Consider the following 287154-nt stretch of genomic DNA (forward strand, 5'->3'; position numbering starts at 1 on the left):
TCCCATGTCAAATGAACAAATGCTGGCTCTGGACTCTGAATGTAAGTTGGTTAATTATAAGAGTGAAAAAAAAAAGACTAAGAAAAAACATACTATGTTATTTGCTACATAGGGTTTAAGCTTTATTAGAAGGCCAGGCATGGTGGCTTACACGTGTAATGCCAACACTTTGGGAGGCCGAGGCAAGTGGATCACTTGAGGCCAAGAGTTTGAGACCAGCCTGGACAACATGGCAAAACCCCATCTCTACTGAAAAAAAAAAAAAAAAATTAGCTGGGTGTGGTGGCACATGCCTGTAATCCCAGCTACTTGGGAGGTTGAGACATGAGAATCACTTGAACCCAGGAGACAGAGGTTACAGTGAGCCAAGATCATGCCACTGCACTCCAGCTTGGGCGACAGTACAAGACTGTGGCAAAAAAAAAGAAAAGAAAAGAAAAGAAGAAAAAGATTTATTAGGGTTGTGTATGCTCAGTATAATTAACAAGACAATATTAGTGAACCAAAAACTAAGAATAATTTACACACTAAGAAACGAAAAGCCCAGGTGGGAGGTGAAAGTTCTAATCTAAAATGATCCTGAAATAAGTTACTGATCCCTGAATTTAAAAAAAAAAAAAAAAAAAAAAAAAACTCCCAAATGCCATGTTGCTTACCACGTGATAGGCAGGGGTCAGGCAGTGACAGTATGTGTGGGAGTGTATGTCCATTTTTCAGAATAAGATACTTTTTCAGTGTCTTTCAAAAATAAAGATTCTGTCACCTGTCCTTTTTTTCAAGGAACAATTATGGGCAAAGAGTAAAAAACAGACACATAGTTTCAGTGCTTCATATGGACATCAGTTTTGCGCTGATCACATTAATTATGCCCTAATTATTTTTTATCTTCCCCTTCACAAGACTATGAACTCCTCAAGAGTAGAGCTATGCCTGAAACAGTTATTTTCCCAACGTTTGGGTAATAAGGAGGAAAAAAGCTGGCTGTAAGGTATCCTGCTTTATTCTCAAATAAGACAGATACTGTTTATGGCAAAGTACCTGAACATTGGTACACATGGAAGCAGGGATGGGAAATGCAGGACATATATTCAAACTGTGTTTGCACGTTTTACAGTCCAATAAGCATGCTTTTATTTCTCCAGAGCTTAGCTTTCTCAAAAAGTAGTTTGTGGCTATGCGACAACATACATTCTGTTGTGTAAAGAAGCCTCTTAAATCATTTCAGAACCTATGTTCATTTCAAGCTAATTGGATCAGCTATGCCCTTTACCTCCTATTGCCACTGAGGGTGATTACCACTTAAGCCACACATTCCTCACCAGAAGGCCATAACTTACTGTCCAGAGAAAGTTGCTTTTGAAATTCTGACAGCAGCCACTATAAAATTACATCTAATAAATTCAGTAAACTTATAACTTTTAATAAACAGATGCTTAAATTGAATTCATTCCCATGGGCATTTACTTCCAAAGCATATTTTAGAAAATCATATTTGTACCTGATAGCAATAGTAAATGTATAGCTCATACAAAAAGGTAATGCTTTGTTCTTCCATTGAATCAGTCATATATATTATAATTTCACTTTAAAAGAATTAGTATAACAATTCAGATAAATCAACTCCAGCCCAAGTAACTAAATAGCATCAAAAGAAATTGTTTTTAGTTTGCACTAAATTAATCATGAAAACTTCAAGGTATTACATTCTATAGGGAATAGGAGGTGAAGTATAATTAATTCAAAGTTTAATGTCAACCAAACAAAATACAGAATTATTTTTAATATATCAAATATTTCACTAGCTCAATACGTACAAAGTAAGCATAGATTTCATCTTCATTTTCAATATACCTATTCCTAAAAAGATAAAGATTTAGTGATACAGATTCATGTCATCCACAAAGAAATCAATAGGAATATGCAGCTAAAACTTTTAAAGAGAATTTACTTGCAAACCACAAAAGTCAGCATACATTTGAAGAATGACTATATGGCTTTCATTTTGTAGGAATGTTGAGAATTTACAGTATCCCAAAATATTACTCCTCTGAAGCATTACATTCGTTTTCAAAATATTCAATTATTAAATACTTGAAAAAGAAGAAATAGAGAATTGATCTCTCTAATATTAAATCCAACGCTTTAGAATTGTTTTCTCTAAAAGATTAGACACTTCATTGACCAATATTAATTAATGATATTTCATATTGTTTGGTGATAACTCTGGAAACATAACACTGCAACAGCCACCTAAATAACTATGAGAATGCGTGAAGCTCCGAGTTTTGGACAGATTTCAGCCCTCAGTCGATCACAGTAACCCTGATGACAGGAAAAGTTGAAACATCAGCAGTGTCCAAAGAGCCATGCAACTACTGCTTCTCTGTATGTGAACTAGAATATTCAGAAAGGGACAGAGACATGCAGTTGAAGAAACAACAAATTCCTTGAAAAATAGTGTGGCATGATAGGGCCTATAATATTACTTCCAGAATATATGGAGGTAATACTTTGAATGGTAACTTTTCAGTCTGCTACTTGTTAGAATTTTTTTTTTTTTTAAATTGAGGTTGAATCTCGCACTGTTGCCCAGGCTGGAGTGCAGTGGTATGATCTTGGCTCACTGCAACATCCGCCTCCAGTGTTCAAGTGATTCTCCTACCTCAGCCTCCTAAGTAGCTGGGACTGCAGGCACATGCTACCACGCCTGGCTAATGTTTTGTATTTTTAGTAGAAACAGGGTTTCACCGTGTTTATGAGGATGGTCTCGATCTCCTGACCTCGTGATCCACCCACCTCGACCTCCCAAAGTGCTGGGATTACAGGCGTGAACCACCGCGCCCGACCTAGAAATATTATCCATACATTTTGTACACCCACAGATAAATGCAATGCATCTGTACCTAAGTGAATGTCAAGACTGGAAAAAAAAGTAAAAATCTAAAGAATATTTTAAAATGATCGGCAGTATCAGATGTAGTATAGTTCTGATGCTACACTTCCAAGAAACATCACTTATGAAGAAGGGATGAAATTTAAAATTCACTAAAATGATTGAAATTAATAAAATACATGAGAAATTTGTTAAGTCTTCTAGAAGTAAGTCTAGCTAGAAGTAAGATTTTATATATGCTGGAATAAATTATCCTCAAGTATATAGGAGATTGAATACTCTTTTTTTTTTCTGAGTAACCTAGTTTATTTTGCAGATGTATTGGGAAATGGCAGATGAAACAAAGTGGACAAAGAACAGATTGAGGTCACTTTTTCATTGTCCTCATCTTCTTGCTTCAGTTTTCATGAGATAAAGCTAAAAAGTATGTATTTTTCAGAAATTACATGCTGTCACCTAAGGTTACTAAGTGACCTCATTTTTCTTCAAAATTGTTTGCCCTCTTTTGCCCATCAGTGATCAGAGCTAGTTTTTGAAAATATTTTAGTAAGAGTTTGTGTTTGTCTTAAAGCTAAGTATAATGTGTAAGTATTCAAATCACCAAAATATTTTTGAAAAGTACTGTACTAATCTCAAATAAGTACATGGAGAGTTACAATTTATTGACTCACATTCCTCTACTCCCCACCCCAAGAAAATGATTAGGGAGGATGATTCAGTTACAAACTTCCACTGCAAAAGGAAAATGCATACTGATCTTGGATTAGGTTTTTTTTTTTTTTCCCCCCAAATATTTACAAAAGGATGATTATACCAGTGTTTTAGGAGATTTTTATTCCAGGACTTCACCTTTCAACATAAATGGTAAAATGTGCACATGTCATTTTATATGTTTTATTTGCCAAAAAAAATTAATTAATCACATTATTTTCTGCCCTGAAATCCCAAAATACTGTCTTAAATGATGGGTAAAAAGATCTCCTCTGAAAGATGGTAGCTATTTTTTCCAGGATGAAAGAAAGAAAGTAAGACAATTAGAGTATAGTGCAACCTTTTTATTCTTTGAAGACTCTGAGCAGAATCATTGTCATACCCCTGAGAGATGAAATGCTACATTGATACAGTTGCTAGGAGAACACAAAGTTGCAAACTGTCACTACACTATTTGTACACAACTCCACAGTGATGTCTTCCAAGATGCATCTCTAAGCAGTATATGAGGAAAAAAGATGAAAATCAAGTTTACTAACTTTGCTGTGCAAATTATTTTAGAAATATTTACACTTAAAATGCTAGGTGTTTTTCTAATTACTGTGTGAATCCGTCACTAATTTTTATTTTTTGGTATTGGATTGAAAACTAATTAGAAACATTACCATATCATTAGCTTTCTTCCCAGTTATACCTATTTCTATTAAAATAAATGATAAATAGCCATAATTTATTTCCCCTGATTCAAGCAACATATTTTCCATAAAACTTGAGGTCATATAACAGGTGTCTTATATTTGTGTGTCCAGATAAAAGCTCACCTGATATTTGTGATGAAAATAAAGAGGAAGCTTCGACTGCAAGAAAAGCTTTCTTCACTAGGAACAGAAGATCCTTTCCCGAGGAGGGAAGTGAAATTACAGAGACCCATTAATCCATAGTTTCTGTGTTAAAACTAAAACTTTAGAAGCTGTTACTGAGAATATTTATTTTGTCTGTGTGTTGAATACACACACAAAATGAAATATTGAGGTAGCCTAATTATATTGGATGTTTTGCTTAGTTGGTAACTGAGGTAACACTTGTTTTATTTTTATTTTTATTTATTTATTCTATTTATTTATTTATTTATTTATTTATTTATTTATTTATTTGAGACAGAGTCTCACTCTGTCACCCAGGAGGTGGCGTGATCTCTGCTCACTGCAACCTCCGCCTCCTGGGTTCAAGTGATTTTTCTGCCTCAGCCTCCCCAGTAGCTGGGACTACAGGCGCATGCCACCAGGCCCAGCTAATTTTTGTGTTTTTAGTAGAGACAGGGTTTCACCATCCTGGCCAGGCTGGTCTCAAACTCCTGGCCTCTTGATCCGCCCACCTCGGCCTCCCAAAGTGCTGGAATTATAGGCATGAGGCACCGCACCCAGCCTTTTATTTTTTATTTTATTTATTTATTTTTTAAGACAGAGTCTCACTCTGTCGCTCAGGCTGGAGTGCTTTGGTGTAATCTTGGCTCACCACAACCTCTGCCTCCTGGGTTCAAGCAATTCTCCTGCCTCAGCCTCCCGAGTAGCTGGGACTATAGGCACCCGCCACCATGCCTGGATAATTTTTTTGTATTTTTAGTGGAGACGGGGTTTCACCATGGTCAGGGTGGTCTTGAACTCCTAACCTCGTGATCTACCCACCTCAGCATCCCAAAGTGCTGGGATTACAGGCGTGAGCCACCACACCCGGCCATTATTTTTTATCTTTTTAGAGCAGGGTCACACTCTGTTGCCCAGGCTGAAATGCAGTAGTGCCATCATAGCTCATTGTAACCTTGAACACCGGACTCAAGTGATCTTCCTATCTCAGCCTCCTGAGTAGCTAAGACTACAGGTGTACACCAACACACCTGGCTAATTTTCCTATTTTTAGTAGAGACAAGGTCTCACTATGTTGCCCAGGCTGGTCTCAAACTCCTGGCCTCAGCTTATCCACCCACCGTGGCCTCCCAAAGTGCTAGGATTACAGGTGTAAGCCACCAGACCCAGCCAAAATGGCACTCATTGGTCATTGTTCAGTACGTGCCTACATATTGCTAGCATGTGCACATCTACCAGAAGAACTTCTGGGTTTAGACACATAATGGGGTGGCAAATCAATGTGCAATTTTTTTAAGCCACCCTCAGCTGACTCTTCACCAACAGTAGTCTAATTGGTAGAAGATGGTGAGTCATCATCTGCCTTTCAAGTTCTTTCCCAACAGCAGGTTTATTTCTTGATGTATGTGCAGTCCTAGAGCTAAAGGAGGCTATTAGATAGGATCAACTCTGGGCCCACCTTCTGTCTAATCCCAAACCTCTTCTACAGCATCCTTGATGATTTGTCAGCCAGCCTTTGGCATTAGAACGTTGATCAGAAACTGTGAGGAGTAATAGCATAAGACCAGTCTTGGGACTACAGAGAAAATATGAAGTGGTAAGAGGGAAAAGTGTATATTGAGAAGGAAAACTACTGATTTAAGATGGCAAAGCAAGCAAATACAGATGATTCTGACTTACGATAGTTCAATTTATGATTTTTCAACTTTATGGTGGTGCAAAAGCCATACACATTCAGTATATACCTCCACTTATGGCAAGAATATGTCCAGACAAGCCCATTATAAGTTAAAAATATCCTAAGTCAAAAACACACTTCTGACTTAGCAATATTTTCAATTTACATTGAGTTTATCCAGACATAATCTCATGGTAAATCAAGGAGCAGTTGTAACAGATTGGCCTGAAGCTTAGCACAGCCTCCTTCTCTTTACCTGAAATGTAAAGATTTTAACCTAGCTTCTCTCAACAACTTTCATAAAGTACTTCAACATTGCCCTGAATGAAAACATAACTAAAGAGACATGTATTTCTATGCTCTTTTCACTTCCTGATTCCAAGCCGAAAAGCTGGACTATTTAAGGGCATGACAAATGCAGAATTGCACAACTCTAAATCTGAACAGCATTGCCAGGTCCCCACATTTCACTAGGAGAAGGGCCTTTAAAAAATCGTAATTTGCTCCAGCAACAATAAAAAGTGGTACATAGGCTAAGATGAAGTCCAGATGCAGGGGGAACCCATGGATTACTTTAAGACACATGGGAACCACTTACAATGTGTGGAGTTTATTTGGATCTTGATTCAGACATGCTAAATCAACAAATATTTATAGCAGGAGACATTTGGAAATTTGAATACTGACCAGATGTTTGATGTTATTTCTTTTCTTTTTCTTTTTTTTTTTTTTTTTTTTTTTTTTTTTTTTTTTTTTTTTTTTTTTTCTCACTCTCAGCAGAATCAATGATGTTATTTCTATATGTTGGATATTTTTCATAATTTTTAAATGGCATCTTTTCATTACGATATTCTGTTTTCCACAAAAATATAGGAAAAGGGTGGAAGGGAAACAATGAAAAAGTTCAGGTGGGTCACAAAGATGGACACAAGGAGTCTGAAAGGCAGGCCTTGACATTTGTCTGAGTAATACTAACGATGACCCTTCGGAGTTTCACGGGAGAGGAGGGTTGCCAGACTGTAATGGAGAGAAACTGGACTTAGTTGCTAGTTAGGATGACGGTGTAAGGTCCATGAGAGGGGATGAGGGAATGCCTGCCTGCGGAGGGGAAAAGGGAAGTGGACGTGGGGCAGGGCAGGGTGGCTGGGAGAGCCTATCACTTAAAAGAAGGAGAAAGAGGATAGTGGTTTTTCCCTGCATAAAAAACGCGATGGATTCTCACGAATTTATTGAAAGTCTGTGTGTCCACCACAGTCCAGGGTATTGTGGAATATTCAGGGGAAATACAAATCCAAGAATTATCTCAGGAATCAGCATCAGAACATAATCCCCCAAGAGAAACTATTCATGGAAAGCAGTAGACTGATAATAACATTTGAAAAACTGATTTCCTATAGAATCAATAGTTACTGTTTGACGAATTATACAATGTAGACCTAGGTCGTGCGATAGCCACAAAATGCCTAAGGAAATGGACTAGGTCGTAACAAGAAAAAGTGCTCTCAAGCCTCGGGAGAAGGGAGCATTCTCGGCGCGGAGGGCGGAGCCTTTTCTCGAGTGGCGGCGGATGACCCGGGCTCCTGCCCCTCATCTCGGCGTGGGGCGCAGGCGGCGGCCGCAAGGACCGTGGATGCTTGAATAGCGCTTCTTGCCGGCGGGGACGGCCCCGGACAAGCACACCCGCCCGACCTCCGCCCTGTCGCAGTTCCGGGGCGTTCTGCGCTGTCGTGGTTGCTAGGTGCGCGCTCCGCCCTGGGACAGCCGCGCACCTCCAGCGGAGGGCGTTAGCACCCCAAGACGCTGCTGCAGGGGTTTGAACCGGTCCTTGGCCTGCTAGCACCGGGTCCTGGACGAAATCTATCGCGGTCCACCTGAGCTTCATCTTGTGCCGTGACACCCATGCCTAGGTCTTGACACTTCACTCCTATGCCCGTTATTGCCAAGGGTCGGGATGGCCTTCGTGTCCTCGGCAGACTTCGCCTTCCTTCTGCTGCCAACAGCTGTAGATTTTACCTCTTTCCCCTAACTTCCTCTCAGGCTCCTACTCCATTCCTATCGCGACTGCTTGAGACCGGGCCACCTCCCCTGCAAATTACCTACACCAGTGTCAAAATCAGGTCAGGGCAAATCCATGCCAGAACGCAGTGACCTAACTTAAATGCGACTCTGATTGCGTTCTTCCTAGTTTAGAACTTTTGGTGGCTCCTGATGGTCAAAGGGACCGAGGTCAACCTCCTCTGCCCCTTTCAAGGCACCTCAAGATCCGATCCCTTTATTTTCCCCAGTCTTGACCCTTCTCTCCTGCTCCAGGGGAACGAAACACACTCCCACTTCTGGGATATTACTCATCCCCATTGCCTCACCAGTTTCTCTGTTTGATGTTTTCACACAATAAAATAAAATTATCCAGTTTCTCTGGATAATTTACTTGCCTGTAAGTTGAAAACTCATAACAGCATATCCTGCAGGACTGCCACCTCGGTTCAATTAGATGACCCTTTTGTATCTTACAGCAGTTGCATGTTTCTCTCCAATGTAGTCAAGATCACTACTCTAGCTATTTAGTTACCTATTTATCTCACTTCATTCCCAGTAATTTATTATCTGAGTACTCTGTACCAGGCACTGGGTTAAGTAGAAGTTATGAATACTGTACTTACAACTACCATGTGAAGTAGCTTCTGTTACCCTCATCATTTACAAGTGGGCATGTAGAGGTTAAGAGAGTTTAATCTATCAATCTACATGGCCAGGATGCAGAGAACTCAGACAGGCATCCTTGTTGTTGTTGGTTTTTAATAAACCTCCAGGTGATTCTGATGTGCATCCAGGATTGAGAACCACTGCTCCAGCCTATGAGCTCCTTCGTGACAAAGGGCCATGTATTTTGTCTCTGTATCTAGTACAGTGACTGGGACATAGCAGGTGTTCACTAAGTGTGAAATACATGGGAGTTTTGTCTTGTTTGGTTTTTTGATCCTCTCCACCACTCTAGAGGGCAGGTCATACAGGAATCATACTTGCCTTTTTTAGATATGCAAAGAGATCCAGAAAATTGACTTGGCAATTCATAAATGGCAATGCCATGATTGAAGACCAGGGACATGTGACTCCTCTCATGCTTTTTTCACTATTGTAGTTTTTTCTGGGACAACTTCCCAGAAGAGGGTTTCCTTTTTATTTTTTCCTGGAAAAGTTTGGTGATAAGAGATTCATTTTTACATCTGATCAGATTTAGACCCTCTATAGTGCCAGAATAGAGAGCAAAGAGGCACAAGAGTAGGTTCTGCTGACAAAAGAAAGTGGAAGGGGTAGCAAACCCACTTCACAACATCATTATTTTGATGTATAGCATCAAAAAAATTGCTTGAGTTTCTGTAGCAATTACTATATAAGTACAATAATGTATCCTGAAGTCATTCCAGGCCATCTGGAATATTATTCCCCGTGGTACCAAGCCACCAGCTGAAGAGTTTTAAGTAACATTATCAGAATTGGATTTGCTGTATAAACACATAAATGTGTATACACACATACACACCACCACCACCAGCAACAGTGCAGGGAGTGAGTTGCAGTGATACAAAGGAACTACAGGAAATGTTGTCGATAACAGGTTTGTTCCTAATAGCAAAAGGTGGAAACAACAACCATGTCTTCTGGCAACAGAATGGTTAGATTGTGATGTTTTCACACAATAAATATTACATAGCAATAAAAACGAATCAATTTTACCTTATGTAAAAACGTGAATGAATCTTGGAAATATTACAAAATTATTGTCGTATGAAAAGACAAAGAATATGCCACCAGAAATGTGGAAGAAAATATATTAGCACCCAGGCTCTTGATTTGTTGAAGAGAAATGTACTATCCATGTTTACACTTATATACAATATCTGCAATTTATTAAATTTATTATATAAATATTTGAATGTTTATAATTCATAAGGGATCTATAAGCATATATATGTGGGTATGTATGTGTGTCTGTGTCATGGTCTAAAATGGACTGCAAAATCATGATTGATTCCACAAAAGTACAAGTCAAGGCCGGGCATGGTGGCTCATGCCTGTAATCCCAGTACTTTGGGAGGCCAAGGCAGGCAGATCATGAGGTCAGGAGATGGAGACCATCCTGGCTAACATGATGAAACCCTATCTCTACTAAAAATAAAAAAAAAAATTAGCCAGGCATGGTGGCATGCACCTGTAGTCTCAGTTACTTGGGAAGCTGAGGCAGGAGAATCGCTTGAACCCTGGAGGCCAAAGTTGCGGTGAGATGAGATTGCACCACTGCACTCCAGCTGGGCGACAGAGCATGACTCTCTCTCTAAAAAAAAAAAAAGTACAAGTCATTACTGAGGCCACGGGCAGTGGCTCAGGCCTGTAATCCCAGCACTTTGGGAGGCCGAAGCAGGTGGATTACTTGAGGTCAGGAGTTCAAAACCAGACTGGCCAATGCGGTGAAACCCCATCTGTACTAAAAATATAAAAACTACCTGGGCGTAGTGGTGCACACCTGTAATCCCAGCTACTTGGGTGGCTGAGGCACAAGAATCGCCTGAACCCAGGAGGCAGAGGTTGCAGTGAGCCAAGATTACACCACTGTACTCCAGCCTAGGTGATAGAGCAAGACTCTGTCTCAAAAAAAAAAAAAAAAAAGTCATTGCTGAGAAGATGACTGCATCTTTAAAATACAGTTTAGACTAAAAAGTGATGAGTGTGAACTAATTAATGGCTATTTAAAGTGAAACCTCTACTTTTTTCACTCCAGGAATATTTCAACTATTTATATCAAAGTAGTAGAAAATGGGCATTTGTTAGAATTCTTGGAAAAATACTGATATTGAGTAAAATAAAATAGTGAGCAGCAAATAGGAAGTGAACAGAAGAAATATTCTTATGCTTTTGACATTTGCTAGCTGCTTCTTAGTAACCACATATGACAGAATATAGAATCTATGTTTATAATCATCACAACATTATACTAAGCTAAAATGCGTAAGTCATTTGAAGTGTTCCAAAATATGAAGTCATATGAAATGTTCCAAAATGTTACAAACTTCACTTGTAATATCGATCATTTTAACCATTCCACTAAATTAAAAGAAGCTTGCTTTAATTGATGATTAGCACATTAATAAATTAATTAACTCACTCCTAGGTAATCTTAAACTTGCAAAGGAACATTGAAAAAAAATCTTAAAACTGGAGAAAAAGAGTGTTTCTTAACTTGCCTTTCAACTGACAAGAATTAAGAAAAGGTTACCCCAAAGATTAACTTTCTAAAACCTCTTGCCTGAAAATGAATCTTAATTTTGAAGATAAGCCATTATCTGAGTTTTGGTATCACAATATTCAGCACATTAAAATGATTTGTATAGTACCTTCATGTTTCTAAAAAAAAATGTCTTACTTTTGCATACCAGGGTTATTGGTAGACAGGCATTCAAACTATATGAGGGAAAAAAAAAATTGAGTGTTTCCCAAGATGCAAAGCATTATTTACACAGTTGTAATATGACATTTCTGTGTTATGTTCAGTGGAGCTGTTTTGTCTAAATTCCATGTCTTCTGTTTTCTTGGTTGATTATCTCTTTCTTATAAAAAACTAATTTAAGGCAATGCTCCTAAACAATTTCACTGCTTCTGTGAAATATGGCATATTTATAATTGCTAGAAAGATTTCCAATGAATTGTCACTGCCTACATGTAATGATGGAACAACTCACTTATGAAGTAATTATGACATTTGGCTTAATATGATGAATAAATTTTATCAGTACCAATTAATACTAACAAGTTACAGGTTTTTGGTTTTGTTTTGTTTTTTGTTTTTGTTTTTGTTCTTGTTTTTGTTTTTTGAGACAGAGTCTTGCTCTGTCGCCCAGGCTGGCGTGCAGTTGTGTGATCTTGGCTCACTGCAACCTCCATCTCCCAGGTTCAAGTGATTCTTTTGCCTCAACCTCCCAAGTAGCTGGGATTACAGGCATGTGCCACCATGCCTGGCTAATTTTATATTTTTAATAGAGATGGGGTTTTGCCACGTTGGTCAGGCTGGTCTCAAACTCCTGACCTCAGGTGATCCACCCACCTCGGCTTCCCAAAGTGCTGGGATTACAGGTGTGAGCCACAGCACCTGGCCTAAGTTACAGGTTTTTATAACCTAGGTATTATAGGCAGAAATGTCATCATGCCTCAAATGTGAACTTCTGGCCACATGATATGGATCACTGTATGCTACAATGCATATGATGCATTAAATTATGAGCAAATTGATACAGTGATTCAAAGACTGTGAGTCAGAATTTCTAACAATATAATTCATCAAGAAGTTGGAAAATATGGCAATAATGTAAGCAAAAATGTTGCATAGACCTCATGACTAAAATAAAGCTCAAAACTTTTAGGATGCTAAAGCATGTTATAGTGGCCAAGAAAATGTGCCTCACAGAGTTTCACCTGCAGGAAGTTTATTAGACCAAAGCCTGAGCAGCTGCACTCAGAATTTCGCTGCTGTGTGTGTGCTGTGGATTCACACTTCCCTCAGACTATCCTAGCCAATAATGAGTACACAGGTATACCTAAGTTGGTCCTTACCTGGGAGACAGGGGACTACTGTGATGATCAAATTTGGCCCAAGGACTTCCCAACAGCCTTGCCAAACCTTCCTTAGACTACATAGAAGTCAAGGACACTTCATCCAACCTTACTTCCTTTTCTCCTCCACTTGGGGCTCACTGTGGCATGACAGGCTGGAAGACCTCCCAGCCTTTCCTAGCTCCCTTCCCATTTTATTTTGTAGGCATTTCCTTTATTATAATCCTTGTGCATTTTATTCCATCTTGGCATCTGCTTTTCGAAGGACATGGACAAACCCATATGGCCAGATAATAGTGTTAGCAATTCAATTAAAAGTAATATGGTCCATGGCAGATTGATGATGTTTTGTTACCAGTGGAGGGTGTCCATGAACAAAGAATTGGACAAAACTCACAAACAAAGCAAGGGAAGAATGAAGCAACAAAAGCAGAGATTTATTGAAAGCAAAAGCACACTCCACAGGGTGTGAGCGGCCAGAGCAAGTGGCTCAAGGGCCCAGTTACAGAATTTTCTGGGGTTTAAATACCCTCTAGAGGTTTCCATTGGTTACTTGATGTACCTCCTATATAGATGAAGAGGCTAAAGTGAAGTTATAAAGTCATTTACTTGGGCTTAGAAGGTTGGGTTTTTTGTTTGTTTGTTTGTTTAATTTGGTTCTAGAAAGTCTTTAGGTTGTCTGCTCCTACACCCTATTTCTTGCCTCAGTTTTGTTAAATCCTAGATATCAGAAAATGATTATGTGTAGTGCAAGAACATCCTCTTGGTGGTCTGTACACTGGCCTTTTATAATAAGACTCAACCTTAGAGTTGCATTTGGAGTATTATAATCCACACGTAGAAGTCACTCGTCAATCCTGTCAACTAATTTGGCAGTGTGATGGGGGGAGGGAAGTTACTTAATCTATCTGTGTTTTACTTTCTCTAATATAATATGAGAATAATAGTATCTGACTCATAAACTTGTGAAGACTAAATGGACTACTCCATGTAAAGAATGCAGAACAGTGCCTAACACCTAGTGTTTAATTAGTTGTGTTAGTCATTATTGTTACTATCAATGAGTTTGGCACTTGAACATATGTAGTTTGCCAAGACAGCTAGTATAGAAAAATCTATATCTAGGTGAACAAAGAGCTAGAAAAGAAACAGAGTGGTTAGAGAAAAGCCCAGGCAGATCTCCAGACATCAGAGCACTCTACAAAAATACAAAAAAAAAAAAAAAATAGCTGGGCATGGTGGCACACACCTGTAGTCCCAGCTGCTTGGGAGACTGAGGCAGGAGAATTGCTTGAACTCAGGAAGTGGAGGTTGCAGTGAGCCAGGAATGTGTCACTGCACTCTAGCCTGGGCAATAGAGTGAGACTCCATCTCATTAAAAAAAAAAAAAAAAAAAAAATTAGAAGTTCCAGTGTCTTCAGATGAGAAGAAACTAGTGCAAGAATTCTGGCACTGTGAAAAATCTGAATGTAGTGATACCGCCAAAGGATCACACCAGCTCTCCAGCAGTGGTTCCTAAACAAAATGGAAATCAGAAATAACAGATCAAGAATTCAAAACATGGAATTGAAAGGAAGCTCAATGAGATCCAAGACAAGGTTGAAAATAAACACAAAAAAATCTTCTAAAGCAATTCAGGAAATGAAGGAGGAGATAAACATTTTAAAAATAAGTCAACTAGAGCTTCTGGAATTGAAAACCTCACTTAAAAAATTTTAAAATACAATGGAAAGCTTTATCAATAGACTAGACCAAGCAGAAGAGAAAAAAATCAGATTTTGAAGACAGGTCTTTCAAATTAGCCAGACAAAAGTAAAGAAAAAATGATTTTTTTAAACTGAACAAAGTCTTTGAGAAGTGTGGAAGAGTGTAAAGCAACCAAACCTACAAATTGTTGGGATTCCTGAGAGAGAAAGAGAAAATGTAAACAATGTGGAAAACATATTTCAAGGAATAATTCAAGAAAATGTTTCTAATCTTGATAGAGGTAGACATCCGCATACAAGAAATTCAGAGAACACCTGTGAGATACTACACAAAATGAACATTGCTAAGGCATATAGTCACCAGACTGTCAAACTGAACACTAAAAAAAAAAAAAAAAAATCTTAAAGGCAGCTAGTGAAAAAGGTCAGATATATACAAAGAGAATTCCATCAGACTAACAGTAGACTTCTCAGCAGAAAGCTAACACAGCAGGAGACATTGGGTGCCTATTTTCAGCATTCTTAAAGAAAAGAAATTCTCACCAAGAATTTCATATCCTGCCAAACTAAGCTTCATAAGTGAAGGAGAAATAAAATCTTTTCTAGACAAGCAGGTGCTAGGGGAATTCATTATCACTAGGTCAGCCTTACAAGAGATCCTCACAGGAGTTCTAAACATGGAAATGAAAGAATGATAACTGCTACCACAAAACACACTTAAGTACATAGCCCACAATCACACCTAAGTACATAGGCCACACAGTAGAAATTACAAAGCAACTACCTAATAACTTCATGATAGGATCAAAACCTCACATATCTTGCTTGAGCCCAGGTATTTGTTACCAGTCTAGGCAACATAGAGGGACCCCATCTGTAAACAAAATACAAAATTAGCTGGGTATGGTGGCACACACCAGTGGTCCCAGCCACTGGGGAGGCCGAGGTGGAAGGATTGCATGAGCCTGGAAGTTTGAGGCTGCAGTGAGCCATGATCATGCCACTGCACTCCATCCTGAGTGACAGAGTAAGACCCTGCTAAAAAAAAATACATTTTTAAAATATCGATATTAACCCAGTATACACATATCAATATTAACCCTGAATGCAAATAGTCTAAATGCCCCACTTAAAAGACAGAGACAAGTTGAATAAAAAAACAAGACCTATCTGCTGTCTTCAAGAGACTCTTTGTACATGTAATGACTCTCATAGGCTCAAAGTAAAGAGCTGGAGAAAGATTTATTACTCAAACAGAAAAAAAAAGCAGAGGTCATGATAATTATATCAGATAAAACAGATTTTAAACCAAAAACAGTAAAAAACAAACAAACAAACAAAAAAAACGGGGGTGGGGGGACAAAGAAAGGTGTTACATAATGATAGGGAGATCAATTCAACAAGAAGACAACTATCCTAAATATATATACACCCAACATTGGAGAACTCAGATTCATAAAAAAAAAACTTCTAGACCTATAACAAGACTTAGACAGCCACACAATAATAGTGGGGGACTTCAACACCCTCCTGACAACACTAAACAGATCATTAAGGCAGAAAACTAAAAGAAATTATGGACTTAAATTAGATACTTGACAATTGGATGTAATAAGCACTACAGAATACTCCAGTCATCAACCACAGAATATAGTTCTTCTCATCTGCAAATGAAACATACTCCAAGATTGACCACATACTTGCCCATAAAGCAAGTATCAATAAATTCCAAAAAATCAAATCATACCAACCATACTCTATGACCACAGTGGAATAAAAATAGAAATTAATACCAAGAAGATCTCTCAAAGCCACACAATTATAGGGAAATTAAACAACTTGTTCTTAAATGACTTTCAAGTAAACAACAAAATTAAAGCAGAAATTTAAAGTTCTTTAAAATAAAGGAAAACAGAGATACAACATACCAAAATCTCTGAGATGCAGCAAAGGCAGGGTTAAGATAAAGGTTATAGCACTAAAGACCTCAATGAGTTAGAAAGATCTCAAGTAAATGATCTGACTCACACCAAGAGGAACTAGAAAAACAACAACAAACTAGCCCAAAAGTGATCAAAAGAAAAGAAATTACTAAAATCAAAGCAGAACTGAATGAAATTGAGACCCAAAAATCCATAAAGAATCAACAAGACCAAAAGCTGGCTCTTTGAAAGGATAAACAAGATGGATAGACCACTAGCTAGTTTAACAAAGGAAAAAAAAGAGAGAAAATCCAAAAAAGCACAATTAGGAATTACAAAGTTAACATTACAACTGACCCTACAGAAATACAAAAAATTATCAGAGACTATTATGAACATCTGTATACACACAAACTAGAAACTCTAGAGAAAATGGATAAATTCCTGGAAACACAACCTCCCAAGAGTGAATCAAGAAGAAACTGAAACCCTGAATGGATCAATATCAAGTTCCAAAATTGAATCAGCAGTAAGAAACTTACCAACCAACGAACTCCCCAGACCAGATGAATTCACAGCAAATTCTACCTGATGTGCAAAGTACCAATTCTACTGAAACTATTCCAAAAAAATCAAGTAGGAGGGACTCCTCCCTGACTCATTCTATGTAGACAGGATGACAAAAGCTGGAAAACACATAATGAAAAAAGAAAACTATGGGCCAACATCCCTGATGAACTTAGACACAAAAGTCTTCAACATAATACTAGCCAACCTCACCCAGCAGCACATCAAAAAGTTAATTTGGGTGGAGCGTGGTGGCTTATGGCTGTAATCCCAACACTTTTAGCGGCCAAGGTGGGTGGATCACGAGGTCAGGAGATTGCGACCATCCTGGCCAACATGGTGAAATCTTGTCTCTACTAAAAATACAAAAATTAGCTGGGTGTGGTGATGCATGCCTGTAATCCTAGTTACTCAGGAGGCTGAGGCAGGAGAATGACTTGAACCTGGGAGGCAAAGATTGCAGTCAGCCGAGATCGTGCCACTGCACTCCAGCCTGACAACAGAGCAAGACTCCATCTCAAATTTTAAAATTTCAAAAATTTGAAAAAAACTATTCTAAACTCATATGGAACCAAAAAAGAGCCAAATAACCAAAGCAATCCTAAGCAAAAAGAACAAATCCAAAGGAATCATATTACCTGACTTCAAACAAGGCTACAGTAACCAAAATAGGATGGTACTGGTACAAAAACAGACACATGGACCAATGCAACAGAATAGAGAACCCAGAAATAATGCCATACACCTACAGCCATCTGTAGCTGGTCTTTGACAAAGATGAAAATAACAAGCAACAGTGAAAGGATTCCTTATTTAATAAATGGTGCTATGATAACAGGCTATCCACACGCAGAAGTCTGAAACCAGGCTCATTCTTTTCACCACATACAAAAATCAACTCAAGATGGATTGAAGACATAAATGTAAAACCTAAAATATAAAAACGCTAGAAGGAAACCTAGAAAATACCATTCTTGAGGTGAGCCGACATCTCAAGTACCATTCTTGAGATGTTAAAGATTTCATGACAAAGACTCCAAAAGCAATTGAAACGAAAACAAAAATTGACAAGTGGGACTTAAACTAAAGAGCTTGTGCATAGCAAAAAAAAAAAAAAAAAAGTGTGGAGATATATATATATATATATATATCTCAACAGAGTAAACAACCTACAATGGAGAAAATATTTGCAAACTATGCATCTGACAAAATTCTAATATCTAGAATCTGTAAGAAACGTAAACAAATCCACAGGCAAAAAACCAACAATCTCATTCAAAAAACGACAGAAGACATGAATGTACACTTCTCAAAGACATACACGTGGCCAACAAGCATGTGAAAAAATGCTCAACATTACCAATCATTAGAGGAATGCAAATCAAAATCACAATGAGATACCATCTCACACCAGTAGGATAGTTACTATTAAAAAGTCAAAACACAACAGATTCTGGCAAGGCTGCAGAGAAAAGGAAACGCTTACACACTGCTGCTGGTAGGAATGTAAATTAGTTCAACCCCTATGGAAAGCAATTTGGAGATTTCACAAAGAATTTAAAAAGAGAACTACTATTCAACTTACCAATCCCATCACTAGGTATATTCCCAATGGAATATAAATCATTCTGTCATAAAGACATATGCACATATATGTTCATCACAGCAGTATTCATAATATCAAAAAGATGGATTCCACCTAGATGCCGATCACTGGCGGACTGGATAAAGAAAATGTGATACATATACACCATGGAATACTATGCAGCCATAATAAAGAACAAAATTATGTCCTTTGTAGCAACATGGATGTACCTCAAGACCATTATCCTAAGCAAATTAACACAGGAACAGAAAACCAAATACTGTATGTTCTTTCTTATAAGTGGAAAATAAACACTCATTAAACATGGGCACAAAGAAGGAATAATAGACACTTGGACCTACTTAAGGGTGGAGGGTGGGAAGAGTGTGAAAATAAAAAACTGCTTAACGTTAGTAACCATCAGTGAAATGCAAATCACAACCACAATGAGATAACATCTCACACCAGTCAGAATGGCTATTACTAAAAAGTCAAAAAACAACAGATTCTGGTGAGGCTGCAAAGAAAAGGGAATGCTTATACACTGTTTGCAGGAATGTGAATTAGTTCACCCACTGTGGAAAGCAGTTTGGAGATTTTCCAAAGAACTTAAAACAGAACTACCATTTGATCCAGCAATCCCATTACTGGGTACATATCCGGAAGAAAATCATTCTACTAAAAGACACATGCACTCGTATGTTCGTCACAGCACTATTTGTTTTAGATTTTTTATTTTAATTTTTCTGGGTACATGGTAGATGTATATATTTATGGGATACATGAGATGTTTTGATACAGACATGAAATGTGTAATAATCACATCATGTAAAATGGGGTATCCATCTCCTTAAGTATTTATCCTTTGTGTCACAAATTATCCAAGTATGTATATAAAATTTAAGAAATTTTAAAATGTACAATTAAATTATTATTGACTATAGTCACCCTGTTGTGCTATCAAATACTAGGTCTTATTAATTGTTTCAATTTTTTGTACCCCTTAACCATCCCCACCTCCCCAACACCCTCCCACTACATTTCTCAGCCTCTGACAACCATTCTCTACTCCCTGTCTCCATGAATTCAACTGTTTTTATTTTTACATCTGACAAATGAGTAAGAACATGTGATGTCTTTCTGTGCCTGGTTTATTTCTCTTAACATAATGACCTCAGTACCATCTATGTTGTTGCAAATGACAGGATCTTATTCTTTTTTATGACCAAATAGTACTCCATTGTGTATATGTACCACATTTTGTTATCCATTCATCTGTTGATGGACACTTAGGTTCCTTCCAAATCTTGGCTACTGTGAACAGTGCTACAACAAACATGGGCGTGCAGGTATCTCTTGGATGTACTGATTTCCTTTCTTTTTGGGTGTATACCCAGCAGTGGGATTGCTGGATCATATGGTAGCTCAGTTCTTAGTTTTTTGAGGAACCTCCAATCTTTTCTCCATGGTGGTTGTACTATTCACATTCCCACCAACAGTGTATGCAATTCCCTTTTCTCCACATCCTCGCCAACATTTTTTATTGCCTGTCTTTCGGATAAAAGCCACTTTAACTGGGTGAGATGATATCCCATTGTAGTTTTGATTTGCATTTCTCTGTTGATCAGTGATATTGAGCACCTTTTCATATGCCTGTTTGCCATTTGTATGTCTTCTGAGAAATGTCTATTCAAATCTTTGGTCCATTTTAAAATCAGATTATTGGATCTTTTTCCTATAACGGTGTTTGAGCTCCTGGTTATTAATCCCTTGTCAGATGGGTAGTTTACAAATATGTTCTCCCATTCTGTGGGTTGTCTCTTCACTTTGCTGATTGTTTCCTTTGCTGCGCAGTAGCTTTTAGCTTGATGTGATCCCATTTGTCCATTTGTGCTTTGGTTATCTGTGGTTATGTGTTACTCAAGAAATTTTTGTCCAGAACAATGTCCTGGAAAGTTTCCTTAATGTTTTCTTGTAGTCGTTTCATAGTTTGAGATCTTAGATTTAAGCCTTTAATGCATTTTGATTTGATTTTGGTATACAGTGAGAGATAAGGGTCTAGTTTCATTCTTCTGCATATGAATATCCAGTTTTCCAGGCACCATTTATTGAAAAGACTGTCTTTTCCCAACTGTATGTTCCTTGCACTTTTATTAAAAATGAGTTCACTGTACATGTGTGGATTTTTTTCTGGGTTCTATATTCTGTGCCATTGGTCTCTGTGTGTCTGTTTTTATGCCAGTACCATGCTGCTTTGCTTACTATAGCTCTGTAGTATAATTTGGAGTCAGATAATGTGATTCCTCCAGTTTTGTTCCTTTTACTTATAATAGTTTTGGCTATTCTGGGTCTTTTGTGATGTTATATAAATGTTAGGATTGTTTTTGCTATTTCTGTGAAGAATGTCATTGGTATTTTGATAAGGCTTGTTTTGAATCTGTAGATTCTTTGGGTAGTATGGACATTTTAACAATATTAATTCTTCTAATCTATGAACATGGAATCTTTCCATTTTTGTGTTCTGTTCAATATCTTTCACTAGTGTTTTAGTGTTCATTATAGAGATCTTCCACTTCTTTGGTTAATCCTGGGTATTTAATTTTATTTGTGGTTATTATAAATGGGATTATTTGTTTTATTTCTTTTTCAGATTGTTCACTGGTGGCATACAGACATGCTACTGATTTTTGTAGGTTGATTTTGTATCCTGCAACTTTACTGAATTTGCTTTTCAGTTCTAATAGTTTGTGTGTGTGTGTGTGTGTAGTCTTCAGGTTTTGCAAATAGAAGATGATGTCATCTGCAAACAAGAATAATTTGACTTATTTCTTTCCAATTTGGATGCCCTTTATTTCCTTTCCTTGTCTGATTGCTCTAGCTAGGACTTTCAGTACTATGTTGAATAGCAATGGTGACAGTGTCCTTGTTGTGTTCCAGATCTTTAAGGAAAGGCTTTCAGTTTTTCCCCACTCAGTATGATACTAGCTGTGGGTCTGTCATATATGGCTTTTATTATGTTGAGATATGTTCTTTCTATATCCAGTTTCTTGAGTATTTTTATCATGAAGGGATGTTAAATTTTATCAAATGCTTTTTTGGCATCAATTGAAACGATCATATGGTTTTTGTCATTCTGTCTTGTATTATACTGATTGATTTGTACATGTTGACCTATCCTTCCATCCCAGGAACAAATTCCGCTTGGTTGTAACGAATGGTCTTTTTCACTTATTGTTGAATTCAGTTTGCAAGTATTTGTTGAGGACTTTTGCACCAATATTCATCAGAGATGTTGGCCTGCAGTTTTTTTTTTTCACGTGTTTTTGTCTTGTTTTGGTATTAGGGGAATACTGGCCTCATAGTATGAGTTTAGAAGTATTCCCTCCCCCTGTATTTTTTGGAATAGTTTCAGTATGATTGGTGTTAGTTCTTCTTTAAATGTTTGGTAGAATTCATCAGTGAAGCCATCAGGTCCCAGGCTTGCTTTTTTTTTTTTTTTTTTTTTTTTTTTTTTTTTTTACCGGCAGACTTTTTATTATGGCTTTAATCTCATTACTTGTTATTGGTCTGTTGACGTTTTGGATTTCTTAATGATCAATCTTGGCAGGTTTTACTTCACAGCACTATTAACCATAGCAAAGACATGGAATAAACCTAGGTGCCCATCAAAGGTGGGTTGGATAAATAAAATGTGGTACATACATAACATGGGATACTAAGCAGCCATGAGAAATGAAGTCATGTCATTTGCAGCAACATAGATGCACCTCAAGGCCACTGTCCTAAGTGAATTAATGCAGAAACAGGAAAGCCAAATACCACAGGTTCTCACTTATAAGTAGGAGCTAAACTGGTTACTCATGGATATAACAATGGAAACAGTAGACACTAAGGACTAGTAGATGGGGGAAGGAAGGAGGGTGACAAGCATGGAAAAACTATGGGTACTATGCTTGGTACCTGGATTATAGGATCAATTGTACCCCAAACCTCAGCAGTATACCTGGTTAACAAACTTGCTCATGTACCCTCTGAATCTAAAATAAAAATTGAAATTATATTTTTTAAATGGCTTTTTTTTCTTGTGTAAGTGTGGAATATAATATAAGCATACATTTAATTTGTTAAATTAAGATTGGGTTTGCTTTCTTAAGAAGAGACAAGTTAGTCTGGGGTACCTAAACTTCTTCTATTGGTCCACTGAACATATAAGCCAACATTACTTTTACATAATATTTGGAGTAGCTAAAAACATAAAACACGTGTTCAAATAAATTGAGTCATAATTCTGACACAGTTTTTTTGTTTTTGTTTTTTGAGACAGGCTCTCCCTCTGTCACTCAGGCTGGAGTGCAGTGGAACTGTCTCAGCTCACAGCAGCCTCAACCTCCCGGGCTCAAGCATCCCTCCTACGTGAACTTTCTGAGTAGTTGGGATTAGAGGCATGTGCCACCATGCCCACCTAATTTTTTGTAGACACAGGGTTTCACCATAATGCCCAGGTTGGTCTTGAACTCTTAGGCTCAGAGTTCTTGGCCTCCCAGAGTGCCGGGATTACAGGTGTGCACCATCATGCCCAGCCTTGCCAAAGTTTTTTATAAATGTAATTGTTCTATAGCATGTCAGTTTGAACATAATTTCAAAGATCCTCAGGTAACTTAAAATTGAGTACATTTCAGTTATAAGCAACACTGAAATACTGCTCACTGTGAATAATTTTAAGTGTATACACACTTGTTTCTTATATTTGTACACTATGGAGTTGCTGTCTTCAAGTCATATTTTTAGTAAAAATGTTCATTTTTGCAAACTCGAGGTTTAAAAAAATTGTGCTATGTATATTGAGATTTGCTGTTCTACAAAAATACTTGCATATGATAGTTTTAAATTACCATCCTTTCAGTTTTCTCTGTGAAACTTATTTTCATTAAAATTTGTGATTCATATAGGTAGCTGACACTAAACTAAGAACAATAGTGACAGAGAAATACAACTGTGTGGCTGGGCACGGTGGCTCACACCTATAACCCCAGCACTTTGGGAGGCCGAGGCGGGCGGATCACCTGAGGTCAGGAGTTTGAGACCTGGCCAACACGGTGAAACCTTGTCTCTACTAAAAATACAAAAATTAACTGGTTGAGGTGTTGAGTGTTTGTAGTCCCAGTTCTTGGGAGGCTGAGGCAGGAGAATCACTTGAACTGGGGAGATGGAGATGGCAGTGAGCTGAGATCGCACTACTGCACTCCAGCCTGGGCAACAGAGGGAGACTCTGTCTCAAAAATAAAAATAAAAATAACAATAAAAAATAATTAAATAGAAAACCAACTAGTATTCTCAGGTACGCAATATCCTATCTTAATCAAATGATTAATTTTTCTCTGAAAGCCACTGATTCTGTTTTACCACTTAAGTGGATCTTAAATTTAGAAAAAATGAGAGAAAAATTTCAGGATGAGGCTGGACTTAGTGGTTCATGCAAGTAATCCTAGCACTGTGGAAGGTCAAAGTAAAAGGATTGCTTTAGTCCAGGAGTTTGAGACCAGCCTGGGCAACACAGTGAAATTCCTGTCTCTACATTCAATCAATTCATCAATCAATAAATGCCTGGTGAGGTAGTGTCTACCTGTAGTCCCAGCTACTCATGAGGCTGAGGCAGGAGGATTGCTTGAGCCCAGGAGTTCAAGGTTGCAGTGAGCTATGATTTGTGCCACTGCACTCCAGTCTGGGTAAGAGAGAGAGACCCTGTCTCAAAAAACAAGAAAAAGAATTAGGGTATTTTACACTAAAACTATCTTGGAGATTTCCCATAGGTCCCTGGAAAATCATGAACTTTAGTACAGGTATACCTTGGAGATATTGTGGGTTTGATTCCAGACCACCAAAATAAAACAAATATTGCAATAAAGCAAATCACACAAACTTTTTGTTTCCTGGTGCATGTAAAAGTATGTTTATACCATAGTTATTCTGTTACATGTGCAACAGAATTATGTCTTAAAAACAATGTACATACTTTAGTTTAAAAATACTTTATTGCTAGAAAATGCTAATGATCATCTGAGCTTTCAGAAAGTCAGAATCTTTTTCTGGTGGAGGGTCTCGCCCCAATATTGATGCCTGCTGTCTGATCAGGGTGGTGGTTGCTGAAGGTTGGGGTGGCTGTGTCAATTTCTTAAGATAACACTGAAGTATGCTGCATCCATTGGACTCTTACTTTCACAAAAGATTTCTTTGTAGCATGCAATGCTGTTTGATTGCATTTTACCCACAGAACTTTTAAAATTGGACTCAATCCTCTCAAACAGCTGCTGCTTTATTAAGTTTATGTAGTATTTACATTCTTTGTTGTCATTTCAACAATGTTCACAGCATCTTCACTAAGAGTAGATTTAATCTCAAGAAACTTTGCTCATCCATAAGAAGCAACACCATAGCCATTCAAATTTTATCATGAGATTGCAGCAATTCAGTCACATCTTTAGGCTCCACTTTCCAATTCTAGTTCTCGAGGTATTTCCATGACGTCTGCAGTGACTTCCGCCACTGAATTCTTGAACCCTCGGAATCATCCATGAGGGTTGGAATTAACTTCTTCCAAATTCCTGTTAAAGTTGATATTTTGATTGCCAATGAATCATGAACGTTCTTAATGGCATCTAGAATGGTGAATTCTTTCCAGGTTTTCAATGTACTTTGACCAGATTCCTCAGAGGAATCTCTGGAAGCTATAGCCTTACAACATGTATTTCTTTTCTTTTTTTTTGAGATGGAGTTTCACTGTTGTTGCCCAGGCTGGAGTGCAATGGCGCACTCTCGGCTCACTGCAACCTCCGCCTCCCGGGTTCAAGCAATTCTCCTGCCTCAGCCTCCTGAGTAGCTGGGATTACAGGCATGCGCCACTAAGCCTGGCTAATTTTTGTATTTTTAGTAGAGATGGGGTTTCACCACGTTGGCCAGGCTGGTCTCAAACGCCTGACCTCAGGTGATCCACCCACCTTGGACTCCCAAAGTGCTGGGATTACAGGTATGAGCCACTGTGCCCGGCCTACAACATGTATTTCTTAGATAACAAGACTTGAAAATCAAAATTACTCCTTGATCTGTGAGGTGCAGAACAGATGTTGTGTTAGCAGGCATGAAAGCAACACTAATCACCTTGCACACTGCCATCAGAGTTCTTGGGTGACCAGGTTGTCAACAAGCAGTAGTATTTTCAAAGGAACCTTTTTTTTTTTTTTCCCCTGGAAAGTAGGTCTTAACAATGGACTTAAAATATTCAGTAAACCGTGCTGTAAACAGATGGGCTGTCATGCAGGATTTGTTGTTCCATTGATAGAGCACAGTCGGGTAGATTTAATATAATTCTTAAGGGCCCTAGAATTTTTGGAATGGTAAAGCAGCACTGGCTTCATCTTACCACCAGCTGCATTAGCCCCCAGTGAGAGCCTGTCCTTTGAAGTTAGGCATTGACTTCTCTCTAGCTATGAAAGTCCTGCATTGGTCCTTCTACCAATATAAGGTTGTTTCATCTGCATTGAAAGTTTGTGTAGATTTTCATCAATAATATTAGCTAAAACATCTGGATAACTTGCTTTTTCATCAGCACCCCCTTGCACTTTTATTACAGAGATGGCTTCTTTCCTTAAACATCATGAACCAGGCCAGATGCGATGGCTCACACCTGTAATCCTAACACTTTGGGAGGCTGAGGTGGGCAGATCACAAGGTCAGGAGTTTGAGACCAGCCTGGCCACCATGGTGAACCCCATCTCTTGTTAAAATACAAAAATTAGCTGGGCATAGTGGCAGAGGCCTGTAATCCCAGCTACGCAGGAGGCTGAGGCAGGAGAATTGCTTGAACCTGGGAGGCGGAGGTTTCAGTGAGCTGAGATCGCAGCATTGCACTGCAGCCTGGGCAACAAGAGCAAAACTCTGTCTCAAAAAACAAAACAAAAAGCAAAACAAACAAAAAACAACAACAACAAAAAACCCATCATGAACTAACCTCTGCTAGCTTCCAATTTTTTTTTTTTTTTTTTTTGCAGCTTTCTTACCTCTCACCTTTACAGAATTGAAGAGCTTTAATGGCCTTCTCTGGATTAGGTTTTGGCTTCAGGGGATATTGTGGCTGATTTGATCTTCTATCCAGACCACTGCACCTTTCTTCTTATCAGCCATAAGGTTGCTTTGCTTTCTTATCATTCATATGTTCACTGAAGTAGCATGTTTAACTTCCTTCAATAACTTTTCCTTTGCTTACACAACTTGGCTGTTTGGCACAATAGTTCCAGCTTTCAGCCTCTCTTGGCTTTTGACATGCCTTTTTAACTAAGCTTAATCATAGCTAGTTTTTGATGAGTCTGTGAGACTTCAGACTCTTCTATTCACTTGAACACTTAGAAGCCACGGTAGGGTGACTGACTGGTTTAATTTCAATATTGGTGTATCTCAGGGAATAGAAGGCCCAAAAAGAGGGAGAGAGATGGGGGAATGGCCATTTATTGGAACAGTCAAAACACACAGAACATGTATTAACTATCTTATATGGGTGTGGTTTTTGGCATCTCAAAACAATTACAGTGGTAACATAAATGATTACTGATCACAGATCACCATGAACAGATGGAATGATATTTTAAAAGTTGGAAATATTGCAATTACCAAAATGTGACACATGAAGTTATCACCTGCTGTTGGAAAAAATGGTACTGACAGTCTTGCTGGATGAAGGGTTACCAGTTATCTGCAAAGTGCAATAATGCAAAGCACAATAAAATAAAGTGTGCCTGTACTTCTTTTTATTAGTAAACATGTATTTTTAAAGCAATTCACAATTTATAGCAATACAATAGTGTGTTGTGAAAACATTAAAAGTCCTTCTTCTAAGGGTTCAGAAAACCTCACACTTACAACAATAAGGTCATGGCCGCAAGACACAGCTTGTCTGGAAACTACACATTAAATGATGTATTCTATTCAGGGACTAAATATAAAAGCCAAGGTTGAGCCATGAATACAGAGGACAATATACAAATGAGATTATCACCACTCACTATTTGAACAGAATTAGATCTCACAGATAATTTAATCAACTTTTAAAACTTTACAGATGAGGAAAATGAAGCTCTGAGATATGACTTTGCTGGGGTTCCTCTACTTCCTGTCAGGAATGAAAGTGAAATTCCCATTTCCCAACTCCAAGCCAGTTCTTTTCATTACACTGTGCTGCCAGTATGTCTAACCAATATGGCAGAAAGGTATTTCATTGAATGACTTCCACCATTCTTTTCCCAAAGACTAATCAGTAAGTGGTAAATGTGTTAAATTTACCACACATTGATTACAAACACAAAGTACTATATTGCAAGTAACAGAGGTTTTGCGCTTTGGTCTTTATTCTTACTTCCATTAAATACTGGGGAATCTTGGGTCATAAAATTGGTATTACAAAAGAGAAACAAGTAAAGAGTGGTTGCTGAAAGTTAATTTTTCTTGGCTGGTTCTTCTAAGTATATACTAGGTATTGTTATTAGCAGACTTCAGAAATAAAAGGTTATCTGGAATTTTTTTTACCTGCCTTCCTCAACTTAGAAATTTATTTTATACAAAATCATTTTAACAAAACATCTTAGGGAGAAATTAACACAAAATTACAAATCACTCCATGTGCTTAATTTGAATTGTTATAGTCTTATGTATTCATATCTAATAGTCTTCATGCTAAAATTGGGATTCTTAGTAAGTCAACAAAAAAGCATGACAATCTGACACAATTTCTAGGAAAACTGCAATAACTCTATGAACTTAAATACAAGTAAGTGAAATTCTTTCATCATTCCTTTTTTCCCAGAAATTGCATATTTTTGAGAAAATATTTATGCAAAGTGTTCCACTGAAATGTATCTCTTACGAAAGTATCTGAATATTGAAGTATTTATCACTCATCGCAGTTAACTTATGGTAAGAAACCAATGAAATTGTTTTATTAAATGTACACATAAAAAAGCATGTAAGTTTTTGACCTTCAGTTGTTTTGGAATTAAATTACATTTCGGCACCCAAAAATCTTTTAAGTGACAGTTTTCATACTTTGCAAAACACACAGGGCACTGGAAACTCTAATGAACCAGCATTTACATAATGGTAACTGCCATATGACCACTTTGGTAAGCAGCTTGTGGAAATTACGTACTAAGTGCTTTATGTGTTGCCAAAAAAACTTAAAAAACCAAATAATAAATCATGAGGCTCTACAAAATAGCTTAGAAAAACAAGTTTTCTATTTATTTAAAAATAAGTTTGTAGTTACTACATTGCAGGGACAGGAATTCTTACACGTACATTCTAGTTTGTATAAAAGGATTCAAAGAATTATGCATCAAAACTAACATAGAAAGTGTCCACGTAACAGTAAAGAAAGGTCCAATCAATATGTACAAAAAGAAAGGGCACTGCTATTCTGGTGTGAGACTGCTGTTTATAATATGATACTCCAGGTTCGGAAAGAAAAAAACAAACTTCAATAAAGCTAAATAATTAATTTGTTTTAAAACTCTGTGTTACTTATTACATACAACAGATCTGCTTGTGTTTAAACATTGTTTTCTGTACAAAATAAGCATAATCTTAATTTGAAAATGTGTCAGTTTCAACTTTCACCCTCTAGGTCAGTTACTTTTTAAAAATTGAGCTACATTCTACACATGTCTAAATGTCCTGTGACAGGATTTAAGTTTTCTAAAAGATCTTCAATAAGACCCCTGTCTTCTTGCAGTTTTAATATGGTCCAAAAATGTAACATTGTATTGTCTCATTTTATAGTCTATCATTGTGACTAATCAACACACACAATCTTAAAGTAACCAGCGTGTGTGCATCTGCCTTATATGCATGTAGTATATTCCATCTTGAACCTATTTTTCTTGGCTCCTTGAATTGTAGAAACTCAGCCGTGCACTAAGTATTTGGTCTGTGCCATAAGGTTAATTTCCTGATAATTTTTATCTGCATTAAAAAAGTGTTTCAACACAGAGCTATCAAAACTAAAAATAGTATCTATTTATAGCTCATATTTTCTACTCACTGTTTTACTGCAGTGTGTACAAGGTTTATCTCTGGAGCGCCAAAAGTGGTACTTACAGTCTTCTGACTCAATTTGACCTCTTCTTGATGACTTTTCATTTGGAGCGCTTTGCTCAGTATAATTAACAAAAATAGTTTCTTAGTAAATGTAGTATTAATTTTAGTTCAGATCACTTGGAAATCAGGGAACTAAGGGAAACTGCAAGGGTAGAAGCAAAGAAAAGTGTATTTTTCAAATTTTAATGGGAAAATAAATTCTTGCCTAAGTGTAACAAAACCACTGCTCAACCATATATTAGAAATACTTTTTAGGTTTATAGGAGTAATCAGATGATAAAACTACTTCCCCTATGACTTTTAAAATCATGTAACTCCTGCATATAAGCAAAACACTTATAGCCCTTTAATCACTCAAGTATCTTGGTCCTTTCAACCTATTCAAAAATAAATTTCAGGTCACAAAAACATTCAGAATAAATCTGTTTTCATTAAGTAGAAAACTGAAAAAGCCACTTCCAGCTGACATTTGAGAGAGATATACAGTAGGTATATATGTATAAAATGGAATGTCAGAATTGAAGTAAACATTGTTAAATGGAGAAATTATATTACAAATCATATTTGAAAACATGTAAATGCTGCTAACATATAAGATAAAAATGATATTTGAATACATTTCTTAAAATGTCTGATTCATCTACTGCACTGCAGATGAGGGACAGTTCTAGATGTTAACATACATGCTGCACAAAGGTATTTTCTCTGATTACTGTATCTTATGTAATTCATTTCCAGGTGATAACTAAATTTAGTCAATCCCAAGTCTCAGATGTTACCTAATCCAGCTCACAAATATTCCACGTTTACTTACACTGAAGGAGGAAGATAGTTTTATAATAATGCCAGCAGTCTTTAAATTTGTAGTGAAGCTGTGCAATAAAAACAATTGAAATAAGGCCAAAAAAATCTTCAGTTTATAATACATGCAGAAAATAGTCCAATGCCACTATAGCAGGTCACAAAGGATAAAATTTTAGAAAGTTATGTATGTATTGCCTATCGCCCAGGGCTGTGAGTCTCTGATTAGACTGAATATTTAAACTAATGCTCCACTTAAACTTTTCATCTGGGACTTGAGAATGTTGGAGTTGAGGGAGGGAATATTAGGGTTTGGTACTTAGAAATACCTAAATTGGTTTACACTTTCCATGCATGTTAAGTTATATTTCTGAATTTTCAGTAAATTTGAGATGTTTTTATTGCTTACCTAAGACAACTGCCAACATTTCTTTCTGGCCTATCAACAGTACATACATAGTGTTACCGCTTCAAAGAGGATTATTTTCCCAAGTGGTAAAGAAAACAAAAATATGGTGATGACTTAAATTTCTTAATTCAACTTCTGCAATGTATAGAAGCTAAATTATAAAAATATAAAATCTAAATATATTGGTATTACTAATACATGTTTAAGTGTTTCGGTTACAAAGAATCTGATCCAAGTTACTGTGCTTTACTAAGAAACCAGTGTCTAATAATGTCCAAATAAGGTCATAAATATACAGTGTCTTTAGAACAGGAATAATACATTTATGTGTTATAGGAAAGATGGTATATACTCATTTCTTTGCTCAAGAGTTGGAATTAACACATACACTGTACTAGAGGTATATTCCACTCTAAGACTGTGTACGCTCTTCCTTTTTCTGTACACAAAACTGTACATTATTTTTTTACAAAAATTGATTTTATAGCCTATTCTTTTTTTCTTAACACAATGCAGATAACATCAGGAAATTATATATTTCAAATAGATTGCCTTCAAAGGCAACTAATTAATGACTTAAATTTCAAACATACACTATTATTTTCAAGAATGGTGTAAGTGAAAGACTCATTTTTCTATACAATCAAGCCATCCATTTCTGCATTATGAAGAGTTTAACTACTGAATTTTAATTTTATAGTTAAATATATTTGTTAGAAAAAAATAAATATACAAAAAACCTGAAAAATTTGAAATTATTTTTCAACTGCAAAATCTCAGCAATGCAGTCAAAATCTGGAAAATGGTTTACTTAATTTCACAGGAAAATTTCTGTACAAATTTAGTTACAAATGATCTTAAAAGCCCAAATGTATCACTTTTTCATTCTTCAAGACAGTTAAATGACAGCTAATATTCATCCTTATCAGACATAATTATGTAATGTGTTTTGCCAAGGTTCGATTGCAGACTTTATTTTTCTACATCAGGGTCATGCTGATACATATTTTCCCCATCTTCACTTTTTAAAAATGTAGTATCTGAAAATTTTGGTTACATTTTTGTTCCATACCAGTCCTCAGAAAATACTACATTCTTTAAATTTTTAAAAAAATGGACAGTAATTTTTAAACAATAGAAATGGTAAGTATGTTGGTTTTTAAGGTATAAAATAACTAACTGTACCATAAACAAATAAATAACTGCTCTCCTTTTCCATAGCAGTACATATAGCAATACATTCTCCTAAGTCATATAGTTATCATTTACAATAGACAACTTAATTTTACTAATGATGCAAAAAATAATAGAATACAAGGCACAATCATTAAATGGAGTTTTTCTTTAGGGTGTATATTGACATACCAGCATGATAAGGATACCGTAAAAAGTGCAGAAAAAACACAATGTGCAATGAGACCACTGTATAAAACATGATTGCATAAAAAGTGATTTGGCCTATTTTAACCTTTAATAATTGAAAATAACCAATTTCCCCCTTAAAATTAAACTATAAAGTATGACATTTTAAAATTATTTTTATTCTACTGCTATCTAAAAAATCCTGAAAAAAGAATTTATACCTGGGTAATAGTATATAAGTATGTGTTTGTATATATATTTAATTATACCCATTTATCAATATATACACATACACACACAGACACGTTTCTTTGTAAGTCATTTTAGGCTATTAGATATGTCTAAAGTTTAGAAATGACATTAATCCAGATCAACAAGTAAACATCAAATCCCATACCTTTTTTCCTGTATTTTCCTTGAATCCTTTAACCACTTAAACATTTCCTCTAGAATATCTCTGTCAAAGGACCCACCAGTGCATTATTTTCTATTAGTACCAAAAAAAAGATATATCTCAGCATAACTCTTTAATAACTTGCTCTTTAGAATATATAGCCTTTCCAATACTGAAAAGTGTATGCTGTCCTGACAGTCAAAAACAGGCTTTCCACTGCACTGATTCTCAGTCTTTGGCACAATAAACAGAGATTGAGTGATATAAGAATCAAGGTCTGAAAAATTAGACAGTCAAATGTTTTCCAATGTGGATATGTTTCCCTTCATCAGTACATTTTCTCTTAAGTTTGGCAGAAATGGAATAAAGCAAAAGCCTCCTCTAGATACTTTGTAGATGAACATTCTATAATTAAAATTAAACTTTTTAGGGCATCAAATGGTGGAAATTTTGTATTTATCTTTTAGAGGAAACATTTCTTAATTCACTGCTACTCTGTATAAGATCTGTCTTTTAGGGGCATGACTTGTATCAATAGAAATGTACCTTGCTTGGTCAAAAATAATTCATTTTAACATGAAATGCTCTATCACTAGGAATATTATGCTCCTAAAGAGTGTAGCAGAACTGTCTTTTCTATAAATAAATCAGGAATTCATTATAGATCAATTTCTTTTGTTTCAGTGAATGAAATGAATGTGAAAATGCATAACCTATCTAAGGGCAATAAATAGCAAACATTTAAAATATATATGTATATATTTATATATATATATATTCATTTAAAGAAGTGAAGTGTCTTGTAAGTTTGTTTTTTTTTTTGTTTTTTGTTTTTTTTTTTGCAAATCAAATCATATTCCCTACTCCACCATAGCAGCAAGGAAGCAGAAGCCTTAGTTCTACTTATTCCTTAACTGTACCTGCTTTATAGATTTTGAAGTAAAATATTTTGGTACAAGTTACCAACCAATTAAATTAGCTTTTGCTTTTTCAGTCAACTTTCGGACTCGTCCTCTACTAGAAGTTCCAAAAGTTAAAGAGGTGTCTTCGAACAACAGCTGCCTTTGCTCCTCTTCAGAGTCATCCTCATTATAGAAAGCTGTCCTTCGACCTTGATTTCTAGTTCTCATGTGGGGTTCAGAGCCTTTGAGTTCTTCAAACTCTTCTTCCTCATCTATAGGATCATCTATCTTTTTTCGGTTACTTCTCCTTAACACTTTGACACTTGCAGGGACTAGGAGATCTGAATCTAGTTTTTGTGTCTTCATCTTCCTTTTGGGTTTTCTACCTCCACGACTCTTTTTCTGTAACAAATCTTCCTTTACATTATTAGTTTCAGAAAGAAAATTGCATGTTGAAGAAGGAAGTACTTCATCTCTGATGGGATGCACATTATTTTGCTCTAAATTTTCTGGCTTTGCATACTGTAGCTTTTTGGGCTTTCTACCCCTTTTCTTGTGTATAATTTCACCACTATTGGTGTTAACTTCTACTTTAGGTTTCCTTCCAGGTCCCCTCTTCACAAGTTTTGATGGCTGTCCTCCATGGCCATTTACTTGAATGGTTCCTGGTACAAGAGCGTTGTTCTTACAATCTCCTAAAAGGGAACAACAGGACACCTTAATACATGGAGTTTCTTTTTTGATTTGACCCTCAAACTTGTCAATAAGGCCCCATTGGTATACTTATATGTAATGACATAATCTAAATTATTTTATTAAAATGAGAAAAAAGAACCTAGAGAATGTTAATAGTTCAATTATCTTATTTATTTTCTAATTAAAAGAGACAGATTCTTAATGATCTCATGAGGGAGGTAAAGCTCATAGAAAATAAGTAACTCATCTAAGTTAACATTGTGATTGATTATAAAGCTAGGATGACCAAAGTTTTCTTATTCCTAACTTAGAAGTAAGTTACTCTTGCTCAAAAACTTTCCTCTCAGAACTGTTTAAAGAGGATTTAAAAACAACTAAATGGCAGTTTTTCTTCACAGGCTTTGAAAAGTCCTCGCCTTGTGTAATAAATGGCAAATGACTATAATCCTAGGAAATACTGATTATATCAATCAAAATCACTATGTGTGCCACCATAATCATGATTAAGATCCCACTGTAACAAACTCCATGACAAAAGGCCATTATGCTTCATAAAACAAGAGAGAAAATGCTGGCAATCAAATTCTAAACCTGAAGGATCTGGAGATGATGAATCACCTTTCTGTTGTAGAAAAAAATGCTATAACTTAGATAAAGGAAAAATATGCCACAGGAACTATCAGTAACGAACTCTCTTTCCCTCCAAATTTCTGACATGTTTTTATTTGATAAAGTAGGTGATTTGCAATGCTCTATTTTTGGGGAAATTCATAGATGGAAACTGCTTTTAAAAAGAATACATCTTCATAAAAGCATTTTTGGTCACAGGTTGGAACTGTACTTTGTAAATAAGAAAATCATGGTTGGTTGGGTGCAGCGGCTCACAATTACAATGCCAGCAGTCTGGGAGGCCACAGCAGGTGGATCACCTGAGGTCAGGAGTTCAAGACCAGCCTGGCCAACATGGCGAAACCTCGTCTCTACTAAAAGTACAAAAATTAGCTGGGTGTGGTGGTGGGTACCTGTAATCCCAGCTACTCAGGGGGCTGAGGCAGGAGAATCATTTGAACCTGGGAGGTGGAGGCTGCAGTGAGCTGAGATCATGCTACTGCACTCCAGCCTGGGCGACAAGACAGCCTGGGCGACAAGAGCGAGACTCCGTCTCAAACAAAACAAAACAAAACAAAAAAACATGGTTAAGAGACTCAACAAAGGTCAGAGTCAAGTACAGACAGAAAATGCAAAGATTTTAATTCCCGATCCCCTCATGACTCTCTTTAGATTAGTGGTTGGGAAAAAATGTGGGTGTGGACATGAAGTAGTTAAGTATTTCCTATGGAGCAACTGACATGTAAACTGCCTAGGGATTCTGCCAATCCCTCTTGTTTTACATTATGACTACACGGGTTCTAAATATCCAGCACATGTACCTACTACAGAAGATAGGCTTTAAGAACTACATGAATCCCTTGAAATGGTCCAAAATTTTGTATGAATATGTTTATGTACATTTTTCTTAGACAGGGACTATAGGACTTATCAACTTTATAAAGCAATATATAATGTAAAAAGATTATGAATGCAGCTTTCTTAAAAAGGAATTCAGAAGTTTTTTTAAAAACCACTGATCTTGAACTGTGTTGTCCTGGGCACATGAAAAGTTACGCAGTTTAGGAACTAAATTTTTAATTAAATTTCAATTTAAATACTAAAGCAGTATATATTTTAAAATACTGATTAAATACTGAAATAACATTTTGGATGCAATGGAATAAAATATTATTAAAATTAACTTTACCTATTTTTACTAAACATAGTGACTGCAAAATTTAAAATTACATATATGGCTTGTATTATATTCCACTAGACAACACTGCTTCATTCTAGACAGTTAATTTAGGTGTCATTATTTATAATAAATCTCTGTTAATGTTAACTAATAGATAATGATATTTCTATACAGTACCAGTACTCGAGTATTTCTAATACTCAAACATTATAAATCAAATGGACTATGAGACCAGACCTCCGCTATCATAATGCTAGAACCAATTCATCATATATATTTGATTTCTCTAGGATTCAAGAATAAAAAGCAGCAAGGAAGGCCAATATACTATTCAAACTCTAAATTCAGTTCAGAAAGGGGGCAGATATTAAAAATGTGAAACATTCATATGCAAAGTATTTTGGTTATTTATTCAAACAATTATCTTCTATATAATGGGCATTAAAAATGAGTAAACACATTAACCTCAGATTCTTCTGGAGATACAGACATGTGAAAATGAATAACCTGATCAGTATTATAAGTACCACCAAAGGTAATGAACAGGGTTTTCTGGGACATAAAGATGGAAGTGCTTGGCTGGGCGTGGCAGCTCACATCTGAAATCACAATACTTTGGGAGGCTGAGTGGGGTGGATCACTAGAGGCCAGAAGTTTCAGACCAGCCTGGTCAACATGGAGAAATCCTGTCTTTATCAAAAATACAAAATTAGTCGGGTGTTATAGTGTACACCTATAATTCCAGCTACATGGGAGGCTGAGGCAGAAGAATTGATTGAACCTGAAAGGCGGAGGTTGCAGTGAATGGAAATCTGGCCATTGCATTCCAGTCTGAGTGACAGAACAAGATCCTGTCTTTGGAAAAAAAAAGAAAAAAAAAAGGATGGAAGTGCTTGATTCTATCTAAAGAAGCCAGGAGAAGACTTCCTAAAGACGATATTTTAAGTGAGACGTGAAAGGCAACAGACCATTAAACTAGGAGGGAAAAAAGACATCCCCCCCCAAAGAAGAAAAGAACAAAGACTCAGGAACTTCTAAGTGTTTAGGATGACTGGGATACAAAAGAGAGAAAGAAGGCAAAAGAACCTGGAATGTTAGGCAAGAGCCAAGTAACAGAGAGTCTTGTGTAACAGGCAAAAAATTAAAAATGTTTCCATATATGATTTGAGGGCAAGGAAGGGTTTTCTCTGCATGTATGTACACACATCCACATGTGCTAGAGAGAAATGAAAAGATCACTTTGGCTGCAATATGGGAGATGGACTGGTTAAGAAAGAGTTTGAGAACTGAGGCAGGAAGACTAGTTAGGAAACTAGGAAAATAGTCCAGGCAAGAAATTATGTAAGCCTTGAAATAATGTCACGGCGGTGAGAATGGAGAGGAGAGAATAGATTTAAGAGATGTTATGGAAGGAGAAACAACAAAAACAAAAAGCTGTTGAAGAGATTCAGTTGCTGAAGAGAAGGCTAGGATGACTCCCTGATTTTAAGTTTACATGGGTAGATCCCAATGCCATTAACCAAAATAAGATTTCAGTAGAGAAATTAAATTTTGACAGAGGTTTTTAAAGACAACAATGAAGAAATGTCTTAAGAAACACTTTGAAAATCATGATGCAAAATGCTTATTAGGCTGTCTGCTGCCAAGAAGCCATATTATTTTAACATGTCACAATGGCATATTTTAGTATTTACTTTCTTCATCTTTCAAACACGAAGACTTTACAATAAAAACCCGAAGCTGAAAGAACTTGAAGTGTAACATGTCAAAAGTTGTACTCTACAGTTGTAGACAACCCCAATGAATTATTATTTAATAAAAATCTGTCTAGAAAAATAAGTAGTTTTGTGATCCAATATTTACTTAAAACATTTTTCTACAAAAGTGAAGAATGCTACATTGGGTTAACTATATCCTATTTAATTTAAACTTCGAAGATAAATTTCTTTTTTTCTTTTGAGACAGGGTCTCATTCTGTTTACCAGGATGGAGTGTAGTGGCACAATAATAGCTCACTGCAGTAAATTTATCAACTAATACAGATGTGTGACTTTTAAGTGGGCAACCTGAAAAGTGGATATAAATGCTGATTCCAACAAAAGCATCATTTATAATAAGGATCTACTGTATCTTGAAAGATAGAAATAATACCTTACCTTGCTCAATGACAGCTGATGACTTTGAAAGAGTGGACGCCTTTGGGAGTATAGACGACTTCATTTTACGTTTGACTGGCTTTTCCTTTTCCATGGTTTCTTTTGCAGAATTATTCCTAGTGCCATGACTAAAATTGGATTGACCAGGACTGGAAAGAGTATTCAAAGCTTTGGAATGTTTCACGGAATTCTCTAGTACTAAAACAAATAAACAAAAAGTTAAAAATTAAGAGTTACTGAACCTAAAGATAAGAAAAAAGGTTAACCTGAATTATTTGAATTAGCTAAGACAACAAAACCTGAAAGATGCTTAAAGCTTTCTTAGGAAATCTACTTTCTAATAGGAAAAAGGCATATCCAGCTAGAAACTCTTAATAGTTTCAGCCCTTTTAGAAGCTGTCCCATCATTTCAAAATTACGAAGGCAAGTCTTGGCAAATTGCTAGCTAGTGTGGGTACTATGATTTAAATTCAGTAGTTTAGATCAGAGTTGTCATTTCTAAGCATTAGTCTATAATGACGTAAATCTCAATTTAATTCTTATTAAAAACTTTTTTTAATAGGAAATTAATAAAGAAGGCAAAAACAACAGTGTCTGCTAGAAATTACTAAAACTCAATATACTGCATTTGGCAAAGTAAAAACTTAAATTAAGAAAATCATCAGACACATTACAATTTAGAAAGTCAGTCTTACTTGTTTTCCCTGGTATTGCAGATGCATTTGCTTTTGTAATAAAAGTCTTTGCAGCTGAAGAAGTCGATGGTTGCTCAGTGATAAGTGGATCTACAATCACTCGGTTGCTTCTGGTTCGAACCACAGAACTAGATTCTGTTTTACCGTTTATCTGAGCAGCATTGTGTCTTGGCGGTATTGATCGTGTAGGTGTAGAGAATGCAGAGGTAGAGATTTCTGACTTTAGCTGGGGTTTTAAGATCCTTTTTTTCCTTTCAGGGCTGTAAATAAAATAGTATTGTCAGTCACTCTTATAGTTCTATATGAATGAATAAAACAGTTTATAATATTGTTGGATTCAATATTTGTACTATTATGAAATATGTTAAAATATGAGATTTGTAGTGGATTTCATATGATTGTGAGCCTTTGAAAGTGAATATTTAGTGAAGGATCGCTGTAAATGCTAAAGTTATATGACGGAAAGCATGATGCCATCACTATCCTAAAAATGCTGTTTTACTGTATAGATTTAGCAGTTTGAATTTAAGCACTTACACTAGTATAGCTTTAGTTAAAAGATTAAAAATCGTCCACATCATAGGAACTTGCATGTCAAATATATCATTCTGTAATATAGGGAATAGTAAAGGAAGTATTAAAAAACACCAAGTTCTATCATTTAGATGAAAGTTATAGATCAGTTAGTGGTATTTAAAAGAAATTAAATACCTTGACGCAGCACTACTGGAAACAGAGCTGCTTCTGTTTCTTTTCTTCCTCCTTTTGGTTATGGTATTTCTTTTATGAAAACGAAGAGCAGATTTATAATCTGATAAAACTGAACTAATGTGTTCTTCAAAGAAAGCAGACAGGCGCAAACTCATGCTGTAAATCTGTGAGGGAAAAAAAAAGTGTTCAAACATTCCTCGGAGGAAAATACCTTTGTTCAGTAAATACTGTAATGTAAATATTTTTCCAGTAAAAACTATTTAGAATTTAAATACTGTTTTTGACATCCTTTTTCCTAATCTTTTGATGAAAAGGTAAACTGAAGCATTTTAACAATTAAATATTTTTGTGTTTAGAACAGAAATCTTTCAAGTTTTGAGATTCTTAAAGAAAAGTCTGACTCTAAATTCAAATGGCTCATACAGACAAAACTCCTTATTGTCAACTCTATTACACTGAAACTATCCCAAAGGTTTGAACCTGTTTTCTACCTAGGACTAGCATCTCTTCTTTCTCATTTCACTGCTATATAGCACTGCTTTGTGATGTTATGTCTGGTCAAAGAGTTTTAAATTATATTTATATTTTTACTTATTTGTAAAAATCATTCACAAAAATGCTCCATAAGGCAGATAATAGCTAGAAAAGTCAAGGCCAGATGGCTCTGGTGCATACCAGGACAATTTGCACCTATCTATTCAATCACAGTACTTCAAGAAAAGTCACCATTACCAGACATCAAAGATAACATAAATGTTATGTCATACAAGGAGCTGAGTAGAAAGGTATAAATTCTTTTTCCAGTGGGACAATATTCAGAATATAACAAAGGTAACTTGGACCTAAATTTTAAGTAAAGCAACGTTTAGTCATTTAACATACTCCTCTAACTCAATCTAGTCATAAACAAAATTTAATTATATACCCTTGATCTTTTGCTTGGTGTATATGCTTTGGAATTACTGAAAATAAGTCTGACATCTTTACATAACTCCATTGGTGACTCATAATTCCCAGCCTCTAAAGTTTCTCTAACGGTAGCAAAATCCATTGGAGTGTCAATGATGTCTCTGTAGTCCTAGGAGAGGGAAAATAGGTGGTGTTACCATTATTATTACACAAAGCATCACTTCTCAGCACAGGGATTTGCACAGGATTTTTATGATGACTATAAGTCCTAGAACTCTTAATAATCACTCCTGTTCCCCTTATCAAGAGTTCCTTTTTTCTAATAATTCTAATTTATTTCATACTCTCCCCCTTATATTGCAATCAACAATAATTTTCTTATTCAAGAACACAGAAGTTATTAATTTTTCATTGGAGACTTGGGAGATGGAGTTGTACTGGAAAGGGGAAAGTAAAAGAGTAAGGAAAAAGCCCAGCTCTACAACCAAAAGTTTGAAAGAAACTCTCAAAACTTTATACTACTTATAAATTCTAAAGGTCTGACGCACTGAAATACAACTGTAACTTTAAGGAAATAAAAATGATGGAAGTATGCCAGCATCCCATTTATGCAGACACCTAAGTTCTAGTAATCTCAACTTCAGTACTACAATTGGGAGTTTTGCTTTGCAGTAATAAAGAATTAACGAATGTGAATAGTTGTCACAAAGTCTATGCATGTCACCTGAGGTGTCTACCTAGTCAATTGAGTATAAAATTAGGTAACAGATTGGAACCAATAAAAACACACAAGTGAAAGAGCAACAGAAAATCATCATAATATGGTATATAATTCTAAAATTATCAGAATATGCTTTTTTTTTTTTTTAAGCAGGGACAAAGAGTATTGTACTCCCCCTTTTTTGGGAGAGACAGTCTTGCTTGTTGCCCAGGTTAGAGTGCAGTTGATGCCATCACAGCTCACTGCATCCTAAGCCCCCCAGACTCAAGCAATCTTCCCACCTCAGCCTCTCAAGTGGCGGGGACTACAGGCAGGCGCTACCACGCCCAGCTAATTTGTATAATTTTTGTAGAGACGGGGTCTTGCCATGTTGCTGAAACTGGTCTCAAACTCCCTGACTTAAATAATCTGCCTGCCTTGGCCTCCCAAAGTGCTAGGATTACAGGCATTAGCCACCACATCTGGCCTGCAGTTTTTCAATAGTCCCTCAGTATGCGATTATATTTTTTGAAGTATAACAACTTGACTTTGCACCATCAAGTTTAAATTATGATCAAATATGTCTGACCCTGAAGAAGGTGCCATATAAGGCAGGATTACTGCCTTTACAAATTTTTATTTCTTCCTTTCCAATAGGTATGCCTTTTATTTCCTTTTCTTGCCTTATTGCATTGGCTAGAATTTCCAGTACTATGTTGAATAGCAGTAGTGAGAGTGAACATTTTTCAATCATTCCTAATTCTTAGGGGGAAAGCACTCAGTCTGTCACCGGTAAACATGATGTTAGCTGTAGGTTTTTTATAGATGTACTTTATCAAGTTGTGGAAGTTTTCCTTTATTCCCAGTTTTCTTAGGGGTTTTATAATGAATTAACGTCTTGTTTCTTCAGATTCTGCATTTGTCTATTTGCCATCTATTCACAGGGCCAAGGATGATCTGGTACCTGGGGGGCCTTACAGACCTGAGGAAAGACTGCCCCTTCCTGGGGCAGTCAATTCTTAGTGACGGGCTCCACTGAGAACATTGTCTTTCATATACATACCAATGAATCCCAAGTATAAAGCCACAGTCAGCTCCTTTTCTCACTCTCACACACTAAGCCAGTATTTCCATTTTAAATCATCCCAGGGCTGGGACCAGACAACTAGATACGTGTGCCTCAGAGCCCACTGGAATTATTCAAACTAGCCAAAAATAAGCTGTTAACTGTGACCTGCCTTGCATTTCCTGCAGAAACCCCAATAAATGATTTCTAAGCTTTTCCCTAGTTTTGGTCTCTCCTACCCAACCAAAACCTAGCACTTCCCCTGTGGCCCTGTGTGGCATGTGGTAACCCCCTACTTTTCTGGGACTTTTTACTTTTTTTTTTTTTTTTTAATGAGATAGGGTCTCACTCTATTGCCAGGCTAGAGTGCAGTGGTGTGACCTTGGCTCACTGCAATGTCCATCTCCCAGGCTCAAGCAATCCTCATGAGTAGCTTGGACTACAGGTGCACACCACAGAACCTGGCTAATTTTTGTATTTTCTGTAAAGACAGGGTTTTGCCATATTGTTCAGGCTAGTCTCAAACTCTTGAGCTCAAGTGATCCACCTACCCTGGCCTCCCAAAGTGCTGGGATTACAGGTGTGGGCCACGATGCCCGGCCTGGGAATCTTCAGTATAATAAACTTTTTCCTTCCAAGCCTTGTTTTCATTTCCTCCTGTGACCACACTGACTTTACCATAACCAAAATGCACATTCATAGAACAAATGGGTGTGAAATTTTGTCAAATGCTGTTTCTATATTACTTGATATAATCATGAGATTTTTCTTCACTAGCCTATTAATATGATGGATTACATTGACTGGTTTTTGAATAATCAACCATCCTTGTATCTCTGGAATAAACAGCACTTGGTCATGGTATAAAATCACTTTTTAATATATTCCTGAATTCTATTTGCTGTTATTTGGTTAGTTTTTTTTCTTCTTTTCTACTGTTATTGTCTGGTTTTGAGATCAGGGGAACACTGGCCTTCATAGAATGAGTTGGGAATTTGAGTTTTTCTATCTTCTGGAAGAGACTGTGTAGAATTTGTGTTAATTCTTTAAATGTTTGGTTGAATTCTCAGTGAAGCCATCCGGGACTAGACATTTCTTTTTTGAAAACTTATAATCACAAATTAAATTTCCCTAATAGGGTTACTGAGTTACCTGTTTCATACTGGGTGAGTTGTGGTAGTTTATACTTTGAGTATCGGTCTATTTCATGTAAGTTACCAAATTTATGTATGTATAATTCTTTGTAGTATTATTTATTTTTACTTTATCATCCTTCTGGTATTTGCAGGGTCTATAGTGATATGCTCTATATCATCCCTGATATTAACAATCTGTCATCTCTATAGCTTTGTAAATCTTAACAGAGGCTTGTCAATCTTGTTGATCTTCTCAAATAACCAGCTTCCAATTTTATAGATTTTCTCTATTGTTTTTCTTTTTTGAGTTTCACAGATTTCAGCTCTTTATTATTTCCTTTTGTTGGCTTACTTTTGGTTGATTTTACTCTTCTTTCTCTAGGTTCTTGAGGAGTGATCTTCGATTACTGATTTGAAACTTCTCCTTTTCTGCTGTACTCTTTAGTACACTTTGGTATTAGAAATTTTCCTGCATTGCTTTAACTGCATCCTACAAATTTGGATACACTGAATTTATTTTAATTGAGTTCAATACATTTTTTTAATCCCCATGAGATTTGTTTAATCCATAGATTATTTAGAGGTGGGCTCTTTAGTTAACAAGTTCTTAGAGATTTTACATTATTGGCGTTACAAACTTTGTAGATTTGGGCAAAATATAAAAATGATTTTTTAAAATGTTTTGCAATATTTTGGGTAATGTAAAATTCATGTAGAATACTTAATTTTTCTTGGCTCACATCTTGGCCTTCCACCATGCAGTATAGTACATGATAACTGCTCAATACAATTCTATTGAATACATGAAAGCTGTAGATTATTAAGCCCATTTATTTCCATCAAAAATTTAATTTTTAACATCTTGCTTTGAATATTTGATTACACTCAAAATGTGAACTAATATTTTCATATAAAAGGTGAAATATGAAGTGCGTGATCTGCCTTAAATATTCCACTAAAGTAAGGATGATACAGTTAATTCTGAATTATAAAAAGTAGATTGGTATCCAAAGTTTTCTTTTTCTCTTCTGTGACAGTAATTAACAAAACACACCTAGGCAAAAGATTACATTTTTCTTACTTCTACTACTTTTCATCGGCTAACACGTTTAGCTGGTGGGACAGGTTCTAAATATTTGCTAAATATTGTTCTCATTATTTTGAATATGTAAAAGATGACTGCATTCTTAGATATTTCCCTCTTAAGTTTAAAAAGTGAACTTTACAAAAATTCATTTGCCTATTGTCAGAATATCACATATAACTGGTGCGCTGGATATAAAGGATATGGGTTCCCATTGTGGCTCTGTCTATAAATAGCCACAAATAAATAGCAAGAAACAGCTTTGTCTATAAATCTTAGCAAGGTGAGTCTCAGTTCAACATCAGTAAAGTGAGTGGCTTGGAGCAGTCTCAGGTCGCCTCCATTTTTTCTGTCTGACTGTTTTAATATTTTCTTTTTGACTTTCAATTGTTGAGTTTTTTTCACTCTTATTCTAGGTAAAGATTTTTTTCTTGTATATCCCGATCAGGAATCATAGTTTGTCAAATGTTTACCAATTCTAGAAAATTCCTGGCCATGGGGCATGGTGGCTTACGCCTGTAATCCCAGCCCTTTGGGAGGCTAAGGCAGGCAGATCACGAGGTCAAGAGATCGAGACCATCCTGGCCAACATGGTGAAACCCCATCTCTACTAAAAAAATAAAAATTAGCTTGGCGTGGTAGTATGCGCCTGTAATCCCAGCTACTCGGGAGGCTGAGCCAGGAGAATCGCTTGAACCCACGAGGCAGAGTTTGTAGTGATCCGAGATTGAGCCACTGCACTCCAGCCTGGTGACAGAGTGAGACTCTGTCTCAAAAAAAAAAAAGTTCTTGGCCATTAGCTCCTCAAATATTTCTCCTCTCCCATTCTGTCTATTCTCTTCCACTGAAATTTTTGTTAGACATACTTTGGACCTTCTCTTTCTATCTACCATTACCTCTTACTCTCTCCTTCACACTCAATCTCTTCATTCTGTGTGGGATTCTATAGAATTTGCTTAGATCTTTACATTTACTATCTCTTTAATCTGTTTTTAAAACTGTCCGGTAAGTTTAATTTCAGTAATTATACATTTCATTTCCAGGATTCTATTTAATTGGTTTTAATATGTCTTCCCTCTTTTCCTCTCAAATAACATACTTTACCCCATGTTTCTTATTCTTTCATTTATTCCTTTAACCAAAATTATCTATCAAAGTTTAACTCACAGCATTTCTTTTTTCTTGGTGGTACATATAACAACAATAATCTTACAATGAATGTCATCTCTCTTTTTTTTAATGAAGTATAGTAATTCAGAATAATCTATTACTCAAATTTTCAGGGAGAGGTTACTAATATTTCCATTGGTTGTTTCTGTCATCTTATAATGGTAGATCAGTCCCTTATATAGGTGTGTGTGTGTGTGGTTTTTTTTTAATCATTAGTTCATTCAGTTAAGGATTAACTTTTTTTCCATAATGGATTTCTACACAAGGGTAGTGCAAGTTTGGATTCTAAGTCCATGTATAGCGTACGTTTAGGAAAATTTCTCCTCTCTGACATTAGAACCACTGGGGAAAACATTCTTTGTTGTGAAAGGAATTATTCAATTCTTATTTTCTTTCAGGGTGCAGTTCTTCAATACTTCTGGTTTAGGGTTGGGTTTCAGCTCCAAATTCCTTTTTCACCACTGCCCAAGGACTCAATTATCTCTGTATAGTGTTAATACTTGTGCCTCTAGAATAAAAACATTGTCTTATTTCTATCCCTTCTTTTCTGTGTAAAGCCCAGAATACAAATGCCTAAAACAATGAATAAACAGCAATTTATTTTTCAAAAGAATACATAGCTGAGCTTGCAAGAACCAAAGTGAAATCCGTAAGTTGTGAAAACAGAGAGAAATGAAAGCCAGAACATTCATGCATCAGCTCAGTCCTAGGTTTTCCCAAAGGTGAGGTTCTAATTAGCTCAATTTATCACGTCACTGGAATTAAAGATTTCTCTTCCACATTTAACATTCTATGTTTCTGGTATTTTAAATGACATGAAAAAAGTCATTTTCTGATATTTATCTGTTGATGAAGTTTCTCTATTTTCATCATTGTAAGTTAGAACAAAAATAAGCCTGGCTAATTTTTGTATTTTTAGTAGAGACAGGATTTTACCATGTTGGTCAGGCTGGTCTTGAACTCCTGACCTCGGGTGATCTGCCCACGTCACCCTCCCAAAGTGCTGGGATTACAGGTGTGAGCCACTGCGCCCAGCCCTTGAACTATATCATTTAATTACTTTTTAAAGGGATAAGATAATGATGTCCAATGATACCACATCTAGGTCATGATGTCTTATAAAACATTTTTTATTTTCATTTCAAACCATGAATGCTATCTGAACTGCATAACTTTTTTCTTTTTTGAGACAAGAGTCTCACTCTGTCACCCAAGCTGGAGTGCAATGGTGCCATCTCGGCTCACTGCAACCTCCGCCTCCCACGTTCAAGCGATTGTCCTGCCTCAGCCTCCCGAAGAGTTTGGATTACGGGTGCCCACCACCACACCCGGGTAATTTTTGCATTTTTAGTAGAGACGGGATTTCACCATATTGGTCAGGCTGGTCTCAAACGCCTGGCCTCAAGTTATCCACCCGCCTCGGCCACCCAAAGCGCAGGGATTACAGGTGTGAGATACTGCACCTGGCCCCTGAACTATATAGCATTTAATTATTTTTTAAAGGGATGAGAAATCACTCTACGCTAAATTTAGATTGCTATGATTGCATGCCAAAATAAATACTTGGATCATGTTTACTTAGCTCTTTTTACCATGTATTCCATAAAGATTATACATTGGCATACCTAAATATATACAATAATATCACCTTACATTTGTATACAGTGCTTCACATTTAAAAACTATTTTTTTGTTTGCTTTTGTTTTTGAGACCGAGTCTCTCGCTCTGTTGCCCAGGCAGCGGGATCTCGGCTCACTGCAAGCTCCGCCTCCCGGGTTCACGCCATTCTCCTGCCTCAGCCTCCCGAGTAGCTGAGACTACAGGGGCCCGCCACCACACCCGGCTAATTTTTTTTTTTTTTTGTATTTTCAGTAGAGACGGGGTTTCACCATGTTAGCCAGGATGGTCTCGATCTCCTGACCTTGTGATCTGCCTGCCTCGGCCTCCCAAAGTGCTAGGATTACAGGCATGAGCCACTGCGCCCAGCCTAAAAATTATTTTTATATATTCTCTTTACATCTCCATAATCCTGTAAGGATGTAGGCATTTTTTTTTTCCTAGATAACTGCCATAATAAATTCATAGAATCAGTGTAGGGAAGACAAAAAGAAAAAAAAATTCAGATGAGAAAACTAAGGGACTAGCTCAAAGCTGCACAACTGGTAGGAACAGAATAACCCATTTCTTACAGTGTCTTGGTTCAGGGCTCCTTCCATTTTACCACACTATTCAAAATTTAGATTCTCTATGTAGTCAAATGGATAATGAGAACATGTATAAAATAATAAAGAAATGAACAATAATCATAAAAAGTAACTAAAATAGCCAACTGTCATGTAAAAGATATGTAGCAAACTGACAGGTAAAGAAAATATTTTCAAAAACACTTACTGGATATTCAAGGAGATCTACTGGCTGACGGAAAGGCTCTGAATCTTCACATTGAAATATGAGATTTAACAATTCTTCACACTGTTTCTTCCATGCTTGAATATCGTAAGACTGGGCTCTATTACGTAATCTTCGTCTAGGCTGATGGTCCTGCGATAAAAGTGTTCAAATATATTAATAAAAGAGCACTTATACAATAAAATTTGTACTTTTAATGCAGTCTTAGATAATTGGGTAATACACAAGAATTCAAACAAAAGAAAATATTCACGAAGTTCTAAAAAACATACATTTTGTAATTGAAACTAATTTGAACATACTTAATGTCTTTTAAAATGCTGAGTAAAAAAAGAAAGCTCTTAATACATTTTAATTCATATAAAGTACTCCTGCTAAAACTAAAACTATATTACCTTCCTTTTTCGAGTAGAAGTTCCTGGCACATCAGCATCTTTCTCTTCTTCCTTTGAGGCAAGAATTTATCAGATTCATAAAACATTTTAAATGCCATTATACTTTATAGTTGATTAATTAGCAATTATTTCCTTTACACACTGGAACACTGTAATGTATATGCTGGGGCACTTTACTGACTCATTAAAAAGTTTCCCATTAAAAATTTTTTTTGTAACTCTAAGAAGAATATTCTACTGCCAGTTTTTGTTTTAAACTACACTAGACAAGAAATAATCTTCACAACAGCTTTTACCTGAAAACTATAATATGTAAATTTATTTTTATACAGAGAATATCAATATAGTAATCATAATGAAATATTACATACCTCAGAATCAGACAACACTTTCTTCTTCATTGAATTATAAAGTGGAATTATGTTATAACAAGTCTGATCCCTACATAACAAGGAAATGTTAAAATGTAAGACTACAGCCATGATAATTTTTTCCTTAAAAATTTGTTCCTAAAACCATATTTTAAGATAAAAGTAGAAGCTGAAGGCTTGCTTTCTCCTCCATTGGCTTACTCCAATAATGTGTGCACACACATTTAACCCTGACCCCTCCACTCTATGTAGAGTTTTCAGTGTGGCCTGACTATATCATTACACCAAACCCAAGTCTCATCTCCCAGTCTTTGCTTAGGTATCTGCTGTGCTTCTTCCATTCCTCAGTCTTCAAACAGCTAATATATTTCTTGTCTTCCAACTTTCTTTCTTTTATTCTTAAATGTATTTCCCAAAACTCTGTTCTTACGCATCTTCTCTTGACACTGTACCTTTTGCTTTGATAACTTTACATACTGGTGGTTTATCTGTGTAAATGAATTCCAAAATTCCTGCAATCTGTCCTAACCCTTCTCCTGAGCATTCTACCATAACCTAAAATTCCACATGTTTAAACTTAATAGTGGCTCCCCAGATATCCTTGTTCCTTTCTCTATTTTTTCTTAAACAACATACCATTCTTACAGTAATGGGAATATTGGTTTTTCATTATTCTTTCCCTTTCCTCCTCCTTATAAATCCAATTAGTGGTCAAGTGCTGTGAACTCTATCCCCAAGTATGTCTGGGCATCTGTCCCTTTCTCACTTCCATAAATTAAGCCCTCATCAACTCTTAGTTGGTCAAATATAGCAGTCAATCTGCTATTTATGCTTCTTGTCTCTTCTATATCAATTAAATTAGACACTGCAGTCAAATTAACATTTTTAAGGCATAGTGTAAAACATTTTATTCTCATGTCAAAATACTTTCAACATCCCCTTGCTCTCAGAGCTCATATTTTAAAAGTCTAAAACCTTAGATTGGCATTCAAGGCCACCCATGATGTGGCCCCAACTCAAATTTATAGCACTGTATCTCTACTGTGACTTCTACTCATTACTGTCTACCTCACCCAATTTATATTACCCTTAATTAAACCTCCCTACCTCATGCTGCTCCTTATCCCTGGAATGGCTTTCTTTTCATCTAACGTTTCCTTAATCTATCAATATCTACCTTGAATACAATGTCTTCTTAACATACTTCTCCTCCCCTGTATCTGAATCCCTATCATCACAACTAAAAGTGATCCTACACTCATCTAAACTTCTATACAATTCTCTTATTACTTGTCACAGTTTTCCTTATATTATAGTTTCTTACAGATTTATCTATCCTATGAAACTGTATTAAGAGGATAAAAATACTACCTCCAAGCACCCTTTATATTACTTTGTATGTATCAATTGCTTGAAATTTTGCCAAATAACTCAATTAAAAAGTATAATTAAAATTTCAAGGAATACTTAATATCCTGAAAACTATCTGCTAAAAAAAGTATTTCTAAACAAACTATACACATCTAAAAAAAATGCCACGGATTTATTTTTAGGAATATACAATACAAATGCTTTAAGTGTTTCATGAATCTGATTTCAAAGACATTTCAAAGTAGCTGTTTGAAAGAAATACATTTCATAGACTATTTCAAATGTATTAACAATTTTCATCTAAATTATTTCACTGAAATATGAATATGGTATCTCATGTAGTTCTACTGATTCTCTTTGAAAAAACAGATATACCTACACATAGTTATAACACAAAAAATTACAGACATAAGAGTCTTCGGAGGATAATGCTTAATTACTAATTTCAATAAGGAAAACAAAAGCATAGCAATAATGGCCCCCAAACCATTGGAAAGCAATAGATATCTTAGAGAATAAGGTAGAGAAAGGGCACAAAATTGACCTTACTAATTATGTTTGGTGTTTTCTTATACTGAAATGACCTGCATTTCTCAGTTAAAAAACATTAATCAAAAAGGAACTCAAAGATTATGTCCATTAACGAGAATGAAGCAGGGATGTTTATTTAAAAAAAAAAAAAACCTGAATAATCCTGAAGTTTTCATTATCTAAAAATGAAAGCTGATAACAGCTAAGTAAGCTTTTAAAATGCTGTTACTACTTCTCAACCAGGAAAAAAAAATTCAAAATAACAACATGGAATCACAGCAGTCTTTGTACAAAGTATAGAATTCATTTCTCTGCCTTCAATTTAGGAGGCTCAATTCATTGTATGACTGCATAAAATCCTTAAGATAAGGAAGGGAAAGTACTTCTGCCTTAATAAATAGTGGTTATCACTCTTGTTATGGGATCAATGAGGAACTAACCTTGACTTTGAACTAGAATCATGAAAGTTAAATTTAGTCTCCTGCTGGACTACTTAAATACTTGTTAATATACTTGACAGGGGCAATATACTGCTAGGATGAAAAATTCTCAAATCAGATGGCAGACACTCATTTACTGTGCAACCTTATACATGTTAACCACTATAGGCCATAGTTTCCTCAATTCAAAATTCCAGATAATAAATCTCTTCCACCTGTAAGATTGTTACTTGGGTTAGAAAAGTTAAAGTAGGTAAAACATTACATGTTAAATAAATCTTTACTGTTATTATTGTCTAACAGTTAGATTGCGAAAAGAATCTTTTAAAAAAAATTTTAACCTTAAAACACAATGGTAATGCAGCTTTTATGATTTCATTCTTATTATTAGCCAATGACCTGTTTCTTCCAAAACCCAGGATCAAACCAGGGACCTTTAGATCTTCAGTCTAACGCTCTCCCAACTGAGCTATTTTGGCTACTCGTAAACGTTTCCTCTTTACAAACAGTATGTTTTCTATTTTAAGAGGAACTATGGTGCCATTAATTATTAAAACTATCATAATTACGTATGAAAAAATAACTTACTTTATAAAATGTAGAAGAAGATCAGTCACGAATTTAGCAGATTTCACAATAGGGCTTCCAGGCTCATTAAATGTTCGTGTATTATGCTCTATATATCGAACTTCCCACATTAGGGAAGAAACCCGCCTTAAAAAAACAAAATATAGAAGTTTTAACTTCCTTATATTTAGAAATATGTGTACAACATTTAAAACCAAGACATTCCAACTTTTCAATTTCAGTCTAAACCAATCGTAAAAACCAGTGGTCTTATAAAGTCATTTTCAAAGAAGCATAACTGCATTTGTGTTAGGGGAAAAAAAGAGGGGCAACCATAACTATGTATTTGCATACAAGATGTCTGGAATGGAACACACCAGACTATTAACAATGCCCTCTTTTTGGGAGGGACAACATCTATATGGGGAGTGGCAGGAGAGTAGAAAGGGGAGAGTTTTTAAGTTTTGGCTTTATATATTTTTGTCATGTATGCTATCATTTTTTGGTAATAAAGACCCCTGACTTCCGAACAAAAAAGGAAACAAGTAATTTTAATCTAATTATATTATTGGTAATCAAATGACATATACAAATGAAAAGTTAACTGACAGCCACCTTATGAGATACAAAACTATAAAAATATTGCATGTTCGTTTACCAAGAAACCTAACTAAATGAGAATTATTTTCTGAACACTTAACTGATAATGCTAAAATAAAATCTGGAGTTTTATAATTTTATTTCTGAAAGTAAATAAAAATCCAAGGACAACTTTTGAGAATATTATCTAATATGTGGCCTGACTTAAAATAATAAAGAAGAAAACACTTAGAAAATCTTACTGATTGTGAACAGAAATACAATTACATGGAATAAAAAAACACTGTATGTAACTGTGGACATAGAAACAAAGAAAAACTGCATTTCAAAAAGATTCACAAGGCTCTATCTAATAACAGAATCAGATATCTTCAGTGTATCATATAGAAAACTGTGTGTAACATAAGTATTAGATTAATACCAGAAGGGCAAACTGACAGTAATAGTTTAACAAGAGACTGAACTAGAAGTATCACGAAAGAGAAACAAACTATAAGAAGTCTAACACCAATGAGTGAGGGAAGAAGCAAAAACTTTTAAACAGTGAAATAGTACTGGAAGTCATCATTGTATTGAATAAGAACATAACTCAGGTTTATAACTGAGTTTATTATCAGGTTGGAAAACAGGCAATTTCTAATTCATGTAAGTATTGTGTTCCAAAAGTTTTTTTCCTAAATTGGCTACAAAACTAGGGTAATGCCAAAAGCCTATTTAAAATATAATGTATCTTGAAATACAGATGTTCCTCAACTAATGATGGGGTTACACACTGATAAACCCACTGTAAATTCAAAATACCATTAAGTAAAAAATGCATGTGATATAGTTAACCTAGCAAACATTTTACCTCAGCCAAGCCTACCTCAAATGTGCTCAGAACACTTACATTAGCCTATGGTTGGGCAAAATCATATGGCAACATAATACACTGTACAGTATCGGTTTAACTTCATGATCACGTGGGTGACTGGGAGCTACTGGGAGCTGTAGCTCACTGCCATTGCTCAGCATCATGAAAGAGTACATCACAAGCCCAGAAAAAGATCAGAATTCAAAATTTGAAGTATGGTTTCTACTGAATGCATATCCCTTTCATATCACTGTAAAGCTGAAAAATCTAAGTCAAACCACTGGAAGTCAAACCTTATGTATAGTATATGTTAGCAATTATCATGTTGAGTAATGTGTGAGATATTTACAACAATAATGGAAGATATCAGCAGCTTATCTTTCTAGTTGTAGTACAACAATTAGTGTATGTATACAAACAGTTCTTTCCTTCTCACCCACCCATGTCTTGTTTCATCTCTGAAGCACTAGGTTTAACTTCCAATCTTTAGCAATTTAGGGGTCAAGGTAGGAATATAGTTAGGAATTCCTTCATTTTTTTTTTTTTCTCTTAAACTTCCAACAACTGATACTGAAAAAGACTTGAAGAATGCTTTGAGGGTGGGATGGTTGGGAACCACATAGCATAGAGGATTTTCTCCCTATCTCTACGCTTTTTGACAAATATCAAGGAAGCAACAGCAAACACACCTAAGAAGATCAGAAAAATCTTTAGAAACTCAAGTTTAATATATTTGTTTTCTTTATTCCAGTGGTTCTCAATCAAGGATAATTATGCTCCCCAGAAGACATGTGACAATGTCTGATTACATTTTTGGTTTTCACAACTAGTGGGCTGCTACTGGCATCTAGTGGGTAGAGGCACAGGATAGCCCCTCACAATGAGATACGGAAATAAAATTTAAGTCATAAAAAGAACCAAAGGCACATTTTATACAGAAAAATATTAGTACAAAATATGAATAAAACTTCTGTAAGTTAAAAAAGAAGAATAATGGAAAGGACTTCAGTAATAAATAACTGGTCACAAAAAGTTTTAATGCAATGTTACACAAATTAAATTGTTGGACTGCTAAGCAAAGGTTATATGAGAAACATTAAAACTAAAAACAGGATTCTATTATTTAAAAGCTATAAACATATTTTTTGACAAAACATTTTAGGTAATAAACCTATAAAGCCTACTGAAGATTAAAGACATTCAACAAAATTACCTAGATAATGAAAATTAATTGAAATTATGCCTGGGCCATGTAATTCTAATTCTTTTTCATGCTAAACTACAACTATGAAAAACTGAGTATTTTCAAATTTCAGTGTTATAAGTAATGATAAGCTGAATATAGGCAAAATAAGAACAAAATACATAATACAAATACATAATTTTTATTATATATTCTATTAAAAATCAACGAACAAATAAATACTTTAATGTTATCTAGGAGAAAATGAAATAACTTGCCTTGCTTTATAGAATACAATATAAAGATAGTGAGCATAAAATCATTCCAGCCTCTAGGAATAACTGTACCTAGGAATTGTATTTTAAGTGTCTAAAGACCAGCAGCATTGGCATTACTGGTACTTGTTAGAAATGCAGAATCTCCAGTCCCACTCCAAATCTACTGAATAAGATTCTACATTTTAACATAATCCCCAGGTGATTCTTATGTGCATTCATATATACAAAAAGTTGAGAAACACTGCTAAAGATCAGTAAATGGGTGGAAAGATCACCAGCTTTCCTTTGATAGTAGCTACATCAAATGGTTCTAACCTGTAAAACCTGTTTTCCAGTCTTTGTTTAATTGTACTTAGATCCGTTGGATATGCCACTACTGTGCAATACATGGGATAGGCTTGCAGATCCACAGGGGCCACAAATGCTGAGGCAATATCTAAAATAAATAGATAAGTTTGTAAATTTATTTTTGTATGCTTAAAATAATTCAAGAAGAATTCTACTTGAATTAAGACTTAAAAACTCCTTATCTACATAATCATTAGTCTGCCACTGTCTTTTCACAAACAATATAGTTTAGCTGACATGAAGAATCTCACTTTTTCTTATGTCTACATATATATTGCCAAATTCTAGGGGTATTCATAGGTTTACTGGGAGAAAGAAACAAATTATATATACATATATCAGACCTACTAAGTACACACACATTGCCATAATTGACAGTTGGCCATTCCTGAATCTATATTTGACAAAACCATTCTATTATTAACACTGTAACATACTGCATTCAAATCTAACCTCTGACTTTCTCAAAATTTATTCCCTTATCTCAACTTTACATTATTCTGAGAAATATCAGACAAGTAGAGAAAAGGAAACAGACCCAGAAGTTTTGATTCAGTGATACTACTGATCCAATACACACTGTAAAGTTGTACAGCAAAAACTATAGTTAGGATTACTCCCACTTTTTTGCTAATTCACATATAATACTTAATATCCTAAAATATTGCTAAAATTATTTCAGGTAGTATTTATAAGGCTATTCCTATAAAGTGTTGGCATTTTATAAAATACTTCAGATTTGAATATTCCTCACTGTGTGTGTCCATCCAGCTCTTCTTACTCATGTTAATTTCTCTCTGGACTCTGCAGCTGATTCCTTACTGAGAGAGAGTAAAAACCACCACATAGTCTAGAGTTACTTCAGAAGCCCAGAATTCAGATAATCAAGTTTTGTGGTCATTGTTTTCTTTCCTTTTAACAAGGCAAAGCAATTAATATACCCTCTCCTTTCCCCTTAAAAAGATGCTCTTTTGTGTGTGTATATAAAGTTGGGGGAGACCAGTACAAGCTATCCGTATAATTATAATTGAGCTTTCAACCCTCCTCCATGAATTCATATCATGTCAGTCTGAATATGTCAAGTGTTTTAAATTGGGTTGTGGAGGACAAAGATTTTTCAGAGATGCCTCTGGCACTTCTAGGAGGCCCTTATTCTAAAATTCAGCTAACATAACCTAATTTATAACTGTTTTAAATAGTTAAGTCCCGTGTTAAGATCACATTCAAAAACAGATTCCACTTAAAATGTTTGAAACCATTGACTTAGGATATTGTGAAAAAAATTTTTTGTTGGAGAATAACAGTATTTTTCTATTACTTTGCATTCTGCCAGTTTTTTCTATACTCATGTGTTGCTTTACTTACCTAGTGTCATCAACTGGTTTATTCCTGCCACAATTCTTTCACATTCTTCATCCCTGGGATTGGTACCCCATTCTCCATCAAGAGGTTTATAGATTAGTGATCTGCATTCACCATCAGTTAAAGGAACACTGGTACCTAGTTCTTCAGGAAATACAGCTGAAATAGAAAAGCAGATCATTGCAAATATGTGGTAACTTATTAGTATTTAGGTTAGCTTTAGAATGTAAAAATAATAGTCACAAAATTAAAGTATATTTTGTATAGATTTGGTAAATATACTCTTTATTTTAACACAGGAAAGTACGTTTCAAGGGTCATGAAAATTTAAATTAATTTTTAAATGATACTGTAAATGATTCTCTAAATAATTACTTCTCCAAAATTATACCTGAAAATCTGCTCTGTAATCAAGCTACACGTGCAGAAATCATTTCTATAAAATATGCAAATCTCAAAGTTTTCTGAATCACTTCATAATTGCCATGTTCACTTTTGATAAACTATACACAAGGTAAAACTGAACTAAAGTGACATTTTCTAGAAATACTTCAATCGAAGCTTCAATTTTTGAATGTAGGAACAGAGAATTATGAAAATTGACAAATGATGCTTATGCTTATTACTCATAAATTATGAAGGTATGCTTTCTGCATGCTTGAATCTTTAACAGTTTTAGCTGACAGAATCACTAGAGGGTTACGGTAACTCAAAATCTAGAAACGTGTTAGGTAATTTTTCCTTTAGACTAGGTTTTGGCAGATACACACTGAAAATATGCCACTGTTTGTGTACAATCAAAATTCTCATCACGAACTACAATTAAACTCTATAGGTTCGTATGAATGTATATCCAAATAGAACAACAACAGTAACCACCCTTCAATATACTTAGGTAGGAAATGAAATAGTGAATCAGTATCACTTATTCATTTAAAAAATATCCAAGGCATTCTAACACCAACTGGCTTCACTGCTATCATATTCACAACAGTTCAATGTGAGTTCAAATTTAAACTTTTTTTTTAATAAACGAGAGAAACAAAAAGATAAGCCATGTAACATGGTTACAAATTAAGGTATTTTATAATTTTAACAGCTCTAATTTAGCAGTGAGATAAAAACACATAATATTGGCATTAAATTTTCAAAGTGATAATTCCTGCAAAGAACTAATCTTAGCTTACCAGCATGACCATCTTCTCATTTCTGAGGTCTATGAGATTGGGTTATTTTCTCCAACAGTTATTTTTTCTCTGACTTTGGAATACAATAACTACTGAGTAACTCAATTAATAAAAGATGATTTCTACTATGTTAGAAATTAGATGTTTTCCTCTTTGTATTTTAAAGATCTTATTTTTATCTGCTAACAGATGTTATTATTATTATTATTTTTGTTGTTTTTGAGATGGAGTCTCACTCTGTTGCCCAGGCTGGAGTGCAGTGGTGCAATCTCGGCTCAATGCAACCTCTGCCTCCCAGGTTCAAGTGATTTTCCTGCCTCAGCCTCCTGAGTAGCTGGGATTACAGGCACATGCCACCACACCAGGCTGATTTTTGTATTTTTAGTTGAGATGGGGTTTCACCATGTTGGTCAGGCTGCTCTCGAACACCTCAGATATTCTGCCTGCCTCAGCCTCCCAAAGTGCTGGGATTACAGGTGTGAGCCACCGTGCCCGCCCTGTAATATATTATTGTTAAAAAAAATCAAACAATATAGAATAACAGAAAATAATTTATGAAGTCTTTATAATCCTACTCTATAAATAATCATTATTAAAATCTGGACTATATCCTTTTAATCCCTTTTTGGCTTATGCAATTGTGTATGTGTGTTGTATTTTTTACAAGCAAACAAAAATGGGCAATGAAGTGGAAAGAATATATAAACTCCAGGCTTTGGTCCCAATGACCTTTTCTCAGTACAAGGAAGACGTCGTACTCACTGCCTAAGGCTAATTATTAAATCCTGAATGTGTCAGGCCATATGCACAATGACAGTTATATTGTCATTATTAATTATATCTTCGTTGAGCTCTTGTGTGTGTCAGACTCTACAATAAGCACTTTACACACATGATGCTATTTAATCCTTAAAGCAGCCCTATAAGGAAGGTATTAGCTTAGACGGTTTCAAAGGCCGAGTCCTAAAAAGTTGGGGAGTGAGGCTTTATGGAACTTGCCAAGATCACATAAAAAATGACAAGTCAGGATATGAACTGATGTCCGTCTCTCTCAAAAGCATAACCTCTTAACTATCATGTTACACTGTAAGCAGTCTGCTAAAGTTACAAAAATGTCTCTGCCTCCCAAATGCACACTTTCTTGAATAATAATAAAACAATTTCATATTTTGTTGTAATAAATTAATTTCAATCTTCCCGGTGAGACTATAAATTCCAAGTAGGCAAGAGTTATATCTATATTCTTTGCTGCTGAATCTCCCCTACTTCAAGGTGTACAATAAATATTTGCTGAATGAATGTTTTCTATTTGATACTCACAACAACTGTGATAGCATGTTAGCAAATCTTAAATAATTTCTTAAGAAATTAACTCCATAATGCAGACACAAAAAACCCAACACACACTTACCATTATTAGGTATAAGCTCCATATCCCAAGGACTCATCTTTTCTGTATCTCCATTGTCCCAGCTTAAAGAAAGAAAAATCATTATATTAAAAAATCTAAATTATTGTTTCACAATTTTAATAAAATCAATTATCAAAATAATTGCTTCTGTGTTTAAAAGAAGTCTCTTTATCTCTTAATAGATGGAAAAAAAAATTCACAGCAAGCCTAAGTGAACTAAAATACAACAAATGTTTCCTTACCAAACATTGTAGCATTGAAACAGACTATCAGGGTACTCAAGTTGAAGAGGTTCCTGGCTTTCAATTGTTCCAAACCACCAGGCATCATCTATGACAGACCTGAAGCGGTCACCTGGCCAAGAACAAAAACTATCTCATTATTCTGAAATGCATGGCTGCTGTCACTGCTTTTTCCTAACGTAAACCTTTAAGTACCTAAACTGCCTGTATGACTTCAGAAGACAAAAAGTGAACCACACACTCCAAAAATAAGTAAGTACAATCAGCAATACCAAGAGAAAAAAGGTATTTAGTAAGCATACTTGAAGTGTGACTTAGCAATTTTCAATTCTACTTTTTATATTTCATTAAGGTATATAGAAATTCACTTGCTTTAGGCATTTTTACCAATCTAGCATTTTAAATTCATCATTAACACTATACCCAAACTTTTCACTCAAAGAAGATTATAATTTAGGTAAATTCTACTCAACAATTACTTAATCTATTTTTAATTTCTTATTTTCTGTAAGCAAGTTTTCCCAACCAACAATCAATCAAGACTCCGTCCTAAACAAAACAACATAAAATCCAACCTGTCTTCCTTCATCTCAATCACTCTTAATACTCACTCACTCTCCCTTTCCTGTAAAAGGAAACAAAAAAAGAAACAAAAATAAAACAACTAGTCTTTTTAAAACAGAGGACACTCCTTGTGTCTATTTCCTTATCCGACTGCTGTCATCGTATTACTTAACCTGCTTTTTCCCAAAGACCTGAACAAGCTATAAATGCTATGGCTTTTTCTTATCTAAATCTTCTCATGTTCCTTCCGTGTCATAAGAAAACTGTAAGTCACTTACTTCCTTTATGCAATGCTTTCCTGTTCCTCAGCTATCACAGTACTTGAGTTTTCTCGTGGCTAGCATAGGCTAGAGTCTGAAAGACTTGGGTTCAAATAATGTATCTGTGTAACTTTGAATATATTAATTATTTTTGACCTTCATTTTCCTTGTCTATAAAATAGAAATGGTGATGTCTACCTCCCGGTAATTTTTGAATAATGCATTCTATTAAAGTACTCTACATTTCTGACACACGGGTAAGTTAAAATGAATTAAGTTAGCAATTAATCTGAATCAGTTTTATTTTTAAACTCATAAAGAGAAAAGTATCTATGTTCTCCTTTTCTTACCAAAAAGGATTTAAAAGTTTATAAAAACATACAGCATGAAATTAAAAATTTGAAAAACAAGGTAAAAGAATATGATAAAAAAGAAAATTGGAGCCAGGAGAAAAGTTCATAGGACACAACTGCATGTTGTTGACAGTTGTTCCTCAGATGCATACTAGTGACACTTAAGAAGCTACTATATAGTTTAATAAGAAGCATTCTTGACACCACCACAACTTCACAGTAAACATGAAGAGTTTCAAAAAGCTGCATCTTATGACCCTATACAGACTGATCATCATGCTAAAGAGGAAGAACTTAATAATGTGTGCCTAACCATAATGAACAGTATCTGCAGAGTAACAAGAAAGTTAAGCAAAGAACCTGGACTACTACTGAAGTCCACCATTGAGAGTAAGCCTTAAAACATTTCTGAGGAGGGGCTGAAGTAAAAATTACTAATGTTATTTTAAATGGCAGTCGATAGGTGAATGCATATATTCTCAGATATAAAAGACTAATTAGATACTAACTTTAGAAAAATATTAACCCATAAATTAGAATAAAATCATAATATTCAAATGAGAAAATTATGACGTTCATCCATTTTAACTCTCTCTGATTTGTCCAATGTCAGCCATATTACTTTGCCGAAGTTATGAGCTCACTTCTGGAATATTCCTGAACTTTGATCTCTATTATTTGTTCTGCAATTTGTTGGCAAATTCAAGTCCTTAAAAAATAAAATTTATCATATCAAGTAATGTATGTGAAAAATTTAAAAAATCAGATGTACCAAAGGCTGATAGCCAAAACCAAGAAAAATGTTTACATCTATTTTAACTACTACTTCTTGACTTACAGATTTCTTCACTCATCAATTTTTGACAGTAAATATCAGAGTTGATTCTTGAAGACATGGGTTTTAACTGACCAGGTCTACTTACACACAGATTTTTCCAATAAACAGATTTGTCCCTCTGTATTGGCAGATTCTACATCAGCAACCAAATGCAGATTGAAAATACAGTATTAGTGGGATGTGAAATCCATGAATACGGAAGGGTCAACTTTTCACATTGGGGGGTTCCATAGGATCAACTCTGGGACCTATGTATGCAAAGATTTTGGTGTTCATGGGGGTCCTGGAAGTAATTCCCTGTGGATACTAAGGGACAACTATAACCTTAATACAACTGTACATAAAAAGTATGTGTATATTTAATCCATATTCAATTTTTAATAATGACTATGTAAATACTGCTTGCTCCTAAGCAAAATAGCATATAATGCCTTTCTTATATAATTTTGTTTTCCTTAAAATTAATAATTATTTTTTAACGCTTGGTTTTCAGTGAATTTACAATTAAATGTATCCACAATCTCTAACAGCTCAAGCTGTAAAAAACATTCTTCAATGTCATTTTGCACGAAGACAAACTTCCTAGATAAGTTATGTGTTCCAATTTTTCCCCCTGAAGATTTTCCTCTTGAGGGAGATTTGGACTTGTTAGGTAGCTGCTATCCTGAGGCTTCTACTGAATACTTGGGATTCCTTTTAACTTTTCCTGTTCTGGACTTCCTGTTTCTTGAGGGGATTCCATACTTTTCCCTTTCTTGGTTTACTCCCTTATTTGATGAAACACATCTTTCAAAACTTCTAGGGAAATGGTACATGAGATGTAAATTTTCTTTCTAACTTCCATGTCCATAATTTTGATAACTTGCATTTTCCTAATTTCTCTTTACAGAGCACACACAAGTTTTCAAAAAAGGACAAACCACCATGCCAATGCATTCCAATGGCACTGAAGGATAGACTGGTATGTCAACTGATGTCCTTTTTCAAACCATACATACCATATACACATCACACCATGACACACATTGGTCCTATATGAAATTTTTAAGAGAACTACACTCATAAGTGGCACATCATCTATATGTAAATTAATGCACCTTAAGTGCCTGAAAACTTTTAAGGATTTTAGCTTCTTTGAGACTTGTTTATGATACTAATTTTAAAGATTATAACAGGATTAACCAATAAAAGAAAAATGTCAGTTCAGCTTTAGTACAAACTTACACATCTTGTTAAGCTTCTTTTGGCTTCAAATATAAATTCTATTGTTAATATTTTTATATAAAAATTTAACTTAACATGTACAACATGGAAAGAAAAAGTCAAATGTAACAGAAAAACATGTTTGAAATTTAAGCATCAACTAAAGTATTTTCACTTCTAAACAAAACTGAACAATACCTCTGACACAGTACCTTACTTTGCTATTAACATTCCTACAAACAGCAAAAAGATTTCTCTGATAATCTTTTTCTCAAGTATGAAAAATAGTAAATCACTAAGAAAAAAACCACATCAAACATCTATAGCTTCTAAATAAATTACCCACCTATATTCCATCGCCTATATTTTGCATCATCAAATTGTTGTCTCAAGACTAGGAAATCTATAACGTCAGGCATATCATGGTATCTAATTACAAACAGAAACAAACTGATTAGGTCACATACCTAAAAATACCTAAAAGATGTTCAAATGTATCTGAATCTTGAAAAACAATCTACAATACTAAGAAAACCATTGCCTCTTTCAACAGTCCTTACTTCATGGTAAATGATCCGCCAGTCAGTTTACCAGTATCAGGATCTAGAAAAGCAAGTTTAAGGCAGCAAAGGGTAGGTAATCCCACTTCATACTTTATGCCAACTATTTTCATAAGTTCTTGTTCCTGAGAGAGACAGAGAATATAAGAAACTATCTTTACAAAACAAACCACAAAACAGACTGCTAAACATGGTTGAGAAAAAATTTCTTGGTTTAAATCTTGATTTGGATGGTGATGACTGAGTACATGTAAAAATTTACTTAGCTCTATACTTAAGATTTGTGCACTTTATAGTATGCAAGTTACAATGAAATTTTTAATAAGTAAGAAAGGGAAGAAAAATATGGAGAACTTTACTAAAGTAAGTTTTCTATTACCATTCCAAAGACCTATGGTAACTTTGAACTACTGCTGACAAATCTAGAAATATGCATCAAATTTATGAATACAAAGCTTACCTAAGACTTATTCCCTAATTTTCACTATAACTAAATTTTGTACCCAACCCATAAACTGCACTGGAGTATATAAATTCACTCAAATCGTGTGTTTCTCTGGATGAAAATCAAACACCTGCTACTCTCTAGGACTGCTTCAATTAAACAAGGTATCTTCATGATGCAGTTTCTCATAGTACAATTTTCTCCAAAATCCATAATTGTATTTTTGGGGCCATTAAATAATAAATCAATGTCATACCCGTAGTTCCATTTTATGCCATGGTTGTTTTTTGGGATTGATACTATATATTTTATTTTTCCGGGCCATTTCAACATAGGCTTCATGTCCTTGTCGGAAATAATAAACCTAAAAAATAAAGTTATATTAAAACCTGGATGTGTTTTCTTTAATCCAATATACAGGTATCTGCTGAAATTGCAGAGAGAAAATCTAATGCCTTTTGAGCCAACAGAAATTATAACATTTTCTCCCTCCTCCTTTATCTCAAGTTGTCTTAACATCACTAAATCATAACCAAATTGTTCCAAATAACATTACTTTGAATACACACAAGTCAAGATGAAAAGTTATTTTCTGGTTTCACCATTTTATTCTTAAATTCAAAATAAGTTAATCTATATTGCATAATAACGTTGAGTAACTAATAAGTTTATTGTCCACTTTTTTCCTTATTTTTTTTTTTTTTTTGAGACGGAGTCTCACTCTGTCCCCCAGGCTGGAGTGCAGTGGCACGATCTCGGCTCACTGCAAGCTCCGCCTCCCAGGTTCACGCCATTCTCCTACCTTGGCCTCCCGAATAGCTGGGACTACAGGTGCCCACCACCATGCCTGGCTAATTTTTATGTTTACACGGTGAAACCCTGTCCTTAACATTTTTAGCAAGTGGTTTGTACATATGCAGAAAACATTAAAATGAAAAATGTACTTTCACATGTATTTTAATCCTTACACAAATCCTGGTAAGACAGCAGGGCATACATTTACCCCCATTTCATGAAGATCAAATTTAAGTGACTCCTGACTACTGTCTTGGAGAACTAGTACTTGAGACAGCAGTCTGACACCCACTAGTAGAAGAGCGTGTTTAAAAACGATAAGTTTTTAGTAACATTTTGGGATAGCCACTATCCCATACTTTCATTCTATTCATTAATACCATTATTGTTCCAGTTGGCTAGAACTTTAAATGATGGAATAGTGCTGAATAATGAAGACCTTCAAGCACCAGCAGTTAAAAAGACAACCTAACCACTTTGAAAGGAAATCATTCAACAAGGAATTACAAACTTTTCTGGTCACGTTGAAATAATGTATTAAAATATAATTTCACATCTTAATGCTACAGGATGTTAAGATCTATCACTGTACTATACTACAACAACGTGGTAATGCTCTGTGCTCTTCAAGTCTTATGAGGCAAGTAGGATTTCTAAATAAATTCATTCGGACTGTTCTTTAGAATCACTCTAGCATTTAAAAGTTTTTGTTTTCTTTGTTTTCTTAAAGTGTCAATTACCACTTATACTGTTAATTCGCATGCTTTGCTAAAGAAGCTTCTATTTTAAGTATCAATTGATTTATGGTCAATCTGTTGGACACCAGATAACACTCCTATTAAAATTTGTGTACAAAATAAGGAGACATTAACCTTGAGTAAGAAATGTTGAGACCAGTTCTTACATTTTCATTCTAAATTCACAAGTACATATTCTAAAACAATGGTCTCATCCTCAGTTTCTTAAAAATTAAATAGTATTTCTTATTCTAAGATTAAAGATTTTTTAAAGATCTAATAAACTATGAACATTGTGGGTAAACAAAACACAACACTTTTTGAAATAAAATTAAATAAGGTGCTAAATTTCATTTTTCCTTTAATATGTTATACATTAAGCCTTAAGATAAATGAATATATTTTAATTTAAAAAGATAAAGAAAGCTGACAATAAAACTCCTCTTATTAAAACATACATTCCTTTTTTAAAACACTAACAAAATTTTCATTCTTATGATATTTAGATTTACAGCAGCTTCAAAGAGGATTATCATTAGATTTTCCCTCCTAATTGTACTTTCTCCATACATAGATACAAACATCTAGAATGAGATACTTTATGAAACTGATTCAATTTTCTAGAAGTCTATTTTAAGAGCTATTAAAAATGTTTAAAACTATGTGAGGAAAAAAAGATAATTTAAAACTTTTAAAGTACCTCATCGCCCATCTGTGGCACAAATGGACATCTCCGGGGAATAGTATCTGTAATCCATGTTGACGGCAACCATTCTTCTAATGTCAAACCGTTTTCAGTTAGTTCTCCCACAGCCAATCTCTGACAAAATTTAGAACATTGTTAAGTAATCATCAGAAAAGCATTAATCCACCAATCTACTCTTTAAAATAACTATAAAGATAATTGAATAAAAGGGGAAGGGCACCACTGTACAATATTATATACAGTTGGCCCTGTGTATCCATGGGTTCCGCATCCATGCATTCAACCAACCTTGACTGAAAATGTTTGGGAAAAAAAGTCCACAAAGTTCCAATAGGCAGAACTTGAATTTGCTACATTCTGAATACTATGCTGAATCCACACAAATAAAATGATGTGTAGGCACTGTATTAGGTATTATAAATAATCTAGAGATGATTTAAAGTATATATAGGAGACTGTGTGTAGGTCACATGCAAATACTATGCCATTTTTTATAAGAGACTTGAACATCCCTGGATTTTGTTATCTACAGGGCCCTGGGACCAATCTTCCATGACTACTGAGAGATGATGATCCTTTAAGCAACAAAACACTTACCCGGGAAAAAAATGGCAGCAGTGGCTACAGTTATTCAATCTCTCCAAATCACTGTCTACAAAGAGAACTAACTAGAAGCAAAACCCAAAATTCCACAGCCAACACTCACAACAAGGTAACAAGATATCCCCACAAACCCCAAAGTACAAGCTCTGTGTATTCTCCTTTCCTTTCAAAATGCTATCAATTTTATAAACATTCCATATAACAAACCAAGATACCCTAGAGTTTTTTTTTTTTTATCCTAGTTCTAGTAAGTTAGAACTAAATAAGATATTCTCATAGGAGCTGAGTAGTGCAAGATATAGAAGGCTAATTATTTCCATAAGCTGGACATTATACTTCTACACAGCATGAGAAACTATGCCTCTGAGAAAGTTCCTTAACTTTGCTGGTCACCCGCAAGTGGCCACAATGGTCTTGATGTTGTTACCTTAGACTCAGAAAAAAATGAACTTTCTAAGACTATTTGAAACCTAGTATTTTTATAAGTAAAAAAATGTTATGCAACTGATTAAAGTCTTTTGTGAATCACATGTAAAACATTAAAGATGACTGTACACTAAGACTGCTACATTTTACTCATGTTTTTTAAAAAACAAGGTACTGTAATTATCACTATAAAATAATACTTGTTTACTAAAAGAAGTAATGTCATAACATGGTATCAGAGAACACTATTTGCAATAGGTACTACTACTGCTTCCCAACTGTAGTAGTTATCATTTTCCTCTTTTTCCTATTAGCCACACCATACTGTTTCTCAGTCAAACACATCAAGAGCACTACCCTGAAGACTTAGGGTAAAGGTCTTTGATATTTACTATACATGAGATGGGTTCATTACAGAATTTTAGGTAGAAGCATAGTACGATCTCACTTATATTTTAAAAGGATCACTCTGGATGCATCAAAACAAGGATTGGCAAATCATGACCCTCAAGGGCAAGTCCAGCCTGCCACAATTTTCATATATTTTTATTGGAACACAGCCATACCCATTTGTGTATTATCTATAAATGCTATTATGGCAGAGTAGCTGGCCTTCTGTAGAAAAAAATCTGTCAACCTATGCTTTAAAGAATAGACCCTAGGGAGAAAAAGGGAGAAACAGGAAGACACATAGGATGCTACCACCGTAATATTAATGAGAGTTCAGGGTGATTCACACCAATGTGATAGCAGTGGAGTGGTGAAAAACAGTAAAGTGCTGAATATATTTACAATTCATTAGATAATTAATTCCCTGATGGACTAGATGTGGACTATGAGAGAAAAAGAGGAATCAAAGATATCTCCAAGGTTTCTGGTATAAACAACTAAGAGAGTCATCACATTACTGAGATAAAGAGGGGTGGGGTACAGCGGGTTTGAGAAAAAAGCTTGGTAAGTAAGTTTTGTAGGTGTTAGATGTGAGGAGTAAATTGATATCCAAACAGTAATTTGATATATGCACAGTTATCAAATAAAGTACCAATTATGTTATGCACTGAGTATATCAGAGAGATCCCACAACCCAGGAACTTCCACTGTGTTTTATTCAGAGCAGTTCTGATTTTATCAGTTTTGTATACTGAGGAGCTAAGTTTGTTTGAAAAGGGTTTCCTTTCACTAATAAAAAGGAAAAGACAGAAAAGTTTGAAAATCATAATTCTAGCCTCAATATGGACTATTAATTGCTAGGCAAGTATTTCTCCCTATAAGGAATTATCTATGTTCAATGGGGAAGCTAACAACTTTTACACCAAGACAGGTAAGTTGTATATTAAATAAGAATAATCGTATGTATGACTGAAAGACTTTGGCATCACCAAAAATCATTATGAGGACAAATCTTACAGCCCAATAATTCCTGAGGAACTTAGAATGTTTGGTTGAGGAAGATTTCTGTCACTTATTAATTACAACCATTAAGGGGTTAAGAATGCATTGAGTATTCTTTAAGATTTCCAGCTCCATGATTTGAGTTTTTTTTAAATATGGAAAGCATAAATAATTTCTTTCCTTTCCAACCATGGGAATGCTTCTAGGCACAGCTCAAATCTTATTTCCTCTAGGAAATCTCATCTGAAATTCCAACATAAGAAGACCCTGTTTAAGAAGGGAAATACTTGTATGTTTATTCAAGATAACTAGAGGACTAGGGAATAAGAACAAGTCCATCTACTGTTGCATCACTGCTAGGCATGTGAACAAAATTTAAACTAAAGGGAATACCCTCCAGTATCCTAACCTTACCATATTTAAAGTGACCCACATAATTCTATTGGCAGAGTCATCCCATCACAATACTTTGTCACAACAACACAGTGAAATTAAAATATGCCAAATGTTAACAACAGATCTACATGTGCCAGTGCATGAAGAAGCCCATGGTTATTAGTTTGAGGAAAATTATCAAATTAAGGGGACCAGATGAAGCAAACTGTACTCTTGGGATGAAAGAACTGTTCTCACAGTGACTTATCACTGCAAACCTCAAGAGTTCACCAAAATTGTCCTGAGATGAAAAAGAATATTTACCTTATTAGCCAGACACATGGCTAAATCAGTTTTCTTTAACCAATCTGTCTACTACATATATAAAATAACAAATCAGACTACATTTATCATCACTGACAAGGTAGAAAAGAAAAACTGTGGTAACTGTGTGGCATTCTCTTTGGTAAAGCTTCCCCAAACAAAAGCAAAAGAGGCAACAAGAAAAATAGCAGCTGTGGAATCTAAATTAAAGTAACTCATAATTATAAAGCTGAAACAATAACTCAACAAATGTAGATAAAATAAACACTTAAAACAAAACAGATATATTATATTCTTATGCATTTTGAAAGCTCTGTGGGAATAAAGACCCTATGGTCTCCCACTATTTAATTCTACAAATGACAACTTATACTTAAATGGCAGAGGTTACAAACAAATCTTCCTTTAAATCAAATACTGCTTCCCATTTACAGTCTTTAGGGAAGCAGAAAACATGCCCCTCGTGTTGTATTTACTTTAGAACAAAAATTAAACAGCTCTCACTTTCATTCCTATGTTAAAGAATTTCAACTCCATACGAGCTGACAGATATTCTTCCTATAATATTTCTTACGTTCTCTGTTTTTTCTCACATTTCCAGACTTAACTGTGGTAATCAAATCAATACTGCTACTGACCAAAGGACTGAAAACTTATGGCTCACACACTTTAGATTAATGAAGGAATGTTACAAGCCCATCTTACCCCACTTTAGCTTCATATTTGCCTTAGGATCAATTGTGACAAGCTGTGTCCTTTCTACTCTGTGTGATGCTCCTCAAAGACTTTGTTTATTTTCAGCAATAACAATTAATAAGGATAGTTAAACATAAAGGCAATTCATAGACTAATATACTATATGTTTTGTATCACTATGCATTTCACATAAATAAATTCCACCAGACTGTCAAGAAAAATCTGATCTTTTTAAGATTAAATTTCAATATTTAGAATATGGCAATTTTGTAAGTAAATACTTTTACATGCTAAATATCTAAAAACTCGAATAAACTAAATATATTTAGGTATACTTTTTTACTACTGTGTACTTCTGAGTTTTTTCTATTATTATTTGCTGATACACTTCAACAATGTTTGTGATCAACTGTACTTCAACATGTGTGCTTTAAACTGTTTCCCTAGAAAACACCAAATTTGTAATTTTAAAAACCAAACCTTTTGTTTTCTTTCTTTGGGCTTCTTTTTCTTTGGTGATATTGGTCCATCTTTTTCTTCATTTACTTTTTTCTTTTCCTTTTTAATCTGTTTTTGCTTCTGTTTTTCAGATTCTTCTTCTTCATCTGAACTGCTTTCTGCTTTCTTGGTTTTATTCTTAGGAACTTTCTTTGGTGGCTGCAGATTAATTCCTGCATCTGCTGTCCAGTCAGAGTAATCACTGGAGTAGTCACTAGAAGGACAGAAGGGATTTTTAGGTAACACACAAGATAAAATTTTAAGACTTGTTTTATAAAAATGAAAAGAAAGATTATAATAAAGAGAAATGACAAAACAAATACTAACAAAAAAATACTTCCCTAATTTTCAACTCATCTTCAAAAGTTTCTTAAAATTCTACAGGCTTTACTTAAATATTGCAAAAGAAAAAAAACCTCCCCCAAAACCTGAAGATACATAAAGACACAACTTTAAGTGGAAAAAAAAATTTAAGTACCTTTCAAGATTTTAAGAAAAATATTGACTTCTGAGTGTTGCATATGTTACAAATTCTGTGGGTATATAAAAATAAGGAAGAGGGGGTCACTTTTCTCAGTTCTAGTGACAGCATAAAGATAACCCTGGAAAGCACAGAAGGTGTGAACATTGAGGAGATATGGGGATTCCTTTTTTAAGGGGAAGTGGGAGTTCCAGACAGAGGGAACTCTTATGGTCCAGCACTAGTGCTCTCAAGGTAGCTGGATATTGAACTGGCAGAGTCAGAAGTGTTCCTGCCCAGGGGAAAGACTGTGTTTGCAAACTTTACTCTGCATATAAAGTAATGAAATTTCATTTAGATAAAATTATTCTACCTACCTACACCTTAGGTGTATCTTATGCTTCAAAGCATGCCATGATTCAGAAAAATACAGGCCTTACTATATTTTGTATACTGCTTCCAATCATGTTTGTCATTTCTTTTTAGTTTACCTTCATTGACAAACGCTTTACTGAACCAATCATGTTGTAAAATAAAGAATCTAGTTGTATTATCTTCTATAGTAATTTTAGTATGTGAGCATATTTACTTATTTTGACAATTTTATGAACATAAATGTCTTAAAGGAATCTAAGTTATGTTAAAAGCAATAATTAGCTTGCCTAGATTTAATGATGTATAACCTCATGCCTCTAAAAATACTGCTGTTAACATTAACGCGGAAAAAGCAGATTTTACTGGAGCTTTATTCCATTGTCACTAACCCTCCCCACTACCCCCTCCACTGTCCAAATGTTCTTTATAAGCACGTACCTAAATCTCTGATTATTCTAATCATCCCAGATAAGAATCAAATAATTCAGATGTTTTCTAACATGATTTAGTCATTTCACTATGAAATTTAAAATGATTTTTAAGAACTTAAACTATTTTCAGATATGCTATTCTAAAACAGGTTGTCTTCAACTTATGAGCATTTTATTTATACTAGCTCCAGCCAAGGCCACTGTAAATGGTACCTGCCAAATCACACAGTTATCACTCTCTAGAGTACTTGGCTCTTACAGAAGATCTTCTGCTGTCAGCATAAACATAATTACAAACTCCAGAGCCCAGCATTCTTTACAACTGTCCTCAACTGCTAAAACCACCACTATTCTTTTAATACAGGAACCCCTATGTCATCTCAGGGTTTGAAATACTCTGAGATTCCATTGTTGAGCCAAAAGAACTTCAATGTTTCCTACTGACCTGTTCTGAATACAGAAAACTACTAGATAAAACCACACACATTTGCACATCATTACCAGAAATCATTACTGTGAGAATAGGAGAGCCCTTGATTGTAGAACTGAGGAACTCTTACAGCCTCTACTTCATACTTTGTCTCTTCTATTTTAAGAGCCACTAAGGTGGGGGATAAGTTTAGCAGCTAATCATAACTGCTATCCCCAAAGGCTATACTCTCTTCTTGCTACTAAGACCTTGAAAAGTTAGCCAAGGTCATAAGCCCTGCAACAATGTGAATCGCCAGTATAAGGAGTTGGAATCCTCACTGGCCTGGTCAAATAAGGTAGGGATAACAAGAAAAAGGAGAGCTTATTCCTCTTATCATTAGTATTCCATAAATTCCACTACATTTAAGATAGTTAACTCAGGAGGCTTGCATTACTTCCTTAACTTCACACTTTTCAAAACCAGTAATGAAACTGGTTTGCAATTCAACATTATAACAGTATTCATAAGAAAAAATACTAAATAAGAAGATAAAGTTAAAAGCATCATTTTGCAGATCCAGTTGTAATCACCAAAAAATTATTTTCTATAGAGAACATATATCAGAAAATCTACATTTCATATAACTTCAAAAACTCTCTGAAGAACCTGAAACGTGTTGCTGGTTTTAAAAAAAAATCACCTTTCTAAAGATTTTATATAACATTTGGAGAAATAAAAATCATTCATTTACCTAGAACTGCCATCACTGTGCCATGCTCTCTCTTCTTCTTCAGATGTTCCACCACTGACAGCAACTACTTCACCTTCCTAAGATATGTTGAATACATGTCTTATTGCATAATTTTATAAAATAACATTTTATGATTACAGAAAATATAAGTGATATCTTATAGTATCAGTCATATTGGGATATTTAAAATTTGATTTAAATTAGTTGCAAAGGGTGTCGTGGCTCATGCCTGTAATTCCAACACTTTGAGAGGTTGAGGTGGGCGGATCACTTAAGGTCAGGGGTTCAAGACCAGCCTGGCCAACGTGGCGACACCCTGTCTCTACTAAAATACAAAAAAAAATTAGCTGGGAATGGTGGCGGATGCCTGTAATCCCAGCTACTTGGGAGACTGAGGCACGGAATCGCTTGAACCCAGGAGGCAGAGGTTGCCGTGAGCTGAGATTGCACTGCTACACTCCAGAAGGAGACTGTCTCAAAAATAACCAATAATAATAAAATAGAGTTAGCTGCTTCTCTTTAAAAAATTAGTTGCAAAAAACAGCTTTTACCTTTTTTTTTAACAAATAAATGAGAATACTTAAATGTATATAAAGACATAATACTTACTAACATTGGATTCAGAGCAATCCTACAGATTACCATTTTAAAAGCCTCACAACGTATCTTCTAGATAAAATTATATCAAATTCCATATTTACATTTGAAATTATTACTTCTTAGCCTTTTCAAAATACAAAGCTTTCTTTTCTATGGGTGCTTTGAGAAGGCACATTTGTGTTTATTTATTATAGGCACATCTATGTTTTACTTATTAAAACAGCTTTCCCATATACAAAAGGATGTTCCACTTCTGGTCTTATTTTATCCAAATGGTAAAGGACTAAAAATTACTCAAACACTCTGTTTCTCTTTAGTAAATATTCATGAGTCAACAAAGAATATTATCTGTGAGAGCATTTTCTTCATAAAGTTGGATTTTTTGATGGCAAAAATATTGCATGTCTTCCTCGCTTAAATAAACTTCATGCTCCAATAACAATAACACCTCATATTTATTAAGCTTTTACTGTATGTTACAAACTATTCTAAGCACTTTGTATGTATCACCCCATTTGGGCTTGACAACGCACTATTGGTGATAGAGAGAGTTATTTAAATAAAACAGACTAAAGCTTTAAAAAGTTGAGAACTTTGCCCAAGGCGGCACAACTAATAAGCAACAAAACTTCATTTAAGCCCAGGTCACTTTAGTCCAAACCCTGGACAACATTCCACAAGAATGGTGTTACTTACTTGCTGGGCATATTCAGGTAACTTTTAAAGAGGACAATGGGGTGGATTATTTTAATATTTAAATAAAATAATATATTTGGGACAAAAGTTTTCCTATTTTGATGTTTTAATAAAGAATGTGAATTATATGTCTATTCCACAGTTATGAAAACTAAGCAAAAATGAAAAAAATCACATTTGCATATTTTATTAACAAAAAGCATATTTTATTAACAAATTTAATCACTGCTCGATATAACAAATAAATCTAAGCAAGTGATACGACTTTTCCCACATTTCATGTGTTACTTCCTTAAAGGGGGGAAAAAATAAACAGAATTATTCCTACATTACAAGTATGAAATACTACAGTACAAAACATTTCAACGAAAAAACCAGAGTTCCTTCCAATTAATTAGTATACTGTGCCCAAAGTGATACTTTGTTCTCAATGGGCTCCTCTAGAAATATATTCTAAATTTCTAAAAGGATGTTAAAGCATAAATAAATTAGTTTTGAAGACACTTGAAGGACTTATTATAACAGATGTGTTTCTGGAAATACAGTTCTTAAGTTTCTAATAAACAGAATATTTCAAATATTATATAGAAACAATATTTAAAGGAAACTCTTTCAAAAATAAAGAGACATTTTGTAAGATAATTAGCCCACATGTATTTTATGTTTTGTATGTCTATCCAAATTACCATGAGTCAAGTTTATATAATCAGTATATTTCTCTTTTTTTGCCAGAATGAATGTATCATTTTGACCTGGCCATATGAGGACCCAAAGCCATTGGAGACTAACTTAAATTGTGGTTAGAATACTCTCAGTTTGAGTTAATGTTGCCCTGGCCAAAGAGAATTTATTTAGATAATTCCCATAAATGCCTAGCATTTCAAAGCACAACATGGCTTCAAAAGTGTATAGTAGTCAATATCTAAAATGATTACATCTCTAACCTGTAAAGAAGGAAGGTGATGGGGAGGGCTGAGAAGAGGAATGGACATGGTTTAACTGCTTAGTAAGATTGGTTTATGACTGCAAACTGATTGCCTTCACTGAAACAATACATAATTTAGTAAGGACAGTAATATTTACTGAAATAATGACGCATGAAGAGTATTTAAAAATTACACTGAGAAAGCTATAAACTGGTACAGAGATTAAAAACTAACAAAGACTGCCAAATACTTACTGATTTGCTGTTATACTTACACTATACATACTACAGCTTCACGGTACCACTTAAAAAGCTTGGCTTTAAGGTAAAACAAACTTGCATTTAATCCCTGCTCTACCTCTTAATAGGTGATTGTATAATCTAAATATCTTGGAGCCTCAGCATCCTTATCTATAAAATAAGAATAATTAATTCACATGAGTTTATTTTGTGGATTTGAAATTATGTGTATGTGTGCCATGCCTAGAAATAGATTTTTAGAAAATAAAAGTTGTATCATAATACCCCAAAATGCCATATTTAAACTACACCCACAAACATATCAATAAATGCAAAGAATGAAACTCATATTTAAAAAAATAAGTAAAAATGACATCTAATTTATGAATGTGCTGATATCTTACATCTGAAGAACTAGTGCCATTTTCTATCTCTTCTGAGGGTCTAGGAGTCTCCTCCAATGCAGATCTCGTACGATAATTGTGTTGATTTGTCTGTTGCTTTTTGGATTCTCCAAGATCCAGGAAATGCTCATGAGCATGATTCTAGAAAAAAGTAAATTAAATTTATTCACAGTATGTTTGAAGAGCAGGATTTTTAGTTTAAAAGTTAAATTTTTTTAATCAAAAAAATTCAAGCTGGGCATGGTGGCCAATGCCTGTAGTCGCAGCTACTCAGGAAGATTGCTTGAGTCTAGGAGTTCAAGGCTGTAGTGAGGGATGATTGCACCACTGCACTACAGCCTGGGTGACAAAGTGAGACAATTTATCCTAACATACAACAATAAAAACATTTGTTCATATTTAAGATATCACTTAATTGGACGAGGTTATAGTACCAACTCAAATATTTTAACATTCATCAAGTTAAATCAAAGGCTTATCAAGGTTATGTTGAAATTTACTTGCTGATTGATTAGTTATAAAAACGCTGTTTTTTTTTCTAATTAATGACAGACAAAGATTAATGATAAAAGACTAAACCAAACACTGAACTCTTCTGTATCTACAGCAAACCTACAGAAATGATGTAAGAAAAAGGATAATGGGCTGTGAGGCATATGTAATAGGCAGAGGCAAATTGGAAACCAAAATGGGGATCATAAAGCTACCGTGCCACAATGAAGACAAGACGCCATGTGGCTGGGCTGTTTTTCTTCTACTGGAATAAATGTGAGAAGTCTTCTGCAGATAAGAATACAACCAATAAGCACTAAAAAACTGACAAAGTCCAACACAGTGATGAAGACAAACTCAATAAACATTAAAATTTATACCTAAAACACACCAAAAAAACTTAATAAAGCTATCTCAAAAGTGAATACAAAGGCCAGCCATGGTAGCTCATGCCTGTAATCCCAGCACTTTGGGAGGCCAATGTGGGAGAATCATGCTTTGGGGTCAGGAGTTCAAGACTAGCCAGGGCAATGGCAAGACCCTGTCTCTACAAAGTTAAAAAATAAAATTTAAAGTTAGCCAGGCACAGTGGTACAAACCTATAGTCCCAGCTATTTGGGATGATGAGGCAAGAGGATCACTTGAGGCAGTCCAAGGCTGCAGTCAGTTAGGACTGTCCCATTGCGCTCCAGCCCGGGTAACACAATGAGACTCTATCTCCCCACCAACCAAACAAAAAAGAGAATCACATCCATGAAATAAATGCAGGGTCTTGTCTTAGAAAAAAAACAAAGAATCAATGAGACATCCTTGAAATTGGATATAACCATTTAAATTTGGGAAAAATGATAGCCAGCTGACCACATAAATAATAACTGAAGTTATTTCAGTTTTTGTGACGAGAGACACTAAAAATATGCGAGTGTGCAAGCACACACATTCATATACGTATACACATACATATCATTCCTTTGATTTCTTAAAAAGTCTTCGAAGTACTATTGAATTAAGAGATAAGCACATCTTTTGATTTTAATCGATATTAACATATTCCATCCATAAAAGCAGTAGCAAGCAATACAAACGCTCATCATCATTATTTAAGTTTATCTCAGCAAAGGATGCAAAAAAGGTATGCTTTCTACTTACCATGAAAAAGCCAACCACTCAACCAACCAAAAAACAAGATTATTTCAGAAAGAAACTTTCCTTTATTACACCAATAGGAATTCTAGCACTCTGAGGTCCTACTGATCCCAGGGTACGATACACTTAGTAAAGAAAAAAGGACTACTTGAGTATTTTGAAAAGATGAGTAATAAAACAGAAAAGTGAATTTTAGAAAAGAAGACTGCTTTAGGAGGTTTAAAAAACTCAAATGAAAAAAGGAAGGAACACGAAGCTGGTGAAGAAGGCCGGTTATTTATTTTCCCTTTGTTTCAATAATTGCTTTAGATAGTGACTTGGACGTAAAAAGAAGTTTCACATAGGCTTCCTCAATTTCAGACTCTAAGGCTCTGAAATTTTCAAGCTAAGATGTTTTTCTCCAAAATAAAAAAAAAAAAAAAAAAAAAAAAGAAAGGAAAAAGGGATACTTGTGATTCCTTCACACTCAGCGAAGTACATATCTCTCTCCAATTAGGCCATGACCAACCGAAATCTACTGGGTGCAAACATTTTTCCAGAGTAGGATGACAGAAAAGCCAATAAGGCAAAACTATTAGGGACAATCTACCTCTCTTAATGGAGAAAATGAGAAATATTATCTATAGCAGCATTAGCTGACTTCATTATCTAGAATAATGAAGAGATGCCAAGACACCACAAGAACACAGAAAAACATAACAAAACGCTATTTTTAGACTGTACAAAGATGGCACACAAGATTATGAAGAGCTAAAGAAAGCTCTTGATGAGGCTTTACTGTAATTTATTAGAATTTCATGAGTATATAAGAATTGGCACTTAGGGAAAGGGTATGCTAGAAAGCAGAAATGGAATTAAAAATTTTAAATACGAAACAATAGACAATCCAGAGATAACCAAGAATTACTATGTTAATTTTTAATCATTAATTAACCTGTTTATATTATTAACAAATGGTCACAATACTTAAGAAGCAAATATTAAACATCAAAATAATTAATATGTACCTTTGAGACAGTGGGTATTTTATTCTCTTTTGGAACAGTTAAGTGTTTTCTTTTCTCTTCTGACCTGTAAGTCTTTATTTCTTCTTCTCCCTTTGCAGTTCTCCATTCTTCTTGCCTACTGAAAGACAAAAGCCATATGCATTCATCTAGAATTTTACACATAACTTTCCTCCAAAAGGAATGTTAGGTATCAGGAAAGGAATGCTACTCCTGATGTTTTATTTTAAGATGGGAGCACATGATAAAGATTTCTGAGTTTAATTTCATAGGTTGTGGGCTCAGGACATGCGGCATTAAATGACTGAAATAATGGAAAGACAAACTCTGTCTACTTCAAGTTGATACTACTGGTTCCTGCTATGGTCTTTGGCAAACCAAGTATTAGATTCTGGGAACATGGTGATTCCTACGGTAACTTTTCCAAGAGTGAGAAATTGGATTTTATTTTATTTTATTATTTTATTTTTTTTTAGGATAGGGCCTATGCTTTGATAATCATCTGTTCCATATAGATAGCTGGAATCTCTTTAAAAATTCAATACAACAGAGCCTGAGGTTACACTGAAAGTCCTGAAAGAACTACACTCTTTCCAGAGACAGGGAGGTCAGGTTTCATCTACTGAAAAAACTCAAACATCAAGGTGAAACTGAACAACACAAGTTGAGGAACACTAATTTTAAGCTTTAATAAAAAAAAATGAACTCATGTGAAGATAATTTTATTTTTTACTTCAATATCTTACAACTTTAAAGGTTTTGAAATGCAAGGGTATCTGAACTTTAATTCTCCCTTAAGATTTCATAATAAGAAGGGAGTTAATACTAAAACACAGTGCAACTATATACTGTTGATATTTCTTTACTAGATGATATTAATGTTATCATGTTACTGAACTGCACAATCTCCATTGTGGCTGGCCATAATTCTGAACGGAAAATAAAATGAGCAAATTTAAATCTTGTGAAAAGAAGAGGTTTGGATTTAATTTTTTGTTCTTAGTTTTTTATAAAAAAAAATTAAAGTTTTTACTGCAATAATTATATACTAACATATAGTTGCAAGAAATAACAGAGCGATTATTTGTATCCTTTATCCAGTTTCCCCAAACAGCAACATTTTACAAAACTTTGTACCCTTTGTCCAGTTCCCCTAAATGGTAACATTTTGCAAAACATGGTACAACACCACAAGGAGGATGCTGACATTTATACAACCCATTGATCTTACTCAGACTTCCCCAGTTTTACTTCTATTAGTTTCTATTAGCTTGTGTGTGTGTACACAGGCATACATTGTTTTACTGTGCTTTGCAGATAGTGTATTTTTTTTTTACAAGTTGAAAGTCTGTGACAACCCTGCAGTGAGCAAGCGCCATTTTTCAACCACATGTGCTAACTTCGTGTCTCTGTGTCACATTTTGGTAATTCTTAAAATATTTCAAGCATTTTCACTACCATATCTATTATGGAGATCTGTTGTCAGTAATTTTTTATGCTTCTATTGTAGTTGTTTTGAAGCGCCATGAACCTCACCTATATAGGACAATGAACTTAACTGACAAATGTTCCATGTGTTCTGACTGCTCCGCCAACTAGCCATTGCCCCACCTTCTCCCTCTCCTCAGGCCTCACTATTCCCTGAGACAGAACAATATTAAAGTTAGGCCAATTAAAACCCCTAACTGATTCAGTGAAATCATCTCTCACTTTAAATCAAAGGTAGAAATGATCAAACTCTGTGAAGAAAGCGTGTCAAAAGCTGAGACAAGCTGAAAGCTATGGCTCTTGTGCCAAACAACCATGTTTTGAATGAAAAGGAAAAGTTCTTGAAGGAAGTTAAATATGCTACTCCAGCGAACATAGGAATGATATGAAAGTGAAGCAGACTTGTTGCTGATACAGAAATCGTTTTTTGTGGTCTGGAGAGAAGATCAAATCAGTTACAACATCCTCTTAAGCCAAAGCCTAATCCAGAGCAAGGCCCTAACTCTCTTCTCTTCTATGAAGGTTGGAAGAGGGGGAAAAAGCTGCAGAAGAAAAGTTGGAAGCTAGCAGAGGTTGGTTCATGAGGCTTAAGGAAGAACTACCTGTGTAACATAAAAGTGCAGGGTGAAGCAGCAAGTGCTGATGAAGTAGCTGCGGCAATTTATCCAGAATATCTAGCTAAGTTCACTGAAGAAAACAGCTACACTAAACAACAGATTTTCAATGTAGTAACAGATCAAACAGCCATCTAAATGGAAGAAGATATCATCTGGACTTTCACAGCTAGAGAGAAGTAAAGGCTTGGCTTCAAATCTTCAAAGGAGAGTCTAAATCTCTTGTTAGGGGCTAATGAAGCTAGTGACTTCAACTTGAAGCTAATGCTCATTTATCATTCCAAAAATCCTAGGGCACTTAAGAATTATGATAAATACACTCATCTTGTGCTCCATAAATGAAACAACAAAGTCTAGATGGCAGCACATCTGTTTATAGTATGGTTTACTGAATATTTTCAGCCCACTGTTAAGACCTACTACTCGGAAAACATGATTGCTTTCATAACATTACTGTTCACTGACAATGCACCTACTCACCCAAGAGCTATGATGAAAATATACAAGGTGATTAGTGTTATTTTCATGCCTGTTAACCGAACATCCATTCTGCAGCCTATGGGTCAAGGAGTAATTTTGATTTTCAAGTCTTTTTATTTAAGAAATTACATTTCATAAGGCTATAGCTGTACTAGATAGTTACTCTGCTAACAGATCTGGGCAAAGTACATTGAAAACCTTCTGGAAAGGATTCACCATTCTAGATGCCATTAAGAACATTTATGATTCACGGGAAGAGGAAAAGTATCACCATTAATAGGAGTTTGAAATAAGTTGATTCCCACCCTCACAGATGATTCTGAAGGCTGAAGACATCAGTGGAAGAAGTTACTGTAGATATAATGGAAACAGGAGAACTAGAATTAGATGTGGCAACTAAAGATGTGACTGAATTGCTGAAGTTGCATAATAAAACTTTAAACGAATGAGGAGCGGCTCATGGATGAACAAAGAAGTTTCTTGAGGGAGGCTACTCTAGTGAATATGCTTTGAACATTGCTGAAATGTTAACAAAGGATGTAGAAAATTATACAAACTTGGCTAGGCGCAGTGGCTCATGCCTGTAATCCTGGCACTTTGGGAGGCCGAAGCGGGTAGATCACAAGGTCAGGAGATCAAGACCATTCTGGCTAACATGGTGAAACCCTGTCTCTACTAAAACTACAAAAAATTATCCAGACGTGGTGGCATGCGCTTGTAGTCCCAGCTACTGGTGAGGCTGAGGCAGGGGAATTGCTTGAACCTGGGAAGTGGAGGTTGTGGTGAGCAGAGATCATGCCACTGCACTCCAGTGTGGGCGACAGAGTGAGACTCTGTCTCAAAAAAAAAAAAAAAAGGAAAAGAAAATTACATGAACTTAATAAAGCAATGGTAGGGTTTGAGGGGACTGACCCCAGTTTTGAAATAAGTTCTACACAGAAATACTTCATGTGTAGTCAAATCAATGTGGCAAACTTTATTACTGTCTTATTTTAAGAAACTGCCACAGCCATTTCAACCTTCAGCAACCTCCACTCTGATCAGCCAGCAGCCATCAACATCGAGGCAAGACCATTCACCAGCAAGAAGAGTATAATCACTGAAGGTTCAGATGATTGTTAGCATTTTTCAGCAGTAAAGAATTTTCAAATTAGGTATGTAGTTTTTTTCAGACATAATCATATTGTACAATTAACAGATTATAGAATAGTATAATCATAACTTTTATATGCACTGGGTAACAAAAAAAAAAAAAATCATGTGAGCTACTTTATTGCACTGGTCTGGAACCAAACCTGCAATATCTCCAAAGTATGCCTGTATCTTAGCAACCTAAATCTGTTCTCCATTCCTATACCCTTGTCATTTCAAGAATATTTCATAAATAGAATCATATAGAATATACATTGAAATTATTTTTCTCCACTCAGCATAATTCCCTCAAGATTCATACCCATTGTATCAATATGTTGTTCCTTTTTACTGCACAGTAGTAGTCCATGGTGTGAATATACCATTGTTTAACCATCTACACACTGAAATAACATCTGGGTATCTTTCTGGCTTTTGGGTATTACAAATAAAGCTGCTATACATTTATGTTCAGGTTTTTGTGTCAACATGAGTTTTCATTTCTTTAGGATAAATTCCCAATAGTGCAACTGCTGGGTCATATGACAGGCAGTTGCATGTTTAGGATTTTAGGGAAGTGCAAAACTGTTTCCCAAAATGGTTCTATCGTTTTACATTCCCACTAGCAATGCATGAGTAATTCAGTTTTCTCTCCATCCTCTCTAGCATTTGGTGCTGTCACTTATTTTTCATTTTAACCATTCTGAGAAGAATGCAGTGATACTTCATTGTGGTTTCAACTTGTATTTCCCTAATGGTTAATGACATTGATTATCTTTTCATGTGCTTATTTGTCATCTATAGATCCTTTTTGGTAAATGTCTGTTCATGTCTTTTGCCCATTCTCTGGATGGATTATGTTTACTATTGAGTTATGAGAATTATTTCTAAGTCACTTAGCCCCGTGTTGGGTATGTCATTGGATTCCATTTTAATTAATGGACGAGGCTGACCCATTTCAGAGAGCCTTTTAAAAGGAAACTTTAGACTACCCATTGTAGAGATTCTCAGGAAGATTTCCATAGGATGAGTACAAAGTTTGAGACAAAGCTCTAGGAAGCCCAAAGAAAGAATATCTGTTCAAGTTATGGCCACAGTCTTGCTTGACCATAGGCCAATGAATAGTTAAGCCCAATGATAAAGGAATAAAAGGATGAAGAATATTTGAAGAGATGCTAATCTTCCTCACTCCTCAGGTTCCCTTCCATGTGCAGGAGCCTCAAGCAACAACTAGCGACCACATCTCCTGACTCATTCCTCTCCAGAGGAGGAGTAAATTAGTCAACTGACACATCTGGAAGAAAAACCCAGCTTAGCACAGCCCAGCCTTATGCCATTGTGTGCATTATACATTTTGTCCTGCATCTTAAAGAAGCAAACCACATGTCCCAGAAGGGGAGAATAACTGTGGCCCACTGCTATCTGTGTCTGGGGAATATCACTTTTTGTTACTGTTATGTTTTTTGTGGAATGTAACTTTTTGTTACTGATATGGTTTTTATTTCATGAAATAAAAAGTGATAGTAACAAACAGTGATAGTCTGATTTACTATGTGTCTTATTTTCCACGTTATTTTTCAATTATTTCAGAATTGGTGTTGAAAAAATGGGCATTATTTACTTGACCCCTTTCAAACCTTAACATTAGAATTAAAAAGTAAACAAGGATCTAACTAAAAATATACCATGTGAGTTAATTAATTTATGATGGATAACTGGGCACATATGTCATAAGAAAGTATAAATGTATACCTTTGGTGTGTATTTAATTCTAAATCCTAAAGTAAATTCAAAGTATGTCCAATCAAAAAGCATAATCTATATGAACATTAAGACCAAAATTTTAATTATATAATTACTACTATCTTCTGAGTTGAAGAACTAGACAATCTTAAATTCAAATTCACATTTTGACCTTCATACTTAGAACATATTTCATACACAGCAATCAGCATTAATTAGGTTCATATAGGCCTCATTCAAGAGTATTTCATCAGTGAAGATCAAAAGGAACTGGATATAAAGTTCCCTCACGGCATGGTCTAATAGAATAGAATTTTATTAAATCAACACTTTTAAAGTCATAAATGTATACTTTTAAATATAAATATTTTAATAAATATAAAATCTTTTTGTATTTTCCAATTAATTTTTTTTTTTGCATCTGAATATCATGTGAATGACTGGATATAGCCATTAAAAAAATTAAATAATTATAACAAACTTTATAAAATGTATTTTAAGATATAGTTAAACAGGACAAACCAAGACTGAAATATGCTACTCAATAAAACCTTCCATTTGGTCAATCCAAATTTATGATTTTCCTGTTGACCTTAACACGTATCATTCTTATCATTTACATAAATCATTCTAGAAATAAACATATTTTAGAAACTTAATTTTTCTACAGTCATGAATAGTTTATACTATCCTTTCAGATAAATTTCAGAGGAATTACAGAGCTGAAAAGGTATTATGCTGTGAATGCTGTTAATTCAAAATGAACACAAGGAACTATGGTACATAAAAATTCACAACTTCCCTTACCTGGCTATACCAGCTGATAGCTCGGGTACTACCACCCTCCGACTCCAAGCCACAAGATCCCGTTCTGTGGCTATTTCACTTCTTGGTGCATTGCTGTGCATTTGCCGTACACCTTCAATTTGTCCACTACGTCTCAGTCCTACGTTTGGTGGTGAATGAACCTCTGAGGTAGAACTTACAGAGCCTAAGTGAAAAAGTTAGTATATTAAGTCCTACTTAGAAATATTTCTCCATTAGTTTATAACAGAAAAAAGAGACAAAACACTATCTTCCACATGAAACTTCTTACTGTGGCAAAATAATTAAATTACCCTATCAGGAACTAAACCACAGGCAAAAGTGGTTTAATGAAAACAAAACATCGTTATTCAGTTGATTAGATAAATCAATGAATCATAACTATAGACTATTAAGCCCCAAGGATATAAAATCATTACCTTAAAAAAATGCTGAATATTTTTGGGAAAACTTCGTAAGACGCAAAATAGACAAACCCAAGAGTATTTATGGTTCATAAATTTGTTTTGACTCTTCAAGTTTAATAATATACAACAATAAGGGCGATGAGATGTTCAAGAATGTGGCTTGGACTACTCTACATGTTTCCTATAGAAAATGTGGAAGAATATACACATTTAAAAACTCATTATCTCTAACTTGAAATCTCGTTATGAACCATTTTCTTAGGTCATTAAATATTCTTCAAAACCCTGATCATTTTGGCAGCCTAGTATTTCATTTTATGGATGTACCATAATTTTTTAAGTCACTTAACACTGTGGGAGGTTTAGGCTGTTTCAAATTTTTAAATATTGCACTTAAAATGGAATACCTGCTTACCTCTACTTAAACGGTTGGTATTACTGATAGCTGCTTCACCAGAACGTCTCAGGTCTTGCTCCTGTTGTAGTCTTTGAATCATGCTGTCTAGTGGGCTGATCTCCTGGTTTGCTTGCTGACTTAAAACTTGATTCAGTCCTATGCAATACCACACAAAATATTATGAATACTTCAGTTACTATTTAAACCACTTTACTCACCAACCTCACTTATGAGTTCAGAATCTAACATAAATGTTGCTTGGGTAAAAGACTTAAATGATCAACTGTAAATGATGAGAGTTGGAAAAAAAAAAAAACAAAACATCTGTCCATCTTAGTTTATCAAAAATAATGACGAGTATGGTTGCTAACTTTTACTAAGTGTTTATCATGATTTAGATATTCATAATCCTTATGGTAACTCCATTAGGTATATATAAACAACTCCACTTTATAGATGAGAAAACCAAAATAACTGTTCGAAGTCACACATCTAATAAGTGGCAATAGTAAGGTTTTCCACTTAGATCATAGTTTCTTTTAAAATGACACATCTGATTACTCACTTCCTTAAAAAAAAAGTTTACTGCCTTGTTTATTCAATAAATTATTGACTTTCTACTATACATTAGGAACTACGCCAGGTACTGAGATCTAGTGGTAAATAAGGGACATGAAGATCCTTGTCCTTTAAGGAGCTAACATACTGATGGGGAAAGTAAACAATAACCTAGGAGTTAATGCACAGTATGAAAGAAAGGTGTTGAAATAAAGAAGGTGATGGTGGGTCAGAAAACTCAGAGAAGCCCTCTCGGACAAGGTAGCATTTGAGCTGAGATTTAAATTACTTAGCCACATAAAGAGCTAGATAAGGAACACTTCAGGTAGAAGGCAAGAGGTACAAAGGCTGTGAAGCAGGGAGAAATTTGTATTTTAACCAATCCAACTTTTCCAGCATTAATTCTTACTTGTACCACTCATACAGGACCACTTGACTTCTGCCCTTCTAACAAGAAAACACCTTCATGCACTGAAACTTTTGAACACAATATTCCCACTATAAAGATAAACATGATAATCTCTAACTTACCATTCCAGCACCAACTAAAATGGCACCTCCATGATATTTCCTCTGTGAAATCTTTCCAATTACTTCTGAAAGAATTAGCTGCTACCCTCTTTCACTTCCTTAAACAATCCATACATATCTAAGTATTCAGACCAATATAAAACATAAATGAAGCCCAAACCAGTTCGTTCCTTAAAAGCATGAACTGTCTCATTTATCTTAATATTATCTAAATCTAGTACAATGCTAGGCATTAAAAAATATTCTCTTGCTGAATAAATTTTTAAAAGGTGTATTATAAAATATATGAAAAATATTGCCATGAGTACAAAGAAGGGAGCAATTAGTATCAGCCGTACAAGTATATGAGAAGATCTGATCAGCTCAGAATTTTAAGGTGGGCTTAAATGGTAAGAAAAGATAGAGAGGATATTCTGAAATGAAGTAGTAGTAAGAAGGGTAAAAGGAAAAAGAAATTACATGTATTAAATGCATAACATTAAACTAAAATTCAATAGGATAAAATAACTTGTTTAAGGTCACCAAGGTAGAAGTGGCAAAGTAGACAGAAGTAAAAGTTCTAATGTCTTATACTTCTTTCCCGGTTTGCTGTTGGAAAAACATGTTGGAATACTGATGAATAATCTGATATAGCTCAAGTTTACAACTGAAAAAAAACACATTTAAAGTATATTGTATGGTGTCAATATAACAAGATAATTTATTGTTATAATAACTCAAATCTGTTTTTCCCTAACTCTGAGAGATTTCCCACAATAAATTTTATTATCTGGATTTGCACATAAAACACTAAGGTTTTTTTGAAAAGCATTTTGCTTTTGTTCTCTTTTTGTATTAACCATTTTTAGACTCAGTAACTCTAAAACATGACAAAAAAAAGATTTTTACCCTGAATTCTGAGAATTAGAACACTGAAAAATTTTGTGACTCATTACAAAGCCAATATTATTGCTATCAATTCTTATGGATACCAATAACTGGTAAGTATTTCATTTTTAAGATTATGCCTACTTTACATGGAAGAAAGAACAATGGACTGAGAATCAGAGCTGTAGTTACAGTCCCCGTGATTCTATGACACAATACCACTAAATTTTGAATTCTCTCAACTTTCAGGACTGGAATATCATAGATACAGGATTAAATATTGTTTATGAGAGCCCTTAATAAATTGGTCAATGGACTTAAAAAGTAATTAGGTAGCACTGATACTTTAATAAATGAGTCTTTTCCTTATTTCCTTATGTCTGAAACCCTAAAGTAGCTATCAATTTTGAGGCTTGGGCACAATCTGATTTTGTCAATTCCTCTCCAAGAGACTAAAGACATTTCTCTTAATTTCAGTTCTATGACCAAAACTTCTCTAATACTGAAACTTACCTAACCTGAATATCTGCCCATACTTCTCAAATACTACTTATTCTCTAAGTTCATGCTGTGTCCATGTAATGAGACACATGAATCTCACAAACTCCAGATATTCAAGTCCGCTGGACTGCACTACTCTATCAGTAGCAGCAGGAATGATTCCTCTAATGCTTCTTCTCACCCTCCATTCTAAGTAGACATGTCTAATTCCAAGAGCAGCCCTTTCTATCCAGTATGTCCATCTTTACTGCAACTTCATGCTAAATCCTTTGAGAAAAATAAGATGCAGGTTTGAAGTTGATTTTTTTCATTATTTAAAAGTCACTCCACGCAAAAGCTACTTAGAAGCTTTTGTCAATTAAAGTCTAGAACTTAAAATATTTTCATAAATATCTTCTAGTCTAAAAATATAGAACTATTCATAATGATAAAACTGGTTTAACCTTCTTTACAGAACATTTCCATTATTTTTACTTAATACACTAGTGCTACATTTCTTGTCAAAAGAGGGAAAGCAGTTTGTAGACTTTGACTCCATTTTAACTCTCACTTAATTCTCCAACACTCCATTACTTCACTAGAACAGTTCTCAACACTTTCCATGTCAATCCTCTTATAAACCTTTAAAAGTTGACAACTTCTTAAAACATCTTCAATGTGAACAGGCCATCTCCAATCTCTCTCACATCATGCTATTATTCCCTTTAGTAATATTCATCACAATTTGAACTATGTATTTGTTTATTCTAATAAACTGTGTTTATTAATCTACTAACCCATTCCGTGAAAGCAAGGATCATGTTTGTTTAATTCACTACTGAATAGCCATGGCTTAGCAGGTGTCAGAGACAGAAGAGATTATCAATAAATGTTGCTGAGTAAGTAAATGAATTGACTTGTTTCACACCAAATACAGCAACTACTTTATTGATCCCTAGGTGTTACAAACGGATAGTAAATCAAAATTATTGCTGTAAATCGACAGTGTTCCATAATTAACTTGTAATCCTTAAGCATGATCAAAGACCTGTATAAAAGTATAAAACAATACTTTTACTTCTTATCCACTTAACAAATGAAAACAAAGTTTTACTCAATTAGCAATTTTAACAGTTCAATGGGAAGAAGAAAATTTGACTGTCTAAGAAAAAGAGCACCTACCTGAGGAAGTTACTCCCATCTGAGGGATGAGTTGCTCCTCCCTGCAATTTTCACGGCCAGGAACTAATCTTTGATATCTTGATGGATGAGGGTTACCATCAACGTCAACCAAAAAAGGGGGAGGCATAAGATGAGGTGCTTGCTGAGTCTGTTCATCTAACACAAAATTGTTGGCATCACGAATAAGTGGCCGATAATCACTATGAAAGAACATCTGATCTGCTATCTGTAAAAAGAAAAGTTCATAAAAGACTGGAAAAATAAAAATGTATCATTAGAGAAAAAAGTCTACGACATTTCTAATAGAAAGCAAACATCTGAATACAAATAATGGTATTAAGCAACAATTTTCAAAATATTATTTTCCTGAATTAATTGTAAATAGGTCTTTTAATTTTCTACCTTAAGTATTATGATCAGAAAAGTAGCTGCTTTAAATTTTCTCTGAAACAAGGAAGAGATTACACACAGGAGTCCCCTCTTATTTGCAATTTTGCTTTCTATGGTTTCAGTTACCTATGGTCAACCTGACTCCAAAAATGCTAAACAGAAAACTCCAGAAATAACCAACTTATAAGTTTTAAACTGTGCACTTTTCCAAAAAGCATAATGAAATCACATGCCATCTCACTTGGGACACAAATCATCCCTTTGTCCAGCATATCCACATTGCCTAGATATGCTACCCACCCATCACTGTATCGGAAAAACACAGTGTGCATAGGGTTTGGTACTCTCCAAGGTTTTAGGCATCCATTTGCAGTCTTAGAACATATTCCTTGTGGATAAGGGGAGGTTACTGTGTAGAAAAGCTACTACTAAAAATAAGCTATTCAATATTCAATTTTAAATTAAAATGGTAACATCAAATCTAGTCATAAATCATTCAACAGTCTTTTTACTTCCACACAGCTACCGTGTTTTATCTTAAATCCTTAGGTATACAGTAAGTATGATTTGTGTAATATTACTATAAAATCAACATAAGATTTTCTAAGGGATAATAAGCATTTTCTCTAAATGTTTTGAGATGATATCAAATTATTAATATAAATTCAACCAGGACATAAATTTTATTATATAAAATTTCACTGGTTAATTTGCAGTTTTTTAAACTAAATTATAAACTACTCAATATTTACTATCATAATCTTTTATACCATTCCACCACAAGTAATCAATTTACTTCTTTTAGTCACTGATCTTAAAGTTGAGGTCTTTAAATGCTGAGCACAGAGGCAGAGCATATGCCTGTAGTGCCAGCTAATTATTTAGTAGGCTGAAATAAGAGGATTGTTTGAGCCCAAGAATTCAAAGCCAGTCTAGGCAACATAATGAGACATTTCACACCCACCCTGTAAAAAAAGCTCCCCAAAACTGGACAGGATCTTTAATAAAAAACATTACAATCAGGTAATATAATACACTTTTAAGAACTTTATGAAAGCCACAGATTTGTACCCTAGATAAGTACATATTATCTACATAAATAAAACATTTTACATAATTTCAGAGTCCCACTATGGATAACATCTTCCATCTCCAGTTTATATACCCCATGTTAAGAATTCCAATCTAGATTGCTCCAGCAGGCTAAGAGTTATTTTTTTTCTGAAATATGTAGATTTTTAAATAATAAGCCCTAATAAAGTGAGATTTAACTGCTGTCTTCACCTTCCTTTCCAAAACTAAGTCTCCAGACTACTTAACATAAGATTCTTCAAATTTTATCCTGAATGTAAAGATGCTGATTCTCACCCACTCCAAAAACATACAACCCCTAAACATGCATTAAAAAAAAAATAAGGACATGATAAATAGTCATCATACTCTACCTTGTCATATTTGCTACTGGACCCAAAGCCAAAAATTAAAAGATGTCCATGAGAGTCGGTGCAAGCAAAATGCTGACCATCAGGAGAGCATTTGCAGTCAAATACTGCGCCATGTCCTTGGCCTTCAATCTGAAATATATTTAACCAACAGTAAGAAAACTACCATTAAAATGTAAAGAATTGGTCACTATTATTAAAATAATTTTATGATAAAAGAAGTATACATCCTAATGAAGTGAAGATTAAGCAAAACAAGCATAGTATGGTAATAAAATTTATGAATATTCATGAAAAGTGCCAGATTAATAGCCTTCAAAAATAAAGTATTTATCCACAGACCAAACACAATTCAGGAAATAAAAGAATACCAATCTCCCCCACCCATAGAATTCTGCTTCATGTTTTAAACTCAGATTTAACACATAATTACGTCTTAAACTCCATCTATCTCTGTTCAATCATGCCCTTTCTGCAAAAGCTGACATGTAGCAACTGTACCGATTTTTTGGTAACTCTTGGAAGTAGTAGCCAGAGATCACTGCTCAAATGACACTAGATTTTATTCTTTTTGGTAATAAATTCCCTGGTAGTCTGACTCGTCTTTTAAATGGTGAATTTCAAAGGTTAAAGAAAAGGTTTTTTTTACCTGATAATTGTTTTCTGTTTTCCAGTTCCATTAATCCAGAACGAATGGGTTTCCTCCCTGCAACCTGTCAATCAAACAGAGGTGGCCAATCACCACTCTGAATTTTTTGCTCTCAGTGCTTCTTCAGACTATGTTCCAGTTGAAAACTTCTTTAGCAGTGTTCTGAAAGAGGTAAAAATTCTACCCTATCTAAAGCACATCTAGGGACTGAATTTCAGAAACAACTAAAATAGGGAGTTGACTCCCTAACAAATAACAACTAAGGATGATTTTCAACAAATGCTGTTGGATTTCTGGATTAGCAGAATCGGAACACACACACATTATCAGGTAAGAAATACCTCCTTTCTGTTCCGGTATCCACTGATCTAGAACAAATTGAGTTTTATTAGTAATATCCCAGGAAATGCTTGGAAAAGAGAAAAGTGGTTTCTTTCTTTAGTATTAAAAATGCGGCATAAGGATGGATGTACAGTTCACCAAATGCAGAAGTTAAAATTCAGAAGAAGAATAACGGATTTCTCAAGGAAGGTTTGCATTTTGGTAAAAAGAGAAAACTCATTTCTATAAAAGAAAGGACTTTACCTAAGAAGTTAATACAATACCACAAATGGGACTGCCTCAAAAAGAAAACTAGCTTTTTCCTTTGGCTTGCTAAAAAGAAGAAATGTGTGCAACAGTGCTTATTAATGCTCTTTTGGATGGTTACAATAATAGAAAAGAAAGAATAACTTTTTAAAAAATGTAACCATATTAGATAAACCTAGTAAAATTATCTAATGTTTAATACATACAAAAACTTGTAAAAGAAAGAAAATGAATCATAAGTGAAACAGGATTATATCTCGAGTGTGAAGAAAGTTGGAGGATGGTAAGATAGGAGAGGAAGGTAACTGATTCCAAGTCTACTTTAAAACAATTCAAAAACTAGAAAGAATATAACTATTTCTCCAGATTACCACAAGGGCACCAGTAGCCATACAGCTAGGCATTTGCCAAAAATGAAAGACTATAAGTAGAAATTCAGGATTCAAGTCTTTATTTTTCAGTGTTTTCCTAGGCAAATAAAAAAAAAGTTACATGAACTGTTATAAATAAGCAAGCACATGAACAAAGTATACCTCTAAATAGACTTTTATATCAAAAACTAAAAATCAGGGGATTGAAACTGCCTTAGCCATGTGTTGTTAAATGATTTTTTTTTAACTCCGTTCACTGAAAATTTCACAGAAGGCAAGAGAGAGAACAAAAAGCAACTACTTTGTAAATCTACTCTAATAAATGTTTCCAGAAGTGTAATTACAAGTCTAAGATTACAATTTTAAGTAGACAGTAGAGCGGAGACTCGAAAGTAGTAGTCCAATTTAGCAATTTCAAAGGAAATCTGACAAAGGTTCCTAAGCATGGTATCCTTCATGTGTTGTTTAAACAAACATTTTTTCTTTCTGGGGGTGAGGGTTGGGGGGCAAATAGGACTGATCAACCCTTGACCCTATTATTTATCAATGTTGTCACATTTACAGTTAGTAGATCTCTAAAATAATCTTTGGGGACAGTTGAAGCTTATAAAGCTCTGAAAAACCAAAGAAAAAATAGCAATCATATTTAGGATGCCTGTGTGTCCTATATAACACATTCCATTGTGAATATGGCAAGACAATATTAATTTTCTTGGTATAAGGCATCTGTTTAACTCCAAAGTGACTTTTATATGGAGAAAATGAAAGTACATTTCAATCATATCAAAAAAAAGAAAACGATATTATTTGTATTAACCATTTGTTTACGAAAGGAGGCATTAAAAGAATCCGCTTTACTCATGAACCGGTTAGAAAGGTGCCTCTAACCTCATCAATTAAAAGGCAATTCTCTATTAATGGATGCTCAGACAATAAACACCCATACCTATAAACTGCAGACTAGGTTTTCCAAGACCAGGCTTCCAAACAGTTGATGATATAAAACAGGAAAATATTTTACTTTCTCTATATTAACTAAAAATATCCTAGCTGGTTTTAAAATGTATGGTATGATTAACTAAGCCAATCAAAAGAAAAGAATTTTATCTTTTTAAACAAGGGCCAAAGTATTTATGAGTAAGAATTCTCAAAGACAAAATTTTAAATGAAAGCACTATTTGAATATTCACATCTACTAGAAAGCAATGAGGCTTATCTTCAAAAATGAAAAGAAAATACCCTCTCTAACCAAATGAAAGGTATATGAGACTATCATAAAATTAAATGCCCTGCATAGCAAGAAAATGTGTCAACATGAAATTTAATACTACATATAGCTTATGCTAGCTAGCACTTACTGCAGTTGTAGTAAAATAATTACAAAAGAGTGAAATTAATAAGTAATGACAAATTACCAAAATAAGTGCATTGTGGATGAAGTATTCCTCTCATAAAATCAAGTATGCTTGTTATGCATTATTTTGGACATATATAAAGACCACATAAAGCTCATACACACTAAATATCAATAAGGTTTAGTCGAGATAATCTATGAGACAGTATTTACCAATAACTGTGAAAGCTTCAAAAAGAATAAGAGGACTAAAAAGAAAAGAAATAAAGGTATATTCAGCAATTATTGTATTTTGTTTTATTTTTAAAAGGAGATGGGAGAATCGGATGTGTTAAAATAGTGACTCTCTTATTAGAAAATTCTCATACTGACTAAAGAATTCTGTAAATCCTACCAATACATGAGTAGTATAAACTTGTTAGGCATTTAGAGATTTATACTGAACTTTAAAGAAATTAAATGATACAAAAATTTATGAGCTAAGAGCTCTGATGAGGACAGACTCATTAAGGAAAGAATACTAATACCTTTTCAGAGGGAGGGTACTATATACAAGTAACGTAATTTTCGTGAAGCAGAGAGATGAATGATTAGACAGAGGAATGAGATTGAAGACCCAAGACATCTCTCCATCAGTAATAGGTAAATCACCTACTCTCTGTGGAATGATGGAGATAAATGATCACTACAGTCCAGTTCTAAGATCCTACCATCTGAGGTTCGGAAAGGTATGTTGGAAAAAACTGGACAAATCCGGAGATGAAGTATATTAAAAGCAGAATGCATACTAAAATTCAGGGTCTAAATTATATCAATCGTGAAGAATATATAGAGAGTGAATATGAGAAGTATACGCTTCTAGAAAAAAAACCTTAACACAAAGGAGGAAGGTTAAAAACTATGGGCTATCTTAGGCAGAACCATCCTCTTCTAGAGTTATTTCAATTCTATTAGCAGGGTCAGTTTGTCTTGTTTTTTTTTTTTTTTAAACATATCACTGATTGAAAGCATCTTACCTAGGAAACACTCCAAAATTTAAAATTATGTATCTTTTAAAATACCCTAATTTTATGAAATGGACTCATATACCAAGAATGAAAAGAGCTGATAAATGGAATTTATGCTAAGAATAACCCTTAAGAAGTCCTTCCTTATGTATTAAAAAAACTTTTAGATTAGAGCTTGCTAACATAGGGGAAAATATGTACACTAGATACAGAAGAGACTCAGAGGTATATCTGAAGTAAGTGTTGGATCCTGGCCAACATGGTGAAACCCTGTCTCTACTACAAATACAAAAATTAGCTGGGTGTGGTGGTGCTCGCCTGTAGATCCAGCTACTTGGGAGGCTGAGGCAGGCAGGTGAATCGCCTGAACCCGGGAGGCGGAGGTAGCAGTGAGTCGAGATTGTACCACTGCACTCCAGCCTGGTGACAGAACGAGACTCCGTCTCAAAAAATAAATAAATAAATAAAGCATTGGCTATCTTTTCATCATTACTACAGTCATTATATAAACAAAGACGACCTTAAAAGAAACTATCCAAATTCCAACAGTTCAAGTGTTATCAAATTACTTTAAAATATTGTTACTGCATGGCTATTTTAATATTGAAAGTTCTTTAACTTACGCCAACATAAAAAAGAAAACTGCTGGACCTGACTTGATAAAATCAGATCAGATTATTATATAAAATGAAAAAAATATATATTATATAAAAGTGATTCTGAAAAATCAGCTCTAGATTTTCATCAAAAGAAAAATATTACCAAAATAAATATCTTCAAATTTAACTGCATTTTGTACCAATATTCTGATTTGTCTGGGGAGATCAGTACTATTGATAAAGCCTTCCTTGTGGTTTATTTTCTTTTGGTCTTTTTGGCATATTAGCATGGTGTGTCTTCCTTGACACACTCTCTAGGGATTGTGACCCCTTTTCCATTCTGCTAAATATATGAGTATTTCCCAAAGTTTACTTCTAAGCCTTCTGCACTTCCTTGTCCTGTCTCCATGAGGAAGTAAACTATATTCTATAGGAAACACTTCAATATTTTCTTCTTTTTATTCCTAGTCCCTCTAAGTAGTCTATCTCCAAGTGCCAGCTGGCCATTTCCACATAGGTAGTTCAACATAATAAACATTATTACAAATGAACTGAAAAAAGAAGTCAGTTCTCCCTTATGTCTTTCCTATTTCCATTAATACAACCATTGTTCTCAAGGTCACCCGGGCTTAACACTCTATAAACCCATTTATTAAATCTTTCCTCCCTGTCACCCTATAGCCCAAATCCCCATATAGTCACAAAACACCAAGTCATTTATGCATTTTTTTCTTTACAAATTTCCTACCACCTACCCTATAATTTTTCATGACTAATTAAAGTAGTTTTCCTCACACTTATTCAATTTCATACCTGAAATAGTACTACTGGCAACCAAATTATTTTTCTCTTAGCTTCTTGACCATCCTATAAAATAATTTACCAAAGTCCCCACAAGGTTCATAGGTATTTATGCCTATGAGATCATTTGAAGTCACTGACAGTTCTTCTCAATTTGTTTTTTGTCATTATTTCCAAAATCTATTGCAATAAAGCTTTCTAAATAACTATGAACATGTCTTCACATTCAGCTTTTTATAATATTTCTCCTGTTTATAAAATTCATTCTCTTTCTTACTGACTCGATTCCTATTTATCTTTCAAGGCATAGTTTCAATTCCTCCTCCTCAACAAAATGTCTCCGATCGTCCACCCTGACGTGATCCCTACATCTTAAGATACAGCAATTGTCTTTTCTCATTTGTCATGCTACCATTTGAAATTATTTATCAATATTTATCTCTTAAGGTATATTTTGTATATTTTATCTCCCCAACTTAACTGTAGTCTGACTAAAAATAAAGACCATGTCTTATTTCTCCCTTGTGGTCCTCATATTTTGTGCTTAACACAAAATAAAACACTCAAATAATAAAATACTCAAATATTTGTTAAAATGTTTTCATCTGCATGTTTATATTCTATATAATTTCATATACTTTCTCTTATAACTATCAAATCTCAAATACCCTTGTGATAGCAAGTCATGGACTATGTCAAAGAATTACTACATAAAAGTAATTCACCAAATATAATGCAGTACAAGAAGCTGGAGAGACAAAGTCACATTCATGGTAACAGATTAACATGCCTTTGGTACCAAGATATATATATATATATCTCTCTAAGAGATACAATCAAAAGAATCCTAAAACCTGAAAGAAAGTGATAATAACTAGTGTATAAGAAGACCGAAGGTACTTCCTTACCCAAAGAAGCTGAAACATAGACTGGAAGCATCAGAGACTCCTTTTAACACAGAGAGTATAAATATAGGACATTATATCTTGTTAGATGATGATAGGAAGAAAGAAGGAAGGAAAGAAGGGAGGGAGGAAGGGAGGGAGGGAGGGACGGGAGAGGGAGAAAAGAAAAGAAAGAAAGAGAAAGAGAGAGACTCTTCTCCTGATTCATAAGAGATAACACAATACGAGATGTATCTATTTTGAGCTTCTCTTTCTCCCTTTCCTAGATATATACAGCTACAATTATCTAAAACTATAAAGTACAGGTCACACTGAGAACATGTTAACATCAGAAGAAGTATGCATGTACAAAAATTCTGGGTGGTAGATTGGCAGCCTCTGCTCGTTTGGAACGTTGCAAGGAGAAATATATTGTTCTGGATTAGTGGACACTGGAACTTTTTTTAAAAAAAATCTCTTAAGTAAAAGAAAGGTTAAGAGAACAATTATAAAAATAAGGAAAACTTTAATCAAATAAAAACGTTTTTGGAATTTACCCATGAAACAACAAAAGTAAAGCAAAAATCAAATTCAGTAAAACTGCTTTCTATCAAGAGACATACTGTACTCTTTGATTAAAATCAAAACCAGACAGGAGGCAACAAACTACAGCTTTGAGTAACATGACAGAAATAGAAAGATATGGAAAGAGAGAGACACAGCTAGGGCTATAGAGAAAAGAAAGAGTAAGAGAAATAAAGCAAAACCGCGAGAAACATGAGGAAAGCTACTAAAAACATGGGGTCTACAAATTCAACTCCAAGCATCTTTTATTTACTATTTAATATTCAAATGGCCTCGTACTAAGAAATGTGAAAAGTCTCTTTATCTTTTCAAATTAATTTAATATTCATTTAAACTCATAGTTAAAACTTAGCTGTCCTGTGATAATTTAATGGGGAAAAAAAGACCATAAAACAATTTATATTTAGGAACATTTAAGGTTATAATTAACTTCTAAACCTGGTGACCTCTTTCATACAAGGCCCTCAGCTTCAGTCCTGAGAGTTACACACATTTTCAAGCTATTTCTGGGAATTATTTATCTGCCTTTTAGCATTTATGGGAGTATAGAGACTTTAGAGTCTAGAACAACTCTCATCAAAACAAAACTATTCTGATGTTTACCTCCTGCCAATGCCAAACAAATGTGGGCTAAGTTATACCCAAGTATTATAGTTTGGAATATTCTTAATATACACTACTTGCTTCAGGAAAATATCCAAATATATACTACATTTCCTCTGAATACTCAAGTTATGTAAGGACTGTTCAGTTGATTTCGTAAAGAAATAACTGACAAAAGTACTGAAGGCCTAGAATTTAGTTTGTTTGTTTGTTTTTAAAGAATAAAGTTGTCTCATAATTTTCTCTACAAAATTCTCTTTGGCTTCTTCTCCTGTTCATTTAAAAAAGAAAAACAACAGCAACAAAAAGAACTACAAAGGCTTTTCCAATAAGGGTTTTTAAAAGTTTTTAGTTAAAGATGAGACAACAGAAACGGTAGGGGGAGTACAAGCTACATGTACTGTGTGTATTCCATTTCATGCCCTATGTTAGCCTCTTTTAAAACATTATCTCACGTGTCATATACTACTTATAAGCAGCAAAAACAAACCCAGCACCCACTCCCCAACTGCTTTTATCACTGAGATCCTCTATTAGGAGGAAAGTTAGCAGTAAAAATAAGAAAAATAAACTCATCAGTTTTTCTGGAGAATACCACTTTGAAAGTTGAGAATTCATTTCAAGATTTCAGAATGAAGTAAATTATTTAAACATAAAAGAACTAAATATCTTTATCTAAATTCCCAATCTCAAACTCTTTAATTTGCTGAAAAATTTAGATGGTCCCAAAAGAAAGCACAAGAAATTTTTAAAAGTATAAGGCATGGCTTGAAACAGAAAAAAACAGAATATTTATTAGAATGATGACGATCAGTGCAATATTAAATGTTAATGTTTTATAATCTTATAATATTTAAAAATTATTAAATTTAATTACTATGTATCAGGCATTTGAAAGTTCACCTTTTCACTTGAAAGGTTTTTTAACATTACAGGATTTTTGGCTATTTCTAAAATTTCAAAAAAAAGAATTTACATTTTCATAATTGCACAAAAAAATGCGGTAAAATGCTGATGAATACAAAATACTAAATTATATGTTACATGATTTCCATTATCTTTTGCAAAGATACTATAAATTTCCAATGGAAAATTCAATTATTATTCAAAAAGCAGGAGAAATATTATTCTTAAAATGTACTTGATAAAAACCAGTATTTAAGAAATGTATACATAAAACTGTTATTCTAAAGGTATAGTCTACATTCCTTATTTTCCAGCTATAGGTGGAATGGTGAGTTTACTTATCTGTTTTATAAACTTCAGTTTTAACGGTCACATGAAATATTAATTGATCTTAACAATACTTCACATAACTTTCACCATTTCTAGTCAAAAAAAGGAGTATTCCACCAGAATTATTCATCCTCTAATAGACCAAAGCACTATATATGACTAGACCCTTCACATGGTGCTCAAAAAACATTTACTAAACTGAACTTGTGATTACTACTACAACTTAACATCAGGGATTAAATTTGTATGCAATCAAGTATCGTGGTATTTTAGTAACTGAAAAACTTATTGATTAGCTACATAGAGCCAAACAGCTATAATTATAGCCAAAACTCAACATTCATAATAGCAAGCAGTGAGAACACAGGCCCTCCCTCGAATTGTTTTTTATTTTCTTAATAGCAATGCTGGATGCTTTATCTTCCATTTGTCCATAAATAAAACAAGCAATGAAAAGAACAAAAGAGTGAAGAGCAAAAAGAATTAGGGCAATTAGATAACTCATAAAAGACAGACAGGAAAAAAATCAAGTTAAAGAGTAAGATGTCAAAAGATCCACTCAGATTTATTACCATTATGAAAACATTTCTTCATAGACATATTACTAGCTGAGTATAGTTAAAAGTTAGCTATGCAATAACATTGACAAAAGCTCAAAAAGCCAAACATGACTAGATTTGAGTACAGCCAGAATCATGGGTTTATGCTCCAACGGTCCGCATAATAGCTGTGTGAACTCAGTAAATTTGGGCAAAGCACTTCATCTCTATAATGTACAGTTTCTCCATTCCTAAGACCAAGAGTAATAAAATCTATCTTGACCATCTTACAAGGTTTTCATGGGACCCAAAGGAGGTAAAATATGTGGGAGCATTTTGGAAACCATTAAACATCATACAAAAAATTAAAGGTAGTATCTTTATTTTAATGAGATTAACGGTGGCTCACTTTCTGTTTTTTCAAATGCAGGATATATTTTTTAAACTTTTGGTTTATGTTTTGCTCACTCTCTGCAATTCTATGAATACTATCCAATTCAACTTATTACATATATTTGTTTCTTCTGCCCTCTTTAGAGGTTTTCCTATCTCTTATCCATAAAAAGAACCAGAAAATTATCCTCATCTAATACTCTTATTTAACAATAAACAATTTCTAAGGCAGTAATGTAACCAATCCCTCAGCTAATTTTCAAAAATATCAATATATTACGGTTGACTTCTACTCCTGGTTACATTACTAATTTTTAATGGTCTAAGGGCAAATCACTTAACTCTCAAGGTACTGCAGTTTTTATATCTACTGAAAAGGTAGAATATTAGTGTGACCAACTTACCTGATAAGGGAAAATTCACCTTTATAACTGAAAAGTTAAAGCAGTATTCAATTATGAGAGAAAAGTTTCCCTCCAAACAGTCTACCAATACAATAATGCCCTTTGGAAATGCGAAACTACTAAAATGAAGCCACTAGTATATGCATAGCCCACATATTATTTTTTTAAGTTATAAAGACAAATTGAGAAATGACTAATTTCCTTATTCAACAGATATTCCAAAAAGGAGCAAATTAGAAACACAAGGATAGAAAAGAAGAAAATATTTTTAGTAGCATATTTACCGGTGGTTTTTAAAAAAAATCTCAATACAATCACAAAGGAAATCCATCAATCACTAACAAGTGCACACCAAATAATTAACACTGTTTCCCAGAAATAGAGGGTTTCACAAACCTTATTTCTTACCAACGTACACTAAGGCACAGCCTTAAAAATAGCTAAAGTTATTTCCCTCACTAAAAAATCTGCTATTATATCTGCTTACTCACGACATAGAAATAACTTTACTCTGATTCTCAATCAAGCATAGCATCACTTCCAGTTTTTTCACAAACCATATTTCACAAATAACTGTTTTGTAAAATAATTTATTTCGCAAAATAATTCTGACCACATGTACTAATTGTATTGTTTTATGGTTCATTACTAAAGGTTTCTATAATTGGTTTTTTTAAAAAATTTAAACATGCTGAAATAGTGGAAAGAGTTTTTTTTCTTCTGTTCTTTGTTGAAAGGTATCTCTAATATACAGAAAGTAGACATAAAAAAAATATGACTACACAAACTACAGTAGTTGAGGAGACCTTTATACTTCATACAGTAAGTGGAAACACTGCTCAGTAAGTTGTATGCGACATATTAAAACACTGTAATTCAAATACTCAGCAAATTATGTTAAAATCTAAGAAACAAAATGTGGAGAGAAAGGGGTATAAACTCAAATATTTAATATACTACCACTTGATTAAAAGCAAGAAATGCCTGATTCTTTGGCTTTAATTTTAAAATCAGTGTACTTGAGTCAAATTCTATTGTGCTAGAACACTATTAAAGAAGTACAATAATACAATGTATTTATTTATAATTTCTTCATATGGTTTTCCAAATATTTTTTTTTCTCTACATTGTATCTTCATACTTGTGAATTTCCAAAGTTTCACTGCTAAAACTGTATCAGTTATCACAATATACAGGCACTGTAATATGCACAATTAATTTTCTTTTAAATTCAGCATGTCAATAAAGGTGTGAAATAAATCATTCTTTATTGATGGGAATTTAAAGTCAAAATAATGAACCAATTTTTAAATGGATTTCCTTTGTGATATGCAGAGTACCTTTGTCAAAAAGTTTCCAAATCTTTAGCAGGTATAAAATGAAGAGAATGATAATTACCATATTGAAATAAGATCGTATTTTGACTCCTCTTGCCAGATCCCACACTATCACATTCCCATCATGACCAGCAGAAAAGAGAACTCTAGGATCGAACGGGTGTGGTTCAAGAACAAATACCTCATCTTCATGACCCTGGAATATTTTTGAAGTGTCAAGGAATCATAGATATTAAAAAAGAAAGAAAAACAAACATAATGAAATACCAATATGGCACTATTTCTAGAAATGGAGTTTTAAGAAGTATTAAATTGGCAAAACTATTCAAATTTGTCATATATAAATAATAATGAAACTGAGCTAATATCATTGTCCAGGGCTTGGTGGATGGATCTTTTCATATTAAAAAAAAAAAACAGCAAATATCTACTATATATTTCCAAGCCAAACCTGTTTAACTGCATTATTAAAATTATTCACAGTCACTCACAAAGCAGTTACCCCAGCAAGCAAGAGATTTTAGTTAACATAAAAGACTTTATTCCTCAATGAGAATGTTTCATTCTATAGTCAGCTTCAGTTATATCAAATAAAGATTAGAATTTTTTCTCACCATCAGGACATGAATTAGTTGACCAGTGTAAGAATTCCAAACTTTCAGAGTCATGTTATTAACTGCAGTTATAACTGTATTGTCATGTCGATCCCAAGCTACCATAGTAACCTTCATTTTTGTGATTTTATCTTCTATTCCTTGAAGGTTTTGGCTGAAAGCGAGGAAGTATTTTACACTGACTATTAAAATACTGACACAACAAAAACCAAAACATATTATCTATAATTTGTATTTATATTCACTAACATAATAACTGTCACTTAACAGTAACTGAGAAGTTTGAATCAACATGGAATGAGGGTAAAAATCTCTGCACCAAGTCAGGAAATCCATGATTTCCAGAATTCTAGCACTTCGAAGCCATTAGTAACAGATGATCTTGCATAAATATCACTGCTATAACACTATCTAGATCCAGGAATTCTGTGCCATGCTGCTCACTCTCCACCTTTTACTGTTGCTGTCATCCCCTGCTGACTGTTCTGCTTTCCCATCCGAGATGACTACACACAAATACAAGTGGAGAAAAACATTAAAAGCAAAATAACAGTTACAACACGCAGTATAATTTATCTTGGCTGAAGAAACCATTGGACATAAAATATTGTCCCTCTGTGACAAATGAAACATAATATGTTCTAGTTTCTGAAAAAAATATTTAGAGTTAAAACTATTATTACAGTACTTTTATCATCACCTTAAAAAAATTAATTCAGTAAATGTCCTCAAATATGCCAAAGAATCATTTCATAAAAATCTACACTGCTCATCTCCAATTGTACCTCTAGTTATTGCAGAAAAGTAGTAATTTTAACATGACATATAATTTTATAGGCTGAGAGTCACCAACCTGCACTATAATATACTTTAAATAATCAATATCTACAGAATATTTCAAATTTGACCTCTTACCCTGCTGGACGAGTAGCCATATCCAACAAAATGCTCTTCCATTCTCTTCGTTTAAATTGCCAAATACGTGCTGTCCCATCACGGCTCCCACTTACAAACCTATATTAAAAGGAATCAATCCCCCAAAGAGAAATCATACATGCTTTACCAAAATGCACTTTTTCCTGAGATCTCATTTTAAAAGATAGCATTCATCTTTACTTATGCAGCATTCTAGTAACTTCTGAAACTTTATGGGCTTTTTAGAATTTTATGTGCAAACGTTCCAATTTTCATGGCTAGGTCACAAAAATAACATTTGCCAAAGTGATTCAAGGTCACTATGTACTACCCTAGAAGTAAAATCGACATTTTCCAAGGAAAAAACAACGATTTTCTTCTCAATATTAAAGAATCTGACTTATTCTACTCAAGGTATTAGAAGTAGCTTTATTTCCTTTTATAACAAGAACATGGGAAATTTTATACATCATCAATAAACAGGTCTGCCTCAAATATTATACTGTGACATATTTTCAATCTATACCAAAAGCTTCTCTACATTTTGAAACATATATGGAATATACAGGGTAATTTAAAAAGCAGTTATTACTAAAAGTGTCCAAGGATACTAACATTATTACAAATAAGATAAAGACTTGTGCCTATGCACGTGAAGGCTTTATTCACTTTTAAGTATAACTGGTCAAGATCTTTATTTTAGGTAGGTGATCATTTCCTATACAACTTCAAATAAAATCTGATGACTAAAATTGTCTTTATTTCATAATTTTAAAATTAGAATTAAATTAGACAAATATTTTACCTGTTACTAGTGTTGGAAAACTGGATACTGTCAACTTTGTCCTATATATAAACAAATAAAAAAGTGGGTGCTGAATATAAACTCTTAGACTCACATAAATTATACTCATCTAATTCTTTTCACCAATACTTACAGTATGAAACTCCAATTCTGATATTTTCTCTGGCTGACCTGATCCAAAAAAATAAACCCGAATAATATGATCTGTGCTTCCCGTCGCCAGAAACATTCCACCTATGAAGAATAACAGCAATTATTTAGAAGTAAAACATAACTTCAAAATCTCTGAAAATTAGAAAATAAAATGTAAGCAAAATTACAATATATACTGAATTAATATTTTACTCCAAAACCATTCACATTTATCCTAAATATATAACACATCTAACTGGAATTTAAGAAAGAAGTTTATGAATATATCTTTGACTAGAATGAATTTTTCAGTATTTCCAGAAGTAAAGCTTTGCTCAAAAAATAATTTCACTAAGTGATTATATAACCATACCATGCTAAAATTATCTGTCATCTTCACTAGAAAATATTTCTCTTGCAATTCCGCTGAAATTTTTCTCTTGTCTTATTTCCCATGTGTCAAAATCTTACCAAACTTTCAAGGTCAACTCCCTCAGTAACTTTTCTTTACAAAGTTTGCAATCAAAGGAGGCTGGTCTCTTTAGAACTCCCCTAGGACTTTGTTTTGTAGCATATTCATTCTATCTTGCATTACAGTTACTTGTATGTGCACTGTACTCAAGAGTAATACTCTTCCACAGTATTGAAAATAATACTTGTATATAATAAAATATTTAAGTACTTTTGCTAAATGATCTACCCACTAACTCCTTAAAAACATCAAATTGTCTTTGAAAAAGGAGTAAAAATTCAGAGTATTCTGGATGCATGTATGATGCCTATATTTGTGTGATTACTACACGGAACACTGAATCCATGGCAGTGGCACTGGACATCTAGAAATTAGAAAATGAACATGTTTGGGATATTAGTATGGCAAAAACAGACTCACTTCACCAGTTTGCTATCCCTTATCTCAGGTAATACTCCTATCCACAATTATAAAATAAGCAGAAAAAGTAAAACTGAAAATAAAGGTAGGAGGAACAGGTATTAGACACAATTTGGATCTAATCATGTTTCATTTAATTTTCTTGTCAATTTACTACAAATAACCAGGGTTTTTTTTAATAACTTGTTTAAAAACACCCTAACATCCATTCAAAATGCTGCTGCATAAACACAAATCTGAATTGGAATCTTAGCACTGCTATACAATCATTTTTTAAAGTGCAAATAAGAACAATATGCAGCGAATGAACTGATAAAGATGTACAAATATGAATCAAATGTATTTTACCTAACTATAGAATACCTTCAAAATCCATGAAAACATAAACCTGATTTAAAATACTGTTCTTACAATGAAACAAGTATTTAAACATTCATTCTTTAACAGGGTCGATTTTGAAACTATTTATTCTCTCCTACTAGAACATTATAGTCTTCTTAAAGAAGTCATGTGATTCTATAAACTAAACTCTTACATAACTGAAATACTTCTAAGCTAGTTTATATGATTCTTGGTTACTCACTAGCTCTGGCATATGTATAAGAACATGATTTATAATACAACAGTAAATATTTTCCTAAATATTATCGCTCCACTAGAAGGTTTCTAAATGAACAACTTTAAGTGGAAAATTAGAATGGGGGAAACTTACCAGCACTAAAAGAAGAACAGATCATTTGAACTCCAGGCCGAGGGCGCTCTGTAAATTTTGCAGGTCTTGGGCTGTAATACAAAAAATAAACAATTAAAAAAATCCTAAAGGAACCAGTAGCACCAGAAATAATCTGTTTCAAAAAATAATCCCAGAAGGGCAAAATTAAGTAAGAAGCAACAGATGGCTCCCTTCCTAAAAACAACTTAGAAATCATTATGTGTCATAAATCAGCAGATCTTGTAGAAATTCGAGATACAGATTTTGTAGGACCTCCTGATTATACAACAATACGTACATGGAACAATCCCAAAGTCATTGTCATACCAGACATGCAGTTACTAGTTACACTTACTTCTAATCAAATTTAACATGTTCTCAGTTTTTCATACAGAATAGCAACGTACAAACATGTAAGGAATAAAGCTATTCGCAAACATGAATACAGTAGCAAAATAGGTGCTGTCTGTGCCTTATGTATATCATCAATAACTAAACTTTTTCAGTATTTTACATTTTTAATTAAATTTCTCCCTTCTTTGACCTACTAATGTGATAAAACATGTCCTTTAGGACCCCAAAAAGTAGGAATATTACATTTATCCTAGTGAAAATCTGAAGATAATGTGACTCTTACATCAACTATAATGAATACTCATTCAAAATAGCAGTCTACAGAAAATAAGTTACGGCCGGGCTCGGTGGCTCAAGCCTGTAATCCCAGCACTTTGGGAGGCCGAGACGGGCGGATCACGAGATCAGGAGATCGAGACCATCCTGGCTAATATGGTGAAACCCCGTCTCTACTAAAAATACAAAAAACTAGCCATGCGAGGTGGTGGGCACCTGTAGTCCCAGCTACTCGGGAGGCTGAGGCAGGAGAATGGCGTAAACCCGGGAGGCGGAGCTTGCAGTGAGCTGAGATCCGGCCACTGCACTCCAGCCTGGGCGACAAAGCGAGACTCCGTCTCAAAAAAAAAAAAAAAAAAAAAAGAAAATAAGTTACACTCAACTGTATTTATATAAATTACATAACTGTACTACAGATTACATTTTATATCAGTACTACTGATATTAAATGTTTAATGTTACAGCCAACCAATTAGAGAAAATGAAGATTTTTATCATACTACCAGCTCTAATACATTTAACAATGTGTATGTAATGTTCCAATATACTGATTATATTTGAAGCCCTACTTACTGTTCATTTTGGCATAGTTCTTCTACACTATTTGAGGAAATGCAAAAATAATTAGAGCCTTAAGCCTATATAACTTTCAGAATCTACAACAAATTTAGCAGTTTTAGTTTTGTGATCATTTACTGGAAAAAAGTATATACATGAAACATTTCTGAGCTATAGGTTGGTGCAAAAATAACTGCAATTTTTGTCATGTTTAAAAAAGTTTTTTACCATGAAAATAATGGCAAAAACTGCAATTATTTTTGTACCAATCTAATATATATTCTGAGCAATGAGAATTACCTTTTTTTACTGACACAGAATGCAACAAAATGTTAAGAATTTAAAAAGTAAGTTTGTAAATAGTTTTATATTAGTATTTACAACAAATTCTATTAATATTCACAGGCTCTAACAGCTGAGCAAAACAAATATCATTTAGAGAGACAGATATTAGAACATTCTTAAAACCTTAAAAAAACGTTTATTCAGAGCAAAATTAATTGTAATTTAAGTAATTTAATCTGAATTATGAAGGCAACTAAATACATTGCTTTCATTACTATCTTAAGGATTGTAGCTCTAGATTTTTGCTAATTTTTGGTACATCTGCTCACATAAGCTCCAAGCAACCATTTACCTGAAACTCATTACAAAAATATGCAAATAGTCTTAGAGATTACCATTTTTTAAAAGATTTTTATTTTAGAAAGGAAATCAGTATATCGAAGAGATATCTGCACTCCCATGTTTGCTGTAACACTGTTCACAATAGAGAAGATTTGTGTTTTTTTTTGTTTTGTTAGGTAGAGTCTCAGTCTGTGGCTCAGGCTGGAGTGCAGTGGCGCAATCTCAGCTCATTGCAACCTCTGCCTCCCGGGTTCAAACGATTCTCCTGCCTCAACTTAAAATTTTTTAAGTTAAATTACAGCCAAATGACAACAGCAATGAAATTATATTTTAAAATATTAAATTAGTGTGACAATGTAAGTAATTATGTGTTTAATTTGTTTACTTGTTTAGGTTTAAAGCTAATCAGTAATGTTAGTTTAATGGAAAATATGCACACATAGACGCTTTGGAACCCGATGGACCACCATTTGAGTCTTTGTCATTGTTAATGTTACTAATTTTTAGATACTTTTTTTAGACACTTCTCTTTACACACTGGTGAATTATTTTGATTAACCAATAAATTTAATAAAGCACTACAAGTTACTTTGTTATTGGAGACAGAGTCTCATTCTGTCACCCAGGACGAAGTGCAGTGACACTATCTCAACTCACTACAACCTCTGCCTCCCAGGTTCAAGTGATTCTCATGCCTCAGCCTCTCAAGTAGCTAGGATTACAGGTATGCACCACCATGCCCGGCTAATTCTTATATTTTCAGTAGAGACAGGAGTTTTACCATGTTGGCCAGGCTGGTCTCAAACTCCTGACCTCAGGTCATCTGCCCGCCTTGGCCTCCCAAAGTGCTGGGATTACAGGCATAAGCCAACACTCCCAGCCACAAGAGTGAAGATTTGGAGCAACCACAGGGTCCAACAACAGATGAATGGATAAAGAAAATGTGGTACTTACACACAATGGGGTACTATTCAGCCATAAAAAAGAATGAAATCCTATCATTTGTAACAACACAGATGGAACTGAAGGTTATTATGCTAAGTGAAATAAGGCAGGCACAGAAAGACAAACATCACATGTTCTCACTTATTTTTGGGATCTACAAATCAAAACAGTTGAATTCATGAGATAGTAGAAGATGGCTATTATAGGCTGGGAAAGGTAGTGGGAGGAAGGGGAGGGAGGTGGGGATGGTTAATGAGTACAAAACTAATAGAATGAATGAATAAGGCCTAGTATTTGATAGCACAGCAGGTGACTATAATCAACAATAGTTATACATTTTTAAATGACTAAAGGAGTATAATTGGATAGTCTGTAAAACAAAGGATAAATGCTTGAAGGGATGGATACCCTCTTTAACACCATGTGATTATTATGCATTGCATGTCTGTATCAAAAGATCTCATGTACCCCATAAATATATACACCTATGTACCCACAAAAACTAAAATTGAAAAATAAAGATTTTATATTTTTAAAGAGAAAAAACAAGTGGGTACCCATAATTTGTTTTTAGATGCATTATTTGAGGAAACATTTTTTAAAAGGGCCTTGGGCCGAGTTCAGTTTCTAGGTCTATCACTTATCAAGTGTGTGACTTTAGGCCAAGTTATCATTTCTGTACCTCAGTCTCCTCATCTGTAAAACAGGGGTAATTAACAGAACCTATCTCAGAGTTGCTGGGAGAATTAAATAAGTGTGATTCATGTAAAGTGCTTAGTACAGTGTCCAATATGCTCAATAAATATTAGTATTTTTATTAGGTTCAACAAGTTCTAGCCAATCCTTCAATGACTAACTGCCATTTAGTTTGGCACAGTGGTTAAAAGGGGTTTCTCATATTATACCTCTAGTAGTATTTAAATCCTGGCTCCAGTACCACCTGCTAACAATGTAACCTGCTCTGCCCCAGTTTTTTCCCTTATCTGCCCCAGAGATAATAACTGTACCTTTCTCAAAGGGTTATTTATAGGGATTGAGATAACAAATATGAAATGCTTAGTACTAGCTTGGCAGACTAAGTGCCTAATAATCACCAATAAAAATTTGTAATTATCATATTATACGCCTATTTTAGGATTCCTAGTCTCTTTACACCTAAGTCTAAATATATTTGGGCAGCTTCCTCCTACCCAGAGACCTCTGGGGCTAGCTTATGGTTCAATTAGCCACTTCGACTACCCATTTAAGAAACAGCATCTTTAGTGGAGAGTTGGTAATATACACATACAAGTGAATGTCTAAAGATATTTGAGTTCCCAAAGTTGAACTGATTCATTCAACTAATGCAGATGGTGGGTTTCTAAAGTCATTTCCCCCAGCAGATTATACAAAAGCATTATAGCTAAATACAGTTTTTGCCTTTATTAATTAAATCCTATGTGACATAAACACAGTAGAAATCTATATCCTGTCAAATTTTTGGCAGTTTTCAACTATGTGTAAATACATAAAGAGAATAGGTGTTTCAAGGCTTATATCTAAAGTGCAATGGATTGTTCTTATTTTTATATTTTTAATGAGACAGGATCTTGGCCCTGTCGCCAAGGCTACAGTATAGTGGTGTGATCACAGCTCATTTCAGCCTCCAACTCCTGGGCTCAAGCAAGCCTCTCACCTCAGTCCCCTGAGTAGCTGGGACTGTAAGTGTGCACCACCATGTCTGGTGTTTGTTGTTGCTGTTGTTTGTTTGTTTGTTTGAATTTTTGTAGAGACAAGATCTTGCTCTGTTACTTAGGCTGGTCTCAAAGTTCTGAACTCAAGTGATCCTCCTTCCTTGACCTTCCAAAGTCCTGGAATTACAGGTATGAGCCACCGTGCCCAGCCACATTACTCATTCTTACGCCTGAACTCTGAATTTAAAAATTTTAAGGGACAATTTTAATACCAAGTAGGAAAGAATATTACTTATAAATAACCAGAAAAAACTTTAAAGTCCAAAAAAAAAAAAAATTGCTAAGCTGTATACAACAGCTCTATGGAACACAATGCAAGCTATTAAAATAAATGTAAATATCTATGGTAAAATATTAAGAAAAAACCAAAATTATATATATTTTCCTAATTGTATCTATATAAAAACATTCATGGAGAAAAAATACTGTATTAGGGTAGTGGTTTATATGTGATTCTACATAAAGGTTCTGAAAAAAATCACTTATATAGAAAAGCTCACTTCTCAAGCATCCAGAAACATGAAATGTTATTGTACTTAGCAATATAATCCTCAAGAAGCATAAATAAGGTGTGAGCTTAATTCTGTAAAACATTTTCTGTTCCTATCCCAATTTGAACATTGCTAATCACTTTTTCTTCTCTAAAATAAGATAGAAAGAGAGAAAGGTATCCCAATCAGGTCCACAAGGAGGTTAAAAATATATGCAAGAAAACAACAATTAACAATTAACTATTGCTATTGTCCATATACATCAGTAAAATATTTCATCTTTTATCTATCGATAAAGACTTTAAATACGAGGGATGCAACTGAAATGAAGTCAACTTGCTTTGTCCAAAGAACCATGTTTTAAATCACAATCTTTTTTCAAACGAAGTAGTTTTATTATGTTACTTGAGCTACCATGGCCCCCAAGCTGCCATAAAACCACTCTACAAGAATGTTCATACACATGAAATTAAAGAAGCAGGCATTGCATTACAATCATCTGAACGCTACTGTTTTTAAAATAATAAAGGCATGCATATTTTATTAAATAACTTGGGTTGGCAATTTATACACAGAAGTCAGAGATAATTATTGAGATATACTTTCTAATCTGAATGACTTTCTACCTCGAGTGTCAGAAATGGCCATTTCAACACTGTGAAATCAACTGAATACACTACTTCCTTGTTCAAAGACTACCCATGGAGCAAATACACTATTTGCTCTCCCCACTACATCCACTTAAAAGATATGGTATAGAGGCCAGGCACGGTGGCTCACGAAACCCCATCTCTACTAAAAATACAAAAAACTTAGCCGGGCGTGGTGGCGGGCGCCTGTAGTCCCACCTACTTGGGAGGCTAAGGCAGGAGAATGGTGTGAACCCGGGAGGCGGAGCTTGCAGTGGGCTGAGACACAGAGTGAGACCCCACCACAAAAATAAATAAATAAACAAACAAATAAACAAAAGATATGGTATAGAAAGTATCAAAGGGCAGAAAAGTGCTCTAGGCCTGGCCTTGCCAATTTTTAAGCATTGTTTTAACTATGGGAAAGTCTTTCAACCTTTTCAGTGCCCTTAATCAAAAGATAATACTATCCAACCAACTTATTTTGATAAACCAAAGTATTAACATGGGAGACTGCACAAACGCAAAATGCTATTATGGGGAGGGAGGGGAATACATCTATCTACCTTGATGCAGTTTAGTGAAACCTCAATGATTCTGTCTCCCTTTGTTTTCCTAGATCTAAAATAAAATCTCAAGTTTATAGATTCAGTAGCATCAATTATTAAAATTATTTTAAAGAACAGCATTAGCAATTCTTAAGATTATGTTCTCAGCATCAAAAGCAGCTATTAAAATATGTAGCACATAGAAAGGAGTGGTAATAAAATAGGTAAATTCTGAAGGAAAGAGCTATGATTAGGATAAAGAGAAAAAAAAATGTGAACATGAGAAAACTTTATTTGAAACATAGAAAAAGAGGGAGGTATAAAAACAAAACAGGTTAGTAAACAGCCAAAAGAGGATTTCTATTATTTACTCAAGGAGAAAAAGTAAATGCATTCCCATTGTCGACTACTTCATACTTTCGCAATTCCACTCATTAAATTAAACATATTTATTCTATGAAATAAAATAGAAACTGACTTTATTTTAAGGGTTCCAGCATCCCAGAGCCAAAAACAAATAGTGCCATCTGCCCCAGTAGAAGATAGGTATCTCTTTGAGCCACTGCACAATGGTGAGAACTGAAAAGACAATCACAGAAAAAATATCTTTACAAGAGTGACATAGTCCAAATAAAATCTACTTTTTGCCATTCAAATAGCAACTAACAGTAACAGTTAGAAAATGGCAAGAATTTACCAAGGTTATGTTATTTAAAGTACATATATTTATAAAGAAAGCAGTCTTCATTTTAGTTGGCCTTATATACTGGATTATAAAAGTGATTATAAAAGTAACTTCTTAAAATTTAATAACCAAAAGCGACTTCATTAAATTTACTTTACATTATAACAACAACAAAAAAAATGTATAGGGATTAAGACAATTACCTGTAGTGATGTAATAGATGCACTATGGCCCTGAAGAACAGCCAAAGGTGCACAGGTTCGAAGACACCAGACTCGGATCATTTTATCACAACTTCCAGCTGCTATCATGGTATTCTCATAGTTTACAGCCATGTCTGATATTTCAGCAGCATGTCCTCTTAAGGTAGCTAATAACCTCCCATCATCTGTTGCCCATATTTTCACAAGACAGTCATCAGAACCCTTAAAGTAAGAACGGATATTAATAGAATTAACCCTATATATTTTAATTCAAAATCTTAACACTAATAAATCATATCTGTTATATCCACTTCTGAACAAGTATATTTTTAAATACCAAAAAGTGTTAAATATTTGTGTTAGGAATCTTCCTCTACACAAAGCTCTTTATTAAATTAAATCACTGAAAAAGAGCACTTGTGTACTCACCAGCAAATAAGAAAAGTAGAATACTGACGATAATTAATATTTACCTTTGGTTCCCTATCTACTATCAAAGTACCCTCAATGTGGATTTCTGTAAAAGAATTTGAAATTCTGAAGTAAAAAAAAAAAAAAAATTATAGTTGCAAAACAAATGCAAGATACAATGGTGACTAATATTATCTATTTTGTTTTGTAATACAAAACTAAAAGTAAGCTTGTTTGGGGCTTTTTCTCTCAGGAAGCTAGGAGTTTCCTATCACTGATCTTCAGCTGAAAACATGACATCATCTATCAGAAAAAAAAAATTAACCTTATCTGTATGAAGTCAATAAAAATACATAAATTACTTATTTATTCTGCCATAGTAGTATAAGTCCAGAAAGAAATTGTAAAGGATATGGAGTTTCCTATGAATACCTATATTGACAAATGAACATTCCGATTTTATATAGCCAAAATAGAGATAGAACATTGAGACTTTATTTTTTATTATAAAAATTTTAAATATATAAGAAAGTAGAAAGAATAGCGTCATTAATCACCATATATCTACTTCCCAGATTCAAAACTTAATTTTTTGCCACATTTTCTAGTCTTTAACACAAGGTTTAAAGAGAAAACACACACTCTTGCAAAATTACTGAATATTTTACAGGATACAGTTTTACTAAGGGTTCATGTTAGAATGCTTAACGACCTTCCAATCTAATTCTTAAAGAAACACCTTCATATCTGACATTAGAAAGAACTCAAAAGGACCTACAGAGGCATATAATTCAGACAACTTTCTGCATCATACTGACAATAAATATAACATATAAATGTTTCCAAACACTGTATCAACAGAATATGTTAAATGCTGTATCTTAAATCAGACTTAAATCAGCCACTGCTACCTAAAACACCCCCCAATTAACTATAAAACCAGTTCTTCTGACTGAGTTCTTCATCTACTAAATAAGGAGGCTAAATTGAATTGTCTTTAAAGTTCCCTATACCACTAAAATTAAGTGATTCATGCATTCATTTATCCCTTTGCCTTGTGATTATGTGACAATCACTAAAGATATAAGAATGAGATATAAAGACACAGTATTCTTGTCCTTGTGAAGCAAGACAGAAGAATGTAAATGTAATAATGTACTATATATTATATAGGACATATAAACACTTACATGTCCTAAGTGTTTAACCACTGTTAATCAGCAAAGATTCAAACAAGGAAACAGTCTACTTTTCCTGAGAAGATGGAGAGGTACGGTGTGGAAAGGAACCCAGAAGCGGTGATGCTTGAATAGAGTCTCACGCAAGAAGAGGCAATGTAATGTAGTGGCTTAGAGGACAGCCTCCAGGGTCAAATGTATGACTTTGGACATGTTACATATACTTCTTGTGCCTCAGATTTCTCATCTATGCCTACCTCATAGGATTGTCACAAAACTAAATGAGAGTGAAGAGATAAGACAGTGTCTGACACATGGTTACAGCTTTATCTTCTAACACTACCTTTGCTGCTGACAGTATTCATATTCTTATTACTTTAAAAAGAGCATTCCATAATGCGACTATAAACTATGGTCAAAAGCATGAAAATGTGAAACAATGTGAGTAGTTCATAGAATTGCAAGCAGCCTGCAAGGTTATTTACAGTGTGAGGTGAAGGCATACAGATGAAAAAGTAAGAAAAATTTGTGAAAGGCCTTTTACGGCTTACTAAGAAAAGTTGTGTGTAATGAGGGTCACTGAAGATATCAAACAGGTGAGTATCCGTCATATTTGTGTTTTCTAAAAATCATCCTGGCATCAGTGTGAATTAGGCTAGAAAGTAGGAGACCAGTTGAAAGTTGTTAAAAGAGCATGGTCAGGAGAGAATGAGTGGTAACACAAATTATTATAGCAAAAAAGAATAATCAAAGACATGATTATAACAGCTGTTCGGGGAATAAAAGGGATAAGGAGCATATCACTGATTATCTGTTGGAAGTGAAGGAAGAGCTGCAGCAGACTATGACTCCCAGAAAGCTGGTCTATACCACCACCTGGCACATGGGAAACACATTAGGGATGTGCTGAGTAAAAAAATGCTTTAGGGCACTCATTCAAATTAAATTCTCTAAATTTCACAAACTGAATCAATGTGTTCACTACATTTGATTATCTTCCCAAAACTGAAGCAGTATTTGGTTCTCAACTGCATTCAGTACAGAAAGAATTTTAAGTACACTACAGTAGGTAGACTATATAACAAAAGTAAAATCATGACATCATGTTATCTTCAAATACCGATACAATTCATATCATTCTTATGAATCTTTGAATGTGTTTTACATTCCACTATAAAGGTGCTTCACGTATTTTTCGTGTTAACAAATAAAAACACCAGTCTTTTGACCAAAATGTCAGTTTTAATAAAAGGAACAATGGCAATCTGTGACCTAAAATTAACCTCCAGTGACTTTCATCAATTAAAATGTAACAAGAAGTCCCACTATATTCCTACTGGGTTTATCATTTAGTTATCTTACCAATTTAGTATTGCTTGATTAAATTTGCTCTTTTTAGACAAGTGCTGAAACAAATAAAAATGCATATTCTTCCCTCTGAGTGTGTGTTATCTCAATTAACCTTTCTTTTCTTCCATCAAATTGCCAGAGAGAAATTTTTGATCATCCTTTCACAAAAATCTCTCTCCATTATCCTCTTCCATGACCCACAGAAGTTTGCTGCCCCTACCCCTAATTCCACCCCCCAGGACTGCTGGAAGATTTTCAAACAGAATTCTCAGCATTCTTAAGCAATTTCTATCTTATGTATCATCACTTGTGATTATTAATTCACCTTTATGGAAATTTGAAACAAAAGATAATCTGAGCACAAATTCAATAAAGCTCTCTTAAGATGACTATACAACATACAAGTACTCAAAAATAATTGACTAAAAGAACTGCAGAGGAAAAATTAAATGTATTGGGAAAAAATGTTTAAAGTACTATAAATGTGTTTTATTTTATTATTTATACACTTCTTTGTTTAGTTTGAGACAGTCTTACTCTGTTACCCTGGCTGGAGTACAGTGGCATGATCATGGCTCACTGTAACCTCCACCTCCCAGGTTCAAGTGGTTCTCATGCCTCAGCCTTCTGAGTAGCTGGGATTACAGATGTGCACCACTACACCCAGTTAATTTCTGTATCTTTACTAGAGATGGGGTTTCGCCCTGGTGACCAGGCTGGTCTCGAACTCCTGGCCTCAAGTAATCCACCCACCTTGGCCTCCCAAAGGGCTGGGATTACAGGCTATAAATGTGTTTTAAGTAAATGAGGAAGAATGAATTAAAAATTGATAAATATCATTATTTTTAAAAAGACCAAAACGTCTAACATAATTTGAACGATACACTCTCTCTTCCATAAGCCTACCTCTAGTTCCACAAATGTCACTAAGATCAACAAGCCAAAAAGTAAGATATTATAGTCTTTCAGCCGAAGAAAAATAAAATGTTAAAGCCAAGTTACGGATATTAAAAACAACAGTATGTAAACGGTGAAAAGGGGCCATGACATAAGATACACCTCTTCTAAGGTGTATGAAGGAAAAAGAAGTAGCGAGAGATCATGTAACCTCAGCAAAAACAAAACAAAAAAAATCAGATGATTAAAAGTGAGCGGGAGAGAACAATAGAATGAACTAAAAAAGTGAAGAAAGTTTGGAAATGCAGTGAAATAAAAGCAGTAAGAAAGCTGGAAAAATTCTGCAAGCAACAATTAAAGATCTGCTAAATTGAAACAGTATGATGTTAGAAATACCTCAACTGACATAGTTTTTTTTCAGCAAAGCTCCAATACCCAGGGGAAAACAAAGTAGTCATTTCTTTTCAGTAACATCTCAATGCTGCTGGGGATTGCTGCTCGGGCTGGGAATTGGCAAATTAAGAAAACTTAAAAGTCCAAAGTATAAGTGAAAATAAGTGATTAAGCTGGAAATGTTTTACCTAAGAATGACAATTGAGTTTTAAATGCCTGTTTAAGAGTTTGTATTTAACCTGCTCAGGTAGTCACTAGGCAATTTGTTAGCAGGCAAGACATGGTCACTATAGTATTTTAGCCAGATCCTGCTAGTGTCTATGTGAGTAATAGATCTGAAGCTACAAGAAGAGGTTTAGATTAGCGATAAGAGATCTGGGTGTTATCAGTTTATACCACAGTAGTCAAAACAATGATAGCAGACGAGATTGTCAAGAGAGACCACTTAGTGTAGATTTTTATCTGAAAAACTATGAACAGGTTTTAAGAAATCCATGGGGTGGGCACAAAATTTAAAATTCTTTTTTATAATTCATTTTAAAATCAAATTATTAAGCTAGTGTTTAATCACAAAGATAAGAGAGTAGTAAATCACTTGTTTCATTTTTCTTGTTTTTTTTTTTTTTTTTGAGACGAAGTCTTGCTCTGTCGCCCAGGCTGGAATACTGTAGTGCAATCTCGCCTCACTGCAACCTCTGTATCCCAGGTTCAAGAGATTCTCCTGCTTCAGCCTCCCGAATAGCTGGAATTACAGGTGCCCGCCACCACAACCAGCTAATTTTTATATTTTTAGTAGAGACAGGGTTTTGCCATGTTGGTCAGGCTGGTCTCAAACTTCTGACCTCAAGTGATCTGTCTGTCTCAGCCTCCCAAATTGCTGGGATTATAGTCATGAGCCACCACACCCAGCCTCATTTTTCAATAATGTAAAATGGTCATAATTACTGTGAAAGAGTGCTCATTAATATTATCATTTGTTTATATCAAACTTAGCATAAGCTGGAAAAATCTCAAGAAAATCTGTATAGCCTTTAGCTTATTTAAATCCCAAAACAATGAGACACCAAATTTACAGGTTTTTTTTTTTTTAAGTCAAGACAATCTTGTCATCAAAGGATGAAGCCAAGGAAGCTAAAAGAATACATCTCTATACTTGAAAAAAAGGATGAGTTTGTGTCCTTTGTAGGGACATGGATGCAGCTGGAAACCATCATTCTTAGCAAACTATCACAAGAACAGAAAACCAAACACCGCATGTTCTCACTCATAGGTGGGAACTGAACAATGAGATCACTTGGACTCGGGAAGGGGAACATCACACACTGGGGCCTATCATGGGGAGGCGGGAGGGGGGAGGGATTGCCTTGGGAGTTATACCTGATGTAAATGACCAGTTGATGGGTGCTGACGAGTTGATGGGTGCAGCACAGCAACATGGCACAAGTATATATATGTAACAAACCTGCACGTTATGCACATGCACCCTAGAACTTAAAGTATAATAATAATTTTTAAAAAAATGATGTGAGATTAAATGAGATAATGCATGAAAGCTTAGCAGAGTTCTGCTTTATAATAAGTACTCAATAAATACTGTTTTTTAATTTTATGTGTTTGAAACCCAATAAATATTCAAGTAAAAAAAAAAAAAAAGAAAACACAACAGCATAGATATTATTTATGAGAACGTGTGTTGAGAAAGGGTGGGAATTAAACAAAATTTACATTTTTCCAATCCTAAGAATTTGGCTTCAAGTACTCTAAAAATTAGCTTAGCCTACTGCCACACCTGAAAAAACCACACATATTATGATAAAGAAATGTGCCTAAAAAACAGTCAACATGCTTCTGCACTTCAGGACGAAGGAAGAAAACAGCATCAGACATTTACTCTGTAACCACTGTTATTTCTTCCAGTACTTTTACAGTATGGAGGTAATGGTACCTATCACTTTTCCCTTCAGCATGCAGCTGCATTTCTTACTATAAGCAATTAGTATTTTTTTCTGTATATCCAAAAACAGTTCTGATTTTGTAAATACCTTTAAAAACTTCAACATTCTTCAAAATAAAAAGTTTGAGAGGCAAGACTCAAATAAAAACAAATATAGTCGTACCTCCTAGATACTGCAGGCTCAGTTCCAGACCACCGCAATTAAGCAAGTATTCCAACAAAGCAAATCACACAAATTTTTTGGTTTCCAAGAGTTGTAAGAGTTACATTTACATTATGCTGCAGTGTATTAAGTGTGCAATGTCATTATGTCTTTAAAAAGGGGCACACATTAATTTAAAAATACTTTATTGCTAAAAAATGCTAATTAACTGAAACTTCAGCGAGTAGTAATATTTTTGCTGGTGGAGGGCTTTGCCTTGATGTTGACAGCTGTTGGCTGATCAAGGTGGAGTTGCTGAAGGTTGGGGAAGCTGTGACAACTTCTTAAAATAAGACAACAATGAAGTCTGCTGCATCCATTGGACTCTTCCTTTCACAAGAGATTTCTCTGCAGCATGGAATGCTATCTGACAGCATTTTACCCAGAGTAGAACTTATTTCAAAATTGGACTCAGCCCTCTCAAATCAAGCCACTGGTTTACCAACTGAGTTCATGTAATATTCCACATCCTTTGTTTTCATTTCAACAGTGTTCACAGCATCTTGACCAGAAGTAAATTCCATCCTAAGAAACTACTTTCTTTGCTCATCCATAAGCAGTAACTCCTCCCCCATTTAAGTTTAATCATGAGATTGCAGCAATTCAGTCAGACCTTTAGGCTCCAATACTAATTTTAGTTCTCTAGCTATTGCAGTTACTTCCTCTACTCAAGTCTTGAACCTCTCAAAGTCATCCACGGGGGATGCAATCAACTTCTTCCAAACTCCTGTTAATGCTGACATTTTGACCTCCTCCCAAGAATCACGAATGTTCTTAATGGCATCTAGAATGGCGATAATAATTGATTCTCAATTACAGGTGAAACAGGAGGTTTTTGATGTACTTTGCCCAGATCCATCAAATGAATTACTATCCATGACAGCTACAGCCACATGAAATGTATTTCTTAAATAAGACTTGAAAATCAGAATTACTCCTTGATCCACAGGCTGCAAAATGAATGTATTGTCAGTAAGCATAAAAACAACTCTAATCACCTTGTACATTTCCATCAGAGTTCTTGGGTGATCAGGCATCTTGTTAATGATCAGTAACATCTAGAAAGGAATCTTTTTTTTTTTTCTGAGCAGTAGGTATCAACAGTGGGCTTAAAATATTCAGCAAACCATATAAAAAGATATGCTGTCATCCAGGCTTTGTTGTTCCCTTTACAGAGCACAAGCAAAGCAGATTTAGAATAATTCTTATGGCCCTAGAATTTACAAAATAGTAAATGTACACTGGTTTTAACTTCAAGTCACTAGCTGCATTAGCCTGGAACAAAAGAGTCAGCCTGCTTTTTGAAGCTTTGAAGCCAGACATTGACTTCTCTCTAATTATGAAAGTCCAGATGACATATTTTTCCAATATACAGCTGTTTCACCTGTAATTGAGAATCTATTGTTTAGTGGAGCAACTTCCTTCAATGATCTTATCTAGATCTTTTGGATAATTTGTGGCAACCACTTCATCAGCACTTGCTGCTTCACCTTGCACTTTTATGTTACGGAGACAGCTTCTTTCCTTAAACCTCATGAGCCAACCTCTACTAGCTCCAACTTTTCTTCTGTAGCTTCCTCATCTCTCAGCCTTCACAGAATTAGTTAGGGTCTTGCTCTGTATTAGCCTTTGGCTTAAAAGAGTATTGTGGCTAGTTTTGATCTCCTATACAGACCACTTAAACTTTCTCTCTATCAACAATGAGCTCTTTTTAACTTCCTCATGATTTGTGTGCTCGCTGGAGTAGCACATTTAATTTCCTTCAAGAACTTTTCTTTTACATTCCACAACTTGGGCTAACTCTTTGAACATGCATTCCTCACTTGCCTTAATCTTTTCTAGCTTTTCTAGCTTTTGAATTAAAGTGAGAGACCTGAGGCTCTTCCTCTCGCTTGAACACTAAGAGGCCATTGTAGGGTTATTAATTGGATTAATTTCAACAGGTAGGCCCAAGGAGAGAAAAATGGGGAAGGGCCAGTTGCTGGAGCAATCAGAACACATGCAACATTCATTGATTTTAAGTTCACCATCTTATAAGGGCACAGTTCATGGCACCCTAAAAGACTTACAATAGGAACATCAGAGATCACAGATCACCATAACAGTTATAATAATAATGAAAAAGCTTGAAATATTGTGAGAAGTACCGAAATGTGAAAGAGACAAGACTTGAGCATATGTTGTTAGAAAAACAGTGCTGACAGACTTGCTTTACTCAGGGTTATCACAAACATGCAATTTGTAAAAAATAAAGTATTTGCAAAATGCAATAAAGAAAGGGACAATGAAACAGGGTATGTCTGTATTGGCATTTTTCATAAAGCCTAGGCAATGTCTAGTAACACATTTGACTTTAATGTTCTCATGAAGAAAAGTTCCACAGGTCTTTGTGACGTGGTTTTCTACTGTTATGCACTTTGGTATCAAAATTCTCCTCAAAATCCAGAAAAAAATGGCCTACGTACTGCCATGAAAACTTCAAACAACTTCAGACACAGGGCCATGAATCATTTTAATTCGATGCAGAAACCAAACAGCACCTAAAGTCCATGCCCCCAAATTTTAATAATTTAATGAGTTTCCAGAGGTTAAGCTTCAAAAGGCCTAATTGAACTACTTATTTATTTAAAGAAAAGCTAAGTTTCAGAACAACTTCATAGAGCTCTTTTTGATATGGCTTATTTACAGATACTCTGACTATATAAATGAACTACAGGCCTTTCTATGCAAGGCCAAGAAGTCAATTTAGGCCCAGATGTTGCAAAACTATGAGGCAGACAATTAGGACAATTCTGTTCAGTAATAAAGTCATTTGCAGGAAGCAGCATAAATGACAAGGAATGGTTGAATTTTCTCTAAGTGAAATCATGCCCCAAAGAGTTAAAGAAATCAATGACTAACATTGATTAACTGAATGACTAACATTCTTGAGTGTGCAGGATGGCAACTAAGAAACAACTTGTCCAAACACTGAAACTCCCTCTACTTAAGAGATAGAAGAACTGGCTGAAATCAGCTGGAACCAAGATGGCCAATGGAATCTACACAGAACCAGCTTGCTGACATCAGAGCCTGACTATCTACCACTTTTCATACTAACTACCCTAGAATTTGCTCATGTGACCCATGAGGTAGCATGATGAGATAACTGTGCATATCCAAGGACATTCCAGACCTCCCCTTTCCTTCCACAAACACCTACTAATCTCAGAATTCACCCCTACTGAACCTCTAATAAAAATACTGCCTTGAAACCAGCATGAGGAGACAGATTTGAGCTTGACCCCCTGAGTCTTCTTGGGAGTTGACTTTCAATATAAAGCTTTTCTTTTCTCAAAAACCCAGCGTCATAGTATTGGCTTCTAGCACACTGGACAGCAAGCCCCCTTTGCTCAGTAACACAAGCAGAAAACCGTATACATTGGGAAACAGTCTACTCCTGGTTCAGATAACCTGAGAAATCTTAAAATTAAAATATTCACCTGTGTACCTAAAAGAGAGGCATCAATCATACAAAGATTACTACTTTGACATGAAAATAAAAGAAATTATGTGATTTTTTAACTAAAAATATCTTAGAGAATTTGGCATTCCTTGAAAATCTACTGTTATCTGGCAGAGTCAACAAGGAGAATTTTAATTTCTCTTGAGGCTACTTTACAGCTTTATGAGTCAGAGATCTCATCTCTTATTGCCATTAGAATAAGCAGCAGAAATGAATGCCAAAAATGTCTATATTGTCATATTTACTACAATTTCATTTACCTATTCAAGCTAAAAAGTAACCTGCTTTTCTAGTAAAACTAAAAATTGCGTACAATTTAAATTTAGTTCAATTCTTTTCTAGGTCATTTATTTTCTTTCTTACCAATGTATCAGACCTGTGTTTCATTTCCCTTACAAATCAGCCTAAACCTCAGGGTCAAACATTTCAACACATGCCTTATTTCATTCTTGACCCTTATTCATCTATACCACCAATGACCAATCTGGCACCAATCTAACCATCACTTGCTCTGATACTGCTATCAGGATGCCAAGGAGCATTACGGTAAGGAATATAAGCATACTAATTCCACAACACTACAAATTCATGAATCTCCTATTTACTTGGTAGGCTAAGCATAATCAGCAATCATTTTTTTCTGTCTCTTTTCAATACTCTTCTATTGCCAAGCTTTATCACTAATTTCTAGAATCCAGTTCCATTTCATAATCAAGACTCTCATCAGATAGAATATTTCATACTGAAAAGTAGAACCTGTTAATTGCGGACCTAATAACTACCTTTCTAAAAAGTCCACACTGCAATTTTATACATCCCACCTCCTTAAAAATCATTACATATCAATAATCTCCTCTCGTATCTTCAAATTTGCTATCTTAGGAGTTTCTTCCTCTCAACTCAGTTTTCCTACACTTTGTTGTCCTCTAAATTACCATACTCTGCCTCTTTTCCATTATTAAACACGCTAAATGCTCACTATTGCTTCTATACCACCTCCTATGCACTTAAAATAACTGTGAATTTCAAACGTACAAAAGTTTCAAGAACAGTACAAATGTTTCCCATATCTCCATCACCACTTTTCTTCCCTCCCTCTCTCCATATAACATACACACATAACTCTATGACCATTAATCTTTATTCTGAACCATTTAAAAGCAAGGCTGCTGACTTGATACCCTATTACCTCTAAATATCACAGTGTGTATTTTTCTAAAACATATTTCCCTACGTAAGTTGGGAAATCAATACTAATAACACTACCAATAACAATACTGGTAACAACCAAACCTAGAGGCCCCATTCAAATTTTGTCAACAATGCTCTCTTTTCCTTTTTGGTCCACAAATCCATATACATTATATTTAATTGGCATGTCTCATCAGGCTCCTTCAATTTGGAATACTTTCTCAAGCTTTCTCTTTCATGTCCTCAGCAGGTTATAAAGAATACAGGCCTTACAATCTGCAGGATGACCCAAAACCTAGGTCTGTCAATGTTTCTTCATGACCAGATCCAGGTCATATTATCTTTTGCAGTAATTCCACAAACAAGAAGCTGTGTTTTTCTCAGTGCACCACTTCAGAGAACACGCAATGTCAACGCATCCCAGAGCTAGTGAAGTTAATATGGTTACAGTAGTATTTCCAAGGTTTTTCTCCTGTAAATTTGCAATGTTTGCTCTTTAACTGATTAGCATCTTTTGGGGACATATTGCAAGATCTTCAAACTAAGATCTTCTACTAGTCTCTACCCGCTAATTTAAAAAAAAAAAAAAAATCAGCCACATGAATGAATACTTTGGAGAAGGGAATCCCAGGCAACGTCCTAATGTAAGACTTTAAGTCACAAATGGGCTTCGCAAGTCTAAAGTACAAGGTATCAGTGTACCTGAAGTACAGTAGCAGAGAGGAACTTATCTTACAGATATTTGTATGTATTTCCCCTATCATATGGTAAATGTTTTGCAAGAATGGACATTAGTCATTTTTATATCTCAAATTGCTTGATTCATTCATCATTTGTCGTATGCCTCCTGTATACATCAGATACTCTGCAAGGCACAACAGATCTAAAAAATAACAATAACAAAGACAAAGACAAAGCTCACAACTTAATAGGAAAACAGAAATCTGTCATTGGAATGTAATAGGAAAATACAATGTAATAGAAGCACAAAGTTAAGTGGCAGTACTCCACATTCAGAAGACAGACTATCATATCTTTTAACTGTCAAGTTTCAAAAGTTTAGTTTCTATTAAGTGTATTTAATTTTTCAATTCCCATTCCCTCTTCAGTGTACTGCAATCTCATTCCTATCTCTAATGCTAAACCTGAACAGTTTTTGGTCTTAGTCTGTTGGAGCTGCTATAACAAAATACCTTAGACACTTGTTAATTTGTAAACAGAAATTTATTACTCGCAGTTCTGGAGGCCGGGAAGGCCAAGGCCAAAGTGCCAGTAGATGTGGTGTCTGGTAAAGGATCTCTCTGTGCTTCAAAGATAGTGCCTTCTAGCTGTGTCTTCACATGGTTCCCTTGAGCCTCTTTTGTAAGGGCACTAATCCCATTTTCACAAGGGCTCCATTTTTTTTTTTTTTTTTTTTTTTTTGAGACAGAGTCTCGCTCTGTCGCCCAGGCTGGAGTGCAGTGGCCGGATCTCAGCTTACTGCAGGCTCCGCCTCCCCGGGTTCACACCATTCTCCCACCTCAGCATCCCGAGTAGCTGGGACTACAGGTGTCCGCCACCTCGCCCGGCTAGTTTTTTGTATTTTTTAGTAGAGACGGGGTTTCACCGGGTTAGCCAGGATGGTCTCGATCTCCTGATCTCGTGATCCACCCATCTCAGCCTCCCAAAGTGCTGGGATTACAGGCTTGAGCCACCGCCCCACCCACCCTAGGGCTCCATTTTTGAGACCTCATCTCCTAAAGCCCTCACCTCTTAATACTACCACATTGGGGATTAGGTTTCAACACAATAATTTTGAGGCGACAGAAACATTCAGACCATAGCAGTCATCAATTACCTTGACAAACCCAAAGGATGTTTTAGAGTACTAATCTCACTTTAGGTTTCTGCCTTTCATGAAATTATCATCTCCTGGCTTCTAAGATATCACACCTTTTTTTTTTTTTTTCCCCTAGCCTCTCAGGCAGCTTCGCGGTCTCAATTATTGACTCTTCTTTTATCTGCTTTAAAAGCTGAAGTTTCAGCCTTCTCATGTTAGATACATACGAGATAATGTATTCCATTTTCCAAGCTGAATGATTCCTAAGCTAAATCTTCTAACCTAAATCTCTGAGTTCCCACTGCCTACTGGGCATTTCTATTTGGTTTTCCACATAGATATCTCCAAGTCAACATGTTTCACCTTCACAAACTTCTCCCCTTAAATTCCTACCACAGTAAATTACAGGACTTTCTAAATCACAGAAGTTAAAAATATGTCATCCTATACTCTTCCATCTCTCTCCCAACATACAAATCAATCTCTCGAGTCTTACAAATCCTATTTTTAATCTGTCAATTCCATCCCACTGTGACTGTTTAATCCCTGACTTCTTTTATAGATCACTGCCAGAATCTTTTTGCCAATTTCTCTGTATATAGAGTTAGTTTGAATCCATCTTCTACAATAATGCCAAAGGGTTCAATGAAAAGAGAAATTCTACTCACTCTTCTAACCAAATCAATCATTAGCTCTCCACTGCCTTCAGAAAAGAAATCCACTATTTAGTAGGTCACAAAAGTATCTTGATTTTGTACCACACCAATATCTCTAGCTCTTTATGATGAGCCATATTTATTCTATGCCATATCCATTAATACACAATTGCATGTTACATTCTCCCCAAGTCTGTAAATGCCTTTCCCTAAGTGTGCAATATCCAATTCAACTCCTAAATTTACCAAGCTGTTACTACTCTAGTCAATTTCCCTTACCATCTCCTACTACAAGGTTGGATTAGATACCTATCTCCTATGCTATCTCAGCACCTCGTATACCTCCTGTCAAGGTTTTATCACATTATATCAATATTGTTTGTTTACCATCCTTGAACTCTCAAAGAACAAATACCACTTTCAATTCTATATCCCAACGGCTTAGAACAGTAGCTGGTTCATAAAACTCTGAAGTTCATTAAAGGAATGCATAAACTCATTTTCTTTATTATACAATATTAATTAGAATCAGAGAGACATTTTATGTTTCTGAAAAGGGGGGAAAACTCTGCTTTTTATAAGGTGTTCCATGTACTTTTGAGTGCCTTAGTTGTGAAAATTCATTAACTCTGCTTTTCTCTGGTAAATGTTACTTAAGGAAATGATTTTAAAACCAAGTAAAAAAACATTAAAAGGCTAAGAGAGAATTAGGGAACAAAATCTGACTTGGCAATTATGCTATTTCCCTCCTTGGGTTTTTCTCATTAATATAATTGGGAAAGCACCCATTCTTAAAATACTATAGTACAAAATAATGATACATTTTCCTAATACAGAATATCAATTATCAATTACAATGATTTCCTTTTTAATTCTTGTATACTATTTATAAATAAGATTTTATTTGGATAAAAAATCAAAGATAAAATTTACTAAAATCTGTAAGTAGCAGCAGGGAAAATCTAATGACTGCTTACTGTGTATTTTGTTCAGTACTAATTATATGCATTAATTCACGTAATCCCACAAAAATCCTATGTGGTTGGTTCTATTATAATCTACTCCCCTCTCTCTTTAGGAGATGAGAAAACTGGAGATTAAAGAGGTGACGTAATCTGTCAGTTTCACTAGCAGAAGTCGTAAAGCTGTGACTAAAAGCTCTGATGTCAAAGTTGATGCTTTTAACCACAGTACTCTATGCCTCCAGCTGTCCTGTTCAGAAAGGACTCAAGAGAATTAATCCCTTGGAAAAAGTTTTCAAATATATATATACAAATATCTTAGAAATAAATCTGCAAGGTCTTAAAATACCAATTATATAAAAAGGAAATATTGATTGGTCCATTACCAAATTGTTATCTCCAAAAATAGTAACAGTATGTTCTCTCACAGGAGTGTTTCACTGGTCAATCATGATCTACTATCTTAAAGGCTGATTCTATGTATTTCCAAGACTGATTTCCAAAGGACTAGTGTCTAGTGTGTGCCTAGTGAAATGAAAAAAACACTCAGTGCCCATTTTATTAAAGAATAATATGAATAGTGGACATATGTGTAACCTACCACCACTTGAAGTGAAAATAATAAAAATACAAGAATTTTTTTAAAACACAGTGCCCTCATATCTTTGTATCTCTTATTATAAGGTAACATTCTGAAATCTGCAACTACAAATCACCAGTAAAAAATTACAAATGAGACTGAATTTGGCACAATTAACAAATTCTATCACATTCTTAAAAAATAAACATCTTTAGACTTTTGGTAAGACCATATAAAATAGCACAGCACTACTTTTCTTCCCTTAATTGATGTGCTTTCAACTAAAGAAATAACCAAAAAACAGCTTCCTCTTCACATATTATTCCTGTTCTCTAAATCACATGCCCTTAAAAGAAATAATCAAATGTCTAGAAAACGATAGCATTTTTTTTCTGTACAGAGCCGAATAAATATTTTAGGCTTTGCAGGCCATATGTTCTCAGTCAAAACTACTCAACTCTGCCGTTGTAGTGCACAGGCAACCATAGACAATATATAAACAACTGAATATGCCTGTGTTTCAATAAAATTGCATTTATAAGAACAAATAAACTGGGTTTGACACACAGGCAGTAGCATGCTGAACCCTGGTTCAAAAAGCTCTTCCAGTCCGTACCTACCAGACTCATCAGAGAGCAAAAAGCACACTATTTCACTGTATTCTCCCTAAAGAAATTTCAGGAGATTATATGTCTAATTAATATCAAAACATGTAAAATGCTTCATAAAATATGACAAACAAATGCTTACAATCCCTATCATTTTTAAAGAAAGACTTCCTGCAAGGTTCTTTACAATGGCATAACTTTATATTGACCAAAATGTAATACAAAAACACAATGTAATGCTCCTTTTTCATTATTTTAATTTATTATTGTTTTTGAAAGAATTCTTTCAAACATAAGAAAAACCAAATTTACTTTAGGTTTTTAGAGGTGAATTTGAATATAACCATATTAAACTTGAATGGCTAAATTAATTTTCAATTACTATTTGAGAGCAAATTACTACTGTTGGTAGGCACTTCAGCAAATATAGAGATGCCTATTTTCCACTCTGAAAATAATACTTGATACAAGAGAAGGTAAAGGGGGAAAATACTGATGTAAAAAGTGATCTGCAAACGCCTGAGGTAGATTAGAGTCAAGGGAAAAGAAAAGTATAAAAATGCATTGCTACATCCTGCTATTTAGCTGTTTTACAGATGACTGGGTGTATGGATAGAGGAGAAGTAGTAGGTATAAATAGGTCTCAGTTTACAAGCAAATTCACTAAAAAGAGGAATCTATAATTGTCATAACTACGTAAAATTCACAGCTGTTCTCTTCAAAGACAGATAGGAAAATTTCCATTTAACTTCCATTTCAAATTTTCTTATTTCAAAAGAAACTAAAAACCTTCTGAACAAATGCATACCTTCAGCCCACAGGGTAGTGTTTAATAATAAATATCATCACAATAGTGTAGTATTATGCTTAATGAATGTAGATGTTAAGGCACCTGAAAATAAAATATTTCCAAAAGTAATTTTCTCACTTACAATAAAGCTCGAAAGCTTTGCTTTTCTCCATTCTACAGGTTACAAGAAACGATAACAAATAAATAAACCTAAAGAGGTTCTTTAAACACAACAACAGATATTTTGAAGAATGAAGTGTTAAGAATAACAGGTAATAAGAGTATTAGATATGCTCAGAATTTTTTAGCTTTTTTTAAATCACTATTTTAAGGGAAATTTCTCATAGACAAGCAAGTGGTTTTTTACAGATAATATAAAAAGGTATATTTAATAATCTCATACAATTATAAAAAGGCACATTTAATAATCTCTCAACATACTTAGGAAATGTCCTTGGTTTAAAATTAAAATTATTTTATGACATTTTGCAAAATGTCAAACTGTGTATTTGATATATGTTGAGAACTATACTTATTCACGATGCACAAGCATATTATAACTTTGACTGTGCTGCAACATGTCATTTAGAAACTTTCTGAATTTGGATAAAGTCCAAATTTAACTAAACTCTTCTGTTAGAGTAAGTGAAACCACCTGAATTTCCAGTTTCCTATTAAAAGAAAAAACCAAGATTTTACTTCAAGTTCACCTATAAGCAAAATTTCCTCAATTACATATATGAATATAAATAATACTTTAAAAATTACTTACAGTAAATATCCGTCTGCCAGTTCGATCAAAAGTTACACAGTACACAGATGACAAGTGTCCAAGAATTCGTTTATGCATTTTCATGTGCTGATATACTGCAGTTGGAACAAGTCGCTCAAGTCTGTATTTCCCATTCAGCTTCCTTGAAAACAGAGTATCCGCTACCAAGAAAAAGAAGGAAAATAAATGTAATCTGGAAATTAATTTTCTTAAATTATCACCTTTTAAGAATTCATATATTCCAATTTGTCATGTGCTGGTAAAAATAAAGATGCTTTCTGATATACATGGCTTCTAGTTAAAAGTCTTTAAAGTACTGAATAAAAACATTGTTTCACCTAAAATAAGTCAGGCACTATCATTCTCACTTTGTAAGTAGGCAAATGGAGTTAAATGACCTGTCCAAAAATCACAAAGTAAGGCATGAAGCTAGGATTAAAGCTCAGATTTCTTTACTCTCTGGCTAGCGCTCTTCAAAGGCACTTAAAACTGGAACCCAGTGTACTTTTCGTTAACCAATAACACTTGAACACTCCGAATCTGACAGGCAGAATGATATTTAAAAATATCTTTGTAAGAAGTGAAGACAAAGGAATACATCATTTGCATTATTAAAAAATAATAATTAAACCTGGAATCTTGCCAAACACCTGTATAATGATTCCTTATTTAGAATGCATTAGCTTTCCCTTTCAACTCATTCGTTCTAATCATCATTCAAGATTTGACTGAAGTTTATCTTCTGTCCCAAAGCTTGATACATTGACTCCAGCCGAAAATGTCCTCTTCCATCTAAATTACTACTATACTTATTTTCTATACTGGTAACTTATGGACAAAGAAGGTGCTCAATAAATAGATGTCGACTGATCTGCAGGCACATTATTAACCTACAGATGATCTTCTAATACAGGCTTTTTTTTTTTCTAACAGTGACTGCCATCTACATTGGGTAATTAGCACTAGGTTTCTCACTTGAATTTAGCCTTAAAGAAAACTAAATATATATACAAACTACTACTTAACCAAGGTTCAGAGCCCAGTAATTATGCCCTAAAGTTGGTAAAACATAAATATATTGGTTGTATTATAAAGAATCTCAGTATTGCTTATATTATTCACATCCAATAAATGTTTGGCTCATACTATATTTCCAGCCACTGTGCACCCCACTGCCCCCACCCCAAACCCCCAAAGAATCTCTGGGCCTGGTAGGAGATATATAGCCTTTACAGGTTCCTAAGCAATAATATTTCAAAGAATAATTACACTATGCTTGTATGTTCTTTTATCACAGCAATAATTTTATATTCTGATACAGTATTTCTCTTGCTGTTAGCATGTAAGTTCTATGCAACAATCTACCACAACACTTGGGAATTTCTAAGACAAGGTAGGACAGTCGTGAATTAGCATATTTAGGCTTAAGTTGGTTATATAACAATTTAACAGACACTCAGTAAGTTTCAATCACAGCCTCGCCCCCTGATACATTTTCTTCATGCCCATGAATGGCCTGGTAAAAGACATCCTCCAATGCTTTGGCTCCAAATGTATTTAATGCAAGAATCACACAAAAACAACAGACATCAATTTTCCTGCCAAATAAGAACTAAAATCATCTTATCCAAACACCAAGGATCACTCACATCTCAGATTCACCTGTCCGTTGTAAGAAAATAAGTGATGACATAACACATAAACATTGACAGTATTACCAAGATGTACTTTAACTCTAACCAAATCAAAATGTCGAATTTTAGGAAACTAACAGTGTTCAGGTGTGAAAATATGACTGTTGGAAATAATATATCAAGACACGTTTCTTAATGATGATTGAGCATTAGTATATAGGTCAGAATTTTTAAGATAAATTTGTTATAAAGACCATCTAAAAAATCAGAGATGATGAAGTATTTTATAAGCAAAAACTACTTCTCTTAAAAGAAAATGTTACTGCTTCTTAAACACAGGTTTTACTGAATCCTTGACCTAGACTGGGATTAAATCCATTTTCATTTTGGAAGCCAATTGAAAAAAAAAATAAGAATAACCTTTTCAAAGTTACTTTACAGTCAAATTTTCAAGCAACATTTTCCAGAATTAGGTGAAATATATTTATAGCTAACACTATATTCCACAGTATCATTTGTAATGCTTAGCTACCAATTAACTATTGGCTATCTATACTATGACTATATTCTGAAGGAAAAGGTACTTAACAGAGTCCTGGCTCTCAAACATTTACAAACTTGTGTAACAGCACTAAAAGATGTGACATACAGAAAGAACATATGTAGATTCCCAGGTAATAAGGTGGTGGTTCAAAGTTTCTAACCATAGGATTTAGAGGAGAAAATATAAGTATAGTTCAGTAGTTGCACAACTGAAGAGGTTGAATTTGAGGAAGGCGTGACCATATCAAATAGGTAGATAATTTTTATAAAGAGAGAAGGATGAGCTAGGACTCACATTCGATGAACTCACATTTTCTTTTATAATACCATTGGGAAAATGTCTATCTCTCCTATCAGATCTTAAGTACCTTAAAGACAAAAACTCTCTTATGTTTCTCAAACCTGAGTATAGAGCCTTTTAAATTTAAAAAGTATGTAAATAAATCTTCCTTAATAATAAGATATACAAGATGGTTCAATTTAATTTATAGTTTTATGGCAGAATGGCAAATGGCAATTATTCACTTTCTAAAGAAATTAGTAAGAGACCAACTAAATTTTTGAGTAAAAAGGAAATGACTCTTCGATTATTGGAAGTCCTTAAATTTTATTAAACTAGAACATCAATTTTTAAAATGAGCATGGTTAAACAGATAAGGGGACACAAAGGGATAAATTCTTTATAGGACATTATAATTTAACCTAAAATCAAGAAGCATATATGACTTTCATTTTAAAGCACATTTATTTTTGTAAGTATAGTGATAGAAATTACTGTTAAATAAAGCTTACCGAAGCAAATCTCTACTCTTTTTTCACTTGGCAAATTCTTTTTTATTCTCTAGGATCAGTTCAAATGCAACCTCTTCTTCTAGGAAGATTTCAAAAGCATCCTAACTGGTTGCCCTACAACATTGCTCCTCTGTTCAAAACTGCAATGCTCTTCATTTCATTCAGAATAAACACCAACTTCCTGATACATCAGCCTAAGACAGCCCTACAGAAACTTGTCTCCTATTATCTCTGACCTTACCTGCTACTTCTCGCCTTGACCTGCTTCAGCCACCCCAATCTCCTGTTCTTCCAACACACCAGACATGCTCCAAACTTAGGTTTGCACTGGCTGTTCCCTCTTCATGCAGTCTTTCTCCACATATGGCTAATTCCCTTATCCCTTTTCAAGTCTTTTCTCAGATGTCTGCTACCTTCTGAATAAAGCCTAACCTAACCAGACCACTGAAAATAGCAATACAGCCCCTGCCATCACCCGTAACTCCTGATCCCCTTTTATTCAGCTTTATATTTGCTCTTCATCTATCACTTATTACCAGACATATTTAATTATTTACTATATTCATTGCTTATTTCCTGCTTCCTCCTACTACAACATAATAAACTTCACATGGGCAGGATTTTATTTTGTTATCTGATTAGCCTAAGAGCTGACAATGATGGCTAGCAATTAGTAGATGACTGACACAGGTTGGTGAATTAACAAATAAATTACATATTAATAAAAATAATTAGTTTGGTGGGTACAGTGACCCACACCTGTAATCCCAGCACTTTGGGAGGCTGAGGTGGGCAGATTACTGGAGGTCAGGAGTTCCAGACCAGCCTGGCTAACATGGTGAAACCTCATCTCTACTAAAAATACAAAAATTAGCTGCCAAGGTGGTAGGCGCCTGTAATCCCAGCTACATGGGAGGCTGAGGCAGCAGAATAGCTTGAACCCGGGAGACAGAGGTTACTGTGAGGTGAGATCATGCCACTGCACTCCAGCCTGGGCAACAGAGCAAGACTCTGTCTCAAAACAACAAAAATAACAACAACAAATTAGGTTTAAGAATTAAAAAAAAAAAAAAGGAAGATTTAGCTCACAGATTTAAAGGATTTGAAATATCTCTAAATAGTGCTTCATTTTAACTGCCTGCTAAATGAATTTAATTGGGAAATAAGGGGGGAATGTATTCACTTAACTTTCTGAATATAGAGCATAAATGAAATAAAAATTCCAGAAATCACTGTTATCCATTTGAATAAAGTCTGAAGTTAAAAAGGAGCAAATACTGAAAAGTGTCATTTACAGCAAATCATTCAGAACAGTCTTTGAAATAAAGTATAGGTGCTCAAGTCTACAAAACTAATTAGTAGAGATCAACAAAAGGCCCACAACTTCTTGAACATCAGCTGTAACTATGTGCATATTCAGCCCTTGGGTTCTCATCCATTACTTCTTTATGTGCTAGGATAACAAGTCAAATTCCCCCACAAGTCATTTCTTACTTCACACCTATTTTTCAAGAATTGATTTACTTATCCAATCATAATACTAATGCATATTCAATTTAAGAACATAAATGAGAGAAGAAAAACCCATAATTCTATTGCCTATAGCAATCAATTTTAAAATTTTGCAAAGGTTTATCTCATAAACAGCATTTTAACAGCTATGTTGTATTCCTTAATGAAATAAGAGGTTTTAAGTCTGACAGACCTGTGTTCAAATTTGTCACTATGGAGACTTTAAGCAAGTTACTCTTTCTAAATTTTAATTTCTCCAGTTACATTATTAGAGAAACATTTCCATATACCACAATATACCTGGCTTTCATATTATGCTGTTCTTTGACATCCCACAATTTCACAAATTTTACATAGTCAATTCTATTAATATCTTCTACTGCTTTAATATGAAGTCCTCCTACTCAGCCCAACAGAACAATAAACATCTACTTACTTTTCTTCTACTTTTTTGTGGTTTAGATTTCTCACTTAACTCTTTAATCCATCTACAATTATAATACTCATTATGAGGTCTCTAAAGATTATGTTTTTCTTCCTCAATTAATTGACCATTTGTTCCAGTCTTTCCATTTACTAAATAATTCTTTTCTATTAAATTCTGATTATATTATCATATATACTGTTTTTGTTATATATATATATATATATATATATATATCTCTTTTTTTCTGTGCTGGGCCACTGACATAACTGACAGTCTATTTATATGCCAATACCAAAATTTTAATATTACATTCAATTATGTTTTAATATTTGTGTATTCCTCTCATAAGTCCACTTAAAAATGTTGTATATTGATTATTTGTTAATTTTGAAATTAAACAGAAAGTTAAAAAATTTTTGTTGGAAATGTAAATTTAACTTTACTACCAAACTGATACCTTTCTATCTAAAACGTGGTGCTTTCTTCCTGTTGTTGGGCCCAAGTTTTCAATGCAGATGATTTTTTAAAAAGATAAACATAATGAAGTTACCTCATTTTCTCTCACTGTATCATTTGAACCAAGTTCATAAAGAAAGAAAAAGGTAGCTGCCATAAAAGAGTATCTGCAATAACCTTAATAACTACATTTTTGAGGGCACTAGAAAAATACACGATAAAAAAAAAAAAAAATCCCTGCAAATAAGTACTATAGCAAAAATACCATTAGCTCCCTACAAAACGTTTAGGCTTTTTTCTCCTTTTGCAAAGATCTTTGTAAAATGAACACGTACACATGATAAAGCTGCAATAAATTACCCAAGATCAAAATTAACCACGGTTAAAAAAGATGACTTGGAAAAAAATGAAAATGACTATGAATTAACAAAATACAAAGGTTAGTGTTTTTTGTTGTTATTGTTTTCTAACCGTTAATAACAATATAACATGCTATATAATACCTACTCCAGTGCAGGAAAGCTGTTCCCTCCTAATCAGAAATGGAGGACCACAAAAACAGTGCTTACAACTTCTGCCAACTCATGAAAGCAGAGCCCTGCTGGCAGCCTAATGAAATGCAAGGAAAAGCATGTAGCTGTAGATTCTAAAACCTGGAGAACCAATTTTTGTACAGTAGAAGAATTAAGTGAGGAGGCACAAGAATATGTAACTTGGAAGTTATCTTAGTAAAATTTGGGCCTTTTCTGAAGCAGAATCGGGGGGTACTCAGACAAGAAGCATCAGTATTTTAAGAGAAGGTTTTCATTAATTTTACTTAATTCATTTTTTTATCCTCTGTTGACTAGTTTTACTTTTTTTTTTTTTTTGAGACAGAGTCTGACTCTGTCACATAGGCTGGAGTACATCAGCGCAATCTCTGCAGCCTCCACCTCCTGGGTTCAAGCAATTCTCATGCCTCAGCCTCCTGAGTAGCTGGGTGCACAGGTGTGCACCACTATGCCTAGTATTTTTTCTATTTTTAGTAGAGACAGGGTTTTGCCATGTTGGTCAGGCTGATCTCGACCTCCCAGCCTCAAGTGATCTGCCCACCTTAACTTCCCAAAGTGTTGGCATTACAGGCATAAGCCACCATGGCTGGTCTTGACTAGTTTTATACTGTGATTCTAATTAAAGAAGACACTTGGAAGGAAAGCTCCCAGGTTTTCTGTAAATAAAATGCAAAAGTAATTAAAATTTCTAATTAACATCTACAGAAATGATTCATAAATTAATAAAAGGGAGTAAATTATAAATAATCAGTACCAGGTTTCATTTTAATCTCCACAACCTGTATTAATAAAGGCTTTGGCTTTCTACATATACAATTAATAACTATCACCGTAAAACAAGAGTTTGGAACTCTGACACTAAACTTGAGTGAACTATAAAAATGTTGATAAAAACTTAAGAGTACATGAAAACAAATTCCAAACTGATTTACCCCTCATACATGCCATCTCCAATTTTAGATGATAATTAGATTTTCCAAGAAAATAATGCTATATTCATGACTAGACATCAGAGAGCAATGTCTATAAAAGTGACCTTCCAAGTTCATCAGTCCATTAAAAGTCCAAATAGTTGTTTATATATGGTGTTGGTGATTTCAGAATTTCTATCAGATAAATGTATCGTGTGGCATAAAGTAATAAGGCATAAAATTACTTGAAATGTTATTCATTTTAGAGATCCACGAAAATGTTCTAATGAAAAGGAAATATGAGTGAGGGTCACAAAAAAAAATTGCTAATCATAACTTTCTAACAGAAGTTATGCTAAAGCCAGGCATCAAACACTTGAGAAAATGGCTACAAAGGAAGAGGAAAGCAACGAAGGTTTAGAGTTATGAGAGGTTTTTACTAGGACTTCAAGAATCTGATGATAAAAAAAAGCCTTATCTGCTGCAATTAATAATGTGGGTATAAATGTCACAATACAGTACATAACAAGGAGAGGAAAAACGCTACAGAACACTCTTATGTAGCAAGTTTAGAGAATAACAGCTAGTATTTACTGAGTGTTTTACTACATACCAGGCACTATTCAAAGTATTTTACATATATTCTCATTTAATCCTCACCAATCCTTTGAAGTGGGTACTTCCATTATCCCCAATAAGCAGATATTCCTTACCAATAAGGAAACCAAAGGATAAAATGTAATTTACTAGAGGTGGAGCCCAGGTTTAAACTCAGGCAGTCTGGTACCAAAGACTATACCCTTACCTATTACATGCTGCCTATGTAGAGCAATATTAGAAAAGAAAGACTGAAAGAAAACATGCCAAAGTATGTATAGCAGATAAGGAGTGAGACTGATTAATTTTTGAGCTGTTCTGTTTTCTAAACTTTCTCCATTGAGCATACGTTCATTGTAATTTTTTATAACTCAATCTACCTCAAGGAATTCAAAAAAGCAATATGAAAACTGTAAAATATCTAAAGAGATTAGCTTAAATTCAAAGACTGACAAAAATAAACCTAGAGATAAAGATGCAAGGAATTTAAATTTATTTAATCATAAAAAAGAAACACTAATGCCTAAGCATATTACAGTATATGAATGCATATTATGCTACAGAGAATGACAATTGCGTATTTGAAAATGGACTGAAAAAACGGTATGCTATAAAGGAAGAATTCACATCAGTTTTGATTTGCAAGTTGTAAGATAATATTACAAAGCAGGCCATCAATTTTGTTTGTAAGTTTTGTTTGTGTAATCTTTTCCATTGAATTTTTAAACTAAAAGAGAAACATGTCAAAGATAGTTTAGGTTCCATTTTATTTAGGAGGGAATCGTATAAGGAAGAATGTTTAATTCACTATAGAGCCACAACGTAAAGACCCGTTACTAACACAGGTATCAAGTAAGTAATGACAACCAAATACTCATAAATCGAGGGCCAGAGATAATTCTGGGAAATTATTCAATACACGTTGGTTTACTTCTACAGTACCATCTGGTCTCTACATCACACTGTACCAGCAAGTAGCAACCAACCAACATCAAAACAGGACAAATAAATCATCATAATGGTAACTATAATGAATGACAGTCCCAATTTCAGTTAAAGTACAAAGAACCAGGCTACAACATAAAAAGGTAATTCTGTAGTCACCTTTTTGTCTACAAAAAAAGGAGGACAGGTAACTGGGAATAGAAGAGTAAGGGGAAATAGTCACCTGAGCAACATAGCACCCACGAGAGCTTCTCGCTTTGCTTTAATACTATAACTAAAATAATCAGTACGCACAGCAGCTACTTTCCAGATCTCTAGATATTCAATTTTGGTGTTTAGCTGCACCTCCTGTTTGAAACATACTATGTTTTTAATATTTAGCAGACACCATAAAGATGAATAATGTCTGAAAAGGAAAACCCAAATACTAAACTAAAATAAAATACAGAAAATGAAAAGATGATTCCAAGAGTTAAACAAAACATTTCATGAACCAAGGACATAAAGAGCACTAATAAAAAGGGTAGATATGATAATTATTAGGAATAGTATTTAATCTTCCTCCTATTTTATTTCCTGGAAACCAGTCTGATGCTACTTCAAGTAGAAAACACACAATGACCTAATGTTTTCAGTTTTAAATATTTTTAAATGTTTATAGTTATTTTAATAACAATTTTTCTTTTAAATAAACATTTTTTAAGTTAGGTGGGTCCTAATGTCAAACATTTTAATCACTCAATTTTGAGTCAACAAACATTTATAGAGCACCTATATGAGCCAAATATGAGCTAGAGGATATAAGAGGGAAAAAGAGAAGACATGGTACTTACCCTCATGGAGATTGCAGTCTAGCAAGGAAGAAAGACATGAAACAAGGACTTACAACAATGTTAAGTGTTATCAAATAGAAGGTATAGGGGAATCTTGAAATCTATAGCAAAGGGTTCTAATCACATTGGGGGTGGGGAGTGGATATCTGGGAGTCTGGGAAAACTTCTCTGAAAAACTGACATTTAAATTAAGACCTGAAAAATGAACAGCCACAGAATGCTGATGAGAGCGGAGCATATTCCAGGTTGAGGAAACAGCATGTGCAATAGTTTGAGGCTGGAAAAAGCATAGCATTCAAGCAACATAAAGAAGTCAGGATTGACTTGCACACAGAGCACAGAAAGGGCAAGTGTCAAGAGAAGAGACGAGAAGGTAGAGGGGTGGACTATACAGAACGCTTTCTAAGCTATGTTAGGTATTTTGGACTAAATTCCAGCAATTATGAGTTGAAGTTTTAAGGGAGAAAAGAGTGCAGTAACATACATAGTAAGATTTATTTTGGGATAATTCATTGCAGTTTTCTCTTAACCGCAATGAGAATGAATTGGAAAGGATATAACTAAAAGCAAAAGCTAACTTTGCAAAAGAAATCAAAGGGCTCTGAAAACAAAATTTCATTTTAGAAAAAAATTAACCAGCTTGACACCAAAATTATCAACACTTTCTCAAAGAAGTAAATACCTGATCTCATAAGTATCTATCTGACACTACATAAAAATTGAAAGAACACACCACGTTTCATTGGGTCTAGAGTTCAAATACCGAGGCAAAATTCAAACAACTGCTATTCCCAAATCAACAAATGGACAGAGCTGACACATTAACACATAATTTCAGAGAAGGCAAAAAGGTGCTATATAAATGTGACATAAAGTTAAAAGCATAAGATCTGAGGTGCATGCATACATACACACACAAAAACAGATATAATGTCATTGGTTACTGCTTTCCTAAGCTTCAGTTTCCTCATTAATAAAGTAGGATCAGCTGAGTATGGTGGCTCACACCTGTAATCCCAGTACTTTGAGAGACCGAGGTAGGTGGATTACTTGAGGTCAGGAGTTCGAGACCAGCCTAGCCAACATGGTGAAACACCGTCTCTATTAAAAATACAAAAATTAGCCGGGTGTGCTGGCGCATGCCTGCAGTCCCAGTTACTTGAGAGGTTGAGGCAGGAGAATGGCTTGAACCTGGGAGAAGGAGGAGGGAGTGAGCCGAGATTGCGCCACTGCACTTCAGCTTAGGCGACAGAGCAAGACTCAATCTCCAAAAAAATTAAATTAAATTAAATTAAAAATGTAGGGTTATCTTAAAGAGTTGCTATACAAAGCAGATGAGACAAAATGTTTTGCAAACTCAAAGGTATTTTATACTAACATCGATATGGACTGTCCCTAAATAATCAAATCTTCATGTGTCATAAAAGTTAATTTAACTCAACAGTTTTTGTTTACTTTTTAAAAGACTTTTGTTGGAGACCAATTTTCCCCCTGAGGCTTCTTTATGGAGCTGAACACATTATTCCTTTGTTTATAAAAATATCTATTCAGCCCAATCTGATCATGGACTTCCCAGGTCCAAAAGATGTCTGGGAAAACACTGAAATATGTAACTTCAAAGGATCCCTGAAGAAATTCAAAATAGTCATGACCTTATGAGAAAATAATATCATAATTTGCTTCACATACACAGATATGAATATTTAACAAAATCAAACCCAATAATCACTCTGGAAAAATAGGTGATACAAACTAAAAGGGAAAATGGCTAGTGATTCCTAATTACTACTGGAATTGCTTGCCAGATGTTTTATACAAAGTGGAGGGGATATCCCTCATCACATCTATAACCTAAAACCAAATGTTATCCTATTAGTTACAGAAGAAATTAAAACACAGCTAGCTACAAAAGCAACAATTTAAACTCACCTAAGGGAGTTTCATTTCTTCAAAGTTCCGCCCCCTTTTTTTGTCAACCATTAATTTGAAAAGAAATTTAAGCAGAAGAAAAAAAATAAATATATATTTTATACATTTGATACTTTGGCATAATGAACATTATTTCCCTAAAAAAAAAAGCCAATACACCTTGACAGTCTCTCACAGCTAACCTGTTTTTAAGAGGCAAAAAAGGGGAGGAAATAGAAAAGCAAGGGAGGGGGCTAGGGAGAAAATAGTTAATAAAACAACAAAAACTGTGTCAAATAGAAATATGAAGATCATTCAGGGAAAACACTGAAAAACAAAGACCAAGACAAAAAAGAATATAACTGAGTCAACAATCATTAAACAAAAAAAAAAGTATAAAACCTTTATAAGACTAAAATTATGACTAGAAAAACATAAGAAAATGAGCTCTAAAAGTAAAAATGGTTACTGAGAAACAATAGGTTAAAATAAACATATTTAAATAAGTGATGAGTAGATACCTAACTAGGAATAAAGTATGGATTGAGTAAGAAAATGGAAAGAAAAAACACTGAATAACTGAATACAACATATTAGAAAAAGATAAATGAACAGGAAAAAAACCCCACATATTATATCCTATAATTTGCTGAATTATATGTAACTGTTAACATATATTAAAATTATGTAATCTCACATATTTGTAATATAAAAATCATTGTAATAATTATGTAAGAAATAGGAGGAAAAATATAAACCTAAGAGTCTAAGAAAAAAAAAAACCTTGATTGAATAAATTTAAGAAATTACCAGCTACAGAGTAATTCAAACACAATATTGGAAATATGGCAAAATACAGCACAAGGTGAGAAAGAAGAGTCTTCTCTACAAAGATTTGCATCTAGCTTTAAGTGACTGTTTTCAAACTAGTTTTCTCAGAGAATCACAAATTGTAAATGTAGACAAGATTTAAGACTTTTTTTTTTTTTAATGCAAGGCTTCTTAGCATTAATTGGATGTCTGGGTAGTAAAGCTATTTTTCAAGTCAAAGTTTTTTCCTTACACTCAAATATGTCTAAGAATCAGGATTCTCAAAACTCCTTATCCTCACCCAAAACTGCAGAACTTAATAGCAACCCTCCACAAACAAGTAAAATAAAATAATGGAAATACCTAGGCAAAACACCAAAAAAAGATGACAAATGAAAGACCTAGAGGTAAGAAGTTTACTTTGCTAACATGTCAAATGTAAGAAAAATGCAAACAAAGCAATCAGCAAAAACTGCTTTAATTTAATGTATTACAATCTTTTTCACAAGATAAACATGTATTAAAACAATTTCTAAATTTAACCTTAAAAATCCCTTTAATGTATTTAGGTCTCTTCTTTCCTATCTCCCCTTACCCATGCACATTTATTACTGAAGTATAAGCAAATATAGAATAAACTATGTCTGAAAACAGGCATAATGTGGGTATGGAGGTAAGAGAAAGGACAATACCAAAGATTCACTAATACCTTTGGAAGTAAATGCTGCTATGCCAAGTACACACTCACATCTCTCTACCACAATAAAAGAATCACAAGCTAGTAATAATAACAGATCAGTGGGATCTCTGGCCTTTGCTTTTGAAAACAGTATTAAAGGAGGTTCTAGAGCACTGGAAGGCAGCGGACCACTTTGGGTCTCTTGCTGAGACTGAGTTCTAGTTCAATTTTCACAACTTACATCAAAGACTAAAAGGTTCAAAGTAGTTGGGAATTATAAGCACGTAATAAAATAAAACAGGATAAGAAAACACTGAGGCAAGTTCAAGTGGGTTCTCAAATTGTACAGGTATGTATTTTACATTCCAAGTGTAATGAACTGATAACCCAGTCTACTCATAAACCTTAATTCTTAAAAATCAGTTTCTGGTTTGGTGATTTTATCTTCTCTTACCATTCTTGGATCAAGTTTCTCTTCTTCTTTCTACCAACCTTCATTCCATTTTTGTAATGCCTTACCCACCTTTGAACTTTACTTGTCACATCCCAGTGTATCAATTTCATCAACTACCTACTACTTTTCATTTAATATTTACTAATGCTGAAGAGTTGGGTCTCTAAAGAGCGATAAAACATAATGCCTGTCCTCCAGGACCTAAAGTGTATTAGAGGAAACAAAGGTAAATAGCCATAATCATGTGATAAAATCAATAGTAGAAATAAGTAAAATCACTTAATTCTGCCCAGTTTAACATCTGAGTTTTAAAGAATAAACAGATACTTGCAGAATGTACAGAAAACAGAGGGGCATTCCAGAGAGAAATAAAACATGTGAGGAGACAAAAGAATGAAAACCAACATAGCTGATTCTAAGAACTGCCAAAGAGTTGTACTAAGCTAGAGCACAAAGTGCAGGTGAGGACACGGCAGGAAAAGTGTGAAAAGGTCAGCCTTGTGTGATAATGTCACATTAAAATGGTTGACACTATCATTCAGTCACTCTCAATGGGGGAAAGGAGAAGGCATGACATGATGATATGTGCATTTCAAAAAGTTTAGAGCAGTGATAATTTTGCCCAGGAGGTATCTGGCAATGTCCGGAGACTTGTTAAATTGTGACAAGGGGGTAGTGGGGATGCTACTGGCAATTAGCAAGCAGAGGCCAGGGATGCTAATAAACATCCAACAATGCATAGGGAAGCTGCCTACACCCAGGAATTATCCGGCCCAAAATGTCTCAACAGTGCCAAGGTTAAGAAACCCTCGTTAGAACCTGACCCCTGGGATACAGGAATAGACTAGGGGCAAGGGCTTAAGCAGCGCTTAAGTTCTGAGATAGCAGAGGCCTTGTTCTTGCTTATCTGCAACTCCAGACCCTAGCCCAGTGCCAGCTATAATTAGGGATATACAATATTTACTTAGCGAGTGAATGAATAATGTAGGACTCCAGGCAAGAAGTACCAAGGCCTGAAATGTGGCTGTGGCAATGATAATGGAGAACAGGTTCAAGAAAGTAGAATAAACAGGTATTATTTATTAAATAGACATAAGAAATGAACAGTAAATCTAAAATAAAATTATCTCCAAGCTTCTGGCTTGGAATAACAAGGTTCAGAGAGCGTCAAAAATTACATTTTAGGTATTTTTAAGTTTGAGATGAATGTGAGATATTCAAGAGGTCCAATAGTTTCCACACAGTTTGAAATATCTAAGAAAATCCAATTTTGCCACCAGCTTAACCTAAAATTATCCTCTGAACTACAGTAAGAAGTCCAATAAAAAATTAACAAACCCTATGTCCAGTATGGTATCCTGGACTAGATCCTGGAATAAGAAAATGTAATTAGTATGAAAACTTAGTGAGATATGAATAAGGTCTGCTGTATAGTTAACAGGAGGGCACCGTTGGTTTAGTAGTTCTGAGGAACAGACCAGGTAATGCAAAAGTGTAACATTTGGGGATACTGCATGACGGGTATACAGGAGCTCTTTAAACCATCTGTGTAACTTCTCAGTAAATAATTTCTTACTCCAAAATTAAAAGTTTATTTAAAGAAAAACAACTACTACCCCAAATGTGTCAAAATTTCAATATTTGGGATCTATATTAAACGTTTAAATCTATATACGTATCTTAAGAAAAGCTAAAATGTCAAGAATTTTTTCTTACCTCCACTGATACTTGGTAATACCACACCAACCAAGGAAAGAGCAAAGAAAACTTTTAAAGGTAGCCAGACAGAAAATGGCAAAGACTCAACAAAAGAAGAAATAAGTCAGTACTACAAACATTCGTATGTATTTTTTTAAATCTTCTGAACCATACTGTAACAGCTTGAAATAATATATTGTACCACTATGCAGGCAACTATTCTGGCAAGAAGACTGATGAATTATTTCTTCCCATCACCATCCTGTTCATAACTTTATAGTGACAATAAAACAAAATATATACCATGGTGAACTCTAGCAAAACACAGACACTAAACTACGACTAAGCAAGTTGAACCATTTTGATCAGTCTAGCTTCTCTGTAGTGCTTTCAAAACATATATGTAAATACACTTTTTTAAAGTAGGCAAAATGGGCAATTCATTACAGGTGTTTCTTAACATAAAGCAAAGATCTTCCTGAAAATCACAACAGGAGAGAAAAAAATTTATCTTAAACCCTAAAAATAAAATAGTCTTTCAGAAAGGTACATCAATTACCTGCTTGGCAATTAATTCTGTTACCTAAATGAATCAATTACATTTCTATGCTTGGATGCAAAACCCAAGGTATTTTTGCCATACGTATATATAGGGTTCTGTACCATCTGTTGTTTCCGGCATCCACTACGCATCTCAGAAAGTATCTCCTGTGAATAAGGGAAGACAAATGTTCCTCTCTCCCTGTCAGCAGTATTTACTAATCTGACCATCAATAATGTGACCTAAAATATTTTATTTGACTTTTATAAATATTTGATACCCTTTTCCAAAAAATGACTAACACCAATTTTCTTGAGTAGTTAAGCATTATTATTAATAAATTTAGTTTACTGGGAATAAAGCATAGCATAATGGAGTCAAACAGTCTGGGCTTGAATCCTGGCTTCACTTCTCACTGCATGTGTGAACTTGGTCAAGTTACCAAAATCTTTCCATGCTTCAGTCTCCTCTGTAAAATAAGCATAATAGTTCCTACCTATAGAACATTTAAGGTTTTAAAAGAGTAAATAAATAGAAAACTCTTAGAACAGTGTCTGGCATATAGGAATTACACACAGAGCAAATGTTATTTACCATCAATCATTCTTACACTTTCATTACCTACCACAGATCTGATAATGTATTGAAAGAACAAGCATAACATGTTCTCCTTATTATATGGATCTATAGTTTTTCAAAGACAGAATAAACTTTTCCTAAATGGGAAAACTCCTATAATATTTTATTTTTCCCTTCTTTCAGGAAACCTATTATACCACCTCAGAATAATTTTCTAAGTACAAATATACCCTCGTCTCTCAAAATCTTTTGTTAATGTTTGTTCATTACAGCAAGATTACATATTAAAATTATTTAAACAAGACAATCTTTTGTTTTTTAAAAAAAATACATGATTACCCACCATGCAGATATCATATAGGTTATCTCCGAAAAGTAAGTTAGAGGAAGCAATCCAGAATACATCAGAGAGTCAAAAACATGTAAAACATAGAAGAAAGGATAACAAAGCAGATAAAGTGTTTAAGTCTCATAGGAAAGGAGAGAGAATGGAACAGAGAGGTTATTGTAAAAGATAATGATTGATATTTTTTCAATGTCAATAAAAGACATTTCCAGAACCTAAACAAGACAAATTTTTAAAAAGTTAACGTCAAGACATATCATACTCAAACTGCAGAAAACCAGAAAGAGAAAAAATCTTAGAAGCAATTAGAGAAAAAGGAATTGCCTTCAAAGCAGCAAGTAAGATAGTAGATTTAAACCCAAGTACATCCATGATTATATGTAAATAACTAAATGTTCTAGATAAAACACAAAGATTGTCATATTGTATTTTTAAAAGCCCCTTTTATATTTTTAAAAGAAATAAAAGGAAACAGAAAGTTGCAAGTAAAATGATAGAAAAAGAGATACACATATATATATAAATGAAAAATCAAAGTCATATAAAACTTACTATCTGTATAAGAAGTATCCAGAAAAGAAAGAATGAAGTAAGATTTGAGCAGGTGGAAGAAAAAAGAATAACATTCCTCGCTAGGTAGGAACATGAGAGTGGAAAAGAAGCTATGATTGAACTTTGAAGGTCTCTGAAAATTAGGAGAACACTTAGAGAAAGTACAACACTATTAAAATATCTTGACCTCTTTATACTATCTTGAGCAGAAGAGTGACACAACAAAGGTAGACCTGAATAAGGTTACTATTACAGTGTTACACACTATACTGGAAGGGAGAGAGAGAGAGATGACACCCCAAGCAAGATTAGTTTGGATGATGCTGTATTAATCCAGGTAAGGCAAGGGCCTGGTAGTAGCAGATGGGAAAGGGATGAACCTAGGAGGCATCTCAAGAAGATATATTTACATCAGTACTCCCTCTTTGAAACTTTAGCCAAAAAAAAGTACTGTGCTTTTAAAAAGATAACTATTTTTGTCTCCTACCATTATAACTAATCTGAATTATATATTGATTCTACTAACTCGACCTAATAATATATACCTTAATATGGAACTTTTGTAAAAATAAAATACCAATGAGCTAACTGGCCTACATAAGGTGCAATGTGCACAATCCCTAATTACACATGACTTTTTCACTATTAAAACTACTAATAAGAAAAATAATCTATTTTTTTCCTTTTTGAATGCAGATGTACATAATATGAAGTTCTCTAATACCACAGTAACCCAAAAACTTTTTTATTTTCAAAAGCTCTTTACCAAGATGCTATTTACTAGCAGTGAACTCAAACAACTCACCAATGCTGGGTGGGCTACCATAATTAACTGGTGACTCAGGTGGTCTTCCACAGTGCAACGCAGCCAGAGCAGATCCTTTCCATACAACATGCTTGCAGCCTATTAAACACATGTATTTTTATGCATACAAAGAACACAAAAACAAAAGTGAGATAAAGAATGTCTGAATCCTATGAGAAAATTTTCATACTTTTATTTGTGCGTAGTAAAGACTGTCTTCCAGCTCCTAATAAAGTTTGTACTCCAGGAACACTTTGAGGAATTTCTTGTTCAAGAAGAGGTCCTAGTCGATGACATATTTGCAGCAAGTGATCAGGTGCTAAGTGTCTGTAATACTTCACCTATTATGTAAAAGACAAATATAGTATGTTTCAGTTTATCATTTTAATTTTCAAAATCTTTGAGCAACAATAAAAAAATTCATCCAAGTATAAAATGTTTTGCATATTTGATGTAAAGCAAATCTCCAGAATAATTAAGAATTAAAAACAACTGATAGTTGGTTATTAAAAAATTTAAGAACACTTAACATCTATGCTGAATTTCATAATTTACTAAAAATCTTACAGCGAGAAAGACAAAATTCCAACTGCTGCTTTAAATACCTTTCAACCATAAAATAAAGCTACCCACTATAAAAAGTGTGAGCACTTTTGGAACAACTTCAAAATACTACTTAATTTATACCGGCATTTGAAACCATGATATGAAGTGCTAATATTTTTATTAGTCTTTCAGTAAATAAACAATATTCACAATCTAAATAAAATTATATTGGAAAAAATATTATTGTATTACTTTATAATTAGCTATCAAGTTAGAAAAAAAAGTCCACAGTAGTATCTAGTTCAGCTGTTCTCAAAGTATGTTTTGGGCACCCCTGGAGGTCCCTCAGATAAAACTTATGAATAATACTATATTAGTTGTTTTTCACTTTTTCTCATGAATGCATGGTGGAGGTTTCCACAGGACACATAACATGTGATGTCTTAACAGACTGAATGCAGAAGCAGATAGGAAAATGTCTCTTCTATCAAGCCAGATATTAAAGATTCACAGAAATGTAAAACAATGCCATGCTCCTCACAGATTTGTTTTGTTTGGGAATAATTATTATAAAAATGTTACTTATATTAACATGAAATTAGTTTATTAGTATTATTTAATAGGTCTCTAACATGTTATATGCTAAGTTTCTAAAGTGGTAAATACCAATAGATTATAACCTACACAAATAAAGGAACTTTAATACATTTTAGTAAGCATAAAGGGGTCCTAAGACCAAGAAATTTGAAAACTGTTCCTCAAGTTTACCAAGTAATGGCAACTTTAACATGAATTCCTTTAGATAAGACTGATGTGGGGAGAGGTGAGATTTAAATCATTTCATTCCATCTTGCAATATCTGCTATACTCTAACTGCAGAAATCCATGAACGATATGTTTTTAAAGGTAGCTAATACTCATCCATCTAAACTGAGCCAATAGGAGAAACCTACCTTGCTCTTTATCAAAATACACTCCTCCTTTCACAAAGATAACGTGGAGCCATACTGCCACACTTTGGTAAGATTATTTAAAACACCAGAGTTTGGCATACAGTAGGTGATAAGTCAGTAAAATGAGTATTTTTGTAAAAAGGAGTTCTAATAGAGTATGTATCATATGAATTATACATACTACCTCCTTGTTTTACAGTCAAAAAGCACACTGACATTGAAGTCTCTGAGAAATCCTAAGATAATTTCCCAAACTCATTTAGCTACAGAATCCCTTTTTTCCCTAATAATATCTATCATATTCATCCAGAACATAGTTTAGGAAACACTAGTATGATTAGCTAAATAAAAAAGCATTTAGAAGAAAACTTACCAAAATGAGTTTTTAAAATCATATTTATACTTTTCTTTAATCATCCCCAAAATAATTTATTTAAAAATAAAATTTAGAAGTCTAGAATACTTGTAAGGTTGCTTCCAGTTCTAAGATTGCAAATGATTATTTTAATGTGACTTAATTGATCAAAATTCCTTTTAAAAACTTTACTTTAAAGAAGATAGAAGTTCATTACTTATTAACTTCAGATGTGTGATGATGCTGTTTTAGTATCCTCTGGCAAAATATATTTTCAGGTCGCGAAACTGAACATCCTTACTGTAATATTCTATCTTTCAATAAATTATGAATCCACTCTGACTCAAGCTTTCTTCAGTGATTTAGAATGTTTGAATTTTTCAAAATCAACTTTTATTTTAAAGTTAGAAGAGATACTTCCAGTTCTTAAATTCCTTGTGCTTTCTCTGGCTTTTGAGACTTTATACAAGCTGATCCCTCTGCTGGCAATCTTGTCTTACCTGCTCACCTTTACACCTCATTCTCCTTCATGTCTCAGTCTATGTCTCACTCACTGCCTTCCATGACCTATTTACACCACCTGTGCCCCTTTTTGGACACTTTGTGTCCACAGCACATTATACTCCTCAAATGTCCCTTCATCCCTCTAGCACTGTGTGGTACTTACCACATTAATTGTTTTTAATATATTTTGATACTTAGACTTTTAAGAATCTAATGAGAGTTATGATCTTCTTCACCCCAAAAATATATAAGCCCTACCATTATCTGCCCTGTTTGGGGGGTTCATAAGACTCATGCACTATACTAAAATTGCCAGTTTACTTGTCTGTGTCCTGCATAAGGAGAGATTAGGCCATGTTTACCTCTGTCTACCCAATACCTAATGCAGTACTTACAGTTAAGTGCTTAATAAAGTTCTAGTTGGATAAACGAAGATTTAAGAATATGCAGAAACTACTGACTTCCCCATTCTCAAAAACCTCAAAACATTTTGTTAGTGCCTATCCCAGCACATAAAAATAGATGCAGTAAAATTTCTTTACATGGTATAATTCTTTATTCTAATAGTTTTGGGGCTGTTGTTTTTTGTTTGTTTGTTTGAGACAGAGTCGCCCTTTGTCGCCCAGGACGGAGTGCAATGGTGGGATCTCAGCTCACTGCAACCTCCGCCTCCCAGGTTCAAGTGATTTTCCCGCCTCGGCCTCCCAAGTAGCTGGAATTACAGGCGCCCACCACCTAACCTGGCTAATTTTTGTATTTTTAGTAAAGACGGGGTTTCGCCACGTTGACCAGGCTGGTCTCAAACTCCTGACCTCAAGTAATTCGTGCCCCCCCAGGCCTCCCAAGTGCTGGGATTACAGGCATGGGCCACAGCTATTAGATAATAGCTCTTATCTAATTGCAATTATCTAATAGCAATTCTAATAGTTTTAAAACACTTTTTAAAGAAAGCCATAGAACATGTCTTCAAACAAAATTTTAGACAAAACAGATTAAAGGTACTCAGAAAGTATTCTTACTTAAGTGGCATCAGGGAACACATATGTCAATGCTTGACTCTCTACTTGCTTCCTCTTAGCAGTCCCTGAGGTACCACCATGAAAGGGTCTCTGGAAAGAACAGTGGAAACAGACTAACAAACAATGCTATTATCCTCTCTTTCCCAAGAGTCCTCTTCCCCACCCCTCATTTTCTCAGCAGATGACCTAACCTACTTTACAGGAGAACCTTTAAAGCTGAAACTTTGTTTCTTCCCTATCAAACCTGTAAACCTAGCTACACCTGTACCAATTCTGTCTCTTAGTAACACAACTGTCCCTCTTAATATTTAAGATCCAGTCCCTCTACCTATGCTTTGAATCCTAACTTCTCTGACTGCATGGAAATCCTACACTATAAATTAGACCTCCACATTCTAGTATGTACACTAACTTCCTCTCAACCAACTCCTTCCCATCTACACCTACGTGTAAACATGCTCATTTTGCATTCACTTTAGGAAAAAACAAAAACCCTGCCTAACTGCTCTTATCCAACACCTACCCATGCCCAAATATCCTGGCTACCCCTTTCCCATTCTCTTCCTCTCCGGAAACATGTTTTTAAAATAATGGTCCATAGTCCATCTCATTTCATATCCAGTCCTCTCCTCAACCTACTCCATACTAGCTCCCACACTCATGAATTTACAAAAAATAGCTCTTATCAAAAGATCACCTTCAATTATCAATAACTCCAATAAGCATTTTTAAATCTGTATCTTATTTAATGTCCCATAATATTTCACCTAAGTGTTGAACACTTCCTCATTTGCAAACTATCTTCTCTTAACTTTTGTGACACTCCTTGGCTTGCTTTCTTCCTCTCCAACCATTCCTTCTCATTTTTCTTTTAGGTTTATCCTCCTCTATATAGCCATTAAATAGTGAAGTTCCTTAAGATCCTGGGTACCAGAGTCCAGTTCCGATCCTCTTTTCTTCTCACTATATACTCTCTCCTTGGACAACTGTTGTAACAATAACTTCCAAACTTCTATTTATAGCAAGGACTTGCATATCAAAGTTTCTTAAAACAGCTCTCTAGAGCCCCAAAGCATCTGACACTCAACATATGCAAAACTGAATTGATGGATCCTCATGAAAACATTCCCCACTAAAGTGTTCCCTACCTTGGTGGATGTCAACCCCATCTTATCCAATCTTAGAAGACAGAAACCAAGAAGCTGCATTTTTTACACAGCCTATTCCTTCCTCCTTCCCATCATATTCCCAATATCCAAACAGTCACCAAGTTCAACTTAATTTTTCCTTCCTATTTTTAAATCCATCTACCTGTATCTCCATAATAGTCCAAGTTCAAATAATCTTTGCAATAAACGCCTACCTTTCCCAAATGCATTCACACCCCATCTATTCTCTATACTGCAATTAGAATGTTCTTTCCAAAATACCTATCGGATCAAGTCACCCCTATTCAAAACACTTCTGAGGCTTTCCTCCCTCTTTGGACAGAGATCCAAATCCTTAACTTGGTCTACCAGTCCAGAAATGCATGTATGGTCACTTCTTAATTTTCTAGCTTCACCTGGCACATTCCCAGTCCCTTTCCCCAACTCTCAGTTTTCACATTTCAACCACATGGCCTTCTTCCAGGTTATTTACGCACAATCTCTCTCTCCTGTCAGACTTTATCATATAGCATACACTCTGCATTTCTCCATACTTCCTTGCCCAGACAACTCTTCTATGTGTCTCAGATGTTCCCTCTAATGTAACTTCCTTTGTTTTTCTATCCTCTACATTATCTAAGTCTGTTTTCTTAGTTGCACACTTCCTGTGACTTTCCTTTATTAACTCATATATCAGCTTGCGATTACACATTTAAAAGTACAATTTAATGTTTTTCTATTTCACCATTAAATACAAAAGAGCAGGGGCCGTGAATCTTTTTTGCTCTCAACTATCTGTCTCTCTCTCTCTCTCACACACACACACACACAAACACACAGAACAAAAATATTTTTTAAAATAAAACAATCTTTTCTATTACCTTTTTCAAAACATTCTTTATAAACATATTAATCACATTCCTACTCATAAATATTAATAATTATTTACAGATATACATATGTGATTTTCAATTTTCTAGTAAGAACCCCATATCTTTAATATAAACTTAAGCTTTTAATTTAAATTAGCTTTTATTTCACTAGTAAATAATTAAAAGAAACATTTAAAATAATATAATAATAAAATCTCTGATCTATATTGTATGTAGTTTCTCAGCAATCTATCATACGATATTATTTCAGGGGAAAAATAACCCCTCAATAATCCCAAATTCTGATATACGAGTTACTTTCTGTGACCCTAGGTGCTTTCAAATTCTTAACATTCAACACATAAAAAGTATGACCAGATTATAAAGTCAATGTGATAAATAATACTAATATAGCTAACACATATTGGCTGCACACTGAATGCCAGGCCCTATGGTAAGTGTATAAGTTTTACATGGAACTACTCACAACTGAGAGGTATACACTATCATTATTCCCATTCTATAAAAAAATTATAGAATTTATTTAAAAAGATATTGCAACCTTCCCAAGTTCACACACAGTGAGCAGATGAGTCAAACCATCGCAATCTAACACTGGACTCTACAATTCATACTATCACACAAATGACCTATTACCTCAAATATGTGTATATATCAATGTGCAAGATATAAGCAAGTCATACAACAGACATTTTGAATAGTTTTCAACACAGACATTAAAGGGAACCAGAAAAAGAGAAACATTTCACGGTTCACTTTCACTACTAAGGAAACTAACATAAAAGCATAAATTTCTATAGGTAAAAGGGAACACTTTAAAAAATTCTAAGGGTAAAAGTAGAAGATAAAACTAAAATATTTATAAGATTATGCTACTATACCCTTAATTTAAAATTAGAAAGTAAAAACAGATTAAAGAGTTAATAACAAATTTATTATTACTATTTTAAAAATTCCCCCAAGAATGCCCATTATCAGTAGTGCTCAAAACTTTTTAAACTCATCCACCCCCATTTTGTTTTCATTTTTTAAGGGGGCGGGGGGGGTCTCGCTCTGTCACCAAGGCTAGGGGACAGTGGCACAGTCACAGCTCACTGCAGCCTCAAATACCTGGGTTCAAACGATCCTCCCACCTCAGTCTCCAGAGCAGCTGAGACTACAGGTGCATTACATCACTTCTAATTTTTATTTTATTTTTTTAGAGACAGCATCTCTCTATGTTGCCCAGACTGGTCTGGAACTCCCGGCTTCAAGTGATCCTCCTGCCTCAGCCTCTCAAGTAGCTAGGATTACAGGTATGAGCCACCATGCCTAGCTCTCATCCCTTTTTGATGAACAAAACATTTTCTCTCCTCCAATAAGATGCAAGAATGGGCCTTATGGATGTAAATCCTGATGCCATTCCACTGAGATTCACACTTCTACTGTCTAAACCAGGGGGCTAGTCAGAGCTTTTTCAAACTTATGTCCCTTCCACCTCCATTCTCAATTGAGTTGCTTGCTATGGGAACAACAATCTTTGGTTAACCGTCCGTCCATTTTAATCCTTTTTCATGGTTAAAATCTGAATTAGCCAAAGGTATCCTTTTGGTAAAATATGTTATACTATTTAGAGTAGAAGTCAGCGAACATTTGTAAACATCATATGGTAAATATTTGAGGCTTTAAGAATAACATAGTACCTCCATTGCATGTTCTTATTTTTTAAAAAACAATTCTTTAAAAATGCAATAACCATGCTTAGCTTGATGGCCTTCCAAAAACAGATCTCCTGCACAATTTACCCACAGCAGCCATTAGTTTACCACTCCCTGATTAAAAGAATGATTCATGGTTCTAGCAACGTTTCCATCAGCAAGAACAAAAGAATTCTGTGAAACAGCAGCAACTCTGTTCATTACTTGTCCATCTTGGCCCAAGTTATAAATCTGTATCATCCATTTTTCAGATCATATATATAAAATATTTCTTAAATTATCCATTGCAATTTGAACAAAAGGGTCATCTTCTGAGAATGTGAATTATAATATGGAAGAAACAAGAAAAGAAACTGAGCTATTTGAGAGGTTTATTATCCTGCATTTTTGGCTAAACCAACATTTTCTGACAGTATGCTACTTCATATAAACAGACATCCTTCCCAGCCAAAAAAAATTTGCCATTATCTCAGTGAAAGGTATTGTTAAAAGGCAAGTGTCATTAGTGGGAAGAAAATATAACGGATCTAGAAGCCGCTGCATTCTACCAGACATACTGTCACTAAGAACTCTACTCAGTTTGTAAAGAAACGGTCAGCAATTTAAAATGCGAAATCTTACCGGTCATGGTAGCTCACGCCTGTAATCCCAGCACTTTGGGAGGCTGAGGTAGGTGGATCACTTGAGGTCAGAAGTTCAAGAGCAGCCCTGCCAGCATGGTGAAACCCTCTACCAAAAATACAAAAATTAGCCAGACATGGTGGCACACACCTGTAGTCCCAGATACTTGGGAGGCTGAAGCATGAGAATTGTTTGAGTCCTGGAGACAGAGGTTGCAGTGAGCCGAGATCACGCCACTGCACTCCAGTCTGAGTGACAGAGCAAGACTCTGTCTCAAAAAAACAACAACAACAACAACAAAAAATCCCCAAGAAATCTCAAGTCACACAGCCTGGGTTTAAAGTTGCTAAGGCTGAGGATGAGAAAAACATTTACTCTTTCTAAGCCTCAGTGTCCTCATCTGTATGACTGGTATCACAACAGTCACCACCCTGGAAAGTAGTCATAAATTACTAAATTAAACCATATAAGGCAGTTAATACTGTACCTAAAAGTTGGCTGTTACTTTAATTACATTCTATATTACATATTACATCTACATAATGACTTTTCATCTTAAACAAAATCTTTGTAAACCTAAATAGGAAAAAAACTTGAGCATCTTTTTAACAACCTTTTCAAAGTGATGTTAGATCAATATATTCATTCCAATTATTTGATTTAGCTGTGAAGACCTAGAAGTGCCTTTCTCTCCTGTAGCATATAATTATTATGAAAATAAGACCCTGGTGTTTGGCACCAGTATCATCTGTCTAACTAGGCTTTCACTTCATCTTTAGGTTCTGAACATCTAATTGGTTCTAAAAAGTCACTTTTTCAGATCTTCTCACATCTATTCTCTCACAGTTTTGTCAGATGTAAGAGGCTAGTTACACTTCTGCTATTATGTTTTTGAGTTCTAAAAGGCGAGTTTATTGGAATACAGTTATTTGTATACTATTGTAGCATACAAACAAAATTATAGAAATACAATATATTGTATATATTATTTATTATATAAAACATATATAATATACAATATATAAATATAAATTTATAGAAACACTATGTGATAATTAATTACTGTGTAAGGCCTGTTATTAAAATCCCAGCCTCTAAAATTCTAAAAACATCCAATCTTATAATGACAAATCTGTTACTAACAGTGTGAGTTAAATTATAATCTTTAAAGCAAGAATGCATTTTCTGATTTGTTAACTGTAATAGCTTCTCCACAGAAAAACAGAGTACTTACTTTGTGCTGAGTGTTCTAAAAATTTATTTATCTTCATAAGCACATAAACTTAAGTATTCTCCCTATTTCATACATAAAGAAAATTGAAGTTCGAAGGCAGCAGTTTGTCTGAGGGCACACATTTGGAGAACAGGAGAAATAGTAATCAAACCCAGGTCTCTTGATTCCAAGTTTACTGTTATTTTTATCATGTTACAGCTTCCTTATTAGAACTTTAGTTTTCTCCCCACTGACACACAGATTTGACTAAAAACTTAACAGAACCCATATAAGTCAGTTCAAGTTAAGTCCTCTAAGCTGGGTAACTATTCTTAGAAGGCCCCTTAGATGCCTATTATTTCTTTGTAATTATAATAAAATATAGAACCTTATTAAGTGTCAAAATTAATCTTGGTGGTCTATTTGCTCAAGGAATTGTGAATAAACAAGCTTCAAAGAATGTGTCATATTCAGAATTTAGTCAACTGTTAAGAATTCATTTAGATAATAGTTCAGTTTATATTATCAATACAATTACCAATACAAATTTGTCATTTAAAGAAAATACAATACTAAAAGAAAAACAAAGAAAATGCAATACTACTCTTCCAAATTTTATTCATCATAAACCAATCAAATCTTCCTAAAAAAAAAAAAAAAAAAAAGAGATTCTATTCAGAATTGAGGTTTCCATAAACCAAAGCAGGGATGCTTCATAAAAAATAATTTAAAAAACAAAATGACAACATTTAATTGCTTAAAATAACAAATTTTCAAGTTTTGATTTTTAAGTCGTCATATGTGCTAATTTGCATACTTTTAAAATTCCTTTAAAACATTACTAGCAAAATATTAAATTCAAATCTAGGAATCTGCTGAAAAGTTACTGTGTATTAATTTAAAGATGAAAAATCCTTTAACTGCTTATACTAACGCCAACGTAAATAATCTTCAAAGATCAGTTTCATTTTTAATGTTTCAGTTTCAAGCACAGTACTCAAAATAACATAATTCTTATGCAACGACAGCAAAGTTGTTTCAGACAACGGATGTTTCACTAAGTTGCCTAGAATGTAGTGTCCCTACACCCAAAAACTAAATCAGAGTCAAACACGAGATACATATTTCTTGCATTATACTATAACCTTTGCCAAGACAAGTTACATGCCTTTTTCCATTCATGACAGAGACCAAATAGACCATGACATATGACCACAGGTCAGCTGCAGTCCAGAACACAGTCATCCTCCAACATTCATGGGGGAATGGTTCCAGGAAACCCCCACACCAAAATCAAAATCCAGGATGCTCAACTTCCTCATATAAAATGGCACAGTGTTTTCATATAACCTATACACTCCTCCTGCACACTTTAAATCATCTCTAGATTACTTACAATACTTAATACAATGTAAATGTTATGTAAATAATTGTTACACTGTATTTTTAAAATTTTTTGTATTTTGTTTTCTAAACTATTTTGATCTACAGTTGAATTCACAGATGTGACACCTGCAGATAAGGCAGGCCTGCTGTACATGAATTCTTCCTGTGTCTCTGCTGCAAAAAAACCTGCCATACCCATCTGTACTGCCATGGATAACCTAAGAGTTACCTATACCACACATCTCATTCTCCTTACAATTTAGTTTTAACATAAGCAGAAGTTGCATTTGACTATGTTGCCACCTAAATTTTCTTATCAAAAACTTCTCATTCAACCATCCTTTTCTCACCTGTGATGCCTAAGCTCAAATATGGCTGTTTTTGAGTGTGTAAGGTAAATAACTAAAGGAGGACCTGTCTCACAACTGATGATTGCCTTCTCTGTGGTAACTTCTCAACTTAAATTCATCACTATTCAATACGATAACAAGTTTGTGATTTTTCAGTACCCTGCTTTATCAAATTCCACCAAGAAAAAACATGTTATCATTTTCACCAATTTGTTATAAAATACTTACACTCCTCTATATTCCATAGGTCCAATAACATTATTCATTGCAAAGTAATTTATTAACACTCACAATTTCCTCATAATTTCATCGACATAGCTTCTCAAAAACAAAATAATAGAAACTGAGAATGTTCACATTTAAAATGCCTTTCGCAAACTTTAAATTTGATTCCTATAATAGCCTTTGCCACTTTTAGATATAACCACAAAAGCAACTTAAATATCCTAAAATTAGCTGTTAAAAATTTTTTTCTAAGTAAAAGTGCATTAAAATAGAAAGTTATTTTAAATAAGTATGTTTGGTATTCTCTGCCAACTAAAGCTTAGTATTACAGATATTTTTCTACGAATTCTGAAATTTATACAAGGAAACTACTAGTAAGAATGAAACTAATCTGTTTAGTATTACTTGTTCAGAGTAGTTGTACAAGATACAATTTTGTTACAATTCTGTAGTGACATGGTAAATACCCACAAAATTTGCGAAAGGGAAGAATGTCAATTGGCTTTAACTTTAGTAGAAGCTGCATTAGACTGTTATTATTATTTTCTTATTATTCATCCACGTTTCCAGATTATGAAAAAAAAAAAGAAATCCAAAAACTAACAAAGAAATTCTAAATCAACTAAAAAACTGAAATTGATTAGGATTTATTTAACCTAAAGTTTTTCTTAAATTCTGTTTAAAATATATATAAACAGCTTGACAAAATAGAAGTCATGACATCTCTTCTCCGACAGTTTCCAAAAAGAATATAAACTGTTGTGATGGTTGTAAATCTTGCAAATAACTGTATAGGAGGCAGATGCAATGGCCAAGTTCTCTTCATATATTCCTAAATGTCATTTGATGATTACCCAAAGAGAAAAAGCTTTGCATATTCCCTAATCAATTCAGGATTACGTCAACCACCCAAATTATTTCTTAATGTTCAGTGTTCCATAAAAACAAGTCACAGTAGAAATCAGTAGCAATATTTTTCCAGAGGTCTATCCACAATGCCTTAACCATGATTTATTTTTGGTATTTACTAAACATTTTTCCTTTATTTTTTAGGCCTGTTTCATCCTTGAGTCTATAAAGTAATTATATTAATAGTATCTTCCAAAGTTTTTTTTGTTTGTTTGTTTTCTTTTCTTGAGACAGGGTATCACTGTGTCGCCCAGGCTGGAAGGCAGCGGAATGGGACAGAGCTTACTGCAGCTTCAACTTCCCCGGGCTCAGGCGATCCTCTCACCTCAGCCTTTCGGGTAATTGGGATTACAGGCATGTGACACTACTACTAGCTAATTTTTTTTTAGTTTTTGTAGAGATGGGGTTTTCCATTTTATACAGGCTGTTCTCCAACTCATGGCCTCCCAAAGTACTGGGATTACAGGTGTGAGCCACCACACCCGGACTCTTCTGAAGTTTTAATGCAGTCTTTTTATACTGCAGATTCTATGTTTAGAAAGTACATACATACTTATTTCTGAAATAAAAATATAAATGTTCTTCTTTTAAAATATTATAAAGATCTAAGTGGAACACTACTAAAGTTCTGATAATAGCACTACTAAAGTTCTGATAATAGCAAACCTTACATAGTACTTGATTTATGCCAGTTATTACTCACAGATCACAAAAAGTAGAAGCTATTATTAGCCCATTTTACCGAATGGAAAACAGACTCCCTCAATACGATTCTGCCTCACAACAAATAAAAACCATTATAATTTGTGAAAGGCACACTCCAGCTCCCGCTTTATGTTCACACCGCTTTACAGTGAAGAATATTAACAATACAGTAAGCACTGCAATTAAAAATGTTTGTAATGCCTCAAATTTTAAAAAACGGTATAAGTATCAACAGAATAATTCTATTTGTAAGAAAGAATGAAGAATGCTCCTTCAGCCTCTCAGCAACATATTCACACCGAACATTTTATTCATCATATAACCCTTCACAACTAACATATTTTATTCATCACTATAACAACCTTGAGAGATTAAAGCTGTTTTAGAGACTACCATGCAAAGCTTCTATTTCATTGACACTCTACTAAAAAAGGAAATAGTAACTCTACTACACACATTTACTTTATTACATGTTCCCCCAACCCCAAAAAATTATAAGTGTTGAAAAAACTATGCTATCTTCAATATAGAATGGGAATCCCTAATTCTAAAGCATTTAATATGGTATCTTTTTTCCCCTGAAAGTTGTCTCTAGGTTTTATACCTTAACTTTCACATTAATCAGCATACACTAAATAAATGTATACCTAAGATACATACATAATTAAATCCTATCCACGGTTCCTATTCATCTCTGAATTTGAGACCACCAATAATGAAAACTAGTGCTTAAATTATGATGGAAATCATGGTAATTTTGGGGCATTTTACAACATAGTGTCTCAAATCATCTTTGCAACAAGAAATGAATTTACCACCAAAGAATGGCGCTATGAAAAGCATTTATATAATTTTGTAACCTACGTGATTTCTACTTTTCTGTGTTTTAGAAAATTAAGCTCTACAAATGAAATAAACTTAGTTCTTAAATACAATGTACTGCTATTTCTAGTTCAAAATCACAGATTTTCAGATTGAAAAAATTTCAATCCACTTATTTTTCAAATGAGATAACTGGGACAAAGAGAAATTCCATGACTTGCCCAAGATTACCTACAGGTTAACTGTCAGCAGAGCTTAAAACCACAATCCATATCTCCTGACTCCCAATCCTTTCACTAAAAAATGAAAAAAAAGAAAAAAGATTTCTAATAAAGTGGAATAATTTTAAGAAAGGCAAAATCGCTATTTCACAAGGCAAAAAATAAATCATTTTAACAGCCTGGCAAAACATGAACTAGTTCTTGGTGGGAAAAAAGAGAAGTCTTCTAAGAAAAAATATAATCAAGAGAGTCCCAAATCCGGTAAAATGCTTGAAAACTCTGCCTCTATATCTCATATATATGCAATCATCATTAAGTGACAACTAAAAGCAGACTTAATAAACTAACTAGATTCACTACTCAAACTAAGAAATAAACAAATGACAAAGCTTTCCTTCTGTCCAAAAAAAGTTTTTTTATTCTACAGTTTAAGAATTCTGATATTTGGAAAAAGTGCTCCTGTTCTTTAAAACATATCTCATATTTTTAAAAATGTAAAATCTAATTAAACGTATACCATAGCACCAAAAACAATTTTTAGCTTCCTATCCATTTACTTTGTTAAAAATGTTTTAAATCTTAAGGTAGATGGTGATAATTACAGTCATGTTTTAAACCAGAGACAGAAACAACCATAAGATATGAGCATTTCCTTTCTCAATCACACTTGAAATGAATGCATCAATTATAACCCGTAAACTTTTAAAACTGCTCTTAAAATTCTACTTTCCTCCTGAGTAAAATTCAACCATTGCGATTATAACTAGACTGACTACAGATGATCAGTGCCTATTTTTAAATTCACATGTACAAATATTACACCCCATTTTAAACAGCTATAATTTGAGGTTTTCTAGAAATTTCAATGTGATGTGATATATGAGTTTTCTCATTTAAAATATTGCTCAGTTTATTATTTAATATAACAAATCATTTCCAGGAAGAGTAGAAACTAAAGAAACTACAGTTTCACTCACCAAGTAATTTTCAAACCAATGTTAAATAAATTCAATTCGATACACAACAACATAAAACTTTTTAAGTCATAAGAATTAAAATAATAGAAAATACTGTACAAGATACTTTACATGTGCTGACTTAGATATAAAACAGCAAGATCTACTATTGAACAAAAAAATCCAGTGTTCCTAATGTTTTTAGACCTAAATCTCAACTAAAAAGGTGAAATAAAGTTAATTCACACACCTAGATACACAGTTTGATGGATGAGAAAGCACCTCAAATGGTACCTTGCATCCAGTAGAGAGTAAGCAATATGCTGAATGAATGAAAAGAGTCAAAGAACTCCAAGTTCTAATAAGATTTCTAAACTGATTGATGAGTATGCCAACATGACTGTTCTAGTAAAGAGAAAACTCCAAGCAAGAAAAACCACTTCCATTCAAAATAGGTGGATTTTGAGAATAATACACAGATAAAAAGAATGCTTATTGTATCTTAACTCTGAGATGCAGACTAGGGATAGAAATTCACTTTACCAATATTTCCTCCCCCCCACACTCCCCCCCAAAATTAAATTAACTCACAATCAAAATTGATAGCTCATTTTTACTGAAAAAAAAAAAAAGATATTCCTACGAGGATTAGCCATTACCATAATTTAGCCAGATACCATTAAGCTGCTTCATTTAAAAAAATATAACATTACCAAAAGATTTCAAGAAAACGCAGCAATCCTCCGTGACTGAAGGTTTGTGGGTTTTTAAGAGATGCACAGATGTAAAAGCAGATGCAAAGATGAGTTTTGTAAAACCTGCCCCATCTTAAAAATGGAGTATTATAACCTTTGTGATAATTTTTTCAAATAGCAAGGAAGATATGTAAATTCACTGAAGACTTCTATCAAATATTTATAAACCTAAAAATTAATTTCAAATTAGTAAATCTTGGAGTTTACTTCCAGTTCCATTCACTTTGGCCAAGGATTCAATGAAAGTATCCCAAATCACTCCTTGAAAACTAACACACGTTCAGTGTGAAAATTACACTGTTAAATCTCCATTAGATGTATTAAACCTCAGTACCCTTGCTTATTTCAACAGCCATGAGCGGTTATCAACAACTTAGATTAAATCACAAGAGATTTATACACAAAAGTTAAGAAATATACTACATAAAAAAAAAAAGGCCATTATAATCATTGTCCTGCCCTCACCTCACAAAAGACACTCATTCTAAGCTCGCTGAAACTTCCTAGTCATTAGAGAAGTTCTGATGAAGTAACATTAGTAATTATGACTATCTCAAAACAGTTACAAAAGCCTCATAAAAATCAACGCACTACATAAATTTCAAAGGCTTAGTGTGCCCGGTGCGACTGCTTTAACTGCCCCCCCCACACACATATTCACACAACGAACCTCTATCAGTTTAGGAGAAAATGTTATAGATAACATAGCTCCTTTAAGGTAATTTCCAATCACATTACTGAAGTGATAGGTCCACTTCTGAAAAGCAGTTTTTAAAGATTCCTAACATACTCATTTTGACAACCCACAAAATTAAGAAAAAGGTCTTTTTTAAGCTACTAAACAAAATATGTCCCAATGTAAGCACAACTTTTACTGGCCGAGTTCCATCCCACAGTAAATATGTGGACAAAAATCAAAACTCTTCAGTGTACTCCAATAATAGTTTTTAATTAAACGAGAGGCATACCATAAGAATTAGAAAAAGCCTACTAAACTTCTGGTTTTAGGGAATTAGAGGCTTTACATTTCTGCAAAGATGTGTTTTAGTAAATGCAAGACGAATCACTGACCAACTATCATCATACATCAGAACCCTTCCAACAAAAAACCTAGGACTGAATTTAGGGAAAACAAAATAAACGATAGAGGAGGAAAAAAAATAATGTCTTGCCACGGTACCGCAGCCGCTGGATAGCCTGCTTGTGAAATGCTAATGCCACTTCGGAGCAGTTAGTCACCAGCTATTGTGTAGGGCAGGAGAAAGCCGAGCCGGCCGCGCGTGCAGAGCAAGCAAGCGAACGAGCGAGCGCGCTCTCTCCCTTCGCGCCGCTCCCGCCGCCGCCGACTCTCGCGCGCCCCCGCGCCCGCACGGACGCGCGCGCCGGCCCCTCCTCCTCCGGCCTTGCACTGCACAACACTCATGACGTATCTTTATTTCTAGCACATTAACAAAATATCACAAATAAATTGTCCGCAGCCCCTGCGGCCCCGGAGTACGAGTACCCCCGGCCACTGGCCCCCGCAGACCCCTCGCCGGCCTCCCAACCCTCCCCGTGGCCTTTGGAGCTTTCACGTTCTAGGGCCAAGTTTTTGTCTCTGTAAAAAATTGCGGGAAATTCAATTTTTATTCGACTCAGGGAAAAGTTTCTTTGCTCTGCGACGTGAATGTCTCACCAGATTCTGGTAGGTCCTGGGATGCTCCTTCCCGGTCCAGTCTGTACGCCGGGGCAGCAGCTGCGGGGAGAGGACACCCCGTGAGCTCGGCCCCCGGCCCCTGCCCGCCCGCTCCCCTCCCCCGCCCGCCCCGCGCCCCGGCGGGGACCCCCGAGCCCCGCGCCCCGCGCCCTGGCGGCGACGACGGCAGCGACGGCGCAGCGGCCCAGGGGCGGCCGCGCGGCGGCGGGACGCGCCGGGCCGCCGCCACCCTTACCTCCTTCTCGGCCACCTCCCGGATCAGCACCTGCAACAACAAAGCGGGGAGAGCTGAGCCCCGCGCCCCGGGCCGCGGCCCCGCAGCCGCCGCCTCCCTCCCCCACGCCCGCGAGCAGCGAGCGCCGGCCCGGCCCGCGCCGCGCGCCGCCGTACCTGAGCCGCCTGCTGACAGGGTCCATCTTCCAGGAACCGGGCGATGAGGAAGTAGAGCTCTGCGCGGGAGAGAGGGACGGGGAGACACACAGGCTGAGCGGCCGGGCGGCGGGGGGCGGGGGACCGCGGGCGGAATCGCCCGGTGCCAGCGGCCCCGGCAGCCCCCCGACTTACCCGATCGCAGCTCCGAGAGGCCTTTCCTCTCACAAGACATGTTTATGGGTCACTTCAGGGCCACCGACGGGACACCCCGCCGCCGAGGGGAAGCGGGGACGGTGCCGCCGCCTGCCCTATAGCTGTCAGTGTGTGTTCACGAGCCGAGCCTCGGCTCCACCATTCAAGCAACGGCGGCGGAGGCGGAGGAGGAGGAGGAGGAAACAACAACTCTCAGGCAGCGGCTACGGCCGTGGCCGCCTCCGCCGCGGATCCCTCCGCCGCAGAAAGGAGTCCGCCGCCTTCGCGGCCCCGGGCTCGGCCCCGGCCCTGGCCCGCGCACTCGCCCCCCGGCGCTAAAAAAGGAGTGCCTCCGACCCTTCGTCCCCGGCGCTCCGCACCCGGCACGGCGCGACCCCCACCCGCTCCTCCCCGCAGGGCGTGCGATTTATTTATTTATTTCCAGCCGGAGAAGATGTCGGAGCCCAAGCCGCCGGTTGGCTGGAAGGCGCTTTCTCTGTGGAGGCCGATAGTGGCAGGGAGGGGGCCGGGGACGGCTCCGCGGAGGGATCTGACGCACACGGAGCCGCAGCACAGGCTCTATTCAGCGGCGCTGGCTGGAGCTGAGATGGAAGTTAGTTTCTATGTAGCAGAAATAGGAAACAAATGAAGCAAAACTGCCCAAAGAGGGGAAATGCCCCAAGGATGGGTCTCACTTACGCGCGTACACAGACACACACGCAGAGAGCACTCACGCTGGGCAAGCTCGGGATCGCGCTACCCTGCCCGAGTTGAATGATAGTGTTTGGTTTCTGTCTCTTGCCATGTGCATGTGTATAAATGCTGCGGATTGGCATCTGTGTAAGTCTTGTCCTGCGTTATTTCTGCAGCCTGTGCAAGTGTTGTGTAATTTATTGGAGTGCTGTATATTGCAATAGAGGTTTGGGCTGCTTTTTGTTAAGCACTTGCGTTTTGCAGACCCGTTATTTGCTGAAGCCACCTCTGCATATTTCTTTTATTACTGCCATTGCCTTTGGCGTACGTTTTTTAAATGTTTTTTATTGTTAAACGGGCAAAGCGAACTCTTGATTTGTACTTCAGATACTCTTTTTCCTTATTACAAAAAGGCTAGTGATGGCTAATTAGGTATTTGGAATTAAAGAACCTTAAAGCTTTTTTAAGTGTTTACGAGAAGGGAGAATGTAAACCTGAGGGAAAGGAGAGGACGCTAATATTTATCTCTAACTAATCTGGAGGTAATTTAGTGACAGATCGATAACCTACCGAAGGATGTTGAAAGAGTATACTACAGTTTAGCCAAGGTGAATAGTGATTAAATAATTTAAATAATCTGTATCTTGCAGTTGACTTCGTCATGCTAATTAATGGCTTCTAATTTGAGATGTAAACCATTCCTGTTTACAGTTAATCACGGGAAGACTTCTTGAAAACTGACGAAAAGAGAAAAAAAAAAATCTTTCATAAATTACTATGTAATTACTGGTTTTATATGCTAAATCATACATCTGTGTTTTGCTGATGAGGATAAGGGCCTTGTTTTTTAAAAAACGAATATGGGTGAAATTAATGGAAACAATGGAAAAAGCCATTTGTTAGAAAACAAGGACACCAAATGATATTTATCTCCAGATGATTTAAGCACTTTCCAAAAAGACTTGAGAGTTCAATATTTTTTAAGGATTGCATTTTAAAGGGAATTTGGATAGTCGTTCTTTTGTTAACATTTAACAAAAGATTATCCTTAAAAATGTTAGATAATAAACTGCATTTTATGGATCTGGTTTAAAAAGGTTATTTGCGGGGAAAAGACCAACAAGCTGTGTTGTGGTTTTCTAGATTGTTTCCTCAAGCCTTGTAACCTCCTAGCTCCTTACATTCCTAGTGGGAAATAGTTGCTGCAAATGCCTTGGGCTGCACTGCAAGCCCAAGTGTGCTGCACCGGTGTGATGCCCCACACTAAAACATCCAGAAATCATCATACATGTGAGGAAGAAGAAATAAAGCATCAAACCCTTTGGAATAATAGGATATAAAATTGCCTTTTGTAACTGAATCTTAAAAATGGAAGGTTACCATGACTTGTCCCATTGCAACCTGGTTATCAAAATAACTTATTTTTTTTTTAATATGGCTATTCTCAAATACTGAAAATATTTGCATATTTAAAGACACTTAATTCTCTTCTATTATAGGTAAAGTAGACTGTTTCTAGGTGGTTAAGCTTGAAAAGATAGGACATTTTGTATGCCTTTTTGCAATTGTATTTACTTTTAAGACCGATGCTGTTTTAGCTTAACTTTTAAAAAAGTGTTCTTCAAATAATTGTAATATTTTACATGATCATGAATTTCTTCAAATAAACAGATTTTAGAAACTACAAATTATAGTGGGATTTTCTGGTTTTGAAGGCTTGAAATGTGTGATTCTTACTAATAGATGTTTTATCCTTGTGATTGAAAATAAACCAAATTATGACATGGAATATAATAATACTCTGGGTAAAGTTTGCCATATATATCTTGTGTGTGTTATGTAAACACAGAAGACTACCTGCATGATTATCTCATATATTCTTTTCATTTAAAAGCCACAAAGCTTTCACCTAAGTATGCTACTAGTACTTAACTCCTTAAAAAATTTTGAGAAAATCCCCCTCCAAGTTTTCCAAACATGATGTTCTTGTCATTTTGATTGACTTTTGACAGTGTTTATATTTCTTTTTCAAATGTCCAATATGGATAGTAGTAACCTTCCCTTTGAACTATTGTCTGTTATAAGAAAATATACATTACCTGCTAAAAATTAAAACTTCTCTTCAGCCAAATAAACTATTTGTATTTAACAGTGGATATTAAATTGAATTTTACCAAGTCCTTTAAATGTAACAAATACTCCAAATAGCCCTTTTAATTTCCTTAAACATAAAAAAAATTCTGAATTCTAGCATTGACAGTTAACTATAAGATTTATTAAGTTGTTTATTTTACTTATTTATGCACAAAGTCTGTACATAGCAAATAGAAAGAAAAGTCTTATTTGGAAGTTCTAGATTTTAGTTCCCAAAGCAATGACCCTTGCAATTTTTTGTTCAGCCAACTCTTTTGCATATAAGGATAGTTCAGATTCCATCTATATCCTTTCCTGTTTGTTTATTTTAACATTTTTATGAGTTCCAAAAATAAAATATCCCTTTAAAAAGATCTCCATGCAGTTTAAATAACAAGATTAACAAATAATAGTAAAAGTTTGAAAAGCCAAGAGCCAACATTTTTACATAATATAGTCTCTCTAGGAGAAATAGAAACTTTTCTTGAAATATAAAAGTTTATGTGAAATTCATCACTTTTCACTTGGCAACACGTGAAACAAAATAAACATTTAACAAAAATTTTGTCTTGATCTTGTAAGCTATTATTCCAATAAAATAATCAAATGCTATCATTTCAGTTCTTTCGGGAACAAAATGGGATGGTATTTATAAATACAAAAATTATACATTTATGAAATTTACTCTCCAGTAGTATGGTGAATAATACATAACTCAAAAAATCTCTACGAATACAACTTTTAAATTTCATGTTAAATCTTGTTTTTGTTTCGATGTTATGTTTCTTCTATAGCAGAAGCTTTATCCTGTGAAATACAGAAATGTAAAAGTAGAAAACACTGTTCTCTCAAAAATACTTTAAAAAAATACTCATCAGCCCCAAGAACAGAATACAACTCTCAAGGATCTTATTTAACAAGCCACACTCCTCCTTGTAGCTTGCTCCCCAATATTGTATGTTTCTGTCCATGCTTGTCTAACTTTCTCTCTCCCTTACACACACACACACACACACACACACACACACACACACACCCTTCTTCCTTCATAAAGCATGAATATTTATCAGATTTAAAGCACATGAACAGATATACTATTTGGCTGCTACAAAAAGAATAGAGATAACCAACTTAAGTGAGTCATTTCATTATTTAACAATGTTTTTGTTATTTAACATTAACAATTCTCCCTTACATCTCACTGAGGAATCTTTTTACTTAAATTAGAGCACGTTTCCTTTTAATGTGTAACAAGTATTAGCTAGTCCTCGACAATCATGTTATCCCTTATGTATTTAAATGTTAGTAATTCACTCAATCTTTTTTCTCCAAGTTAAATAATTCTATTAGTTTATATTTTTATAAGTCTTAATTTGCACGAGAAACACACATCTTCATGGGTTTATTTATATAGTTTTTTTTAAATGATCATGAGTTTAACAGTACAATTACAAAGATTAAAGGAGAAAAACAATTTTAGAACATATTCCCCTAAGATTTGGAGCAACACAGTGGATGAAGCAGAAAAAGCTGTTCCAGATGGCAGGAAACATAAAGGAGAAGTCTGTAGGCATGTTCTATCATAGGAAGATGTCTGATGGACTGGGAGTGGGCTGGGTTGAACAGAGAACAGTGAAAGAAGAGAAGGTAAAGTTGGGGGAGGGGAGGAGAGAATGGGTGCAGAGGCTCTGGTAGTACACGATTATCTATGCGATGTTAAGATGGCATTTGAGAAAAGCAGTTACATGGTTACTTGCCTTTATATGTGCCTAAAACCATAAACTTCAGGAATCCCAAAGAAAAGGGATTTTAGTTATAGAAAAGGAAGGGAAAGTTTTATTTGACAAGTAGTGAGGAATCTCTACCGAATAAAAATAATGGATATCAAGGACACCAAAGTAGACACTACTGATGATGAAGAAGAACAGGTGTTTGAAAGAGTAAGGACTGAACAGTCAGAGCACCCATAAGTCTGACTTGAGACTCATATATAAGTTCTAATTCAAAATTAAGAATAAAGCCAACTTCGATTTAACTGACTGTAACCAAAATACTCTATTTTCTGAATTCCTATAAGAAACCTAATTATACAATCTAATTTGTATATTATTTTTGTTTTTCTTCATATATGGGGATGTGTGTGTACTTGGCAAAGGTCTCCCTGACTTATGCTTCTGTTGCTTTATTCTTTCACAGATATTCTTGTACATGTTTATTGAAACAATGACTAGCTATTACAAAAAAAATTAGTTCTATCATAGTTAAACATTTAAAATAATATTGATACCAAGTAGATCTTTCAACCAAGATGTGTGTGCTAAAATTTAAGAAAAGCTTATAATTTGATTTTGAGATTACACCTACAATTCTTGTTGCACTAACAACTAACAGTTTTCATGTTTACACTTGAGTGCCTAAAAATACAGGTGCAGATGAAATGACTGGAGTGGATTTTTAAATGCTTATCAAAATTTACCAACTGATAATGATTTATAGACAAACTACGATAGCCTTTAAATAGAATATTTTCGTAAGAATATATGTGGTATTTCCCCTTAACAGGTATCAGAAGTAATGCCTCTAAGACATCATTAGGGAAAATCTTTCTTAAAAATGTTGAGTAAGTGGCATCATGTAAGAAGGAAGAAATATATTGTCTTTTTGTCTTATTATAGTTTGTACATGTTACACTTTACACTCGTTTTTGTCATTCAGTGTTTTGGGCTTTTTGGTAAGTACATGTGTAAGAATTCCATCTTTCCCTGATATTCCTGCATTTTCAGTTTTTTCCGTGTCTCTATAAAAGTTTCCTTCTTTTCCATCAGTGAAATGTTAGTTTCCAATGGTAAATCAAATATGGAAGATAAGATATGTAATTATTTGGAGAAATAATTCCCATGTTTTATTTTCAGTTTGGATATATTCTAAGAACTCTAAAAATATAAAGATGAATCTATTATTTCCTCTTATAGTTGGGACTGTCACACATTAAAATCTTCAACATCTCTTATTTTCAGCTGTCCTGGTTATTATGCAAAAGACTAAAACAATTTAAATAATTGGCGTCAAAAGGAGGATAAAACATGTAGCCTGCCTCCCTGCCTTCCTTCCTTTCTTCCTACTTTGCTTCCCTGCTTCCCCCTGCTTCCTGCTTTCTTTCCTCTGTTTTTCCATAAAGAAAGAAATGAAGTGCTAAGTAGCAAACATTCGCTCTTTGTGCAGTATGTATTTGCATTTTTGTGTTGCCAAACTTTTCTTATTTCAACATTTTTGCCAAAGTCCAGGTAAATGTGGCCTTTTCATTCAGATGTCAGATTTTACTGAGTTAGAGGAATTACTAAATTTTAAAAAAAGTTTTTGCATTTTTCACAGTCTAATTTATAAAGTTTTCAGGACTTACATAAACTTAAACCTCTCTATGGTTAATATTGCTTAACTTCACTTCTTTGGGATATTTAGATATCTTGTTTCATTTTCATTTTTAGGTACAGATCCTATCATACCTTAAAAAAATTTAAATCAGTTTGTGTTGAACACATGATGTCAAATTTCCGTGGCACAATAGTGAAGATATTTTTCCCTAAAGCCTATTAACAAGCGTTCTTCTATTAGAATAATAATTACAAAGGTAATTTCCTCTATTAATCACCCAACTTTTTTCCTGTTATTATTTTATCATCTTTTCCCTTTTTACTACTCATAATGTTTTAATAGAAAATTTTTTAATGTTAGAAAAGATGAAAAAAATAAGAACTTCTGTCACAAGTTCTGGTGTTCTGCATTGCTCTGAAGCTGTGTTTCTTTTTTCCTGGGCAAAATTATTTGACTTGACATAAAAACCCAAAGTCAACCTCTAACATCTGTCCCTTGCCCTCATATGTCATTCCTACTACTATAGTATCCTTATTGCATCATTTTTCCTTTCTGTCTGTGAGTCAGCTGAAGAACCATCATTTAAACACTTACAATTTGATCCTCATTATGTACTTTGTTTCAACACATGGAGATGCCCAGCTTACTAGAGCCCCATAATCTGAAGCAGCAGTGACCCCTCTAACCGAAACATCTGGAAAACAAAGGTTTCATAATCTGGCTCGTCTCCAGAAATTATCAGTTATTAATATCTGACTTTGTTTAACAGCAATAACTCAATTTATTGAATGGATTGTGAGAGATATGAATCTATATATATATATATATATATATATACCATTCAAATTGAACTACAAAGAATTCACATTTTTGAAATAGAAACAATGAGTATTTATTTCATATAGACTATGTTTCTGTATCTTAACCTAATTGCTTTTAGTACGAAATGTATATATTTTACAATGCTAGCGAGAATAAAGTCTACCAAGTTATTTTTAGCAACTGCAAAACAGCATCCTAAAATTTTGTGAAATAATCGCTTGAGTGTGATAGACTCATGCAGTTTTTATCAAAACACTTTTTGAGTGAGGGTATGATTTTCATATTTTAAAATTAACAGTTAATTTATAACAGATTATTTTTATTTATACAATATTATTAACCATAAAGAGGTTTGAATCAAGTCCTCTAGCCACAAGTAGATTGAAACTTACAAACTAGAGTCACAAGTTGCATTGACTCCAAAAAATTTTTTAGTGTGCAGATATTTCCTTTTAGCTTTTTTAGATTACAAGCATGTTGTCATTCATTAAAAGTTTAGCGTTTTTTTCCCTAACATTATTTATGCTTCAACACAGTAATATTTGGAGTCTAGAAATCAAGTCATTAACTTTGGAACAATGTTTCAAACCTTTTTATTATGGAAAAATTGTCAAATATTCAAAAAAGTAAAGAGAATAGAAGGATAACCCCCAGGTTTCCAATTCCCAGTGTTCACAATTATCCACATTTCGACATTCTGGTTTTATCTATCCTCCCCAACCTTTCTTGCTTGAATATTTTAAAGTAAATCTCATCATTATCCTTGTAAATAATTTGTTGTGCAGTCCAGAAGCAAATTCTTGACAAAGTTCTTTTATTCATTGATTGACTCATTTATTTACTATCTCATATATTAAACATTTGTTGAGCTACCATATTCCAGACACTGGATTAAGCCCTGAGAATTAATTAGCCAGGCAATGTCATTAGGATCCTTATTAAGAAGTTCTGTGATGATTGGAAATGTAAACTGCTAACAAATATCATTCAACTGCTTAAACCCCATCCATGATGCTTCATGAGTCCTAGGCAGTCCTTAGTATGGTATGTGAGATCCTTGATGATCTCCCCCGCTCAGACACTCCACACTCAATTTTATCCACCAGAGCATAATCGCTCTAAATTCCTTCTGTATGGAAATATTTAGTTTTCCAGATATGTCTCCTTTATTTTTTTGCACATACTGGCCTCTCTATAATCTTCATCTCCAAACCAGGCTGATTCCCCTGTGGTTTTCAAGAGACAGCCCATTCTTTGCCTCTTTGGGAAACCTTACCTTACTGTGTCTTTCCTCCCAGCAAACAAACCACTAGGTGTTCATCCTTTGTACTTCCAGAGAATCTTCTGTATATATCTACAGTGGTATAATATTCAGATAGTTTATTGTTTTATAGTGCTCTTACTCACTAAACTAAGAGGTCTTTTTAAGAATAGTTCCTGAATGTTAGATTTCTATATGCCCATTATGTGGCACAATTCAGAATATACAACAGGTATTTAATAAATTCAGTGGGTTTTTTCCTTGGAATGTGTTGGTTAAATAAATAAACTATGGTCATTTCTGGAGGTATTTTAGGGTGGTGCCTAATGATGATTCCAGTTTGCCATAATTTCACAAGATTAACAAAATCCTGTGGAACCACTGGTAGTTTTCCCATTGAAGGGAAAGAAACAAAGTATGTGTTTTTTTTTTTTAAAGAAACACCAGATTATCATGTGACATTTCAATATTGGCTCTCTTTTCAGTCTTCATGACAGCATTATTTGAATATAAAATGAAGGGATGATTTGATCACTAAAATAAGGTCACAGAATACAAAATAATATCCCAAAAAGAAGGCCTAACTTAATGAACAGCAATTCCATTTTTACCCCTTCACATTTCCACTTGCCACTTGATATGGTTTGGCTGTGTCCCCATCCAAATCTCATTTGAATTGTAGCTCCCATAATTCCCATGTGTCGTGGGAGGGAAAAAGTGGGAGATAATTGAATCATGAGGACAGGTCTTTCCTGCGCTGTTCTCATGATAGTGAATAAGTCTCACAAGATCTGATGGTTTTATAAATGGAAGTTCCCCCACACAACAAGCTCTCTTGCCTGCTGCCATGTAAGACATGTCTTGCTTCCCCTTCGCCTTCCACCATGACTGTGAGACCTCCCCAGTCATGTGGAACTGGGAGTCAATTAAACCTATTTTCTTTATAAATTACCCAGTCTCACATATGTCTTTATTAGCAGTGTGAGAACAGATTAATACACCACTTAACTTTAATATGTCGTTTTTAGCACATTTTTCTTGCCTATCTTTTATCTCCATCTTACATCTTATACTCTCAAGAATCAGAGGGAAAAAAGCATACATGTAAATAGGGTATCTAATAAATAGCTTGGTGCATCAGCAAGGCTCCGCCAGCAAGTGAAAAAGAGAGTCTGGGCCATTACTCCCATAATTGTGGCAATTCCACACATAGGATCACAGAATTTTAGAGCTGGAACGTACCCTGCAGATTATCTAGTCCAAATTGCCTTTCAAAGAGGTGAAATGATTTGTCCAAACTCACACTCTCTTTTCAAATTTCAGTCAGCCCTGAAATCTTTTTGAGATTATTGGTGAAAGGGCAGGATAGCTGAATAGCCAAAAGAGAATAATTTAGCATGGAGGAGTCAACATGATTTCGCATGAGAAATGATGTTTGTAGATTTCACTAGAGTTGTTTCAGGGGATAAATAAGCATAACCAAGGAGATTTGGAGATAAAGTTTATATTTAAACTTTGAAAAAGCTTTATGAAAGTTCCTATATCAGAGACTACTTAGACAATCCTCATAAGAAATTGAGTTGGAGAGAAATAGGGAGAAATTTTAGTAGTTAACAATATAGACAGAGAAGAATCAAGTCCTAATTCTGTTTCTTATGAGTGGCCTTGGGAAACTTATTTCACCTTGCTTAACATCATTTTTCCACAAATAATATAATAGGAATTTTACTTAACTCATAGGACTGCTGTGAGGATTGAATTAGATAATATTATCCATAATAAAAGCTAACACATATTGAATATTTAGTATGATACCTAGTACTATGGGATATGCCAGACATTGTTAACTACTTAATAAAGATTACCTAATTTAATCTTTATAAGGCCTATATAAGGAAGGCAGTGTTACCTTCCCCACTTTAAAGATGAAAGAGACTGAGGCAAAGAATAATAAAACAGCTTGTCCTAAGTCATGAATTAGTGATTAATAAAGTCAGGAATAAAACCTAGGAAGGTTGCTCCAGAGCCTTCACTCTTAGCCAGTCAATCTCCCGACTCCTATGCTATTAATATGTATAAACCCTTTTCCATGCACAGAACTAGGTACACAATAAGGGCTTAATAAATGTTGGATAATACTATTTTTATACTTTCTCATGTGGACAAAGAAAGGGATGCCTAATATTAACTAAAGGCCTACTCTAAGCATAAGATATTCTCTTTACAACTAACCTGGAAGGCACAGAGATGCCCAGGGAGGTTCCATGGCTCAACCACAGTCAGAAGCCAGCAAGGACAGAAGCAGGATTCAGAAGACACTGGTCTTAGTCCAAAGCCCATGGTCTTATTACTGCATTTCAACCTGAATTCTTATTTGGATCAATACTTTTATTTGTTCTTCCTCTTCTACCAAAAATGTGCTTAGATGTATTAGTATGTATCTGCATAAGATATAAGGCACATATATGCACATTATCAATGTTTTATTTGACCTACAGGTGAGCAAAATTTAGTAAAGAGAAAATAGAGAGTAACAAGGGAAGAATTTAGCCAGTTTCTGAAGAATAAGCAGCTAATGTCCCCAGAGTCTACACTGGAACCAGTCAATTTTCATGTTTTAGAACATGATGGGGCATACAAATACATGTTAACATGTATTGATTTTCAGTTGACAATATGTTTTTCTCAGGAGAAAAGAGCCAAGCCAATGATGTCAAGTGGCAGGATGCAAGATGAGTTGCTAGACAAGGCATTTTTGAGTCATTTAGATTAGTCCCTGTGAAACATTGTCCTAAAAAGTTTCTATGCCAAAACCTAATACAAAGTGCCAAAAAGAAGAGTACTGGAAGCATAAAATATTATCCCATGGTACTGTACATCAGCATTAAATGTATTTTGAAGTTCTAGTCACCACATTTCAAGGAACACATAAGGCTTGAAACCATATAGAGAAAGATCATTAAAATATTGTAAAGATGGAAAGTCGACTGCTGGAAAATGGACTAAATATGTTAATATCTTTGAAAACTGAGAAGGGATGTAGTAAAGTCAGGATGAAAATGGATAGGACAAACACAAAGTTATTCATCAAAATCTAGAATTCTAGAACCAGCAAGTACCTTGTTGCTGTCCTTGTTAACCTCTGAATAGTTCATAATGTATCTCCTGGAAGTAAGGGTGTTTTCCACAGGATCACCATATATTATCACAGTTAGGATATTTAACATTAATACTATTACCTAACGTATCCACATCCAAGTTTCTCCACTGTCCCAATAAGGTCCTTTATTGCCCTTTTTTCCTTTCTTCCTTCCTCTTCTCTCCCTCGCTCCTTCTTTCCTTTTTCTCTCCCTCCTTCTTTCCTCCTTTTTTTCACCCTCCTTCTTTCCTTCCTTTTTTCCTCCTTCCTCCCTCTTTCCCTCCATCTGTCCTTTCTTCTTTTCTCCTTTTCTCCCTCCCTTTCTCCCTCCTTGCATCCTTCCTTATTTTATTCCTTCCTTCCTCCCTCCCTCCCTTCCTTTTTCTTTCCTTCTTCCCTTCCTCCCTCGCTCTCTTTTTCCTTCTTGTCTCTTTGCTTCTTCCTTACTTCCTCCCTTCCTCTTCGCTCTCTCCTTTCTTCCTCCTTCCTTCCTTTCTTATTCCTTTCTCTTTTCTCCTTTCTTCTTCCTTTCTCCTTCCTTTCATCCTCCTTTCTCCTTCCTTTCTTCCTCCTTCCTTCCTCTCTTCTTTACTTTCTTCTTTCCTTCCTCTCTTCTTCCCTCCCTCTCTCCTTCCCTCTTCCCTTCCATTCTTTCCTTCCTTTCCTCCTTTCCTTCCTTCCTTCCCTCCCTCCCTTCTTCCTTCCTTCTTTCCTTCCTTTCTTCCTTCCTTCTTTCCTTCCTTCCGTCCTTCTCTCCCTTCCTCCTTTATTCTTTCCTTCCTTCCTTCCTTCCTTCCTCCTTCATTCTTCCCTCCTTCCCTCCTTCATTCCCCTCTTCATTCCCTCCTTCATTCCTTCCTTTCCTCCTTCATCCTTTTTTTGACCCAGGGTCAGGTATATCAAGTTGCATTTACGTGATATAATGCTCTATTTTCACTTTGTCTGGAGCAGTTGTCCAGAATTTTCCATCTCTGATGGCATTCTTAGTTTTTGAGAGTCCAGGAAAAGTCTTTTGCAGAACATTTCTCAGTTTGAATTTCACTAATTGTTTCTTCATGATTATATTAAATTTGAAGATTTTTGGCAAGAATAAATACTACATAGTTAATGTTGTATCCTGTAAACACTTCTTAAAGACTGGAAGAGAAGAGATTTAGAACTGTTAAAGTCTAACTGTATCCCAGAGTATTTGTTATTTCCAAGAGCAAAGAAAGTAATATCATTGTTTCAAAAGGTTTAAAATAAAAGGGCTTAATCTATAACACTTAAATCTGTTAAGAAATTAATGAATGTTTCAGAAACTCTTCAACTTTTTGCAGGTGACATTATGTGGCCTAATATGCCTTTCCACAGATATTTCTTGACATTACTCTCAGGAACAGAAAACTGACTTGGTTGTACTAGCTTGACTAAAAATGGCATTTTCTAATGTCTCTCTCTTTCTCCCATCACAAAGGCAAATCTCAGTCAGTTAGACATTTGCAACATTGATTCTAAATGCTCTTTCAGGGTACATTTGAAGAGATGCAAAAATCTTTGAGAGAAAAATATTTGTATATTAATACTGTCTAACCCTATAAGCTACTGACATCCTCAGTGATCTTGAGTGCATAGTTCTTTCACTTAACAACTCGAAGTCCTCAAAATTGGGAGAAGATATAGATGTACAAAATATACAGAGAATTACTAATTTTTCCAGAATTTCCAAACTAAAATTTATTCATGTTAGTGTTTCATGAAAATATGGTATGATAAAATTAATATGGATTTGGGATGCAGAAAGAATTTGAACCCTAACATTGCTACTTCTCAGCTGCTTGCCTGTAATCAAGTCATTTAACTCTTTAAGTTGTATTTTCCACATCTGTAAAATGGAAGCGATAACATCTACCTTCCAGTGTTCTTATAAAATTGATAAATTTTTTATAAAGTATCAGTTTTATGTAATTATTGTTATAATCATTGACAAGACAAAAATCTTTGATTTTACTCAAGAAAAGAATGGTCCATCTGGATAATCAAACCATGTATTTTGTATAAATTAACCAGTTGTTTAATCATATTTACTTACTAAATTTTTGTCCAAATAAGAAGTGCCAGACAAAATGTTGTCCAAGTCGTTTGTTCTACTTGATACCAAGTTCCCATCCTTGAATTGGGTGAGATAACCCAGTACGCATATAATAAATTTTCCCATTTGCTTAAGATAGATCACGTTTGGTTTCTGCCACCTGTAAGCAGAAGGAATATAGCTTACACTACCACTTAAAAGCTGGTTAGTTATGCTACCATAATTAACACCAAAAATGGTCACAGTGGCTAACAATTCTTTCAACAATCAGCTTCATTTTTCATTATAATTGTCACACCAGAAGTTGGGTGTATTAGTCCATTCTCACGCTGCTATAAGGACATAACCAAGACTGGGTAATTTATAAAGGAAAGAGGTTTAATTGACTCACAGTTCAGCATGGCTGGGGAGGCCTCAGGAAGCTTACAATCATGGTGGAAGAAGATGCAAACACATTTTTCTTCACATGGTGGCAGGAGAGCAAAGTGCCTGGAAAAGTGTGGGGGGAAAGTCCCTCATAAAACCAACAAATCTCATGAGAGCTCACTCACTATCACAAGAACAGAATGGAAGAACCACCCTCGTGATCTAATCACCTCCCACGAGCTCCCTCCCCAAACACATGGGGATTATAATTCAGATTACAATTCAAGATGAGATTTGGGTGTGGACACAGGGCCAGACCATATCAGTGGGTTCTCTTAGGGCTTTATATGATCTGATATAGTTTTCAAGCTTCTTTCCAAACCACTCTTCCACTTTGATTTATCTACTCTAGTTATACTAGAATTTCTCTGTTTTAAATTAAGGTATAATAGACACAAAGTAAAATACAAAAATTTAAGGGTATGATCTGCTGAATCTTTATCAATGTATACTTCCATGTAATCAGTCACCACCCAAATCAAAATACAGCAAATTTACATCATCTATAGAGTTTCATCAGTACTCTTCCCAAGGTAAGCATTATTCTGAATTTCATCATTATAGATTGGTTTTGCCTGTTCTTGATTTTTATGTAAACCAGTCACACAGTATGGTATCCTTTTGTGCCTGACTTCTTTTCCCAAACGTACCATTCTGAGATGCTTCTATGTTATTGCATGTATCCATAGTTTTTTATTGCTGTGCAGTATTCCATTATATGAATAAACTATAATTTGTTTATGTATTTGTCTGTAGAGAGACATCTGATTTGTTTCCAGTTTGTGGCTACCATGAATAAGACGGCTATTATCATTAGCCGTAATTATATAAATGGTATTTTTGTAAGTATCTTCGTGGACATATGTACTCTTTCCTCTTGGGTCTATGCATGGCAATGGAATTTATGAATTAGACACTAGGAATTTTTGAGTTTCAGTAGATAATCCCAAATATTTTCAAAGTGATTTTACAATTTTACCCTGCTGCCAGCATTTTACAAGAGTTCCAATTGTTCTACATTCTTGTCAACATTTAATATTTTAGGTCTTTAATTTTAGCAATTCTGGGGGATGGGTAGTGGGTTTCATTGTGGATCCAATTTGCATTTCTCTAGTGAGAAATTGATGAGCCATTTCTAAATTTGTGCAAAAGTACAAAGACCTAGAGTAGTCAAGAAGGCAATGAAGAATAAGATGAAAGTTGGAAGACTTACACTACCAGATTTGAAGACTGAACATAAAGCTACCCTCATGAAGACAATGTGGAACAGAGAGTTCAGAAAATAAACCTACACATATTCGGTTACCTGATTTTCAATAATGGTGCCAACTATTCAATGCAATGGAGATCTCCACAATAAATGGTGCTGGGGCAACTGCTCCTCTATATAAAAAAAATTAATAGTTTTAAATGGGTTATTAAAGCTTGATGTGGTGGTGCACGCTGTAGTCACAGCTACTCAGGAGGCTAAGGCAGGAGGATCACTTAAGGCCAGGAGTTTAAGTCCAACCTGAGCAACATAGTGAGATCCTCCTCTGAAGGAAGGAAGGAAGGAAGGAAGGAAGGAAGGAAGGAAGGAAGGAAGGAAGGAAGGAAGGAAGGAAGGAAGGAAGGAAGGAAGGGAGGGAGGGAGGGAGGGAGGGAGGGAGGGAGGGGGAGGGAGGGAGGAAGAAAGAGACAGACAGAAAGAAAAAGAAAGAAAGAAAGAAAGGAAAGAAAGGAAAGAAAGGAAAGAAGAAAGGAAAGGAAAGGAAAGGAAAAGGAAAGGAAGAAAGAAAGAAAGAAAGAAAGAAAGAAAGAAAGAAAGAAAGAAAGAAAGAAAGAAAGAAAGAAAGAAAGAAAGAAAGAAAGAAAGAAAGAAAGAAAGAAAGAAAGAAAGAAAGAAATTATTAGACCTAACTGTGAAAGCTAAAACCACAAAGTTTCTTAAAAAGAATATAAGACGTATCTTTATGAACATGGGATAGATGAGAAAACAGGACACAGAGAGCACTAATCATAAAAAAAGATAGTTAAACAATATCAAACTTAAGAACTTGTGGTCATCAAAAGACCTTAAGAAAGTTAAGGCCGGGCGCGGTGGCTCAAGCCTGTAATCCCAGCACTTTGGGAGGCCGAGACGGGTGGATCACGAGGTCAGGAGATTGAGACCATCCTGGCTAACACAGTGAAACCCCGTCTCTACTAAGAAATACAAAAAACTAGCTGGGCGAGGTGGCGGGCGCCTGTAGTCCCAGCTACTCCGGAGGCTGAGGCCGGAGAATGGCGTGAACCCGGGAGGCGGAGCTTGCAGTGAGCTGAGATCCGGCCACGGCACTCCAGCCTGGGCGACAGAGCGAGACTCCGTCTCAAAAAAAAAAAAAAAAAAAAAGAAAGAAAGAAAGTTAAAAAAATAGGCCAGGCATGGTGGCTCATGCCTGTAATCCCAGCACTTTGGGAGGCCGAGGCAAGTGGATCACAAAGTCAGGAGTTTGAGACCAGCCTGGCCAACATAATGAAACCCCATATCTACTAAAAATACAAAAAAATTAGCTGGGCTGGTGGCGGGTGCCTGTTATCCCAGCTACTTGGGATGCTAAGGCAGGAGAATCACTTGAAGCCGGGAGGCGTAGGTTACAGTGAGCCGAGATCATGCCACTGCACTCTAGCCCAGGCAACAGTGCGAGACTCCGTTTCAAAAAAAAAAAAAGAAGAAGAAGGTTAAAAAAATAAAAATAAAGCAAGCCACTGGGAAAATGTGTTTGAAACGTACATATCCGATAAAGGATTCATATCTAGAATATATTTTTAACTCTCATAAATTAATAAGAAAAAGATCATCTAATAAAAATTTAAAAAGGTGCTCGATATAATTCTCTGTTCTTAAAGGTGCCATTATCTTTCCTATACGTGCTGATTACTCTCTCAAAATATATTATTCTATCCCCATCCCCACATTTTAACCCAAAGACTATACTGCATCTCCCATTACATGACCCCATTGCAGCCATCCTGCAGCTCCTTATAGCCCTCATGACATTGTAACTATCCGCTTGATATCTGTCCTCCACAAGGAATGAAGGCAAGAATCATGTCTCTGGCATCAGCAAAGTACTTGACCTATAGTTAAATATAATAAGTGTTTTTTAAATATAGGAAGGTTTAAAAGATCTTCGTATAAACTGAGAAGAATAACAAGCCATTATTAAACAGCAGATATGCTAGGAAAATAAAATAAACTGAATTCATTTTAGGTCAGTGGGAATAAAAAATTTGATGCAACTATATTTTTAAAAGAGTAGAATTAACCTTATAAGTAATACACAGGACTTACGCAAAATAATCACTTCTTACTCTGCTCTCAGCAGAAGTGGTGATTATTATTAATATTATCTGTTTAGCAATTGGAATAACATTTTATGTCTACAGCTAATGATAAGTCAGGATGAGTGAAGTATCTCCCAAGAGGAAGCTATGGGACAGTTAGAAGTCTCCTGTTTGGGAAAATCAGCCTTATAACATGAATGCCTCATTTCCTGCTTATAGATTAGCAGACGCCAGACACCATTTCCATTAATTTAGCCTTTATTTATTTACTATTTAATTATGTACTTGTGTGTTTATTTGTATACTATTTATTATACTTGACTTGAAAAGAAGAGTTTATTTGCTGTTCTCAGTGACAGGTTGTATTTTCTAAAGAGAGCTGCCAAAATATCTTCCATCCTACATGTTCTTCTGCAATGTGACCTTACCACTGCCTCATCAGAAGAAATGTACCAGTTACAGGAGTTGAAATCTATGTCCTCTCCCTTTGAATCTGGGTAGTCTGTGACTGCTCCAAACAACAGAAAATAGCAGAAGTGATGATATATAACTTTTGAGGCTGAGTCATAAAATGCCCTGCAGGGACCATGTGGTTCTCTCGAAAACTCACTCTATGGATGTTCCCCTCTCAGAACACACCTGCCCTGCTGTGAGAGTCCAAATGGAGTGGCCACATGTAGGTATTCCAATGAAAACCTGGGCTCAGTCCCAGCTGAGCCCAGTCTTCATGTCATCCCAGCACAAGCACCAAACATGTAAGAGAAGGAACCTCCAGATATTATCAGTTCCCAGCCTTCTGAGTCATTACCAGTAATTTGAGTGTTCATGGATATTACAAAGCAGCAAACCTTCTCTGATGTGCCCTGGACATATGAAATTTATAAGCAACATAAAATGATTATTATTTATTCTCTAAGTTTGGTGTGGCTTGTTATATAACACAATAATAGGCCAGGCACTGTGGCTAATGCCTATAATCCCAGCACTTTGGGAGGCCCAGGCAGGCAGATCACTTGAGGCCAGGAGTTTGAGACCAGCCTGGCCAACATGGTGAAACCCCATCTCTACTAAAAATATAAAAAGTAGCGGGGTGTGGTGGTGCACACCTGTAGTCCCAGCTACTCAGGAGGCTGAGGCAAGACAATCACTTGAACCCGGGAAGCAGAGGTTGCAGTGAGCTGAGATCATGCCACTGCGCTCCACCCTGGGCAACAAAGCTATACTCTGTCTCCAAAACAAACAAACAAACAAACAAAACAAAACAACAACAACAAAACCAAAAAAAATCCAATAATAGTAACTGGTACATTGTTGTTGTTAAATAAATACTTAAATATATCTGTATTGTTTGGAGTAAGACACCCTTCTGTGAAAAATATTTTTGAAATACCATGACAGACATCTCTAACTCAGTGATTTTTAAAACTCATTTGAGTAACAACACTTCTAAGAATCCAGTGAAAGTCTTACTCCTCTTCTCAGAAAAATGCTCTTGGTCATAACTGACAGTTTAGCTGTTTTCTTACCAGTTGTTTTGATTTATATTAACTAAGAACAAACTAAACACTTAAAGGGCTAATATTTAATTCAGCCACTAGTTTAAATATTTAAAATCCATCTTTACATTAAAAGCTTAGTACTTTTATCAGGATAAAAATATATATTGTTATTGTGCACAACTCGGACTACACAAATCGTGATTATTCTGACTGAATCAATCAATTTCCTTAAAATTAGGATTTATAGACATAGGACAAACTATTCTGAACTTATGGTGTCAGTCATGGTAACTAATTTCAAATAGTCTTAGATTATCTATGTAGAATTAAATGCAATGGTAGATGGGTGCAGTGGCTCAGGCCTGCAATCCCAGCACTTTGAGAGGCTGAGGCAGGGTGATGGCTTGGAGACCAGCCTGGGCAACATGGTGAAAACCCATCTCCAAAAACATACAGAAATTGGCCGGGTATGGGTGCACGTACCTGTAGTCCCAGTTACTCCGGAGGCTGAGGTGGGAGGATCACTAGAACCCAGGAAGCGGAGGTTGCAGGGAGCGAGATTGGACCACTGCACTCTGGCCTGGGTGACAGAGACTCTGTCTCTAAATGAATAAATGTAATGGAAAGAAGTAGTTTTGTGATTTTTATGAGATTGCTATCAATCTCATTAGTTACCAGGAATCAGAAGTACTAGTCCTGCAACTCATGGGGCAATATTAATGAGCTATGGGAAATCTGAATCTGTTTTGTTACTTAGTATGGACTTTTCTTATCTGCAGAAAGGCTTGTGGTGAATAATATCAATGATTATGTCCATTCCCAGATCACTGAATTGCCTTTGATTCTTTGTGGAAAACAAAACAAAACAAAACACGTTTATGTTAATTTCCAATGTTCATTGCTAGTATACAGAAAAACAACTGAATTTTGTATACTGATGTTGCATATATAAACATCAAACTTGCAAAAAAATACTAGACTAGTTCCAATAGCTTTTATGTAATTTCACAAAATGTTCCATATAGGAGAATCTGCTAATAAAAGCAGTTTTACTTCTTTTTTTTTTCTTATCTACATGCCTTTTTTTTTTTTCCTTACTCTAATCTCCAGTAAAATGTAGAGTAAAAATGGTGAAAGCAGACATACTTGCCTTTTTGCTGACATTAGAAGAAAAACAATCTTTCACCATTAAACCTGATATAAAATGTGAGCTTTCAAAGATGCTGTTTGTCAGATTGAGGGCATTCCCTTCTTTTCCTAGTTTGCTGAGGGTTTTTTTCTTTTTTCTAAATCAGAAGTGGCTGTGGATTTTGTTTAATACTTTTTCTGGACCTGCTACGTTGATCATATGGTTTTCCCTTTTGGTCTATTAATATGGTGAATTACACTAGTAGATTTTTGAATGTTAAACCAATCTTGAATTTCTGAGAAAACTAGTGAATTAATATGGTGAATTACACAGGTAGATTTTTGAATGTTAAACCAACCTTGCATTTCTGAGAAAACCCCAGTTGGAATCCACTTTTTAATTCAGATTGTTAATGTTTTGTTACATATGATAAAAAATCGTGTTTATAAAAAAATCTATGTTTATGAAAAATATTAGTCTGTAGTTTGCTTCCTGTAAATCTTGGATTGGTTTTGATTTTCATATTTGAGTAAAGCTGGCCTCATAGAATGAGTTGGGCTGTATTTTTCCTTTTGAATTTTTTGGCAATTTTTGTAAGATGATTATTTTCCCTGTATGTCTGGTTAGGATTTACCTATGAAACCATCTGAACTTGGTATTTTTTCTATAGGAATATTTTTAGTTAAAAATTTAATTTCTTTAATTAGTATATGACTATTAAAATGATCTCTTTCTTCTTAAGTAAACTAAGTGTGCATAGGAAATCTCCTTTTATATAGTTCCATTCCTGGCAACCTCCTGGCAACCTCCCTGGACTGCTTGATATGCATCCTGAACTCAGGGAGACTGCAGGTCTCCACCTGGAGTCCTGCAGTTCTGTACCACAATCTGGAAACTATTTCTAGGCAATAAGCTGAGACAATTGGGTGCTCATCTTACTTGTTTCCATTGTCTTAGGATCACTGTCATTCATTGCCTAAGTCCAATTTCTTGAAAACCAATGCTTCCTACATTTTATTCAGTTTTTGTTTCAGGAAGGAGAGTAGATTCAATCCTTATTTCATTTTGGCTGGAAGCAGAACTCCGTTCTTAAACTTTAAAAACATTTATCTCACCCAAGTTTGGCCAACTTGTCTCTCTTACTTTCTCCTTTTTTTTTTTTGTAATACTTTAAAACGTTGATACTTTTTAAAAATTTATTTTCTCTCAGGAGGGAATTTTATTTTCTCTAAGAAGGAAGCTTTCCATTGTCGTATTTAGCCTGATGCTTGACTCATATAATTTTCACCCATCAGCTTCATTAAGGTCTTCAGTGTAAGCTATTGGGATCAATTTGACAGTAAGACTTTGTATGATGAATGCATTCCCTAATTGTTTAAAAAAAAATTGAAGCAAAAGATTTAACTGCTGTGCCTAATTCTTCACCACTGCACTATTCTTTGCAGAAAAGCTTGGAAACAAGCCATATTCTCTTTTGTTTTCTTTTTTTTTTTTTTTTTTTTTTTTTTTTTTTTGCCACCAGAGTGAGTTGGAATGTCATGAAGACATGCTTTTAACCATTTAGTAGAAGAAAAATATAAATTCTTCTACAATTTCTTATGTAAAGCATATATTTGTCCAACAGAAGTATTGTAAAATCAAGTACTAAAATTTGAACATTAGACAGATTGTAGGTTTGACTTTTTAGGGGACTGTCAGTGATGACAGAATGTTTAATACGTAGGGCTTGCTCATCCCTTTTGTGTGCTAGTATGTACCCTTCTGGGGTTGACTACAGACTGACAAAGCTCTTCTCCTCTGCTGTTCTATCCTCCAGCAGGCATTATACCTACTGGTAGTGACAATATCATATTATGGAAGTCATATAGACTTCAGTGACAGGGAAAAAGCTGTGCTCACAGGAATTTCATTGCACATTTAACATTGCAAAATAGTTTATTAACCTGGGACCAGGTACACAGGTGCTTTGGACAGTGTGAACATCTAGAAATTGTTTGCAAATGTTTGTGTATGTGTTCTTTTTCCCTGTACATGAACTCCGTAACTTATATGACACTCAAAGAGGGGTTTTAAATTCCTATGCTGAGTCTTCCATGTAGTCCCTTTGCAGAGTAGAGAAACAGACAAATGAGACCCACTGTCAAAGTGCTATAGAACAACACCCCCCATAAAATTATCTTCTGAGGATGATTTAGGAATCCAGATCACTCAGGGCTCAGAGTGGACATTTTTGGCCCAGTGATCTCTTGCTGTGTTCCAAATTATAGCTAATGGTTTAACAACAGGATAATCAGCTCTTTCGGTGGTTTAAAAATTGTAACTATCTTGTATTTGGTTTGTATTTCTTTACTTATGTCAAAAAATAAAAATAAGAATATATTCAGATGAAACTTTTGTTTAAGGTTATAAAACATTTCTAGGACACTGACATAAAAAAAGAGACTAAGTGTCTCATTTACGTGGTCTACCTTTCAAGGGAAAGCAACTAGGTGTTAGTTTACCATATGTCTATGCTCAATCATGAAGCCAATTTGGTAAGATTAAATGCAGTATATATCAAGACTTGAATGATTTTTTAAAAATCACATTACTCTTTCTCACAGTAAACTGGTTTTTTTTTTTCTATGTTTTTTTTCCTTTCCAGCCAAACAGCATCAGATCTCAGAATAGAGACTAATCATTTTGATCATTCTATAATAACTCACTCTATCATTATTCATGTCAGGAAAATATTATTTCCATGTTATTTCTAATAAAACAGAAGCTCTAAAACAGCTTTTGTTCATGATGAAGTCTACTTATTATTTTTGACTTGTTCTTATTAAGCACTATCTTTTTTTTCAGCTTTATTAAGGTAAAATTGACAAATAAAATTTGTGTATATTCAAAGTATGCAATGTATGTTTTACCATATGTATATATTGTGAAATGTTGTGAAATGATTACCACAATCAGGCTAATTAACAATTCCATCACCTCACATAGTTACCTTTTTTCCTGTGGTGAGAATACTTAAGATCTATTCTCTTGGCAAATTTCAAATAAATAATATATTATTATTAACTATAGTCATCATGCTGTACATTATGTCTCCAGGACTTATTTTTCTTATACCTGAAAGTTTTTTCCCTTTGGCAAACATCTCCCCATTTTCCTCACCCTTGGCGTCTCGTAACCACCCATCTACTATCTGTTTCTGTGATTTCACCTTTTTTAGATTCCACATATAAGTCAGATCATGTGGTTTTTGTCTTTCTGTGAGTGCCATATTTCACTTAGAGTGATATCAACCAGGTTCATCTATGTTGTTGCATATGGCAGGATTTCCTTCTTTTTCTTGGCTGAATAATATTCCATTGTGTATGTGGTGTGTATGTATGTGCATGTATATACATGCATGTGTATACACGCACATATATACACACGCATATATGTGTATGTGTATGTATATGTATGTATATACACAAATATATATACACATATACACACACACATACATACACACCACATTTTCTTTTCTATTCATCTGTTGACAGGCATGTAGGCTGTTTCCACATCTTGTCTATAGACAATAATGCTGAAGTAAATATGGGAGTGTACACATCTCTTTGACACACTAATTTCATTTCTTTTGGATATATACCTACAAGTAGGATTGCTGGATCATATGGTAGTTCTATTTTAATTTTTTGAGGAAACTTCATACTCTTTTCTACAATGTCTGTACCAATTTACATTCCCACCAACACTATAAAGAGGGTTTTCTTCACTTCCTCACCAATACTTATTATCTTTTGACTTTTTGATAATAGCCGTCCTATCAGGAGTAAGATGATATCTCATTTTGGTTTTGATTTATATACCCCCGATGATTAGTGTATTAGGGTTCTCTAGAGGGACAGAACTAATAGGATAGATGTATATATAAAGGAGAATTTATTAAGGTGTATTGACTTACATGATCATAAAGTGAAGTTCCACAATAGGCTGTCTACAAGCTGAGGAGCAAGGAAGCCAATCTGAATCCCAAAACCTCAAAAGCAGGGAAGCCAACAGTGCAGCCTTCAGTTTGTGGTCAAAGGTCCAAGAGTCCAAAAGCTGAAGAACTTGAAGTCCCATGTTCAAGGGCAGGAAGCATCCAGCATGGCAAAAAGATGTAAGCTGGAAGACTAAGCCAGTCTAGTCCTTCCATGTTCCTCTGCCTGCTTTTATACTAGCTGATCTGGCAGCTGATTAGTTGGTACCCATCCAGATTGAGGATGGGTCTGCCTCTCTCAGTTCACTGACTCAAACGTTAATCTCCTTTGGCAACACCCTCACAGATACACCCAGGAACAATATTTTACATACTTCAATCCAATCAAGATGACTCGCAGTATTAACCATCACAATTAGTGATATTGAGCATCTTTCATATATCTGTTGGCCATTTGTATATCTTCTTTGGAAAATTTTCTATTCCAGCCCTTCACCCATTAATTGGATCATTTGCAATTGAGTTGTATGAGTTCCTTATAGATTTGGGACATTAACTCCTTAGTGGATATAGTTGCAAATATTTTTTCTGATTCTGTAGGCTGCCTTTTCATTTTGTTAATTGTTTCTTTTGTTGTGCAGAGACTTCTAGTTTGATGTAGTCTCACTTGTTTATTTTTGCTCTGGTTGCCTGTGCTTTTGATGGCATATCCAAAAAATTGCCAAGGTCACTGTCATACAACTTTTTCCCTATGTCTTCTTCTAAGACTTTCATGGTTTTAGGTCTTATATTTAAATCTTTAATTCATTTTTGGTTTATTTTTGTATATGACATAAGATAAAAATCCCATTTCATATTTTTGTTGCATGTAGATATTGCGTTTTCCCAACATCATTTTTAAAAAATTTTATTTCACAACCGGGCACGGTGGCTCGTGCCTATAATCCCAGCACCTTGGGAGGTCGAGGCGGGTGGATCACAAAGTCAGGACATTGAGACCAACCTGGCTAACATGGTGAAACCCCGTCTCTACTAAAAATACAAAACAAAACAAAAAATTAGCCAGGCATGGTGGTGGGCACCTGCAGTCCCAGCTACATGGAAGGCTGAGGCAGGAGAATGGCATGAACCCGGGGGGTGGAGCTTGCAGTGAGCAGAGATCCTGCCACTGCACTCCAGCCTGGGTGACAAAGTGAGACTCTGTCTCAAAAAAAAAAAAAAAAAAAAAAAAAAAAATTAGTTCACTACACCTGTAACAAAAAACTGCATCCAATGCCATTTTTTTTAGGAGTCTATTTTTTCTTCCACTGCATATCCTTGGTGCCTTTGTTGAAGATTGCTTGACCTTATATGCATGGGTTTACTTCTGGTAAGCACCATATTTTGATCTAAATCTTCCTTTGGTTTCATTTTTGATACCTGGGAATGTTTCTTTGATGAAAAGAAAGGTAACCATAAGGTCATCCAGAAAAAAATGTTCCATCATCATTCAAGTTCTTTATTTTTCATGCCATGTCTCAGATTCAAATTACACTTACTTCTCCCTTTGGCAGTTTCCCATTTGGATTTCTTTAATCCAATAACTAAGCAATCTATATATAAAAAAAAATTTCCCCATAAAGAGTCAGTAATATACCAAAATACAAATATTTCAATAAGGAAGTACTTTCTTTCACCATTGAAGCATTTTATAACACTGTTACTATTTGGGGATATATTGATATCTGACTTGCCAATTGCCCCATTCAATAAATAGAGCTCCAGATTCTGAGTTTTTTTAAATCAAGTCTTTTTTTCTGAAAAAAATCACCCCTTATGTAGATTTTTTAATAAACTTGTTAGCTTAAATAATTATTTAAGTAAGTTTGTTCATTATATCCATTGTGTTGAGTGAAGTATTTTTCACCCAGAAAGGAAATTATCATTTGTCTATGTAATATTAATATAAACATCAGAATTCTAAAAGGAGCTAAATTTAATACCAACAATTGTAATCTCAAAAGTAGTATATGTTTGTAGGAATTTTAATGTGTTCTCTTAATTTATGGACCATGATAATAATGATAAAGATGATACAGGCTGTTTACACTTGCATGCGGCTTCTCTTCACTAATGGTGGGCAGTTGGTGGCACACAGGGTAAAAACAACAAGTTGCAGTATATTAGCATGATATACCAACTATTTTAAGATCCATCCCCGTGGAAACTTAAGCAGATCAAAGGAACTGAATCTGATCTGTCAGTATCAAGTTACAATACTCCACGCTGCTTTTTACTAGGGTCCTGATAAGCAAAGGTATTTAATTACTCTTTAAAAATTAAATATCTTTACATAATGAAACTTTGCTTTACAAAAGGTCATACTGACATTAACATATGTAGGCACAATTATTTATAAAACAAAAATATGAAAGATGCAAGAAAGCTATGTGTTTTTGAAATATACATATATTCTATATAGGCTATGGAATTCTATTAAATGAGAGATTCGAAAATAAAAAGTTCCAATACTGTTGCAGCTCTGAACTGGAGATCATCTAAATATTCTCAGTCAGGTCAATTGATACTGGAAGAAACTCAAGGTTATGTTAGGACCAGTACATGACTGGCTAAATTTACTATTTGAGTACTAATGATCTTGCTATCTCATTATCAGTAGCCTGAAAGCTTAAGGTTTACTTTTTTTTTTTTTCATTGTGAGAGAGAGTCTCACCCTGTCTCCCAGGTTGGAGAGCAGTGGCACAATCTCAGCTCACTGCAAACTCTGCCTGCTGGGTTCAAGTGATCCTCCCACCTCAACCTCTCAAGTAGCTGGGAATATGGGCGCCCTCTTGGCTAATTGCTGTATTTTTGGTAGAGATGGGGTTTGGCCATGTTGGCCAGGCTGGTCTCAAACTCCTGGCCCAGCCTTCCAAAGTGTTGGGATTACAGGTGTGAGCCACTGTGCCCAGCTAAGCTTTACAATTTTTATAGAACTGGGTCATTGATATGTTTGAAAGTTGGAGATTTCTTCTCGTTTCAATCCCAACCAATTTCCAATCTCTATGAGAGTTTTAAAAGAATCCCTATAGTGGCAGTGAAATTCATTTAATTATCACCAATTGCTTTCAATAGACTACCTGGTGGAAACCTCTCATAAGAACTTTAATAGCTTTTCCTAAAATAAACTTTTAATATATGGTAGCAGAAACTCACAGAACCTTCAATTAACAATGCATGAACTAATCATGTCCTGGAAGTTTTTGAGAATGAAGAAAATAAGCTTATTTGTTGAGCAATTCAGTTGGACCCAGGTGTATTTAATCCAACATTATTTTTTGTAGATATGTGTATTTGAAAAATAGATGCTCTAATCACAACTAGTAGCCTGTTAGGATGGAAAAAAATACATAAACCCCTCAATTTTAAGATGTTAGCAATTTGACATACTTAAACCATTTTATAGTAGCTTTCAAGAGGGAAAAACAACTATATTAAATAAAGGTAATTTATCTTAACTGCCAATAATATGATTCTTTTATCCATACAATTACATGTCTTTTAATTTCAGCAGCAAATCAGAGGATGAGAGTAAATCTTCTGTGTGTTTGATGTCTAACTTTTCAGAATTATGTTAGACTACTATCAATTACAGATAATAACATGATAACCCACTGCCTTTCATAATCTATGCTCAAACCTTGACCTCTTTAGCATCCTTAGACTTGACAGGAGAGTGTCTAGGCATATTGTGGGATACCAGTATTTTCTCTGTACATCTTATTTGGGTAAAATCACAGGGTGTTATGTAAATTTAAAAAATCACTTTTCTTAAAAGTTAACTGGAAAATTTTAACAGGTAGATGTTCAGTTTTTTAGTGAAAGGCTTTCACTTCACAAAAACAAGATGCCAATTTAACTTAAAATTCAAACGGCAAATAACTGAGTTGAACAGATTCCTTCAATACATAGGTTTGCACATGCGCAGACAATGACAACTTAGTATTGTCTTATTTTCCCTCACGGCTGGTAAGTTTTAAAGAAAATACCAGTATGAAATATATTTCAACTCCAGACACATTAAATGTGAAGAGAAAAGACCTAGAATTGAGAAAATAGGGTGTGTCTCAATAACAATTTTTTTTTTCTATTTTGTACGTTAGTCTGAGTCCTCAAATGTTTCATGTTCCTGTGGCACTTCTGAATGTTAGGTGTGGCAGCACATTGAAAGGGTTAAAGGGTTGTAGACTTGAAGCACCACTAAATAATTATGTCAAACCAAGGGCAATTGTATAGTTAAAATAGTTATAATATCTATAGATTATAACCTATAGTACCTGTAATACAGTTATGATATCTATATAATATCTCATAGTATCTATGAAAGCAAGATAGCTGTGAGGCAGCTCACTTGGTTGTTCTTTTAAGGCTATGTTGCTGATGCCTGTACTCTGCAATACTACTTATGTAAAGTTCTCACATCTTCCAATGGATGTTTTTTTTTTCTTTGACATCAGCTTAATGTTACTTTTACCAGGCTACTTACTCCTGCTTTATGCTTTCCCACTTGACCTACTCAGCTCATCAGCCCACCCAAAAGACATCACTTTAACCATGTAAACCTCATTTGTAGCAGGTATTAGGTGGGTAGTGAGAGATATATCAGTGTCACCACTTTCAGGCAAAAGGAAAATTAAATTGGCTCATGTAATCCAAGGAAGTAACCAAATCATAAGTAGATCAGGGATATAGCTAAATCTCAGGAAACTGGAAACATGAAGAGAGGTCCTGGACGAATGTTAATTATGTGGATGAAAACAGAGAATTGTCTAGAAGAGGAGTGTTAGGCAGACACTTCCAGATGTCCCATAGCAAAAACTAAAGTTTATGTATTGCTTATCTTCTGTGAGGACTTTCTAGCACTCCAGGTAGGAAAATATGGGGTACAAATACTATGATTATATTCAGTAAACCAAAGCGTTGCAATGGTGGGTCACTGACACATTCTGAAATTCTGCTCTCCAATACTAACTTTTGAAGGTTTAAAAAGTCACTAAATATGACAAAATTATGTTGATTTAAAATATTTATTCTTTGATTCTGGGGTCATTTGCTCCATCTTCTACAGCTTCAAAACCACAAATATAAGAGAGTACAAATATTTAATGCTTTTTAGTTTTTTGTCTATTTTCTATAAATATCTTGAGACTGGCCTGATTGTATAGTCTAAGGAAGGAAAACGGTGTCAGAGCAAATCTTCATTTTGTTAGTAAAAATCTAAGAAACAAGAGGAGGTAAGAAATGTTGCTTCGGGTAAAACAGGAAGAAAAACCAAGCAACTAAAAACAACAAAAAAGGACATATTTTCATGAAAAATAAACTGGTTATGTGGGAGCAGAAAAGAGAAGGAAAATCATCTTGAAATAACCTTTTAAAGTCAGATGTATTCAACTCATCAGAACAAGGAAAATACGGCAATAAAAGTTTAGAGTTTTTTACACCACAATGTCCACATCAACCCTACTATTATCTCGTTTGGCCACAAGACTGCCAGAGACAGAGCGAGAGTCTGAATCCAAGTCCTCTAGCAACAGATTTGTGCTCTTTCTCTTGCTCTATGCTGCCTCCCATTCAAGCACATTATATGCTTCCTACATACTTAGAATGGGAGGTTGTACCTCCAGCACTTACTAGCTTAGTGATCATAGGCTAGTTATGGTAATCTCTTTGGACTTTATATTACTCATCTGTGCAGAGAAATATGGCATCTTTCCTGTTGTCATTGACTTATTGGAAGAAAAAATATGACAGTGCTTTGTAATAATAAAACTTATACATATAAGGGGGTTGTTATAATTAATATTCATAAAGAAAATGGTTGATGAGATTGCCCAGCCACTGTAATCTTTGAGGACTCATGAAAGCAATAATTGGAAATAATTTCTCTCTCTTGATTAGGCACACTGTGGAGTTAGTGTTGCCCCCAGTTTTTATCTCCTTACCTTGATAAGGATTCTGTAAAGTTGAGGAGTTTGGAGTAGATTAATAATATGATTAAAGTGTTGAATAAATAAGACCCATGAGAAAAGGAGTTTGAATTAATTAGTCTGGAAACAATAATACATGAAGCATTATTACAAGAAAAATGCAGACCAACATATTCATCTTCTCTGAGAAATGACTTGAAAGTAACTGTGGACATATAAAAGAGACATAAGAAGGAATTTACTGATAGGGTTGAGAGTTAAATATTAAAACAGGCTATAAGAAGAATATGTGGCATCTCCTTTGTTGCTAACTATTCTAGAGAAAAATAGACACATCAATTTGTTATGGCCAAGGAGCAGATATCCTTGCAACCAGGGAACTAGAAAACCTAAATTATTTAGATCTTCTTCCAGCCTTCAAAAGCTCTACAGTTGTCTGGCTAATTCCCTGATTAACTATAAAAGAGGCAGGTAACAAATTTTTCTAATTATCCTTGTGTAAATATGCAGACTACCTGAATGTGTTACTATTTTACAATGTACGTAGTTTTCTTTCCTTTTTTTTTTTAAAGAAAAAAAGAGGAGAGTGAGATAGATGCAGACTCTGGTTCACGCCACATTATCATCATTGATCTGTGCAAAGCAAAAAAAAAAAAAAAGCAATTTTAAACTGATTTCTTCTTGTTATCATATTCTACTCCCAAACAGGTAACCGCTTTAATGTGTTTGATATACATTCTCAAATTTATGTGTCTTTAGAAACATGTAGTGTCATTTTTTTCTGTATACTTTTAAATTTACATAAATAGAACCCATTCATTTTCTTCTGTTTTTCACAAAGCATTACATTTTAAAGATCTATGTTGTTTCTAACTACCATGTGGTATTCAGTGGTATGCCTCCACAACCTTATTTTTGTATAGTCCTCTAATAAGGGACAATAATATTGCTTCCAATTCCCTGCCTTCGTAAACAATGTTGTGAATAAACATATTATATTACATTCTTTTATAAAAATTTTATCTCCCCCTTTCTCTTTAGGAGTAAGATCAGATAATCATATGATATATGCACAATGACTTTGCCGGATTTTTCTTCAAAATGGCAGAAGCCAAATATGAAGAAATTCTCATTTATCCATTAACGATTAATATTATCAAAATGGGGAATTTTTCCCATATGATGGATGTAAAGTAGTATCTCATTGTTACATTTATTTTCTACTTACTGAGATAATATACTAATTATCCATATATTTTCCATCTTTCTAGGTTTTTAGTCTTGCTAATTCTAGGAGCTTCTTCCACAGTACTGTTATCGTTCCTTTGTTTCTTATGCCTATTCCATTTATCTATTTGTCTATTACAACTGACATTTGGATCAGAATTGCAGTTAATTTACAGAGTAATTTCAGGATAGTTGACATATTTACATTGTTAAGTCACTTCATCCAAATGCAGTTCTCCATTTGTTGGGAACAAGCCCCCCAAAATCTGACCATAAACTGGCCCCAAAACTGGCCACAAACAAAATCTCTGCAGCACTGTAACATGTTCATAATGCTCCTAATGCCCATGCTGGAAGGTTGTGGGTTTACCGGAACGAGGGCAAGGAACACCTGGCCTGCCCAGGGCGTAAAACCACTTAACGCATTCTTAAGCCACAAACAATAGCATGAGTGATCTGTGCCTTAAGGACATGCTTCTGCTGCAGTTAACTAGCCCAACGTATTCCTTTAATTCAGCCCTTCGTTTCCCATAAGGGATACTTTTAGTTAATTTAATATCTGTAGAAACAATGCTAATGACTGGTTTGCTGTTAATAAATATGGGGGTAAATCTCTGTTCGGGGCTCTCAGCTCCAAAGGCTGTGAGATCCCTGACTTCCCGCTTCACACCTCTATATTTCTGTGTGTGTGTCTTTAATTCCTCTAGCGCCACTGGGTTAGGGTATCCCCGACCGAGCTGGCCTTGGCATCCATTTATTCAGGTCTTATTTAATTTTATTTAGTAGGGTTTTAAATTTTCTCCTTGGAGGACTTAGACATTAATGATATCTAATATGTGACTTTCTTTCTAGAAGTTGACAGTATTAACTAATTTAACATACTTGTTCATTATTATCCCTGTTTATGCCCTTTATGTTTGCAATGCTGATAAACTTCTCAAGATACGAAGTATGTTTAACTCAATCTGTGCAGTGTCTACACAACTCCGTGTAAAGATAGATATTGCTATGTACTTTTGATTATATGATTCCCTATTTTTTATCTTACAAAATGTTTCTAACAAAATGATATATTATACGATTTAGTTACTTTTAGAACAAGTAGTTGCCAAATCAATAATAATAGACTTAAGCAGTAAAATAATATAACCCCTCATTTATATTACAAACATTTAATGACTCCCTACTATTTGCCAGGCTATCATGTGTTCTAATATGATCTGTGAATGCCTAAAATCCTGAGACCCTTTCAGGGGGTCTATGAGATAAGAACTACATCCACAACAATTTTGAGTTGTTCTTTTTCTACTGTGTTGGTATTTGCATTGATGGGGCAAAAGCAATATAGTGGGTAAAATTGCTGGTGTCTTAGCATGAATCAAGGAAGTAGCACCAAACTGTACCAATGGTCACTGTGTCCTTGACTGACATGTACTCTCAGTAAAAACAAAAACAAAAAATAATAATAATGCCAGTTTTATTTATTAAGAGTATCCTTGCTGGAGCAGTAAAAAAAAATTAATTTTTTTAAATCTCAATCCTTGAATTTGAATCTTTTTATATTTTGTGGTAAAATTGAAAGTATGCATGCTGAAGTACAATGGTCTTTTTGAGAAAAAAAACCCTTTCCCCTTATTTGAAAGCTGAATTAGCCACTTTCTTCATGGATCATCATTATGACTTGAAAGAACAACTGGCTGACAACTATGATTATTCAGGCTTAGGAATTTTGCAAACTTTTTTTTTTTTCAGAAAATGAAAAAAATTCTGTTATTTCAAAATAAGCAACTGACAATATTTGATGCCAATAAAAAATTTAAGTTTTCAATAGAAATAAGGATTTTGGAAAATTTTTATTTCCTACTAGGAGCTTGACAGCTTCCCAATACTTAAAGATACTTTGATAAGACCAGAACAAATGTGTTTTTAAAATATTATATAATAAAATATTATATAATAAAATATGTCAACATTTGAAAACTCTTCATAAACTGGTAAACCACTAAGTTCCAGACGACCAATGCATGATGTTACAAAATCATGCACAGGTAAAAGATCCATTCAAATCTCAAATTAGACCAACAAATTTATGCACAGTGAAAAGGTTAATTGATACAGATTCCATGTTGCAGCTTACCTTTAAGGAATAGCCACTTGTTGACCTTTAGTGTAGTACCAAAGATGGTATACACAATTACCTAAAAAGTCTTTAAAATATACCTCCTTTTCCAATTATATGTTGGTGGGAGGACAGATTGTCTTCATATATTTCAATCTAAACAACAGATCACAACAGATTGAATATAGTGAGAGATATGAGAATCAACATCTTCTATTAATTCAGACATTAAAGAGATTTGCAAAACAGGCCGGGCACGGTGGCTCAAGCCTGTAATCCCAACACTTTGCGAGGCCGAAGCGGGCAGATCACCTGAGGTCAGGAGATCGAGACCAGACTGGCCAACAAGGCAAAGCCCCGTCTCTACTAAAAAAATACAAAAATTAGCCGGGCGCCTGTAATTCCAGCTACTCAGGAGGCTGAGGCAAGAGAATTGCTTGAACTCGGGAGGCAGAGGTTGCAGGGAGCTGAGATCGCACCACTGCATTCCAGCCTGGGCGACAAGAGCGAAACTCCATTTAAAAAAAAAAAAAAAGAGATTTGCAAAATAAAGAATAATACCACTCTTTTCACTATTTTTTTTTCTATTTTAGAAGATACAATTACTCTTCATAAAATGTTATTTATGTTAACAATTTAATTGGTTTATTACAGAAACCAATCATAAACCAACAAAATAATTGGTTTATTATTTTTTAATGAAAAAATCCATTAATATTTTCCAAATTTCTGACTTTCAATTTCTAGTAGCAAATAATGGTAGATATAACGTACATATAAAAAAGCTCCTTGGCATCCTGAGTGATTTCTAAGAATGTAAACTTTCTGAGATAAATAAATTTGAAAATCATTGCTCTAGAAATAGGAAAAGAATGAAAGAGACGAATTCCCTGCCCTCATCCTGGTTGGGGCATGCAGGTGAACAAATATATAAAGATATGGTTCAGATTGTTTAAGAGCACTAAAAGTAAGGAAGTGATGTGATGCAGAGTACATGAGTAGACGTGCTTTAAGTGCGATTCTCAGGGAAGTCTTCTCTGAGGAAGTTACAGTTTAATCTGAGACATGAAGAATGCATAAAAGTGGCCAATTAAAGAACTAAGGGAAGAGCAGTCCAGGCAGAGAAAGAAAGGATTTCATCGGTCTGAGACAAAAAGGGTTTGAATGTTTGGGAACCAAAGAGGCCAGAGTGCCCACAATAGAGCAGTCATGGAGAAAGTAGTCCTAGAGGAGGTTGGAGAAATGACCAGAGGAGTAAGGGCCTTGATGGCCACCATTTGGGCTAAAACGAAAGTCCAGTGGGGAACCACTGAAGGTCTGAAGTAAGGCAATATATAATCTGATTACGATGTTAGAAACTGACTCTGGCCGCTGTGTGGAAGATGGATTGCTTGTGCCTCTGCATCAAACTTGCCTGGCCAAACTCCAAACCTGGTCAAATCTAAATCTCTATTCACTTTTTACCTGTACCTGAGCAATGAAACATGGATGGAGAAAAATCATCGGACCAAGCTGACTGATCTCCCTTTATGACCTAAATCTTCAAGTGGCTTTTAGTCATGCCATATTTTAAAATATAATTTCCCACTATAGTTTTATATTATAATTCCCTAGTTAGTTCACCTTCCTACTCACTTAAATAACTATTTTGCATCTCCTCTTTCCTTTGACCTTCAACATCTTTCTGCTATCCATTTTTTCAGCTGATAATTATCTTGCTTACTATTTCAACCAACAGTGAGCTTCCACATCTCTGGTCACATTTGCCAATCTACTGCAAACTGAGCCTCCTGCCTTCCCTCCAATTGCAATGGATAAATCATCCGGTTTACTACCTAAGACCGCCATCTCCATCTGAGCTCTGCATTTCCTCTTTCCTGACTACTTGTGTACCTTGCTACAGCAGATAACTTCTGTCTTCCTGAGTCATCAGTCACCATCTGTAGCACTCTAGTTAGGTGTTCACTCCCTTCATTTTACTGAAGTTTCCTTTTTCAAGATCATCAATGACCTCCACATTGTCAATGTAATTCTCATTTCTTAGACTTCATCTCACTTATCTTCTCAGCAGTATTTAACAGAGTTCATTATGCCCTTCTTATCGAAATGCTTTTCTCACTTATCCTCCAGGGCACCTTCTCTTGGTTCTCCTATTTTACTGGCCACTCTTTCTTTTAATAACAGTATTTAAATACTGTACAAATACTGATGAGCCCCAATTAGATGAACTACCTGACTTCTCCTTCACATCCTAGACTCTTATATCCAACAACCACTCAACATCACTATCTAGTTAATAGTTATTTCAAACGTAGGATGTCCAGCTGAGCCCTGTTCCTCCTCCAATCCACCCACACAAATCCGTTCCACCTGAAGTATTCATGATCTCAGTAACACCATAATTACATGTTTTTTTTCAAGTCAAAAACCTTGGAATATGCTTGGCTCTTCTATTGTCTTGTCCATCAGTAAAATCTAACTTGTCTATTGCCACAATTCTAGTTCAAGTCATCATTATCTTGTGCCTATACTCTCTTAACTGGTGTCCCTGGTTCTGCTTTTGTCTCTGTACAGGATATTTTATAGCAGCCCAGGTGATTTATCTAAAACATAATGTTAATAATATCTGCTTTAAGTTTTCCAAGGGCTTCCTATTTCACTCTCAATAAAAATAAAAATCCTTGCCTTTACTTCTAATAAATGATCTGGTCCCATGCCACCTCTCTCATCTCCTTTTCTAACAGGCTTCTCTTCCCATCCTACCTCTCAACTCCACTTCAGCACCACTAGGCTTCTCGTTGTTCCTTGAACAGAGAAAGCATACTTCTAATTTAGGGGCTTTATCACCTGCAGCTCCCTCCATCTGGAATGCTCTTATTTCAGATTTTTGCACGGCTTAGTTCCTCACTTTTTTCAGGGTTCTGCTTGAATATCATCTTATCTTGAGGACATTCCCTTAACACCCTTTAACTCACAGGCAAAGATGGAGAATTGAACATGTGCATTTCCCTTAGCACCCTCTTCAATGTCCACTAAATGGCAGTTAATGATTGTATTTTAAGCCTATAAACTCACAAAGACAAAAAAGACAAAGAAGACACTAATGACAAAATTTTGGAAGCTGGAAAGAAAAGATAACAAAACACACACACATACACAACACACACACATACACAGCACACACACACACACACACACCCCATGACTATCCATTCCTCTTACCTAGCTTTATTTTTCTCAATAGCACTTAACCTAGATAAATGTAAATAAATATAAATACAAGATATATATTTATTTTTACATTTGTTTGTTGTCTCTTCCTTTTTGCTTCCAGAACATAAGCTGCATGACAGCAGTCTTTCCAGTTTTGTTTTGGTGTTGCATTCTCAAGCTTTGGAATCATAGCAGAATCAAATTCAGTATAAATTTTTGACTGAATTACTGAGGTGGCCTGGATGAGTGCAGTTTGTGTGAGGTGTGGGGTTGTGGGAATAAAGAGTTCTATTTTGAATGTTAACTTGAGGTGTCTGTTAGACATCCAAGTGATGACATCAAGTGAAATCCGCATATCTGGAGCTAAGTCATGGCTAAAAGTGTAAATTTTAGAGTCATCAACATTGGCTCTAAAGAAGATCACCTGGGGAACTATGAACATGAAAAGAGAGAAAGCCAAGCTCCAAGCCTTGGAGGACTACACCATTTAGAGATCAGGCAGAGCACTGGTCTTTGAACCTTATAATTATACACTACAATTTGTAAGAAGAAGAAAAACTAATTTGAACTAAGCAATGTGATATGTAGATATTTATCTATAAATAATATATATGTATCTTTACACAAATATATTATGTACATTATAAAATACACAGACACAGATATTAAAAGAGAATGAGCTGAAGGACTTCCAGTTAAAGAGGAATTATTGAACACATGCATTTTTCAGCTCCCTGCTAAAGGCCCACTACAGTGATAGTAAATGTATTTTTAAAAATAAGGTATAAACCCACAAGGACAAAGAGAACAACAGACAAACAATACCATCAAAATATAGGAAGCTGGAAAGAAGAAAGACAAATGGCAGCTGACTTACAGACTCAGGAAAGCTGAGGCTGCAGTGGGGAAAAAGCAGAGATACAATCTGATTTACAATGCAGAATCAGCCATGCCCCTGATCCCCCCTGCAAAGGCTCAGAAATTGTTTCTGGCACTTCTGCTAGTGGAGGTTAATGTTGGTCAATAATAGACTTAGCTGAATGTCTGTCTGAGAAGCAGATACATCCACAGACACCCCCACCACTCTACACTACCAGGTAACTAACCTCTACCAGACAGCAACAGTCTGGAGACTTATTTTCTGAAGAGGGTTAAGAGGCGATCTTGCCTGGAGAACAACAGGCACACATGAGAATGGGAATTCCAAATGGAAAGCAGGTAGATTAAGTCAAAGTTAATATCAGAATGCTTAAAACCAAAATATTAAGAATAATTTCTATTTGTTACTAAGGGATGTGGAGGTAAATAAAAAGAACATTATTTTGTTGTGTAGCAATGATTGCCAATGGAATTCACCTACATAAAAAGAATTTTAAAATAATGAATTGCTATATAACATTTTCTTTATTTCGTAGAGCTATTTCAAATATTTATTTCTATTTCTTTTAAAGTGCATGGATTGTTTGAACATTATCTTGGTACATGAATGCAGGCATTTTAAAGTAATTGCATTTGTTGTATCCTGGATTAGAAGTAGGCATAAATATTGATTTCTTCTGTGCTGTGTAACTGATGAAACAGAGTCTACTTTGAGTACCATGGCATCACCAAAACTTATTTCCCCATTTCCCATGATATGTGTATATATCTATAGAAATAATTCTTGGAGACACAATAATCATATCTTACTTTTGTAATTTTATACTTTTGTGTTTACACACATTGAGTGTACAACATTTTCAAGACTTCATTTATAGTAATACTGTTTTTATTCTTGGAAATCACGATGCTTATGTTATTATTATTATTTTTTGCCTGGATATCCTTTCTCTTCTTATCTTGCTGAAAAGCTCCCATTATTTTTCAAGAACTATCTCAAATATGACTCTTTCTTTAGGGCTTCCTTGACTCCCCTCAATTGTTAGAGTGCCACTATGAGTATAATATAGTATCTTGTTTATACTTACATTATGGTAGTCTCTGCATTATTTTATAATAAGTCTGCTAATTCTCTTAGCCGAAGTACCATGTCTTACTTATATTAGCACTCTGTTAACTGATCAGACTGGGAACATGGTAGCTATTTAATGAATGTTTAAATGGATATTTGAAAATTATTTTGTGCTCATTATCTCATTTGATTTTTCTGGATTCAGTCAGTCACTAGTTCCTATTGCCCTAAATATTTATTATATCTGTCATTTATTATCCATGCTAGTCTCTACTGCCAAAAATTCATGCTCATTCTGTCTGTTACTGGGAATATTAGTGTCTTAACCTGATTTTCATTTCTAGTCTCACTTTATTTACCCATCAGAGTGATTTAACCACAAATTTTACAATTTCCTCTCTACTTTAAAACCTTTAAGTGGGCTACATCTACTTTTAGAGATGATAGATTAAAAGTGAATGTTATTTAACCTACGACTTTAAACATATTAAAAGTAGTCAAAACTGTATTTAGACATTCAGACAATAAGCAGTATAGGATACTGATCTCTGAGAGCAAGGAGATTAATAGGAGAATCTTTTTAATTTTTAGTTTTTACAGACAGGGGTTTTGCATTAGTTGCTCAGGTGAGTCTCCTGGGCTTGAAACTCATGCCCCAGCCTCCTGAACTACACGCATGCACCACCACACCCAGTTTCTAAGTAAGCCTTTTGATTGTCTCACCTTACAAGCTGGAAAAAATTTCTAGATTATAGAAAGGTGAGAGAGTGCCAAAACAAAGTCTGGTGTCTTGCTCAGTTGAAGTTACAGAGCTTGGAGTTCAGAGAGACGAAGGTACCTAGAATTTGTGAAGCAAATACTGAATTGATGAGTTTCAGAGAGACAGAGAGAGAGATTGCAAGTGAAATAGAGTACCCCAGACCTTCCTAGGGTTCTCCATAAGCCTTAAGGCTGCATACTGATCTGCAAATGCATGGAAGGAATTGCCCGAGGCTGAGAAAGAACCCTCAGGAAAAAATAGGCTGAGCAATTTTTAACTTTACCCAGGCAAATCCTCCTGATACATGGGCATGTATTAGGGTCATCAGAAGGATAGTGCCTCAGTAATGGGGACAATTTAGCCTAAACTAAAGGTTATGCTACACCTATTTCATAAAACTTAAAAGCAAACCTCAAAAGGACCAAATATTGATTCCAAGCAAAAAAGTCTATTTATTTAAATGAGTACAATAAAATCCATCATCTAACAATGTAAAATTAATAATGTCAGCATCCAGTTAAACATTTCCAAGCATGCAAAGAAGCAGGAAAACGCCACCCATAAGCAGGAGAAAAAGAAACCAACAGATACAGATTCAGAACAAGACAGAGAGAATTAGCTGATAAGGATGTTAAAATAGGTACTACAAATACATTTTATACGTTTAAGAAGGTAGAGAAAAACATGAACATAATGATGGGAAAAATGAAAGATATTTTAAATAAACAAACTAAACTATAGATGAAAAATACATGATCTGAAATGAAAAGTAACTGAATGAGATTAACAGCATACCACACACGGCAGAAAAAAAAAGATTGAGTGCATTTGACACAGCAATATAAACTAACAAACAAAAGAGAGAACGCACTGAAAAATATAAACATAAGGTTAGTGAGTAATTAACTATTTTAAATAGTATAATATGTGTAACTGGAATATCAGAATGGCAGGAGAAAATGGAAAAAATATTTTAGAAAATAATGGCCACAATTTCTCCAAGTTTGATGAAAATTATACACCACAGATCCAAGAACCTCAAGGAGCCTCAGGCAACATAAATGTGAAGCAAAACACACAAGACACATCGCAATCAAATTACTAAAAATTAATGATAAAATGAATATCTTAAATGTACCCAGAGATAACAGACACATTATGCTCAAAGGAATAAAGATTAAAAAACAGCAGCAGACTTTTTTGAATCAAAAACCATGCAGGCCAGAAGATAACAGAGAAACCTCATTAAAGAACAAAGAAAACAAAAATTTTTAATCTAGATTTCTATATCCAGAAAAATATCTTTCAATAATGAAGACAAAGTTCTGCATTCTGTTAAAGTGTAGCAAGTGGGGCTTGGCGGGTGGTTGCAAACTCTTTTCCATTGGTTTCACTCAGGTGCTTAAAAGAAAGATCGGCGCAGGACAAGAGACTAGAAAGAACTTAAGGTTCACTGAAGCAGATTGGGCACTAATGTGGAAATGACAAGAAGTGTTTCTGAACCCTCATGAAACAATAACCTGAAGGCACAGAGGTAGAAGCAGCAAACGCTGGTACTCAAGGACACAGATAAAGTATCATTGTGGCTGGTTAAAAAGAAAAAAATACCCTTACTCATTAAAGGGGGCAGAAAACAATTCTAGACAACAAGTTTCCATCAAAACCATTAGAGGTCTCCTTGCTGCGACAGACTCAGAAAACCCCTGACCAAGAGTCACCAAGTATGCAAGGCAGAGTTTGGTTGACATGGGAGGAGGGGCAAGATCATGAGAAAGCCCTACCCCAAAGACACAGTCACATGGGGTATGACTAAGACTAAGCTGGACAAGGACAACAGAAAAACTTCCTGCCCCCACCCCAGATAGCAAGCACTGAACAGGCAATAGCAGGCTACCAGTAGAAAAGAGTCAAGATTGTGGAGAAAGATCTCCAATGTGTCATAGTTGCACAGGAAGGCTTAAAGCTGAGGGTAGGTCAAGAACACTGGGAAAAAAAGAAAAGCCATTCAGCAAAACATCTTCAACTCTAACCACAAGGTAAGACTAGAGGAAATTGAAACTGGTGGAGAACTATAATTATAACAACAAGAAAACCAAAATCCACTTAAATTTCTGGCTAGACTGACTCAACCCCAACACTCATAGTCTAGCAGAAGAAAAAAAAAATCCTTATTTCTATGCATGAATAGCATTTATCTCAATTTTGACTGTTCCATATACAATGCCTAGTATTCAATAAAAATTACCAGACATAAAAAGTTAAGAAAAAGCAGCACATTGTGCAAATACAAAGCAATTTATAGAATCAGACTCAGAGATATCCTAGAGGTTGGAAATCAGACAGGGAATTTAAAATAACTTTATTAAAATGTTAAAGGTTTTATTTGAAAAGCTGAGCAACATACATGGTCACGTGGAGAATTTTAGCGAAGATAGAAACCGTAAAAAAAGACTAATAAAATACTTGAAATAAAAAAAACAAAGCAACACAACTAAAGAATACCTTCAATGCAGTCCTCAGTCGACTTGATACAGGAAATAATCTGTGAACTTGAAAATAGCTGAATAAAACTCATTTAAACTAAAACACAAAGGGATAAAAAAAACGTAGAAAGAACCATAACAGAGCATCCAAGAGCTCTCCTCTAATATAAAAGTGGTCTAATGCACATGCAATTGGAATTGAAGAAAGAGAAGAGAAGAGATGCAATGAGACCAAATACATTCTTTTTTTTTTTTTTTTTTTTTTTTTTTTTTTGAGACGGAGTCTCGTTCTGTGGCCCAGGCTGGAGTGCAGCGTCGAGATCTCAGCTCACTGCAAGCTCCGCCTCCCAGGTTCACACCATTCTCCTGCCTCAGCCTCCCGAGTAGCTACAGGCGCCCGCCACCTCGACCAGCTAGTTGTTGTTTTTTTTTTTTTTTCTTTTTGTATTTTTTAGTAGAGACAGGGTTTCACCGTGTTAGCCAGGATGGTCTTGATCTCCTGACCTCATGATCCGCCCGTCTCGGCCTCTCAAAGTGCTGGGATTACAGGCTTGAGCCACCGCGCCCGTCCGAGACCAAATAAATTCTGGAAGAGATAGTGGTCGTCCAAATTGATTAAGTAAGACAAATATTGATTCAAAAAGCCTAGAGTATGCAAAAAAGCTCGAGTATTAAAAAAAAAAAACCTCTGCACAAATCATATTCAAAATGCACAAAACCAAAAATAAAGAAACAATTTTGAACGCATCAAGAGAAAAAACACACATCACATATAAAGGAATAGAGATAATAATTAAAGCTAAGCTTACATCAGAAACTATACAAGCCAGGAGACAATGGAGTGACATCTTTAAAGTACTGAAAGATAAAACTGTCAACCTGGATTTTTATATCTGGAAAAAAAGTATCTTTCAAAAGTAGAGGTAAAATAATATTTGTTTGTTTGTTTTTCCCAAAAAACAAAAGCTGAATGAAAGCATTATGAGCAGAGTTATGCTACTGAAAAAAAATGTAAAAGGAGGTTCTTCGTGCAGAAAGAAAACGATACACGGTGAAGCCTTGATCTATGCAAAGAAATGAGGCGCTCCAGAAGTACTTACAATGAAAGTAAATATAAAAGGCATTTCCCTTATTTTAAGAAACAGTTGACTAATGCAAAAATAGAAACAATGTATTGTGTATTGTGGCACATGTAAAGGTATACATAATGTGTGAAAAAATAATATAAATGAAACAAAAAAGAGAATATTTTGCTATAAAAGATACACTATATCAAAAGTTGTATATCATTATTTAAAGGTAGCATGTGTTAAATTTAAAATGTAAGTTGTAAACCTTAAGGATTTTAAAAGTTTTTAAAGTGTATAAATAATAAGCCAGTAGTGAAGAAAAATAATTATTTCAAAAGCAGGCAGAGAAAGAGAAGAAAGGGGGAAAAATAATAAATAGAACAAATAGAAAACAACCAGCAAGATGACAGATTTTAAATAAATCATATTAACAATCAACCATTAAATTGAACTAAAATGAACTAAGCTTGTGTTGTTCAATAGAAATATAATGTGAGCAAGGTAAGTAATTTAAAATTTTTTGGTAGCCACATTAAAGATAAAAACAGATTAACTGTATAATATATTTTGCTTAATAGAGTGCATACAAATAATTATACATAACTATACAAATTATACTATATTAGCTATATTATATTAATTATATATAATTATGTTATATTATATAATTATATACATATTATATTAACCCATTGTATGATATTAACATATCAAAAAGATCAATGACAAATTCTACATTCTGTTTTATACAAAATCATTAAAATTCATGTGTATTTTATAACTACAATGCATCTCAATTCAGACCAGCCATACATATTTTAAGCTCTTCAGAGTCACATGTGGTTAGAAGCTACCTTACTGGACAGTGCTGTTCTAACCACACGAGCTGAATGACAGAAATTTAATATATAACAGAATATTATATGACAGAAATATAAAAGCAATAACAGACTAAATGCTGTTTACAAGAAATTCACTTTAAATACAAAGACACAAGTAGGCTGAAAGTAAAAGTATAAAATAAAGTAAAAATGATGGAAAACATAAAATATGAAATTCTAATTAAAAGAATACTGAATTTGGTACATTGATGTCAGACAGAGACTTCAGAATGAGAAAAAGAAACGTAATGGTAAAGAGCCAGTTTATTGCAAAGACAACATAATGTGTGTCTACCTAATAACAGATCTTCAAATGCATAAAACATAAAGTGGTAGAACTGAAAAGAGAAACAGACAAAACCAAGATTATATTTAGATACTTCAACACTCTTTTCTTGGTAATTGACAGAAAAATCAGAGAGTGATTCAATAAGAACACAGAAGACCTGAACAGCACTTCACCTAATTGCTATTTATAGAGCTCTGCACCTCAAAACAGCAGAACATGCATTCTTCTTAAGTGTTCATGGAATAGTCCCCCAAGAAAGACCATATTTTAGGCCATAAAACTAACCTTAGGAAATTTAAAATAACTGAAGTTGTGAAAAATATGTTCTCTAACCACAATAGAATTGAGCTAAATACTAAGATACCTGGAAAAATCCTCAAATACCAGGAACTTAACACACATGTAAATAAAATATGGGTCAAAGAAGAAATCACGGGAATATTAATAAATATTTTAAACTGAATGAAAATGAACACACATATATAAGCATTTCTGTTGCAAAGTATGATTTAGAGGGAAATTTATAGTAGTAAATGTTCCTATTAGAAATGAATAAACTTCTTAAATCAATAAGCTTTCACTTTAAGAAACTAGCAAGAGAAGAGCACGTTAAACTTAAAGCAAGCAGTAGAAAGGAAATAATAGAGCTAAGAGCACAAATTAATGAAATGGAAAACAAAAAATTTTTAAAAATCAATGAAACCAAAAGCTGATTCCTTGAGAAAATGAGTAAAGTTAGGTAACCTCTAGATGGGCTGATCAAGAAGAAGAGAGAAAATACAAACTAATAATATCAGGAATATGAAAATAGACATCACTAAGGTGATACCTATATTAATAGTATAATAGGGATGTATGAATAGCTTTATACCTACCACTTAGGAACTTAGATGAAATGGACACATTTCTTGAAAGATACAAAATATCAAAGCATACTCAAGAAGAAACTTACTTATATAACTGGAATAGCCAGTGTTTATTAAAGAAAATGAATTTATAGTTTAAAAAACTGCACACAAAGAAAACTCTAGTGGTTGGGCACGGTGGCTCAAGCCTGTAATCCCAGCACTTTGGGGGGCTGAGGCAGGTGGATCACCTGAGGTCAGGAGTTTGAGACCAGCCGGGCCAACACGGTGAAACCCCATCTCTACTAAAAATACAAAAAAATAGCCAGGCACGGTGGCACACACTGTAATCCAGCTACTTGGGAGACTGAGGCAGAAGAGTCGCTCCAACCTGGGAGGTGGAGGTTGCAGTGAGCCGACATCACGCCACTTCACCCCAGCCTAAGCGACAGAGTGATACTTCATCTCAGAAAAAAAAAAAAAGAAGACTCCACTAAATGGCTTTATTGGCAAATTACATCAGACATTTAAAGATGAAATAATACAGACTCTATACAAATTTGTCAAGAAAATAAGAGAGAAGGGAACATTCCCTAACTCATTTTGTAAGGCTAGTATTACCCTAGTAACAAATCACTACAAAGACATTACAAAGGACAAAATTCCTACAGACTAGTATCTCTCAGGCATATAGGTGCAAAAATTTTCTTCACAATATCAGCAAATTGTATACAGCAATATATATATTTTAAAAAGATAATGCATCAAGACTAAGAGAAGTTTGTCTTAGGAATGCAAAGTTGGTTCAACGTTTAAAAAAATCAATTAATGTAATTCACCATATTAAGAAACAATATAGAAAAAAATATGACATTCTCAATAAACGAAGAAAAAAATTGTTTGGTGAAATTAAACATCCAGCCATTAGAAAAATTTCCAGCAAACCGAAACTAAAGAAAATGTCCTAAATCTGATAAAAGGTAACTACAAAAAACCTACAGCAAACATAATACTTAATGGTGAAAGATTGCGTGCTTTTTCCTTAAGATTGAGAAGAAAAGAATATCCTCTCCTACCACTCCTATTATCATATCAAAAGTTTTAATAAACGCAACAAAGCAATAAATATGTCATATAGATTGCAAAGAAAAATGTTATTTGTAGATTACATGATCATGTATATAATAAACTCAATGAACTCTGTAAGTTATAAGAACTAAGAAATGAATTTAACAAGGTTGCAGGATAAAAGGTCAACATAAAAACATATTTAATTTCTATATGTTAGCAATGAAAAATTGAAAATTAAAAATTTAAAACACCAATTCGGTAGCCACAATATATAAAATACTTAAGGATAAATTCAACAAAATATGTTTACAACCTGTATTGGAAAACCATAAGACACTGCTGAAAGAAAATAAATAGAACCCATATAATTAAAGAGATATAACATTCGTACAGATTAGGTATTACTGAGCTTTATATTTTCCTTAAATCAATCTACAGATTTAATTACAATTAAAATCTAGCAAATTTCTTTTTGTAGAAATTGATAAATTATTCTAAAATTTATTTGGAAATGCAAAGCATGCGAAATAGACAAAACAATTTTGAAAAATAACAACAATGTAGAAAGGTTTATAATTCTTGATTTCAAAATAATCAATAGCGGTATTGGTGTAGCAATTAATGGAACACAGCAAAGATTGAAGAAATGGACTTAAAAATGTGTGATCAATTAATTTTCAAAAGAGTGGTCAAGATAACTCAATGGGGGAAATGTTAATCATTAAACAAATGATACTAAAATAATATATTTATATGGAAATTAATTTTGATCATTTTCTCAAATCATATACAAAAATTAATTCAAAATTGATTATAGATGTACATGTAAGAGCTAAAACTATAAAATTTCTAGATGAAAACACAGAACAAATTTTTAATGAACTTGGATTTATCAAAGATTTCTTAAGTAGGATATGAAGAGAAGAAGCTATAAAAGAAAAAAGATAAATTGAACTTCATCATAATTTAAAATTTTGCTCTTCAAAAGACATTGACAAGTAAATAAAAAGTCAAACACTAAACTGAGAGAAAATATTTGCAAAACACATTATGTCATAAAGGACTTATATCCAGAATATATAAAGTTCTTGTATTACTTAGTAATAAGAAGACAAAAACTCTTTTAAAATATGAGCAAAATATGTAAACACATGCTTCACCAAAGAAGAGGTACAAATGGCAAATAAGTATATGTAAAAATATTCTGCATCATTCGTCATTAGGGAAATGCAAATTAAAACCACAATGAGACACCACTACACACCTGCTATAATGGGTCAAATTAAAGACTGGCAAATACTGATGAGAATGTTGAGCAATTGGAACTCTCATACATTTCTGGACAGAATATGAAATGGCATAGCCACTTTGGAAAACAATTTGCAGTTTCTTATAATAGTAAACATACACTTTCCTTATGAATTAACAGTTTCACTCCTAGGATTTGCCCAAAAGAAATGAACACATATTTCCATGAAGACTTGTACAGCAAAGCTTATAGAAGCTTCATTCATAATAGTCTCAAGCTGAAAACAACTGAAATATGAGGGGTCTTCAAAGTTCATGGAAAATGTATATCATAAAAAAAACCCAGTGCATGGATTTCAAAAATTTTTGCACCAAAATAAACTTATACTAACTTGCTATTACATGTCTTAACAAGATCTAGTTTGCAGCACTAAGAAGGATAAGACATTGGTTTTAATACAGCTCCTATCAAAGCAACATAAATGCCGCTAATACTGAAACAAGAACAAAGATTCAATTTATGATAAAGAATGGTGAAATCATTGGTGCTTTATGCAAAGTTTGGAGATAATGCTCCAAATAAATCAGCAGATTACAAATGGATAACTTGTTGTAAGGAGAGATGAGATGTTGAAGATGAAGTCTGCAGAGGCAGACCATCTGCATGTATTTGTGACAAAAAAACTCATCTTGTTCATGCCCTAATTGAAGAGGACCAATGATTAAAAACATAATAGCCAATACCATAGACATCTCAATTGGATCAGTGTATACAATTCTGACTGAAAAATTCAAGTTGAGTAAACTTTTCACTCAATGGGTGCCAAACTGGTTGCACACAAATTACAGACAAGAGCAGGTCTTTCAATGGAAATTTTAAATAATAGATGAAGATCCTGAAGCTTTTTTTCAAAGATTGTAACAGGAGATGAAACATGACTTTACCAGTACTACCCTGAAGACAAAGCACAATCAAAGCAACAACTAACAAGTGGTGGAAGTGGTCCAGTTGAAGCAAAAGTGGACCAGTCAAGGACAAAGGTCATGGTGACAGTTTTTTGGGATGCTCCAAGCATTTTGCTTGGTGAGCTTTTGGAAGGCCAACATCTGCTTATTGTGAGAGTGATTTGGGAAATTTAGTCAACATTTCAGCAGAAAAACACCCCAGAAAATTTTACCTGCGAGTCCTTTTCTACCATGACTATGTTCCTGCTCATTCCTCTCATCAAACAAAGGCAATTTTGCAAGAGTTTTGATGGGAAATCATTAGACATCCACCTTACAGTCCTAATTTGGCTCCTTCTAATTTCTTTTTGTTTCCAAATCTTAAAGAATATTTACATGGTACCCATTTTTCTTCAGTTAATAATGTAAAGAAGACTGCATTGGCACGGTTAAATTTGCAGGACCCTCAGTTCTTTAGGGATGAACTAAATAACTGGTATCATCACTTACAAAAGTGTCTTTAACTTGATTGAACTTATGTTTTTAATGTTTACATTTTTTATTTTTGTCTTTTAATTCCACTTTCTATGAACTTTTAGAAGCCCCCTTATACCATCAACTTGAGAATGAATGAACAGTTTGTGGCATATCCATATTATGAATGACTACTCAACAATAAAGAGGAACAAACTACTTATACTCACATTGATGATTCTATAAATTATTATGGTTTGTGAAAGAAGTCACATACAAAAGACTACATGTTCTATTATTCCACTATATGAAATTCTAGAAAATTTCTGACACTACAGTGTCAGAAAACCAATCACTGTTTTCCAGAGCGTGGAGAGAAGAAATTAACTGCAAAGGGAGTATACAGTAATTTTTCATGGTGATGGGAAGTTCCATGCCATGAATGTGGTGGTGGTTACACTCTATGCCAAATTGTCCAAATTCGGTGAAGTATGCACTTAAGCTTGATGAATTTTATTTATGTAAATTATACTGTAATAAAACTAACAAAAATGTTTAACAGAGAGAAAACAAAGAGTGGGAGGAAAACCCTTTCAGTAACACTACATTTCTCATAGTAAAGTTGGCTAAGACACATCAGTCATATATGTGTGGGCAAGAGGAGGGTTGTCCCAAGGCAATGGGTTTTGAACAGAGGAAATAAGGGACTTTCTGAAATGTCCATAGAGGAGTGACAAAAGGAGTAAGCTGGTTCAGGCAGTAGAGGAAGGGCAACTAAGGAACAGTTGAGGGTGTGGGCCATTTTGAATAAAACACTTTCATTTCATGATCTGGGCCTTGCCTATGTCTTCACCTCACTTGCCTACCCTCTCTCTCAGTCTGTTTTTACTCTGACTTCTTGTTTAGCTCTTTCTCAAGTTTCTTTGTGCACTCCTCATAGCTCTATGGTGGGCCCTGCTTTGTTTTTTTTTTTCCCCCCCACTTACACTCTTTGTTCTCTTTAGGTCAATTATCCACTTCCATGCTTTCAATCATTATACCAATAATGACAAAACTAGGAAAAGCCTCAGAGATTATTTCTTTTCTACATAATGTCAAAGTGTATTCTTAGGCAACTAGCTACTTGAATTGGGTTTGTGAATGGAGACAGGAAAAGAAAGCCTTTAAGAAGTCAGGAAAAAGTAGGCAAACTTGAGAGAGAAGAGCAACATTTGGTACTTCAAACTTATTATTCTTCTAGACTTAGTAACACTTCTTTGAAGCACGTAACACACTTGAAATCGTTTCTTTAATGTCTGTCTTCTGGGCTTACCTGTAATATTTTTGTGAGTCTGTCTGCTTTACATCTGAAATCCCCAAAACCAAGCAAGATGCTTGGCACTTAGTAGTTATTTGATAAATACTTGTTGCCTAACTAACTACTCTACTAGCTACATCCAAGCCAAGAAATGTGCAGTAAATTATTTCATGTCCCTAGTATTTTACTGTTTTCTTTGCTTGGAATGCTCAACGCTTCTGATTTCTTCTTACCTACTCTGCAACCCAACTCCAACAGGGAAGTTGGAGTTAGAATGTCTCCTTTGGAAAACTTTAGAAATGTCTCCTTTAGAAAACTTCCTGACTTACCTAAAGCAGAGATTTGTGCCAACACCATCCTTCTATATCCTTCCCTTCTAGCTAGTTCTTTGTTGAAATGTTTCCATGTCTTTTTTCTTCTTAGTTAATTCTGATTCTTCCACACCTGCCATAATAGTTGGCACACAGCAGACCTTTAATCAATATTTGTTAAAAGAGTGATTTCTTTTTCCACCAGTCATGTGATATATGCAGAGTAGCATTATACCTAGGCAATTATTAGGGTTTGTGGGTAGATGAGCCCCAAATCCCTTACGCAGAAGTTGGTTAAAACAGAAAGTAAATCAACACCTACTAAGATGGATACCAAACCTCAAATCTTTGTAGAGAGCTGTGTTGGAACTTCTAACCACTGCTAAAATTAGATTCAAATCAATAGTGAAGCAACCCAATTTTTATCAAGAAATTCTCCATAATGAAGATAATAAACTCATGTCTATAATTCTTTTTAAATTGGAGGCTAGCTATGTTAGCTTGGAAATAACCAGATGCAAAGTCATGAAGAGATTATGCAAAGTAACTTTTCATATGGCCTAATTTAATCTTGTGTGAAGCAAGTGCCTTTGTTAATTCAACTGATTTTTTAAAGGATTATAGTTTTGTTACTTACTTCTCAGTATTAGAATTAAAATGTACTTACCAGGAATCATCTAACCATGACAAAAAAAAAAAAAGAATTTTATAAGCATGCAGGACAAATAATATGTTGCTGGTATGGTTTACAAGTGTGTTAGGTACATAAATAATGGTTTAGTAAAAGTTTAAGGACTTGAAGAGAAATATACAGATGACTCTACTTCTGCAACTTTTGCCAACATTCTAGAGAAACGAATGTGTAGCTCAAAATTGAGTCCAAGGTCAATGTATTTAGCCTTTGGCAATGACGCTGAGATTTTAAAACGATGCTTTCACTGATGAAAATACAGTTCCAACTTTTTAAAATGAGCATCTGTAATTTAAAAGCACAAGCCTCACCTCTTCCTTCTCCGTTATATGTAAGAAGCCCTGTTACAAATAACTGAAAATCATTTTATGTTGAAAAGAGAAGAGCACCCCGCCCCCATGCCAACACCACCACCAGCATGACCATAAGCACAGTTGCCAGCAGGGGCCTCCCCACCCCCCTAAGCAGTCTTGCTTCTGCTGCTGCTATAAACACCTATGTGAGCACCCTGGCACTCTCTACCATCCTACTGTAGCCGATGAGCGTGCACCCCTCCATGTTGACACTGCCACTGCTGCTGCTGCTGCATGTGCAAACAAGGACAGAGCCCACTGCCACCACCCTAGGAAACATTTCGGTTGGCACTACCCATCAGAGTTTTGTGACCAGTAGTGTGGGAGCACCTCAACTTCCCCCAGCATAGTGGTTTCCTAGCATTGAGGAGCCAGAGAACAAAGTCAGGGCCTAATACAAGTCCCTAAGAGTTACAGCCTGTGGTCCAGGAGCTGGGAGCTTAGCCTTGGTACCCACTACAATTTTCCACGAATGAAGTCAGTGGACTGAATCCATCTTATACCACAATCAAACCATCAAGGTCATCAAATAGAATAAAAGAAAAAAATATCCACCCAAAGGACAGCAACTTTAAAGACTGAAGAAACACCAGCCCACAAAGATGAGAAAGAACCAGTGCAAGAACTCTGACAACTCAAAAAGCCAAAGTGTCTTCTTTCTCCAAACAACCGCACTCACTACCTCTCCAGCAAGGGTTCTGAACTGAACTGAGATGACTGAAATGACAGAAATAGAATTTGGAATATGAACAAGTATGAAGATCATTGAGATGCAGGACTACATTGAATCCCAATCCAAAGAAGCTAAGGATCACAATAAAACGATGCAAGAGCTGACAGATAACTAGCCAGTATAGAAAAGAAAGTAATCAACCTAATAAAACTGAAAAACACACTACAATTATTTAGCAATGCAACAGTAAGTATTAACGGCAGAATACACCAAGCAAAGAATTTCAGAGAGTGAAGACTGGCTTTCTGAAATAAGACAGACAAGAATAGAGAGAAAGAAGGAAAAGGAATTAACAAAATTTCCAAGAAATATGGGATTATGTAAGGATACCAAATTTGTGACTCACTGGTGTTCTTGAAAGAGATGAGGAGAATGAAACCAACTTGGAAAATGTACTTCAGGATACCATCCATGAGAACCTCCCTAAGCTAGCTAGCAAGGCCAACATTCAAATTCAGGAAATGCAGAGAACCCAGCAAGATACTTCACAAGAAGATCATCCCTAAGACACATAATCATTAAATTCTCCAAGGTCCAAAGGAGAGAAAAAATGTTAAAGGCAACTAGAGAGACAGGTCAGGTTACCTGAGAAGGGAAGCTCATCAGACTAATAGCAGACCTCTCAGCAGAAAACCTACAAACCAGAAGCAATTAGTGGTCAATACTCAACATTCTTTTTATTTTATTTTTTAAAAGATCTCCATGGGTTATTGGGCAACAGGCAGTATTTGATTACATGAGTAAGTTCTTTAGTGGTGATTTGTGAGATTTTGGTGCGCCCATCACCTGAGCAGTATATATGTCACCAAATTTGTAGTCTTTTATCCCTCAATCCCTTCCCATGCTTTCTCCCTGAGTCCTCAAAGTCCATTGTGTCATTCCTATGCCTTTGCATCCTTATAGCTTAGCTCCCACTTATGAGTATGAACATACGATATTTGGTTTTCTATTCCTGAGGTACTTCACTTAGAATAATAGTCTCCAATTTCATCCAGGTCTATTTATATATATCTCACACAGTTTCTTTATCCACTCATTGACTGATGGGCATTTGGGTTGATTCCACATCTTTGCAAATGCGAACTGTGGTGCTATAAACACGTGTGTGCAAGTATCTTTTTTGTATAATGACTTCTTTTTCTCTGGGCGGATACCCAGTAGTGGGATTGCTGGATCAAATGGTAGTTCTACTTTTAGCTCTTTAAGGAATCTTCACACTGTTTTCCATAGTGGTTGTACTAGTTTACATTCCCACCAGCAGTGTAGAAGTGTTCCCTGTGGACTGCATCCACACTAACATCTATTATTTCTTTATTTTTTTATTATGGCCATTCTTGCAGGAGTAAGGTGGTATCGCATTGTGGTTTTGATTTGCATTTCCCTGATTATTAGTGATGTTGAGCATTTTTTCATGTTTTTGGCCATTTATATGTCTTCTTTTGAGACATATCTATTCATGTCCTTAGCCCACTTTTTGATGGGATTGTTTGCATTTTTTCTTGCTAATTTGTTTGAACTTGTTGTAGATTCTGGATATATTAGTCTTTGTTGGATGTATAGATTGTGAAGATTTTCTCCCACTCTGTGGGTTGTGAGTTTTCTCTGCTGACTGTTCCTTTTGCCGTGCAAAGCTCTTTAGTTTAATTAAGTCACAGCTATTTATCTTTGTATTTATTGCATTTGTTTTTGGGTTGCTGGTCATGAAAACTTGCCTAAGCCAATGTCTAGAAGCGTTTTTCCAATGTTATTTTCTAGAATTTTTATAGTTTCAGGTCTTAGATTTAAGTTCTTGATCATCTTGAGTTGATTTTTGTATAAGGTGAGAGATGAGGATCCAGTTTCATTCTCCTACATGTGGTTTGCCAAGTATCCCAGCACAATTTGTTGAATAGAGTGTCCTTTCCCCATTTTATGTTTTTGTTTGCTTTGTCAAAGGTCAGCTGGCTGTAAGTATTAGGGTTTATTTCTGGGTTCTCTATTATGTTCCATTCGTCTATGTGCCTATTTTTATAGCAGTACCATACTGTTTTGGTGACTATGGCCTTATAGTACGGTTTGACATCAGATAATGTAATGACTCCAGATTTGTTCTTTTTGCTTAGTCTAGCTTTGACTCGGCTGGCTTTTTTTTGGTTCTGTACGAATTTTAGAATTGTTTTTTCTAATTCTAAAATTAGAAAAATTCTAAAATTAGAAGAATGATGGTGGTATTTTTTGATGGGAATTACATTGAGTTTGTAGATTGCTTTTAGCAGTATGCTCATATTCACAATATCAATTCTACCCATTCATGAGCATGGGATGTGTGTCATGTGTTTCCATTTGTTTTTGTCATCTGTGATTTCTTTCAGCAGTGTTTCTTAGTTTTCCTTGTAGAGGTCTTTCACCTCCTTGGTTAGGTATATTCCTAAGTATTTTATTTTATTTTATTTTTGCAGCTATTGTAAAAGACGTGGAGTTCTTGATTTGATTCTCAGCTTGGTCACTGCTGGTGTATAGAGGAGCTACTGATTTATGCACATTAATTTTGTATCCAGAAACTTTGCTGAATTCTTTTATCAGTTCTAGGAGCTTTCTGGAGGATTCTTTAGGACTTTCTAGGTAAACAATTTTATCATCTGCAAACAGTGACAGTTTGACTTCCTCTTTACCCATTTGGATGCTCTTTATTTCTCTTGTCTGATTACTCTGGCTAGGACTTCCAGTACTATGTTGAAGAGGAGTGGTGAGAGTGGGCATCCTTGTCTTCTTCCAGTTCTCAGAGAGAATGTTTTTAACTTTTCTCCATTCAGTATGATGTTGACTGTGGGTTTGTCATAGATGGCTTTTATTTTATTGAGGTGTGTCCCTTGTATGCCAATTTTGCTGAGAGTTTTAATCTTAAAGCCATGCTGGATTTTGTTGAATGCTTTTTCTGCATCTATTGAGATGATCATATGATTTTTGTTTTTGATTCTGTTTATGTGGTGTATCACATTTATTGACTTGCGTATGTTAAATCATCCCTGCATCCCTGGTTTGAAACCCACTTGATCATGGTGGATTATCTTTTTGGTATATGTTGGATTTGGTTAGCCAGTATTTTGTTAAGGATTTTAGCATTTATGTTATCAGGGATATTGGTCTGTAGTTTTCTTTTTTGGTTATGTCCTTTCCTGGTTTTGGTATTAGGGTGATACGGACTTCATAGAATGATTTGGGGAGGATTCCCTCTTTTTTTATCTTGTGGAATAATGTCAATAGTATTGGTACCATTCTTTGAATGTTATAATTCTGCTGTGAATCCATCTGGTCCTGCAATTTTTTTGTTGGTAATGTTTTTTATTACCATTTCAATCTCATTGCTTGTTATTGGTCTGTTCAGGGTATCTAATTCTTCCTGATTTAAGCAAGGAAGGTTGTATTTTCCCAGAAATTTATCCATCTCCTCTAGGTTTTCTAGTTTATGTTCACAAAGGTGTTCATAGTAGTCTTGAATAATCTTTTGTATTTCTGTGGAGTCAGCTGTAATATCATTCGTTTCATTTCTAATCGAGCTTATTTGGATTTTCTCTCTTTTCTTGGTTAATCTTGCAATGGTCTATCAATCTTATTTATCTTTTCAAAGAACCACCTTTTTTTTTCTTTTTGTATTTTTGTTTGTTTGTTTCAATTTCATTTAGTTCTGCTCTGATCTTGGTTATTTCCTTTCTTCTGCTGGGTTTGGATTTGGCTTGTTCTTGTTTCTCTAGTTCCTTAAGGTGTGACCTTAGATTGTCTGAGCTCTTTCACGCTTTTTGATGTAGGCATCTAGGTCTATGAACTTTCCTCTTAGCTGCATCTTTTCTAAGATATCCCAGAGGTTTTGCTAGGTTGTGTCATGATTGTCGTTCAGTTTGAAGAACTTTTAAATTTCCTTCTTGATTTCATTTTTGTGCCAATGATCATTCAGGAGCAAGTTATTTAATTTCCATGTATTTGCATGCTTTTGAAGATTCCTTGTGGAGTTGATTTCCAGTTTTATTCCACTGTGGTCTGAGAGAGTTGTTTTGTGGCCTATTATATGGTCCATCTTGGAGAAAGTTCCATGCGCTGTTGAACAGAATGTATATTATGTGTTTGTTGGGTAGAATGTTCTGTAAATATCTGTTGAGTCCATTTATTCCAGGGTATAGTTTAAATCAATTGTTTCTTTATTGACTTTCTGTCTTGATGACCTATCCTGTGCCATCAGTGGAGGATTGAAGTCTCCCACTGTTATTGTGTTTCTGTCTATCTCATTTCTTAGGTCTCTTAGTAATTGTTTTATAAATTTGGGACCTCCAGCATTAGGTGTATATATATTTAAAATTGTAATATTTTCCTGTTGGACAAGGCCTTTTATCATTATATAATGTCCCTCCTTGTCTTTGTTAACTGCTGTTGCTTTAAAATTTGTTTTTGTTTTTTTTTTTTTTTTGAGACGGAGTCTCGCTCTGTTGCCCAGGCTGGAGAGCAGTGGCTGGATCTCAGCTCACTGCAAGCTCTGCCTCCCGGATTTATGCCATTCTCCTGTCTCAGCCTCCCCAGCAGCTGGGACTACAGGCGCCCGCCACCTCGCCTGGCTAGTTTTTTGTATTTTTTAGTAGAGACGGGGTTTCACTGTGTTAGCCAGGATGGTCTTGATCTCCAGACCTCGTGATCCGCCTGTCTCGGCCTCCCAAAGTGCCGGGATTACAGGCTTGAGCCACCATGCCTGGCCTAAAATTTGTTTTATCTGCTAACACAGGAACAGAAAACCAAACACCACATGTTCTCACTCATAAGTGGGAATTGAACAATGAGAACGTGTGGACACAGGGAGGGGAACATCACACACCGGAGCATGTCTGGGGGTGGGAAGCAAGGGGAGGGAGGATAGCATTAGGAGAAACAGCTAACGTAGATGATGGGTTGATGGGTGCAGCAAAGCACCATGGCACATGTATACCTATGTAACAAACCTGCACATGTGTCCCAGAACTTATACTATAATTTAAAAAACTTATTTTGTCTGATATAGGAATAGCTACTTCTGGTTGCTTTTGGTGTCCATTTGCATAGAATGACTTTTTTCATCCCTTTACCTTAAGTTTATGTGAGTCCTTATCTGTTAGTTGTGTCTCTTGAAGGCAGCAGATAGTTGGTTGGTGAAGTCTCATCCATTCTGCAATTCTGTATCTTTTAAGTGGAACATTTAGGCCATTTATATTCAACATTAGTATTAGTATTGAGATGTGAGCTACCATTCCATTCGTTGTGCTATTTGTTGCCTGTATACCTTTTTTTTTTTTTATTGTATTTTATTTTTGTTTTTTCGGTCCTGTTAGATTTATACTTTAAAGAGGTTCTATTTTTGTGCATTTTCAGGACTTGTTTCAAGATTTAGAGCTCCTTTTAGCATTTCTTATAGTGCTGGCTTGGTAGTGGTGAATTCTCTCAGGATTTTTTTGTCTGAAAACGACTGTATCTTTCCTTCATTTGTGAAGTTTAATTTCGCTGGACACAAAATTCTTGGCTGATAATTGTTTTGTTTGAGGAGGCTGAAGATAGGGCCCCAATTTCTTCTAGCTTATAGGGTTCTGCTGAGAAATCTGCTGTTAATCTGATAGATTTTCCTTTATAGGTTACCTGATATTTTTGCCTCATAACTTTTAAGATTCTTTCCTTTGTCTTAACTTTAGATAACCTGATGACAATGTGCCTAGGTGATTATCTTTTTGCAATGAATTTCCCAGGAGTTCTTTGAGCTTCTTGTATTTGGATATCTAGTTCTCTAGCAAGACTGGGAAAGTTTTCCTTGATTACTCCCCTAAACATATTTTCCAAACTTTTAGGTTTTCCTTTTCCTCAGGAATGTTGATTATTCTTAGGTTTGGTTGTTTAATATAATCCCAGATTTCTTGGAGGCTTGATTCGTATTTTCTTATTCTTTTTTCTTTGTCGGATTGGGTTAATTAAAAAACCTCATCTTTGAGCTCTGAAGTTTTTTCTTCTGCTTGTTCAATGCTATTGCTGAGACCTTCCAGAGCATTTTGCATTTCTATAAGTTTGTCCATTGTTTCTTGAAGTTTTATTGTTTTTTCTTTATGCTATCTATTTCATTAAATATTTCTTCCTTCACTTCTTGTATTGCTTTTTGGATTTCCTTACACTGGGCTTCACCTTCCTCTGTTGCCTCCATGATTAGCTTAATAACTAACCTCTTGAATTATTTTTCAGGTATATCAGGGATTTCTTCTTGGTTTGGATCCATTGCTGGTGAGCTAGTATGCTTTCTTGGTGGTGTTAAATAACCTTGTTTTGTCATATTGCCAGAATTGTTTTTCTGGTTTCTTCTCATTTGGGTAGGCTTTGTTAGAGGAAGGTCTAGGGCTCAACGCTATTGTTCAGATTCTTTTGTCCCATGGGTTATTCCCTTGAAGTAATATTCTCTCCCTTTTCCTAGGGATGTGGCTTCCTGAGAGCCAAGCTTTAGTGATTGTTATCTCTCTTCTGGATCTAGCCAGCCAGCAAGTGTACAAGGCTCCAGGCTGGTACTGGGGGTTATCTGCACAGAGTCCTGTGATGTGAACTGTCTGTGGGTCTCTCAGCTGTGGATACCAGCACCTACTTCAGTGAAGTTGGCAGGGGGGTGAAATGGACTCTGTGAGAATCCTTAGATTTGGTTGATTAATGCACTATTTTTGTGCTAGTTGGCCTCCTGCCAGGAGGTAGCGGTTTCAGGAGAGGGTCAGCTGTGGTAGTATGGGGAGGAACAGGTGGTGGGCAGGGCCCTAGAACTCTCAAGAGTATATGTCCTTTGTCTTCAATTACCAGTGTGGGTAAAAGGACCATTAGGTGGGGGCAGGTCTAGGCATGTCTGAGCTCAGACTCTACTTGGACAGGTCTTGCTGTGGCTGCTGTGGGGGATGAAGGTGAGGTTCCTAGGTCAATAGAATTATGTTCCTAGGACAATAAAATTATGTTCCTAAGAAGATGTGGATGCCTCTACTGTAGGGAAGTGGGGGAAAGCTGGCAGTCACAGGCCTCACCCAGTTCCCAAGCAACCCAGAGGGCTGGTCTCACTCCCGCCATTCCCCCCTGCAACAGCACAGAGTCTGTTTCCAGGAAATAGGTGAGCAGGGCTAACAACTTGCCCCAGGCTACCTGCCTCCCAGTTGTGAAAGCAAGTAGGGCTTTCATTATTCTCCTGCCTGTGGAGTCTGCACACCGGATTCATGCCCTCCCGTGAGTTCTGGCCAGGAGACTTCTCAATTGGTTCAAATAGTTACAAAGTTCAGTTGGAGGTTTCCTTCTCCTTGTGGCATTTTCCCAGTGCCTCTGGCAGTCCTCCTCAAGGACCTCTGTGAGACAAGGCAGAAATGGCTTGCTAGGTGGCCCAGCAATCCCACAGGGTTTTTCCCACTGCTTCCTCTACCCTAGTATTTCACTTGGGTCTCTAAATGAACTCTGCTCCAGGTAAGGTCAGAATCTCCTTAATCTAGACCTCTAGTTTCCCCAGTGGGGGGGTGTGTTCAGGGGTGGACGATCTCCCTTTCCCACTTCCACAGTTTGGGCACTCCACAGTATTTGGGGTGTCTCCTGGGTCCTGCAGGAGCAATCCATTTCCTTCAGAGGGTCCGTGGGTTCTCTTGACTTTCCCATTGTATTCCTGCAGTCATGCTGGAGCAAAAGTTCATGATGTAAGCCTCCACACACTGTCTGTCTGCCCGAGTGGGGGCTGCAATCTGGTCCTGCCTCCAATCTGCCATGATCTCAACATTCTTAAAGAAAAGAAATTTCAACCAAGAATTCCATATCCAGCCAAACTAACCTTCATAAGTGAAGAAGAAATAAGATATTTTTTTCAGATAAGCAAATGCTGAGGCAATTCATTATTACCAGAACTGCCTTACAAGAGCTTCTAAAGGAAACACTAAGCATGAAAAGGAAAGACATTACCAACCACTACAAAAACACACTGAAATACACATACCAGTGAAATTATAAAGCCACCACACAAACAAGTCTGAATAACAACTAGCTAATATCATGACGACAGGATCAAATCCACACATATCAATCCTAACCTTGAATATAAATGGGCTAAATGCCCCTAATTAAAAGCAACAGAGTTGTAAGCTGAGTAAAGAACCGAGACCGATTGGTATACGGTCTCCAAGAGACCCATCTCACATGCAATGACTCCCATAGGATCAATATAAAGGAATGGAGAAAAATCTACCAAGTAAAGGGAAAACAGGAAAAAGAAGGGGTTGCAATCCTCATTTCAGACAAAACAGACTTTAAACCAACAAAGATAAAAAAGACAAAGAAGGGCATTACATAATGGCAAAGGGTCCAATTCAACAAGACCTAACTATCCTAAATATGTATGCACCCAACACAGGAACACCCAGATTCATAAAGCAAGTTCTTAGAGACCTACAAAGAGACTTGGCATCCCAAACAATAATAGTGGGAAATTTCAACACCCCACTGACAGTATTAGACATATCATCAAGGCAGGGAATTAACAAAGATATTCAGGACCTCAACTCAGCACTGAATCAAGTGGACCTGATAGACATCTACAGAACTCTCCACGCCAAAACAACAGAGTATATATTCTTTTCATCACCACATGACACATATTCTAAAATCAACCACATAATCAGATATAAAACACTTCTCAACAAATGCAAAAGAACTGAAATCATAAAACCACTATCTTGGACCACAGCAGAATGAAATTAGAGATCAAAACTAAGAAAATTGCCCAAGACCATAAAATTACATGGAAATTGAACAACCTGTTCAATCAAAACAACTTTTGGGTAAATAATAAAATTAAGACAGAAATCAGAAGTTCTTTGAAACTAATGAGAAAAAATATGCAACATACCAAAATATCTGGGACACAGCTAAGGCAGTGGTTACAGGGAAATTTATAGCACTAAATGCCCACATCAAAAAGCTATAAAGATCTCAACTTAAAGAGATCACAACTAAAAGAACTAGAGAACCAAGAGCAAACTAACCCCAAAGCAAGCAGAAGACAAGACATAAACAGAAACAGAGCTGAACTGAAGGAGATTGAGACGTGAAAAACTATTCAAAAGGTCAACAAATCCAGGGTTTAAAAAAAAAATTAATAAAATAGCTAGCTAGACTAATAGAATAAAGAGAAGATCCAACGTATATAATTAGAAACAACAAAGGGGATATTACCACTGACCCCACAGATATACAAATAGCCATCAGATAATATTATGAACATAGGCACACAACTAGAGAATCTAGAGAAAATGGATAAATTCCTAGACACATACACCCTTCCAACACTGAACCAGGTAGAAATCAAATTCCCAAACAGACCAATAATGAGCTCCAAAATTGAATCAGTAATAAATAGTGTATCAACCCAGAAAAACCCAGCATCAGATAAATTCACAGCCAAATTCTACCAGATGTACAAAGAAGAGCTGGTATTGTTTCTACTAAACTATCCCAAAAACTGGAGGAGAAGAGACTGCTTCCTAACTCATTTCATGAGGCCAGCATCACCCTGACACCAAAACTTGGTAGACACACAATAACAACAAAAAAGAAAACGTCAGGTCAATATCCTTGATGAACATTAGTGCAAAACTCTTCAACAAAAAACTGGCATACCAAATCCAGCAGCACACATCAAAAACCTTATCCACCACAGTTGAGTAGGATGTACCCCTGGGATGAAAAATTGGCTCAACATATGTGGATCAACAAATGAGATTCATCATTTAAGCAGAACTAAAAACAAAAACCACATGACTATTTCAACAGATGTAGAAATGGCTTTCAGTAAAATCAACATCCCTTCATGTTAAAAACTCTAAATAAACTAGGTATTGAAGGAACATACCTCAAAATAATAAGAACCATCTATGATGAATTCACAGCCAACATTTTATGGAACAGGCAAAACCTGGAAATATTCCCCTTGTAAACCAGCACAAGACAAGGATACCCTCTCTCACTACTCCTATTCAACAAAGTATTTGAAGTCCTGGCCAGACCAATGAGGCAAGAGAAAGAAATAAAGAGTATCCAAATAAGAAGAAAGGAAGTCAAACTATTCCTGTTGCAGATAACATGATTCTATATCTAGAAAACCCCATAGTCTTGGCCCAAATGCTTCTTCGGCTGATAAACAACTTCAGCCAAGTTTCAGGATACAAAATCATTGTACAAAAATCTCTAGCATTCCTATAAACCAAAAGTCAAGCTAAGCATTCCCATACACCAACAGCAGTTAAGCTAAGAGCCAAATCAGGAATGCAATCCCGTTCACAACTGCCACAAATAGAACAAAAATACCCAGGAATACAGCTAACCAAGGAGGTGAAAGATCTCTACAGGGAGAACTATAAAACACTGCTCAAATAAATCAGAGGTGACACAAACAAATGGAAAAACATTCCATGCTCATGGATAGGAATCAATATTGTTAAAATGGCCATACTGCCCAAAGCAATTTATATATTCAATGCTATTCCTATCAAACGACCAATGACATTCTTCACAGAACTAGAAAAAAACTATTTTAAAATTCACATGGAACCAAAAAATAGCCTAACTAGCCAAGGCAATCCTAAGCAAAAAGAACATAGCTGGAGTCATCACGCTACCCAACTTCAAACTATACTACAGGGCTACCTTAACCAAAACAGCACAGTACTGGTACAAAAAGAGACATGTAGAATAATGGAACAAAATAGAGAGCCCCGAAATAAGGCTGCACACCTACAACCATCTAATCTTTGACAAAGCTGATAGAAACAAGCAATGGGGAAAGTACTCCTGAAAAATAGTGCTGGGATCACTGGGTAACCATTTGCAGAAGATTGAAACTGGACCCCTCCCTTACACCATCTACAAAAATCAACTCAAGGTAGATTAAAGACTTAAATGTAAAACCCAAAACTATAAAAACCCTGGAAGACAACCTAAGCAATACCATTCTGAACATAGGAACTGGCAAAGATTTCATGATGAAGATGCCAAAAGAAATTGCAACAGAAGCAAACATTGACAAATGAGATCTAATTAAACTAAAGAAGTTATCAACAGCAAAAGAAACTATCAACAGAGTAAACAGACAATCTGCAGAATGGGAGAAAACTTTTGCAAACTATTCATCTGAGAAAGGTCTAATATCCAGCATCTATAAGGAAATTAAACAAATTTACAAGAAAAATATTAATACAAACAACCCCATTAAAAAGTAGGCAAAAAACATGAACAGACGCTTTTCAAAAGAAGACATATATGAGTGTTCTCACTTACAAGTGAAAGCTGAACAATGAGAACACACGGACACAGGGAGGAGAACAACACACACTGGGACCTATTAGGGGGTAGGGGGAGGGACAGCATCAGGATAAATAGCTAATGCATGTGGGACTTAATACCCAGGTGATGGGTTGATAGGCACACATTTACCTATGTAACAAACCTGCATGTCCTGCACATGTATCCCAGAACTTAAACTAAACCAAAGTTAAATTAAATTAAATTTTTTTAAAAAAAGACATCCTATGCATCCAACAAGCATATGAAAGAAAGTTTAATATCACTGATTATTAGAGAAATGCAAGTCAAAACTATCTCACACCAGCCAAAATGGCTATTACTAAAAAGTCAAAAGATAACAGGTGCTGGCGAGGTTGAGAAGAAAAAGGATGGCTTATATGCTATTGGTGGGATTATAACTTAGTTCAACCATTGTTGAAAACAGTGTGGCTGTTCCTCAAAGACCTGAAAACAGAACTACCATTCAATCCAGCAATCCCATTACTGGGTGTATACCCAAATGAATATAAATTGTTCTATCATAAAGATACATGCATGCATATGTTCATTGCAGCACTATTCACAATAGCAAGACATGGAAGCAACCTAAATAAACATCAGTGGTAGATTGGATAAAGAACATATGGTACATATACACCATGGAGTACTACAAAGCCATATAAAAAATGAGATCATGTCCTCTGCAGGAACATGGATGGAGCTGGAGGCCATTCTCCTTAGCGAACTAACACAGAAACAGAAAAACAAATACCACATCTTCTCACTTATAAGTGGGAGCTAAATGATGAGAACACATGGACACATAGAAGGAAACAAAAGATACTGGGGTCTATTAGAGGGTGGAGGGTGGGAGGGAGTGGATGTGGAAAAATAACTAACGGGTACTAGGCCTAATACCTGGGTGACAAAATAACCTGTATAATAAACCTCCATGACACGAATTTACCTATCTAACAAACCTGCACATGTACCCTTGAACTTAAAAGTTAAAAAATAGAGAAAAGAAGAAATAATAAATATGAGAAAGGCCACGGATAATGTCTGTAAATTGTCTACAGATTGCTAGACTTTGTGTTCACAGTAGAAGTGTAGCAGGAAGGAACTAGAAGTAGACTGGGTTTTAGGTCTTAGTTGTAATCCTAGAGTCACTCACAGAAAGTTTCAGTTTTCTCCTCTTACAAAATAAGCACTGACTACCAGAAGCTTCTTGCATAGAACCAAAGCCACCTCTGTACTTTGTACATTCAGAAGAGGTTTGATGGTGCTCACAAAGGATTTTTCTTTTCCCTTCATTTCATTGAACTCAGTGAAAGAAAAAATGTTCCTGGGAACATATGACCTATCAAACTAGATTATTTCACTTCTATCAAAATATCTTACTGCAAATTCTATTATATTCTGATGAAGGCTTTCCTAGAATATACATCTAGAATGAGTACTAAACTGCCATGTGCTTGTGTAAATGCTACCTTGCAATTATTTCTTTATTGTTTTATTCATTTAATATTCATTCAACAAAATTTACTGAACATCTACTAGGTCAAGAGATAGTACTGCTTAGTGTCACTGCCCTCATGGAATGTATAACCTAGTGGAAGAAACTTTAAAAATTAACAAGTAAATGACATGATTACAAATTGCTGTAAGTATGATGAATGAAAAATTAGGAAATAAGAGAAAGCATGTGACGTGAATTATTTTACATGTTAGTTTCAGGGAAGTTTTCTCCAAGAGGTTATATTTACGTTGAAACCTGAAGACTAAGAAGGAGCTGGCTATGCATAGTGTGTGTATGTGTGTGTGTGTGTGTGTGTGTGTGTGTGTGTGTGTGTGTATGTGAATGTTCCAGACGGAGGAGAGGCATGTGTAAAGTCCTAAGGTAGGGAGAAGCTAGGCAGATGTGAGATCCTGAAAGAAGGCCTGTGGATGATACTGTCAAGACCTGAAATTAGAGAGACAGAGGCAGGCTTATTCAAGAATAAATAAGACAAAGTAACCAGTCTGGATTTTAGTCTACTGACATGAGAAGCCATTGAAGGATTTTGAGCAGGTAAATAATGTGATCCTCTAATTGTATTGAGTACTGAGAAGATTAGAGATCACAAAAGTAAAAATCAAGCCAGGTTAGGTCTGTCTTCTTCCCTGAAATCAGACTGAAATAGTGAATAGAGAATAGGTGCTGCCTCTTAGGGCCCATCCTTGATTAGGGAAGACACCCAGTACATGTGTTTTGAATGAATGAGTGTAACAATTACTACATATTATGTACATATGATGTACTTTTCTATATTAATAACATTTAAAATAACTAAACAAAAGTTTAATGCATTAGAACTCCTTGCATTATGAAACTAACAATATCTGTTTTTATTTTTGTATCTAGAATTGGGTATAAAATGAAAACCACATTCATCCGGGTAGAGAATATGAAGAGCAGAGGGAAGAGAGATGACAGTTTTTTTCCCTCTTGCTTATGGTACTATTTCTCCTAACTCATCTCTCTGTGAATGTGTTTGGCTGATGTAAGGAACCTATTGACTAGAGGGACCACATTTTATTTTATTTATTTATTTATTTATTTATTATACTTTAAGTTCTAGCATACATGTGCACAGGTTTATTACATACGTATACGTGTGCCATGTTGGTGTGCTGCACCCATTAACTCGTCATTTACTTTAGGTGTTTCTCTAATGCTATCCCTCCCCCCTCCCCCCATCCCACGAAAGGCCCCAGTGCATGATGTTCCCCATCCTGTGTCCAAGTGTTCTCATTGTTCAGTTCTTACCTATGAGTGAGAACGTGTGGCGTTTGGTTTTCTGTCCTTGCGATGGTTTGTTCAGAATGATGGTTTCCAACTGCATCCGTGTCCCTAAAAAGGACATGAAATCATCCTTTTTTATGGCTGCATAGTATTCCGTAGTGTATATGTGCCACATTTTCTTAATCCAGTCTATCACTGATGGACATTTGGGTTGGTTTCAAGTCTTTGGTATTGTGAATAATGCCACAGTAAACATACATGTGCATGTGTCTTTATAGCAGCATGATTTATAATCCTTTGGGTATATGTCCAGTAATGGGATTGCTGGGTCAAATGGTATTTCTAGTTCTAGATCCTTGAGGAATGGCCACACTGTCTTCCACAATGGTTGAACTAGTTTACACTCCCATCAACAGTGTAAAAGTGTTCCTATTTTTCCACATCCTCTCCAGCACCTGTTGTTTCTTGACTTTTTAATGATCGCCATTCTAACTGGTGTGAGATGGTATCTCATTGTAGAGGAACCACATTTTTCTAAATGTTGTGCCTTAGAACAACTTACAATTTTTTGTAGGTTACTCATACTTGATCTTTGCAAAAAGTATCATCACAATAATAAATAATCTGAGTAGGAGTATGATCTTTTGAATGTTTGGTGGAGATAGTAAAATATTTCACTTTTAAAAAACCATTAAAGCTATGAATTCCTACTACTAAGTGTGCATGTACAACATGATCTGGACTTTCACTCCACAATGATGCAATCCTGAACCATAGGTAATTTGACATAATTACTTGATTTACATATGGAGGTCCACAGTACTAACAATATCAGAAATATATTTCATGCTACATTTTATATTTCTACGTTGGGTAAGTTGACGTAGTTTAAATTATAAAAACAAAGTCTAAATTGGTTCTTAATCCACTAGAGCCAAATTTTTTACCAGTTGGTTCTCAGTTGCATGTTTTTCTCTTTGGATTTTGAAATGTTAAGACCTTTGCTCTTTTTCTTGGAGAGAAAGAAAATGTTTATAATTTAAAATGTCAGAAGCCACTCTTCATGCCTTCAAGGCCTGGGATCAAAAACACCAGGATGCGAAGATTAAGAATAAACAAAAGTAGAAGCCAAATGAGATGTACAGCAGAATTCTGAACAGGCACTCCTGCTCTTTGAGCAATCCCCCTGGAGCTAATTCAATCCCAAGTATAGTAACTGCTCTGCCCTCTCCTTGATTCTCTCTCTTACCATGTTTTTGCTCACCAACCTTGGCTACCTGGACCCCTCTTGCTTCCCCTTTTTTCCCCCACAATAACTGTCTATTATCACTCAAATTGCTTTTGATCCCTAGCTCTGGCTTCTGGATTTGCTCTCCACTTACGTTCATTTGGGTTCACCTTGACTCCTTTTGGTTTCTGACTCCCATTCCAGGGCACATTCTTGCTAGGTGCCTGCATGTTTAGCTGCTTCCTCTGGCTGCTTCCTGGCCCCTCCCTAACAACTCCCAGCCAGTCCCAGAGCATGGACCAGAACATTAAAAGGAGGTAAACTTAATAACCAATAATTTTGGAGACAGATGATGTGCTTAATATAGAAAATAATCTTAGTTTTTAAAAAGTGTTTTCTAACAAAAGCAAGGTCCACAATGACTAAATTCTGTACGGTATGACTATGAACACTTGATAAGTGAATGAAAAAAACACTGCTGTATTTCAGCAGGATTCTCTTGTCTCTTTGCGTATATTTTGAACAGAAGAAAGATTTAGAATATAACAATTTTTGTCCTGTAATTCAACCCAAATGACAGAATGTGATAATCAAGTGAATAAGCATTATAGGAATACCCAAAATTAATGGCTGAAGTAATGTCTTAATATGTCAGCTTTATTCATAGCCCAAGCCTTATCATTTATTTCAAAGTCTAATTTAAAGAACTCTGACTAATAATTATAAACATCCTCAGAATATTTTAAAAAGACCTTTCCTTAAACATTTAGTTAGCTTTATCATTATTATTAGTTGGTTAGCTCTTTTCCAGCATTAATATTATATATTGAAGGGTACATGTTCATTTATAACATCTCAGGCAAGCAAAGCAAAATTCACTTTGATATTACTGATGCTATAAACATTTCCACCTATCACAGGAGACATGCCAGAGCACTCTGGCCTTTATTGTAAGACATTATATCATTAATATTGAGACATACTTTAAATCCTTGAAATAGATAGCTTGTTTAGCATATATTTTGTGCCATGCTATTTTTATTTAATGTTGCATAAATAATACATTATAATATATTAGTTATTCCTTGCCTCATGCGACTTCTGCTACCAATGATTTTTAAAATGTAAATAATTGTATATAGTTTTCTCTTAAAAAAACAGAACTCTAACTTCAATAACACCTAAAAATTATAACATACACCCTCCACTGTTAGTTTTCAGAACTTTCATTATTCATTGATTTATTTAACCATTTATTCACTCGACATTTACTGAAAGACTTTTTATGTGCCAGGCACTACCACGCAAGGTGCTGAGCACAAGGATAAACAAGATATGATTATTCTTTCAATGAGCTCATAGTTTAGATGGAAAGTTAAACAGTCATGTAAATAATTAGAATGCAATATGAGATAGCTTAAATATAGTTATTTATAAATTGCAGATTTCAGAGCCTTCTTTCTGTCTGCAGGACTTATGGAAAGCTACAGAAAGAAAATAAAATCTGGGCTGCATTTGAAGAATTAACATAGATTGCAGAGGCAAGATATTTAGAAAGCACATTCAAGGAAGGAGCATCTATATTTGAGAAAGCTGGAATCTTATGAGGAAAGACACTGAGGCATATGAATGCACAGGACATGAGGGTAACATTGAACAGTCAGTGTGGCTAGAATGTGGGAAATATATCAGAGATTGCATGTAGATGGAATGATGGGGCAGGAGAGGGAAATAGCATATTCATTTTTCAAGGGTCTGGAAGTAAACTTGGTCTGAGAAGTATAGAAATTATATTGCAGTGATTTGATAACTTCTTGTTAAAAGAAAGGGCAATAAGGCAAGTGGGAGTGAGCACTATATAGGTAAGGAGATTTTCAAGATGACTTAAACTTGGCATTATTTGTGATAGAGACAAAAGATTCAGTAAAATGAGAGAGAAAGGCAGAGAGAGAGAGAGAGATGAATGACACAAAAGGTAAAAGAAACAAGTCTACATAGTCTTCAAATCCGTTTCGTATTCCTCCTTCCCATACAAAAGGAAAACTTTATTTTTGGCCCCTTTGCTGTTAGGCAAGGTGATATGGGTAGTTCAGGCCAATAAATTGTGAGCAAAAGTTTAATGTGTTTCTTCCGGACTGAGGCAGTGAAAAGCCCCTGTGTGATTTTTCAGTGTCTCCCTTTCCCTGTCATAGGAACCAAGGAAGGGGTGTCATGTTGATGTGGGGAACCACAAGATCATAGCTGCCTGAATTCGTGAGTCATGAAATCAAAGACAGTTGCTCTGGAGAGGTAGCAAAAGCCACAATGAATTTGGCTTTATAAAATAAAAATAAATAAAAAATTTATTGAAACTTTAAAGGTAGTTTTCTTTTGTTCCCGCAATATAGCATCACTGACCCTGATCAAAACAAAAATTTTAAAGTCAATACTTAATGGTCATACAAGTCAAAGGAGGCAAAAGAAGATGGATTCAAGGTCGTAGGTTAAGAGGCCTAGAGAGAAATAGGACCACTTCTTCTTCTGAAACACAGAGGAAAGGCTAGGGAAGGACAAAAATATAGGACATTTTGGAGGCAAAAATGGGGAAGTTGAAGGAGTCTATTCATAATGTCCAATATATTCTTGTGATATTAGAAATTAAGTCTTCTGTTGAGAAGTTGAATGACAAGATCGAAGAAAGTAAAATTACAGAGCAGTTGCTAAGGAAATAGTTATAAGGAATGGAAAGAGTCATTTAGACAGAAGGAAAAGAACTGCAGAGCAATGGTACCCACCTAGCGAGTCTGTGGCATTTAGAGTGGAGACAGTCAACATGATTTTGTCATTTTCTACTGCAGTGTTTGCTAACTTGAGAGAAGGGGTAGAAAAAATAAATACCTGTGCTCATAGTAGGGCTTAGAAAACAAGTTGCAGGATGAAGAGGCAATCTCTAGAAAATTGAGCAAGTTCGGGAATGTGTAGTTGAAGTGATTAACAACCCAAACATGTGTAGTGATCAATTTAAATAGGGTGAAAGTCAAAAGGAGGCCAGTAGAGCAAAAGATTCTACAAGAAACTGGTGTTTTAATGGAATTAAAGGGCAAATTTAGCAGGACTAAAAGTGTAAAAATGTTAAAAGGGTTAACATTTTTAAGAAAAAGGAGGTTATTCTTATATAATGCAATGGTTGAGCAGGTTGTCTGGGTTTTAATAGCAGTTCTGCCTCTTACTAGCTGTGTGGCATTAGGGAAGTAAGCAACATTTTTTTTTCTTCTGTGCATCACACTCCCCATGGGAAATTTTAAACTACATCAAAGAGTTTTTGTAATGACTGAATGAGTCAAACACATAAGGCTCTTAGAATAGTGCCTGGCACAAAGTGCTCTCGTGTAAGTTGTTCTAATGGTAGGATTTACACAGTCATGGAGATGAATGTTGAGGTTTAACTGAGATGAAGATGGAAGATGAAGATGGAAAGAAGTTAATTATAAGATGAGGATTTAGTGGATCTTCAGTGTGGGCCCTGCATAGTCTCAAGATTCTAAGGAGAATCAAAAAGGAGAAGACTGTGAGCCAGTGTGGCCTCAGTTGATACAGTGATATCATAAAGTAATGACCATGAAGATGGAAAAGGAGAGTGGCATAACTATGGCATGAGCTTCAGATCGATAATCTAGTAGTCTAGAAATGTTTTCCACCCTTACAACTTGTCACTGAGAAACAGAGGGCATGAGAAAATGAATAGCATCTCAAGAGTTTTCAGGACATTTTTATGAAGAAAAAGTGATGCTTTTGCCTACACAGAGAGGCAGAAAAGAAAGAAAAGGATGCAATTATGCAAAATCCTTGGATATATATGAATGAGGAGTCCAGCAGGCACTTTGGACAAGATTAGTTGTAAAAGACCAGAATCAGTAAGGGCAAATGAAAGTATAAAAAGGTAAGACATTTCCTGAAAGGGAATGAAAGAGTATGGCACCTTGAGTCATCATCATGGGTAAGAGATGGGAAGTTAATTTGCTTTTGATTTTGTTTACCTCAAATTCACAGAGCCATTTTCTTTTCTACGTCTACCATTTATAATTTTTTAGAATGCATGTATTCTTAGTTTTAATCAGAGCTGCTGACTGTGGGGCTCTTATGTAAACAAAAAATAAATACACTTACCACATTTAAGATTATTGAGGAATAAATAATTCCAAGGTTATTTAAACTATTTCAAATCTTACAAAATGATATTGAGCTTGCTGATACATCTTATGAAGCTGGCATAATGTTAATACTAATGCCAGACAATAATAATAATGGAAAAATAAAGTAACAATCCAATTACACTTACGAATATAGATGCAAAAATCTTAATTAAAAATTAGCAAATAAAATCCAGCAGTGTATCAGCAATGACCTAGTGTAGTTTATTGCAAAGATTGTGTCATATCAGGAGCTCTTTCAACATCATAATTTATTATACAAGTATATTCATGGATTAAAACCATATTAATAGATACTGAAAAGGCATTTGGTTAAATTCAGCAGCCACTTCTACAAAACTCTAATAAAAAATATGAATAAATGAGAACCACCTAAATATGATAAATACACTTATGCAAAACCAAGAGCAAATATTATTCCAGGCATTAACCTAAGAGAGTCCATTTAAAAACTATTATATGGGAATTTGGTAACATGCCTATATATGTAATACCTACTCAAAAAGCAATGGTGTGGCTCTATACTAGAAATAATCTCTGGAATTAGACATGTAAAAAAAAATCCACTTACAATAGTAAAAAAGTATTAAAATATTTTGAAATATATTTAATAAGAAAGGTAGAGGACCTATAGGATGAGAATCATAAAGTCTTATTGAAGGGCCACATCATGAGCTGAACAAATGGAAAAACACCCAGTTCTTGTGCAGGAGGACTTAATACCACAAATATGTCAATTCTGCCCAAATTGTTTTATATATTTAATGAAATTCCAATTAAAACTCTCTGCTCTCAGAAAATTGGATTATTCTACATTTTATATGGAAGAATGAATGTTCAAGAGAAGCTAAGAAATGTAAGAACATGAAAAATAATGATGAGAATCCTTGCCAGATATTAAAATATGTTATAAAGTCTGCATAATCAAAATGGTTGGATATTAGCATAGGAATAGACTAATTGATTAGTAGACCAGAAAAGAATCACAGAATACACGGGAACTTAATATAGGACAAAGGTGGTATTTCATTTCAAAGGGAAGAGAATGGTTTATTTAGTAAATTAGCATATTTCATTTGCATATTAGTGGCACAATTATTATTTGAAAAAATTAAAGTTGAACCACTATCTCACATGATATATAGAAATACTGCATTTGTCTTAAAAGTTAATAAAATAATAAAATTTCAAAAATATACAATTTAGATAATATGTATAACCTACACAGTAGGGATACTTTTTAAGGCAAGTTAGTAACCCAGAAATTATTAAGAAAATACATGAACCACCCTGTACAAATGCTAAGTGGTTTTTTTTTTTTTAAATAGCAAAAATTATCTGTGCTTGTTAGAATGCATTCAGCTGCAAGTACCAAGAAATCCAACTTACATAGGTTTAATAAACCATGAGGGAATGTATGGGCTCACACTGTTAGATGTTCAGAGGCATGGTGGCCTTTAAAAGTAGCTTAACCCAGTATCTTTATCCAGTGCATTTCTCTGTGATTCTCTCATCTTTGTCCAATTTTTTGAATTTGCTTCCTCCTGAAGCCTGTATCAAGAAGGCTACAGTAGTTTTTCTGGAAGTGACATGCGTACTTGACAATGGCTGAGAGAAAAAGAGTCAATTTCCTCCAATGGCCCACTCTTCAAAGTGAGGAAAGAAGCTTTCAGCAGATTTCTTCTCACATCTCATTGGCTCCAGCTGGCTGCATTTCTGAATCCCCGTGGGTAGTGAAATGAATTGATTGGCTTAGGTCTAGATGTAAGTATAAACGAATTGTAAAAATATTTAGTTGTCTTCATGTGGGAGATTTTGTGTAATTTTTACTTTCTTCCTTATATCAAATTGAATTTTTAAAAATAAAATACATTATCACTATAATCAGAAAAATTATAAAGCTATTTTATTGTGGAAAAAATTTATTTAATAATAATAGTGAGCCAGGGAGAGTATGAACTTATATATCACCATATTGTTTCATTTTCATCTATGTCCTGGCAGGAAGTCTTCTTTTTAGAAACGTAATTGCCTTTTTAAAAAGGTGATTTTTAATATTACTTTTATATGATTTATTTGGTCCCCAAAATATTATGTTTGAGTGAAAATTATTCTCCAACAATTTGCAATGAGTTTATAAACATTTTAATAATTAAAAGTAATTATTAAGTGAATAATAAGAAAATAAGTTTAATAAGTTAGATAAATAAGTTACAAAAAATCATATTTCTTAAAACAGTTATTTTTAAACATTTATTTATTAAACAGTTGAAGTAACATTTACTTCACATCAAACTTCTCTGCTTAGTCAGAACAATGAAATAATTGACAGACAGGCTGGAATAACATTTGTTAATGGTTACGCTTGTTTTATGCCCTTGAAACAGTAAGTTATGCCACTGCCCTCTGAGTGAAGGAAACACAGTGGTGCCTTTCCATGATGTATACGAGAGGAACTATTAACAAATTCTTTGGGTAGGCTGAGCATCTTAGCAGTGGGAACAGCAGAGGGGTACAGGGTGTCCCCACACTCACTTCCAGAACTTGGTCATCTCAATTTACCAGTGTCTCTTATTTAGATCCTCATAGCCCAGAAAATTCTGCCAGGGCTACTACGCATAGTGAGCTATTTTTAGCACTGGGCCTGCCTGGGGAAACTGGAGAACTTGAACACTCATTGACAAGGAAGTAGAAGAGAGCAAAGGCCTAAGAGAGAAAGATGAGATGCTTTATCTTTTCCTCCTGTGATTTTATTTGGCAGCTCATCATCCAGTTAGGAAGGTCTAAGAGATAATGAAGAGATAAAATGCTGAGTATAGAGATACACAGTTGGGAAAAGGAAAGATAGCTGGCAGTGGGAAGGAGTGTGAAACATTTTTTACATGGAGAGGGAGAAAAGCTATGGAATTGGGTTACTTAAACATAGAGAGGGAGTTGAGAGCAAAGAGGCTGTTTCTGGAGAAGTTGATCAAAACCTGAAGTGAAAATCTTCAAAAGTTTTGAAAGAGTGGCTAAAAAATAATTGGAAATTATTTATAATAACTTTCCAGCCATGTGATTTTAAGCTAATTATTTAAACTCTCTGAGCCTCAGTTTTCTTATTTATAAAATGTAGGTATTTAATACCTACTTCACAGGGTTACAATGAGGCTTAAATGAGTGAAATGTACAGAAAATACTCAACATGATGCCTAGAACACGGGAAACACTTACAAAAAGTGGCTATTTTTATTACATTGTTTTACATTCCATGCTCTAAATAAAATTGCTCTAGTGTTCATAAAGAGGCAAAATAATAATAATAAACTGTATAGCAAAGAGACATTCTAGTTCTTGCTTTTCATACACATACACTGGCACATAAGGAAATAAATTACAGATGTATTCTTGGTGGCATAATTCATGCACAAGGCAATGCTCAAGAGAGCTATTATACTACATCACTTGGACACTGTCCACCTTTGTTTTGTAGTTATTCAGCAAAGAGGGGAAATCTCCTGAACTATCATGAACATGGGTTAAGTGTAGTATGAGTTTGAGGGCAGACCAAAGTAAATCAATTTATCTCGTTTAGACACTCTGTGCTAACTAAATGTAATAGATCCCAGGGGCAAAATTAGATAGAAGATAGGTAAAAGCATCAGTACTAATACAATCAAAGAACAAGAAAAAGCAATGTAGTGCATAAGGCCTCAAGTTGATATGTAGCAGGGATTATTAAACTTCAAAACAAGAACAAGTAAAATTAATATTAGAAAGATAATTGTGTGTTCTAAGCAAAAGCAAAATAACTTACAGGAGGTATTGCTGCACTGTCCACAATTTTAGACTATATGACTTCTAAAATCCTTCTAACTCTCAGTAGAAAAAAGTAACATTATCATTCCTTTGTATCAAAAAACACCATAGATGTTATCTCTTTTAATGTTGCCTTTTCTTCAACTTGATTTTTTTCTTTTGGTTTCACAGTGAAAAGCAATTGACACTGGAAGTCTTGGAATATGGTATTTCACAATTTGCATAACAAATATCAGCTCTGCTCTTTAAGATGACTGAAGTTATTTTTGGTTTTACAGGATTTTATAAAATTTTATAATTTGTACTTAAACAATTGTCAGCAACTTTCATTTAAACATCTTATTTTTAATTCTTCCAGTTATCTGCAGACACACACATACACACACACACACACACACACTCCTTCTCAATGCATTCTAGAAAGGAGCAAATGTACGAGGTTTTTTCTCTCCACTATTTTCTCTTTTTCTTTGCAACAATATCCCCATTGACTATATCCTAAAACTAAAATGAGCAGAAATAAACTATAATTCTTTTCCCATGTGACTTCTTGAGGGAAGCCTCCAAGCAACTTAAAATTCTCCCACCTTTTTTAGATTTTAGGAATTGGGAGATAGATGGATGGAAATTTAAAAAAAAAAAATCTTCATAGACAAAAGAAGTCTAAGAATGGCTATTGTAGGTTAAGTCCCCCAGAAAGTAAACTCTGAGATAGAGGCTGTTGTGCAGAAAGTTTACTGGAGACTTCCTGGGATTAACACTTATGGGAGAAGGGAAGGAAGCAGGAGATAACCAAGGAGACTATGGGCTGTGATATAGTTGCTAAAAGTTGCTATGTGATATAGTTACTAACTCCTGGGATTAGACCAACCTTTATTCTGGATGTGAGATCCTCAAGGGAAGAAGCTAAAAATTAGGTAAGAAGGCTCTCTACAGCTCAGGTAAATTCTCAGAGAAAGCCAAAAGCTGGTTGCTGTCAGCGGGCAAAATGCCTACTCCTGGGAGAGTAAGACCTTTAGCGGTAGAGCAGTAATCTGGGCAGTGCAGCACAGCATCCACCACAGAACATGGACAACAGATGTCATCCTTTGGTCAAGGGCTGGCTGTTAATGTGAGGTGGACTGAGGGTGGAAATAACATTTGACTGGCCCCCTCCCTCATATTCACATTCTTACACCTTTTCCTTTTCTGCCATTTCATCTGCTGTTGTTGCGTTGGCAGAAGGATGAAACGGCGGAGTGCAGAGAACAAAGGGATCAATTCTTTGCTTTTGAGTTTCAAAAATGTAGGCCTCAGCAAGACAAAAATATTTGGAAAAACCAGGAAGTGTAAGATGAGAAGGCTTCTCAACCCCTCCCAGACTAGAGAAAGATTCTTTGGGCTTTAGTGAGGAGAAAGGTGGAGCGAAAGTAAACAGCACTTAGAGGCCTGTGGATTCCTGGGGTAGAACTTGGGGAGCTGAGAGCATAGGAGTGAAGTTGACACACTCCAGGAATTTACAGACTAGGGGAAAACACATTCAGCAAATAAATGCGATAAAGTAAATTGACTGATATGATATAACATACAGGAAGGGAGTATAACCTAGCTGAGGAATCTTTACTAACACTACTAAATTACTTATCTATAGAAAAAATTGTAAAGGGCTTAATCAAAATTTAAAAAGTCAAACTTCAAAAAGTATACGAATGAATACAAAATATACATTCTTTTCCAATTTTAATGGGATTTTGCAGTAGCAACAACATTTTTCATTTTGAAATTCACTTCTGAATTATAAAAGTAGTACCCGTTATAAAAATTCAAAAAATATAAAAGTGTCAAGTTAAATATTAAAATCACCTTTCTTTTTCTCTCCTCCCTTACTATTGATCCTTTCTCCCATATTCTTTTCTTGCTAGGGTAATCATAAATTAATAGTTTGATGTGTAATCTACCAAATTTTAAAATGTACTTTACATTTAAAATTATCTTGAAAACAATAGAAAATTATTTTGTTGTTGTTGTTTTTTAAAGTCCCCTCTCAGTTTAAAATTGGCACAGAAGAGCAACATCAAATCGGTAACTGATTAGAATGCACACATATGCATACATACATACACATAGTTGTGAGGGCAGTTTATAAAATTTGTGAAAATGAAATTAAAAGATCAAAATAAAAAAATAAGCATTATTTCTCAACATAAGACTTATCAAGTTCAAGACAGTTTTGTAAGTAATGATACCAGCCAGTTAGTCCATCTCTAAAGAACAGAGCATCCTGATAATGTAATCATGTCAATATAGTCTCTTTTACATTATTAACTGAAGGAAAATGAGTTCCATTTAAAGATTTGGAAACAAAAAGAAATCAGAAGAAACCAAATCAGGACTGTAAGGTGGATGTCTGATGATTCCCCATCAAAATTCTTGCAAAATTGCCTTTGTTTGATGAGAGGAATGAGCAGGAGCACAGTCATGGTGGAAAAGGACTCTCTGGTAAGTTTTCTGGGGTGTTTTTCTGCTAAAGTGTTGGCTAAATTTCCCAAAACGCCATCATAATAACCAGATGTTATTGTTCTTTGGCCTTCCAGAAAGTCAGCAAGCAAAACCTTTGAGCATCCCCCAGAAACTGTCTCCGTGACCTTTACTCTTGACTGGTCCACTTTTGCTTTGACTGGACCACTTCCACCACTTGCACCACTTTGTAGCCATTACTTTGATTGTGCTTTGTCTTCAGGCTATTGCTGGTAAAGTAATGTTTCATCTCCTGTTACAATTATTTGAAGAAATGCTTTAGGATCTTGATCCCACTTGTTTAAAATTTCCATAGAAAAGTCTGCTCTTGTCTGTTGCTGATCTGGCTGCAACAATTTTGGCACCCGTTGAGTAGAAAGTTTGCTCAACTTGAATTTTTCAGTCAGAATTGTGTAAGTTGAACCAATTGATATGTCTACATCAATTGTGTAAGCTGAACCAATTGGTGTTTGCTATTGTTTGTGCTGTTAGTCATTGGTCCTCTTCAATTAGGGCACAAACAAAATCATTTTTTTCCTCGAAAATTGATGTGGATGGTCTGTAGCTGTAGGCTTCATTTTCAACATTGTCTCATCCCTTCTTAAAATGAGTTATCAATTCGTAAACTGCTGATTTCTCTGGGGCATTGTCCCCATAAACTTATTGTAAAGCAGCAATAATTTCACCATTCTTCCACCCAAGCTTCACCATAAATTGAATATTTGTTTTTACTTCAGTTTTAAAGGAATTTGTGTTGCTTCGATAGGGGCTCTGTCCAAACTGAAGTTTTATCTTTTTTTTTTTTTTCTTTTTTATTTCTTTTTTTTTTTTTTAATTTTTTTTTTGAGACAGAGTCTTGCTCTGTCACCCAGGCTGGAATGCAGTGGCGCTATCTTGGCTCACTACAACCTCCACCTCCCAGGTTCAGGCGATTCTTGTACCTCAGCCTCTCAAGTAGCTGGGACTACAGGTGCCCACCAACACACCTGGCTAATTTTTTTATTTTTAGTAGAGACGAAGTTTCACTGTGTTGGCCAGGCTGGTCTTGAACTCCTGACCTCAAGTGATCTACCCACCTCGGCCTCCCAAAGTGCTGGGATCACAGGCGTGAGCCACCGTACCCAGCCTGAAGTTTTAACTTTCTGAGTGCTGCAAAGCTAGATCCTATTCATACATGTTATAGCAAGTTAGTACAAATTAGTACAAGTTTATTTTGGTACAAAACAATTTGAAATTCACACACTACTTTTTTTAATAATATGCACTTTCTGTGAACTTTTTGATGACCCTTTGTAGGAATCTGGTAATTTTTGCAAATTAAGAATTTGAAGAAACCAGTCCTCTTAAAGATTTTCCTAATTCATAATAATCACTTAGTAAGTGTTTATCAGAAAGTGCTTGCTGAATAACAGTATATACATAATTTTAATATCAAGATTTGCTGAAGATCAGTGTTTTAGCCTTTCTACCCAGGTCAGGTTGTGAAAGATAATGGAAAACAACCTCAAATAAAAGAAGCCACATATCTCTTTTATCTTTCTGCTTAGGTGTACATGTTATGTATGTAGCTCTTGTATTAAGGAAGAAATAAAACCTGGTGCAGTTTCTGTGTGCATCTTTGTTTTACATTCAAGAGTATACCAAGCGTAGAGGAAAGCTGACATATTAACTATTACAAAATTGTTTAGAATATATGTACAAATATTGCACAAAGCGTTTATTACAATCATTGTAAAAAGACTTCCTAATAAATTCTTAGTTGAATTTTTGCTGCCATCAGAAATTAAATTCTAAGTACTAAATAAATACTAAATACTGTGTCAGAAATTTTTTTAGTGCTTGATGTGACATTCTACCTGCAAAATATACATTCACCCAGGAAAGAGTTAAATATAATCAAAAGGAGAGATGGGTAAAAAGGGGAAAAATCTTCAAATATTTATTGAGAACCTTTGTGTCATACTCTTCCAAAAAATAATTATTTTTCAGAGAGAACATAGATGATTATGTTATTCTCATGTGTTAATTCTTAAGAACTTTTCATCAATATTTACTTAAATGAACAACTTTCATGAACTTTCTAGTTTAATTTATTAAGTGCAATTTAAAAGTAAAGAACAGATACAGTTTATGGTGAAATGATTAACATATGATTTACACAGAATTTTGCATGTACCCATGTATTTATAAGATACAATGTATTTGTAGCTTAATATAAATAATGTGGCTAAATTAAGCTACAATTACATACTATGTTCTCTAATTTATGAATTTGATCTGTACTATTGGTTTACTATTACCTACATGAATAAACCAGTTTAAATTAAATATTATTTTGAGGGAAATATATGTCAGGACAGTTAATGAAGAACCTAAATTTAAATGTGTACATCTATAATACTGCATATTATGCTTTTATAAGCATTATGACAACTTTTAACATTCAAAGAAAGCTCTCATTTAAGTAAATAAAATTCCAGTTCATCTTAAAACATATATAGATTTCCATGGTAAAATCAAGTTTGGCCTATTTGCCCTTTGTGTACATTGTAACACAGATCTATTTTCTCTTGTGCAGTTATATACTTAGTAGGTAACATGCACACACACACACATACATACATAAATTTTTTTCCATATTTATTTTTGCCATTGGGTTTGTACTCACAAACCATAACAAAAGTGGAATTTGCAAGTCCAACTGCTTCTAGAATTTGATTGTAAACAATGAAAACAAACTTTACCTAAGTAAACAGAAATCTGTTAGAAGGATATGGATTAGCTCACAGAATCAAAGGGAAAGTTGATGAGTAACCCTATGAAGGAGAGGTCGTAGGGTAGTTCCAGACGGTCTAGGTAGGAGGAATCAGTGAACAACACCCCCAGAAAGCTCACTGGAATGAGTCTGCATTGGCCATTTTCTGTCTCGACATCACTCTGCTCAGGATTCAGATATAGGGGAGAGAGTCTGATCTGCGTAGCTAGGTTCATAAGGCCACAACTTGACTGGGGCAGCTGGACATCTTCACTGAAATTACCAAGAAGAAAGATGGTCTTTGAGAACACATAGATCCCAAAGGAAAAGTGAACTGTCGTTACTGAAAAGGGGAAATTATTCTGGGCAGGCAACAGCAGTACATATTCTTAGATTCTAAAATATGGGATACCATCACGACCATAATATTTACTTGTAATTTCTACCTATGGCTTCAATCATTAATAGTTTATACATTCAAATGGGAGGATATTGTAACTAGCAAGGCTTTCATTAAAAATAAAAAACCGGGACATTTTTTATTTATCCTATTTATCTCTTTCATTCACCTATTACTACTAAGCTTTCATGAAGCATGCAAGCCTTATACAGATAATCTCTTTGCACTTGAATAAGTATTGACTACAAGCCAGGAGACCAAGACTCTACTTCCAGTTGCTTCTCTAATGTTCTAGGAGATATTAACTGAGTGCTTTTTAGGATTTAGTTTCTTCATGGTGAAATGAAGGCATTAGAATACATTAAGCTCCGGCTGTAGCATTCATTCTGTGGTTTGGTGATGGCAGGCAGAATTCTCTGCTGTTGGTTTCTGCCACCCTTTCCCAGGGTCAGGACTTTCTGCAGAGGAGCCATTGGCTTTGTCCTTATAGTTCCTGGAGGATGACTACTGGCAGGAGAATATCCAACTCCTGCTGAGGAGTTAAGACAAGTTCATTCAATCATTCACTGATGCACTCACTCAATGAATCATTAACCAAGCTTACAGTATTCCAAGCATTAGGGGATGCAGGTGAGAGCCACTACTCTCAAGAAGCTCACAGATTCCGGTTCATAGTAATCCCTAAGTAAGAAACAAGATCTCGTGAATTTGAAGAAAACTGAAGGCAAGAAAGAGTTATATAAAGATCAGTTCATCCAGGTGTGCTAACTGTAGAAAGAGGTTATGTATAAAGGCTACAGAAGCAAGGAAGTGGGCACTCTTCCCACTGCAGGAGGTCAGAGGGCCAGGTATAGTTCTGGAGGACTTAAAAAACAAACAGGAGTTTGAGGCGTTTATTTATTCAACAGTTACTGAACACCTTTGTGAAAACCCTGTTGGGCAAGGGAGAATGACTATGGAAATGAAAGCCAGAGTGTATAGAAGATAGAGTGAGAGCAGAGGGAGGATAGGAAAGGAAAGATGTTTTTGACAGAAAAGTCAAGAAACAGCACTCCTGCAGTTATGACTTCATAAAAACAAAATATTACGAGCAGCTATGACCTAGTGCTTACTCTTTGCTAGGCATGATACTAACTGCTTTCCAGGTACCAATTTATTTTTGAGACAGGTACTGTTACTATTTCTGTTTTTCAGTTGAGAAAATGGAGAGAGTTTAAGCAATCTTCCCAGGGTAATATGGTATGAATGCAGCAGGCTTGCGATTCGAACCCAGACAAAGCAGGCTTTAGAGTCTGGATGTGTAAGCATCAAGCTATACCACTTCCCTGCACATTTTCAATAGCTGCACAAACAATCATCCAATATAAATTTAGTAGGGTTGATCTATTTTAGACCAAATCAAAATACTGAGCCAGTTTAAAAGAATAAATTAGTACACACAACTATAAATATTCTTCTTAAAATTACACTATCATTTCCTTTTTATAGTCTCTTCACCCCACCCCCAGGATACATTTTTTTCCAAATGCAGCCTTTATGACAGAATCTTTGGCTAGAAATTAACATTTGGATAGAACCGGGAAAAATCTGATGTATTTGGGGTTTCTTAGGTTAGAAAAGGAAAACTTCTTTTGAAAATGGAAAAGTGTGTTTATTTTGTTTACAGAATGAATAGCATTTTTGGTTCATAATAATTCCTAAGCAGAGGCAGGTGAAAGCCACTACTCTCTCAGTTTCTCAAGAAACAAAATCTTGTTAATTTGAAAAAACCTGAAGGAAAATAAATAAATGTACTATTGTAGGACAATCTAATCACATTTCCCCCCTCAGATAAGGTGTAACATTATTAAGAGTTATAAAAAGTTATTTGATTACAGAATCTTTTATTTTATTAGTAGCATTCATTTTTAAATGTATTATCTGGAGATACAAAATCTTATACCAAGTTTTGGTTTTGATTTTTTAAAACTGGTAACAAGGAACTTAAGAAGTAATACTATTATAAATTAAAAAGCACGACATATACACATTCTAATAATAGAGCCACACAGCAAAGTTTGAACGATCATGTAGAGATAACTTTTTGATCTCTATAGAATTATTTTCCATTAAATAATGAAAATCTTAAGTCTAAAGCCCAAATTTTTCCATCAGAATTCTTTCTAGGCTTTTTCATAACTCACAGAACTATTTCTTTCTTCTGAATTTCCATGACATACTCTCTTTTTTTCAAGGTATTTGGCACTTCTTTGCCTGAAATATAAAGGACTACTATATGTGTATAATTGTTCTTATTCTGTGTGAAGCATCTTCACTGTGCACTGGTTACCCACTTGTCTGAGTCTGGTGACAAATGCAAGTCTCTCTGGCTTGAGGCCTTTGCTCATGCTGTTTCTTTGGTCTGAAGCACCTTCACCCACTTGTTCACCTAGCTACTATGCATTCTTTCTTCAGTTCTTACTCAGATATTACTGTTTTCAGGAAGCCTCTTCTGGCACCCCACATCCACTTAGCTGTTCTTCCTCTGTACTCCCATACCTCCTCCATTACTGTGTATGTTCTTTAAGTGCCTGTTGACGTAGCTGTCTTCCTGCAAGATTGTTAGCAAAGACCTCTTTATTACCTATCAACGAACCTGACACCTAATAGGTGCCAGGAATATGAATAAATTAGTATATAGATCATCAGAATCCCCAAATCTTTTTTGCCACATATTTTTGGCCATGTTTTTACAAAGACCCACTTCCCTAAATCTGAAACTTAGAGAAAAGATTTCCATGAATTAATTACCCTGATCTCACTACGTTTTATAATTTAACCTTTTCCTAATTCTCTACCCTGACAAGATGATTCTTAATTTTAATTCAAGGCTCCCTGATATGGTTTGGCTATGTTGCCACCCAAATCTCATCTTGAATTGTAGTTCCCATAATCCCTATGTATCGTGGAAGGGACCCAGTGGGAGGTAATTGAATCGAGGGGATGGTTATCCTCATGCTGTTCTCATGATCGTGAGCAAGTTATCATGAGATCTGATGGTTTTATAAAGGGCTTCTCTCCCTCTTCGCTTGACACCTCCCCTTCCTGCTGCCATGTGAAGGACTCGTTTACTTCCTCTTCCACCATGACTGTAAGTTTCCTGAGGCCTCCCCAGCCATGCTGAACTGTGAGTCAATTAAGCCTGTTTCCTTTATAAATTGCCCATTCTTGGATCTTTATTAGCAGCATGAGAACGGACTAATACACACCCTCTGTGGGACTAATAGCTGTACTCTATTGCATGTCTTCAGTGAACATGCTTTTTAGATATTCAGTCTTTTGCATCAAACATTTGACCAAAAGGAATATCAGATAGTGCTAGGCCTAATGTCATTCCTGGAATACATGCCACCATGGTGCTTCTCTGTGTGGGGGAGGTTGGTCCTCTGCTGCTTCTTGGCTTCCTTTCCACAATTTTCATCTGAATCTGCTGCTCTGGGGTGCTGGTTTCTTCTCCCTGACACCTTGTAATTGGCCTGGACCTAGCTTCTTGTCTATGCCCTTGCCTCCTGGCCTGGAGCTGAGATGCGCCTGCTGCTTGTCCTGTTCTGATCCCAGCACACTCAGGGCAGCGCATGCAGCTGTCATCGTCATTAGCTGCAGGGAGCACTTTCACGTCCTAATGTTGCTTCCCATTAATTGCCCCACTGATCCTCACAGCAGCTGGGAAAGGACGACTCTTGTTATTTTCAAATCCTTTTGTATTTGTAGCAGTGTTGCAAATTTAATAACTTTGTTTCTCATATCTGATTTACTCTTTCTCACCTACTAGATTGTGTATTTCAAATTTAAGGATTCACAATAACTGAGTTTTTTGTGTGTGGTTTAAAGTCTTTTGGGGATACCTCAGTCTCTTCTGGGGAAAATGCTAATTATTTAAGATTTTCTCTTCTTTTTTTTTTTTTTTACTCAACTCCAAGACACCATCATGACATCATGTGAAGGGGGCAAAGAGGGTGGTAGCAAAAAGGAGTTTTGGATTCAGATGGTGACCTCGGTGGTCTCTCTCCCTGGTCTCTGCAGTTGAGTGGCTGATCTAGTCCCTGGACTTGTGACTGTGGTAGCTGATAGTCCCATTTGCCCTGCGAGTTGTGTAAACATCCACCATTGGACTATTTGCCTGTCTCACTTCTGGACCTTGTTAGTCCACTGCACCTTCTGGAACTCTACTTTCCCCAGCTGGATACACAGGCACTTCTGGATCCACTACTCACCACATGCAGGCCAGGAGAGAAGGCTCTTTGGTCTACCCAACTCTCTCCACCAAGTGCCACTGTTGGGCTTCTCACCCCACGTGTCCTCCCAGAATTCCACAGAGGGAGCAATCAAAGACTCTTCTTTCAGGTTCCCCAGTATATCTAATGCACCCTGCTGGCAGGACTTTTGCCTGGAAGAGACGGCTGAGAGTGAGTCTTACTTCCTGCCTCTGTCTCCCTTCTCTTTGCTGCAAATCTTCCCTAGGCCAAAAGAGATAATAGGCTGACCTCTCCTTCCCCTTTGTCACATTCTTCCCAAGTTACCAAGTCTTCCCTCAGATCTTATCCTGAATGCTGTCTATCCTTGGCATTTGGTAACTTCCGTAACAAAGTCAACATGAAGCTAAAAAAACAATTTGGAAAATTTAGAGTCTTTTGACAAAGCTTGGATTTCAGAATTATTATTATTTTGCTGCAGACTTAAAATATCTGCTTTGGATATTAACAGCTGAATATTGAAACCCTCTTGATTTTTGTATTCCAGTTATAATCCTAAAACCTTGGGCAGAATAACCAAAGGTTACACATTAAGAAAAGTAAAAGAGGAAAAACTCAATATATACCAAAATATTGAAAATATTCCCAATAAAATATTGATTTGGAGAAAACATTATAGCAAAATTTCACTAATTTGCACTGAATGCTGGAGTCAGCCTGGATTAGCAAAATGTTTAAGTTATTGACTATTACTAAAGAAAAATAACATGAAAGTATGTAGAAAGAAAATAAAATATTATTAAAGATAAGAAAGAGACAACTGTTACTGAGCATTTGGAAGGGCTGGACTCTACATGTTTTGTAGAGTGCTATATATGTTATGCATATATGTTGATATACATACGTGTTACACATATATTACATGTATATGTTAAGAGCTTTACATATACGAGCCAATTTATCTTCACAATCTATTTTACAGAAGAGGAAACAACACAGAAAGATTAGCAACTTGCCCAGTGCCAAGAAGTTGGTAAGTTGTTTTGCTAGGTTTGCCTGACTAAGACATCCTCACATATGACTTCCATGAAATTCATCTTTTAAAAAAATTAATTCTATGAAAAGATAATTAACCAATAAATGAAAAGAATATAGTTAGTATATTTCATATAGAAATGACCATTCTTGATATTTTCTCTTATTCACCTAGTATTATAGAAACATTTTCCATTGCTTATTTTTCGAACAAACACTTCATAAATTTTAGAATGAAAGGTGTAGCCACTGGTTTACCTAGCTATTCAGAAAGTCCACCCTGTAAGGATTTGCTTTAAGGCATTTTACTCTATGATTTACACAGAAATAAACACAATCTTTCCTTATTATATTTGTCATTTAATCTACTTTCTCTATGCACTTTGTAATTACAAGGTGTCAAAATATTTAGTCAATTCACTAGGAATTTTTAAAACAAACAGTCAAAGATCACTTAGCTTCACTTAACCATACAGCCTCTTGAACTGATTGAACTGAGAAAAAGTAGAAAAATATGAGTTTTCAGACACTGTATTTAATAATAAGATATTTAGAAACAAAATGTGTATGTAAATGACTTGCTTTGGAATAAAAGACATACTATTCAATACAAGCAGACACCTTAGGTAACTTTTGAAAATTGAACTTATAAAAATCAAAATTTAAAAATAACCAACTATAACAAGTAATTTAAAATTTTTGAAATCGGTATAATGGCAATAAAAGAAGGACTTTTAAAAACTTTATTAAATCTAGCCCTTAGTTTTTTGTTGTTGTTGTTGTTTGTTTTTTTGACAGAGTCTCACTCTGTCACCCAGGCTGGTGTGCAGTTACATGATCTTCGCTCACTGCAACCTCCATCTCCTGGGCTCAATTGATTCTCCTGCCTCAGCCTCTCCAGTAGCCGGGATTACAGGTGTGTGCCACTACACCCAGCGAATTTTTGTATTTTTAGTAGAGATGTGGTTTTGCCATGTTGGCCAGGCTGGTCTCAAACTCCTGTCCTCAAGCAATCACCCACCTCAGCCTCTGAAAGTGCTGGAATTACAGGCATGAGCCACTGCACCTGGTCTTAGATCTTTATTTCTAATACTGTTCTCAAATTAAAGGCACCAAGTTTCCTTGAAGAAATGGCTGATTCTAGGACGGGATCAGGGAACATATATGAAGAGCCTAAAGCATCTTGTAGTGCTAGAAGATAAGAAAGTCCTTAAAACCACATACACTCACAGCAATAGGGGTATGACAAAAGAACACAGGAGCCAAATGAAAGAGCTAATGGCCAAAGCTGGAACAGCTTGAGCAACAATGTAAAGTAGTATAGAATTATGACCCAAATGTAAAATAAATACCTATGAGTCCATACTGACTAAATTATTGAATAAATAAATAACTAATTGGAGGAAAAGAAACACATCTGTCATGCAGAAGAATTCCAAATAATTTATGAAAATAGGCAGGGCACAGTGGCTCACGCTTGTAATCCCAGTACTTTGGGAGGCCTAGGTGGATTATCACTTGAGGCCAGGAATTTGAGACTAGCCTGACCAATATGGCAAAACCCTGTCTCTACTTAAAATACAAAAATTAGCTTGGTGTGTTGGTACACACCTGTAGTCCCAGCTACTCAGGAGGCTGAGGTGGGAGGATCACCCGAACTCAGCAAGTGGCAGCTGCAGTGAGCCATGATTGCACCACTGTACTCCATCCTGGGTAACAAAGTGAGACTCCATCTCAAAAAAAAAAAAAAAAATTATAAAAATATTCCACCCAAAAGTGATGAAACATAGCTCTCCACTCCTTAAGTGTGGGCTTTGTGTAGTGCTCCCCTTCCAAAGGGCACTGTGTAGAAATGGGGAAAAAAGAGTAGTTTTATATTGGAGACTGACAAACGCTACCTCAGCCAGGTGATCAAGGTTACATCAACAGTGATAATATGTACAATATATACCTTTGATATGATGTCATAAAAATGGCACTTGACCTCTGTAGTCTCCTTCCCTAAAACCCATAATCCATTCTACAATGGACCTCACCAGTAGTCCTCAAAACTGTCAAGGTCGTCAAAAGTAAGAAAAGTCTGAGGAACTGTCATAGCCAACAGGAATCTAAGGAGACATAACTACAAATGCAATGTAATACCCTAGATGGGATCCCAGAACAGAAAAAATACATTAGGTAAGAACTGAGGACACCTGAATAAAGCAAGGATTTTAGTTCATAATAATGTATCAATATTTGTTTGTTAATTTTAACAAATGTGCCATACTAATTTAAGATATTAATAATAAGGAAAACTGGATGTAAATTCTCTGTATGATCTTCACATATTTTTCTGTAAATCTAAAACTATTCTGAAATAATAAGTTCATTTTTTAAAAAGAAATTATATGTGAATATGATATTGCACAGCCCATTTCTAGATCCAACTACTAGTATTCAGGAAACACATAGGACTGAAAAACATATTACACTATACCATGAGATACACTCAGTAAAATGCAGCCTGCAGAAAAGGTCAAAGGACAATGACCCAGTTTCTTCAACAAATTAATTGCAAGAGGGAAAAAAGAAAAAGTTGAAGATTAAAATAGAACCGAGGCATATTAACCAATCATAATGTGTGGGCCTTATTTGGTTGCTGATGGAAACAAACTGCAGAAAAATATATAAAATTATGAAATAATTGGAAATTTTGATACACACTGAGTATTTAATGATATTAAGCAATTCTTGTTAATTTTATTTGGGTTGTGATAATGCTATTGTGATTGACTTAAAAAAATTCTTTCTTTTTAAAGATATATATTGAAATATTTAAAAATTAAATTATAGGATATCTGACGTTTGCTCCAAAATAACATGGGGTAGAAGAGACATCGATGGGAGTACAGGTGAAGTGAGACTGGCTATGATTTGTTAATTGTTGAAACTGGGGTAGGTGTATGAGGATTCATGATACTACTCCATATGCCTATTCACATGTTTGAAATTTTCCATAATAAAAAGTTAAATAAAATAAACCTACTGAGTGAAAATAACAATCTAATAAGCCTTACTGTATAGTACTCTACTTGTAAATAGTAAAGTGTTTTCCACCTACACATCACCAATTTTCAAAATAGCAGCTTGAAGATAGAAAGTGACATTTAAGCTGCGTCTACAGGAAGCCAAAAATCTACTGGCTGATTTGATTAATTCAGACAAAGAGCTAGTCAGTTTAGAAGAGGGAAAAAAAAATCAAACTGCTCATTTTGCTGAGTTTACTGAATAGTACTTTGTATAGTAACATGCACATAATAAGTGAATAAGTTATTAATATTTGCTGGTCAATAGATTACTGAATTTAATATTTGTCTGGCACCTTAATGAAGACATGATTTGACTGTCAACAAAAAACTGTAAAAGAACTCAGAAACAAAGTAAAGTTTACAAGGGCTAGCTCTAGGTGAAAATGTGAAGGGAGCATTTATTTTTCAAATATTTATGTGCAATGAACATCACTGTAAACACACATAACCTAAGTTGATAAGTACCAAAGCATGAAACAATTACTAGATTGTTTTGATAAAATTCTGTCAAAAGTTATAACAATATATATCTGTGCTGAAGTGATATTTTAATGATTTACATACTTTTTTAAGGCCTAATATAAGGACCCTAATGTATAGAACTCTCTAAAATTTACAAAGCACTTTCATGTTGCAGTATATCATGTTACCTCATTTTGGAAATCAGACAAAAATAGGTAATATTATCTGTGTTTATCAGGTAGAAAGTAGGCTCTGGGAGGCCCCGTAGTGTTCCCATTGCCAGAAGCAGAGGAGTGGAGACTGAAACCCAGGTGTTACGGCACCAAGTTCAGTGCACTTAGCTGTCTCTCAGGAGGAAATTCATAATATATTCTTACTGCTTCTACTTCTACTTGGGTTATAGGGGAAAGAATGTTGACGTGAACAAACATCTTTAGGAACATGAATAATCTTCTCTTTGCCAATCTCTAGTATTTAAATTGTGTTCATTAACCGGTGCTTCCTCTCAATGACTGTATATTATTAATAGTCAATATTCTGGGCAAGGTAATGCTCCATTAGTATTGCATCCTGTTTGTTCAGTGATGAACAGCTGAGATCCAGAAATTAAACTCTGTAAATATTCTTCTCAACATTATTAAATCCTTTGATGTTGAAAAAATGAATATGCATTAACGTATACTAAATATTGTATAATAACTTCACGATGTCAATTAATACAAAGTTCATCATTCTGGTCCATTATTTGGCAAATGGCCTTACTCTTCCAGTGTCTTTCTCCAGGAGGACTTCTGTTCTCCTCAGTAGATTTAGTCTATTTATTTATCACACTTTCACTGCTGCTTGAATCCATTTTCCAGCCTATTTTATGTGCAAAGAAAACCATTCATAATAGTTTAAGTGACTGTTTTCCTTACCTCATTAGTGACTATTTCTCAAAGTATTTTAAACAATGTTTTGGAATCAGTCCATCACTTGCTTTTGCATATAGACTATATTTTTTTCTAACTTCCCCCAAATGACTCGCCTTTGTTTTTAATTAAGGGTTCCTCTTACAGTTTCTTCCTGAGTATCCCCTTTGGAGCTAGACAGATTCTTGTTTTGCACAGCAGTCTGTCCAGCCAATAATAAAAACATAGGCATGCATTCCAATAAAGTTTAAGTGAATTTAATCAGAATGCAGTATAACAGTTCAAATATGTCTATATTTCAAAGACCATAGAAGAAGTAAACATTATAAGCTCAGTTTCGGCAATATGAACAAACCAAATTGTCAAACTGTACCAACAGAAGATAAATGTACTTCCAAAACCATTTCCCTGATCCACTGCAGTTTAATCATACTGGAGAATGTGACTCATAGGGTTGTCAAAGGGTATTTTGCCACTTTACCTCATGCAGAATAATCAGACTAAGCGGACCTAAAATGTCATTTCACAAACACAAGTTGAGGAAACGGAAAGAGATAAACTGGGTTGAAAAAAGAATGCCTGTTGGACCATGGCAGAGTGGCAGTGCATGTATCCAGTTTAGCCTCAGAAACCTGGGTAAGAGTCAAAGATGAAGACTGAGGTTTCGGGGAACTTGATCTTCCTGAAGCATTAGCACCTGGGAATTAAGGCCCTCCACATCTGCATGTATCATTGGTGATTCATTGCCCTGCTTCACCAAGTGTATTAGCTTTGTGTATTAGTGTATTGCTGCAGTCACAAATTACCACAGATGTAGTAACTTGAAACAACACAGACTTATTAAGTAACAGTTCTGTAGGTCAGAAGTCCAGCAAGAATCTTACCAGACAAAAATCAATGTGTCGGCAGGGCTCTGTCTTTTTCTGGAGGCCAGCTCAGCAGGTCCAATCTCACTGACTCCTCTGTCATCACAGCTCTTCCCCTGGCCACAGCCAGGACAGGGACTCTGTTTTTATGGATTTGCATGATTAAATTGGGCCCACCTGGATAATGAGGTATAATTTCCCCATAACCTGAATCATATTTATAGAGTATATATTTACAGATATATATATTTATAGATCTATATGTTTATAGATCCATAACCTGAATCATATTTATAGAGTACCTTTGCCATGTAAGGAACATAGTAACAGGTTCTGGGGATTAGGGTGTGAATTTCTTTGTGAACCATTATCCTGCCTACCACACCAAGTAAAGAGTAGAATGATAGAGACTTGGGGTGCAGGCTGTTTCTGGCCTTCATCTTTCAACATTTCCTCATGTCTTAACCTACTGACTGGATCTGGACCTACCACCAATGCACCCCACCATATTTTAATCTTACACTCTTATTGTTTACTGTCAGCTCACCTGGCTTTAAAAACCACATCATCCATAATTTTTTCCATATTCTCAACAATAATATCTAGAAGTCTGGAAAATTTATATGAAATAAGTTACTTTTTATACTTTTTATGTTAGCTGAAAAAAATAAGCATTTATTCTTAGGAAAAAATCTTGCATTTACACATCAACCATCTTCTGGAGCCAGGGGTGGGGGCAAACATTTTTTTCCAAAATTAAACATACTCATTACAATACTATCACAAAGCAGGTCATCATATATTTAACAATGGCGGCCAATTTGGGTTCTATTAGATAAATACAATTTGAATCAATGGGTTTCTTCAGAGAAGGACATCCAGCGAATTCCTACCTTCCTTGTAGTTTTTAAATGACCTAGGTGACCTCAAGAGGCCAGAAGATTATCCTATCATGTTCTTAGGTCCAAACAAATAACTGATTCTCTGTTTATTAAAAAAAAATACAGTATCATGTCAGTGGCTTAAGCCTGTAATCCCAGCACTTTGGGAGGCCGAGGCAGACAGATCATGTGGCCAGGAGTTCAAGACTAGCTTGGTCAGCATGGTGAAACCCCATCTCGACTAAAAATACGAAAATTAGCTGCGCATGGTGGCACGCACTTGTAATCCCAGCTACTCAGGAGGCTGAGGCAGGAGAATCGCTTGAACCTGGGAGGCGGAGGTTGCAGTGAGCCGAGATTGTGCACTGCACTCCAGTCTGGGCAACAGAGTGAGACTCCGTCTCAAACAAAACAAAACTAAACAAAACAAAAAAAGTATCTTATATTAAAAGAATAGTATTAATACAAGTTTTGAAGTGAAAGTATATTATTTTCTACCAAAATTTTATTAATGAATGGAGTTATGTTGTTTTTGCATTACTTAAAGTGGATGCAAAATCAAATTTACCTTGAAACTAATTAAATGTAAGCTTCACACCCCCTAATTTTTATTAGTAGTACTTGACCATATTTTTCTAAAGATGATCATAAAAATTGCACAAGTTTCAGGCCCCATAAAACTTGGGTCCACTTACCACTGGCAGAAGGAGTTTTCTGTCTGAATTATGTGTTTAACAATCATAATATTTTCTTTAAAAATGTACATTTGGTCATATTATTTTACTGTTTTTTATCTCTCAGGTGTGATAAACTTATTTGTTCACAGTTCTTCATTTCTCTCTGCCTTTCCTACGTTTTTTTGTGGTGCAATCAATTTCCTTGCCCCACTGATTCTGGAGTTGCTTTGCCAGAGGAATACGAGTGAATGAGAAGTATGCAATGGCCTTATGGGGAGTAGCTCTTGCCCCCTCATCTTCTGCCCTTCTCTCTGAGTAATATATGCTCCAAATAGTGGCTGCTGCTTTAACCTGGGTCCTAGAATAAGAAGACATAGAGCCTAACCACAGCTGGCGCAAGCCCAATCAACCTACTGCCCTCCTATAAAGTGAGCGAGAAATAAATGTTTGTGTTTGCACTGAGATTTGGTTGTTATTTGGTACTGTAGCAAAGCCAGGGTGATTGCCATTCTGCTTACTTTTTCATTTCACCTAAGATGTCTATTTCTCTGTCTGTTTATTATTTATCTATCCACACTAGTATTTTCCTGGGTTTGCAGTATGCATATTATGCTCTTTGATTGCCTCTAACTAGCCTACTTATTGATGGTTGCCAAGGACTGAGTCATTAAGCGCATACCTTTTCTTCCCTGGAGACAGTCCATTGTAAGCACTTTTTTTTTTTTTTTTTTTTTTTTTTTTTTTTTTTTTTTAAGTAAAGTAAATTGGCAGGTATACATGAAGAAGGAAGCTTACATCACTGGGGACTTCCGATCTCAAGCCTGTACTACATGCTCACCATTTTCTGAAAATGCAAAATCCATCTCTGTCTTTTCCTTGAAGTTTTTAAATAAAATAAGTGAGAGGATTTTTTTCTGCCTAATTATTTTTAATTATGCCCCTATAGAATTAGTGCAAATTTCCCCCACTTGTTTATCTGAAAACACATTATGTGAAGTGAGGCTATGTCCCCTGATGAGCACTATTTACATTTTAAAGTATCTAAACATGAGTCTCTTCTGCCGATCCTCTCCAATGTGGCCAAATTAATGTCATTTCAATTTTTGCATTTCTACTAAATTTCCCCAATCAGTGATAACAGATGTTATTTTTGCATGTGAGTTTATTAAATATATTATTTCCTTAAACACACAAAATTATGCAAAAAACTATCCCTTCCCTGAAAGGTGCTGTGATTCTAAACTATCAACTTTCAGCCAGGCACTGTGGCTCACACCTGTAATCCCAGCACCTTGGGAGGCCAAGGTGGGCAGCTCACCTGAGGTCAGGAGTTCAAGACCAGCTTGGCCAACACGGTGAAACCCCTGTCTCTACTAAAAATGCAAAAATTTAGCCGGGTGTTGTGGCGCACACCTGTAGTCCCAACTACTGGGGAGGATGAGGGAGGAGAATCACTTGAACCCAGGAGATGGAGGTTGCAGTGAGCCAAGATTTCTCCATTACACTCCAGCCTGGCAACAAGAGCAAAACTCTGTCTCAAAAATAAAAACAAAAAACAAAAACAGATAAAGCAAAAAAAAGAAACTATGAACTTTTTTGACTATATGAGATGTATTACCCTTGAGACATCCTAACACATTTGTAGAAAACCATATCCTTGGTAAGACAAGCTATCCTTGAAAAACAGCAATATATTCTCTTATTTTACAATGACTTTGATGGGTTTGACTGAATGTGCATCCCTTGGTCCTGTTTCAAACATTCCTAAACCTGAATTGTAAAAAAATCTTTATTTAAAAAAATGTTTTTTAGAAGTAACCAGTTGCAGTTGTGTAAAATCTTAAATGCTATTTAAAACAACTTAAATTTAAGTAAATGAAAAGAGCAAAACAACAAGTTAATATTCAATAAATTAGGGTGAAAAATAATCCGGGATGTGGAGAATGCCAGAATATTTTTGGGCCTCTTTTTGGTGTGAGTTCAAATTTATCCTTGCAGTAAAATAAAAATGTCCAAAACAAGGGAAGAAGGATTTCAAAGCATATCATACTACAAATTATAGTAGGTACTCAGCAAATGTTGATAGAATGCACCGGACCAACCTAAAGAAATGTGCCTTTTTTTCAGGGGATAAGAAAATGGAAAAAGACACTTTGGAACATTGTATGGATATCGAAATTTAGGTTAGGCTGATATTTATTTGGATTTAACTGTGAAGAGAACTCATTTAATTGCCTGACTATATTATTTCTTATATTAGACTGGATGCTCCTGTAGCAAATAAGACTTTTACTTCTTTTAGGTCGAGACCAGTGGGGAGCACAAGGTCACCTGTGAGCACTATTGCTGAGGCTGACTTTGTTTTGGTGGCAACAGTGCCATATAACCAACCAGGCACAGGGTAGACCATGTCAGCACTGGATACAGGTATCAGGGAGCCTTGGGGTGAATCTTAGCTCTGGCACGCACCAGGAGGCTTTGGCCAAATACTTCTTTCTAAATTTTCATTTCTTCACCTGTAAACAGAGGATAATGATGTCTCCATCACAAGATTGCTGGAGAATTTAACAAAATTCTGGAAGTAAACTGTAGTGAACTGAATGATGGTCCATAAAAAGACAGGCTCAGGTTCTACTCCCTCGAGCCTATGAACATGACCTTATTCAAAAAAAGGGCGTTTGCAGATTTAAATTAAAAATCACAAGATGAGGAGATCATCCTGGATTGTCCAGGTGTGCCCTAAATCCAATGACAAGTATCCCTATAAGAGTGAGGCAGCAATACATTAGACAGACAGAAGAGGAGACGGTCTTGTGACCATGGAGGCAGAGATTGGAGGGAAGTGGTCACAAGTTAAGAAATGTTTACAGTCACCAGATGCTGCAAGAGGCAGGAAATGGAAGCTCCCCTAGAGCCTTTAAAGGGAGTGCAGCTCTGTTGGCAACTTGACTTTTGACTTCTGGACCCCAGAACTTCAAGAGAATAAATTTATCCTGTTTTAAGTCACCCAGTTTGTGAAAATTTGTTATAGTTTCCATGGGAAAGTAATACGTAAAGTTTGTGGTAAATAGTAAGTGTTTAATAAATATAAATTTTCTCCTTTTATTTTTAACCTGTTACCACTGTCACATGCATTTTTAAAAGGTATACAACAGTTAAAGCTTCACATTTAGGGACTTTGAAGTTATTCACTCACTGAATGTCTACATTTCTATGGTCTTTAATTGTTAAGGGAATACAATACAGGGTGGCTCTTGGAATCTAAATGTGTCAGCACAAAACTAGTCTAGTGTGTATCAGTGGGAGAGATAATAGCATTGGGGGCTGGAAAGTTATTTTAGAGGACAGTTTCAAGCAACGCAATGTTTCTAGCATCTGTAGCCCCTGTCTACTCAATGCCTCCCCAATTACTGTGACTACCCAAATCTCCCCACTTTCCTATTGACACCCAGCTGTTTGAGCCTCATTAATTCCAGCCTAACCTCAGGCCCTTCAGGCTCGTTCCATATCTCCTTGGAAGAAAGACCCTCAGCCTCACTCTCTGCTCCCATGAACTTTGTCTAAAACTGGCCACTCGATTGCCTCCTACTTTGTACATCCTGGAGTAGACTACCCCACCCCATCCTGGCCTCTGGGAACCCACCCTACAGTACTGGCTACTTAACACCCCAGCAAAGAGGAAGCAGGATTTCGAGAGGAATGTAAATGTTAACAAAAGAGTTCAGCATGATCATAAAATATAATTGATATATTTGTATATTTAAAGCTACCCAGATGGTGTATTTTATGCCATCTAAAAATGTAAGATATATTGTAAATTTTCAAAGAATAGATATATTCAAATATTATATGTTCAATTACTATTTTTAAAGTGATGCATTTCCAAACTAAAAAAAGTGTCAAAAGTATTTAAATATATGTAATATTTGACCCAGTGGTGCAATTTCTAGGACCCTACCACAAGGAAAAAAAATGTTATATATGACCAAAGAACTATACATGAAGTTATGCCCTAGAATATTGTTTATCGTAATACAAATTTAAAGCAACCTAAATGAGGAATGATCATGTGAATTATAGCACATCTAGATGATGGACTTATATGCAACAATTAAAATGATGTCTACAAAATATTTTTAATGATGTGGAAAATACATTTGAGAGAAAAAAAGTGGTTTATAAATTTTATTCTATTTAAAAATTGTTACATCCAAATAAGAAAAGAAGAAAAATTATCTTTTTGCAGATGACATAATCTTATATGTAGAAAACCCTAAAGATTCTATTAAAAAAAAAAACCTATTAGAACTAATGAACAAATTCAGCAAAGTTTCAGGATACAAAATCAACATGCAAAAATCAAATGCGTTTTTATATATTAACAACAAACAATCTGAAAAGGAAATTAAACCAATTCCATTTACAGCATCAAAAGAAATAACATACTTAGGAATAATTCTAACCAATGAGATACACTTTTCCATTGAAAACTACACAACATTGCTGAAAGGAATTAAAGAAGATTCAAATAAATAAAAAGACATCTCAGGTTCATGAATTGGAAGACTTAATATGGTTTTTTTAAAAAATTATTTTTTATTTCAATAGGTATTTGGGGAACAGGTGGTGTTTGGTTACATGAATAAATTATTTAGTGGTGATTTCTGAGATTTTGGTGCACCCATCACCCAAGCAGTGTACAGTGTACCCAATGTGTAGGGAAGACTTAATATTGTTAAGATGCTTATACTACCAAAAGTCATCTACAGATTCAAGGCAATCTCTATCAAAATCCCAATGACTTTTTTGCAGAAATAGAAAACTCCATCCTAAAATTCCTATAAAATCTCATGAGATATTGAATAACTAAAACAATCTTAAAAAATAACAAAGGTGGGGCCAGGCACGGTGGCTCACGCCTGTAATCCCAGCACTTTGAGAGGCTGAGGTGGGTGGATCACGAGGTCAGGAGATGGAGACCGTCCTGGCTAATTTGGTGAAATCCTGCCTCTACTAAAAATACAAAAAATTAGCCAGGTGTGGAGGCATGTACCTGTAGTCCCAGATACTTGGGAGACTGAGGCAGGAGGATCACTTGAACCTGGAAAGATGAGGTTGCACGGAGTTGAGATTGCGCCACTGCACTCCAGCCTGGGTGACAGAGTAAGACTCCATCTCAAAAAAAACAAAAAACAAAAAACATAGGTGGTGGTCTTACACTTTTTGTTTTCAAAACATATAAAAGGCTACAGTAATCAAAACAGTGTGATGCTGGCATAAAAACAGGCATGTAGATTGATATAATAGAAGAGAGAGGCCAGAAATAAACCCTCACATATATGGTAAAATGGTCTTTGACAAGGGTTCCAAGACCACTCAATGGGAGAAGGTCAATCTCTTCAACAAATGGTTCAAGGGAAACTATACATCCACATGCAAAAGAATGAAATTATACATTTACCTTATACTATATATGAAAATTAAGCTAAAATGTATTAAAGACCAAGGCACAATAACCAAAACTATAAAACCCCTAGAAGAAAACATAGGGGAAAGTTTTCATGACTTGGGACTTGGCAATGATTTCTTATATGTGACACCAAAAGCATAGGCAACAAAACCACAAATAGACAAATGGGACTACATAAAACTTTAAAACCTTTGTGCATTAAAGGACGTAATTAACAGAATTAATAAGTGAATGGGAAAAAATATTTGCAGATCGGATATCTGATAAGTGCTTAACATCCAGAATATATAAAGAGCTCCTATAATTCAACAACAAAAAAACCTGATCAAAAATGGGCAAAGAACTTGAATAGGCATTTCTCTAAAGATGATAAACGAGTAGCCAACAAGCATATGAAATGATGCTCAACACTGCTAATCATTAGAACAATGCAAAACAAAATCACAATGAAATATCACCTCACATCCATTATGATGGCTACTACAAACAAACAGAAAATAGCAAGTGTTGACAAGAATGTTGAGAAATTGTAATCCTGTGCACTGCTGGTGGGAATGGTGCAACTACTATGAAAAAAAGTATAGTGGTTTCCTCAAAAAATTAAAAATAGAACTATAATATGATTCAGAAATCCTACTTTGTCTATATATCTAAAATAATTGAAAGGGGATTCTCAAAGAGATTTGCACACCCATGTCATAGCAGCATTATTCACAATAGCCAAGAAGTGGAAGCAACTCAAATGTCCATGGTTGGGTGAATGGATAAACAAAATGCTGTGCAATAGTCCCTTCTTATTCATGATTTCACTCTTTGTGGTTTCAGTTACCAGTATTCAACTGTGGTCCAAAAAATTACATATAATAAGATATTGAGAGAGGGAGAGAAAGATACCACATTTACACACTTTTATTACAGTATATTTTTATAAGTGTTCCATCTTATTATTAGTTATTGTTGTTAATCTGTTATGGAGCCTTAATTTATAAATTAAACTTTATCATAGGTATGTATGTATAGGAAAAAAACATAGTAGATCCGTAGTTTCAGGGATATGCCAGGGGTCTTGAGGCATAACTCCTGTGGATAAGGGAAGACTATTGTGGAATATAAAAATGGATTATTCATCTTCAAAAAGAAAGGAAATCTCGGTCGGGTATGGTGGCTCATGCCTGTAATCCCAGCACTTTGGGAGACGGAGGCGGGCAGATTGCTTGAGGTCAGGAGTTCAAAACCAGCCTGGCCAACATGGCAATACCCCGTCTCTACTGAAAATACAAAAATTAGCTGGGCGTGGTGATGTGCACCTGTAATTCCAACTACTTGGGGAGCAGAGGCACGAGAATTGCTTGAACCTGGGAGGTGGAGGTTGCAGTGGGCTGAGATTGCACCACTGCTCTCCAGCCTGGATAACAGAGGGAGACTCTGTCTCAAAAAAAGGGAAATCTTGTCATATGCTACAATGTGAATAAACTGAGAACATTACGCTAAGTGAAATAAGCCAATCACAAAGGCAAATACTCTATGATTCCAATTATGTGAGGTATCCAAAGTAGTCAAATTCACAGAAACAGAAAGTAGAATGGTTGTTACCAGGAGTGTGAGGGGAGGAAAACATGGAGAGTTGTTCAATGGGTTTCAGTATTTCAAGATGGAAAAGTTCTGGAGATCTGTCATACAACTATGAGAGTACACTCAACACAACTGAACTGTACACTTAAAAATTATTATGATGAGAATAATTATTTTAGAAAGCCTTTAGAATGTTTTATAGAAATACATATAACAAAATTATATTAAACATGGAAATAAAGGACCATGGAAAATAGGATGAAAGAAGTCTGAATAGAAAAACATAAAGTTAAGCTGGAAGTATTTTGTCCACAACATGAATGCTATAAGGCTTTGTGTTTTTGACTCTAGGCTTTTTAGCAGCCATTGCCAACTGGAGGCTGGTCATGATCTTGTAATCTACAAAAACGAATTTATAGTATGAACTTAATTAGATCATAAATAAACATAAATATATATTAAACATGCCAAAATGTTAACAAAAGTTATTACTAGATGGTGGTGGTAATATTTTCTTCTTTGTGCTTGAATATATTCTCTAAAATTTTCCTAATTGCTTGTTGTGAATGAGAAAAGAAAGTAGTTTCTTGAGATGGAATCTACACTTGCTGAAGATACTGTGAACATTGTTGAAATGACAACAAAGAATTTAGAATATTACATGAATTTACTTGATAAAGCAGTGGCAGGGTTTGAGGAGATTGACTCTAATTTTGAAAGAAGTTATACTGTGGATAAAACAGCAAACAGAATCACACGCTACAGAAAAACTTTTCGTGAAAGGAAGAATCAATCAATGTGGTAAATCATTGTCTTATTTTAATAAATTCCCATAGCCATCCTCACCTTCAGCAACCACCACCCTGATTAGTCAGCAGCCATCAACACTGAGGCCAGACCCTTCACCAGCAAAAAGATTAAGTCTCGCTGAAGGCTCAGATGATTGTTAGCATTTTTAAGTAATAATATATTTTTCAATTAAAGCATGTAAATTGTTGTTTTTGACAAAATGTTATTGCACACTTAATAGATTACAGTATAGTATAAACATAACTTTCACATGTACTGGGAAACAAAATTTGTGTGACTGGCTTTATTGCAATATTCACTTTATTGTGGTAGTCTGGAATTAAACCTGCAATGTCTCTGAGGTATGCCTGTACCATAAAATTTACCTGTTTAAGTGTATAATTCCATTGTTTTTATATATTTACACACACACACACACACACACATAATCACAATCTAATTTTCATTATCCAAAAGAGAAACCTCATAGCTATTAAGAGTCATTCCCCACATTCCCCATTCTCCTGCATCTCAGCCTTAGATAATCACTAATCTACTGTCTGTCTCTACAGATTTGCATCGGATGGACTTTTCACATAAATAGAATCATAATATATAGTCTTTTGTAACTAGTTTCTTTCACTAAGTGTACTTTTTTTTTGAGGTTCATTCATGTTATAATATGTATCAAGTCTTCATTCCTTATCATGGAATGATATTCCACTGTGGGTATGCTATGGTTTAATGTTCCCACCAAAACTCATGTTGAAACTTCATTCCCATAGTAACAGTATTAAGAAGTGGGAACTTTAAAGAAGGGATCAGGTCATGAGAGTTCCACCCTCATGAGGGGATTAATGCTACTATGGAGGGAGTGCGTTAGTTATCTCAGCAGTGGATTACTGATTAAAAGGATGAGTTTGGCTTTCGTCTGTCTGTCTTGCACGTTTACTTTTGCCTTCTGCTATAGGATTGCCTTCACCAGTTCCTGGACCGTAGTCTTGGATTTCTTAGCTTCCAGAACCATGAGCCAGATAAACTTCTCTTCTTTATAAATTACCCAGTCTGTGGTACTCTGTTATAGCAGTGGAAAATAGACTAAGACAATGGATATACCACATTTCGTATTTCCATTCATCAGGAGGCAGACGTTTGGGCTGTTTCCACTTTTTGGCTAGATTTTTAAACCGTTAATAATTTTTTCTACGTGAAGCCTATTTCTTAAAGGTTCTTCTTTTTGAAAGGCTTACAGAGTGATTAATTTATCCCATTTATATTAATCTACGACATTAAATGACTATTATTTAAAGTTCTCAGGTAGCATGAGATAATCAATTATCAATCATTATCCTTTTAGACAATCAATTATTGTACTAAACTGATGTCATCTCAGTCAAAAAACAGAAACTTGGCATTTTAGTGAGCTCATACAGCTTCAAGTTAAATGTCCCATTTCTGCAAGGTTTTCTGATATAATGAATATAACACAGTTTCCCATCATTACCTCTGAGGCCATTGAAGGGCCTGGAGATAGGACCTGAGGTTGCAAGTCCCTGTTTCAAATTACAGAAGAGTGTAACAGGCACTTAGCTTTATTGTTTTCAATTACGTAAAGTAACAAGAACTAATTTCCAAAGCAATGGCATAAAATGTCCCCAGGGGATTTGGTTTAGTGAACAGCTAAAAGTGATCTACAATGAACATATTTGCTATTGTACATAAATGGTGCTTTTAAAGAGCTTTAGAGTTTTTTTCTTAGGGAGGGAAATCTGGTTTAGCCTGTTCGCATGTTGTAATACACAGAAGGAGAACCTTGCATTGCATTCTGTCTCAGTGGTTCCCAGTGGTCTACCGAAGAGCAAGCATAAATCCTCTTTCTCCCTGATGTCTTTTTACCCAGCTTGCACTCATCTCAGGTAGAAGAGAGCTGATCCTGATGGCCTGGTTTCAGCATTTGGAAGGGATTACTTTTTCCAGGGTGGAACTGTGTAAGGCATGTACACATCCAGTAATTACAGGTAGGGTCCGTTTTCTCTGACTCCACCTTAGTTCTTTTTTTTCATCCCCAACAGTGTCCAGGTTCATTGCTCTGACCTGCGAAACAGAAGCAAAGCAAAGGAAATGGCAACACTTCGATTAATTTTGAAAAAAAGAAACGATGTTGATGAGGAAAAGGTAGGAAAAATGCCATGAGATGAAGGCTATCCAGAGAGTCACACTCTTTTGCATGCTCCTTTACAAATCTAACTTGGTCTGCCCCTGCCTACAGGCTAGGTCTACTGGACCAAGGTTTGCATTTGCTAAGAAGATCTGTAGCAGAAGGTCCAGGTGGGCTAACTCGTCTAATAAACAGTCCCAGACATCAGTGGCTTGATTTGATAAAAATATATTGCTTCCTCACATCACGGTCAATGTGGTTGGCAGTCATGCAGGAAGAGCTCAGGTTTTTTCTATCTTTTGACACCACCATTGTCAACACATATCCTAGTTGTCACAGAATGAGTGGCCAGGCATGCAAGTATATAATGTATGGATATGATAATGGAAGATGGGTGGCATGTATATCACTGCCACCCATCTTCCATTAGTCAGAACTCACATAGCCTGAGCCTAATTGCAAAGGGGCCCAGGAGGAAAGTAAATGGCCTTGGTAAACACTGGGCAGTGTCTCTGCTATACCAGGTCTCAGCTAGGGGATGAGAAATATTTCTATTCCTCTCTGAAGGCCTGATTCTGGTGTCTCTGGAAGGGACTCATTGTCACATTTAATAGTAAATTCTGAGATTTGTATTTCTCAGAATTTAGTGAATAGTAGGGGTTCACTTGAGGTTGAATTGCTGAATATTCCTGATTATCCACTTCAAAACATCATCTCAAATAGCATCTAATAGTACCTGAATCAACAGTTGGAGATTCTGAAAAAGTGAAATTCAAAAGCTTTGCTGGATCCTCTCTAAGTAAATTTTATTTAGTGTTGTAAAGGTCAATAAGAGTGCAGTAGTGTACTAGAGCTCTGGCTCTTTCCTGATGTACACTGTTGAAATGTTTTTATCACTGAAAAAGATTTCACCTTCAGCAAAAAAAAAAAAAAAAAAAGCTACTGGGATTTTCATTTAACCTATGTGTGCACAGGACACATTTGACTTTCAGGAGTGAAGCCCAGTGGTTAAGAGCACGGGTTCTTTGAAGACTGTCTTAGTGTGACCTTGAGTAATTTCCTTTTTTGTTTATTTGTTTGAGATAGTGTCTTGCTGTGTTGTCCGGCTGGAGTACAGTGGTACGATCTCAGCTCACTGCAACCTCCTCCTCCTGGGTTCAAAGGATTCTCATGCTTCCATTCTGGAGTAGCTGGGATTTACAGGTACGCACCACCATGCCTGGCCAAGTTTTGTATTTTTTGTGGAGATGGTGTTTTACCATTTTGCCGAGGCTGATCTTGAACTCCTGACCTTGAGTGATTCTCCCACCTTGGCATCCCAAAGTGCTGGGTTTACAGGCGTGAGCCAGCACACCTGGCTGAGCCTTTCACTTAATCTTCTGTGCTTCAGTTACCCTATCTGTCAAACTGAATGGTGAGGCATAAGGATGATGATAATAGTACTTACCTGGTATAAAGTGGATTGCCTTGCTTATCCTACATTCCACCTCCCTCCAGGGGTCCTTCCTCTCCTGCGGAGGTTGAAAAGCTAAAATTTGCATTTCTCAAACCCCTCTGCATGTAGGGATTTGGATGTTAGGTTAGTCTCGTCATTTAGATTGGCTTGTTTGAAATTTGGAAGGCAGATGTGAGGAGGCCATTCTCTCATCTCACTTGGCCGTTTTTCTGCTGGAAAGCTAGATCTTGGAGGTGTGAGGCTATATCTGCAGCAGGGGTCCAGCGTCCTTTTCCCAGCTTCTTTGGTGCCAAAGGCAGGAGTAGTGGTGGGATCTGCAGCAGCTTCTCAAATCTGGATTCCTGCTCTGGGATGCATTTTTGAATTTACTGGCTCTCAGTAACCTTGAAAGTAGTAGCTTTCCTAGTGGGAGAGTTCCGTATTTCTCTGAGAATTACTTTTGGAGGCCCAGCCTAGAACCTATTCCTTCAACCTTTCCAACAACTTTGTAAACATCTAATTCCTTGTACTGAATCCCAGCTTGCATAAAATGGTTTCATTTTTTCTGTAATGAATCCCGACAAAATCAGTATCTCATAGTGTTATTGCAGAATGAAATAATATATGTAAAACACTAAAACCTGGCATGTAGTAAGTATTAAACACATGTGAGTTTTACTATTATGTACACATATGACCAAGAATGTGAAAGGAACTGTTACAGGATTGTCCAAAGAGTTCCATTTTAAAAGATGAATCTAGCTCTAGCAATATGGCTACCCAGCAGCAAATAAAGTGGAGATTTAGTTATACATGGTTAATTTGCCCACATTCCCTTTCACATGCTAATCAAGGAAAAGCTGTTTGGCCCTCTGCTGACCCCATTACTTTGATAATTGCCATTTCACCTGGTCCTAAAAGGGCGCAACCTCAAATTACTCTTCAGCTCTTGGACTCTATGAGGACATTGTGGATAAAGATGAAAATGCACCAAGAACAGAAATATCTTATTAAAACCCTCTTTTTAAAAATCAATTTATTTAATTTCAGAAGCCAGCTAAAGATGAATAACTGTCTATTCTTTAAAAAGTGCTAATATAAAAGAAGAAAATTTTAAACAAAATTGTATTTGGTCACTATGAAACTTCCTTTATTCAAGATTTTAAAAGCCTAATTTAACATTCATTATTTCATCCTGAAATCCATTCAGTCTGCCTTTCTTATAAATTACCTTTTCAATGCATGCTTTGTATCAAAGCCACAGAATTGTTTCCTTTTGTGGTTCCTTCTATTGAGCTGATATTTTGAATTCAAAGTGACCATTACTTGCCAGGCATGAGGAATTTTCAACAACTCAATATCATTAATGAAATTTGGGTGGCTGTTTTTGGGGATGGCAGATGTTTGTTATCAATGATGATGATATTTTTGACAAAAGAGAGACTGTGTAACTAGCTTTTTCTGGAAATAATTCAGTTTCATATTTACATCCTTGTATGACTTAATAAGCGTCTTCTATCATCAAAGAAGGACTGCTGGATACCACAAAGAAGAAAGGTGAGAATACACGTTAGAACCAGGTAGACTCTGATGAGATTCTAGCTACAACTTTTAATAGCAATTTTTGGAAAAATTATTCCCAAATCTCATTTGTAAAATAAGAGTAATCATAGTTTCTCCTCGGATTTCTTTATAATCACAAAGGTAAACATGTATATAAAATACTTAAGAGAGTGCTTGGCCCATAGGAAATCTATGGAGCTACTCCTGATTACAAGCAAGTTGCTTTAGTTTTCTCACTAAAACTTCTTTGCAGAATATTAAGATAAGTTTGTTTCAAGGCCCAGTAAATGCTTCTAAGTATTATTCTGACTGTTATTACTATTCTTTACAATTAGTCAACTCTCTTTGAACCAGAATATTTCACTAACAGAGTACTCCTAAAATACGATAGATGACAATGGGTTACTGTATTTTTCATAAGTCACTCAATAGTTCTAAAAAATAATAGGTTAAAAATAATAAAACAAAGCTTGAATTAAAATAGCTACAGACGTAAATGCCATAGAATCAGTTCATGAATTTCTATTGTTGCATAAAAAAAAAAAAAGAATTTTTTTCCAGTTGAGCACCTGTTTATATCAATCACCAGAGCACGGGAGACTATATCTGAAAACTTTGCTTCTGAGCTCAGCATCTAAACTTACTCCACAGATGGTTTTTATGCTATTTCTAGACAGGAAATACAAACTGTTCATAGAAGTATTAAATATTCTTATAGTTGTTATTGAGAATGTTTTATGTTTGCAAATGTTACTTCAATTATAACCGTGTAGGGCTTTAAAAAGCCAAAGGCAGAGGGCCATTCGTGGGGATTATGCCACCGACATTTTCTACAATGATCATTTGTAGATCCCCATGAGTGTGTTTTCATCTGCATATGCAAAGATGCTGAGAGTTGTTGAGAGTTCCGAGTATTCTGTTAATTTTGAGTTACCAAAGCCAGGACCTCTCCCCCGGTCCAAGGAACTCACTGGGTCTTGGAAGTTGAGGAGTGAGTTTCCTTCCAAGTACCCAATGCCTCTTGTCCTTCTAAGGCATGATCCACACAAACCCGGGGAATAAGGACCCTGATCTCCCATAGCCATCACTGGCCATCTGACTTACCTTTTGCTTTACCTTGGCTTGCTGTTCTGCAACCAGACTCCTCAGTGCTCTGTCAGATAAATAGCAATCAAATGTGCTTGTCAAAGTTCTACCTGCTGGTGTCAGTACTGAGGTTTATGACAGTGGTACATCTGACTGCTACTCTGAAAATGACCTAGAAATACCACATTTGGGGCTCTATCCTTCAAAACCAGAGTATTTGACACCAGATATTACAACATAAAAATTAGGTGTAGATAACGAGTAAAATCCTCCTATTGTGGAAAAAAAAATTGCGTTTTATCCTTTTTTGACGTCCCCTAATTTGTAAAAATTTTTAGAGACAGGGTGTTGTTCTGTCACCCAGTCTGGAGTGCAGTGGCACGTACCATCATAGCTCACCGCAGCCTCAAACTCCCGGGCTCAAGTGATCCTCCCACCTTAGCCTCCCAAGTAGCTAGGACTACAGGCATGTGTCACCATGCCCAGCTAATTATTTTATTTTTTTTGTAGCAATAGGGTCTCACTATGTTGCACAGGCTGATCTGGAACACCTGGACTCAAGTAATCTTCCTGACTTGGTCTCCCACAATGCTAGGATCACAGTCTGCGAGCCACTGTGCCTGAGCCATCCCCCAATTTTAAAAATACTTTATGGGGGTACAATTTACATACCATAAAATATACTCATTTTAAATGTGTAATTCAATTACTTTTTGTAAATTTACCCACATTTGCAACTATCACCATTCAGTTTTAGAACATTTTGGATTGTTCATTGCTAGTATATTGAAATACAATTGATTTTTGTATATTGATCTTGTATACTGCAATTTTGCCAAACTTTTCAAAAGTAGTTCTAATTGTTCTTTTTCTATGTGTGTGTTCCTTAGGATTTTCTATATACAAATTCCTGTTGTCTGTGAATAAAGACAGTTTTGCTTCTCCCCTAATTTTTAACAGATTTCAAATCCAGTCACTTCCTGAGAAGGAGATATTGGGAGGAGATGCTGGTCTTGGCCATACAGCCCTTGCAGGGTGTCTGGCTGGCAAGTCTGGCAAGAATCAAGAACTTATTCCTTGTTTTCAGGAACAGGACCCCCTTCGGAGTTCTTTGTTTTCTTATAACTGTGGTTGTAATTATACATATGTTTTTATATATTTATAACTGTGATCATTTAGCACAGTTAATGAGAGTGTTTTCCTTCTTAGGTTAAAAAAGAAAAGAAATGCAAGACTGGTAATTCAAATGCTTTTGGGTGGCGTTGATGGACACAACTATATATATGTCCTGGAATTTCTACCAGGTGTTTATTGCCATTGCTTCTTACTCAGCTAAGCAATGAAAGAATTACTCACCCCTCACAAAAAAAATTGTCTCCTTTATTTTCCTTTTTTCTGCACAATTTGTCAATAGCACTTGATTTTGACATCTTCATAAACTCCCTTCAACTTCATATCCATGACCCATTTATTGCTAAATTCTACTTCTTCTCTCTTATCATATTGCCACAAAAGGCTTAACTTTTTAAATTGTTCTTCTCCCTTTCTCTCCTTGGCCACCTGAAAAGCCAAAGATATTTTCTCCATTGTTAAAGCTATTTAATATTCTTCCAGATAAAATATCAATCTATACATTTACCATTCCTCATCTTGATTAATGTAAACTTCTCCTGTTGGCCTTACTTATAAATCACTTTCATTTGCCAAAAATTATTTTCCATCTTTGTTCTTGTAAAAGCGTATCATTACCAGACTCTTTTGTTAACTGCATTCCCCCTTAGGATTTCCGTTATATTATGAATCTTGTTTGTATTCTATGTGTTCTGCTTCCTGTCATCTTGGCTAATCTTTTAACTTTGAGGACTTTAGTCTCTGTGCAGCTATCCTTTTGAAATGTAACTCCTCTACCCATTTAAGAGGGTAGCACTCACATCCACACATTTACCAAGCTGGGGGTTTGGAAGTCAGGAAGTGTGCTCTGTTTCAGTCATCTGTGTGCCCCCAGCACTTAGCACGGGCCTCTGCGTCAAGAGGCCTCTTCATGTTCCCTGATGACTGAGCATCTTCTAGGCGCCCGAAGCCCTGCCGCACTCTGGGGACAGAAAAAGGAATTAGAAGCTGTACAGGGCTTTGATGAGCTCACACTCTAACTCTGAGCATTGTGAAAAGGGCAACTTGTTATTCACTGTGATGAGGGCTATGATGGAAGCACAGAAAAACGACTGTGAAAACATATAGAAAGGACCTGCCCAGGGGTGAAGGTTCATGAAGAAGGTGCCGCTGGAACAGGGCCTTGAGGGAGTTTTTACCGGAAGAGAATCTAAGCAAAATGGTTCCATAACTGTTGAAGTAAAATTGAAAAAAAAAAACCAAAAACATGGTATATTAGGAGCAAACATTTTGGGCTCCAGTTCCATCTTTGCTATTTTCTAGTCATGTGGTCTTGGGCACAACATTTATCTGTGTTCTGAATTCCTTATCTTTTGAATAGGAATGATATGACAACACACCTGTCACCAATTCTGTGAGGATCACATGAAATTATACATGTGCAAATCTAAAACATTGTGTGAAAATAGCTTAATTTCAATATATGCTATACATATGATATGAAAGTTTATATTCCCTATTGGGAGGCCAATCAATAGTATTTGTGGTTAAAAGTTATTTTATAATATATATTAGATATATAATATATAATTATTAAAAATTATGATTTAAAAAATCAACTGAGAAGAGAAAAGCATATTATTTAGAATTTTGGAAGCAAAACCCCAGGGGAATACCTGAATGTGTTTGCTTTTGGGGAGCGAGCTTTGGAGGGCAAGTTTGTAGTAGCCAGATGTTTGTGTATCAGTTGACTTGTAAAACATTTGGCTTTAAAAAAGGTAAAAGTAAATAAAAAAGAGTGGAGATCCATAGAGAAGGAAGTTTATTTGTGACCTGGAATCCCCTGTTCCCATCATATCCCCAAAGAAGAGCACAGACCCTGCCCCTTGAAACCTGACCTTGTACCCAGACGCTCACTCTGACTTCAGGATGGGAGATTACTGAAGTTCTAGAGCAGTAGCTCCTAATGGGGGATGTACTGTGTCCTCAGGGAAAGTTTTCATTTTCTGCTGAGTCATTAATTGTCACAGTGACAAGGGGTGGTGAGGTGGGTGAGGGAGGGTCTGGAGTGGGTCACTGGCATCTCCAGGGCAGGAACCAGGGATGCTAGACATCTCGCAAGGTATGAACAGGTCCACACAGTGTAAGACTGTCCTGACTCTCTAATGACTTTCACATATCCCACTGTACATTCATGTAGTTAAAAAGAAGTCACCTTGTTTATAAGTATCCAAGCCTAGAATCTAACTGTTTTAATATATTCACATTGAATTTTCTGAAATTTTCTTGCAGTTTTAAACATGTTTAGTTTAGACCTTTATTAAGTATTGTGTGCGCCATTTCAGAAACTCACATCACCAATAGTAACACCATTTGAAGACTTTGAGACTCCAGTGCAACTGCAGCTGTTGCATCACAGTGATTCCAAGCATATATAGAAACATATTTATTCTCTATTTCAAAGTTTCGAGTGTAAAAGAAGTATGTTGATAATCCACCAAATAGGTTTTATTTTTCTTACATTCTGCATCTATCTCTTCCATTATGTCTTCTTATGAAGTCATGCCTAAACGTCTACATATTAAAATATACAGTTTATTATAAATTACTTAAAAATTTATATTCATTTTAGAGCTAGAGCTGTATGTGTTGATTTTGAAATTATGCCTGTAGATAGGTTATATTATCTATGAACTTTATTTCAAGATAGTAAAAGAGTTTTGAACAAATATTTATTACATAAGACAGTAAGTCTGATAGGGCTTGAGTATAGTTATTTTAGGAAGGCCTGGAAGTTCTTTTTTGTATTTGACCTGGATCCCTACTGTCACTGTTTAGGGCCATTTTCAATTTTCAGTCACCTTCCCCCTCCCTTTAGAGATGGAAAAGAGCTATTCAGAACCACCTTAAATTTTTCTTTCTCTTTTTAAGTCCAAAGGTGTCAATGATGTAATATTGCCCACTAGGCTTGGCACAGCAAAGCCTTTTCTGGTTATAAATATAATTTTGCATAGTTCACAGTTCAAAATCCATGTTTTTTTGTGGAATCCGCTGCAGGATGGCAGGAGCTTTTCTGCAGTCTTTCACTGCAGCCTCTCTGGAGCTTCCCCCACTGGTTATATAGAACTGGTCCTGCTTCCTGATCTGTGGGGCCCCATGTACCTCTACCCTAGAGCTAGGGCCTGCTCTGCATTCTACCCTTCACACTGCTAATTCACCAAGCTAATTAGGCTGGTTAAGGGTCTGTAAAGGCAGAAATCTGTTGGAGTTTAGTCTCATTCATTTCTTTCAGAGGAACTTGCAAGGAAGCTCCTGTCAGCTTTTGGAACAGGAACAGAATCTCAAAGGCTTGGCATGAGAAATAGCTGAAGGCGCCAACCTTCCAGGCCAAAGATTCTAGTCACAAAGAGTCCCAATTCAACTTTTTCCCTTGAGGCAAACTTCAAAGTATGCAGGAATCAAAAACTCATACAATGAAAATAAACCAAGGGATAACACACTTAGCTAAGACTTGCTGGAAACACATTTCTCTCACTGTACCTCAGTTCTCTCTGCCTCCAGAAAGACCTCACGGTACTTAATTACTTGCAAGGAGGACAGAGCAGGTTTTCTGATGTTCACTTACTTTATTCCAGTTGCGCCAGTTTTATTAAATAAAGTTATGTAGCTTACCACCTGCCAGGCACTGTTCTAAGCACTTTAAAAATGTTACTTCACGTAATCCTCATAATAACCCTATGAGATAGGCACTTTTATTATTCTTATGTTACAAATGAGGAAACATGTACTCATTGTCCATTTTCCTTTGCTGGTAGATTTTTTTCTACTTTCCTTTTTTTTTTTTTTTTTTCCTTACATAAGGTTTTAGGACAATGCATAATTTTCTTGTAGAACTTTTTTTAATGATTAAAAAAATCATAAAATGACTAGAGCAAAGCATAATCTCAAAACATGATGTTTAGAGTTGTGAGTTTTTTTGTTCTAGTGAAATATGAGCTACTTAAGGAATTCCATAGAAGGGCATAAACTAAAACCTCTTAGAGATTCATTTGACCATTAGGCCTAATTTAGGAGAATGAAACAGCACCAGAGGTTTTAATCTCTTGAATTTCTCATGTTTTTTTTTTTTGTGCTCTTGGCATTGCCTAATTTTTTTCCCCACTAGTGAACCTCTAGGCTTTTGGGAGGTGGCAAGAGAAGAATAGCATCCTTACAACCTGTGTAAGGCTGTTGTTCACACACCAATGCACATATTAAAAGAGCAAATGTCCAACTACGGTCATTCACACTTTTTGCTTGCACCTATATAGTACCATTTATCTGCAAGCTTTTGTGACAATTTGATTTAATGAATATCCAGCTAGTTGGTTTAAAAAACTATCATAGTGCTAGCAAAGTCTTGAGACTTCTGGTCTGTTAATATTAGAACCCTCCTACTGGAGCATTTTAGATTTTGAAAAAGAAAAGTATATGGCAGCTTCTCTTATTAGATAAATCTTTTGTAATATAATTTCCTTAGGGTATTGCAATTCTTACTACCCCTATTTTGGAATTCTGAAGCACATGCCATTTAGATTTGGATTATTTTCAACTATCAATTAGTGGGGAGAGGTGGGACTCCTCTCTCCTTTAAAGCATTTTTCCATGCCACTGAAATTTTACAGGAAGCTTGGTATTAACTGGAATGGTCAGAGAATGTGGATGTCTGGCTACTTGGATAAGCAAAGAGTTAATGAGAAAGCCCATTCTGTTAGAACTCTTAGCCTTCTTTGTAAAACTAACTAGCCCTCCTAATGGCCTTAGAAAACAAAGTATGTAGTACTAAACATCACTGATTCTTTCTTTTAAAGAACAAGGTATTGTTATGCCTCAGGATCCTCCTTCAGGAGGACCGTGATTGCTCTGCAGAACTATAGTTAGAGAACAGGGGGAACAGGACTCAACCTTCATTGCTTCCTGGACTTACCTACTCTGGAATTCTTTTCACTTGTATCTCTGATATGTTTTTTATTTTCTTTCTTTCTTTCTTTCTTTCTTTCTTTCTTTCTTTCTTTCTTTCTTTCTTTCTTTCTTTCTTTTCTTAATCAACAAGATACACAGGCTCTGGAGCAGCTTGCCAGGGTTTAAATTCTAGTTCTACCATTTACTCATTGCATGATGTTGAACAAGTTAATTCCCTGTTCCCGAGTTTCCTCATCTGTAAAATAGGCAAAATAGTAGCACCTACAACAATCCATTACTACTCATGTTATGAGTATTAAATATTCAAACTAAAGCACTAAGGAGAATGTCTGTGTCTGAAATCAGGCAAACTGCAAGGTCTAACAGATCAGTCTCCAAGACTGTCCTCGCTTCTGACACTAACTGCAAGCCCAGGGTGGGTCTCTAAAACCATGCCTAGTTTTGGTAATTCACTGAAAGAGCTAACAGAACTTACTGAAAGCCATTACACTGATAACTGTTACAGTTTACTACAGGATACACCTTAGACCCAGTTAAAGGAAGAGATACATAGGACCAAATCTAGGAGGGCTCCAAACACAAAACTTCCATTATCCACAGGATATTCTACTCTCCTGGTATCAATGTGCAACAATACACATGGAATATTGCCAACCTGGGATGCTCACCTGAGCTTCAGTGTCCAGAGTATTTATTGGAGCTTCATTATGTAGGCATGATTGATTGTTTGCCCATGTGGTTAAACTCAGTCTCTAGTCTCTCCCCTCACTCTCCAACGTCAAGCTAATACCACATGGCTCAAGGGCCACACCATGGGTAACCTTGTTAGCATAAACTACCAGGAGTTGTCTAGTTGGCCATGAATACCAAAGACGTTCCTTTCACTTGGAAAATTCCAAGTGTTTAAAGGTTACCTCCCAGAAGCCAGGGACAGGACCAGACCTGTCTTTGGTTGAGGCCAATTTCTTTATTATGCAGAGTAAGCATTCTCCTAATATTTATGATTATCATAGCAATTGCCCTTTTTTTCTTGTAAGAAGATCAAAGAAAAACATTTTTTGCCACTTCTCCAACTTTTTATTATAAAAATATACAAACATACAGAAAAAAACATTGTAAGAAACACCAATATGACCACCATTAGATCCTACAATTAACATGTTGCCATATGTATCTATCTGGATGAATATGTGTATACATATGTGTGCATATATAATAGGTATATTATGTATGGGTAATATTTTTGGTAAATCATTTGAAAATACGTTGCAGTGATCACAACCATTTATCCCTCAACACTTCAGCACACATTCCCTATGAATAACTACAATACCACTATTATAACTTATAAAACTAACAATAATTTCCTAATATGTAATATCCAGACTATATTCTAATTAAAGATAAAATATGAGTTAATTGAGGGATCCAGTTAGTTGCCAGATTCCTTTTCTCCAGACACCATGCTCATCCTGTATCTCCCTTGTGGAAGAATCGAGGGTGGCTTCATGTTTCTTGCTGATCAAGTCCAAACACTGGTGCCTGACTTTCAAAGGTTTCTATGATCTTGTGGGTCTTTTGTGTGTTCCCTATGTTCCCACATACATTTACATAACATTTCCTGAGTGCCTACTGTGTGCCAGGCATGATGCTGATTGCTTTGTGTTCACAGTCGGTTCCTACTGCCTCATACCATCAACCTTCTGCTCAGAAATGGTGTCTCCCTATCTTTCTGCAAAAACTGTGTGCATTGATCATTGAGAGGAGTTATTCTGTCCTCTCAGCCTTTAGAGTTTCCTGGTTCAGTAGTCTTCAAATTGGGTCCCACGGATTCAGTTGATGAGCCCCAGGAGTGGCCTTGAGGTTGAGGTGATGGCCAAGAGGGTGGGTCATAGATTCTCTATAGCTTCCCCTACTACCACTAAGAAAGAATTGTTAGTATTCTACCACTTTTAAAAAATGGTTTTACAATCCATTAATCTAATCCAACCAAATCCTTTCATAGAAGAATAGTGAATCAATTTGCTCAGATATCCAAAACTTGGGTTTGGGGAGAAGAACGTACTTCAGGGATATTTGAGTACCCATGCTTACCTTTAGCCTTTGGGAAGGTTGTCCCCTTGTCTGAACAGTCACTCAAACTCCTCTCAGATCCACTCTGACCTCCTTAAAGCATTGGCAACATCTACCCTTTACCATTAAATCTCCCACAAGTTGCCCAAGGTGGTATCTTTCTCTGCGCTCCTAAAGCATTTTTAGTCTGAATTGCATACATTCAACATTTAATTCTGTGCTGTTGAAAATCTTCTTTCTTTTTTTGTGTGTTTTAGTTTTTTCTCCTTTCAAGGTCAATGGTACTTTGAACTCGGGAGAACAACTTGGACTTTTTAGTCCGCCAAACAAACATTCACTGAATAATTACTGTGTACCAGGCACTAGTTGAGGTGCTTTGAAGAACACAAGGATGAACAACTCCTTGCTTCCAGAGGCTCAAATTCTATTTGTGAAAAGAGACAAGGAAATAATGTTCTACAATGTGAATGAAGTAAGTACAAATATAGGCCAAGAAAGGTGCTGTGACAATGCAAGAGGAAATGCAACTCATTGTAACAGAAAAGATCAATAAAGTTTCCATTTGTTTCCATCCATCATGGGGCACCCTGTAGACAAGTGCTGTTGATTAACAGAGGGTTTTACTCTATCTCAGTTTTGATGAATTAGTATTCAACTTTGATGGAAAAAAAAAAAAAAATCCAGAAGTGGATATGGCCAAAGGCCTGTTTTGCCTTATAAGAACAAAGCCAAAAATTAAATCTCTTTTTGGGGTTGTGATTACTCTTGTAACACAGGGCTCAGAACACAGTAACTGCTTAACAGTTGCTTGTTAAAAGCAGCTTGTGGTGCTTTGTACATACTGAGTAAACCAGTTTTTAAGAGTACCATTCATTGTCAATTTCCTACATTGAATTCCATTGAAGAGCAAAAGCATATTTTAAAATCACCTTATTCTGATTCAATCCTACCTTCAGGTGAGTTCAAAAATTTCTCAGGAAAAAAAGCAATTCTTTTGGAATTCAAAGGAGACTCAGCTCCAAGCATAAAACTACATCAGATAATTATTAAGGTCAAGCCCAGGTCTATGATTCTCAACTCTGAGGCTACCTTCCTGCTATCATTTATTCCCCCAAAACTCTATTTTACCTCAAATTCAAATTCCAAAGGCAATTTGTGTGACATTCTAGGGTTTTCTAGTACAAAAATATATTAGTGGAAGAGCCACAAGAAATACTCAGGATGAATTATTTCCTGGAAGTACAACTAAACATTAATTACGCCAAACCCAAATTGTCATTTTTGGCAGGCGCTCTCTGGCAACCAGATGAATAATACTCTTAAGATGTTATTCATTAAGTTAACTTATTTAATTTCTTGTGGGTTTGTTTATGGCTAACATCTGTTAAAGTCATGGAGATATAGTTCTCAAAATGAAATCCATTAGAGAAACTACCTTAAAGGTGTACCATGAAAGAGGTTAGGATTCCATAATGGCTCTTGTAAATGTATGTTTATTTGTGTTACTATCTAATTAATGTTGGCTTCCCCACCCACTACACTCTAAGCACCATAAGAGCAGGGAAACTAACCTTTTCCCTACTGCTTCCCCAGTACCTTGCAAAATGCCTGATACCTAGGAGTTCAATATATTTTTGATAAATTGGTGAACCTGGAAGACAGAGTTTGGTGCACTCCTGGATTACTCTTTGCCCAGTAAAACATACTTCTTAGAGATCAGGATGAACTCACAGAAGACACACTAATCAAATTTGCAGAGGGGGGAACAGCTAGGGAAAGCGTAGGTTGAGCCATAGGAAAATGCTGTTTTTGCAGGTCCAAATGAGAAGAGAAGAGAAATGTTTATTTTGGTTCAACCTAATGTGACAGTTTTGAATATTCCTGCTCCCATTTCTCAAACATCTGAGTTTATAAGACTATTTAAATGCATCACACTTTTAAGAGACATCTGGCCGGGCGTGGTGGCTCACACCTGTAATCCCAGCACTTTGGGAAGCCGAGGCGGGCGGATCATGAAGTCAAGAGATTGAGATCATCCTGGCCAACATGGTGAAACTCTGTCTCTACTAAAAATACAAAAATTAGGTGGGCGTGGTGGCTTGCACCTATAGTCCCAGCTACTCAGGAGGCTGAGGCAGGAGAATTGCTTGAACCCAGGAGGCAGAAGTTACAGTAAGCCATGATTGCACCACTGTACTCCAGCCTGGTAACAGAGTGAGACTCCATCTCCATAAAATAAAATAAAATAAAAATACATTTATGTCCTATGACCATAATCTGGAAGGGTAAGAGAAACAGAGTTGTTTTAGGGTGTCATAGACATCTTTAGATATTTGAGCAGCTGTTGGGGGAAGGATCAAATTAGCTTGTATGTGTCTGATCCTAGTTTAACTGGAATCAATAATTGGAAGCTTCAAGGAGACAGTTCTTATTTCAGCAATAAGGATGAACTTTCTTTCAGAGCTGTTTGGATGATACTTCTTCAAACTGGATGAATTTAATCAGTCTGAGTAACTCTTTGCTTGATCCTATTGTAAAGAGAAATCTAAGCCACATCAGGGAGGGACTAGATGACCTCAGAGGCTCTTCTCAGCTTTAGAGTTTATGATTTGGCTTCAAGGAACCCAGTGAGACCCATTAATGTAGGTCCAGGTGTATTTATCTCTAAGGGGATATTCTGTATTCAATTGTTAAATATTATATGATTTAAAAAGAAAGGTATTACAGATCATGGTATAATTTTTCTAGAAAAGTGAACTTGGGTCTAGATTAAAAATAAATGTGTGTACACAAAGGTGAACAAATATTATCACAAGAACAGGACCACAACCAACTGAAATATTTTATTTTTCACTAATTGGTGGTATTAGTGTTTTAAAAGGCTTTAAATCCAAGCTAAATTAGATAAAGATTAATTTTTGCATTAATTCCAAGGAATACTTGCCAGAATCATGGTTTATATGTTTGGGCTACACCAAACATATAGCTTCTAATTAGCTTCAGTTGGAGATGGATATAGCAGTGGTAACAACCCTCAGCTTGGTCATTTCCTGTCCATAAAAGACTAAATTCAGTTCAACAAGTATTTACTGAGTCTATTTAGTTTGTCATGTCCTAGAGGCACAAGGGAGAATGAGACAATGCAACCACTCCTCAAGGAACTAATATGCTCCATGTTTTGGCTAGAAATATTAATATTCCCTGTATTAGTCCATTCTCATGCTGCTAATAAAGACATACATGAGGCTGGGTAATTTATAAAGAAAAAGAGGTGTAACGGTCTCACAGTTTCACAAGGCTGGGAAGGCCTCACAATCATGGTGGAAGCCAAAGGAGGAACAAAGGCACATCTTATATGGTGGCAGGCAAGAGAGGTCAGAAGCAAAGGTGGCGGGGAAGGCCCCTTATAAAACCATCAGATTTCATGAGAACTAATTCACCATCATGAGAACAGGATGGGGGAAACTGCCCCAGGATTCAACTATCTCCACCTGGTCCCTCCCACAACAGTTGGGAATTATGGGAACTACAATTCAAGATAAGATTTGTGTGGGGACACAGCCAAACCACATCACTCCCTGAACACTTAAATCTGTGCCATTTAACACTTCTAAACACCTTATAAAGTAAGTACCATTTTAAATCCCATTTATATATAAAAATACTAAAATATAAATAACTGAGTAAACTCTTGTGGTCATACAGCTGGTAAGTAACCAAGACAAGTTTGAACCCAGTCTGGCTTCAGTGTTCACAAGTTTAATGATTATAATATATTGCCTTCTAAGAGGAGCACAATTCCTTTGCATTGTTCAAGAGATACCCACTGCCTCTGACAAAAATACATGGTATATACTCATCGGAAGATGGCTACATAGCCCGTTTGTATTCCTCCAATGAGTTCAACTGTTATTTGTGGAAAACCTACTGTATTTTAGACACTGCACCAGGTGATTTCACAGTGACTATCTCATTCAATCCTAACAGCTTTGTCAAACAGATACTATCTTTATTTTACAGAGAAAACTGAGAGCTAGAACTTAAATGACTTTTCTGAGTTCACACAATTATTGAGAAATAGTACCGGGATTTAAGCTCAGGCCTCCTGATTCTAAGTCCTGTGCTCTCAGTAGGCTTATGAAAAGTCATTTTTTAAAAAGAATACAAGTCAGTAGTTGTTAGTATATTTATGAAGTTGTTCAAGCATCACCACTATTTAATTCCAGGACATTACAAAAGACACCCTGCACCCTTTAGTAGCCACCTGCCTTTCCTCCCTCCCCTGTCCCTTGGCAACCAATATTCTAGTTTGTGTCTCTATGGATTTGCCTATTCTGGACATTTCATATAGGTGGCCTTTTACATCTGGCTTCTTTTACTTAGCATTTTGTTTCCAACGTTTATCTGTGTGGTAACATGTATCAATATTTCATTCCTGTTTATGGCTATTCCATTTTATGGACATACTACATTTGTTTATCTACTCATCAGTTGATGAACATCTGGATTGGTTTCCACTTTTTCATTATTAGCAATAATGCTACTATGAACATTCATGTGCAAGTTTTTGTGTGAACATATGCTTTCAGTTCTCTTGAGGATGTACCTAGGAGTGGAATTGCTGGATCATATGGTAACTGTTTAACTTTTGAGGAGCCGCCAAACTGTTTTCTAAAGAGGCTTACCATTTTACAGTCCCACGAGAAGTGAACGAAGGCTCAAATCTCTCTATCTTCTCCAGTACTCACTATTTTTCCTTTAAAATTATTATAATAGCCATCCCAGTGGGTATAAAGTGATTCCTCATTACGGTTTTCAGTTGCATTTCCCTACTAATGATGTTGACTATCCTCTCATATTTCATGTGCTTATTGGCCATTTGTATCCATTTTTGGAGCAATGTCTATTGAAATCTTTTGCTTTTTTTTCCCTCTGAGATGGAGTTTTGTTCCTGTCGCCCATGCTGGAGTGCAATGGCATGATTTCAGCTCACTGCAACTTCCACCTCCTGAGTTCAAGCAATTCTCCTGTCTCAGCCTCCCTAGTAGCTGGGACTACAGTCACACGCCACTACACCTGGCTAATTTTGTATTTTTAGTAGGGACAGGGTTTCACCATGTTGGCCAGGATAATCTCGAACTCCTGACCTCAGGTGATCTGCCCTCGGCCTCCCAAAGTGCTAGGATTACAGATGTGAGCCACCATGCCCAGCCTAAATTACTTATTTTTAATTTAGTTTCTTGTGCTTTTGATGTCAAACCTAAGAAATCACTGCCTAATTTAAAGTCATGAAGATATACATGTAAGTATCATTTTAAAACTGGGCTTTCAAAGACTTTCTCTTCTCCCATGAGGGAAGAGATGCATAATCACAAAGTTCCCTTTATGGCTTTAAGTGAGCTTAAGTCTCTATTTGGTGTTGTAAAATTGGGCTTATTTTTACTAGGGGACAGGAACATTACATTTAGAGCTTGCAGTGAGCTGAGATCCGGCCACTGCACTCCAGCCCGGGCGACAGAGCGAGACTCCGTTTCAAAAAAAAAAAAAAAAAATTAAACATTTTCTTCTAAATTAAAATTATTTATGTAAAGTGCTTATTACAGGTCCTTAAACACATTCTGGCTATTATTATCCTAATCATTATAACCATCCTAAGATTTTAAATCAATATTCTGCATAAAATAATAAATACAAATAATGAAAGTTTGGCACTCATGATAAAGGAAACACATTCAAAAAAGAGACAATGTTAGCATGTGATAGCTGAGGTGAGACAGCTTTTCTAAGCGCACTATTTTTGGTCAACCTAAGGGATAGCATTTGTACCTCTAACCAACAGTTATGTCCCCTAAAATTTGGGGATAGAAACCTTCATTTCACACCTGTTTCCAACTTCTTAATTATGTAAACACACATTTAAGGTTTTATGGGATGGTTCACCTATTGTTTGACCATTGTATCTTGACTTTTGGTTCAGATTAACTTTTCACAGAACTTACAGTTGGGGATTCCAGGGCCACATGCCCACTCTTGCTGCACCAGAATCCATGGGGTAGCCTCCAGAGAGAATTTTAAGTGTGCAGTAAATTTCAAGTGTACAAATAGTGCAACTCAATTACAGGGGGCACCATTTGACTCAAAGCGATTGTAGATTCATAGGGCTTTTATAATTCTCCAGCAAATTAGCAGACAAGTGTCTTAGAGAAGGAGAACCTTTTCCTAATTTTCTATAAATTCACCAAAGGGGTAGCAGTGGGGCAGTGCATGGAGAGTCCCATAACTTCCATGTAGTTGAAGGTAGTGTGTCCTTATCTTTGGCAGTATATCCATCAAACCTTCAAGTTCTGGGGGACCAATTTGGGGGATCCTGGGTTATTGTGGGTAGCTGTGGTCTCTATGGTATCTGCTCATTTTGTCAATGTGGCCATGATAATATCCATATATTGTACTTAAGTAGACATCAATAGCCTATAGAACCCCTGATCTTTGTGTGTTTGATGCTATTACTAACAGTAATAATAGTAATAGTTGATGCTACTATTACTATAATAGCATACTATAATAGCATACTATTAATAATAGTAATAGCATCAATGGTTGTTATGAGTAACAATGATTTAAAACACACTGACTCCCCAATAGAAAAAGACAAAATCAGAATTCACAGAAATTCAAATGACCATTAAACAGAAAAAGTTCAATTTTACTAGTAATAGAATACATTTAAAACTAAAAGTGAGGCATATTTTCATTTATTAGACTGACCAAAATGAGTGCTGGCAAAGGTGG

At 35.3% G+C, this 287154-nt stretch overlaps 1 protein-coding gene and 1 non-coding gene across 4 annotated transcripts; both read right to left on the reverse strand.

Annotated features, from left to right (window-relative positions):
• Positions 1 to 27304: 27304 nt before the first annotated feature.
• On the reverse strand, positions 27305 to 165556 carry PHIP (pleckstrin homology domain interacting protein). Of its 3 annotated transcripts, none has more exons than XM_050788268.1 (40): positions 165291 to 165556; positions 165117 to 165175; positions 164962 to 164991; positions 164706 to 164765; positions 147943 to 148093; positions 147753 to 147851; positions 130180 to 130340; positions 112912 to 113133; positions 112502 to 112602; positions 105863 to 105933; positions 104260 to 104360; positions 104127 to 104167; positions 103322 to 103420; positions 102407 to 102560; positions 101854 to 101988; positions 90446 to 90574; positions 88611 to 88836; positions 85011 to 85148; positions 84171 to 84354; positions 77911 to 78028; positions 75266 to 75406; positions 72401 to 72477; positions 69954 to 70185; positions 65652 to 65771; positions 63676 to 63783; positions 62975 to 63099; positions 62761 to 62843; positions 59197 to 59308; positions 58955 to 59016; positions 56360 to 56515; positions 54962 to 55082; positions 51754 to 51879; positions 48824 to 48893; positions 48453 to 48503; positions 48040 to 48189; positions 40508 to 40660; positions 39583 to 39746; positions 38872 to 39131; positions 38177 to 38374; positions 27305 to 34230 (listed from the first exon to the last, which is right to left on the reverse strand). In XM_050788268.1, the coding sequence occupies exons 1-40, from the start codon at positions 165328 to 165330 to the stop codon at positions 33593 to 33595; spliced, it is 5466 nt and encodes a 1821-aa protein (XP_050644225.1). In that variant the 5' UTR covers positions 165331 to 165556; the 3' UTR covers positions 27305 to 33592. The 3 variants fall into 3 exon arrangements, with proteins under 3 accessions (XP_050644225.1, XP_050644226.1, XP_050644227.1); XM_050788269.1 differs by having other exon boundaries at positions 77911 to 78025; positions 165291 to 165544; XM_050788270.1 differs by lacking the exons at positions 164706 to 164765; positions 164962 to 164991; positions 165117 to 165175; positions 165291 to 165556 and adding an exon at positions 151130 to 153178.
• Positions 51572 to 51644, reverse strand: TRNAF-GAA (transfer RNA phenylalanine (anticodon GAA)). The gene has a single exon. It is a non-coding gene; the product is annotated as a tRNA-Phe (tRNA).
• Positions 165557 to 287154: the final 121598 nt, after the last annotated feature.

The sequence above is a fragment of the Macaca thibetana genome, chromosome 4 (assembly GCF_024542745.1).
Source record: "Macaca thibetana thibetana isolate TM-01 chromosome 4, ASM2454274v1, whole genome shotgun sequence".
NCBI classification, from domain to species: Eukaryota; Metazoa; Chordata; class Mammalia; order Primates; family Cercopithecidae; genus Macaca; species Macaca thibetana.

Excerpts from the sequence above, each read along its gene's own strand:
- PHIP (XM_050788268.1), bottom strand. The coding sequence starts at position 165,330 with ATGTCTTGTGAGAGGAAAGGCCTCTCGGAGCTGCGATCGG. Across the intron at positions 84,355-85,010 it reads TACCAACCGTTTAAGTAGAG|GCTCTGTAAGTTCTACCTCA; the intron begins GTAAGCAGGTAT and ends TTTTTCACTTAG. Across the intron at positions 59,309-62,760 it reads ATATAGGCGATGGAATATAG|GTGACCGCTTCAGGTCTGTC; the intron begins GTGGGTAATTTA and ends GTTCTTGGCCAG.